Source organism: Poecilia mexicana, unplaced genomic scaffold, assembly GCF_051168715.1.
Source record: "Poecilia mexicana isolate PSO_F unplaced genomic scaffold, ASM5116871v1 scaffold_8, whole genome shotgun sequence".
NCBI lineage: Eukaryota > Metazoa > Chordata > Actinopteri > Cyprinodontiformes > Poeciliidae > Poecilia > Poecilia mexicana.
This window is the reverse complement of record NW_028263377.1, coordinates 5,336,249-5,602,614: the sequence shown is the minus strand read 5'-3', so window position 1 is coordinate 5,602,614 and position 266,366 is coordinate 5,336,249. Positions and strand designations below refer to the sequence as shown.

Below are 266,366 nucleotides of genomic sequence, written 5' to 3'. Positions count from 1 at the left end.
GGTAAAGCATAGAATCGAACTTGTTTACAGAACCTGAAGCTCAGTGCTGCCATCTGCTGTTAGTTCCGCTGCAGTGTTGCATCATGTTGTGTGCTCTGAATAAAACACAACGCCCCTCGTGGACAGCTTAGGAACTGCAGATTTTCAATTAAACGAAGTGTATGTTTTTTCATGAATAATGATAATGCATTTAGACCCCGGGCCGGACTAAATCGTTCGGCGGGCCAGTTCCGGCCCGCGGGCCGTACGTTTGACACCCCTGGGTAGAGGCTGGGATTAACGTGTTTAATGTGATTCTGCTCTAATAATGCCAAGAACTTTTAAAATCCACTGGATATCAACAAATATCTCAATATAGAAGTCTTGGACATCAACATGTTAACAACAGATCTTTTTGAACAAAGTAGCTTTTTGTTTTTTTACATTTTGACTACACTGAGATGTTGTTCACACATGAGACACGGTGGTCTTTAACTTTTAGGACACTTTAATGTGATGCTTTTGGGCTCAGCTCATTGTCTGCTGTAACAGATGAGAGCAGAATCCGAGTTTCTTCAGACGCCATAACCCACCTAGCGCTGCTAGCTTGTTCTGGCCTTTATAGGAAACCAACCAGGCCCAGAACATCAGTCCAATCACCTGTTTTAAAACGGGACTGATAGCCATGACCTTTAGGTTAGCTGGTTTCTCTGAAATCATTCTAAGGTTTCAGAGTACGTCTGCATGACTGCCTGTCATTTGCATTTGGCGATCTGTCCGGAGTGTACTCCACCTCTCACCCAATCACTGCCAGCTCTCCTGCCACCCTGAACGGACAATTTGTGGATGAATGTTTTAATTATGGACACAAAATAAACACTACAGATGCCAATTCCCTGCTTGTGTTATCCCCATGCGGCCTAATTTAAAGTTTTCTCCTCTATTTAGAAGTCAACACAACAAAATAATAATTACTACAGTTGTCAGTACTGACCGTTTCAGAGCATCCAATGTCCCGGTTTGTCAAAGAATCAAAGCATTTCTACAAGGGCAGTTGTCATTATTAATTATTATTATTATTATTATTATTATTTACATGGCTGCACATGCACACAGTCCGGCAGAGGCAAGGTTTGTTCGCGCTCTTTCATTAAAAGTGAATTTGCCAGTTCAGCGTTACTATGCATTGAAACTAAGAACCCATAATGGTTCCCTAACTGGGCTTAATGAGCCTGTCTTTATTGGCCCTGAACAACAGCAGAGGATTTTGCCCAGAATTGGGATCAGTAAGCATTTCTCCACAACAACAGATTAGGATCCAGATCCGTAGAAAAGTCAGCGGTGCCTTGAAGTAACGTCTCGGTTTCCTGTTGCGTCAGCACATGGAAGAGGTTGGGTCGGCCTCGCTGGTGGGACAAGTCCCCACAGTGCTGGTGATGAATTACAGCGATCTGCCGGAACGTCACACTGAAATTAATAATCTAAAGGTAACTACTGTTGTCCTTGGCAGCTGGGGTATTAATTGCCAAAAGACGGCTTGATCTTTGGACTTAAACATTTTTTTAAATCCCCATATTGCTGGTTTTTCCATTTGCAATCATAATGCTCTAAGAAGAATAGTTCATAGATTTTTTTTCTCTCTCTTCTTCATGCCTGTGATCAGCTTTGCTGATTTTGTTTCTTTGGATTCTTCCCAACTGTATATCGGCAGAGTAAGCAGTTTTACAGCAGTCTGGGGTGGAGGAGTTTCTGGATTTTTGGGGAGGTGTGGAGACATATCTGCTCTCTAAAAGGATATTTATGATTTTTTTAAACAAGTTTTTCTGATTTAATAAAGACCAAACTGGACTTCTACAATCCTAAAACAACTCTGGTGTCAACATTTCAGAGGGATTTCTGTAAACTGTTTCATGGATCTTTAAAGTTGCATTAATTAACCGTTTTTTTTTTGTTTTGTTTTGTTTTGTTTTCTTGTATATTTGTTGAAACTGTCACTATGTTGTAACAGTATGATATGAGACAGATAATCTGTGAAAAATTCCAACATCCTTTGCCTTCCCCTGCTGCCAACTAAGAAACAACCAATCAGAGCCAGGAGGCAGGTCTTAGTTCTGTCAATCACCCCTCCCTGTGCTGTGCACCGTGTCATGAATGCTAAAGCTAGTTAGCATGGCTACCAAAGGCGAATGTGAATAAACATTTTTTCTGTACAGTAATTTGTTTCTCCCCGACTAGCACATTTAGCAGCAAGTACATGAGGTTGATTGACATCGCGAACACCCTCCTCCTGGTCCTGATTGGTTGTTTTTAATCAGACATAGAATAGCTGCAGGAGGAGGTCGATTTTTTTCTAAGATTATCTGTGTCCTTCCTGTGACGGAGGTTTGGGGTAGATAGAAAAAAAGGAGGAATAAATTCTTGCCAAAAAAAAGTTTGAAAAGTTGAAAATTCAGAAAATTCCCAGAAATTTCTGAGTTACAAAGTTTCTTGTTTTTCAAGAAAATTTTTGGCAGAAATGTACTCCTCCTTTTTTGTCTACACATGGCCCTATAGGCCGTCCTACTGTCACGACACGATGCAAGTTTTAGCAAGTAATGTAAAAAACATTTGTCACAGTTACACGCTGCGGCTTTCACTGCCCTGTAAGGAGAGCAGAGCGCAGAGTAAGAAGGAGATATTTCAGTTTGATGTCCCAAGCTGCTTTCTTTCTTAAGAGCTGGCTTTCCAGGAGATTTATGAACCCGGCCGCAGAGGTTAGCGCGGGATGACGGCAGCGGGCCGCTGGAGAGCTTTAATTTCTGCTCCCTTTGCGGCAGAGTGTCATGATTCGTGGTTGTGAGTGGTGAGGGAGACGCCGGGGAACCCAGGTAGTCATGATGAAAAGTAATAATTTAATGAAAAAACCAGGAGGAACAACTGAAAATCTCTGGCAGCACAGGAACAGACACAGACGTGAGACACGACGAGGATCCGACAAGGAACACTGACAACAGGAGGGACTAAATACACAGGGAGGGTAATCACAGGAACGACACACAGCTGGGATCAATCAAGACAGAGACTCAGGGGAAAACAGGACTAGACAGACAGAAACTACACAGAAAACACAGATCCTAACAGTACCCCCCCCTCAAGGGGCGGCTACCAGACGCCCTAACAGAAAAGTCCAAAAACCAAAACAACCCAGCAGGGTGGGCGGAGGGGCGACGGCAGGAGGGCCAGAGTCCAGAAAACAGTCCAAAACAGGAACAGAAAACAGTCCGGGGGCCGCCCACGGCACAGGGGGCGAAGCTTGGGCCGCGGTGGGCGGCCTCTTCGACGCAGGAAGCGAGGAGGCGGGTCCGGCGGTCTCCTCCGCCGGCGCAGGAAGCGAGGAGGCGGGTCCGGCGGTCTCCTCCGCCGGCGCAGGAAGCGAGGAGGCGGGTCCGGCGGTCTCCTCCGCCGGCGCAGGAAGCGAGGAGGCGGGTCCGGCGGTCTCCTCCGCCGGCGCAGGAAGCGAGGAGGCGGGTCCGGCGGTCTCCTCCGCCGGCGCAGGAAGCGAGGAGGCGGGTCCGGCGGTCTCCTCCGCCGGCGCAGGAAGCGAGGAGGCGGGTCCGGCGGTCTCCTCCGCCGGCGCAGGAAGCGAGGAGGCGGGTCCGGCGGTCTCCTCCGCCGGCGCAGGAAGCGGAGTCCCGGAGGCGGGTCCGGCGGGCGTCGCCGGCGCAGGAACCAGAGACGTGGAGCCGGGTCCGGCGGTCTCTTCCGCCGGCGCAGGAACCAGAGACGTGGAGCCGGGTCCGGCGGTCTCTTCCGCCCACGCATGACGAGGACCCTCTGAGGCTCAGGTGGGCCGGCTGGAAGGCCGGCTGGAGGGCCGGCTGCAGGCTCCGGAGACTCGGGAGAAGGGACCAAGTCAGCAAACTCGGGAGGAGGGGGCACTAGAAACTCTGCCGGCTCAAGGGGCGGAGTCTCGGGAGGAGGGGGCACTAGAAACTCTGCCGGCTCAAGGGGCGGAGTCTCGGGAGGAGGGGGCACTAGAAACTCTGCCGGCTCAAGGGGCGGAGTCTCGGGGGGAGCAGACTCTGGAAACTCGGGGGGAGCAGACTCTGGAAACTCGGGGGGAGCAGACTCTGGAAACTCGGGGGGAGCAGACTCTGGAAACTCGGGGGGAGCAGACTCTGGAAACTCGGGGGGAGCAGACTCTGGAAACTCGGGGGGAGCAGACTCTGGAAACTCGGGGGGAGCAGACTCTGGAAACTCGGGGGGCTGAAGCAAACGCCGCCTCGGCGCAGGAACCGGAGGCAGCGGGGACAGACGATGCCTCGGTGCGGGAACCGGAGGCAGCGGGGACAGACGCTGCCTGGGTGCGGGGACCGGAGGCAGCGGGGACAGACGCTGCCTCGGTGCGGGGACCGGAGGCAGCTGCAGGCGGGGCCCAGGGGCCGGGACCTCCGGCGGCTCAGGGCTGCGGTGATGGCTTTGCCCAGGGGCCGGGACCTCCGGCGGCTCAGGACGGCGTCGACGGCGTGACCGCGGGACCGGGATCTTCGGCGGCTCAGGGCGGCGGAAACGGCGTGACCCAGGGGCCGGGATCTCCGGCGGCTCAGGGCAGCAGTAACGGCGGGGTCCGACTCCCGGCGGACAGAACGCCAGCCGAGTTCCCACCCAGGGATTCTGGCTGGCTGGAGCTCCGCCACAGAACTCCTCCGCTCTAGGTCCCCGCCGCCGCCTCCGTCGCGGCCCGCGTTGCCTGGGTGCGTCGAGGTCCGAGGCGAGACCAAGTTCCTCCAGCAGCAGCGGAGAAGGCAAGATCTCTACGTCTTTGTAGAGATCCCGTTGAGCCAACTCCAACTGCTGCTGGAACCAAGCCTCGCTCCCCCACACGCTGGCGTCCTCACCTCTTTTCTGGTCGGATCCTACTGTCATGATTCGTGGTTGTGAGTGGTGAGGGAGACGCCGGGGAACCCAGGTAGTCATGATGAAAAGTAATAATTTAATGAAAAAACCAGGAGGAACAACTGAAAATCTCTGGCAGCACAGGAACACACACAGACGTGAGACACGACGAGGATCCGACAAGGAACACTGACAACAGGAGGGACTAAATACACAGGGAGGGTAATCACAGGAACGACACACAGCTGGGATCAATCAAGACAGAGACTCAGGGGAAAACAGGACTAGACAGACAGAAACTACACAGAAAACACAGATCCTAACACAGAGAGCGCAGCGCAAGCGGCAAGCTTGGACTCCCTCCGCTGTTGTTGCATTCCCTGGGACAGTTTTTTTTTTTTTCTTTTTTGCATCACAAATCTTTACAGCTGAGCAGAAAAACATCATTATATATACATATACACACACACAAACACACGCCAGGTTCGCAGAAGGATTTTTGGCATTTGTTCCCAGTCTGTAATGGCGCACGGGATTCCCCTGATGCTAAACCACTGTCCTTGAGGTATTTCTGTTGTTTTTCTTTCTTTCATTATTTTGTTTTTCTTTGTTAGCCAGTGATAAAATAGCTGTGGGGAGTGAACAGATTGCAGCTCGTGACAAATGTGCACGTGTCCAATTTGAAAACATTTGTCATCAGCAGCGATCAAACATCCTTCCCTCCACCCCAAAGTGTTGAGCTGTAAAAAAAAAAAAAAGAAAAAAAAAAAGAAAAAAAAAGTGGTTTTCTTCCCGCTCTCTGTGAGTCCAAGGGCTTTTTTTTTTTTACTGCCCGGCCCAGGATCCTAATGAGATGATGAATGGGAGCAAAATACGGACTGATGGAGGCTCTCTATCCGCTGGTGACTGCTCATTTAAGGGGGGAGATCCATCAAACGTGGGGCCGGCACGCGGATGCGGCCCTCGTAAAGCGGAGCCGGGGTCCGGCGAAGATGAATGGCGGTAATTATCGACTCTACCTGTCCACGTCCCGGAGCTGCAGGACTTGTAACGCGTTTGTTTGCATCGACTTCTCTCTCTCTCTCTCTCTCTCTCACTCTCACTTTCTGCTGCTTGATCTCAGCCTGAGTCTGAAGGGTGATTATCTCGCATTATACTAATGCAGCCGTATTGTGGCAATCATGTGACACAAAAGTGCCCCGATGAATGCCTCTTTTCGGCACACTGGCACCGAGTGAAGTAATCACCAAGCCTTGATATAGTCGCACTGTAAGCACTAGTGCTATTAACAAGGCTATTACTGTTTGCACATCCAGTTGGCAGTGCTGTAAATGTCTGCGATTTCCATGAAATCTCTTCCCAGAGGCGCCGAGTGTGCTGCCAAATTAGCAGAGTACTGAGCCCTGGTAGAGCAGTTAGAGATAGTGTGACAGTTTTATTTCTTTTTCAGAACCACCTTTAGAGCCCTCTCCACTTCTGGGGCCAAGCAGAGCTGCTTCAGGAGAGAGAGGCCCCGAAGAACTAGACCCTTCAGACAGACAGAAAGCAGCTCAGAATGTATCATTTTCTCCTCCGTTAAGAGTAAAACGAGTGCAAATGTTTTTGTTTTTTTTCTGAGTTGTAAGCACGCACACATCATCAGGCGCATCTCCACGAAGCCTGTGTGTAGGAGGGAGGGAAAGAACTTGAGGGAAAGAACCTCCCTCCCCCCCCAAAAAAAAAAAAAAAATTCTCCACCACACATGTGGCGCCCCCTCGAGAGCGGCGCCCTCACACTGAAACAAGAAAACAGGTGATCCAACTTATTTAAAAAAAATTGTTTATCTAAGTAATATTAAGTTTAAGTCGTCGTGATGAACAAACATAAATAAATCCAATTTGACAAACTTAATTTAATTACATGCAACAAATTCACTACATTTTTTTTTTAAGTTGGAGCTCCATTCTATTTCTTTTAGTGTATAAGTCGCATAGAGCATAGCCACTTTTTGCTCCACTGCACAGTATTAAAAGTTTAACTTTCGGTTTTACCTGGAACACAACATGTTGGGGTGAAATATGGTGGTGGTGTCATCATGCTGTGCGGATGCGTTTCAGTCATGCTTAAAATGGAAAATTTGACTAAAAACATTCACTTAAACTTGTCCCTTTATTTTTTATTTCTAAGATAAAACTGACAGAAAATAATCAGCGATTATTTTCTACGGCTTCAGAGAACATTTATTTTCCACCAAGACAATGATCAAAGCATCCAGTTTGGTCCGAAGACAACAAGGCGGATGTTCTGGAGCGGCCCAGTCAAAGCCCGGACCTCAAAACACACACACACACACACACACACACACACACACACACACACACACACACACACACACACACACACATACACAAAAGGAAACGTTTTCTAAATGACTGTCGTGAGTCAGTTTGAGTCAAACGTTCACGAAGGCTTTCTTGAAATCTCAGTCAACACCAAAGCATCAGGAGCGAGTACTCGCCACACTTTTAGGATCTTAATTAGCGAGAAAAAAAACCCGATATGACCACACTGCTTCAAATAAAACTTTACGACGGGACAGAATTTGAAAAAAAAAAGTTTGAGGTGTGTGAATACTTTTGAGAGGAAGCGTTTTTGTCCCTTCCGAGCAAATAAGTTTTATTCATCCAACTTTGCGGTGAGTTTTTATTGTCAAATGAGAGATTCAGATAAACTGGTGCCGCATGACTCCGTGAGCGTATGAGAAGCACCAGAAATATTCAAATAACAGAACAAAAAGAGCAACGGTGTACTTACTGTCGTGTGTTGGATGGATGTAATCAAATGTACTGGTTATGAAACGACCCAGCTAGTCTTTAGCGTAGCGTTGTTTCTTCCATCTCTGACACATCCCGAACGATTTGGGTCATCGTTCCCCACGATAAATCATCTCGCTGAAATATTTTTCGGCTCTCCTGGATCAGTTTTGATTAAAAAAAAAGAAAAAAAAAAAAAAACTTTTCTGTTGTTCCGACAGCTCAATTCATCATCCTGACGCGGGAAAACGATTCGTCATTTCTTCAGTTAACTTATCCGTCTCATTTTTCAGCCATCAAAGGAACACCACATTTGTGTCACTGGAGAGTTTTCCAGACCGAAAAGGTTTTCATTGTTTTACTTGCTATTTGTCACTGAAAGGATATACAGTTGTGGCCAAAGCTGCTGGTAGAGAGAAAAATGTGATTTGTGTATCAGTTTTCTGAACAATGGCTGACCCGGTTTTATAGAAATTAATGTGTTAGTTGGATTCATTCAGTGATTTCAACTGGATTCTTTCCTTTACTCAATACGGAAATGAGTTAGCATTCTTGTGTGAGTGAAATTAAATATGTGTTTTAAAAAATTAGTGTCAGTCCCATAACTAAAACTGGGTTGATATTAATAACCAATATTAATGTGCGTTCTGTTGGAGAACTGTAATCCCTTCCAGGGAGAACATGAGAGGAACATGAGGTAAATTATCAGAGTTCTCATTAGCACAACGATGGTTGACCCCCAGGCTGTACAGGCGCGTTGTTGACCTTTTGAACATGACGTCACAATCGGCAGAAATTACCAGATTCATTTCAGAGAAATAAGTTTAAGAATCTTAGTAATATGTAAATGAAAAGGACATTTATAATTGATTGCAGAAAGATTCAGGAAGCTGAGGATATCAGGCTATATTTCTTTTTTTTTATTGTAAGTTGTATAATAGGGTCTAAATTATTTATTTACTTATTTTTATTTTTTATTTATTTAAATTTTTCGTTTTATTCGCTTTTGTCGTGTGATTCACACACCTTACCAATTGGTGGCGCTAATGCTTACAGGTACGTTTTTTGCCAACCGCCAGTAAAAATCAAGAATAAGAAGAAGACGTCACGCTCCTTACGGACGTCAAAACAACCACTTCGCGGGTTAACTCCTGTAAAGCATGTCAAAAACAGACAGTTGGTAGCATAATATCGCATTTATTTAGTTAATTTCAATGTAAAAATGGTCATAGAGTGCTGCGGGGTCGCCTGGACAAACAGACAAAGACGAAAAGTATTACAAACCTTCATGAGGACCATGGAGAAGATGGAGATGGATAGCAGCTGTCAGTCAAAAGGAATGGCGGCCATCGGTGTATTCGCGGATTTCCAGTGAACACTTTTAACAAGGTCAGAAGATTAATGTTCATATGCTTAATAAGTAAGTCAAATTACTAAGATGCAATCAAATATTGCATTGTGGAGAAGGTACACTTCTATTTATTAGTAACCACGTAGAAAGTAACCCACCTTCATGTAGTCTACCATGTACAAAATAAGCAACAAAAAAAAAAAATCTGATTAGCATCTATTCTTTTGTACACCTTTACATCTGCTCCGGTGTTTATGGTAGTGGTATAAGTCATGAGGCATGAATTCAGGCAAAGTCTGGGATTTGATCAGGAGGGAGAAGGTATGGATCGGTTTCTTAGCCAGCTATTTAAAACTTTTGTAAATACCCTTCTCTATGAGCTCTAACTGGGTGTGCCACTTCACACCCAGTGGATAAATATCAGTTTGCTCACACGATAACTAGCTAAAAAAACAACAACTTGTTTTTTCAAAACTTGTCGTGTTCCCATTAAGCAAATTTATTTTTGTAATTCCTGTTTGCGTCATCTTAAGGTCAATGGGAAACCCAGCTGTTAAGACCAATCTAGCTCTGGGGTTGTTGGTAACTTTTTGTCCGTTCAACAAAAAGTTGTCATTTGATTATGTTGCCACTTTCCAAATGTTCCTTTAGTCAACAGAAAATCAGAAACAGAACCAATTCTGAGCATTTTTTAATCCCGACCTCGGTGCTGACTCACTGCGGGCTCAGATGCTCACCTGCAGGTCCACAGCCAGTCATTCACCGGTCCTCTCATTTAGATTTTATCAAGCGAGGCTTGGTACGGAGAGGAAATTTAAAATCGGGGGGACGAGGGAGGGGTTTGTTTGTGGCACCAGCCTGGCGCAGACATCGTTCCCGTTGCTCCCTTCGCTGCGCCGGCACCATCTGTCATCTGGGCGAACATCTGCAAACCCAAGGTGCCCTTGTCGCCCAGTGTTAGAGCAGGATGTTTGGCTTTTCCATTAAGGAAACCTGGAGTGATTCACCAGAACAAAACCTATTAGACTGGATGGTGGAGTGGTGAATCAGCTGGGTCGCCGAGGATTCCTCCTCAGGCTACGCCGCCTGCCTGTCTAGCATGTTTTGGCTAGCATGACATCTCATCTACTAACTGCCTGATGATTTGGCCCCCGAATCTACCGCTTCTTTATGAGCTTTGGCTCTTACATGCTTCTTCTTGTTCTTCATCTATTTCCTCTTCTTCTTTTTCCTCTTCTTCTATCTGTCTGATCCTACCACAAAACAGATGGCTCGCTTGTTTTTAATCTCTACCGTCTCTCCCTGCTCCTTGGTGTTATGACCAGAAAAAAAAAAAAAAAAAAAAAAACGAGATCAGATTTGTTTCAGACTGCAGGAGATTTTGGACGGTCTGGTCTAATTAGTGGCTTGCGCTGAATGAAAAATGAACAAATACAGATTGGGGAATATTTGCATTTTGTTTTTTGTTGTTGGGGGCGGGGGGTTGTGTGGCTGTTGCACATTGGGATGTTTTCACACGCAGAAAAACCCGCTAACAGACAAGCTGGACGGGCTTTTTTCTTTTTCTTTTTTTTTTTCGTTTGCAGCAGAAAGCGTTGCTATCTGCTTGCATATGGCGCTGAGCTGGATTACAACAACAAGATAACAACAATATGCTCATTGTCCAGTGCGCAGGGACGTAATCTCAAGGATTACCCTTTGGAGGAAACCGGCTGCAAGCCTCTCTGGATGATGCAGGAGATTTTCCGCAAGCTTTAACAGGAAGCGTCCCTTTTTTCACTCCATCCCCTCTCTCTCCGTCCACCCCCCCCCTCTCTCACTCTCTTTCTCTCCAGAGTTCGCATTGCTTGTCGTTTCCCATCTTTGTTTCTGGACAGAGCTCTGCCTCCCCTGCAGCTGCCTCGCCGAAAGAAAGCGGGCAAACACAGGCGAGCTCGCCGCCATCTGCCGCGTAGAAGAGAGCGAGGATGCTGCTGTTAAAAGTTAGCCGCGGATCCCAAAACAGCAGCTGAGAGGACACAGTGTGCCCTGAGCACACAGAGGGCCACCGCTGCTGCCTGGCTGCCTGGCACCACGGGCCCCATCTGACACACTAATGAATTCTCTCACACACACACAGAGGCGATGGACGCTAGTGGGCCCAAAAAACAAATATCACGGAACATGTTTCAACATGGCGGAAAACTTCTGTTCAGATGCAGAGGAGGTTGTGTTGATGTTGGGTGACTCCAGATTTGAAATGCTTCTCATCGTTTGAATTTATGAATATATTTTTCACATTTTAAAGGGGAGGTATTCATTTTTTTTTTGAGCTGTACATCATGATTCATTATTCCTTCATCACAAACATACTTTGAGTGTTGCCTCAATTCTTTCATGAATGTTTGAGAAATCCTTGAATCTCCAGTGGCAACCATTCAGCTGAACAAAACACCTGGGTGGACCTTTTCCTGCCTTTAAGATGCAGATCCTCCTCAGAGATGCCGTTTCCAAGCTTCCGAACTTCCACTTCACGGAGCATATTATTTTTAAGCAGAAACAAAAAAAAACTTGTTCAGATTTTGAGAATGGATGTGGCTACACACAGGGAAAACCAGGAAGAAGATTTTTTTCAATGAATGGGTCTTGAAGTTGGGGTGGAGGTCCTTCTGGCAGGACACACCTGAAGACACATTGTTTAGATCAAAGCATGCAAATGTGTTGGAGTGGTCCAGTCAATGTCCAACCAAACCTGATTCAGGATCTTAAAAACCAATTTAAACACTCTCTCTCCATCCAGTCTGACTGAACCCGAGTTATTTTACGAAGGCAAATGTGAAGAAACTGTCGACGCTACAAATGAGTGACTAAAGCAAAACGTCAAGCTGAATGCAGTGAACGCTGAAGTTGAGATTTTTTTATTATTATTATTATTAAAATCTTGAAAAACATTTATTATTTGCTGTCACTTCACAATTAGGCACTATTTTTATTTATTTTTTTACATTAAAATCTAATTTAAACACATGTAGTTGTATGGGAGGCTCAAAACAGGAGCATGAATACTTTCTCTCTGAACTGTATTCAGTTCAGAGAGACAGGGGCTAAAACCGAAACAAATGCAACAACCAGCCAAGTGGATGCCACTTGCTGGAGAGGCCTGGCTTCTGAAAGGAACACCTGCACACAACGAGACTCCCGCCAAACAAAAAGACGCCCTCCACCCGTTTTATTCTGACTTTGTATTTATCCCCGGGATTTCCAACTCAACCGCTTTGCAGTTCGTCACCTGGCTTGTTTACTTTCCTCTCCTCTCCTCTAGAAGTCACCTTTGTCCTAATGGGCTCATTAGCAAACAGCCACATTCCAGGGAAACAAAAAACAAAGAAACTAAATCAGCAGGTTAGATCCACACATTTCTGAACGGAGCCACGCGGATCCGGCTCCGGCTCCGGCCTTTAAATGAGACTTGGCTAGAGAGGAGTCAGTCACTTAGTTGGACTTTATAAAAGATTACTTTTTTTTTTTAAGAAAATGTCTTTTTCAAAAAGCCAGTGGATAGGCTTCGTCTCTATTCTTCCCCTCTCCCCCCCTTTTGAGGGTTTCGGATCACTTTCAATGTAAGCTTAACGATCATCCAGCAGCAGGATTGGATGGTAGAATATCATTTTAAAAGATCCAGATGCTTCCACATCTGGCACGTTGGGTCAAGAGAGAGAAAGTCTTAGAACGAAATGAAAGAAAACACAGCAGCAGCTCCAACTTCATGCGATACAAAAGTGACGTGTCCAAAGACTTTAGCGTCCAAAACAAAGTTTTGGTTTTGCCTTTGTTTAGTTACTGCACTCTGAACAAACGCATCTATATTAAAACGTATATTAATTTCAAAAAGTCGATTAAAATTTGCTTTATTACTCATTTCTATAAAGACTTTTCCTTGAAACACTTGAAGTCAGCACTTGTAATCTAAAAAATAAATCAAGGGAGAGAAAAAGAAATGGAAGACAAAATGTGTTAATCTATAAATGAGAAAATTGTCCTGGAGTCTTTTGCAGCAAAGAGATCGGCCTTAGGCCTGATTGGACCCAGTGGTTTTAGTGGAACTATGTCATGGAGGTTCATTTTGCAACACAAAAACTACAAAAAATATTAATATCGTTACCAAGTCGATACTAGCATGGTATGATCCATACTTTATCTTCAGATTCCAGCTTGACGTTTTATTTTTCTATTTTTATGTTGCAGTTTATCAACTCTACCTAAAAAAATTTAAATTACTGATTTGCTCTCAATTTTTTTTTTTTGGGCACCTGGTGTATTTAGAAAAATTTGAACTGGTGCACCAATTGCACTTTTCTGGCCGGTCAGTGATTACTGATCTTTAACAAGCCTGACCTACCGATTCTGATTTTGGCTGATATATAAAAAAAAAAAAATATATATATATATATATATATATATATATATATATATATATATATATATATATATATATATATATATATTTTTTTTTTTTTTTGTCTGAAATGTTGCTAGATTTAATAAAATCATTGCATTGGTAAGAGTGGGGTCACTATTGTTACTGCAAATGCCCAGACATGACCCAGTGGGCCGGTTTATAAGTCAGACCTCTCACTGAAGAGCAAAAGAAGGACAGCAGCTAATTTTTAAACTTCCAAAAAAATCGGCTTCGCATGTAAGTATCGGCCGATCAATGAAGAAATGAAGAAAATCGACACAGATAAATCGGTGCAACCGTAGAAATTCTAGTTTCTTTATTGTTTCTGTTCATCACATTAATATGTTGTTTAAGTATTAATTTTGTCCAAATTCTGCCCTATGTTTTAACAAAAATAATTCAATGGGAAAGTCAGAAGTTTGACGATTTATTTCTTTTTGTACAGAATGATGTAGCTCTTAGTTGCTTGACTCTTAGCACATCTGAACAACTTTGTGACTTTTTGGCAGTTGGAAATCAGAAGAAACATGCAGAATTTTGCAGGTTCTCTCACTACGCTGATGATAAACAACTTTACATTTTACTTTGACCACAACAACACACTCCCTCACTGTGACTGAGCAGCCATTCCCACCACATCGATCAGCGGACGGAGCCGGAGTTTCCGTCAACAATCGAGTCACAAGTTAGTTTTGTTTGGTTGTAAAATCACTGTGAAAATTAACGATTGAAAAAAACAACTATTGAGTGTGCCAGAAACCTGGGTGTTGGTACTTTTAAGTAAAAACAGGATTTGAAAAAAGGAGAAAAGAGAAAATATGTAAATCATTTATAGTTTTAAAGTATCTGAGATTGTACAGAAGATTAAAGCTTCACCTGAACCTTGTTGACATTATTTTATGTTAAGGATACTTAACTTTTCTTTTAAAAGATTCCTTCCTTCAAGAACCAATAAATAATTCATATTTATTATTTTATTTGCTTGTTTGTTTCTGCTCAATCTTTCTGTCTTTCTTATGTTCTTTTGCTTCTTTGTGTTATTTCTCTTTTTTTCTTCCCTTCATTCTTTGCTTCTTTTTTTCTTTCTATCTTTTTCTGTTTCTTTCTCTCTCTTTCCTTCTTTCTACCGCTGTCATTTTACAAAATTAATTGGCTTAATTGTGTGACAGAGTGGAAGCAAAACCTTAAATGAAATCAGAAATGCGCCACTACTTTCTTCCGAGTCCCGTTGAACGTGTGAGCTACTTTTAGGTTTGAGCGTCACGGCGTGGCCTCTGGAGCTGATCCACTCTGACCCGTTTTCTACCCGTTTCTGTGAGATTTAGCGTCGCAGCCTAATAAATATCAGTTTGATTTGACATCTCCTCACTTTCAAATCCTTCCAGGTACACTAAACGGTGCCAGACCGCGACGGGGAGGGCGTCGAGCCGATCCGATCGGCGGAAAGAGAAAAGATAGATGGATGAATTGCGGCAAGTGGGGGAGTGAGGAGGGGAGCAGAAAGATGAGAGCAGACAGTAGTGAGGGAGGTAAAACTGAAAGCAGATGGCGGAGCTGGCACCTGTCTTCCTCTGAAATCTGTTTGGAGCTGTTTTCCACATGTCTTAAAAGGAGAGAGAGAGAGGGACAAAAAAAAGAGCCAATTCTGCATGGCATGCCAGAAAAAGACACTCTCTGGTTTTAACCCTTTGTGACTCTGCCCTCCCTTTTAGCTTGTCGGCCATAATGGGACGCCCCCCTGTGAACGGGAGGAGCCGCTCTCAGATCCTTCCACGCCGCCTCACCCGGGTCTTGTAAGCAAACAGAGGGTGCATTCAGAACAGGAGAGAGTCTCATTTAAAGCCTTAATCTGCAGGCCACATGCTCGACGACGGCAGAGGCCCGAGCTCGCGCGCACTCACACACACGCACACACACACACACATTCTCTCTGTCTCTGAGCTGCCAGGCCGACCCGGGTCTAAACATGGCATGTGTTTGGCAAGAGACGAACTCGGTTCCAGGTGGCTGCATACAGAAGTTGCAATCAGTTTGAACCCTCTTAGGTCACTCTCATCCACCAGGACCCTTCTGGTGTTTTTACATGTCTCAGGCTGTTTGCAGCCAATCACAGGCACTTCCCATTACAGACAGAGCAGTTACTGTAGATCCAGTAACAGGGGGGTGGCGAGGAGGAGGGGAGAGTCAGCAGATTTGCCGTGAGACAGAAGGTGGTTTCCGTTAATGTATGTGTGTAAAAAAAAATGAGTAGTGACTTAGAGGCCTTTAATCAGGTTGTCTGACAGACTACAGCATAAAACGGGCTTTATTCAAAGCTTTAACTAGGCTGTTTTAATCTCAGTTCATCTCAATGCGGTTTGTTCACACAGAGGCAATTCACAACAAATGTCTCAAGGCACTTTAACAAAAAACACACGCAGTCAGCTCAGTCCACTCACACTGACAGATTCAGGTGTTTTCACACATTTATGGAACGATACAGTTTCAGTTTGTCATCCAACTGAGGTTTTTCTAAAGAAACCCAAACGATTCCTGGAACTTTTTTTTTTTCTTAATCATATTCAGGAATTATTTTCACAAAACAAGCTCCTACATCTTGAAGAAAATTTCTTTGTAAGCTATTTTGCCTTATGTCAAATGTACTAAGACACAACTCTGTGTCTTAGTACATTTGAAACCAAACAAAAAATACTTGGTAATATTTTGTGTTCTTGCAGTGTACCTTTCAGCAGGGTTGGGATTTTTTTTTTTCTCTCAGAGCTGCTCAAAACATACCGATTGATAAAATGAGCTCCATTTTGCAAAAATAAATTAAAATTTTGCCAATTAGACTTTGTCTTAAATTTGAGAGGAAAAAATGCATATGGAGTTCCCCAAGGCTCCGTTCTCGGGTCTCCTAATCTCAGCCTGTAAAACATTTGAGCACTTCTTTCTACTTCCTATGTTGACGAAAAACAACTTGGTATTTCTGAACCACAAAACATTCACAGTCTACATGTGTCAGATTTTCCTCTGGCCTAAACCAGACAACACAAAACTTCCCAAAGATGCAAGGTTAGAAATTAGCTTAAAAAATGACAGAGTGTTCCATGATCAGGTGGCTTTATGGACAAAAATTGTGTTATTCGCATAAAGTCCATTACTTGATCTGTTTTCTTTTATTTATTTAATTATTGATAAGTTTGATTATCGTGAGTGTTTTCATACGTTTCTATGAAAATCAATGAGTTTACTATATCAACTGCTTTTTTGTTTTAAATCTACATTTTATTGCTTCTTTCTTTGTGTATGTTGACAAAAAGTTACTTTAATTTTTTCCAGATAGTTCTCGTTTTTCAGTTAGTTTTTTCTTTTTTTTACATTCTGTGTGTGTGTGTGTGTGTGTGTAGGTGTGCGTGCGCGTGTGTGTGTGTGTGTGTGTGTGTGTGTGTGTGTGTGCGCGCGTGTGTGTGTGTGTGTGTGTGTGTGTGTGTGCGTGAACTGCAGCCGATTAATAAACTCACCTTGCTTTATGACTCCTATGTTAAATCAAGTTAAGAAATGTTTTATTATTTTTGACAAACAAAAGCAAGTGAAAACCTAATTATTTATTGATTGATGCCAATTATGCAGAATATATTTCTAAAAGACAGGCACATATTCAAATGTAATCAAAATTTTTGTGCACCATTTTATCAAGAATTATCCTTTTTTTTATGTTTTGCTCTGAAACGGCAGATTTTAATTTTTGCCCATTCAACTTTTTCTTTTTTCTTTTTATTTCTGTGATTTGTCCATAAAAGTAATTTGCACTGAAAAATGTTTCACTTTTAAAACATTTCTCCCAATTAAGAAGTGATGGCGTCTTTGTGACATATTTAGAAGATGGCACAAATGAGTCTCTGAAGCACAGTCACAGTAACGCGAAGCTTTCACTCCTCGTCCAAATGGACGCCGAGCTGTTTTGCCGCCTGGCTCCAGAGCTTTTGTTTGTGGCACGTTGGCCACAGGCGCAGCTGTAGAGGAGAAACGGGGCGGACCGCAGGAAAGGCCGCTCTGAAACCAAAACGTGTCCCACAGCCGAAACGCCACGGTCAGAAAGGCACTGTTCGTTCTCAAAACGACAAATGTAACCACAGAAGAAGAATTTGGCCAAGTCTCTGTTAATGGCTGTGCTGGCTGGCTATTTTTATTAGTCATGTTTGCGTGTTCATTTTAGCCACATCTGGCACAAATCTAAAATTTCTCTTTTCTAGTTGTGAGTTAAAATAGGTGTGGCTAACAGCTTCAGATACATTTTTATAAAAAAATTTAAAGTAGATCATGTTTGAATCAAGTAATGCATTTTTTAACAGTTTGTACTTTTTGAAACATCTGTTTCAGGAAGTACAAACTGTTAAAACCTTGCGCCCTACAGCAAGGCATTTAACGTTTTTTTCATTTGGTTTTTCATATTTTATGATGAGTGTAATTTATTTCTGAAAAAGAAATCAACCATTTGCTTCTGCATATTTTTTTTCGATGTAATTCACAATCACGTCAGTAGAGGGTGCCAGAGGACACGCATATGCCACGTCACCCTTTCAAGTCTTTATAGAGCTCCTCGCTCACTGACTGAAACTTCAGTGCAAAGGATTTAAAGGAAACACGTGCATTAAAGGTGCATTCCCCCTATCATGCTGATCCCTCATTAAAACTGTTGTGAAAATTAATTTTTTATAAATGTTGAACCAGGATTTATATTTTTATATTTAGATTTTACCTCCTTCTTCTAAGTGAAACACTTAGTATATAACTCATCATGTTCTAATCTAGTCAGATAATGGATCTGAAAGGATATTCTTGATTTCCTTCAGGTTTATTTCTCTTCCTTCTTCATCATCTCCTTGCTGTAATAAGCATACACTCCCATCCTTACATTAAGAGGGGAAGCCCCCCCACCCAAAAAAAGCACATGATTTCTGATTTGCAGCCCAATGCCAGTCTTGTATCCTTTGTGCTTTGTGATCGGACCTCCGGTTGTAAGTTTCGGTGCCTACAGACTTTTTACTGTCTTTGGAAAAAATCCGTTCTAGCGCTCATCCAAAGGAAACGGCGGACCGATAAAGACAAAAGGTGCCAAGGGGACATAAAACAAATAAAGGAAGAAGGAAAGTTGGCGTTTACGTGTCGCTGCAGGATGGCACTGCCCCATGAAGACTTCAGCGTCTCGCTCGTGTTGGTGGCGCCCAGAGGTTGTTGCCATGCAACTCAATGTGGCTCACACACGCACACACACACACACATACACACACAGGCTGCAACAATGGTCTGCTTTATGAGGTGCCCACTGATGCCATGGTAACCCCCTTCGTTCTGGGCAAGGCGGGCAGAGCAGCGTGCCAAAAAAATGCCAGTTCTTTTGCCCCCACCTCAACCCCCACCCTCTCCTCAAACCACGTTGCCCAGAAACCTTTTGAAACCTAATAAGTGAAACCAGTGGGCAGACAAATTACGACGGGAGAGTGTGTGTGTGTGTGCGTGTGAGAGAGAGAAAGGAGAGAGCCTGGGGGAGAAAGTAAACATTTTAGTGTATCCTGTCTCGGTTTGGAGTTGGGGAAAAAAAGTCACGATGGAATATCAGAATTTCTCTACTGCCACCCTGGTTTTTACGCACTTCGAAAAATGTCTCGGATATGAAGAGTTGGAGTTCTTACAGTCGACTTTATTGCAACAAGACTGATGGAATAGGAACTTTTCTGAGTTATGAGCGATGGTCAGCGGCTAACAATACCTGTTCTGCTAAAGTAGAGGTGGTTTTTAAAGGGACAGTATTATGTACAATCAACTTTTATGAGTTTCACGTCATGTTATAATGTTTCCTCATCAGAAACATACCTGGAGTGTTCCTTTGTTTCTGTTATGAATGTTTGAGAAATCCTGTAATCTACCTTGACACATGGTAGATTACAGATCAGCCCTCCCAGATAGCCCCTTCAGACTAGCCAGCAGCAGTTAGCAAACAGCAGGTGGAACTGAGCATCAGCTGACCTCAATGCAGGAGCTACTTCTCAGTCCGACGCTGTTCAAAATGTTCTTAAAGGGTTAATAGAGGAGCCATGTTGCGAAGACTTCCTGAAGGCGGAGCTTCAGAAGCAGGAGTTTTTAAAGAGACAGAGGCCCGATTTCAAAGAGTTAAATTAGGAAGTCAAAGTTCTTTTAAGCTATGTTTGATATATACATAATTTTGTATAACAACTGAAGGTAACATAGTTACTTGATGGTGCTATGAAATGATTCTATGTGCCTGGAAAATACAAATTAGTGCTGCCCCTTTAACAGGGTGTCACAGTGTTGGCAGAAAGATTTTAGATGAAGAGCTCCTCCACAAAAATCAAAAGTTTTGTTGTGTGTGCGTGTGCATGTGTGTGTAATAGTGTGGTTTGCTATGTCCACGCCAATATCCCTGCAGTTTGTCCAGGCAGGGTGCCTGGTACCTGTGCCTATAGGCCTCGCTGATATTAAAAGCAGGAGTGACTCATGACTGGAAGCTGCTGCTGATGATGATGATGATGGGGAGAGGAAGAGGAGGAGGTATAGAGCTGGGGTCGCTCTATGGAGTCTCCCATCCAGTGCTTTTAAATTCCAGGAATTCTTGTCAATCTTGCCTGGATCTCACACTATTAGCCATATTACAGCCAGTTACAAAATGTTTCTGCTTTCTTTTATATATATATATATATATATATATATATATATATATATATATATATATATATATATATATTCTGGAAATGATAATCTACTTTATTGATATCTGATGTGATGGAGCAACATAAAGAACAAATACATCTGTATTACTATAATAACCCTAAAGAAAATGATCAGAGGACATCCAGTTCAAGTTTAGAGTCCCACTTATGGAGTCAAAGAAACAATAAATGAAAGAGCGAGAGAAGGCAGAAAAGAGAAAAAGAACAGTCAGAAGAAAAGAGCAAGTGAAAAAATAACTAATGATAGAGCAAAAGAAGGAAAAGCTGCAAAAGACTTTCACAGAGGCTCACCTCACAAAATGGCAACCCTAAACATACAGCCAGAGCTGTAATTAGTTTACATTACTGAATCTTCATGTGTTGGAATGGCCCAGTCAAAGTCTAAACAAACTTAATATTTGAAGCAAGACTTGGAAAAACAATCTTTTAATCCAATCTGACTGATATTGGTTTATTTTTGCAAAGTGGGAAAAAGCAAAAAGCAGAAGCTCTCAGTCTGGAGATGTGCAAAGCTACTCGTAATGAAGACAAATGCACGCCACACTTTTCAGATTTTCCACTTACATTGCCTTATATTGATCTAAAACCTAAAACGGCAATAAGAAACACGAAAGTTTGCCTTTGCGATGTAACAGAATTGAAAATCTTCCACTTTAAACCTGATTTTCAAGGCACAAGCAGAACCTTCTCCAGCGACATCACGGTGAAAGGCGGCATTAATGGTTCCCGCCTGGACGAGCTATCAGCGGCTCTCAGTGAAGCTGCAGACAAACAGGACGGCAGAGACTAAACACACACAGACGGCAAAGACGGCGAGCTCAGATTCACAGAGACAGACAGAGAACGACAGCATCACATGTCGGCTGTAAACAGACAGACAGATAAAATCTGCCGTCCCGTTGGACCGAGTCCAGAGCTCAAACAAAGGGGGCAGACCCAATTTTCCTCTCAGACGTTCCTTTTTATTTTCTATAACAGGCAGAACTAAATAAAAATCCACAATAATGCAATAATGCTGTCCTCATGTGAGACGGCTAAGTGTTTATACCGCAGGAGAAAACGACTTCGGTTTGTTTTTCCTCCGTTCATCAGCAACAGATTTCCCTCTGGTCTGCGCGCGCAGCGCGACGAGAAGAGAGGCGATGTTGGCCACGTTGAGAAGAGCTTGGGGGAAGTTATTCCTCTTATTTTTATTATTATTATTAAACCTGGGTATGAACAGATACATTTTGACCACGTGGGACTATAGTAGCAGATGATTATTCTGTTGGCCGGAGGGAAACGTTTTGGCTAGCTCACTAGCAAGCACAAAGAAACACCGTCGCGTTTTACAATCACACGGTGCTGCGAAATTATCTATATTTTCTGAATTTCAGAGGAACATTTTGTGTATTGCTTGTGAACATTTACATGACGAATGAATGTTAAGATTTAAATTCTAATGCCAGCTTGAAATACATTACCACTGTGTATGGTTTAAAGCTTAAAGACACGGGGAAGTAATTCTAATAAACAAATTCATCAGCTGTCAAAATAAAAAAAATAATTCATACATTCAATAACTTAGAATGTTATCAAGAAGTTTATTCATTTCAGATTAAGTACACACAGATTAATGTTTGAAAGATTTTAATTATGTTAATTATGACTTCATTTTTCAGTTCATGCAAACATGACATTAAAAAAAGAATATTACACCAGACCAATAAAAACAACAATTTTTAATACAGAAATGTAGCTTAAGAATAATTTATTCAATATGACTGCAAATAATCACCTGGTCTTATGATATTAAAATATAGAAAATTCATCAGTTACACAAAAGAAACCATCCTGGAAAGTGTTATTATTATTATTCAGTAAAGTCTGGGGGAAACTCACTTTTCTGCCTTAATTGTAATCTAATACAACAAGTAGAAAGTTTGCTGATCTGGAGATTAGAGATTTTTATTTTTTTTATTTTTTTTGTTGTTGTTTCATTTTTATTATACAGGTAAATGTCACTGAGTCCCAATCTCATTTTCAAAACCAACCTGCTTAAAGTAAAATGACCCATGCAGGGTCATTTTAACTAAAACAAAAATAAAATGCACTTTTCTTTTTTTTTCTGATGTGGAAGAAGGTGGCCAGTCCTCCCATAGGTGACAGTGTCAAGGTGGAAAGAGATCAGCAATCACTTCAAAGGATCAATTATTGCTCCCCATCAATCTGCAAAGGCTCATAAGGACAAGTCAGTCAAAGAATGAAATGCAAATGCATTAACAAAAATTATACAAAAGTGGAAGACATTATCCAGTTCTTCCAAAATTGACAACGTCGCAACAGAAAGACATCAGCAATGATCTTGGAGAAGTTGCCCATCGGTACAGGAAGGATTTCTAAGGCCATTCATCAAAAAAACTGAGTAAAAGTAAGATACTCAGTTCTTATTTGGCAAAGAAGACCTGAAAAAAAAATAATTGGGAAGTGGAGACTAGTCTTCACAGAAGTGACAACATCCTTCCAACAAATGAGACTGAAGTAGTTTTGAATCACCAGTTAATAACCTGACATGCATCTTCACAAACTGTGGGATGAGAACGAAAGAGTGGGGAGGAAACCCAACGAAAAGTGGGGACAAAACGAGCCATGTGACATTTATCATCCCATGTTTCTCACAAACTTCGAGACAAACTAAGGGTCACATCTTTTTCTTTACTGCAGTCACAGGACAATAAAAGCAGCCCCTTGTGGATTTTATTGTTTTCTACTCTGGAGCATGGACTAATTTTCTGTCAGCTCATCACAAGATGAAAACCGCCAAGCAGCCTTTTCTAAATTGAGTTCAAATGACCAATTAAACTCACACGCATGTTTTCCGATTGTGGAATGAAAACCCTGACAGCCCACTTAGGCAAGAAGAGAAACCAGGCTCTTGTTGAGCTAACCACATCTATTTTGTCTTAGGTTTCTTACACCGCAGTGTGTCGTGTTATTATCTGTGGTTGTTTCCACCTAATTACAAAAAGATATCTAATAATACTGGCTAATTTAAGGTATATGGTATAGCTGAAGGAATGCTTGTGATTTACCTTGTGTTGTAGATGGAGTGGTTGTGTAAAGCTATGCCAATTTTCTACCACAATTCAGTTTCCTCATAGGGACAAAGTATTTATTTATCTAACTATGCCTCTGTACAGCATCAATACTCTCCTAACAGACCACACAGGTACAAGATAATGAGGTACAAGTCAACATATGAGCATGGCACAGATGGGAATTTGCTGTGACCTTGAGGTCTGAAAACCACATTATCATAAATTGAGCTCCCCTCAGTCACCTCCTTTACACAAAGGTTATCAAGTTATAAGACAAGAATGCGAAAGGTATCGATTTCACTGTTCCATCAAACCAGGAAGTACCATAAGGACACCGTGTTGTCATTTGGGTTGGCCAAACCGTATTCAAGAGAGGAAAAGAACAACTCAATGGCACAATCAGTGAATGTGTGTGTGAATGGGTGAATCTGATTGAAAGTAGTGTGATGTACAAAGCACCAAAGAACATTGATAAATGCCAAGGGATTTAAAGAGGAACAGGACAGTCAGTTTCATTGGAGCTGTGATCCAAAACTAGAATAGAGGGGGCAGCTGATACAGGAAGAACCTCTCAGATTTATTTCAAAATAGGAAATAAATTGACATATAAGGAACAGAACAAGAGTGGATTTGGAAAATGAGGATCCCTTTTACAAATGATGTTATCTAAATATGGTTCTAGCAGTGCTGTACCAGATCAGGTAACTGATTGCGTGGACAACACCTGAAAGAGCCAGCCACCATAGTAAAGGTATATAAAATACGTATATATGTGCATTTTTGTTTGTTTTTTGTGCGGCCCCAGACTTTCTGCTGGCCTGATTGGGCTGCAGCACAGAAAAGAAAATTAGGTAAACCACAAATCATTTTCAACATCAACATTAGTGAATTTGACACCACATAGACTATTCTACTACAGTTCAGACTTTTTTATCTTTATTTTATTATGGTGGTTGACAGATCCAACTCCCACAACAAGATCCCCATAAAACAGAGTAAGCTACTCGTATCAAGCATGTATTTAGCTTTGACCTGCCATGTTGGCCGTCCACTGAAGCCCCCTTCAGTAACCTGGCACAAACATCTGAGCTTGGCTCAGGTCTGCCCCTCTGCACCCCCCTCTGGAACACGTATATCGGGGCCACGGCAGATAGATATCACAGACTGGCAGTGTTTGGGAACATACGTGCTGCTCGGATGAGAAATGTGCGCCGTGCTACGTGTTTGTGCTAACCGCGTTCGGCAGTCTGCAGTGCGGGAGTTGGTGGCTCGCACATGGCAGCGGGAGCGTTTGGACCGGTGGAAGGAGAGGCACAGCTGCTTGGAGAGGGCCTCCGTGGCATTTCTGAGCCCCTTCTCCATCCAACACACACACACACACAAAAACACACACACACACACGTTCAGAGCAGATCACTGTACTGTATGCACCCATAAATACACACCCTCTTTATCGCGCACACGGCAGCAGCAGCAGCATCCCGGTTGCTCGTACCTCCTGATTGGTGACTCTAGCCATGTTTCTCCCCTCTTTATATTTACTTATCTAATTATCAGCACTCCTGGGAAGAGGATTCTGGCTTGAGAGAGGCGGCGTGGCAAGAGTGTGGAATGGCGTGGGAGAGGCAGAGTGACCCCGGGCTCAGGTGGCAGCTGTGCTGCGACTTCTCTGCCAGGTCCTGGTGGATGGTAGGATGGACGCTTCCCGTCTCTTTCGCTCACTGTCTGCCTTCTGTTTCTGTTGTTGTTGCGTTTATCTGCAGGTTTTTACACTCACTTACAGGCCATTCTTCTTATCTAATCAGAACCCAGCGCACTGGAAAAACACAAACGTATTTCTTGTCTAGTTTCTAGCGGAAATCTCTTCGTACACTTGAAATAAGATGAAACTAACTTTCAAGAAACTTCTCTGCGAGATTTAGGAGCTTGTTTTAAATCAATAATACTGATTTTAAAAAAGGCTCTAGTTCCTCTGGCAGATTTTTCCATTTATGACTTAGGAAAAATGTCTTGTTAGAGGCAGTGGAACTTGTAAATTGTATCAATATTCAAGAATTGTTTACTTAAAATAAGTCCCTTTATCTTGCAGAGAAGTTCCTCGTTAGCTAGTTTCATCTTATTTTAAGTGTGCTAAAATATTTTCACTAGAAACTGGACAAACTACTTGGTAATAGAGGTGGGCAGATTGATCTGAAATATCGACAATATCGATACTAGTATCGGATCAATACCAGCGTGATCAGTTCGATACTTTAGCTTCAGTTTTATATTATTTTGTTATTTTAGATTCTCAACTATACTGCATAAAATATTTTTTGCTTTGATTTGCTCTCAAGTAATATTTTGCATTTTATTTAGAGAACAATTCACACTACATTGTTTTCTTTTTCTATTGTTTCTATTTATCATGTTAAAGTGCTGTTAAAGTATTTTGTAGACACCTGTAAACTGTACCTAAATTACATCCCAGGATTTAAGAAAATAACTTGAAGAAAAAACAATAAAAACCTGTAAAGGTCAGAAGTTTAAATAATAAGTATTGGTATCAGTATTGGTATCAGTATTGGTATCAGTATTGGCGATACTGGCGCTGTGTTTGTTTGGTGTCAGATCGATACCAAAATAAGCGGTGTTGCACACCACTACTTGTTGAGACTTTGTGTTTTTGCAGTGCGCTCGTCATTAGGCCTCGGCACTCAGAACAGAGTCTGAAGTTTGCTGTGAAGTCAACAGCTGGGTGAGGAAGCGAACGACTGAGATGAATCGATTTTCCTCCCTGCTGAGATGATCGCGTCGTAACCTGGAGGTGTTGGTTTGCGCTAACCTGAACGAAACGGCGCTGCTTCGCCGCTTCTTCACCTAAACACTTGTAGTTTTCTACTTGAATTTGACAACAAGTTCATTTGGTTGATTGACTCGTACGGAGATATCTGGGGCTCATCCCAGCGGATGACAGTTTTAATTAAAACCTGTTTTTCCACCAGAGGAAATGCCTCTGAATCTTATTAAGGCCACAACAGACTTTGAGGCAGTTATTTTTCCTCACGATTAGCCCTACTTTCTCCTAATCACTTTTACCTGTAGTGTTTTTGTCTTGAGTTATCATTTCGAATGAGTTCAGCTGTGAAAAGAAGTTGCTGCAGCTGCAGTCTTCTGAGCTTTTGACCTCCAGGTATATTTATATATTTTTCCCTTTAACTCAAGCATCCAACAGTTTGGCTCATATCAGAGAGCTAATTTATTCCACATTCTACATATTGACAGCATCAATCAAGCGGATCTCTGGGTAGTGGCTATGTTATTGCTTTCTCTCAGGCGGCGGCGGCCGGCGTCGATCACAGAAATCGTCTCGAGGCCTGACACAGTTTGTAAACCCGAGGGTTCCTCTCAGCGCCAGCCTGCTGCGCTCGCCGCTATGTAGGGCAGAGCTGGGCCCTCTGCCTGGGTGGGTGGGGTGGAGGGTAGGGTGGGTGGTTCTGGGAGGTATGGCAGCCAGAACTGGGGCCCCATGCAGGGATGCAAGAGAAAGCATGGAGGAGGGGGCTGTATGTGGGGGTTATGGGGTGCTACAGGGGGCAGAGACGGGGGCGCGGGCCGGGCACGGCTGGCAAAGGAGCATTCCCTCCGTCTGTGGGGCTTACTGGGAGATGCACAGTGCTGCTGCTCAGATGAAATCAGCTTAAGTTAGAAACCACGGTTTTTCTTCTGATAAGTGACTGTCCACAAAAACAATGAAAATAGTAAAAGGTGAAAATTGTGTAATGTTGATCATTTTCAATCAGTTAATTTCATAGATTTTAAGGTGTTGCAAAATGCTTGAAGCAATGTTAATTTTTATTTATTTATTTTTCACCTGCAAAAGTTCCGGCAGGAATCATTGTGTTTATGCGTTTCAGGTACGTCCGTAAATCTGACGCACGTTGGTAAAAACAGCAGCGATGGATGACTAACTCGCTTCTCTTGGCCCAAATGGGGCTCAGGTTTTGCTTCAAAAAAATACTGATTTTAAAAAAGGTTCTAGTTCCACTGGCAGACTTTCTGATTGGACACTAGAAAAAAAGTATTGTTGTGTTCAAGTTGTGCTAAAAGGAGTTAGCCTGTTAGCAAAGCTATTCAAGCCTAAAATAGTATCTCAATGCTAACATGTGGCTAATGCTAACATTAGCATCCTCTGTCCACATTTCTAAAGAAATTTGTTGAATGATCAGGAGTTCCTGAAACATTTTAAAACTGATGGGCACAACAGCACCTAGCATCAATCTAGTGGTGGAATAACGTACATAACAGATTAAAAACAAAAAATATCTTTGTTGTTGACCTCATATGTCTATTTCTTCAATAATTTTAGCATTGAAAATGTTGCTTATTTTGTCTGTGTATGGTTTTTGATTAAAATGCAATTAATTAATTGGACGCTCTGCAATTAACTCGATTCAAAAGTAAAGAGTCCCACTGCTAAAAAAAAAAGTATCTGTGGACATAAAAACAATGTCTCAGTCTTGGGGGGGGGGAAACATACAATGTTAACTTTTGGTTGAATTTTCCAAATACAACGGTTCTTGCAAAAATTGCAAAGAAAAGGAAACTGCAGCCCTTCTGAGTCAGTACGTTGTAGAAACCTCCTCCAGTCATTATAGCTACAGGTTCAAGTCTTTGTACATCTGTAAACTGAAACAGAGACACTGGAGTTGAACTTGTAACTCTTTCAAAACGTCTTGATGACCCAAAATGTTTGCCAAACAATTTATAAGTTTATAAGTTATTGTGGACTAAAGAGACAAGAAAAATATAGAATTTTTTTGAAGCTGTGTGTCCTGTTAGATTCACAAAAGGAACAGCAAACCAACAGTCAAACACGGTAGTGGTGGAATGATGATCTGGGGTTGCTTTGCTTTTCTAGAACCTGAACCACTTGTTATAATTCAGGGAACCATGAATTCTGCTCTAATTTTAATCACCTCAAACTCAAGAACTCTGGTGTGAAACAGCAGAATTATGATCCAAATCCTGCCAGCAAGATATTTGAAAAACAGAGTGGTCTAGTCAAAGTGTTGACTTAAATCCAGTTGAAACATTGTAACGGGTTGGTATGGACTTGCTCTTTGTATTTACCCTCATTACTTAGTCTGATATTAAGATTTGATGATCTGAAACATTTTCTAAGGGCATAGTTACATTTCCTCTCTGCTCTAACCGGCTCTGTCCTGAAACGAGCCAATACGGAGCCAAAACTGATTCCATCTCCTTTTTCTTTCCCTGAATAATTCATTAGCAAGCATTTTATTATCTGATAGTAACGATACTGTTTTATCGACCTGCTTTTGCGATCGACTTTGATGAGGAAACGCACGTCATTAAAACCTTTTCAAGATCTGAAATCTGCGAGGAACACTGCAGATTGTAGAAACATGGACTGTGGCGTTCAGCGACGCGGACGCTGCTGTCGGCGCCGTCTCTGCCTCTGGTACCAGTCAGAAGTCTTGCAGCTGCAGATGACACACAGCAGGGACTGGAAGGCGCCCAAGTACGGTTCATTTCAATAATCCAACCTTGGAGTGATTAATGCTGTAGTACTGGGTTCATGTCACAAGAAGAGCGGATAGAACCTGTAAGCACCAGGGGAATAAACCTTCTTGATCTACTAATACGCGGATTTACCGAGTTTTAGCTTAGAAAAAGTTGCACGGTGTGACTTTCTGAAACTAAAAAGAAAAAGGTGAACGACTGCCATGAAGCTGCTTTAGATTTTAATTTCCTTCTACATCCGTTCAGATTTATCTATCGTATCTCTGCGAGGCCCAGATTCCAGGCTGATTGCCAACACAACCGGCACTATAGAGCCGAACAAATTTATATGCACCCCTGGTGAAGATAGCTTTTATATAAATTCATCTTTTATTGCAGATTCATGATGATAAAATGTCACAAAAACTCCAACCTTTATTGTGAATCGCCAAAATTCACAATTAAAATGCCAGTTGGTTTATTTTTACCGCTGCAAGATCCCAAAAACTGCTCACTGACGATGACTATGGTTGGTTTTAGCTCTAAAGTTGACAATAAAACATGCAGAATCTTAAATGTACATGTGATGTGTAAAAGAAAAAGGTACCTGGTGCTTTGCTACTAATTGACAGGAAAAAATTTTAGTGAAGAAAAAAGCGATGAGGAGGGAAGTAGGTCAGCTATGCTAGCTTGACTTTGACAACCGTAACATGTAGATGTGCTGCAGAATTTGGTGTGTTTCAGTTCAGACAAAAAAAAAGAAAGCGTCCCTCAAACCAACTCTGACAGATGTTTAAATGAGTTAATCAATCACAGCTGCATTCAAGTATTAATAATCGTAAAATAAACAACAAGCCTGAAAACATATTTCTGTAGTGGACTGAATGTTCTGTTCTCTGTGTGGGAAATGTTTGCACGTTTTTGCTAGTGCAGCTGTTGTCAGTCAGTTGCTATGGTTTGTGTGTAGCGTAGCCGACACAGAAAGCAAGAAAAAAAATAATTTACAAGTAGTATTGTAAAAATAATGCAGAAAAATAATGGTTTTTCTGCATTATTTTTCCTTTGTTGTAGTGCACTGCAGTAAATTAATATTATCTACATGTCCAGGTTTCATTTCGTTAACGGCAGCACTGCTACAGACGGCATGTAAAAGGCTGAATTTTTTCCTCCATCGTTTTGAGTATTTTACTGCATCTGCAGTTTTTCTTGTTTCTGCTCTAGGGTAGAAGTGTGCAGTACTGCATATTTGGGTATAGATCTGATACCAAGTAGATATAGGGCCTGTATCGCCCAATCCGATAATCCTTTTCCCTAACTTGTTCAAACCTAGAATTATTATTATTATTATTATTAGAAAATCAGTAATACCGAAAGTATTGATTTTACCTCGCTATTGATCCAATACTGACTTGGTTTGGATATCAACAATATTTTTGGATCGATCCACCCAACAGAACTTTTGAAGGTGCAGCCAATCAGCACCAAGGAAAATAAACGCAGCTCCTGGATTGGCCATCAAGTAGCATTTTGGCCAATTATCCAAACTACCCCAGCTGTCTTTTCCTTGGAGTCATGTTCCACAGAAATATCTGCGAATACTGAACTTTGAATAGGCCGGAGTCCGTTACATTTCAGCAAAAGATAACATAATGTACTGCAACTGGTAAAGCAGGAGGGAAGATGGCTGCCGATGGCTTATTTAATAGAAAAATAACAACCTTGTGTTCAGAAATGAAAATAAAAAAACACAATCTATTTGTGAGAAAGATGTATTTGGATTTGATTCCAAAGTTGCAGCTGGAAAATCTCACAACTAATTAGGCTAACTGGCAACAGGTCAGTGTCATGAAACGGGTTTGTTGGTGGTGAGGTGGAGAGAACGCAGAGACCCAGGTATGAAGATGATGATTTTTAATGAAGATGACGCTTGGAGTAGTCCATACAGGCAGCACGGCAGAGACTAGCACACAGCTAAGTACCGGTAGCAACTGATTAACGGAACTAACATGCAAGCAAACACAATCCGGGACTTAGCAGTTCGACCGGAGAGCGATACAAGTACGACGAACAAAGACAAGGACCCGACGAAGAACACAGACACAGGTGAGTTTAAATACACATGGAGGGTAATCAGGTAAGTAGACACACCTGGGGGACAATCAACGGGGAGGACAGGACAGAGACTCACAGGAAACAGGGCTGAACACAGAAAACTCAAAAATAAACACACAAAAACACGGATCCTGACAGTACCCCTCCCTCAAGGGCGGATACCAGACGCCCAACAAAAAACAGAAAAGTCCAAAAAACACAATAACCCAACAGGGTGGGCGGAGGGGCGACGGAAGGAGGGCAAGAGTCCATAGGAAAACAGTCCAACAAAAAACTACCCAACAGGGTGGGCGGAGAAGGCAACGACGGCAGGAGGGCTAGAGTCCAGAAAAACAACAAAAAAAAAACAACCCGACAGGTGGGCGGAGGGGCGGATCCGGCGGGCGTCGCCGGCGCAGGAAGCGGAGTCCCGGAGGCGGGTCCGGCGGGCGTCGCCGGCGCAGGAAGCGGAGTCCCGGAGGCGGGTCCGGCGGGAGGCTTCTCCGGCGCAGAAAGCCGAGTCCCGGAGGCGGATCCGGCGGGCGGCGTCTCCGGCGCAGAAAGCCGAGACCCGGAGGCGGATCCGGCGGGCGGCGTCTCCGGCGCAGAAAGCCGAGACGTGGAGGCGGATCCGGCGGGCGGCGTCTCCGGCGCAGAAAGCCGAGACGTGGAGGCGGATCCGGCGGGCGGCGTCTCCGGCGCAGAAAGCCGAGACGTGGAGGCGGATCCGGCGGGCGGCGTCTCCGGCGCAGAAAGCCGAGACTTGGAGGCGGATCCGGCGGGCGGCGTCTCCGGCGCAGAAAGCCGAGACGTGGAGGCGGATCCGGCGGGCGGCGTCTCCGGCGCAGAAAGCCGAGACGTGGAGGCGGGCCGGCAGGAAGGCCGGCTGGGGTCTCGGGGGGAGCAGACTCCGGAAACTCGGGGGGAGCAGACTCCGGAAACTCGGGGGGAGCAGACTCCGGAAACTCGGGGGGAGCAGACTCCGGAAACTCGGGGGGAGCAGACTCCGGAAACTCGGGGGGAGCAGACTCCGGAAACTCGGGGGGAGCAGACTCCGGAAACTCGGGGGGAGCAGACTCCGGAAACTCGGGGGGAGCAGACTCCGGAAACTCGGGGGGAGCAGACTCCGGAAACTCGGGCGGAGCAGACTCCGGAAACTCGGGCGGAGCAGACTCCGGAAACTCGGGCGGAGCAGACTCCGGAAACTCGGGCGGAGCAGACTCTGGAAACTCGGGGGGCTGCGCTCCGGCAGCAGACTCGGGGAGCCACAGAGCAGGCCACGCCACTAGCCGCGCCGCTTGCCGCCCAGGCGAAAGCCTGGCTGCCTGAAACCCCAGCACCACGGGGACGGTGGCGACTGGAGACGGGCGGACGGCGGTGGCTGGTGAGGAGGCAGGAACTGGTGGAGGTGTCGGGCAGAATGCGGCAGCTGGAGTGGATGCTGGGACTGGCGGAGGAAACGAGTTAACGGTGGCGGCTGGAGGTTTGGCTGGTGCAAGAGACAACGGAGAGGCTGGAGAGATCGGAGCTGGAACAGGTGAGGTGAACCTTTGTTTATGCTGGAATTCTTCGTAGAGTTCTTCCACTATTTCTAACATAAACGGGTCTCCTTGAAACATCTTGAAAAAAATTTGAAAATCCTCCTCAAACTCAATATTGTAGATGTCCTTGGATTTAAGGAAAGGGTATTGAGCTGTTGGGGTTGTTACTGGGTCCATGTTGTTCCTCACCTCGGTCTGGTCGGGTCCTTCTGTCATGAAACGGGTTTGTTGGTGGTGAGGTGGAGAGAACGCAGAGACCCAGGTATGAAGATGATGATTTTTAATGAAGATGACGCTTGGAGTAGTCCATACAGGCAGCACGGCAGAGACTAGCACACAGCTAAGTACCGGTAGCAACTGAATAAACCGGACTTCGTGCGAGCGAACACAACCCAGGACTTAGCAGTACGACTGGAGAGTGTAGACGGCAAACACTAGACAGACATAGATACTGACAACGACAAACGACAATAGACAAGGACCCGACGAAGAACACAGACACAGGTGAGTTTAAATACACATGGAGGGTAATCAGGTAAGTAGACACACCTGGGGGACAATCAACGGGGAGGACAGGACAGAGACTCACAGGAAACAGGGCTGAACACAGAAAACTCAAAAATAAACACACAAAAACACGGATCCTGACAGTCAGTAAAATAATTGGGTATCAAAAGAGCGTCACAGATGGACTCAGATTTTATGAAGGAAATTACACACATTGTCCTTCCTTAATAATCTATAGTAGCAAATATCACTGAGACATAAATATCTGTAGTGCTGGAAAATTCCATTGTCAGAAATGAGAGACTCAGGATCATCCATAAAAGCAGTTTATTTAGGTATGAACACATCTGCTATTTGAAATAAAAAGAATGAAAAAGTTAAAGCAGCTTGTTTTAGACCAGTGTTTCTTAACCCTGGTCCTCACCCCCCCTGCTCTGCATGTTTTAGATGTGCCTCTATTCCAGAACAGCTGATTCAAATGATTGCATGACCATCAAGTACTGCAAGAAGCCTGTCAATCACCCAGAGATACAATTCAGGTGTGGCAGAAGGGAAATACCTAAAACATGCAGGACAGGGGGGCTGTGAGGACCAGGGTTGAGAAACACTGTTTTAGATGAAGGACTGATCCGTCTTCTGAGATCCAAACTACTGCATCCTGTGAGCTAAAGAGAAGTTCAGTCAAGACAATTATGACAATTACATCACAAGCAAACGGCTTATATCAATACGTGCACATTCACACACAGGTGATCCACATTTACGAGTTAAGAGATCAGACATGATGTTTCACAAAATCTCTTTAAAAGTTTTAAACCGAGGTAATGGCACTTTTTCAATCCAGAGGCATAAATAAGATAGGAAATAGTGTACCGGCAGCTTCAACCTTTTTCTTTTACCCCCAAATCTCATCTAAATACCTCTAAGCTCAAACTCTGAGCCTCCACTAAAAGTTGTACCGCATCTAGAGAGTCCTGCGGTCCGTCTAATGCCAACGTGCCCCGCTGGCATTAGACAGGTACGTTGGACGTTGCACATCTTCTGGATTCATTATTACAGCAAAGTTAAGGTTTTCAATTAGACATATATTTTGGGGTGAAAAAGGGAAAACATGTTGCCCCCAAATTAACTCTGTAAGACTTTCCCTCTCCCTCGTCAGACATAATTTACCATCAGATCCAGTTTCCTCCATTTGACTTCACCCCAATAACTCCAACCACTGTCCTTTCTTTAACACACTCACTGGGAAAAAGGGGGGGAAAAGGAGCACATTTCCATCAAAAAACAGAAATGCCAATTTCAATTCTTTTCTAGAAACGCTTTGGAAATATCTGAGGTTGAAAAGTCAAAAATCTTCAACTTTTGGAAACATAGAAAATTTCCAAAAGTTGAATATCCTTTAACTTTTGAAACTCATGAATTTTCCATTTTTTTCCTGAAATTTTCTGAGATTTATCTCAACATTTCTGAGTGCTTTTTTTCCTAGCTAATTTTTGACTTTTCAAACTCAGAAATGTCCTTGTTTGTTCTTGAAAATTAATAAGACTAATCTCAAAATTTCTGAGGTTTGTTTGGCAGAAATTTACTCTTCCTTTTTTTCTATCTATAATGGCCCCAACAAGCCGTCGTACACCTTTGTGCGTCTACCCCGTCAATAACTCTTCATATTTGTCCTCTTTATCTGCTTCTGTCGTGTGTCTTTTGCTCGTTTGCTCCATCGGTCCGTCCTCTCCTCGTACTCTCCCTCTGCACAGATGCCTGGCTTGCTTTGCAACAGCTGTCTCGCCATGTGTCACCACCAAGTGTTGCCTCCACCACAGGGCCGAGCGGAGGGGGGAGGGAGGGGAAGTGAGAGTGGATTAGTCATAAATATTCATGTTCTCTTGGATCCACAACCAAACAGAAAATGGCAACCCAGAAGAGGCTCCACCCATTTAACAAAGACCGGTGGGGGATGGATGAAGGGGGAGAACAGGAAGGATGGATCTGTAGATAGGAGAAGCAAAGAAAACGTACAGGAAATGAAAGCAGATGGAGAGAGAGGAGAAGCCATCCAACTGGCTGGTAGGGATTTATAAAACCGTACCAACACAGAGGTGTGAAAGAGGGTGAACAGGAAAAGTGGTGCATGAGAGATGGTACACAATGGGAGTTTAGGCAATGACATTAGAACATTTTTGTATTTTGAGAGCTTTCAAAAGCGTCTTAGCGCAATATCAAAGTAAGACATGTTGGAGCTAAAGGCCGAAACAGGCTTGAGGAGGCTGAAGTGAGAGCTAAAATTAGCGCTAACATTAGCATTTATAAAGGTTAAAGACTCGCAACAACTGAGGCGATTCTGTACCACTCAGGTGAGAGCCAATCAGACTCCAGCATGGCTCAAACACACGCTGTGATTTCACTACAACTGTCAGCCAAACTTTATTCATATTCTGTTAATGTCGGAAAAACACAATTTCGCAATTACAATGTTTCTGCTAACTAAGAAACTCTTACTTGAATAAGTTTGTTTGCACAATAAGTGAATAAAAAAGAAATGCCGCGCCATCGTCCTCCTACTACTTCCTGTTGTCTTAACATCAGCAGTAACTTTCGGCTGTTGATCATGTGACTGGCGGGATTTGAAAAAGTGTCTGTTGCAGTTTTGGGGAAGACGCTAATTTTGATATGGCCGAAAAACCACCATCATACCAGCACAAAAACGTTCACCAGGAAAAATACATGTTTTTCCATTAAGCCGATTTATTTTTGGCATTCCAACTTTCGCAGTTTTATGGGCAGCAGAGTAGAAACAGAACTTATTAAATGCGTGTCAGACGTCTCCTTTTCTAGGACGGTTTGAACAGCTTGTGATGTTACAAAACGTTTTCCTTTATTTACTCCTAACTATAGCAGGCCACACCAGGCATGTCTGGCCACCAACCACACCACAACCCAACAAAGTCCAGTGATGAATCAAACTCTCTGCTCTGCATGTGGACCAAATACGTCTGACTGTGACTTTTCCTTCTCGGGGCTCAAATGCTTTTATCAAAGAGTGCATTTTGTAAGATGATAAGAAAGACAAGTAGAGTTTCTGGTGGTCTTGTGTCTGAAATACAACAGATGAAGGATTTCAGTTCAACACTCATGTTTTCTAACAGCAAGTTAAACACACTGGAGAAATAAGCAGGTGTTGTTCTATAGAAATAAGCTCAGACTACTTCTCTACAAATTATAAGTTTATTAGCGATTCAAATTATTCAAACACTTTAACATCATTTAGTCAATAAAGTCACTAATTTAATAATCAGCTACTGCGAAAAAGCAAAACAGTAACATGAACAAATAAGAATAAAGGCAACAAACAATAATGATGTTGCAGGTCAGTATGATCAGTATTCCTTTAATGTTAGGGTTATTGTAAATAAGGGGAAAAAAGGAGTAAATTTTTGCCAAGGCATTTCAGAAATTTTCTAGTAAAAAAACTTCTGAGTTTCAAAAGTCCAGGGTTTGCTAGAAAAAAAACCTCAATTTTGAGATTAATTTCAGTTATTTTCTAGAAAAAAGCCCAGAAATTTCTATGTGTTAAGTGAAATAACTGATTGACTTATAAAAGCTCAAGAATTTCTAGGAGTCTTTCAGATTTACCTCAAAATGTTAGTTTTTTTCTAGCACGTTTTCCAGTCTTCAAACTCAGACATTTTCTACAAAAACAACAAGGAAATTTCTGAGACTAGTCTCAAAATTTCATTTTTTTTGGCAGAAATTTACTCCACACACAAAGGGACTTTTAAAGCGCCACCGATTTGATGCATTTTTGAGAAATTTAACAAACAAAACGTAAAATCTCTGGGACAGGAGGAGCTAGATGAGAATCGCTTGACAAATCAGGAGCTTTTCAGGTGAAACGCATGAGGATGACGAGGCAGCGCAGGTGAAGAAAACGAAGATTTACTGGTGACCATGGTTACAATAGAAAACGGAGGCAGACAAATAACATGAGGGGAACTAAAGAGGACATAGCAGGAAAAAAAGCCGAAGGAAACCAACAGAAATGCATGAAGAACAAAACAAGAATAAACCAAGAAAGGAAATACAAAGAGGAAACTTGATCCTAGAAAAGTGCTAAAAGAGACTTTTTTTTTTTTTTTTTAATTCTTTGTTTGCCATCACATTCCTTTCTGGAGAGTTGTCCAGTGCTGCCATCTCAGCTCACATGGCTGTCTGGGAGCAGACTGTTTCAATTTGTGGTTCTACGATGGTGAAATGAACCATCAGATGCTATCAGAACAGGGCCTTCCCTCTCTGACTTTAATTATGCCTTCAACAAAACCCCAGCTATCATCCAAACACACCTAACCGTACACTTGATTTTGCACTTTAATACTGATAATTACACAGATTAAAGCAAACTTGATATAAATTGGAGCAGGCTTTCTTTACCGTTTAAGAGTAAATACAGGATCTCGCTTGTAACTCAGTAGAACGCCATTTAATTTAGACGTAATCAGATCTTAAAAAAAAAAAAACACCAAAGAGGTGCTAAAGCTAGCACTGGGCATCATCAACCATATGATACTCGTTTGCAGCATTTGTGTTTGACAATTCAGAAAGTATCAGGATTTATGAGGTTAGAATTACTGCCTTGTCCTGTTATTAGCACCATATCGTTCAAGTTTTTAACTCGAGATATTTACGGAAAATTAATAATATGAGAAAAGGGGGTAAAATAGGTAGTTTCTTTATTGGTGTGGTAAAATTAGAAGCTTGGTTACTGTAAAAGAGCAACGCATGTGGTTGAGACGATTTTCTTGTGTTAGCGATGGCTACCTCCAAAGACAAACAAGCCGATGTTATTGTTTTTAGCACCAACATGTGTTTTTACAGGCATAGAGTACCATTTTATATCACAACCAAGAGACAATGTTACCTTCAGTTGTTACAAAATGCTGAATGTATCAAAGATGACTTAAAGGAAATTTAAATCAACGCCTTGAAATTGGTCCTCAGTCTCTTTAAGAAACTCGCTTTTTCTGAAATTCCACCTTCAGGAAGTCATCACAACATGGCTCCTCTGTTAACCCTTTAACACTGACAAGTAGCTCCTATAATGTGCAGTTCCATCAGGTGTGTTTGCTAATTGCTGCTGGCTAGTCTGAAGGAGCTGAGTCTGGGAGTCACGTAGCAGGGCTGCTCTGTGAGGTGGAAGCTTAGAAACATGCAGCACAGAGGAGGAGCTTCGTCCTCGAAGGCGGAGCTAGGTTCACCCAGGCGTTTTGCACAGCTGAATGGTTGCCACCGGAGATTTGAGGATTTCTTAAACATGCATAAAAGAATCAAGGTAACACCCCAGGAATGCTTTTGATGAGGGAATAACATTATAACGTGATGTAAAGCTCAAATAAGTCAACTTCAAGAGGTTTTTGTGTCGTTTCCTTCAGAGGTTTTTGATGCAGCAGGCGAGGGACGGGAGGAACAGCTCTTGGTTCGTTTGACGCCGGTGTCTATACTGAAAGTGTAGATACTGAAAGTGTAGACACTTTCAGTATCTACACTGAAAGTGTGTGTGGCTGCAAAGTGACAAAACGTGACAAAGCGTCATCCAGCGGTTGAGGACCAAGGGAGACAACAACAACTGCTTGTAGCCCTTCTGCGTCTGCGTGGCGAAAAAAAAACAAAAAGGTTAAAGTCAAAAACACAAAAAGACAAGTACAGTCACACTCTGCAGATCTGACAAGAGACAGCTGAATGTGTGAGAAACGATCAGAACAAGCAGAACAAAGTGGATGAGCAACCGAGTGTGACAACAGGCGACTTCTGAGTGAGAGAGGAAAAGCGACGGATGGAGATGAGGACCTAGAGGCGGACAGATAGCTCAGCAGCCTGGGGGGAAGCTGGGTTTGGGGGGGACAGACAGACAGAAAGAGAAAAGGGGGGAACAAGGAGATAGCAGATAGCGAGCCGGGGTGAGGGGCAGCAGATCTAAACAGACTGAGGCTCTAGTGGCTCTTCCTCTCGCTTTCATGGAGAGCCAGGAAAAGAGATTATAGCAGCCGTGCTTTTCTCCTTATGTAGGGGGGATGAAAAGGGAGGCCCACTCTTCACTTTCCCACCTTCCTCCCCTCCTCCCCCGAATGCAGGCGACACTCTCTGGTGGTACCGGCTGGACCCAAACCAGAGCGAATCATATCGCCCCGGCTGCACTCTGCCGGCGGAAGGGCGTTTGCTCCAATCAAATGCTGCCATTTCATATAGATTTGATAAAAGAGAGTGTGTTTTTTTTCTTTAAGTTTGGAGCTTTGTCATTTATCACCATGAGAGGGTGTTTGAAGGGTGGCCGCTCTCCACAGCACTCTGCTGGGACGCTTCCGGGAAGCCTCTGGAGGGCTGCGACTCACTGACGGAACAAGAGCTTTGGATGCGAGTCCCACCACCAAGTGCTAAACGCCTTTATTTTCCTCTCTTTCTCACACACACACACACACACACAAAGCACCCATTAGTCTATACAATAGACAGCTCTACAGCCTCGCTCTCACTCCATTTCTCACACGCATGACACATAGAAGCGGTGTGAGTTAATCAGACCTATAAACCCTCCTTGGCAGCGGGGAGATAAGCGCCGCGCTGCCAGGCCTGGCCCTCCAGAGAGCCGCGCTCCTCCAGCACTGCCGTGGAGCGGCCCTGATAAGGCCGGGGAGTGCGGGATAACACTCCACAACCCTCCCTCCCTCCCTACCCCGGAGAGGGGTGCGCGCCCCGCTCCGCTCAGCATCAGTTAGCCCAAATTCCCAGGAAAAGCCAATAAGCGCCAATCGTCCGTCGCCATCAGGTGTTATTAACGTCACCTCCGAGCCTGCAGGTGCGTGAACTGTGTGTGTGTGTGTGTGGGTGTGTGTGTGTGTGTGTGTGTGCGTGTGTGTGTGTGTGTGTGTGCAACGTTGTGAAAACACATGGTTAATTGCTAATGTAGTGGATAGCGTGATAAAAAGCGATCAGTCAGGTTTTAACAGCATCTGGGAATCATAACGTACCACGCATAAATGAGATCTCCCTTTAAGGTGCACGTGGAAGCTAATTAGCAACTGTTTTATCAGTTTTTCTCCCCCCCCATCCTATCAGTGAACACTTCTTAAGAGACTTCAGCATAATCCTACAAAACTGAACTTTCTTACCTTAAAGTACCAAGAGTCGACACACTTCCTCCCTGTCTGTTTGGTGATTTAAAAAAAGACCTGCCATGTTGGTTTTTACAGATGCTGGTGCGCTGGTGGAGGGTTATTTCAGATCAAAAGACATAATTGGGGCAGTGATAGAATGTTTGGAAGGAATAGCAGCCGTACAACATCTCCTCCAGTACTTTCAGAAAGCACTAAAACACTGAGATCACGTTCTAGCCAAGCAGCTTTGATGGTCATTGTGCGTAGAGATCCTGTTCCTCAATCAAACACACATCACTCAAAAAACGAGCAGGGGCAAATTCAGTCTAATGCCTTAAAGAATGAAATGTTAACAAAATCACCAGTGGCACAATTATAAATGGCTTACAGGTGCACCAGTATGACAATTTCGGCTAATATCAATATCTGATATTTATATTTTAACTGATATTTGCCAGTGTTATACATGCATTTCTCTACCGTTTTGACCTGTGGAAATGTTTTTTTACCACATCGCTGTGCTTCATCACATTCACAAATGTAGTGGTGGGCACGTTTCTGCTAATGTGGTATAAGTGGAGCTAATTTTTTGTCAAGCACTTTTGCTAACATTGAAAGAGTTTAGTGTATTTAGAGTCCAGTAGACAAATTTTTCTAGCTAAATTTTAAAGCGTCATTCACTTGGCTGCTTTGTAAAATTTCAAAGTATTACTGGTGTAATACTTTAGTTTTACCAGAACTCACGTTAGCAGAGATAAAGTTCCAGTTAGCAGTGCCCACTGTACAAATGAAAGTGACGGGGGGTGTCCCGTCAGGCTGTCAGTTTCCGAAACTACGCAAAAAACAAAAAAACTTCATAAAAGCGCACACAGGGTCAGTGTGACTGCCAGGACTGTGTAGAGGGTAAAAAGCTTGCGGGGTCCAATGAACCCCATCTGATAGGACTGCGGGAAGTTTAACTGAGTTATACCGATTATGGTTACTAACATCAGCTGGTAATGATACCATCTTTTGTTAACAGGCATGCAACCAGTATCTCCTTATACCAGTTTAAGAGCTCTGATCTTCTTATTTAGCTAGCCCAACAGGTTTTCTAGAGGATTTAGGTCTGAGGACTGAAAGCATAGAAGAACCTTCTCCATCGTACCCAATAGTGTCAAGAGGGTCCTTTCCACACAATCATGTGGAAACCACTTGGAGTGTTTACAGCTGAAGAAGCTCAGTCTTAGTCTTATCTGACCAAAGGATTCCAGTTTAGACTTTGTAACATTTAAACTCCACATGTTCACATTTGTGGGCTGGCATTTAGATGATGGTTGTTATGGAGACCTGGTGAGGTCAAGATGTCACACTTTGCAGCAGGCATCCAAACACTGAACTTTGGAGGATTATTCCACTCCCTTACAATCCTGCTCACTTGTGGCGTACATGAATAATCATCCCAATTAGTGGCCAGCGTCTTAAAGAAACAGGCCTCGGAGTCGCATCATATTTAAACCCCACAAACACAGAACATTGTTAATTTCTAATAAGAAGAAAAACTCTCATCCAGTTCAAAAAGTCAAGTAAAGCTACACAAATTGCCTCAGCTACTACATAAAAATTATTACTCAAAATGGCAAAAAAATAACTAAGAAATAAGACAAATATATATATATATATATATATATATATATATATATATATATATATATATATATATATATATATATATATATATATATATATATATATATATATATATATATATGTGTGTGTGTATTTATTTCTTTATTAGGTTTTACATTTATACCATTGTTGAAAAACATGCATATGTGTGGCTGTGTGACATTAACATGACTATCTAGGGTGCCCAACATTTTCCAGGAGTGGCCGAGGGCCCCTCTGGCCCCCCTTATTCAGACACCACTGTAGGAAGAAGACTTTTTTTTTTCTCCCAGACTTTGACGCAGGCGTCACTTGGGGTGCCAACAGATTTGTCCAAGCCAGTATCTACATGTGAGTTGAAGCTGAATAGAGGTGAAATTGACAATAAATGCAGCAGCCATTAAATAAATTGACAGAATAAAAAATTCTAAAGAAAAAAAGCAGTTAGAGTAAATTATGATATATATTTATATATAAAATTGACTTTAGCCTATTCTGGACTGTTTCAGGAGCTAACTACTCTTCATTATTATTATGAGCCCCATTAGAGATGTTTTTCTTGGTTCTTAATCTTAATTTTAGCCTCTTAAATATAACCATGATTACCTCAGACCACAGTGGCACCATCCAGACATTGGTTGCAGGTTCAAATGTGTCTGGATTCAAACCCAAAGAGAGAGAGAAAAAAAGGTTGTGGCGCAGGAGCCGGGTTCCAGTGGCCCTGCCAAGGTCAGCATTCCTCTCTGAGCTGTTGCCGGGCGGAACTTTTGTTTCTCTGTTTAGTGTAAACCTCCGAGGCCAAGACAGCAGCTACATATTTACCCCGGAGTAAAGACACGAAGGACGCTTAGATGTTTAAACACAAGAATTTCCTGCACCACCTTTTGCTTTTTGTTGTTTTTTAAATTCATGCTTCTCTTGTTTCAACATAGAATGGTGCACTATAAGTTAAAAAAAAAAAAAAGGATTTTGGAGGATATGAAATATCAGCCATGAAAAGTTCTTAAAAATTTAAATCGAGCACATTAGAGTTTTTTTTAATGTAATGTTCATTAATCTCTAAACACTACCAATATTAGCTACTTTATTTAGGTAGCATGTCCAACCTAAACATTTTGGTTGGATTAATGTGGTGTTCAGGCAATAACTCTGAGGCTGATATGTTTATGTGGGTTGTGTTATGAATTAATATGTCAACTTAGAACTAAAAGACTGTGTTTGAGAAAGTTTCTGGGTTGGGACAAGGATCCAAGTTTTAACGATGGCTTTTGAGTCGAACTTGCCAGCAAGTTGAAAAGAAACAAAAACTAACAATTGCTTCATAATTAATCCATTAAATAGTTCTAAACTTTTTTTTTAATTTTTAGAAATTGTATAACTTTTTAGAAAGACACTCTTTTCTGTGACAACCACAGCCGAGTTGGAGTTTCACAACATTTCAGGGACATTTCCTGACGTCACAAATCGTAGAAACTTTTCAAGAATTTAACTAAGTTAGTTCAGTAAGTACTTTTTTTGTTTTTTTGTTTTTACACAGAAATATTCATTCGAATCTACACCAATAAAATGTATGTATTCTTTTAAAATCAGTTTCAATGAATCTGTTCTAAAAATTAGTCTGATCCAATTTGTTCCTGGCCAAAGAGTTACTTGTCCTGTCAGTTACAAAAAAAAAGACAAAAAGTGGCGCAGTTAGCAAACAGAAGATCAACACAAACACGCAGGCATGATTAGATAAACAAGACTAACAGAAAAATATAATAATAATAATAATAATAATGGCAGTAAAAAAAATGACGCAGAAAGTCTGCGATCAGTACGTAAACCAGAGTTACAGAATGGGGTCAGACATGTGCCACGTCTCTCCAGCTTTTTATCGTTGTGCTTTTGGAATAACAATAAGACGAAATGCTAGATCGACTCGTTTAAAAAAGAGGAAATGCGGCTCGTGGCGGGCAGCAACATGGCGGCCGCACACGGAGCTCATTAGGAGCGGAAAGGCGCGAGCCAGCTTGTTTTCTCCCACAGAGGCCCCGCAGCTGCAGGCCGCACACTGAAACGGAAAGGAAAGGCCCCACGCCCTCACACACATTAATATTGACTAACCTAAATTATTCATTGCGTCTAATAAAAATAGCTGCAAATCAGAGTAGCCGAGAGCAACGAAATACCTGGACGGCAGCAAACGCATTCAGATAAACAGATGTGGAAATGACTGAAAGTCTGAGTCCTAAAAAAATAAAGTGAATATTTCGTGTTAGAAAATAAAAAAATGTTTCCCACAGGATCGAGCTGTGTAATTTTTCTTTTATTTCATTTTTATTATTTTTATTTATGTGGTGTTTTATGTGTTGTATGTGTATATATATATATATATATATATATATATATATATATATATATATATATATATATATATATATATATATACATACATATACATATATATATATATATATATATATATATATATATATATATATATATATATATATATATATATATATATACTTCTAGCCTAAACTGTTAGGGTAGCTTTGTGATTTTGGAAGCATCAATAATATAGTCATAAAAATGTGTTTCTAAATACGTTTACTGACATTTGTTAGGCTCATTTGTTGTTAAAATTATATTGGAAACAAAAAACAACAAAAACAACAACAACAAAAAAACCCAGTTTGGAATCAGCTTCAAACATTTAAGTTTGCCATGGCAACATGAATAAAACAAGAAAAAACGTCATTAAATAATTTATTTGTTATTTGTTGACATTAATAATACAAAATCTGTTTTATGTTTCATGTTCATGCAGCTATGCTGTTTGGTACAAATAACTTATATGATTCTACTTAATATTTATTTATTTACTTAACGTTTGCAAAGAAAAATATTTTTAAATGTTTTTTCAGTTTTCTTTTGCTGTTTCAGTAAACCTGGCAGCAGCATCATTGTCGCTATATGACGTCGGCGGTTGCGCACGTGCGTAAAAATTGCTGTATTTCCCATAAAAGGTAAAGGGAGAAAAAAATCCAGCGCTTCGATTTGGTGATTTATTCATGAATACAGCATTGGACGGTAGCTTTGTCTCTGCGTAAATTCTTCCTAATTTCCCCAGCTACTTTTTTTTTTTTTCTTTCTTGGGCTATTTGTGATGAATTAATATCGTGTTTTACCAGAGGCGATGTTCTCCTGCCAGGAGTTGCGCACCTGCGCATACACTAGCATACTTGCGCCTCTAACTTCTTGCCCAGACTGCTCGCTGTATTCGTGACCAAATAAAACACATGGTTGGAACGAGGCGGGGCTGTTTTGTTCGGATTTGGTTCAGATGGACTCCTGGTCCCCGCAGTATGACTTTGCAGGGTTGGCTGTGTGTAAAAATGCTGCAAAAAAAAAAAAAAAAAAAAGAAAACCTAAATTAATCAGAAAAATATTTTAAATAAACACTCAAATTTAAAAAAAATGCTATATAATCAAGTCAACGGATTGTGCATTTTTTTCTTGCTAAAGTTAAGCAAATTACTCCACCTGTAAAACGTTCAATTAACGATGAAAATACCTGTTATCTGCACTGAAAAATACATTTTGGAAGGTGCTAATGTTTCCCAATAAAATAAAAATGATTCAGGCACATCAGTACACGTAGTGTGGTGTGGTTCATTTCAATCAACAATGACTTAATTTTGCTAACAAATCCAGCCAAAATGTATGTTGGTTCAGCCCACCTTAGCTACATGGTATCCGCTAGGGCTAAAGTCAAACTTGCTAGCAAAATGTTTCATCCTTTCATATTAAAAGAAGCAAAAATAAAGAATTGGTTAGTAATTTAGTAACAAACATTTTAACCACATTCTACAAAAGGAGGTATGTTGGTCGTAACCCTGACAACCACCACTAAGATATGCTGTTTATTAGCAGTTAGCGAAAGCCTAGCTTGTTAGCAGGTCAGAGTTTATCATTTGGGGAAAATGATTACCAACAGTCACATGGCTCTTCTTAGGGACACTATTTTGATGTATTAATTCATAATATAAGCCACATATCAGCCTTGCCTTCTGCTGTTCAATCTCAATCATCATGTACTATGATTGAGAATAGCTGCTAATTGGCTAATGAAAAATTTCAGGTGAGTTTTGTTCCAAAAACAAACTAATGTGGGTCTTGAATAATTCAAGTGAATATTTAATATTCTCAAAATTTCATTTTTATAGTGTAAGCATCTCAACCCTGCAGGGACAATGTTGAATGAAGAATATATTTTAAAAAATAAACATTTCATCAAGGTTTGATTAAAAAAACTGTTCCATTTTAAAAATCCGTAAAATTTTACTGATTCAGTTGAAGGAGTAGAAAAAATGCATATACTTGGAATTTCGCGTGTTTTAGCTGTGAACTTGAAATTTCCACCCAAATTTATTGAACAAAACCCACAAAATGAAGTAAATGCCTTTTTTTCCCCATGCATTATTGGTTAAATTCTAACAGCTTGTTTTATCAGCGTGTTTCAGCTCAGAGGGTTGATCCGCTCAGCTCAGTTCAGTGGCTCTTTATGTTACAAGTTAGTTTGCTCAGGTTTGCAAAAGAAAACCATTTCTCCCACAACCTGCGTCTCCCCTCCTCCGCGCGGCTCCCTCCCTCCCTCCCCCCTGCCGTCGGCCCCGAGCTGCCCCTACACTGTAGCCGGTGAGAGCCTCTAATCCCCTGCGTCCACGGTTTACTCTGAGCCCGTATTTAATTCCTCTAAACCCCCAGCTGCCGCCCTGCTTACTCACTGAACGCGACAGACTGCGGACCGCTGCGGTTATTAATAATTCACCAGCCTCCTCTCCTCTGCTCTGCTCTCCTCCACGCGCGCAGCGCCGCTCCGCTTCTCCGGCCGCGGCCGCGGGACATACCGCAACGCTCCCTCTTTCCTTCCCCCTGGTTGGCTGCCTGCGTGCGTGCGTGCAGCCGCGCCGTGTTTTTTCCCCCCTTACTTTCCTGCACTTTGTTTACTCGATTTCAGCTGCTCGGTGTCACTCACACGCCGCGGTCACGTCTCCGTCGACTAGAAACAGGCTGCGAGCCCGCTCCGATGTCTATGATTTCGGGACGGAGAGGTCGGTCTGCCCGCGGACTCTGAGGGAACAGGTGGAGGAAGAACTGCACGCTTTCAGATCAGCACACACACACACAAAAAAAGAAAGGAAAGAAAGGAAAATGCCGAGGGATTGAGTGCATGCATGAAGGGAGAGAAAAGCCTCCGAATCTGCAGGAGCAACAGCTGATCGAGTGAGCGCGGAGAGAGAGAGAGGGAGAGAAGGCTACTTACTGTCCGCCTCCACCGCCTCGGGGCTCGTGACGGCGGCCGGGTCGGCGGTCGCTGCGTTCCGCTGCCGGGGGACCGACGGAGGTTCGATCATCGCGCTCAGCTGGGAGTTGGAATGTGATAGGAAAACAGAGGAGCTGAAAGCGAACAGAAAGAAACTCTCCGGACGAAGAAAGCCGGTTCGGATAAGTAACGAGAGTGGGGGAAGTTGACCCGCAGACCCGTAGAATGTTTGCCGGGCAGCAGGCCGAGCATTAGGCCCAGCAGAACAAGAACCAGGCACTTTTCTATCTTCCACCTTTTTTTTTCTCTCTTTTTTTTTCTGGAAGCTGAACTTTGGAAAGTGGAAAATGGCTCTTTGAGAGAGTTGGCACATTTCCTCACACCACAATGGTACGTGCTGTGTAAACTAATAATTAGCTCATTTTTCTGCACTTTATTGTACTTTTACAATTTTGAAATATAAAAATCCAGATCATTCTTGTGTGCCAAGCCGCCCCTTCCCTCCCCCTGGCCCTCCACCCCCAGCAGCCTCATCATCATGCAAAACTGAATTAAAAAAAAAAGATTTCCACACTTTTTCCCAAATCAGTGTCCAAGCAGCCCACCCAGAGCTGTTTCATCCACACTGAGAACCTGACTCCTCTCATAGAGGAGTCCTAGAAGCGAGACAGTTTGCGCTATTTATAGCCATACATATATATGAAGCGCACGATTGCGTGTCATGCAGAGTGAGGAAAGATGGGCTTAGGTTACAGTGTGCTACGTGAGGGGGCCCCTAGTTTGGAAAACTTAGATAAAAGATGGGCTATTCTGCCCTGCGCCAGTTTGACTTGCACGTAATTACGCACAGCGCTTGGGACTTTTTTTTTTTTTTTTACCTGTCAGAGACCGGCACCTGGCATGATGATTTTTATTTTGAATTTTTTTGTCATACATTTCTAAAACTTACTTAAGATTCGTGCACAATAAAGTTCACACAGCCTGAACTTCTATTTTAATCAGCTCATTAAAATGAGTTTTATGAATCCTGTCATAGACTGGCGCAAAGTAGTGGATAATTGTGAAATGTAAGGAAAATAAATGCTTTGCTAATTTTTTTATTTCGCCAATAAAAATCATAAGCAGTCACAGCTGCAGGTCTAAAAATCATTTAAGTTCAGTCAGTTTGGATAGAAAGCACCTACAAACATCAACTTCCCAGTCTTGCAAACAGATTCTTATTCAAATTTAGGTCTGGACTTTGACTGGGACACTCTAAGTCATGAATATACTTTGTTCTAAGTCATGGCTGTATGCTTTAGGTTGGTTGCCTTCCAGGAAATTGAGCTTCCTGGTCTTGGGTGATGATTTTATCAAACAGGTTTTCAACCAAAACTTCCCATCAACTCTGACCGGCTCTCCTGTCCATGCTGCAGAAAATCTTTGTTTCTGCCATTACCGTGTTCCACTATGGGGATTGTGTGTCCAGTTGTTAGTTCTCTTCCACAGCGTTTTGCATGAAGGTCAGAAAGTTCTGTTGGCCATCTTATTATTATTTCTCTTCCATAAGGGTTTAAGCAATTGTCCTGTGGTTTAGGAAGGCCATAAGACATCATGCTACCTGTCTGGTGTTTCTTGGTCTTCATATTGTTGTTTGTTCACTCATTTTCTCTAACACACGTTGATTTAAGGAACACACATTTACACTAGGCTAGTTTGTTCACTGGGTTCCATTCATATTTTAAAAGGGTGATATTATTTGAAATTTTTTTAAAGGTTTACGTCATGTTATAATGTTATTCCCTCTTCAAGAACGTGTGTTTCTTTGATTCTACCAGGCATGTTTGAGAAATCCTGTAATCTCCCATGGCAACCATTCAGCTGTGCAAAATGCCTTGTTGAAGCTAGCTACGCCGTAAAGGCGAAGCTCCTCCTTGGAGCTGCAGCTTCCAAGCCGCTCGCCAACAACTCCCCCTCTCAGCTCCTTCAGACTAGCCAGCAGCAATTAGCAGACACCTGGTGGAACTGTGCACCTGCTGAGCTCGTTATGCTAGCTACTTCTCAGTGCAACGCTGGTAAAAACATTACTAAAGGGTTAACACAGGTGCGATGCTTTGATGACTTCCTGAAGGCGGAGTTTCAGAAAGACCAGGAATTTTTAAAGAGACAGAGGCCCAATTTCATGATGTTAAATTACAAGGTAAAATTTATTTTATGTCTTATTTGATATATTGAGAATATTATATCAACTGAAGGTAACATAATTACTTGATTGTGGTATGTGCCTGTTCTGCCCCTTTAAAATAATGCGTCCTTTGTAATGTCTGAAAAAAGACAAATAACACCACATTGTGTGGTTTATCACATATAATACATTAAAGTTTATAGTTGGAATGTGACAAAATATAAACTATTTAAAGGGTGTTTTATAAAATAGTTTTTGTCTTAATATTCTGTTTTATAGGATACATTGTGAGCAGATATTCAAATATTCAGAGAACATCCTTTTTGCTTTTCCATTTATTAGTAAAAAAAAAAAAAAAAACTCTGCTCAGGCAAAACTCTCATATCTGGCTAGAACATATCCTTGACCCTCAGACGGACTCGTTCCTGGCATGAAATGAGTCGAGTCAGGCAGTAGTTAGAGGAACCTCCCACATACAACCTTGAAGCCGCTGCGATACCAGGGAGGGATCTTATTTGCACATGAATATGGAAGATTATTAGGATGAATAATTATTTGTTTATGAGCATCCTCGCTTGGCGTGGCAGTCGCCCAAGAAAGCTCATCAGTTAAAAATGATACAGAATTCAGGACAGGCCTCACATGGGATTATCTCCACTTGTTATTCTCCTACTTCCAGCTCCTCTTTATTTAGTTATTTAATTATTATTATTATTTTTATAGACATGCTGGGTGGTAAAGTTGTGCCAAAACATTCCAGCTGTACGTCGGTGTAGTCAGAGATGCACTGGAGGCAGCCTGTCAATCAGTGTCGAGATGAATCCGTTTTGCCCGTGATGACAAAGGTCCGACCTGCGTTTGCATACAGGATCATTATCTGAGACATTAGCAAGTTCTAGATGTTATCTTTGTAATTGCCGCAAGGTAAACAGAAAGTGGTTTCTGTAAACCATCAGAGGTAATTATGATCTTTTAAGTCGCAAATGTACATAAATTAGACCTTGGATTTGGTTTATTCTCTTTTAAACATCGAGGTAAATGACGCTCTGATGTTGAGTTTGCCTTTAATGCAAGATAAAAGGGAAAAATACATAACTAATCCTGCAGTTTTCTTTAAAAGTGATATTCAGTGTGTGTGTGTGTGTGTGTGTGTGTGTGTGTGTGTGTGTGTGTGTGTGTGTGTGTGTGTGCGCGCATGTGTGTGTGTGTGTGTAGTGGTCCATATGATGCTCAGGCTGGAGGTTCTTTCAGTCGTGTGTATCTCGGTTTTGGCCGTTTTGCTGCCTGTGATGTCATCCCTCACTGTATATACAGAATATGATGCCGTTCTGTTTGTTCTGGCCCCGACGTCTCCTTGGAAAAATAAATAAGGCCCAAAGCCGGCTGGAATAGCTTATGTGGCGTGTAGCTTAAAGATGGAAAGTCTGATATAAGCTCAAACGGCACAAATCTCAGGATGGTGAGATCAGACCGCCTTGTAAGGTTGATTGGTTTTGAGATAATCAACTGGGTATTTTTTTTGGATTTCACTTGGAAGTCACATAAGGAATCACCCTTGATGAAGTTTATAGGTTGATACGGTGACAAAATCCCTATGAAGTTTGCAAAGTATTCTCCAGTTGTTGGATTGGACAGGATTCAGAGGGTTTTTCTTTTAAAGAGCCACAATTTGTCTGTCTCGTTTGTGACTTGGTCTGAAAGAACTCAGTGAAGTTTTGTTCACTTGAATTTAATTTTTTGAAGAAATCAAGCCCAGACATTTTACTGATCAATTCAGTTCCATTCAGAAATACTTTTTTGATCCCAAAGGAAAAATGACATATGTTGTTGTTACAAAGAGTTGTTGAAGTCGCTGATAGCTGTGGGTAAGAAGGTTCTGCTGTAGCAGGTCATGAAGAAGATGCTCAGGATTGTCCATAATTGTCTTGATTTCACATAAAATTCTCCAGAGGTTCCACAGTCATCCCCAGAACAGAACCAGCCTTCTTTATCGGGTTGTTGAACCTTTTTATGTCCCTGGTTCTGATGCTGCTGCCCCAACAGATGAAGGAAGAAGAGGTGATTCTCTCAGCAGCAGACTTATAGAGGATCTGCAGCATCTTGCTGCAAACCTTGAAGGATCTTAGCTTCTTCAGGAAGTCCAGTCTGCTCTGTCCCTTCTTATAAACGGCTTCCCTGTTGCGTTTCCAGTCCAGTCTGTTGTCCAGATGAACACTGAGGTATTTATATTCCTCAACCAACTCCACTTCTCCTCTCATGATGGAAGTAGGCTTTGATTTAACCCTTCTTTGTTTTGCTTACATTCAAAATGACATGATTGTTCCCACACCGTGACACAAAGCACTCCGCCAGATCTCTCTACTCAGCCTCTAGTCCATCTCTGATTCACCTGACAACTGCAGTCATCTGAGTATTTCTGTAAACGACAGGAGTCTGTTTTGTCCTAGAAGTCTGAAGTGTACGAAATGACGAGTCATGGTGAGAGTACAGTCCCCTGTGGTGCTCCTGTGTTACTGACCACCTGATTAGATCCACAGTCCTTCAGCCTCACAAACTGTGGTCTGCTTGTGAGGCTGTCGTAGATCCAGGTGATGGTGGAGGCGTCCACCTGTGTCTTCTGGGGTTTCTGACAAAGCAAATCAGGGTGAATTGTATTAAATGCACTGATGAAATCAAAGGACATGATCCTCACAGTGCTGCCCTCTTAGTCCAGATGACAGTGGGTTTGTTGAAGGAACTCCACATAAGCAAACTGCAGGGCGTCCTGAGATGTGCCCATTTCTTACCTGGCGATCTCTCCAGGACCTGCTGCAGCGTTTTAAGGTTACAGACAGGAGATCTTGTTAAAGCTTTGTACGAAACAGAAAGACTGGCAGAATGATTTTGGTTTGAATACAGGTGCTGTAGCAGTGCTACACTTTAGTAAATTAAACATTTAGTCTTATTTTATATGGCTCAAACTCAGTCCAATATTACTTTTGATTATGCTTCATTTTTGTTATTAATTTCTCAAATGAATTGGTTAAGGCGCATTTGACTGCATTCCACTGTGTGTTAACGTTGTCAACTTAATTTGTGAAGGTGTTGGTGTCTTCTTACTTAAAACCGAGTTGAAAAATCACAACAATACGTGCATGTCCTCCGTTTGCTCTCCTCTTTTTAGGCTTTAATTAGGAAGGAGAGCCGACAGCATTATTCATTAAACAGAGCTTGCCAGCTATTTATCGCTGGGAAAAAAACCCCAAAAATCATTAGCATATTTGTTCCATTTTCAGCTGTTTTCCGAGTGTTCGGAACCAGGTTTAACATTCTTGATAACACAGCAACGAATGGATCATACCAACCCAAATGCTGGAAAAAGAAACAACCAGTGGCAAGCCCCGAAAACCCACAAACAGATTCTTGCGAAGCACACACACGTACACACACACACACACGCACACTCTTCTAATTACTGCACCCGCAGCCCCACCCCTCCCACCATGTCTCCTCATATTCTGCACCTCCTGAGATGCAGGTGTAAAATATCACATTTTTCCAGCATTTCTCCCTGAGGTGACGCTGGCTTGGACTCACACAACGTAAATTTCCCCTTTCATATTCTCCAGCACATTTTTTTTCTACAAACAAGTTCCCCCCCTTTCCCTCTCCCTCTCCCCAGCCCTCCTACTCTTTGATGTGCCTGCCACATCTGCACAGGTCTGTTAGCTCGTTACCAGGTGAAAAACGAGGATACAATTAAGGGCTGAATGTAACGGGACTTGGGTCGGTTATCGTCCTCGGCGGAGGAAAGCATCTGATGCTCCAGAAACCGTTGGTCGTGTCGATGCTGCTAATGGTTAGGATGGTACGGCGGAGTGATGAGAATGCTATTAATCAGCGACTGTGAAGATACCCGCCTCTCCTGCACGGATCAGAAATGTGGAGACCCAGGTGGTTTCTGTCCTTGTGTTTCGGTGCGGAGAAGACAATAAGCGAGACAGGGAAAGGCGGGAATTATGTATATGTGTTCCAATTAATCCATTTGAAAGCGAGCCAACCCTCGGCACCGAGCCCTCCTCTCCAGATCTGACTTATTGTGTTTCTGGTTGTTGGAGGAAAACCGAACAGGCACTGTTGAGAAAAGGTGCTGCGCAGGTCAGTTTCTTATTCACAAAACCACTACTGAGGTCGCCTCAAGCTATTGAGAAGTAGCTCGTTTTAACTTGATTTGATTCCTCAACCTGCAGAATCCCAACAAATTCCGTGTCAGTGTCCTAAAATGCAGCTCCTTTCTAAAGCTTTCACAGCCCTTGAACACTTCCAGTTCTTCTGTGAAGACTTCAGAGGTTTCTTAGGGTGTGTTTACATGAGACCGCTGCCTGGAAACTGCTGGTATTTTCGGATGTTGTTTGGGAAAACGTTCCACGTTCAGACGGCACCACCAAGACACCTTGAGTCAGCGCTGTTATTTTAGCATGTCATTGAATGCTAATGCACTTTTGACCCTTAGCTTCTACCTCATTGTAAATAGTAACCCAATGCTCCAATTAGCTTTAGAATGCTAATGTCGTTCATTGGACATTAGCACTCCAATGAGCAAAGTGCTAATGTGACACATGTATTCCTTATCAGAAGTTATTTTAAACTGAACAGGCTAAGTAGCACAACGTAGCACAATGCTATCCACCATTGTTTTATAACTATCTGCAGACGTAGAATAAACCCAACAGTCATGTGTCCTGCGCATGTGCACCTTTGCTCCTGTCAAGTACTTCACACTCTGAGACCTGATTTCAAAAAGTACTGGTGTGAGAGACTCCGGTCACTTCTGTCGTGTGGATTGCAACAAGTCGTGGAGTCTAGACTCCAAAATAACAACCCACGATTTCAGCATATTACAAGAAGTGGTTATTCCGTGATCCGGAAATGGAAACGCTACGGAAAAACACAAGCTACCTCAGGAGGTCCTGCAGAGATCAGCAGATTCTGGACAGATTCTTGAACCTGTCCAGTTGACAGGCTCGAGAATCTGTCATCTGGACAACTAGTGGTTGTCTACTCAACAAATCTGGTCACTATTCAAGAATGATGATGTGTTGAAGAAAAGCTATGCTACATATCATTCTGAACACACCATCTGTGGCTGTGGCATCATGACTCTCTTTGGATACTTTTCTTCCACAGGGATGAGGAAGCTGATCAGAGTTGATCAGAAGATTGATGCAGCTAAATACAGGGCAATCCTATAAGAAAACATGTCTGCAAAAGACTTAAGACTGGAGAAGATTGTCACCTTCTATCAGGACATTGACCCTGCACCCACAGCCAGAGCTACAATTGCATAGTTTAGGTCAGCGGTCTCAAACTGCATTGTTCATAGACTAGCGTCCTTAAACTTTATGTGTCACTTATCCTACAAACTTGAATTAAATGGCATCACATATTCAAGTGTTGGAACTGCCAGGTGAAAGTCCGCACATAAATCTAATTGAGAATCCATTGCATGACCGGAAAATTGGTGTTTGCAAAATGCTCACTGTCCATTTTGACTGTGTTTGGGCTACTTTGGAAGGAAGAACCGGCAAAAATTTCAGCATGTAAATCCCCATAAAATAAATTAAACTTTTGTGGTTGGAATGTGACAGAATGGGGAAAATGTTTATGAATAGTTTTGTGAAGCATCAAGGCTCTTGCCAATAGCTACATGTTTCAACGTGTGTTGAAAGTAAGGTGTACCTCTCCTGTTTTCTGAGGTTAGCGTTTATCTTTTGCAAAGTCTGTATTAAGTCCTGATTTATCTTTGGATCAAGTTTTAAAATGTGGAGTTACATTAGATTTAGTTACATTAGAAGTCATGCAATGTGATTTGTTTTGGAGATATTTTTTATGGATCCTTCTGGTGCTTATTCTTCTCTTCTCCGACATACTGAATGAAAGGTCAGAGCCAGTCAAGCTGAAAAATCAACCGATTGTGTTCATCATGAAACTTCTTGGTGCACCTTCGTCATTTTGCATTGTCCTCTGCCTTTTTCGTGAATAAGGAAGTGACTATATTTTGACAATGGAAGGAATGCCAACTGATAGTACAGCTTCCTTGATTAGAAAGATAAATCTGCTAATGGAAATGTAATTATAGAAGTTAATTTTCTTATTTTGCTCAAAGCGACAAATGAAAGTTAAGTAAGTCAGGCAGAAAATTGGTAGACTGAAGCCTCAAAGTTTTAAATCCTGACCAGTGTCTATTATTGAGTCAGTCACCTCCTTTTAATTAGAAATACTATTGGATGACCCCTTGAGGTATCATTATCATTTTTATCCAAATCCAAATGATCTTGTTAGCAAAAAACTTATTTTTGTGTGCACAGATAAAACAACTGGGAGTCCTGAAGGAGCAATAATAATCTGATTTCTCACAGTGAATAGACAACTAGGGCTACATTTGTTCTGTCAATTTCAAATTTTGCTGAAATAATTTTTTTTAATACCTACAAGAAGACTGACGTGACGTCACACTTCAGCACTCTGTTTACGGAAATAACAGGATCAACTTTAAAAGTTATTCAGCAACTGTAGCCGATCTTGAGACAAGATGAAGGAGGCTAATAAAAAGACAGCAGAACTAATAGTGACAGCCCTTACAGCATTGATGACAATTTCTATAGAGCAATCTGTTTGGTTGTGTAGTCAGAGCCAAGTGATGGTGGAAAAAAATATCTGGATTGGCCCGTCCCGTCAATACTGCCATGGAAAAGTCAAATATGGGTCGCGCAAGGGCATAAAAATCCGACTTGGGTCACATTTACCTGCTATGTGAACATAGATTAAGTCTCAAAGTACCAAAGAAAGAATAACTGCAAAAGATGTATTTTTTGCTGAAGTCTCTGCAAAGTTCGTCTTATTAATCAAATCATGGAGGGCTCCACATGTTGAATTTCTCATCTGTTCATATACCTTAGTAGCTTGGAGGAACAGGTAGAGATCTTTTTGTCTACTTAATTATGTTGACAGGTTCTAGTGAGGTGATTTCTTTATTCTATGGGTCAGGCAGTAATCAGGCCTCTGTGTATGGATGAGAAAATTCAGCCAAACGTTATGTAGTCCAGCAAAGCTAATTGATAATTTAATAAGGGCAGATATTTTTCTCCTACTAAATCCAATCCACGTCTAAAAAAACAATACAATTAGTTTGGTAGTTTAAACATTTACCTGTGTCAAAAAATAGGAGAAATCTGTAAATGGACTAATACTGTTTTGAGGGCTCAGTTTGTGAATTGTAAATTGTAAAATGACAGAGAGGGGAAATAAAGTATTTTGAAATATTCAACCTCCAACAACACTGCGGTGTTGCGGTCTGCTAGTTATCCGTGTTTTATCCTGTCATTTTCCCGGAGTGTTTTAGCCACACCGATCCGGCGCAGGTCATTTTTCATCTCCAAATGACTGAAACGTGCCAGAAAACATGAGGCGGCGAGGACTACCGTTGTGCCACATTTTGTGCTGCTCTGTTATTATCAGCAGAGTAAAATATATCCCTCAGCTGGACTGGGTAGTTTTAAGAGCTTAACAGAAAGCCCCGAAGAGCTTGACATGGGCACCATTTAGTGGGACAAATGGTTTTCCTCCGGTGTTTCCTTGCGTATTAGCCGTGACATCGCCGGAAAGTTTGGGCGCTGAGGCCGAATGCGACGCCGGGGGTGTTTTCCCAGATTATCGGACGGCTCCACTTCTAACTTTCTCCGACCGTGTGTGCGCGTGCTAAACTCTGGGCTACGTGAAATCTGTGTTATTCTTATGCTAATCAGCCTGCCTGAAACCTTTGGCCACAAACTCAGAGTGAAATCACACGCGCACATGTCCTTCCTTTTGCTACAGTAAAAGGGAAAGGGCTCGAGCTGTAACCTCTCATTCTGAAGGATATGAATAGCCTGTGTCTCCAGCCGCAGCTCGGTTAGCCTAAGTCTGGGACTTATTATAGTGCTGTGTTTATGCATGTGTCTCTGCATGTATTTGTTCAAGGGCAATCCCGTGTCACACCCGCGCGCGAGCGTATTTGTGTGCATATGTTAATGCTTAAGCAAGCTAATGTCTGTTTGAGTTCCCTCCGAATTGTTTATCGCACATGCCAGTTTCAATAAGTTTACATTTTTTCTTGCCGGCTACGAGCAAAGTTTGTTCCCGTTTTTTATTTCTTTTTTTTTTTTTTTTTGGAGGGGGGTGATGGGAGGGTGCACGTTCGCTCCAGCTCAAGGTAACGCTAGGAAAGTTCTGGAAAACAGGATTACTTCCCCCTGTGTTCCTCTTTCCGGTAAGTTGCAGAGTAAAACTTAGCGAATGAAGTTTCTCACCTCCAGCGGATTGAGTTATTTTCATTTCCCTGCAGATTTTTAGCCTCAGCCTAACAGGTTTTTTCTTTTTTTTTTAACTCGATTCCAAGGATTTAAATTTTCTCACTTTGTACCAGTTTAGATGCAAAGCTAATACCTGGTGGTGTGTGAGCCAGGCAGAACTCCCACCCTGACCCAGATTTCCCTGCTTTCAGGTTCCCTCCCTTCCATGTTGTCTGGCCTGCCTGCTTCAAATGACTCCAGAACTGCCCTGGTTGCTCATTCAGAGCCTCCGCCGGTGCATCCCGTAGCATACAAATGAACTGCGCTGAATAGGAACAAACTGGATATAAACACTTTAGCTATGCAACACAGAGGCCTTAGTGTGGCCAGGGTGCGTCTGGATGATGGCAGATGCGTGGTCTGACTTCTGTCCTGCTGCACACCAAGTTGTGAATATTTGTAAAGTTGATCATCTGTCATTTTATTTCTCACAGCATGCCTGTTGGTTTATGACAATGTATTAATAACTTGCACTTTGTAAATTAGCTCAGGTTTAGTCAGATTGGGTGGAGAGTGCCTGTATTTAGTTTTCAAGTCTTGCCACAGGTTCTCAGTTTGGATTTGGGTCTGGACTTTGGGCCATTTTTCATCACTGTTTGCTGTGTTCCTCAAGTCTTCATGATGCTCTTTGTTCACAAATATTCTCTAACAATTCCCATAGAATAATTTTATTTATACTTATATACAGTCCACACGTAGCTGGATATCTGGGAAAGTAAATACGTTTTTATGCGTTTTGGCCTTTCCTCCACATGAAAACTCTTGTTTTATACTAAAGACGATTATTTATGAACTCTCAAACCAAAGTGGAGATTTGAGAAAACTCGTGTTTCTTGTCTTGTGTTTAATTCACTTTATATTCCAATAAACTGTTTAAAAGTAGTTCAACCTATATATCTGTCCACAAAATGAACCTCTTAAAGACGTGTAATTCCTAACAGGAAGTTATGGGTTCTTTGAAACAACTCATAGGCTATCATAGGTTTTAGCTTTGTGCTCCGCTGCCCCCTACAGGTTTGGCATGTTTAAAACAATTCTCAGTGGCGTGTTTGTGTAGGTTCATGTGGATGAAAACTTTTCTGAAACCGATTGCATGTGTACAATATTATTTTTCAAATCGGTGTGGCGGAGATGTTTGTTTTTATAAGAACCTGGCTACGATTATTTACTCACAGGCGGGCTCTTTTTACCCACTTCCATTTGTAAGCAATTGGTTGAAACAATTTTTTTAAGAGTCCCAATGAATGCCACACTTCTCAGATTTAGAAATTCAGCAAATAATGTGTCTTTTTGTTTCCACTTCACTGTGATGTGCTGCTTTGTGTTGACCAGTCCAGGGCCGGATATACAAGCATGTGGGCCCCTGGGCTTCACTAAAGAATGTGTTTTTTCTAGTGCAAATTACAGTACAATAATAGGTAGTTCTATACATAATTCATTATGAATCGATTGGTAGGCTTAATACGTCCCTTCGCCAGTAGCTCCAAAAATGACTGTAACTTTATAATTTTCAAATATGGCTGTTTTTTTTGTTTATTTTCATAAAAATCCCGAAATAGTATTACATATCACTTGATAATGGGCTTATTAAGTGAATCTGAAAACCATTCATTCATGAAGATTTTTTTTCTAAAAATCTGTGGGGTGCCCCCACAAAAATTGGAGCCATGGGCCAGTGGGCTTGTAAACCCTATCCGAAGTGGGTGGCACATAGAATTCAAATAAGTTTATATTCATTCTTGTACTGTAAAAAATAAGCATAAAACTGGTTAAAAGGGTGTGAATAATTTAGCAAAGAATTGTATAGGTGGCTTCCTACTGAGTTTGTGCATTATCAGACTGTGTGTGTGAATGCTTTCTGCTGAATCAGTGCACAGCAACAGAAAAGTGACGAGGCAGGTGAAATGGCATGGCGACAGGAAATGCTGTTGTGTCTGAGCATTATGCGAGTTGTGCCAAAGCGAAACACTTTTCTCCTCATTATACAGTAAGAGTTGACGGCTGGCGGGGCGAGGCCTCGGAACGGCACCGCTCTGCACCCCGGCACGGCCGGACAGGGCGCTCTATCTGCGCAACACGTCTGGACTGCAAAGATGAAAAGATTGTCTGCTGATGGGACTTGGAGGAACTGCGGTGGAGGGGCCGGGGGGGTTGGGGTGGGTTATATAGGTCAAGAGGGATGAGGAGGATTTTTACAAAATCTGTTTCTGCAGCATTGCAAGCAGGTTTCCTGTGTCTTTTTAAGTTGCGTGATTGTAAATGCCTTGTCACTGTGAGTGAGTGAATGACCGCTGTGTTATGTTTCAGGCAACGGAGTCCTTTCTGTTGAACGAAGAACCCTCCAGAGCTCCTGGGATGCCTGAGTGCTATGTAGTGTCAGATTCATACAGGGTATGCATCTATTATTATTATTATTATTATTATTATTATTATTATTATTATTATTATTAACATTATTTATGGAATTATTACCATTATCACCTTTGCATTTGTGTGTGGATGTTTGTTTTGGTATTAATTAGGGGTGTAACGAGATTTCATAGCACGAGATCCTATATTAAAATCTTAGGATATTTCTTATCAAGATGAGGTCTTTCTCGCAAAATGCTATGTAATTGCTATTGCAATTCAAGCTAGTAGCTAGTAGCTAACTGTTAGGTGCTAACAATGCTTAAGTTGACATCTGTTTTTTAGCTTCTTATTAGGACAAAATTAAGAACTCCTTCACTTGGGGTGCATTCACACCAGCCTTGTTTAGATTGCTTTTATCAAACTCTAGTTTGTTGCTTACAAAGTCTGGTTCATTTGGGAACGTGTGAATGCGAATTCTGATACGGACCAAAAAAGTGAACTATGGTCCGTCTGCAAACCGCGCTCTCAGTTCGATTGAAGTGAACTCTGGAGTGGTTCAAATGCGTATACGAATGTCAATCAGACCGGAGACTGCTCCAAAAGCTGGAAGTAGACCATAGAGCAGGGCATTCTGGGTAAATACAACTAAAACAGACGTGTGTTTCTAGGCCTAGTGGGGAAAAATGGGTCGTGGTCTTAAGCCAAAAACAAAAGAGAAATTCTACAACTGCTAAAATCTGAGGCCACTCCACTTTTGTTTACATTTCGTGAAGAAGGAATCTGTGCTCATTGTCTCCTTCAGAGGCTTTGCTCTTGTTTTTTTTGCTGGTTCTTGGTGCAGCGCCACCACAGACGAGGGAGGTAAACTGTTTTTTCACAGTATTCCTTTAACACAGCAGCTGAAAATGTAATAAATGTTGCAATTTTGGTCCCCAGTCAAGCCAAATCTACCAAACTATCAGGTGTGAAAACAACGTTAGTCGTTTACTTCATCAACACAGGTGTTTTTGAACATTTCTCTTCTCTGTTTTGTTGCAGTTTTCATGAAAATGTGGAAAATCTAATATAAAAAAAAAAAAAAACTTAATGCAGCCATCTATGTTTTCATTTATTTATTTTTTGGTAATCAGTCTTACTTTACCATGACAAATGTGGGCTGGAAAGTTTTACTAACACCATCAGAAAACATAAACTAGTCTGGATCTATTTGATTTGCATTTGCAAATTTTTCTTTTCAATGTGACTCAAAGTTATTCACATAAATTCTGCCTATTTGCATTTTTTTCTTGGAGTATATCTGAGTTATTTGGAAGAAATGTTTGAATTCCAGCTTGTGAGGCTGCTACTTGACCTGCTGTTAGCTGTGGTGTTTGAAACAGCCAATCCAGGAGCTGCTTTTACTTTCCTTGGTGCTGACTGACTGAACATCCCAGAGCGGAAATAAGGAAGATAGCATCTGTGCTAGAAGCTTAAACAGTTTCCACTGTGTTTATTAATGCATGTTACACTATATTTGGTGTTTGTTGTCAAAATATGTAGAACTGCTTATTTTTATAGTTCAGAGCCTGAGGTTCAAGTTTTATTTTAAAACCACAATATATGGGAGAGTTAATCTTGGACCAAAATATTCTACACTAAATACCGAAGTGGTTTGACAAACCTTTCCACATTTTGAAAGGCAAAAAAAAAAACAGTGAATCTTAATTTCCCCCTACAGTTTTACTAAAAATCCCTGTTACTCCGTGAGCCTGTAGTATCACATATCGTTTCATCTCGTGAACTGAATGTTTCGTTACACCTCTAGTATTAAATGTGTTCAAGTCATTACTCTGAGCTCTGTCCGTCTGTTTTCGAGCTCTTCGTAATTACACTACAATCATAATGTCATTCACAGCTCCCTCCACTCATCTGCAAACCATTACCATTATTATTTCCACACACACGCACACACACACACACACACGCACACACACACACACACACACACACACGCACACACACACACACACACACACACACGTGCGCACGTGTGTAAGAGAAAGAGGAAAAAAAGAGGAGCCTTTGCAATTTTGCCCAGGGTTCTTTGCCCCTATGGGTTAAAAATCTAGAATGTTAATGTGCAGCTTGCCATGTTATGTGAAAGGAATTAAAAAGTTTAAGACAGCAAGTGGTTTCTATAAAAAAAAAAAAAGAAGTACAGAATTTCTCTGGCGGAATCGTGATCTGAGTCACATTTTCTACGGCTGAGCTCGCTTTGTTTCCCTGAGTTAAACACCAACGGCGAGTGCTGCGCCACGTTGTGTGTTTCAGCGTACAGAATAGCACCTTTTTAGCTGCAGAAGAGTGTTTCAAGAAGTTTAGGATTCAAGGTGATCAGAAACATCAAGATCGTCCCGCAGGACAGATCCCACCAAGAGACGCCTGTCCAGTCACGGTGTGGTTTCTGTGTTAAACGAATCCCTCCACTGGCTTGTCACATGCCAGGCTTTAACAATTTAGTTTTGTTTTTGTTTTTTATTTAAGGTGCAGCTGAGTAGAAATGTGAAGACATACTGGTAAAATTATCTTCATAAAGTGATAGTTTAGTATTTCTAAAATGAGGTTCTAATAAAAAAAAAAAGTAAAAGCATTTAATTTTTTCTTAACTCTATTCTTCGTTTTACATAGATCCAGATCAGTTGGTTAGTTTTAAAAATAATTCCCAGCCACGGAAACATCAGAGTGATTTGTATAAGCTCTACTTCTGTAATCTTTAAACAGTCGTCACGTTTTCATTGGATGGATATTTACAGTGAAGTTGATGATTGATCACACGATGAAAGTTGGAAGCCGTGTGACACTATTAATTTTCCTGTGTGAAATTCGTACCGAGACTGGAAGACGTAAAACGTTTATATTTTTTTAGGTAACAGACTGATTTAAAAAAAAAAAAAAACATGTAAAAACTATAAAATGCTGTGCTCCTGAACTGCTTTATCCTCTTTGCTTTTTACAGTGCTGTCTGTTAGCTGCTTCGTAGCTAACGGTTAGCCAACATTTTCAGCGCCGTTACACAAAAGAGCCATTTTAGTTTTCTTTTAAATTTTGATTGCATTTAATCACCTCCAGTTCTAAATATACTTCCTTACATGTCCCTTCTTTTTATTTTTTTTGTTGTTAAAACGGGACTTTAAAGGCTCCGGCTGCACTGGTAACTAAATTTAAAAGTTCTTAGCCGGGGATTCCCCTTCGGTTGAGAGCCACCACTTTAAGCAAAAGCCCTGCATGTGCGAGGTATGTAAACAATGGGCTGGCGGAGCTCACATCTGCTCAGCCAAACAAGCCAACCGCACTTTTTCTTATCTGCACTTTCTGCTGTTATCCCATCTCCTTCTACACCCCAACACACAGGTGTGGCGTCGGCAGCGCGATACTGTTTGTGGATGAGCAGTTTATGCAAATGTTAGGTCGGCTACCTTGAATAACCTGTTTCACGCACCAAAACTGCTTCTTTATTACACAGTATCACAAAATGTGCTCACACCTATTGAACTCATTCCCATTTTGTCACCAAAACTCCACAACATCAGAGGACTTTATGTCATAAACCATGAAAAAGGATGTAGGATTTCATTTTTTCTTTCTTTTTTTTTAGCAATTAAAAATCTAAAAAGTACACCATGGATTTGTATTGGGTCCCCTTTATTTTGATCCCTTGCAACCAGCTGACTTCTGAATCTTTCATCTTCCAATAAACTCAGACTGGCTCTCTTAGCTCTGTTGAGGAAAAACAAACGTACAGCATCTTACTCTCCCTGCTGTGCTTCATCATGAGGATTAGTCTGTGCAGAGTTAGCTGTATTTATACTGAGGTAGCGTAAGATGTTATGGGCAGAATTTTCTTTAGCAGCTGGGCCAGACTTTAGAAATGGTTTTACACTAGCACAGGGCTCCAATTTTTTTGTGGGTGCCACCAATTTTTTATTTATTCTTTATTTTTTTAATACATGTTTTTTCAGCAATTATACTTTAGAAACGTTAGAAAGGGTTTACAGGGGCTCTAGCCCAGGGCTCCAGCTTTTTGGGGGTGCGCTCACAGATTTTTTTTCCTTTTAAATAAATTCATGTTTTGCAGACATTGTACTTTTTTTATTAGTCATAAATCCATATCAGGTGAGTTGTAATAATTTTTGGGGAATTTTATAAAAATAAACAATTCTCAAGTATTTGTAATTTACTTCAAGAACAACATGGAGCTATTGGCCAAGGGGTATATTAATCCTACTACCATCAGTTCATACCAAATTATGTATAAAACCACCTATAAATGCACTGTAATCTGCATTAGCAAAATCATTTTTCATGGTGTTCAGGGCCCCAAAACAGTTTCCAGCTCAGGCCACATCCTTGTAAATCCGACCCTGGATATAACATTAAACAAAATGTCACATATTTTTGCAAATCCTTTACATTTCAGTTAATAGTGCTGTGTGTTCAAGAGGTCCGAACGCTTTCAGATGGCACTGTACGAAGAGGACGGCTCTCTGAAATGTTTTTTTGTTTTTCTTAAATAAAAAGCTTCAGATGTGACTTTCCCATACAGCAGCACCAAGCTGGTGGGTGAAGCTGTTACTGGGCTGGCTGCTCTGGAGCAGTGGTAAATATGTATATTCGAAGCGTGTGAAAAAGCAGAGCCACAGCAGACCCACCAACCGAAGCATATGGCTCTACCATGTGTTACTTAATGAGAGATTTACTCACACAGACCACTAAATGTGTGGCTCATTTAAGGAGCCGCGGCAGAGGAGTGTTATTGCGTGTGTTGCATGCGTAAAGCCAAGCGGAGGGCTGCGAGGACGCGCTCTAACCTTTTGCACTCTTACGTTTCAGATGACAGCTGCGAAAGTTAGCCGAGAAACAAAAGAAAAAACCCCTGAAAAGTTACAGGGAGTTCTTAGGAAGTCAGTGCACCTGCATGAAAAGACACCAAAAAAAAAGTATCTGCATGTGTGTGTGTGTGTGTGTGTGTGTGTGTGTGTGTGTGTGTGTGTGTGTTATTGGGTGTGTCTGTGCATGTGCTTTTCATATTAGTAACTTATCGTATTCGCAGAGGAATGCCAGCGTTCTAACCTCACCGGTGTGAGGACATGAGGTTGGGGTCCTTGCGGCGGTCGTATTGGTTGCTCCTGCCCCCCCCCACCCCACCCCTCGAACTGCCTCCTCCACCCGTTTCTGGCTCGCGTCTCTGGCCTCATGCGGTAATTGGCCACACAGAACCCAGATCTCTTTGTTTCGCCGGCAGAGGCTTGTGGTGGAAAATGCACAAGCGGCAGGCCCCTCGTAAATCTGCGGGACTCCGATTGTCAGACCCAAAAAATTTCAGCTCCGTGTTATTTTTATTTATTTTTTTAATACATATAATTTTAATTTTCAGGTCCTACCTGCATTCACAGTGGAAACAGATTCAGAAAATGTTTTACTTCACAAACCCCACACGCCCCAGCATATGGTGCTCCACTGCAGCTCAGAGACTGTGATTATACGTCCATCCTCGCCGTGTGCTACTTTTCTTCTCCAGTGAATGCTGCAGTCGCTGTTTGGCTTGGACTTGCCCTGCTGGTTTCTGAGCTTCCAGACTGGGTCAACCAGGGTTCAGCAAACAAACAGACTTAACCCTGCATGCCGCGATGAGGAGACGCATTGATTCAGATGCCTGCGAATGAATTCAAGTGCCTAATCCAATGTAAACCGGGGGCTGGAGGGAGCGTCCTCACAATCTGAAACGGAATATTGCAGAGGCTGAGCGCTCTAACCTGGCCGTGACCACAACAAGCGTTAACAAAGTCATTTTGTCTAATTAGAAGCCTCAGCACGTTCAGAGGTTTGCACCAGTCCTCATAATGCAAGCCTTAAACTTTTTTCCACCCCCCCAGAGCCAGCCCAAGTCATAAGCAGTATATGGCCAGGGCTTCCCCCAGAAAACGTGCTAAGCCCGGTGGTTTTGGCCCCAGAGCAGTCGTCCAGTGGATTGCTGAGTTTTTGAGTTGAAAAATGGTCAACGTTGTCAGGAAATTTGAAAATATCATTAGGTATTGTTGGAAGACATTATTAATAATATCTAAACAACAACTAAAGTTTTAAAAAAGATAAACTAAAAAAATAACAAAAGAAAAAACAATGCTTAGCCTGAGGGGGAGGGGGCAAGTAAAGCCTGGTGGCCCGCCAGGCTGATAATACACAAAGGGAAACCCTGATGGAGCAGCGCACAGCCCATAAGGACACTTTAAATTTCACAGGAGATGTTGAAAAATGTGCTAACTGTAAGTAGAGATGCACCGATCAAACTCTTTATCGGACAGATACCAATTTCTAATTTACACTTTTGACCATCCGATTTAGATTCCATTTCCTTTTTTTTTTTTTTCCAAGAACTGTAACACAGAAAGTCTACTAAAGGCTCTTAGAATGAAGTGGTGTTATTGAATACAACAGAAAATGAAGAAATTACATTATTCCTTATATATGTATCTACACATTTATCCTTAAGTGTTATCTTTATGCAATACTTAAAGTGCATCAAAGTACATTGAAAATAGTTTTAATGCAACTTTTCTGATCAACAGTCAGAATAGATCAGGGAAAAATCGACCTATTCCAATTTTGGTCTTAGTAGATCAGTGCATACCTCATTTGTGGATTTTCTTTCTTTTTTTCTTTTACGATCAGCAAACCATCTGACATCTTTTAGACATTCTGGACTCTTAAACTATTAAGTTTGCTTGCGAGTCCAAACAAACTGCTCCTATTTCAGTGCCAACCTGGGCTGGAGTTAAAAGGAGAGAGGCTTAAGTATTTATTAAGTGTTTAAGTGTTGTTCTCAAGGATTAAAGTTTGAATCGACTTTATCACGCTTCCTTTACAGTTAAATACAAAGTCTTCCACAATCTTCATTTTGAGAATTATTTTTGTAAACCGCCCTCCCCCAAACAAATAAGTTGGTTATTTTGATTTTTTGCTGCTTTGTATGTTTTTTTTTTATTTTAAATCTTCTATATTTTGTACTCTACTGCAAAGAAGTGTAGTTAATTGCTCAAAATAAATTAAAAAAAAACCTACCAGCAGAAAGTTTGAGTCATTTTGATTTGATCAGAGGTTATAGTCAGGAGGTTTGATAACCGAAATAAATTATAACCTAGTGTAAGATTATGTTGCATAGGAACACAAAGTCTGAGTGAGATTTTAGCATTTTCCACACAATTTATTTTCATAATTCATGACAATATTACCCTAAAACTAAAGATAAACTTAAAATGGAATGGTTAAAGTTAATGGGGATGAAATTGCTTGTGTTCAAGTGGAAATGGATAAAATGGCAAAGTGTACGAACAAAATAGGGGTACAAATTTGTGAGCTGACCTGCATATTTTTAGATAGTTTTAAATAGTTCATTAGCTGTTAGCTTGTCTTTAATTTTCTACAAACTCAGTGGGATGTCACAACTTTCTAATGCAAGTGAGGAAACTGTTGGTAATAACTTCACGAAAACCTCATTTTCAAAAAAATCTGAGGTATCCCTTTAACTGCATGTGGTATTGGGGGTTTGGAGGGTCCCTCAAATCTAATTCTGCCAAGGGCTCTGTACAACCTCGGGTCGGCTCTGTTCCCACCTCAAACAGTAACTAAAGACGAACAGAGCGACTCGTTTACCCCGTGATCACATGAAGGCAACACCGAATGCACGGGTCAGTAAACGCAACTTTAAGAGACGTAGGAGGGAAGCGCGTGCGCTGCTGAGAAGGGCGACGCGCGCCGACCACGAATTAATAACAAAAATTATATTTTTAAAAATAAATAAATAAAGCTTGGATTTACACTCTGTCTTATATATTGCCGCGAAATCTGCGAGCGCGCGATTGGTAAAACCGAATCGTCTTTCCGGAGAATTCAAAGGAAAGCGGTTAAAAGTCCTGCTGAAAGGAAAGAGGAGAGGAGAGCAGAGGGGAGGGAGGCAAAGTTTTTTCCCTGAAAAGTTTGTGCAAGCTTTCACTTTCTAGGCGGGGTTACTGTAAGCTGCAGCAGCAGCAGCAGCATGGAGTGAGAGAAACAGGACGGCGAGCGACTGCCATGCAGCACTATATACCGAGCTTCCATCCAACTTAAATAAGCTCTCCAATCCTTCCCGCTAAAAATAACCATGTACTCTCCGTACTGCTTAACACAGGTAAACTCGCTTCTCTTATTTCATTGTTTGGGGACCTACTCTACTCTCTCTCAGTGTGTGTGTGTGTGTGCGTGTATGCGTGTGTGTGTATGCGTTTTAAAAGCGCTGCCTCTGTCTATTATTTTCCACACGTCTGTTAGTTTTGTCAGAGCTTGTTTCTGTTGTCTGACTCACTCCGAAACTTCGCCGCGGCTCTCCGTCCCGGCTCGTCGCGCTTCCATGCCGCAGGAAACTTTCCTGAGCACCGCAGGGCTTTTTCTTTTTCTTTAAAGAAGAAAATGGCGCTTCTTCTTCTTATGTGTGCTTCATATTTTAAAAACAGTATTAATGATTGAAGAAGATAAGTCCGAATAAGGAAGGAAAGGCAGGAGAGAACGTAGAGAAAAAAATTGCAGTCGAGTTATTTATTTTTTTCCCCAGGCGTCGAGGCGGGTCTAGATTTTGACCGGTGAGAGGAGCGTGAGCGCGGGGTAGCGGGACGCACAACGCCCGGCCCGACCCGGCCCACCGTGCTCCGTGCGTGGGGCACTTTCTTCTGAGACTGGGATGTTGACCGTGAGACTGAGGAACTTGTGTGTGCATGTGTGTGTGCGCGTGTAATAATAAACGGTCCCTTGCGATTGTGTTTTTTTCCCTTATCTGCTGCAGTGCTCAGTTTTCCAAGTGCTTACACTTGAATGCAACACGTGCACACTTGCAGTTACACGTTAACTACAAGAAGGCACCTTGACGTCAGATTACTATTCAGTGACTGTGGGATTCTTTTTTTTATAAAAAACATTTTCATACACATTTTTTTAAGTTAAACATCTAATATTACCTGCTTTTCATATTTTTGCCTAAGCTTAAGATATGGCCCTCATGCTCCACGCCTTTCATTTTTAATCCCCATGTTGCCTTATTTAGAAATAAAACAGTCAAATGTAAGATATGTAGTCGATTTTTTGTGACTGTTGTCGGTTGTTGCTTTTCCCCCCCCCCCAGTTATTTTTAATACTAAGATCCATCTGAGTTGCAGCAAATGCCAGATTAACATTTTTGCCTTCTTACTGTCTTTTGTATCTCGTCTCATTTTCAGGAATAATAGTTCTTTGTTTTGAACCAGTGTCTGATTTATCCGTAAAAGTTTTTTTTTAAATATCAGGAATTTTCAGGGTGAGACAAAGTGACCGTAGAGCTATTTTAGTCAAGCTTCCACTTTAAATCTTGTTAAATTATTTGTGCTTTCTTCTGTTTTTCTTTAGAACACTGCACAAAAAATGAACATTGGAGGATATTAAATATTAGCCAAAAAATAATTAGTTTTAAATCAAATATATAAAAATATTTTAAAGGTAAGGTTAAATGCTGGTTTAGCATTTAAATTCAAATTTAACTGAAGATGTCAGTTTAGCTATTCCCTTTTGGAGCAAAGAACTTCAATTCTTATCTTTTATATTTGGGTTGTGTCATGAATAAATAGATGAACTGAAAAAAAGTAATGTAATATAACTATGGTTGACAATGTTTCTGTGTTCCTTTGAGCATTTAACTAGTTTACCAGCAGCATTAATGCTACAGTTAAACCTGCTAACAACCTTTTTAACCTTGAGGCATTCACCCCAATGATCTTACCTGCGGTTGTCAGGGAAGCTGTTCACCTGCCACTTTGTAAGTTTATTACAAGTTCAACACTGTTTTATACCCTAATTACAAACTTATTTTTAGTTTCTTTTTAGCTAATAAGCTTAATGCTCTTAGTAGCTAATTTTATTCAGGCAGTTAGTTGGTCATGATTACCTCTTTAACCTTGGTAAAAACAACCAACCAAACGAAGCGCATGGAAATCATTATAGAGATTATTTGAGCAAAATCTCTTACAGTTTGCTTTGTCAGTGTAAATTCCAGGCCCCTAAACTTTACCCTCCTCAAGATTTTAAAGATCTCGCTGCTTTTACTGTGGCCTTCTCGTGTTCTGCAGCTGCTGCAGGTCTTCTTCCAATAAAGCCGACTTGTTTATCCCCAGTTGGCTTCTCCTGACAGCGAACCGCCAGGGCCCTCCGTTTGACGCCGTAATTCATCCCTAGCCTTTTACGGTGGCTTTATTAAAAAAAAAAAAAAAAAAAGGAGCTTTTCCTCCCCGTCTCCGCGACAACTCGACTCAGGCGAGGGGATCCCCGCCGCCGCCGCCGCTGTTCCTCAACTCCTCGGCTCCTCTCGTGCGGGTGCGAGTCGCCGTCTGGTTTTCATTTGAGAACACTCGCGGCGCTGCAATCATAATGTTCGTCCTCTTTCTGATTGTTTCCACTTTAATTCTACCCTTTATTGAAGAAGCTGTTAAAAGGCCGCGTAATGTGCTGACTTTAAGAGTCCAAAAGGGGTGAAGCGTCGATGGCAGTGGAAAGAAAATAGGAGCTTCCACGGAGCCTTCGTGTTGTCTTTTATTATGGCTTATGATTTGCTCTGAGGTTGTTTACTTTTAAAATATGGCTTTTGGAGTGTCTGTCTGTTCTAAATAGGCCTTTTAAACAAGACTTTATCTGATTTAAAACTTGCCACGGCCAAACAAAAGCTCTTTTCAGCAACATAAATTCCCCTTAATTAAAATTAATTGGCAGCAGATTCACATAAGGACTAATCTTGCACACATGTTGCACAGAACCTTCAGAAATGTCACTGACTGGGCATGGAAGGGGTTTCATATTTTGTCTTTAAAAAAAAAAGAAAGTTGAAGGGCTTTCTTTTTTATGTCCAGATCTAAATCAGAAAAAGAACAGCCATATAGAAATTCTTCGCAGCTCTGCAGAGAATACCCAAATTGTGATAGATCAAAGTTTGGCTTTTAAAAACTACATAGACAAATTGAAGTTTCATTGATCTGTTGTTGGCAACATGTTATGAAGATATGAGAGGTGTGTGTGTTATCTTGTTTACAGTAATGCTACATGGTATGACATTGAAGTGCTCATAAATTGATGATTCACTTGGAAACTGTATAGGAGTTTCAAACTCGTTTTCTTTTCACAGTAATGTAATTTGGCACTATACAAATAAAAATTGGCTTCATTTGATTGAATAAAAACACAACTGGTTCTGTGGTCTTGAGGGCCACAGAAATAGCTATGGCCGGCCGAATTTGGCCCGCAGGCCTCAAGTTTGACACCTGCTGTATAGTAGCAAATGTATTAAGTATTCACTGTGGAATAACACAATTTAAACCAACAATTTCTACATTAGATGTTGCTCAACACTGCATCCAGGACTGCTGCTTAAATGGTATCACACAATTCTAATGTATTGTTACTATACCTACCATAATTAATATATTACTTACACAGACGCGCATAGTCATAGTGAGAAAATATTCACAGTCTCTGTTTAAAGAATCGGCCATTTCACGGTGCTATGAAATGGTATCATGGGATTTTAAGTCAGTCTCAATCATAAATATAAATTTAAGGTCAACATCAGCTAAATTCCAAGAGCTAGCAGTGTGTTTGCTGGTTGGACCGCACGGTGACGGAAGACCTGAGATAAAACTGAAATAAAAACCCAGCTAATAATCTTCTAAAGTAAACATGCTTATTAAACTGAGATTTTAATGAGCAGTAATTAACTGGCTTGGTTACCTGCTTCCAGAACAACGCTGCTGTAGGCTGTTTATTTTACCGACACTATAGCTCTTGTAAATTGTTGCTAATTTTAGTTTTAAAACCGTTACCTAAAAAAAAGGAATGAGCTCAACACTCCTTTTAGCGTCTGAGTCATGGCTGTCCGTGTATTTTCCTGACTGAAATTATTTCCAAACAGCTTTTTTTTTTTTTTTAGCTAAGCCAAAATGAGAAAAAAAAGTTATTTTCTTCAGCTAGCTAGCTGGCTGACAGCAACAGAATTGATTTTCTAAGCGAAAGAAAGAAATGATCTATAAATCAGTACAGGCGTTTTGTAGAGAAGCTAAGTTGTATTCGTTAATATGTGTTATCCTTTGCAAATGTACTGGGTTCATTATCTATGCATAATTACAGCAGAGCAGTTTGAACTTTCACCTGTTTGAGGTTTTGTGTTCCTAACCCATCTCCGTCTAAAAGTCATTGTTACACTTTTGCATTAATAATCCATATTTTTTATTTTTTTGTAACGCACTAACCTTATGCCCACCGCTCTGTGTGTCATTCTTTCATGTATGTCAACGCTAATGTTGTCATCTGAGTCTGTTTTCACTGCTGCGACATTTTAACTTATTCCTTCCCTCTACCCCCCCCACCCCTGACCCCCGACCCCTCCTTGCCGCATCTCTCTGCCTGCCTGGACGCTGACCCCTGCTCTCCTCGCCTCTTAACACCCTCTCAACTCTAAAGTATTACCCCACTCACCTTCTAAACAATGCCTTAGTGGTAAGTCCCGTTGAGTCACTTATTTTATTCAACGTCAGGTGTTTGTGTCTTTATTTAAATTTTTTTTTTTTTTGCTTTATTTATCCATATTTTTGCACCTATATTCCATACTGAGATTTTGTTGTATTTTTTTCTTACTCCACACATAAATCAATATGTTTCAGCTTAAGCAGAGAACACGGCGCAAAGCGGCAGAGAGAAACAAAAGCAAGAAAATTGAAAGCGTTAAAATGTCACAAATATTGCTGCTAAATCTTCATGCCTTATAAAAAAAATTTTCAGCCGTATTAAACTCACTTTTTCTCTCTCTCTTTTACTGGTTAGGACTTGTTCTTGGGCTGATCGTTTTAGTCGGAAAAATTTTGAGAGCCCCCGTTTTCTTAAATGTTCCCCTTCGTGACTTTTTGGTTTCTGCGCTCAGCTGGACCCTTTGCTGTTTTTCCTGCTTGCTTCTCGTGGCTTTACGTTTCTGTGAGGGAATGTTTTAGATTTAGACGCCGTAGCTCACCGCTTGCCGTTATGTGGCGCTATTAGTGTGCAGTGCTCTGAATAAAAACATAAAAAAAAAAAAATACTTTGTGTGGAGCGGGAAAGCACAGCTTAGTTTCTTTTCTGTTAAGATCTTATTCAGTTTATGTGATTATTATCTGGACTTACTGCACTGCATTAAATGTACATTTCTGCAGTTCCTCCACTGTCATTACGTCTTCATCTCTCTCTTCCCATGGCTTGAGTTGGAACAGCTGTTGAGAGGATTAAACAAAATCTGGTGGAAATATTTTTATATGTGTATGTGTATGTGTGTGCTCGTGTGTAACTATTCCATAATTTTATTTATTTTACAACCACAAAATTCTATGCATTTGATTGGAATTTTCTGAAGTCGTACGCTGTGGGAATGCTTTTTTTCCCAGCTGGGACAGGAAGGACGTAAAATCTGAAAAGTGTGATATGCATTTGTACCACACTTCACTCCAATCCTACTAAGTAGAATCTAATGATGCCTCAAAAGGTCACCTATTTAGTTTATAAAGGCCACTTGTTTGCAATTAAGGGTGCATTCACACCAGCCCTGTTTAGTACGCTTCAATTGAAATGTAGTTTGTTTGCGAACTCTGGTCCACCTAAAAACCCAGGTCTCGGTTCGGTTGAAGTGAACTCTGGTGCAGTTTGAATGAGTATGTGAACGCCAAGCGGACTGGAGACCGCTCCAAAAGCAGGCCGTGTGCAGAGAGGATTCTGGATAAAAATGTGTAGCGCTAGCAAGCCTCGTGGTTTCTATTGAAGACGAAAGAGAAATTTTAGAACCACTAAAATTTCAGTGTATATTTAGTGAAGAAGGAAGTTGCACTCATGTCTTTTTCTGACATGAGTGTATTTCTTCCTTCAGTTGTTCTTAATGCGGTGCCACTACAGGTGGTTTGTCCGCAGTCAAACCAAGTTCATTATCTATGCTTAATTACAGCGAAACATTTTGAACCTAATAGTCCAAGTCTACTGGACTATCAGGTGTGTAAATACTCTACAAAGATAAATACATCAAGTTAAACACAATCACATCCACCTTTGAGGAGCCACCCTAAACATGAAACAGTCATGTGTTTTCTGTAGCCTAAATGTAGAGCCTGGCCTGTTAGGGATCTGAACAATTCGTCTTTAGGAGTTTTTGAGTCGAAAGCTCTGAACATCTTATAGGCCAGTTAGATATACTAAACAATCAAATCCCTTCAAGTTCTGGTTTAACTGGGTTGCCTTTCATGACTTGACATATGCGGTCACAGTTTTAAGTAGCCAAACAGCTAAACCACATCAGCTCTTGTGAATATTTTGAGAGAGAGAAACTGATTCAGCAGCCAGTAAAGCTTTTTGCTTCTGGACTTTCCCAAGACATTCAGTTTTATCGGACATTCTGTCAACATGCGGGTCTAATCTATTGCATGTGAATACAGTTTTTACCTCCATCTGAGGCCACCAAGAGGTCAGGATACATAAAATAAAGCATATGGATTAGAATAAACCACTAAGCTGTTAAGTTTCCCAATTTTCTGACACCATAAGGAGGCACTCCTCTGCTTCCAATATGAGCGTTTTCCTTTGTTTTTGCTGCTTCTAAATTGGTAGCATGTTGTGACTTCTCTGCATTAAGCATGCGACTGAAAGGCTTATGAAGGTTTTTGTAATTAGCGTCTTTGTCAGTCATAAATTCTCTATGTTTATTGTCAGCTGGTGACTGCAGGCCACCATGTGTCAGCAGTAGGAAATTTACTGCCGTTTTTCAGTTTTTTTTTTTTTTTTTTACTTTGCAAAGACATCGGGAGCTCTCCACGGCGGCAGAGACAAAGATGGGATGAGCCGGGCGCACGTTGGCAGCCGGCAATATAGATTTGAATTAAGTAGCATGTAGTTTTTTGTTGTTGTTTTTTTTATCTGGAGCCGCATGCGGAGAGATAGAGAGGCAGAGCCCACTGTGTCCCATTCAGTATCAGCACAGCTGTCCCAGCATCCGTGGAGAATGGATTCCTGCTGCCACTGCCACGGGAGGCTCCAGCCAAGAAGAATGGGAGGATATCCACTGTGTGCGCTTGTGTGGTTTAAAGGAAGGCGAGGAGCGAGAGGAGAGAAGGGGAGACGGATATGTTTTTTTTTTTCCTCCTTCTCTTTTTTTCTCTCCTTTACGTGTGTGCGTCTCCGTGTCGTCTCCGCCTGCTTCGGTCTTCCATCGCTCATGTCACCTCTGGCTCGGATTAGTTTTTGGCACGACTGCGGCTACACCCGCGGCCTTGCTGCGGCTCTGCGGTTTCCCGATATGTTGTGCCGTTGCCATGGTTGCTTGAAACACACGCACATGGGTGCTAAATTACATAATTGAGCTAGAATATTCAGGGTAGCAAAAATATAAATAAATACTGTGCCTCACTGAAATATTCACTCTGAACTTTTCCTACATTCATCGTATCGTTTTATCATTTATCGCGATAAATTACTAATGATAAGAATTTTGATATAGCATTTTCACAATAAATTCCAGTTAACAATGTTTAAACTCTCCCAAAAGTGTCCGTGTCCACAGTTTGTTCAATGAGAGCATCAATAAATATCAGTACATTTGAAAATGTCATTAAATACATTTACTGTGTGCAACTTAGGGATACAAATCACTCTTTTGTATGTTTTTTGGGGCTATGATTGCTGTGCCAATCAGTCATAGCCATACAATTACCTAATAAAGACCTAATTTTATTATTATTGCCACTTTTGTCATTATCATGACTTAAAGTTCATATTGCTCACCACTATCTACCAAGTTCAGTGTATATTGGGGGATTTGGTGTTTGACACAAATGAACCTATTTGTTTTTAACCCCATCAAATGAATACTTTATCGATCCACTGTTTGAATCTGAAAGTCTTGTGTGGAATTTCCTAGCAAAATTTCAAGTCATGCATATTTACAAGTAGTTTTCAGGCCTCTGTGTTGACTGGGCCTTTCTAACACATACATGTGCTAGGGCTGCACTGACTGCAGTTTTCTGGGCAATTACTGATCTTTAAAAAGACTGAAATGCCGATACTGATTTATTTGTTCTGAAAAGTCACTAAATATAGCCACAGAGTTGCTAGTATGGCAACATTGAAGTGACTGTTGTTAACTGCCAATGTGCAGATGTGACATGGTGGTTATACGATTCATCCCCATTCATTGTCTCACCAGTAATGTATGCTTTGGTCTAAACTGCTAGCTTTGGTTGAATCAAAGGATGCTACAGAAATATTTATATAAGTTAGGTGTGTCACAATGTTTTAATATAGTTAATGCTAAAGATAATATTTTTTCCGATGCTCATTTATATCAAAACCAAAACTTTGGTAAACAGTTTTGCAAAGCATCACTGTAGACATAAATGAGTGTTAAGCAAAAAGACAAAAGTAAACCAACAGGAAAAATCAAAGGCTGTTGATGAAGCCTGAATATGAGTCTGCCTGCAGAGCGGCGCCTACAAAGGCAATCAACTACAATCTACTGATGGGGTATTTAGGGAATTTTCAGGCAAAAAACATAAGTGTCGGCCAAAATCAAAATGGGCATGTCAGAACTTTTTAAAAAATGGTGAATCGGCCAGAAAACGACAATTGATGCATACGTGACATTAGCATAAGTCACCTTTGTTCATTTAAGTTTTAGCAACTTGCCAATAGCAGTAAAGCAGTAAAACATCTGATTGTTCATTTTAAGCTTAGCCTTTGTTTATATGTGGTGCACATTCAATGCTAATAAACAGCCTTAAGTTAGCGATTCAAGGATTTTCTTTTTTAAACCAAGCCCAAAGTTACAAATGTCAAGTAGAAACAAGTCAGAAACCATGGCAACATAACCCACTGACTGTTTGATCATCCAACAAAATGTGATATAAAAATGTTAATGATCATGAATACATTTTCCTGGATCAGTTAAGAAACTTTGCAAAATTATTTAGTAACCTACGGTTTTCTTACATACCTTAAACTTAACTTTTTTTCTCCTATCAACAACGCTGCTGAGTTACCCACTACTTCAGGGTGCCTGATTAGGTCCTAAAATTTGGGAGCCGATTTATAAAAGTAGCAAACGCAGCTCCATCACCACCATGTCATTTACCCACCAGCACCATCGAGAAAAAGTCCCATCAAATAAAATGAGTAAGATTCTCTGTTTGATGGATGTGATTCCCCCACCCGGACATTAACCAAAAATCTAACAGCTAATAAATCAACATTTGTTGAGTCAACAGTTAACATGACCCTGGGTTATAACGTTACACGTGGCGGCATCGAGGTTTAGACCGCTGCCTCCAAGGCTCCATGGGTCCGAACTTCAAAGTTTGTTTAGTTTTCTTTTTTTTCCTTTTTTTTGTCTGCTGTGTTGGTAATACGTTGGTTACATTGGAAGATTTTACATATCGTTTAGTTAAATAAATAAATAAATACATTTTAAACCCAGCCTGTTGTCAAAAGTAGACCAGAAACTTGTCAGAAACCACGGCAACGAAACCCACCGACTCTGTTTGACCATAAAGCAAAACGAGATACAAAAATTACATGGATGTGGAATGAATTTGGACTGACCAGGTAAATGTTTACAGTGTTACAGAGCTTTGTTTACAATTAGGCGGTCAGTAATCGAATCTGATGTACTTCGTCACGAATATTAACACCTTTGCTGCTACCGAAGCATTTTTTTCTTTTTTTGTTTTTATCAAGATTGGTGCTGATTTAGAGACAGCCCCTGAACGCCACAGTATGTTATAAAATTGGGGAGCAGTTTTAGAAAACTATCAAACCATCAACATCATGTTATTTCCCCCTAAAAAATGTCCCATCAGATAAAATTAATATGATTTTCTGTTTGATAAATTTGTGATTCCTCCACCCGGATATTAACCAGAAATGTAACCGCCGATAAATCAACATTTGTGGACTCGACTGTTAACATCTTAAGGTTTCTTAACTCTGTTTTTCTTTCTTTTACTCCGCTGTGCTGATTATACGCTGGATAAGTTCATTAGTAAACTTTGCATATAGTTTATTACAAAAACTAATAGGATGCTGTTTCTATGGACACCTTTCTACTTCATTTTACCAGATTTATAATGTGTGATGCAATTAAAAATGGATGATCAGAAACATGTTTGTTTCTTCCCTTTTAAAATGGGGGGAGGTTTTTGTTCACTGGCTTCATCATTTAGTTTCCTGCTCTTTGCTTTACTGGGCAGAAGTCCAGGGCAACAATTTTTTGGGGGCACCCAAAATTTTTCATTTTTGTGACTCCACTTTTTTTTTTTTTTTTTTTTTTTTTTTTTTTTAAATGAATGTGTGTTCTGCAATTGCTGTATCAGATGAGTTAAAGCAGTATACTGGAATTAATAGGAAAATGAAAAATAGTCAAGTATTTGAAAATTACATCGTTGTAGCTAGGTTTATCGTAATAAGCAATAAATCCATTAATTCCATTGCAAATTAAAACAAGATAGATTTTTCTTGTGCCTCTATCTCTTTCTGTCAAGGACTGGATGACAAAAGTCTGCATTGGTCTCAATTAGTCCCGTTTGAAGAGCAATTTTGTCTAGAGACATTTCAGGAGCCATTTTATTTGTTGTTTTGGCTGCTTTGTCTATTTATCTTGTGCATTTAAAATGTCTACCACTGCCAATGTTAAACTTTTGTTAGGAATTAAAGTTTCTTAATCTCTTAGAGGGTGTGCTGGCATTATTATGCCAATGCCATTAAATTACATGAAAATGGTCTGAAAACCACCGTGTATCACAAGAATTTGTGGCACAATTTATCATCCAGCAGAACTTGTTATTGTGACAGGCCTAGTTGTAGAAAATTTTATTGGGGAACAATAAAATGCATGTATAGGATTACCTATGGATTGGTGCCCAATCCATATTTACGAATCCGGTAAATATCAGCTACAATAGCAATATTGATATCGGATGTGAATATCGGCCCAAATTTTCAAATCAGTGCATTTTTAGTTTTAACTTGACAAACTGGGAAAAGGTTCAGGCGGTAGGAATACTTTTGCAAGGCCCTCTGTGCAATCAACCACGAGAACAAGACGCAGAGGAGGAAGAAGGTAATGCGTGTGTGTGCCTGTGTGAGTGCGTGTGTGTGAACGGAAGAAAGGAGAAACCACCATAACAAAGTTTGATTTCACCAGAATGAACCACAAGCAGATCAACTCGTGAATATTTAAGAGCTCTGTCATTTTTGGGTTTCGAGCACAGCATGTTCTGTCCCCAGATTTTGGGCCATAAAAGCGAATAAGATCATGTGGTTACTCCTAATTTTGCAAAGCAAGAATTCGAGAGGTTAGTTGTGGAAAAGGAAAAGGTTACTGGAGCGCACACAAAGTACATGCGTAGAAGGGTGTATAGGCAAAGGGTGCGGCTCCCGGGGTTTTTATACAGATACAGTGCGAGACAATCGGCAGTTTATAGTTCCGTCTCCGAGTTCGCTCTCAGAGTCGCTCTCGGTTTCACATCATCAAACCTCTCGAAGCCGGGGTATAGTTTCCGATTGATGAACTGTTAGCAGTAACGTAAACCTCCGTTGGGATTATGCGAGGACATAAAAATTCCTAAAAACTGCAATTACCGCCCCTCCCCTGACATCACACCTGAAGCTCAGAGGTTAGCTGTAATGTCACATAATCAGACCTTTATGTTATAAACGCTGATTTTTATTGGGTAAACAGAAACAGATGAGCCGTAAACCTCGTCAGGTTTTTTCGGCATGGTGTTTTTTTTTAATAATTGAAAAAGAGAACTGGCAGAACCTTTGTAGTCTCAGCCTGACATTATCTGTAACTATGCGGTGCCTTGAAAATGTTTTCATATCCTAAAGTTCAGAAGAATTTCATATGATAGATCGACACAGAGGAGCACATAGTTGTGAAGTAAAAGGAGAACGGTGAAAGGTGCGGCCATCTTTGCTCTGCTAGCCTTTAATTAAATTAACAAACAGCATCTTGAAACCCAAGGAACAGATTGTACAAGTCTGTGATAAAGTTGTGGAGAAGTTTAACAGCGGGGTTCGGTTGTAAAAAAAAAACAAAAAAAAAACACAATAGCCATAAAACATGGTAGTGGCCAAATTATGCTGTGGGGAGGCTTTTCTTCTGTTTTTCACCACATTCAGTGAAATCTGTTGGGCTATTGTGTAAAAGAAAATGTTAAAAGTTGACAAGAAATTTCACTAAGTAATGATGTGTTATTGGAAGACATTATTGGAAATACTTAAACACCAACTACTGAGTTTTTTAAAAGGTTACGCAGACAAAATGCAGCTAAAATATAGACATTTTGCATTATAGTTAAATTCTAGTTAATCATCCAGTGGATCTTAAAAAAAGCTATAAAATGCTAATCACCTTTAAAAGTTAAATTAAAAGAAGTGTAACCTAGAATGGACAATGATCAGTAAGCATATTCATATGTTTTACTAAACATTTTTGTAAGTTTTCTTGCGTTTTCCTAAACCCACCCATTTCGCTTTCTAATATTTTGCTTTGGTGGTTGTGATTGGCTGTTTATCCAAGCCAATGCAGTATTTGCAGGGAAGACTCTGGATGAAAAAGACCTGTATGTGATTGGCTGGTAGTGTGGCTCATTTATATTAACTTTAAGTGCAATCACAGACCAAGAGTCAAACACGTGCCAGAACATGTATTGCGCCAGCGTGTGTGAGGTGTAAACACAGACGCCAAGTAATTTTTTGTTCACCAAGATGCATGAGCTCACATCAGTCTTCCGGCACGGTCAACACAAACTTCTTAATAGTGCGATTACAGTTCCTTTAAAGGTTAGCGTTGAACGCACTCTAGATATTGGTTTATGTAGAGAAACATTAGATAAATATTTAGAATTATACTTTTATTATCGGAGCGAGACCCAGAGAAATTGGTTTACAAATCTAGGATAAACTTAGAAAGTACCATCTGCTTTCTAGAATCAAACATGGAGAACCAACATCTAATTTTATCAGAATAAGAATCCAGAGAAACCCCTACTCGTTTATAAATTGCGGGATACTTATTCTAAATACTGCATTCAACCAAAAGAGTGCGCAACCCGAAGTCCAGCGAACTTTGGAGATGATATGTGGAAACAACATTAATGTTTATTTAATATTTCGTGCAAAGAATATAGAAATGACAGAGAGGAGTTGAAGCCAAATTGCTACCGCAGTTGATAAACCCGCTAACTTTTCAGCTGATCTTCATTAACGTGACATAAATAGGTTATAATGATTTTCATTCAGTCGGGACTCTACGTTGACTCTAGCCCAATGCATCACAGGTAGATTCTAATAAAGCATTGATTAATGCCTGATATTAAAATTAGTTAACTGGACTTGTAGCCATTATTTTGGGCTACAAGTCTAAAATAATGGCTGTGTGGCTGGACACCACAGCACGATCGAACCAATTGAACCGTTATACCTAGGATTTCTGTCGGCTAATGTGTCTCTCAGGTTTTGAAAATGGGCCGACAACTCGTGTAGTGTAAGCTGGACATTACACTAAGGAAATAGGAAGGGAGGGTCAGTGGAGAGCACCGGAGCAGAGCCTTTTTTCATTCAGTGTCATCAAGAGAAAGAAAAAAAGGCAGGAAGAGACGATAAAGCCAGTAATTAAAGTGAGGTCGATAGGTTTAATTTATCATGTGATTAATTGATTAATTGATTTATCGTTTATCGCGACAGGCCTAGTCAAGACTTCATTGATGCTCACAGAAGAAACTATGTCACACTTCCTTCCTCTTGATGAATTTAAACTACCGTTTGAAGACACTGTATGGAGTATACCAAGTTGCTGCATCTTCTTAAGACTAGTTTACGTGATTTTAGTCACCTAAAATGTCAGTGTTGCAGCAGATCTGTGGAAACAAAGTCATGCTGCACCTTGTAAAGTAATGAAAAAAAAAATTACATTTCCTCATGTTTGCTTAGTCTTATTTCATGTCTAGACCCACAGAGGACCGGGCAAGAAATGTTTCTGAGCTCGCTTTGTTCCTGTAACGGAGTACATTTGAACGATCGCCAGCGTCAACAGTCGTGGCGATCGTTGACAGCAATTCATTCTCCGCGCTCTCATTTTAACTAAACAACCGTCGATGCCACAGTGGACACACGGCGACGATGTTGAACTTTCATTGCGAAATCCACAGTTTATGATTATGTCCCACACTAAGCCACCGAATCCATCTGCCAGAGAGCCACAGAAAACAGATAGAGAGTTGTTGTGGATCATCGGCGGCCCACTCAAGGTCACTTTAGTGTGGGCAATCTGGCCGTGCCGTTTGGCCTGCTCTGCCTTGTTGTGTGTCTGACCCACATCTCACTGCGCTTGCTAAATATATACAGTAGACCTCTCATTACAAAGCATCCGGATTAATCTAGATGAAATCTGAGCTTACCTCAGCCTGCAGCTTGCCTTCATATATGTCCACACACGCCCAGTCACTCATGAAAATAAAAGCAGAGAATTGCAAATACAGATTTATACATAAATTGCAGTGAAACCTCCCAAAGTGAGCTATATTGGCGGGGGTTTTTTTGTTTTTGTTTTTTTGTTGTTTTTTGTTTTTCCCTGAAACAATCTGTCTCCACACTTGCAGGAAAGGTGTGCATGGTCTCAGTTTTAGCTACGGTTTGTGTCCCTTCATGCATAACGCACCTGCACATGTTTAATCGCATGAGGCACAGGTGTGCATTCTTTCAGGAAAACAAATCATACTCATTATGACTGCCTTAGAGCAGAAAACAGTGTGTGTTCTGAATGCGATGTGTTCTGACAACTCTGTCAGATGAACGCGCTCACGAAACGCAAGAATGTTACTTTCCAGTGTTGCTGAAAAGAGGTCGGAAATTCTGATACTATCTCTTGTAAAGTATAGCACAACTAGCCTTTGTTGTATAACTCTGATTATTTCAGCGCCGTTTCTTTTCTAATGAGATCTTATACCATGATGTCTTCTGATACTGAAAATAATTGATATTTCTTTTATTTTGTAGTAGAAAATTTAGTAGTTTTTGAGTAGCCTTTTTTTGTTGTAAATGTTGTGTAAGACAACGCAAAAGTGACCCAAATCAGATTTTTTTTTCTCTGTATGTGATTTTTCATGACAAGTCTGATTTTACAAATCAGACAAAATTCTTTCATATGTGGTTCTAAAGTTTATATGCGTCTTATGTTTTTCAAAACGTCTTTACGACAACTGTAACTCATGAGATCATGTGATATTAAAGCCTCTTTTGCGCATGCACTACTTTCCGCACTGTAGAACGTTCATACGGCATTCTGATGGATGTTATGTTTAAATTATAATGTGAGAAACTTGTTAAAAAAGTTTTTCACCTTTCCTTCAATATTCTACATCTTGAACCAGCCGAACTTTGGCATCAACTTAAAACTTTTTGGCTAACTGTTTAGCTGAAACAGTTAGCTAAACAGTTAGGGGGTTGTAAGTGAAAAATTCAAGCGCAAATGGTGTATGAAACAAGCTGGGCAGACCCTGTTGATGAAGCCAGTTTTTAAGTTTGTTGTACAAGAATTTCGTTAAAACCTGAGGCCACCATGACGCTAAGGCTTCTTTTGTGCATGCTGTACCTTCCGGAGCGCAGGCTGCTCATACGGCAATCTGTTGGATGTTATCAATATCTTTGACTAGCCAATCTTTAGCATCAGCTTTCACCTTTCTAGCTAACTGTTTAGCTAAATAAATTAGCTAAACTCTATAGCTAACTGTTTTCGCTGACTGTTTTAGCTAAACAGTTAGCTAAACTTTGACTTTGTGAACTTAAAATAATTAAAATACGGTTTATTTGCCTAGATATATCACCACAATACACTCTGCTGTACCTACTAGAGGTTACATCAAATTGATGTCCTTAGACATCTGTCTTTGTTAGTTGCTATAGCTACGAGGGAAAACATTTAGATTTCAGCCACCAAGCCTCTGAGCTGGGACACATCTGGAATTGCACCACCAAATGCGGTTTGATTTTCAAATATTGGATTTCTAGTTGAAGTTCTCCATGCAGACCTTGTCAAATCCACCTGGATCCATTCTGGAAATGTCAAAAAAAAACAAAAAAAAAAAGAATTTGGCTGAAGCTCTTAACAAGGTCTTAGTATTCAGGTGTTACTGCGGACTCAATACGCCGATTTTATTCAAATGTCTATTTTCTCAAATTAGTACAGCTACTCTGCATTCTTTCCATGTGCCTCTTGGCAACGGCAAACGTACCCCCAGGCATAAGTACCCCTGGATGATAATCACTATTATAGGAAGCCAGCAACACAAACACTCAGCTGGTAATCTATGGTTTTTCACGTGTTCTATCCATCCGTACTTTTCAGCCACAAAAAAGAAAAAAAGATGCAACTCCATTTACCTCGCGAAGGCCAGGGAGGAAATTACCATCATTTGTTCTCAAGGGACAAAGATCACCGTTTACGTGGAAGTGCTTATGGCGGACGGGGAATGACATCTCGCCGTGATGTCATATCAATCTGCCGTTTTAAGCCATTTCTTTTGGCTTCGGTGGGATAAAGAGGCATTGTTTGGCTCGTTGATTGAACCTCAAATAACCCGGGGCTTTCTTTCATCATCTCGTCCGCATTATCTCATACTGTAGAAGCGACCAAATAATCAAGCCCTGTGTATGTCAATTCAGTGACCATGCAGGAGTGTAATTTAGCTTCAGCTATTTAGCAACTGCAGTTCTATGCCCAGCGTTGATTGGGACCTTGATTGAGCGTCAACATTTGAGCTAGACTTTTCTTCTCTCTCTCTCTCTCCTTCAGCAGACAGGGCCTGAAGGTTGCGATGGGGCTTTAGTAGGCAGTTATTGGGTTAATGTTGGAGGGAAAATCTTTTCCTGTCTTGGGGGTGGGTGGAGGAACGTTGACACTTGGAGCCTCATGAACCCGCAAGCCAAACAGGAATGAAAACAGTTGTGACCTGATTTCACGAAGTGGGAGAAAACACAGTGAAGGGTTTGAAGATACAGACAATAAACTGAAGATAACTTTAGTGTCAATTGATAAAGCTCTTTTGTTTTCAGACCCAAACATGCCTTCTCTTTTTGTCTCTTGACTTTCTGCTGGAGTAATTTTCACTTTTTTTTAGTCATTTCTGTGTTTCTCCTTCAGCCACCGTGTCCTGTAAAGTATAGCTGTCACCCAGGGGAACAAAGTGCTGGGGCCTTTTTTTTTCTCTCTTCTCCTTCAGAGCAGGAAGTTGGCATGGGACCAAGGGTGGAAAATCCATACTCGGTTGCATAATATAGCATATCTTTACCTCGCATGAACTCTGAGGAGGCTTGGCAGCTGTGAGCGAGCGGCGCTGGAGGGCGGGAGTTTGGGTTGTTATTAACCGACTGTGTTTGCGTGGACGTGTCTGTGTTTGGTGTGAGAGCGGGGCCTGTGCATCTCGTAGCCTGCACTTGCCGGACCCTGGGGCGGTTTGAGACGACCCTCGGTAGCGGGGCTACAGTACAGTAGAGTCACACAGACCCCTGACAACAAGAAAGGGGGAAAAAAAAAAAAGAACAAGGATCAGAGCAGAGTTGAGGAGCAGAGGTCAAGGCCCAGCGGGGGTTAGAGGTTAGACGACTGTGTGGGCTTTCTTCTTGGCTTCGTCAACTACAGAGTCAGGATTACAGGGTTCCTACGCAGTCGGGACTCGTGTGGAATTTGATTTTAGTATTATGATGTAATATATATTTCCAGTAGTGCTCTCAGTCAAATAAAACAAATGTAATCAGATTAAATTGATTAGTAGTGATTATTAATCATTTATTTATTAATTGTGATTAATCACAATTAATAAAGCCAAGGGTTAATCGTGATTAATTGACATGTTAAAATGCTCGTTTTCAAAAATGATTAATGAAATGTTTTATTTTCTCGAACCAAACATCATTTGTTACTTAATGTGAAATTTGCCACTGAACTCACCAGTCTGACTCTCCTCTGCATTGTTGACCGCAGTACAAGACCATATAACGCTCTGCTTTGAAATAAGTAACACTCCTTGGGAGAGAGGCTTTTAGGTCAAAGTAGGTAATGTGATCAATCTGCACTATTTAATATTAATAAACTTTATTCCCTGTCAGAATTAGTCGGATCTATTTGTGGTCTTCGGTCCTCTCTTTCTTATTACTCTCCTTTGTGTCCTTTCTTGCATACCTCCTCTCTTTCTTCTATTCCTTCCACATAACACAATTAGCATCACAATATGAGTTTTCACAATATTTCAGGCGCCAGTCATTTTGCTTTCATGGTCCTTGATGCTTCCACTTGATGTATATTTGTTGTGACTGTGATGCTAAAGCTCAAAAAATGGTTGGATGAGAAAGAGAGTCAGGAAAATGTGACTCAGTCTTTCTGCCTTGAGTCCTACCTGCCTTTCATTCTGCTCTTCATTTTAGTCTTTGCTTCCCCGTGTCCTCCCTTTCTTTCCTTCTTGTGTCTGTCCGTACGGTCAGGAAGCGGGGAAGAGAGGCGTTGGAATCCATTATTATTGATGGAGGAGAACGCTTGAACTTCCTCCTTCTTTCTCTGCTCTGATTCCATGAAGCCTCCTCCTCAACTCCTCCTGGATTTGGGGTGGTAGCCGGTGTACTATTGAAGAATTTGAGATGCTAGTCAGCTTCTCCAATATGTCACCACATTGAGTGGTGTAATTTTTTTCCTTTCTTCTGTCCCACTTCAATCCCCTCTTTGTTTCCTTATTTCCTTCCTTCCCTTGCTTGTGTACTTTCTTTCTTCCTTTCTTTCCTTTCTCATGCCCTCATGTTCTTCCTTGTGTCCTCTGTCCTTTTCTTTGTTTTTGCCATTCCTTCTTCGTGTCCTCCCTCAACTTTCCTTCTTTCATGATTGTTTGTGTTACAGCTTCGTTAATCAGAGGCCACACACTACTGAACGATCAACCATAAATTAATAGTGAACTTTAGCTTTATTGTGTTTCAAAATGGACGTAAAATGGCTGAGATCAATGGAAAGCTGAGCGGTTTGGAAAAATTAGGAATATTTGCTTGGAAAATGTGTAGAAACCCCTGGATTAATGTGTGACACTGTAAAGTTGTAATAAGCTGAAAAATTCAGAACAGGATGAGGGTTTTGTGTCACTGCTTCAGTTTAAAACACAGACTAGCCGGAGTTAACGACACTATCGTATCAAGAGTTACGATTCCCACCGTACTGGAGTTAAAGTTTTCTACTTTACCAAACTTAATGTGCTTTTAATGAGATGCCAGGAAAATTACAAAACTTCTTGTGATATAACATTTCCCGCTGATGTTCCAGACACAAACGTTTATTGACAAAGATGATGCCTAAAGCTCTGATTCGTCAGACACCGTTTTGTTTTAGTGTCACAGCATGCGCTACGTCTTAAAAGTCTTTAGTTCCACATATAAATGTTTAATATTTAAAATCAGTTTAAAACAACCCCTAATTTATTCAAGACTAACCTTGTTACATTAGTCAGGGCCAGAGGGAAATATTTTGCGAGATCACTGTTACATTAACTGTCAGCATTTCTTGGCGTCAGTGAAACGACGCTACAGTGCGCTCATTTTTAAATTCCTTAAACGGTTTTATTGTTCTTTGACTATATAAAAAAGTCATTACTTTAAAAATTCTTTTTTACAGTTTTTGTAGTGACTTCTCAGTAAAAAATGGAACAATAATGAAAACCTTGTAAAACGTACAAAGCATATTATTTCCTACGTAAAAGAAGAAATTCTCTAGGTTGGTAAAGCTTCGTAAAATGGTGTTACATTCAGAGTTGTAATTGACTGTCCTCCTTTTTTTCCAAACCACAACTATCCTTGTTATGTGAGTCTGTAACTATGTTGAATTAAAATGATCTTTCTTGCATAAGGGAAACTATAATGGTACTAGTAGAGAAAGTATGCAGCCAGAGAAAATGGCGGTCACTTCAACTCTTTTTGTGGCATCTCATTAAATTTAGCGGTTTCTAATCATAACATTATATCAGTACAGTGAATCTCAGCTTATTCATGGTTCAGTATTTGTGATTTGACAAACTTCACAAATTTGTGGATTTTCCTGTGAAACGAAGCTCCGAATTATTTGCGGACAATTTGACTATTCACTGTTTGTTTTGTAGAGAATATCTAAAACACTTGGAAGACTGAAATACCTTGATGTATTAACGCACATTAAGATATATTTGGTGTTTCAACTATCAAAATAAGCAGTATTTGGGATTTTAGTTGTGTCGTGTCACTGTTTTTACGTGACAACTGTCACGTAAAAACAGTGACAGTTGTTTCCTATTTTACTTAGGAAATAAAATTTTATATATATATATATATATATATATATATATATATATATATATATATATATATATATATATATATATATATGTGTGTGTGTGTGTATGTATATAAAAAGGAAGAGAACAGAGAGGATCAAAGTGTGGAAACTGGGAGGGAAATTAAACTGTATTCTCCTCATTGTACATATGGTACACTTGGAATCATTCTGTCCTGTGATTTTCTGTCGCAGCCTGCTGGTTTGTTTGATAAAGTCCGTATCAATCAGCAGTGTGTGCATTTAAACCAACTTGAAACATATTTAAGAAAGCCTTCTTTATAGCCTTGGCTGTTTGCATTCCCATTTTCTTTCCTTGGAAGCAGACCGTGATTAAAACGGATGATATAGGCATATTGTATTTCCTAGGGGACTGGAAGGAATGCAAATGCATCATAACTATATTATACTAGTTAGAAACAGCGTGCGTTGCCAAGCCAGTGGATACAGGAGAGGGTATACACACGTTGTCTGAGGAGATCTTAGTCTCTAAAAAGAGTCAGAATCCCACAACTGCAACAACAGGAGAGGATATTTGACACCACTGGACTGGATTTGACATTTCATTGGATATACAGCACTAAGAGCTCCGCATTAAAATACAGATTTTTCTCTCTGCGAGAAAAAAAAAAAAACCAACAGAGGAGGCCCCCCCAAAAAATCTGTCTACATGTGCATGGAGCGTCTCAGAGAGTCCGTTTGGCATTTTTGTTGTGAGAGGAAGCATGTTGCTGGTGGGACTTTGGCCCGCACAATCCCTTCTCTGTTAAAACAATGCGCCAGTTGTCCTCCCTAACCTAATTACTCCCTCCAGGGGGAGAAAGGCAACAGCACCAAATCCCATAGTTAGGAGCTCTGATCTGGGCCCTGCTGTAAGAAAAGGCCTCATTCATTTCTTTCCCTCCGTCCACGCCACATGCACAGACACACATGTACAAGTCCTCACTCTTGTTTTTCAGTTTGGGCTCGGCCTGATAGAAGCTAATTGCTAGCTTATGGATGACATTTCTCTTGAAGTGTGTTTTTCTTGGCATTGAAACATTATGCAGTTCGGCATGGCTCAGTTTCCAGAATTAAGATATGCTCACGTTTTTAAAAAATGACACATGATCATTGTGTTTTTATGTGTTAAAGTAATTTTAATGGGATTCCAGAGAAAGTGACTGGAAGTTTCTCTAGCTACACGGCGCATAGAGTAAAAGGCTTCTCCATACGTCATCCGAAGCAACGAAATTGGTGACCACTGGTGTAGTCAGGTGAGAAAAACTGTCGTCTTTTCTGTTGACTGTTTTCCTCTGTGCAAACTGTTGTGTGATTGGTCAGAAGATTGTGGGCGTGTCTTATGAAGAAATGCACTCAGACAGCAATGTTAACATTCCGTTTCAACTAGTCCACTTCCAGTATCCGGTTTTTGTATCTGTAGGTAACATGAATACTTTTGAGGAATTATGGTATATACATTTGAATGATTCTTTTCAAAAATTCACTACAAATGGCTGAAACTCCTGAATTGAAATGGCAAAGTCCTTGTCCCAGGAGGAGACGGTGTGCAGAAGGGCGTGGTGCTCTCTGTGACCGTTTCATGAAAGCAAAATGGGAGCGGGTCTCTGCCGTGTGTGCCAACATGAACATCCCGCAACTACGTGACCGCACGCCAACTGTCGAATGAAGTATGGGAGAGTCTTTAATAAAACACCAGACTGCCCTCATTTAGTCCATCTCGCTAATGGTTAAGTGTCTGAAAGTATGAAAATGCACCTTTTCTGTTTTTGAGATCGTCTTATTAAAAACCTTGTACAATTGGGGGAGGGGAAAACCCAAAATGTTGTTGTGCCTTTTGTCACTGGCACTGCTAGGTGATTATAATGTCTAGTTTGGTCTGTCACAGAACCTTCGAACGGGAAATTCACTCAGAACTGGTGGGTAGCAGTGTGTATGTGTGTTGGTGTGGTGTTGTTTATCAAGTAGACTAACAGCTTTTGTAAAATCATAATTTCCCCACAACCAACCTGTTTGGCTTCGTTCATTTGCCCATGCTTTCTTAGGAAGGTTAGAGACGCCGTTATGTGGCAGATTGAGAAATAAAGCTTTGAAGTCTGATGTATTTGGAGACGGTGGTGGCGATGCGTGCTGTTGGTTCAGACTGCTTTGGGTTTGGATGACTCTGTTCATGTGGTTGGAATTTCATTTGACACTTCTAAATGAAGGATTCTTACTGCAGACACATGTTGAACCAAGTAAAGCACCAAAAATTTTTTGTTTATTTAGCTTCTTGTAGTTTTTTTTTTTTTTAAGTGAGATATTTCCAAAGTTACAGTGTGGTAGATATTTTCAGATGTTAATATTCTTCATAGAGGCACAGATAACTCCAGTCACTTTGTTCTTTGAAGAAGTATCTTACTCTTTTCATTTCATTTTATTAAACTGCTTTTTGAATAAATAGTGGAAAACGAACCAGCAAAGTGACAGACGAGATACAGTTTGATTTGAAGGCGGCTGGCTAACTGCTAGCTGCTAAACAGCTAATGGTTAGCTTTGTAACTCCATATCTGTGTTAATATTAAGTTCTATGACCATTTTTTGACTAATTGGGATCACTCTTCATCATCTTTATATCAAGAGTAAAAATCATCAGACCTAAACTGGATGGTTCTACGCTAAATCAGAAAGTCTAGTTCATTGTGGGAGATGTAAATGCCTAATCGAACTCTAATGTGGACTAAGAAAGTGGACTCTGGACCTCCTAAATACCTACACTGAAGTGAACTCTGGTACAATTTGAATGCACATTTGATTGGAGATTGGCCCAAAGGCAGGAACTGGAATAAAGTGGGGCCAGTCTACGTAAAAAAACCAAACCAAACTAACACACATCTAGTGGGAGAAATGGCTTGTGGCCATTTGCCAAAGACAAAAGTGAAATTCTACACCCGCTAAAGTAGGACTCCATTCCATTTTTTGTTTATATTTTGTGAAGAAAGAAGTTGTGCTCAGTGTCTTCTTCAGAGGTTTTCATGTTGTTTTCTTCAGTGGTTCTTGGTGCAGTGCCACCACAGGTGGGGAGGGAGAGGGGGGACAGGTTTTCAAAGGGTTTAGTTTGTTTCACTAAGTGCAGTGTAGAAGCGAACCGCAACATCTGAAAATAGAACAAATGTAACAATTTTGTTCCCCTGTCAAACCGAGTCTACCGGACTATGAGGTGTGAAAACATCCTTAAAGACACAGATTGATAATTGTGGAAACGGTACACTACTTTTTTTAAATATTAAAGTGAGCACGTTCCATTTGTTTGTTTGTTATTTTTGGCAAACTTAGTGGGAAGTCTTCTAAACTTTTGTAACTATAGATTGTTTAAAACAAAGTTTATCATTTTTAAATCCTTCACTGTTATTAGAAAAAATAAGAGAATTGTTTTTGTAGAAATGCTGCTAGAATCTGGATCTGTTCTTCTAAACCAAATATTATCTTGTCTCGGAGCAAGATGATTAATAGATATGATGACGTAGACATTTTAATAAAAGTGAAAAACAGACATATAATTTGGGAACCTATTGTTCAGTCCATGGCTCTTGTACAATTTCCCCACCCACCCCCTCTTGTGTTTTGTCTTTATTCTGCTGTTTTGCCAGGAAATATTCTCTGTCCAACCTGAACCTAACTCACCATCAACAATCTACCTATGGCTCAAGCTTTTATCTCTGGTTTAGGCGACAGTCCTCCTAATGACGAGGGTCAAAGCTCACTTTTTACATAGTAGTTGGAAGAATACATAGGCAGCAACAAGGGATGTGTGCGCAGACCTGCAGGCTGAGACAGTGGGGGTTGTGAGCTAGGAATGGTGGCAAAGCATTTGCATAAAGGGCAGGGCAGCATGCCCAGTGGTGGAAAAGGTTGGCATCACGCCTTTCAGACTGGCAGATAGGGAGGACTGGAGAGAGAGGGAGACACAGAGAAAGAGGGGGTGTAGTCAATAGTGCATCCCTTGTTCAGAAAGAGGAGGTCCCTAGTTGTTGGCAGGAGAGCAGGCCAAATCTCCAGTTTGATTGTGTGCTAGATTGGCCCTTTATTTGTCTGATTGCAAAGCATTCAACACTGCTTTAGAAGTGGGCTTTACTTCTCTGTAGAATTTATTCAGGCGAGAGTTTTTTTGTTTTTTTTGTCCCGTCTTGGCCCGTTTTGTGATTGTCTCTGCACATATGTCCCAGAGTTGGGATTGAATGTAATCATGGCATCAGGCACTTTGGGAAAGTTGTCTGACCTGTCTGATTTTTTTCTTTTTTTTTTTTTTTTTTTTTTTTTTTGTCAAGCACGTAGCTTGTGGCCCCACAGCCACAACGTGTCATTTCGGGGATAAACACAGGTCCCGGGAGGCGGCCGGCCGCTGTCCCACTTATACTCGCCGTCTAACTCCATGTGTCTCAGAGTCACCGCGCCGCTGTTGTCCTCACCGCCTCCTGAGGTTCCTGCAGTGTGATGGCAAGCTGGGAGTGAAAGAGACAATTATTCATGTGGACATGTTGTTTCTGTGCTTCAGTCCATAAGTAATGTGAATAGAGACTTGCTGTCCACATCACTTGCTGCCGGCTGTCATTATGACCACTGGGATGGTGAAGCTTCCTAACTCGCAGTGCCCGAAAACATCAGTAACTTTTTTTTGTTTTAGTCACGGCTGCGAGGAAACTGACTGAGTAGACAAACTGTGACACTATGATTTGATCTTGCAAAGTTGTTTTTCTTCAACTCTTTAATCAAAGACATCTTTCCTTCCTGAACAGATCAGCAGATAGTGAACAAAATTGTTGAAAAAAAAAAATCCATGTTTCTGATAAGACCTTGAGTGGAAAATGGTTTTAGATGGTATGCAGACATCTTAATCATAGATTAAGGCCAAAAGCTGTTCAAACAAAGCACAGAGTCTGGGACATTCTCCAAAGGCAAAATTTGAAGCATTAACTAAATACTGAACGGGACGTTATATTTTTTGTAGGCTTGTTGTTGGGCATATTTTAGCTAGCTGACTAGCATTGTTTAGCACACATGGAGAAGTGGTGGGGCTCTGTCGGTTTGTTCTCCATATGGATAAATCCAGGATCTATGTTTCCGTCCAGGTGTCGTGTGAATGCAAAAAAGAAGGAAAAAAATGGAAAATTTTAATTAGCTGTGTTTCCTTCTGCTGGTTTGGAGCGAATCAAAACGGCTACGCAAAACGCCATTTTGTCAGATGTTAATGTTGCGTATGGCTGTAATAAACAGGAACTGAAGGTTGCAGGCTAGCATAGACAGTACGTCTCAGAAAAATGGAGAGATGTTTTCAGGAACGTGCTGCTATAAAGAAAGATGTAATTGTTCTGGTTTTGTCATGTCAAGTATTGGGGATCCTACATGCCTTCCAAAGACGTAGCGAAAGAAACGCAATTCTATCCGAGGTAAATGTTCACTACATCAAAATTTATTCAGCAAATGTGTTTCCATCTCCCCTTTAGTGCATTAGCTCTTTTTTTTTTTTTTTTTTTTTTTTGGAAAAGCCTAAAAACACATCAAGCGACCAAATAAATACTATTGCAAAATTTAGGAAGTTATTTCAAATTTAGCAATGTCCATCAGCAATACTTCAAAATGCGCATGTTGATGGAAACACGGTGAGTCAGTCCAGCACTATAGTTGATATTGCATCAAAAGGACTTCAAACTATGAATTATGTCAAATTTTGTCGTTTTGAATCCACAGCTTTAAAAATGTTGACTAGCATTGATACTGTAGCCATTTCATGTCTCCCATCAGACATTCCCAGTTCAGAAGCTTTCCAGTACCAATATTAGTTCATTGTTTCTCAAATACTATAATTAATAGCATTCAAAATATTCCATCCTACCCTAGGGCTGTCATTAATTATGTAACAGCATTATGAGCCGTGGCAGCGCTACACCATATGTGTGAGAGAGCAGTCCCAGATTTAACATAAAGAAAAAATGACTCCAGAGTTTATAGTAGTGGTTAGCATAATTAGTATTACTGGTGGTTAGCAGCAGTCTACGTGTTTATTCCTTAGAAAATGTAGACTCTTACCTTAACTGTGAGATGTCCGAAAGGCTGCCAACATTTCCAAATCCAGCATGTTCTATGACACACCACGCTTCTGAAAGTTTAAAGATCTGGTTTCTGATGGTACCTACTTCAGGTACCCAGAAAAGTTGGCTACGAAACCACCGAAATCTGAAAAAGTGTGAAATGGCAAAGAAACGAAACGACCTGCTCCCACAGATGTTCAGCTGTCTTCCTCATCCTTCATCTTATGGTCTTGTGGTCGGTGTGGCGTGAGAACGCTTACATGTTGTGTTCTTTTCCAAATAGCTCCTGAAAACATTCCCAACTTGTGTAAATGTACAAATTTTTTCCCCGTCTTTGATCTTCTCTCAGTTGTTCAGCCCTTTAAGTTGTTCTGAGAATCAGTTGTACAAACACCATCAAACAAAATATTTTCTGTGCCACTCAAATCGAGAAGTCAAAATACCTTCTAGAACTTTCCTCACCTCCTGAAAACTAACTACATGTGTATATTTGGACCTGTATGCTTAATGTTGACCCTGTGGAGAGGAATACTTTTCTTCTTGTGCACCCAGTTTTTCATCTGTTAATCGTTGAAGTTGTATAGTCAGTTCAATCATTTATCAGATTTACAAAAGCTCTTCTTGGGGTTCAGCTAAATTTAGCGAAATTATTTCCACGGTTTTAGTGTAAAAATTTCAGGTTTTTACTCCCACACAAGTATGTGAACCTAACTTAAAAAATTCATTCCAGATTAAAATAATTATCTCTTTTAACGCAGAGTTTAGAAATAGGAACTCATTCTGTGAACATGTTCAAAGTAAAACAAGGTAAAAAAAAAAAGTGGATTTTTCCTCTGGAGATGTAAACAATAGATTTTTTTTTGCAGTAATTAAAAATTAAAAGGAACCACATTTAGGTTGGAAAGCTGTTTTTCTTTAGGATCAAGTAGATTAGAATATAATCTGACTCCAGCCAGAGGCTTTGAGGTGCTTATGCGCTCGGTCGTAAATCTCTGTGAACCTAAACGATGTTCAACGTAGAGAATCGAGGGTTGGAGGCGCACAAACCAAACTTACTGTGCAGCAGCGCTTCTAGTGTCACCGAGCTGTTATCTGCAGTCGGGTTTTAGCCTTCAAACGGGCGACAGACGCCGCCGTCTCAGGCTCGAAAACACACCCGTGTTGTTCCAGCTCTCGTCTTTCTGCCCGGCAGTGTGTGAAGTAGCTGACTCGGGCATTTTGCTCTCATCTCTTTGAAAAGAGGAGTAAAGCCCTACAGCTCTGCTGAGCAGCAAGTTAACACATGAACCTGAAGATCCTTTTTCAATCTGGGTCATGTCGAAATTCTGATTTCAAATGCAAAAAAAAAAAAAAGAGGATTTTTTTTTTCCACGAGAAAGCTTGTGGAGTAACATCCGTCTGCTGTGAGCGTGCTGATAAATCAGGGAATCTCTGTGATGTACGTTGAAGGGGACGCTGTTCACCGGATGAGATGCTCCACCTGATAAAACACATCCGACAGGTTTATTAAAAAAAAAAAAAAAACAGTTGGCTGGGTTTTTTTTTCTTTCCTTATTTTGTGAGATAAAAATATGAATGCTTTATGGAAGAGAATGGACTTTCTTTGTTGTGGGCCACGAGTGTTTACTGATTACAGGGTGGCTTTTTAAGGCAGACGAGAAAACGACCGTCCACCAGCAGCCAAGCGCTCCTCTCTGACAGATGTTTGATGAAGTTGTTGAAAGAGAGCTGATTTCTTTTCTGTGGTCATGAACTGCTTTGTTGTTTAGATAGAAGCTGCCCTAAGTCTGTCAGTGCTTCCCTAAAAAAGTGTTACAAAATTTCTTGAAGTGGAAAGACGATGGTACACAGTTCTCAAATAAAAAAGAAATCTGGTTTCATTGAAATCCAGTGAAACTAAATTGCCTTCAGAAGTCACCATGTAAGCAAATATTTGAGGTGCAATGATTGCAGTTTCTGGCCGATTGCAGATCTTTAAAAAGAACAATATGAATTGTTTCTTTGGTTTAATACAGAACAAAGGAACAACTGCACAGCACTTAACAAAATAAAAATAATAATAATAATTTCACCTTCCAAAACATACCTAACCATACAGCCAAAGCTGCATTGGTTTGGTTCAAATTATAGTCATGTGGCTTAGTCAAAGTTTATATTTGAATCCAACTTGGGAATCTGTGGAAAAAGCTCAACTTTCATTCACAGAAAGAATTTCCATTGATTTCTATATGACAAATAACAATAGGGTAAAGATAGTAAAACTTTTTAGACAGAGTATCAGGTGTGTGAACAACAGACACGAGAAAACACCATCAGTCCTGTCGAGGTGCTGAGTGGAACTGTGTATTCAAAGGTCTTTGTTTCTCAGGACACAGTGACATCACCAGCGTCCCCGTAGACACTCATTGTCATCACAGCCCAATGATACAGCAGCAGGTTCCCGGCGGTATGATCATCAATACGGTTGTCATCCAGCTGCATCTGCAAGCCTCTGCATGTGGCATTCCACCTCAAGCACAAGCAAATATTGTCCTATAAAACCGCTAAAACAAAATAGCTTGGAGCCAAACACTTCGGTCTGACATCTTCGTTGGTTCCCAACCTTCCTGGATGGGATAATTCAGAGTGATCAAACAGAAGGCCGGCGGACTATTCTTACTTCTTGAACGTGTTTTTACGTCGTACACAAAAGGCCTTTTCAGGTCTGACTATAGACTAGGAGTTTGAGGCCCCGAGTCCTGCCTGGTCCGTTTTCACCGGGCTGATCCAAGAACGTCTTCATCCTCTTTGTTTAAATGATCCATACAGAACATTTTGGGGAGTGTTTGGAATCCTTCCTGACAGTGGCATAGCTTTAAAACGGTCTTAAAAAGTCTGAAATTTCACTTTCTGAAAGTTGTAGATACTCTGATATCATTAGTGCTGACATATAATGTTTTTTAAAGGTATTTAAGTTATTTTATATCTTAAATTTCATTCAGGATGGCATTAAAAAGGTCTTAAATTTGACTGCAGGCAACCTGGTATCAGTAGGACTGAGATTGAATGTTTTTTAAAGCTGTTTTGTGTTGGTTTGAATATCCTGCACTTATTTTATTTGCTTATGCCTTGAGCTAACTGTGTAGAGAATAAAGAGGGCTTTCGGGTGGGAAACGGCCTGATGAAGGCGATATCCCATCTCTTCACCCCCTTAGATCTTGTTCCTTTTAATTGTTCCCACAGATGATCTGCTTTTTCTTAGATTTCTCCATACGCTGCTGTTTTTAAAAGGGAGATGTGCTCGATTTTTGCCCCTTCTGCAAATTTGATCGTTTTAAGTCGAGATGAGAGCCACAGCGGTCGGGGAAGGCCCCCCTCAGCTCCGCTAACCCCCACCGGACTGGATCGGAATGCACGGTGCGTGCCTCTTCCTCGGCCCACCCCGCACAGCCACCCACCCTGGGCACTTTAGCACGCAGTCGCCACAAATTGCTTGCAGACTTTTCACACATAGTAACGTGCCGCTTTATAAACTGGGATAAGTGCAACCAGTGCAGGACGCCGAGCTCCGTGGATATTTGCAAGGTAGAGCAACGGAGAGGGTGGGTCAGTGGGGTGAAGGGGGGGATTCTTAGTCACTGTCTCCCTTCCTTTATTATTTAAGTCATAGTGCCTGTTTCTGATTATGGACAGGAGCAGTAACAGGGGGACGATCCAACAGCAGAGACAAAAATCACGTCAGGAACCAGTTTTCTTTTGATCCAGCGAAGAAAGATGAGCGTGTTTCTGTGAGGTTCAACTCTGTTTCTCAAAGTCCAAGCGAGTAAAAAAAAAAAGGAAATCAATAAGAATCCAGATGTAGCCTGTTAAAGCTGCCCCCCCTCCCCCCTCATCTGATGACGTCCCGATCCGTGGGCCTGGCTGGGTGTCAGCAGCCTGCGCCGGGGTGACGGGCGGGTCGGGGGAGCCGGTGTCAGGGACACTCAGCTGGGGAAGGAGAGGACAACAGGGGCTGCGCTAATGAAGGGCCCGGCAGCTGGGAGGCCCCCGGGTTATGCGGACCACCACTCTAATTGGCCTGATGAGATGCGGCGCATTTGCTGTGAGGTCAGGCGCCGCAGGACGGAAGATTGGCTGCCGCCGGGTCAGAGGGAGTCACAAAGTTTGGAATTTCTCTGAGTTTTGATTGGCTGTTCTGAACAAATGGAGGTGATTTTTAGGTCCACTTAGAGGGATTAAAATGATTTATTTCAAACAATATTGTGTTTTTCGGAACAAAGTAGAATACATGTGAGATTTGTTTTGGAAAACAAATGCGATCAGGGCCAGATTCACAAAGATGTGGGCCCCTGGTGCCCTATCAACTAAAGAAAAATAATTATGTCAATACTTTCTACAGCACATTAATAGGTAGTTCGATACATAATTAGGTATGAAATGATGATACCAACAGATAATGGGAGGTTTCACCTCTTGGCCAGTAGCTCCACGCTGTTCCCCAAAATAATTACAACTTCAGAATTTTAAAATACTTATATTAATTTTAATACCTAAATATTATTACAACTCACCTGACATGGGCTTATAACTCTTATAAAAAATAACATTTGCAAAACATACATACATTAAAAAAAAATAAATAAAAAATTGTCATCCCCAATACATTGGAGCCCTGGGCTAGTGCCCCTGTAAGCACTTTGTAAAGTCTGGCCCAGAATGCATTTCTTTTTCCCTGTTCGGTTTGAAGATTTGGACTTTAAATCTCACTTCATCTCAGTAACTTCTTAGAACTTTCCAACTATAAAGAGGTTATTTGTGATTGATCTGGTATTAAATATCAATCACATGCCTCACTTTTCAATAAAAATCTGAAAAGTGACGCATGCTTTTGTAGCATCCCTACTTTACTGATGCCCCTAAATACAACATAGTGCAATCAGCTGGATTCATGACAATAAGAACATCAACTGAAATATATTGCAATATTTAAATCATACATTTGTGTTTAAAATAATTTTTTTTGAATGATTAACAAAGAGGTAGAATTGTCAGCTACATGTTACTATATGCTGTCAGCCTGCAGTCCATTTCCAGTCAGCATGTGGAAATTAAAGGAGTTGCCAGATATGAGTCAAATTAAGGTAACATTGCGTTCAAACTACATTTCCAGAGTCCAGATTTACAAGGACATGGGCCCCTGGCCTGGAGACAGTTTTGGTCCCCTACTCGCTAAAGAAAAAGTCCTTTGCTCATGCAAATTACAGTAATAGGTAGTGCTGTACATCAGCAGGTATTAATTGATGTGTGGTGTGTTTAATACGACCTCCAGCCAATAACTCCATGTTGTTCCCAAAGAAATCGACCATAACGTAATAACTTTCAAATACTTGAAAATTATTAAACAATTGCTTATGTTGGGAAAATTTTGACATTTGGGCCTATGAGTTTTATATAAAGTAAAACTAAAAAAAAAAAAAAAAAAATAATAATAATAAAATCTTTGCACCTCCCCCCCTCCAAATACATAAATAAATAAAAATTGTAGCCCAGGGCTGCTGCCCCTCAAAGTCTGGCCCTGGCTATAAGTCAACACGTGTCAAAAATAAGAACAGACGCATTTATTTGACTCTAAAAATATAGAATACATTCTAAAAACCATGATAAAAAATTAAAACTGTAATAATAATGTGTTTGTGTTTTTAAAATTGAAATAAAAACCTGTATAAAGAAAGTGCATTTTCCATGGATTACTGAGGTAATAATTGTCCAAATGTAATATATTCTTCATTCATCATCCAAATTAATAGAAATGCTGATAGAAATTAATTAGCTGGGGAAAAACACGATTCCTTTTGATCGTTTATAAATTGAGCTGGAAATGATGGAGTTATGTTTTTTTTCTGTTTTTTTGCTTGTTTTGTTTCCACAGTAAAGAGCCTTTCCTCTCCTCTTTTCTCTGAAAGAGTTAATCTGAAGTTGGCAGCCAACTCCTGCAGTCTCGGTCGGACGTGCGGAGAATCGCAAAATAAACGCCTTTTTAAAAAAAAATCACGTCTTTTGTCCTTTAATGGTCGGATCAATTTAGGAAATTTAAGTTGGGAGAGAAAGAAGGGCGGGTCGGTGGGGTGGCATGTTTCTTCTTATGTGATCTCTGATGCATCCATAACACAAGATAATGACATTGGGCATATTAAAATGTATTTCCCCCCCTTTGTTAGAATAAATCGGGAGAATTTAGGAGGAGGAGAAAATGCGCAGGGATTTCCAGATGTGGCGCTGGAATGATCCCCGGTCATTCGGGGCCTTGTTCTCGTTTCAGTCCCAACATTTTAACCGTCTGCTCGCTGCCTGTCCCCTCCTGATGTCAACTTTTAGTCTCATTTTAGAAGGAATTCCCGATTCTTGGCAGAGTTAATCTTTTTTTCTTTTTTTTCCGCCTCTTTCTTCCCGACCATCCATATTTAAAGCGCCCTCAAAGAAGAAGAAAAAGAAGGCGCATTTTTAATTGCTTTGGCTGTGATTTTTATTTTATTTTATTTTATTTAGTTATTACCGGCGATCTGGGTGATCTAATTTTTTTTTTTTTATGTTTGGAAAATAATCAATGGCTTTAATTGGGAGCATATCGGTCTGCTAGTAAAAGCCGCTTCGGGACTGTTTGTCTCTTTCTGGTGACCCCTTAACGCATCACAGGGCCCAGAGAGAGAGAGAGAGAGAGAGAGAGAGAGAGAGAGAAACAGAGAGAGAGAGAGACAGAGAGAGAGAGAGAGAGAGAGAGAGAGACGTGTAGACGGAGACTATCGCGCCACAGATCTGGTTCCTAATAAATAACAAGCTCGTGTTATTGAGCGCGAGGCCACCCGCGTTTTGAAAAAAATTAATTCGAGTTGAGGAGGAATGAATGAGCGGCAGAGTGTTTATGGCGCAGCTCCGCTGGCCTGTTTGCGCCACGTGGCAGAGAGCGCAAAGGGCAGCAACCTGCACCAGAAATCACCTGCGGGTTTTATCACAATGAACTGTTAGAATTGAATAACAATAAATTTGGTTGCATTTTATTTGGGTAGATTTGAGCCTATATAGGTTACAGGAATACATTTAGTTTCTGTCATTTAAAAATAAAATTCTAACTCAGGAAATGATTCAACTCTGATTATTATTTTTAATAATAAACTGATTTGATTCTATAAAAATGAACAAAAATAAGAATTAGTTTGTGATTAAGGTGTAATAGAGATTATTGAAACAATAAGTAAAAAAGCTTTTCTCACAAGGTAGCTTATAAGTAAAGCATTTCCATGGCAACCACTGAATCAGTGCAGCTTTCTAAGAAACTGACTTGGTTGAATAGTTAAAGCTTAAACTTTTGCCCAAACGCAGAGATATTCTCATCCACAAGTGTTAAAATGTAACTTTTAAGTGTTTGGTGTTTATGCACTATAAAAAGGAATTTTAGATAGAGCTAAACTGGAAATTATTTATTTCAGTTATTGTAACCTGCGCTTGACAAAAAGCTTCTTTAACCAGTTCAATGATAGCGCTAATGCTAAATGAAACTTGTCAGCTAGCTGAGCTACCTCTGTAGTCGTCACTACCGATGAACCAAAGGCCTTAGGCAGAATACATTTTACTAGTTTTGTTTGTTTTTACATTCTTGCCTACATTTTATGCCCTGATCGCAGTTTTTCTTAACATAAAAATGAGCGGCGTGATCTTAGTATTTACTTTGATTTTGCTGAGTAAAGACGTCATAAAATCTGAAACTTTAGCTGCTGCCGTCCCAAAACGGTGCGATGCTTTCACCCTGCATTTAAATCACACTTTAAAAAGAAGTAACTTTTACTCTAGCCTTCACACCAGACCAATAAATGGTGTTGTACTATTTTTTGTTTTCTTTTTATAATTCACGTTTATTTATTTCTCTCTTTTCAACTTTTGCAGCTCTTTTCTGTATTTCTGTATTTTATGCTTTCTAAGCAGTGCTGTTTATGTTCAGCTTTGTTTTTCAGCACTTTGGTCAACATTGACGTGTTTTAAGTCCTTTGAAATAAGTCAAACGTCACACCACGCTAATTTATTTACAAGTACTTGTTAGCTGTTTAACTTGTATAATTTCTTTTCCAAAAACTTCCAATTCTACCCATATAAAATATTTGTTGGTTTACACTAAAACTGGCTGATAACTGGAGTTAAAAGGAAATGCTTAGGATGGATTTGTCATCAAAAGAAAACATTAACTGTTGTTGAAATCCAACTATTATTGAAGCTAATATTCACAAGCAGATATTTTTTTAAACTTATCATCTAACACTCTCTGAAATTCTTTTTTTTACAGTGCATGTTCCTCCAGATTTGTCATCTTTAAAGACTCCAGTTATTTATAGGAAACAAACATGACTGTCTCTGTTTGTGGGAGGCTTAGAGAAATGACTCCAACCTCCTTGCAGTCGAATTCTGCTGACATCTGAATGGCGGCGTATTTGCATTTTGGCAGCAGAGAGGTGAACCCGGCGAGCTCTAATTCATCGTGAAAAGCAGAGACACGGCAAATCACATTCAAGTGCCAGTTATCTTCTCCCGCTGCGGCGCGAGCCATAAGCTCCTGCAGGTGCAGCCGAGCCAGATACGTCGGACTCGGACGCACGCTCTTATCTGACCCCGGATCGGACTCTGGCTGCAGTCAGACAGGCTGGAGGCGTGCGGACCCGGGCCGCAGCATGTTCACGGATCTTTAATGAAGGCTGTGTTGGTGTGTGTCAGAGAGACTTTTTGATTTTCGGTGTTTTTTGCAGTTGAAGGAGGAGGGAGGGGAATGGAAGGATCCTCAATTTAGGATGCAAACTCGTCGAAACAAAAACAACAAAATTTGTCTCTCATTGTACGCTTTTTATTTTTGTGCTGCAGCAACAGCCGACATTATTCCCAAGTAACCAACAAAAAAACACGCTCGGATTTGACTTTTGCCTCAGTTAAAGATTGTTCCGTGTTTTCTTTAGTCCACAAATTATAATAAAAATAAAATGAGTCCCTAAAATATAGATGAGTTTAAATAAGGAAAAGTGTGTTACAAATATTTTTATTGTGCTCATTTTTATTGCATTGTGAGTTGGATGTCAAAAACACTCATAGCCTCCCTCACCCCTGCCTGTGCGGAGTGTGTGAGTTTATTTATTTATTTTTCTTCAGCATCTATTAAAAAAAAAACATTGTTTTTGTTTTTGAACTCAAATTTTCCAAATTATTGTGAAATCTGTGAAGATGTCTCCTTGTTCCACTTTCAACCAGCTGGAAAATATTTGTTTTATATGGCTAATTAAAGAAATGTTGGGGGGGGGAAACACATCCAACAGCCGAACTGTTAACCCATGAATCATCTTCCAATTGGCCTCCAGGCACAACATGTCACATTCAAGACTTTTTAATTGAAATAAGTCAACATACAGATAAAGTTACATTTTTGTCTTTGCAGCTTATTTCCTAGCTAACACAATAGCCATTTTTATGCTAACCTGAGCTAGCTAAGATATTATAGTACCCAGGTGTGGAATCTGTATTGAACTTAAAGAACATGATCTACTTTAGCCTCAAAGATGGCAGATTACAAGACCTTTGAAGTTTCTTGTATGACACATAATTTAAAATGAAACCAAATGTTACAAAACCCTGAAGAAATTACCGCCTGAAGATTTAGCTGATAGCCTTAGAGTAAATTCCACTTAAACTGAAAACAGAAAACCAAGATGGACACTGGCCCATTTTTTTCTCTCATGATTAAATTTTACTGTAAATTAAATCAGTGAGAGATTAGAATTTTCCCAGATCACATTTGCAAATCTACATTAATGTGCCGCAAACAGATCAGGTGGTAACGTGGTAACCTGCTGGGGATATAGTAGTTCTACTGTGGGAAACAGTTATTAGTATACTGTTATGAAGAACTGTTGTGAATGAAATTGTTTCACTGATAAAAAAATATATAGTGTAACTTTTAAATGTGAAATTTGTTGCTGATAAATAACACTACCATTTACTTTTGCATTTGTTGGTAACGCCTAGACTGGATTGGATCAATTGAGACTGAAAAAAAGTGTGTGTGTGCGTGTGTGTGTGTGTGTGTGTGTGTGTGTGTGTGTGTGTGTGTGTGTGTAAAGGGGGTTGTAAGTTGAACTTTTTATTAATTTCATAATAGCATTTTCTCTGTTGGAGGCTTGACAATCATTTCTAAATATCTCCGGTTTTTGTGACGGTTTGTTCACAGGTAAAGTTACATTTTGGTCTTTGTCTCCTCATGTTCTCTTTGTTTCTTCAAAATGGATGAAAAGATGATCAAATACAATCCAGATTTCTTTTTAAACAATTGCCCTCAAATTTTGCACTCAAAATGAATCCCATGAATGTACCAATGTATCAGTCATTCCCTAACAGAATGGCACCCTGGGTGGTGAGCCACATGTAAAAAAAAAAAAAAAATCAACTGCTGCACATGTTGAATATCACATATAATAATATGCTTGGTCCTTTTCTTTAGATTTCCATGACATTTTAATATTTTTCAATGAAATATCCAGTCATTAATAAATAATGAGTTGAGATTAAGTTTATTGGAGTTTTTATAATTTGATCAGGGGTCATAATATGTAATACTTCAGAATCAGCTGGCCTATTTGAGGAGCAGCTCCAAGGTAAAGATTTGAAAAAAAAAAAGACATGACAATTTATAACTCAATTTCTTATAATTCAAGAAAATGCTAAGCTACAAAGCAAACCAAACCCATATTCTGTTCACCCTCAGCTTTCATTGATTATACATAAACAAACCCTTTCACATCCATGTACTGAGATCATTGTCAGTTTTGCATGTAATTTAGCATTTCCATGGAATATCCAGATAAACTGTCATAAAATGCTTATCAAAATGTTTTCCAGTATTTGTTGAGTTGTGGTGTTTGAGGGTAGTTGAAACCAACACACATCAAGTATTGCCCCTCCACCCTCCATCCATATGCAGCCTTGGCCCATCCCTGGCTGCCATGCTCATGTGCCGGAACAGGTGCAGCCTTCGAAGTGGCCTCATCGATCCTTCCTTCCTTCCTTCCTTCCTTCCTTCCTTCCTTCCTTCCTTCCTTCCTTCCTTCCTTCCTTCCTTCCTTCCTTCCTTCCTTCCTTCCTTCCTTCCTTCCTTCCTTCTCCTTCCTTCCTTCCTTCCTTCCTTCCTTCCTCGAGGAAGCAATATTTTGTACGGGTCCTAGAGTTGATTGCTTTGCTGTCTTTAAGCAGCCCACCTCTCACTCTTGTAAACATTAGCGTGTTCTCCTCTCCATCCTTCACTCTTGTTTGCACAGACAGAGGAGAGTGTGGCTCGTTCCCTCTCCCCCCCTTCGTCTTTTGTTTGTTGCGCTGAACCCCGGAGCAGCTGCCGGCTGTGGCGGCGGCGGTGGTGGTGGGGTCTGGAGGGACTCTGGAGCTGCGTGTCCTCTCTTTGCCATCCTCTGCCAAGGTGGCATTATGCAAGCAGAGAGAGAGGCAGAGAGAGGGAGCGAGAGAGGGGATAGCAGCGGCCATAGTAAAGATGGAGGAGGGTGCGCGCGAGGACTTTTAGGCTTCTTCTCCTGAACTTTCCCGCCGTGACAGGGTTGGAAGTTGTCGTTTTGGCTCGCGCACACCCCCACCTGCTCCCCTCTACCAAACTAACCTAACATGCCCCCCCCCCCTCCCTCTCGCTACCATTTCTCTCTCTCTCTCTCTCTGCCCCCTCTCTCTCTTTCTCTCTCCTTCCTCTCTCTCTCCTACCCTCCCTCTCGGCTCTGGAAGCGAACGCATTGGCTGGGCTGCGGGCATCTCGTTGCCAAATAGGTGGGCCTTCTCATCGCGCTGGCAGAGGCTCAAGCGATGGTTAGGGAGAGAACGCGGAGAGGACGAGAGACGGCCAGCGAGACCCAGAAAGAGAGAAAGAGGGAGAGGGAGAGAAAAGGAGAAAAAAGGAGAGGCAGCACTCGGCTTTGCCAGCGGTCCTGTGCGCTCGTCCAACATTGATTCGGCTCTCGGTTTTTTTTTTCCTCTTCGATTCTGCGCGCGTGTGTAGGAGAGAGAGAGAGAGAGAGAGAGAGTTTTTTGTGAGTGTGTGTGCGTGCGTGTCTGCGTGTGTGTGTGTGAGGCGGGCCAAGGGATCAGAACAGACACCGCTACCAATTAGGGTGCACTTTGCCAAGGATTTTTTTCCCCTCAAGGTTTTTATTTTTTGTGCTTTTTTTAAAATGATTTTTCTAACAGTTCAAAACTGTTATTTTTATTAAATATTCTCTTTATATTTCTGAATATTTCTTCGAATGTGCTGCTGATTATTTAATTTTCCCCATTTTTTATTATTATTCTCAACTTTTTAAAGCAGCTAATTATTTTTTTTTCAGTTGACAATCCGCTTCCAAGTGTTTTTTTTCCCTCCATCTCCTAATTCTCCTCTCCTTGCCAAACCAGCTCTGGCTTTACATTGGGGAGCGCAAAAGAAAAAAATAGCTGGTGCAGGAAGGTTTTTTCTTTCTTTCTTTTTTTCACTTTAAACGCCGTGCCAAATTTATGATGAGAGTGCAAAATGGTAACTACCAGGCCGTCTGTCTTCCTCTTGCAGTGTGGTTATCTGTGGTGATTTGTGTCTGCTTTCAGTTTGTTGTGGAAATGTGACTCTGGTTGGATCTCCCCTTGGTTTGTTTTTTTTTTTTTTTTTAGTTTTTTTATTCCTCCCCTGCATGGTGTGTGTATAGTGCTGATAGGAAATGCTATGGCTGAGCTTTTAGCGGCGCATTTCAGCGGCGGGCTTGTGGCGGCAAAGCTTGGCGGCGGTGAGCGGCCGGTGTGTGGCAACCCTGGCACGGGAGCGCTGTGGCGAGATCTGGGCTTTGTTGCCCAGAGATATGTAGTGAAGGTATTAGAATACCTTGTGCCACCTTTTTTTCTTTCCTCCCCTTTCCCCTGTCCAAACAGCAGAGAACCGGGAGTGTATGTTGGCTCAGCTTTTCTTCTGCTTTTGGATTTATGCGTTTTGATTTTTCTTTTATTTTCTTTTTTTCTTGTTGAATGTTTATTGTTTTTGCTGAAACGAGCAGGATGATTTGTTGCGTTATTGTATCTTATTAAGATTCATATATCTCTGTGTTTGCATGTGTGCGTGATTTTATATGACGGGAAAATTAAAAACAAACGTTTTAACGTTTCAGATGTAATACTTTGCTGGTTATTTAAATTTCGAGAACGTACATAGACAGTCATAATAAAAACGTGAAGCAATTTAATATATTTTATTTTGGATAGATTCTAATTAATTTTCAACTAACTAAATGTGTTAAATTGTAACCAAAATCTAAAATGACTAAATTACTTAAATTGTACCTATGGTGTTTCTTCTCATGTTTAGAAGAAACAAAAAAATAAATATTTTTTTGCGAGTAAAGCATGAAATTATTACTGAAACAGTAAAAAGTAATTTTTCATTCATTCTAACAAGGATGCATCTTTTCTTTGACAGGCAAAGCCATCATGTGCTGTTTTTTTGGCAGCAACTGCCTAAAGATTAGGAAGCTTGTATTAAACTAAAAGGAATTTAGCAGAGTATTCAATATTAGCCAATAAAATTGTTTTCATTTTAATCAAGCACGTTGGTTTGCTAATAGTGAATTTTTGAGATCATTCGCTGCTTCATTTTGGTAACAAATTTTGCCTGAACCATTTATTGGGAATTTAACCGATGATGTTTTCAGTCATCTTTTAGCTATCGTCGTTCTCGTATTGTGGTGCCAACTGGTTGAACACGAGGAGAAAAGCTGATATGTTTGTAGCCTGTGGGATGCACTGTGAGCTACATCAGCTCAGTAAAAGATAAGGACTGTGGTTGAAAAGGTTTCTGATTTATAGAGAGAATTTAAGTTTTAGCTCGTTTAGCTGGAGCGCTGAACAACTTGCTAGCAAACTGATTGTCCCCTCAGCTTTAAAAAATTAAAAAGAGAAGAATTGAACTGTGGAAAGGTACAAATACTCGTATAGAAACAAACAGGGAAAGTTTTCTCTCATGACCATGGCTAATGTGTTATTCGTTAGCTACTTCTCTGCCAAAGTGTTAGCTAGCAAGCTTGACTTTAGCATTAGTGCTGTTGCTACAGCAGTTAAATTTGGATATGATATTGCTTCAACAATAGAAGCTTTCCTCAACAAAGTATTGTAACAAACAAGGAGACTTTTCTCTTGGAATCATGGCTAATGTGTCTTTTGCTAGCTACCTCTGTCTTAGTGTTAGCTACCAAGCTTGACTTTGTAACTAGTGTTGTTGCTAAACTGGTTAAATCTGGATTCAAATTTTACTTATTGCTCCAACAATAGAAAGATTCAGCCCAAAAAAGCTTTGTAACAAACAATGAGGCCTTACTCTCATAACCATCATTAACATGTCGTTTGTTAACTATTTCTACCTTAGTGTTAGCTAGCAAGCTTGACTTCAGCGCTATTGCTAAAGTTGGGTACCAGTTTTGATTATTGCTACAAACTATAGAAACTTTCCCAAAGAAAGATCTTGTAGTTATTAAATCTTACTGAGTGTTTACACTTTATTAGCCTAAATATTCTCACACAGGGAACGACAAAAATCTAATGCTTGAATTAGCAAACGTTTCCAGTTAAATTCAATGGGTTTTGTTACCAAAACTGAATAGAAATGAACAGTTACTGAAAATTGGAATGATGTCAATGTGTAAAATGTATTAGGCTGCGATCGGAAATATATTTTCTGTGAATAATTTCAGACTAAAAAATGTTTAGTTCCACTTTTTAAATCAAATCTCCGTTCTATAGCCCCTTAACATTTTTCCCCTTCTGTCCTCAGGATGAATTTCACCCCTTCATCGAGGCCCTCCTCCCCCATGTCCGTGCCTTCTCCTACACCTGGTTCAACCTGCAGGCCCGCAAGCGCAAGTACTTCAAGAAGCACGAGAAGAGGATGAGCAAGGACGAGGAGCGCGCCGTGAAGGACGAGCTGCTGGGCGAGAAGCCGGAGATCAAGCAGAAGTGGGCCTCGCGCCTGCTGGCCAAGCTCCGCAAGGACATCCGGCCGGAGTTCCGCGAGGACTTCGTGCTCACCATCACGGGCAAGAAGCCCCCCTGCTGTGTGCTGTCCAACCCTGACCAGAAGGGGAAGATCCGCCGCATCGACTGCCTCCGCCAGGCCGACAAGGTGTGGCGGCTGGACCTGGTGATGGTCATCCTGTTCAAGGGCAGCCCCCTGGAGAGCACGGACGGAGAGCGGCTGGTCAAGTCGCCCCAGTGCTCCAACCACGGCCTGTGCGTCCAGCCGCACCACATCGGGGTGACGGTAAAGGAGCTGGATCTCTACCTGGCCTACTTCGTCCACACACCAGGTATGTGTTACCGATATGTTACCGGGGCCGGGGTTTTTTATTTTTGTCGAGAGCACCCTTACCAGACACAGAGGTCAGGTTCGGATTTAGCCTCCCACTCTGGAATCTGTGCCAAATGGCCTCGATGCCAAGACAAATGCCACATTTAAATATTTAAAGGGACAGTATGCGGAATACAGTTCCCCACACCGAAAGAGCAAAAAAAAAACAAACGTCTTCTTTGCTGATAGTTGTTTCTTTTTGCTTTAAAGCGTTTCCCACAGTTTTGAAAGTCCGGGCTTAGAATCTGTGTTTGCTAAGAGATATGTTTGCGTTGGTACATTTGTAGAAGCATTTGTGTGCAAATTTAACTAAATCCAAACGTGCATGTTTTGCGGCGCCGTCGGTAAACAAAAGCATCTGCAAGCGGGTTTATCTCCGGCGAGCGCGCACACGGTTCCGCGTGCGTGCACGTGAGAGGCAGTTTGTCATGTGTCTGTAATCCCTTCGAATGGGAGAATGGTGTTTGGTTGTGCACGCATTTGTGTGTGTGTGTGTGTGCGTGCGTGCGTGTGTGTGTGTGTGGTGGTCTGGAGAGTGCAGTGACAGCTGGCCCAGTCCCAGGTAGTTTAGGAGGCAGCCAGTCTGCAGCGCCCCGACCCCATCCCCGATCGTCTCAGCCTATCGGCACTCTCCGCATAAACACACACATTTGCACACCCTTGCACTTCATACGCAAACACCCGGATGCTCCGCTCGCTACTCTCCGGATCGTACAGATCAAAAACTTCTCATTGTTTACACATTTTATTTTTCCAGATTCATTCAGGAATATACAAACCAACATGAAATAATTTAAATGAAAACTGCATCACAGTTCATATTTTTCATCTTAATGTCTATTTATTTGTTTAGATTTTTTTTTACACACTTCAAAACTAAACTAAAATTGTAAAGCCAAACCATAAAGACATGAAATAATATAAGAAACAATTGAATTGGCAACTGTAAAAAAAATAATAATAAAATGCAGGAGGTAACAGGATTAATTAATTATTCAAATAATTATTGTATCTCCACTGAGCTGCTTTGTTTTTGCAAATAAAGCCAGTCTGCACCAGGGGTGGGAATTTATTGTAACGTTTAACATTTATCAGGACAAATTTCTTACTGTGATAGGAATTTTGATTCTCTGTTGTTTCGATAAATTTCAACTGATGTAAAAAAAAACAAACTGACAGTGTTATCGGAAATATTTTTTTTTCTCAACTGTTCCACGAGAGCATCAATACATATCAGTAAATTTGAAAATATGATTAAGTGCAGTCACAGTGTGCAGATTAGTGATATAAATCAATGAAGAAACCTGAAAAGAAATGTGAATATTTTTCAAGAGCAGAGTCTGTGTTTGTGGACCCACAGACAGCCATACAGTTGCCTTAAACAACATTAAAAAGTCATCTTTTTATTTATCTTATTGTTATCACAAAATGTTGTGATAAAATTCTAAGTCCATATCGCCCACCACTAGTCTGAACCGGCTTTCTCTGAATTTAGAAGAAAACGTATCCAGTTGTCAGTATGTTGGCTGCCATATATACAGGAGCAGCTCCTCTGCTGTAGTCATCGCTCCACTCTAGCGTCGCTCCAGCTGTCGAGCAGAAGGTCAGGTGTGAATCCTCAACGTCGCGGCGCTGCTTTTATAGACGCCGGGAGGTATTCATTACTTTCTCCCCGTTGGCGGGGAGGTGGGGAGCTCCCCCCGAGCCCCACGGCCTCCCTCCAACCCCAGGCTCCTTTCAGGCCAGCGTGTAACTCCGTTTGAGTTTGCGCTGCCTCTCTAAAGCGTCTCTTCCTGTTCTCCACAATGCACCGTGGCGAAGCAGTGCTCAGATCAGTACCGAGCACAGCCTGGTGCCTCCTTCGAGGAAAGCCTTTTTTTTTTTTTAATTCCCACCCCCCTCCTCTCTGTCTGCTCTGTGCCAGTATCCACTGACTCCCAACATCACGCCAGCTCTCTTTACATTGTTACTTCTGTGGCTCATAAATAAAGCATCTCGCAAATGTCTTGTTCGGGTTTGAAACTTCGATTGCGAAGCGTATTTGCGCGTATGACCGGACCTGAACACAGTACCAGAGAGGAGGGTGTAAGTCGGGACTTAGCAAGCCGCAGAGTCTCAGAGACTCGGCGGGGTTAAACAGAGTTTAAAGAGGATGGGCAGACAGTGGCTCCACTCTGACCTTTCGGGTGGCAGTGTTACAGTTTTATTCTTAGCTCTCCATTCCAGGGTGTCTGACTGTGTTTGGCGGAAGCTGTCAGTTACCATGGGCCCAACGATTGGACCGCAGCCGCTTCACCTGCTGCTCTGCTCCTGTCCTCTGGTGTTTTTTTCTTTTTTTTTTTTTCCACCCGCTGAAGTCACTGTTGCCACCGATCAGAGGTCAGGATTTGACTTACAGATCAAGAGATACACTCCCTCTCCTGCCCATACGATGTGTCTCTGCTTTGTGCAGTTATAGATTTCAGCGCCTTCTAGAAGGCTCAAGCTTGTATGAGATTTATGCGGTGTGAGAGCCTTCACTAGAAACACCACGATATTGCGATACTCTATAAAGATTTAGAACGAAAACGTACGCCGTGATCTAAATGAGTTAAAACAGAAAATAAGTACTGGGGATGCACCGATTGCAGGTTTTGAAACACCAATATTTAAAAACCATGACCTGCCGATTCTTTTTTTGACTGAAAAGTTACTAAGCATAGTGACAAAGTTGATAAATTGGCAACAATGGGTCAGCACTCTACTACGGCAGAGCAAAAGGGAACTGTGGATGATTTTCAGACATTTGTGGATCTAGATCAAATTGGTGGATAATGTTGGTTTCTCATATATCAATCATTCGATCACACAAAGCGAAGATAATTTCCTCCAATTTATTGATGCAGTCCTTATAAACACTTTCACTCTGGCTATAGTGTATCTTTACCGTTCTAATTTCCATAACATAAACATCGTTCAAGTTACACTAAAGGGCAGAATATTATTCCTTTTTTGTTTTACTCTCTATAAAGTAATCTGTCTACTGTGGTAACTCAGTAGCTTTTAAACAGCGTTACTTGAATTAAAACATGTTTTTCCACACAATTATGGAGGTTTCTTCCTGTTACAGGTTTATTTTTCCTCTTCACTGTCGCTACATGCATTCTCAGTCAACGATACAATGCCAGACTGTCTGCTGTTGCTAAATTCTCACTTCCATGGCAAAACGCTAATGTCAGACAAACTGAATTTTACAATTGCAGCGTTTCCATTAAATAAAAACACAAAGTTGCATGTGAATAAGGTGAAAATTGGCATGTTTCCACTGAGCAAATTTATTTTGTCAAACTGTCCAATTATATAGTAAATGGAAACACAGCTACAGACTCAATGCAGTCTGCTGGGTTTCCTTAAAAACTTTTTAACCTGCTTTGAATAATTAGCTGAACTTATTGCACTGTTTGATAACTAGTATTAATTGGAATGTATCTGTGATTGAATTGAAATTTGTTATTTTTTTTGTAAAGTACCTCAAGACGACATTTGTTGTAAATCATTGCCATAGAAATAAACTGAACTGATTTGACTGTTTTATTTTTTGGCAAGCCATTTTCAATTCGCCAAACTTCTGTGTTTTGGAGGGAAAACCGTGGAAGTCTCCTATCCAGCAGTGTGCAGCTTCGGGGTTTAGGGAGACAGACCTGCTTTACTCTGTGTTTTCTCAAAGACATGATGTGAAATGTTAGCGGGTTTTGAAGCCAAACTTCCTCTTAAACCTCTGTAGAACTCGTTGCAAATAAGCATCAGGTCTGTTTTATTTCATTGAATCTCCTAATAGTTCAGGTTTGTGGAGACGTACAGGGGATCAAGCCTGACATCATGTTGCCTTGGGTCCCCCCGCCCCCTCTGCTCCGTATTTGTCTGTACTGATAAAGCCGCACGGTTCCAGCATTAGTCATGTTTGGAGCGCGGTCCGCCTCATGCGGCTTTCATTACTTGGGGGAGGGGGGGCTGCGAGGATGAAAAGTTGTTTCTGAGAGCCTCCGTGTTTGCTCTCGGCGCTGGAGACAGACGGGCTGCGTAGGTTGCCCGGGCCAGGTCCGAAAGCCAACCGTGCGCGCTGTCTCTCCACACGCTCATTTACCCGTCGGGGTGTCTTTGTGCGCGGTGCCGACATTACAAATGACCAAGAGAATCTCTTTTTAAAAGAGACAAACAAAGGGAGGGGACTTGGAAGCGGACAGCGAGACCGATAGACTTAGCGCCTTCTCGCGTCACGCTAATCCATCAAACATGTCTTATCGCCGTTGCCCAATATCCTGAGCTTCAAATGGAGATACCATTATCAGGTCTGTGGTTACATAATGAAAAGAAGATTTGAAGCTTTTTTTTTCCCCACACGAAGTGCCTCGTATTCCCTGGTTAAAACTAGAGAAGAAAACAGAAATCAGCTCTGCGGAAGGTGCTTTGTTTGTTTTTTGTCTCCCATGATAGTACTGTGAAGAGCAGTGCTCCACATGTCCTCTACGTAGCTCTACATAGAGACACGTGGAGGCCTCGGTCAGCCTCTGTTGGCTCTTTCTCAGAGTCCTCAGTTTCTTTCAGTTACATGTGTGTGAGTGTGTAAAAAAAAGACATGTATGGAGCTGAGATTCCATGTGAATCGGTAAAAGGACTGGATCGCTCCTCAGTCGGTTCCACTGACCGTTCGTCCAGAACTTTCCATCGCTCTCTGGATCCATGGGCTGATCTCGGGCTTGGGACCCGGCCAGCCTGCTTCTTATTCACTGTAATTATCCAGTTTAGTGAATAACGTTGAGGGAGAAAAAAACTACCCCACAAGACTAAAGCGAATGATTGAATTAGGTTAAATTTTCAAACAAAAGTCTTGGTTTCGGAAATTGAAAAATTCTTTGTAGCAGAAAGTGTTTGACGGAGGCAGATTTATTTCCTAATTTCACTGTACACTGATTTCTAATTATTTCTGCAATTAAGAGTAATAATTAATTTTTAGTCTCTGTAGCAGCTCAACTAATTTAGCTTTTTCAACTAATCTGAAAGTATGAAAAAATGTATTTATTTAAGACGATTGCAGCTTAAAACAGCAAATAAATCTGAATCAAAAATTTTCCTTCCCTCTTAAATTAGCAAACTTGTCATTTTCCTCTATATATTCTCCTGTCCGTATTATTATTTTATTTTTTTTACTGTCTTAACACTGTTAAATCTCTGCAACCGCTCCTCTCCTCCCTCTGTACAGGCGCCAGGCCTGAAATCAGTCAGTCCGCTAAAAACATACGTATTCCCCCGCGCACAGGAGGGGCGGCTTGGCTCTCCGAGCCGCCTGAGCCGAGGGGCAGAGAGCAGCAGCAGGAGCGAAGAGGTGAGGTGAGCCGACGAGCCGAAAAGAAGTGGAAGGAAAAGGAGGGAAGAGGAACGGATTTAAAGAAAAAAAAATGTATTTATTAATTTTTTTTCTGGGCGGTTTCCAGCGAGATCCCGACCGGCTTCGTTCCCGCGGTCTGGCGAAGTGAACCCACATAGCTGGCACACCGAAACGAGCCGGAGCCTTTCCGTAGACTTAAAAAAAACCCAACATCTGCATTTAAAACAGATAATTAGACACAAATAAAAATCCTCTTTGATAAATGAACCAAAGTGAAACCCTCTAGTAAATTAATCTGTCGCTTTCGTTTTTGCATTCGCTTTATTTCGGTTCTCACTCGGCCGTCTTAAATGCCGCTCATTTCTGTTGGGACGATGCTGAGCGCTGATATAAAGTAAAAAGAAAAGCGTAGAATAAAGATAATGCAAAATGCCATGCAGGAAACAAAGACGGAGGGAGGGCACACATTCAGGCTAGCGGGGCTGCTTGGCAGCGCTTGGCACCCGGAGCTGCAGCTCTGTTTAGAAGGTGCCAGCTTTTCAAACCGACACACAGACCCTGCCAACTTCTCCTCTTCTCCTCCTTCTCTCCCTCACTCATTTTTACATTTTCTTCCCCCCAACATCCTTGTTTTTCCTTAACGCTGTACGCATCCCTTCGCGTCCCTACGGGTGCCGCAGACCCCCTTCGGCGTCTCTTATATCCAGAATATACACTGTGACAAAGTGGTTCAGTTTATGTTCACCACTTGTCCCTTATATTTTATCATTCACTTATTTTATAGTTGGTTATAATAATTAATGTAAACATTGCAATTTTGCTTTACTTACTATCCCGGGTTTGTTTGTGTTAGCATTATGTTGCAGGATCTATCTATGTTTAGGTTGGTTATTATTTCTGGATTGTGGGTTGAATTTGTTTCAAGGTGTATTTATTTTTTCTTTGTATTCACCATCATTTGCCCTTGTAGATCTGCAGGAGTGTGGGAGGGGCCGACCCAGTACTTCCTGATTGAGTGGCTGGATGATGTCATTGATTACCTTATTGGGTTCTACCAATTAGAGGGTTTTTCTTTTGTGTATTGCTTTGTTTGTTTTTCTTTAAAAATAATCTTTTGGAGTTATTTTGGATCATGTGACTTATTTTGCAGATAATTTCATTAGGTAGGAGTTTGTAAATTGATTTGTAGTTTTGGTGTTTCTTTGTTTAGAATTTGTTTGTTTGACCTGTTCCTTGGTGGCTGTGTCCAATTAAGCACAGGTGTGGTGCCAAATGTGTATAAAACCAGTGAGTTTTTGAATGCTGAGAGAGAAGTCTGAGAAATGACTGAATAAAAAATATAACTGGAAGAAACTGAAGCAGTGGCTGGTCCTGATTTTCTGCTCACTTCTGACCCTTGAGCCTAACCTACTTTACAAATGGTGGCAGCGGTGGTTCCAGGCCGATAGGTGTCAGAAATGCAGAGATCAGCCAAATCTAAAAGACATCAGGGGCCAATAGAGGGTGCCACAGAGGAGGCTCAAGACGATGAAAGCCTACCAGAAGCTTCCGGTGAGCAGCGACCTGAGGCACAAAGTCTTTCTGAACTTTCAATTTTATTGAAAAGCCTGATGCAGCAGCATGCTGACCAGGAAGCCAAATGGGAGCACGACAGACAAATACAAGACGGTCGGTGGAGGAAAATGCAACACCAGTTCAGTCAACTTCAGCAGGAGGTCCAAATGGAACGTCAAGAGCAGCAGATGCAGCTGGAGGGTGCTGTAGCTGATCCTGGGACACTTCCCGGTCCTGCGGTGCGACCAAAGGTGCCACAATCGGTGCAACAGAGACGAAGCCCTCCCAGCACATCTGAGGAACCACAAGCATCCAGTCTGAGAACAATCAGTTGGAAAGGTCCAAAGATGCAGCCCTATGGTGAGGATGAAGATATTGAACATTATTTGACAACATTTGAAAGAATTGCAACCGGATGTCAGTGGCCAAGGACAGAATGGGCCCTGCATCTGGCACCTCTTCTCAGCGGTAAAGCAAGAGCTGCTTATGTAGCTATGGACACTGATGACACAATGGACTATGATAAAGTAAAAACTGCTGTACTGGAGAAGTTTGAAATAAGTGCTGAGACTTACAGATCCAGGTTCCGGTCCACATCGTTGAGGGATGACGAGACACCCAAGGAACTGCGAACACGCCTGAAAGATCTGTATGAAAAGTGGATGGTTCCAAAGAAGAGGACAAGAGAACAAATCGGAGATGTCGTGGTGCTGGAGCAGTTCCTGAGAGTTCTCAGCCCGGATCTTCGAACCTGGGTGAAGGAGCGCAACCCCTCCACTTCAAAAGAAGCTGCAGAGATGGCGGAGGCTTTCCTTGCAGCTCGCCGCCCACACAAAGGGTTCATGACTTTGAAACAGAGTTCAGGCCCCTTAATGGTGGGTAAGTCGGGGGCTGGGAATGGACATAGACATAAATATCCCAAAGACAGTTCCCCAATCAGCGGCAATAATCGTGTCAGGGAATTTAAACAAAGAGGTCCTTTGGTTTGTCACTCTTGTGGCCAAACTGGTCATTTTAAGGCTGATTGCCCGGGTCCACAAGTCAGTAAAACTTGCATGTGTTTTTCACCAGAGTGTTTTGATGTACTGGGGGAAAAACCTGAGTCTGCTGTACCCTCTAGGGGTCAGGAGCACACGATTTGTGTTTTCATTGAGGGAAAGCCATGTGTTGCCTTATTAGATTCAGGCAGTAGCCGCACCCTCGTTAGACAAGATTGTCTTCCCAGAGACACCACATTTTCTGGTAAAGTTAAAGTCTGGTGTGTTCATGGGGATGATGTTGATTACCCCATGGCCAATGTTGTCCTTCAAGTTCATGACCAGGAACATTTACTTACTGTAGGAGTGATGGATAAACTTCCCTACCAGGTTGTATTGGGTCGGGATATGCCTCTCCTCAGGGACATGTTGGCAAAGACAGAGAAAGATCTAGATACTTCAAGTGAGGGTCTGCTAGCCGTCACTAGGGCTAGCTCTAGGAAGTCTCAGTCAGTGCCTGGTTTGAGTGAGTTACCTTTTGCTAACACTGAAATTCCTGGTGAGGAAGGTCTAACACGTCAATGTCCAAGAAAAAGCAGAATGCAGAGGAGACATGAGAGGGTAAAGGGGACAGAAGTTGCTGAGTTACTTTCTGAACCTGACATTGATGAGCTACTGGTGATCCCGAGCAATATTGTCCAACTACAAAGGCAGGACCCCTCTTTATCGTCTCTTTTTGCTAAGTGTGTAACAGAATCAACACAAATTACAGAGGGAGTTCGGGAAGTTTTCATTATAAAGAATGAACGCCTGTATCGTCGTAGCAAAGTGGGTGACCAGTTAGTAGTTCCCATAAGTTTAAGGCCAATAGTTTTACAGTTGGCACATTCAGCTCCTTGGGCGGGTCATTTGGGATATGTGAAAACTTTCTCCAGAATGTCAAGCCGGTTTTTTTGGCCGCAACAGTTTTCAGATACTGTACAATACTGCAAATCATGTCCGCAGTGTCAGTTAACAGCTCCGAGTAAGAAAGGTGACAGAGCCCCACTTATTCCTATGCCAGTAATAGACACCCCCTTCTCTCGTATTGCTATGGACATTGTTGGTCCGCTGGAGAGGAGTAGCTCAGGACATAGATACATTCTAGTGGTGTGCGACTATGCAACTAGGTACCCTGAAGCTTTCCCATTAAGACGAGTTAAAGCTCGCCAAATAGCCAATTGTCTGGTTCAGCTGTTTTCAAGGGTGGGAATTCCCAGAGAAATACTTACAGATCAAGGGTCGAACTTCACTTCAAACTTATTGAAAGAGGTTTATAAACTTCTGGGAATTACCGGGGTCAAAACTAGTCCCTACCATCCTCAAACTGATGGACTTGTTGAAAGGTTTAATAAAACCCTGAAGTCAATGTTGAAAAAGTTTGTAAAAGACTCGGGGAAAGACTGGGATCAGTGGTTACCATTTCTGCTTTTTGCTTATAGAGAAGTACCTCAAGCATCTACTGGGTTTTCTCCATTTCAACTTTTGTATGGTCATACTGTCAGGGGTCCACTAGATGTCCTCAAAGAGGCCTGGGAGGGGACCAGACCTGAAAAACAGTGTACATCACTCTCGTATGTGTTGAAAATGAGGGATAAACTTGGACAGTTTCAGGAACTGGCTCATAGTAACCTGGTAGAAGCCCAACAGCGTCAAAAGAAGAACTATGATAAAACAGCTCGTAGGAGAACCTTTACAGAAGGACAGAAAGTGTTGTTACTTTTACCAACTACTGAGAGCAGCCTCTTAGCCAAGTGGCAGGGGCCTTTTGTCATTAACAAGAAAGTAGGTCCTGTCACTTACGAACTCAACATGCCAGATCGGCGGAAAAAACAACAAGTTTTTCATGTCAACATGTTAAAGGAATGGACTGAACGGCCAGTTCCATCAATGCAGTTGTGGGCTCGAGCTGTAATCGATGAAGAAGAGCTTCAAGAGCAATTCCTTCCATCTAAAGCGGGCGAACAGCTTCTGCCAGATGTAAGCCATCTGTCGGCAGAACAGCAAGGAGAACTGCTGACTATTCTGCCAAAAGAACTTTTCAGCACAAAGCCAGGTTTCACCCATCTCATTCAGCATGACATACGACTGCGCAATCCAGATCAACCACCCATCAGAGATACAACCTCCAGAGTTCCAGCAAAGCTGATACCAGCTCTGAAACAGGAGGTGGAAGAAATGCTGTCTATGGGGATCATAGAACCTTCCAGAGGTGAGTGGTGCAGCCCTGTGGTGCTTGTTCCCAAGAAAAATGACTCAAGACAAAGATTTTGTATTGATTTTTCAAAACTTAATGCTGTCTCTGTCTTTGATGCATATCCAATGCCGAGAGTTGATGAACTTATTGAGCGCTTGGGAAATGCTAACTACCTGACAACACTTGACCTCTGTAAAGGTTATTGGCAAGTTCCACTAACAGAATCCTCAAGGGATTTAACCACTTTCAGGGTTCCTAGTGGACTTTATCGTTTCAGAACTATGCCTTTTGGACTTCACGGAGCTCCAGCTACATTCCAGAGGATGATGGACTTGGTTTTAAAAGGAGCTGATGGCTATGCAGCAGCATACATCGATGACATTGTGGTGTTCAGTGAGACATGGAAAGACCATGTGAAGCATCTGACAGATGTCCTGCAAAGAATCAAAGCAGCTGGATTAGTCATCAACCCTGGAAAGTGTCACATTGCTAAGACTGAAGTTGAATACTTGGGGTATGTTATCGGGGGTGGGGTTATCCGGCCTCAGGTGAGTAAGGTTGATAGCCTTGCTGCTTGTTTTCCTCCTACAACTAAGAAAAAGCTGAGATCTTTTCTAGGTTTAGCTGGCTGGTACCGTCGGTTCATCCCCAATTTCTCTACCAGATCAGCCATTCTTAGTGACTTGACACGTAAATCTTGTCCTAACAAGATTAAATGGACTTCAGAGAGTGAGGCTGCCTTTGTGGATCTGAAAAACTGTTTGTGTAATGAACCTGTGTTGCAGTGTCCAGACTTTACACGCCCATTTACAGTGCAGACTGATGCTTCAGGGGTGGGGCTAGGAGCAGTGTTGCTGCAAGGTGATGGAGGTGACAAAAGACCAGTGCAGTACATAAGTCGAAAGCTTTTTCCCAGAGAAATTAGATACTCAACAATAGAAAAAGAAGCTTTGGCGATAAAATGGGCTCTTGACACTTTAAAATATTATCTACTGGGTGGTGAATTTGTGCTTGAGACTGACCATCGAGCTTTACAATGGATGAACAAAATGAGAGAGACCAATGCAAGAATCACCAGATGGTACCTGTCGTTGCAACCTTATCGTTTTAAGATTCAGTATAAAGCTGGAAAGAAGAATGTTGTGGCAGATTACCTTTCCCGTTCCTATGAAGATTAAATGACTTAAAGGGGGGGGGAATGTGACAAAGTGGTTCAGTTTATGTTCACCACTTGTCCCTTATATTTTATCATTCACTTATTTTATAGTTGGTTATAATAATTAATGTAAACATTGCAATTTTGCTTTACTTACTATCCCGGGTTTGTTTGTGTTAGCATTATGTTGCAGGATCTATCTATGTTTAGGTTGGTTATTATTTCTGGATTGTGGGTTGAATTTGTTTCAAGGTGTATTTATTTTTTCTTTGTATTCACCATCATTTGCCCTTGTAGATCTGCAGGAGTGTGGGAGGGGCCGACCCAGTACTTCCTGATTGAGTGGCTGGATGATGTCATTGATTACCTTATTGGGTTCTACCAATTAGAGGGTTTTTCTTTTGTGTATTGCTTTGTTTGTTTTTCTTTAAAAATAATCTTTTGGAGTTATTTTGGATCATGTGACTTATTTTGCAGATAATTTCATTAGGTAGGAGTTTGTAAATTGATTTGTAGTTTTGGTGTTTCTTTGTTTAGAATTTGTTTGTTTGACCTGTTCCTTGGTGGCTGTGTCCAATTAAGCACAGGTGTGGTGCCAAATGTGTATAAAACCAGTGAGTTTTTGAATGCTGAGAGAGAAGTCTGAGAAATGACTGAATAAAAAATATAACTGGAAGAAACTGAAGCAGTGGCTGGTCCTGATTTTCTGCTCACTTCTGACCCTTGAGCCTAACCTACTTTACATACACAGATATTTTCTTTCATATAAATTCACCAAGATTGAATAAAACGGCTATCACGTTACCGTGATCCCTTTTCTTTCTTTCCAAAGTCTTTTTCCAGCGAATTTTTAGCGGAGCGAATATTGTTACTCGCTGTGATGGTGGATTCAGGTCCAAAAAAACAAAATGGAGGATAAAGCACGGCTCCTCTCCAATCAGAGCAAAGAACGCTTCCACATGTGGAGAAGAAACGTTAAACACAGCTAAGCGGGGTTCGGATTCGTTTCTCCTTGTTTTTTTTGTTTTTTTTATACCTCTTTTTGACTTCGGCCAAACAGTTTCAGGAAACACTCGGTTTAATTCCGGGGGAATGCGAAGTGGACAAGGCGAGGACGCACGGCTCTGTGAGTGACGGGAGAAAGCGTTAAACGCTGGGTGTGGGGGTGGATGGAATTACCCAATAATGATCAGAAAATTAGAGCCATTATTAAGGGAGAGTAAACAGGCCTCTCTAAGTGTGAAAGGCCTCTATTCAGCCAGGACCTGGAGCAGGGCTCCTTTCTTCCTTTCATGGATCCACCCACGGCCTCGAGAGCCCCTCCTTTTGTTCCCTGGAATAACAGCGTGAATATATGGGGTCTGCCGAAGTGAGGGTCCCGCTTGCTCCCCCGTGTCACGAGCGCAGTATGGAATATGGCTCCTGACTGTACTTCACAAGCATGACTCCCTACTTATTTCACCTACAAAACAAGCTGGCTTTTTTCCTCCTCACTTTCATTCACTCTAACTCGCCTAATTAGCTGTTTGATGTGCTTACATGAGATGCCGTCGCTCAGTTCAGAATCGCTGGCAGCGAGTTTTAAAGTGTTTCTGCGAGAACACCTGGGCGTCCGTCTTTTTTTTTTCTTTTTTTTTTTACTTCTTCTTCCATTATCGGCACTTAAAGCGCTCCTTTTCTTCTCCGCATCCGGAGAGTCGGCAGTCGGGGTGTTAGTGGGGGGACGGGGTGCAAACTAGGTGCTAATGCGGTGGCGCCGGCTTCCGTGCTCGTCGGCGCAAACGTCCTAATTAGCAGCAAACGAAAAAACAAATAAAGTTGTCTCTGAGCAACTGAAACGACAAAGAAACGAAGAGGGATTTACACTTCACAAGCCAGTCGAGGGAATAAAGAGGCTGTGTTCCTCTTTTTCCTCCTTTCTTTTTTCCTCCCCCGTCACATCCAATCCAAGCACTGACCTCCTTTTGGATTAATACCGTGACACAGCAGCAATCTTTGCCGTTTTTGTTTGTGGTTTGGTTTGTTTTCATGACTGGTTTGACATTCTTTCCTAACATGTCATCACTAACTAGGTTTAGCAGGTGTCCCATCCTCTTTCTGGGTTGAACAGCAGCCCGGGATTATTTTGTAGCCTAACTCCACTCTAAACTTCTCTACAGGTTCTTCCCTAACCTGTAAAACATGCATTCATTATAGAAACACTCCAAATCTTTGGACGCCCCAACCCTCCCCCCCCAAAAAAAAAACTCGGTACCCTGGGCTACTGCCCCTGTTGGTGGCCCTCAAAGCTGAAGGAGACAGACAACGTATAGGTCTAACTGAAAAACTACAAAAACACAAAATCTTACCAAGTATTTTAATCTGGTTTTTTATCTGAAATAAGAAACTAGCTTACAAGGAACTTTTCTGAAAGATAATGCAGCTCGTTTTGAGTCAACAACTGCTAAAAAATTCCTGTTCCACTGACAGATCATAGGAAACATCTGCAAGTGGACATAGTCATTTTAATCTGTATTCAAGAATTATTGACTTAAAACAAGCTTCTAAATCTTGCAGAAAAGTTCCTTTTAAGTTAGTCTTATCTTACTTCACATGTACAAAGAGATTTTCACTAGAAACTATGCAAAACACTTTAAGATTTAGTGTTTTTCCAGAGCAGTTTTGACCTCTCCTTGTGTCCCTTAAGGACATTCACCAGGACAGGTTAGTGTCCGCCTGAGAAAAACAACCTCTCACAAAATCCCCTCTTTTTTTCCACCCTGCCTGATTTTTTTCCTCCATCCCCATTTCACTTGGACGGTTCTCATTCTCGCCGGCTGTCTGTTTTTTAATTCTTCTGCCAGTTTCACTTGTATTCTCTTTCGCAGCTTCAGGGCATGAATTTCGTAAGAAGGTGGGAAAAATTCCCGCTCTTTCTTCACCCTTTTTCCTGATGAGTAAGAAACAAGGAGGAGGTTAGACAAAAAAAATTATTATTTTGAAATTACATGGTTGGGATATTTCCTCACTTATCAGAATAAACCAAGGTTGAGGATGAAATTTTAATACTTTAATGAAGTTATTTATATACGCTCAGAAGGTACAAGTGAATGGCGTTTCCATGGCCACACTGCCTCCCCTCCTTGGTGCACCTTTCCTGGGTTCCGTCCAAGGAGTGTCAGCGACTGGCCTGCTTGGCACAGGCAGTGGCCTTGCAGTGCTGGGCTGTTTCCGTGGCCACCGTGCGGCTCTGCCAGAGGAATCCACTCAGATCATTTTCACTCTATAGAGGGCATCCCCCACATGCGAATGGATAACACGATGCCTATACTGTCGAGTTAGACGGAGGCTGTAAAAACAACAGTCATCACACACGATAAAGACGCTTTTCTTTATCCTTCGAGAAAAAAGGACGGATACGATGATACTCTGATGGTATGCTATTTCTGAGCAACTTAAGCACTTGTCGTTGGACGTGGACAAAGTGAGACGCGTAAAAATGTCACGGTAATTTTAGAACCAAAATGTTATTCACACATTCTAGTGTGCTCGGCGTGGCCCAGCAGGTTTTTTTATTCCTCTAAGACGCTAGAAGTGGCTTCTGACATGGCAGCTCGGATAGAGTTTCCCTTCAGCAAGTAGAAAATACAGAGCTGCTTTAACCTTACATTGGCTTAACCCCCTCCCACCTCCCCGTTGGGATGTCCAGCTGGTGTATGTCGAAATAATATCTGCGAATTTAACCCTTTTCTTTGTTTAGGTTCGTAAAAACGTTACTATGCCGTAAACTGCCGAAGTCGTATCGTTTCCCTTTCCTACTGTCAGTTTCGCTTCAATGTCGCACTTCGTTACTCGTAAACCTAAAGTGGTTTGCATGTAGCGGGAGGATTTGGACGCTCTCAAAATGCATAAATCAGGATTTTACACCAATTTGGGAAATATTTCTTGCTTACTGTGTGGTGATAAATTTTTACAGGAAAACATGCATGCCTTTCCTCTGCCAGAGGGTCAATTACAGACAAATAAAAATGCTGTCTTATGAAGACAGATCTTTGTGGTCAGTTACTCTGTCCAGCTTTTACGTATATATACATGTATAAATATATATTTACACATATATATAAACTCTGTATGAAAATACTCTCCATTTCACCACATTTCATGCAGTTCAGCATAGCTGCAAAAATATTTATACTTCTTTTACTTTTAAGTATTTTATCAAATTTAAAAGTGCAAATCTCAATGTATTTGGGGGATTGTTTGCGTTACACCAACTCAAAGCAAAACATTATCATGAAATGGGAGGAAAATGATACATGATTTTCAACATTTTTGCAAATAAAAAAATAAAAACCAGTGTAGCTCAGTTATACATGGTGAATTGGCTTAAAATAATCTATAGCTCATAATTTCTGCCAATTTTGAAGGTCAATGCGCATTGCGGGATATATTTTAATCCCTTGAGCCCACATTGATGGCCTCAAAACACATTTGTAGATTTTCGCTTACTGCAGTTATCCAGTTATGCCATTAGGTGGCAAAGCCCACAAGAGACAAGCAAAGCCATAAGAAGTTCATTATAAAAATTGTTTGGACAACTTCAAGATGTTAGCTTAGGATTTCTTCATTGTGTCTCCATTAAACAAGATTTCTCACCAAAACTGGCAGCAGCAGAAAAACCATGAGACATTATCTTTTTGCCATTTATTATGGGTCATATTTAGATATATTTTGAAGTCAAAATTAAATTTTTCCTCATTCATTTTGAAAGTTTTATCCGACCAGAAACAAAAGAAAAACTACCAAAGCCTTTGTGTTTCACTCAGTCGCGTTGACGCCACAATCCTGAATAGTGTCGGTTTGAAAAGGATTGCTTGGATTGTTGGCCAGCAACTAAACGTTAAATGTATTGTATTGTAGAAATAATAATTAAGGTTTCTTTTTTGATGCGTTGATGTGTTAACTAAAACATAACCTTTTATTGGCAGTTACAGTGACTGCATAGATTTTAAGTGTAAAATAATTGTTTTCTGACAGAGAAAACTCCATCTTTTTCCATCTTGGTTGACATCGCTATAGTGGGAGGAGCTACGACTCAGGCTCTGGCCTTATGTGTGACACCACAGCGGAAGTGCTCCAAAAACAAAAGTTCCTGGAAATAAGTTTCTGAGTTTCAACATCAGAACATGCCTTTGAGCAGAGGTTCGTGTTCCAACAAGATAACAACGTTATCCCAAGCTACAACTGAATGATTTAGATTACAATATTAGAATGTCCCAGTCAAAGTCAAGAGCAAAATCCCATTAAATCTGGCTGAATGGGATTCAATGATGAATGAGCAAACTATTTAAGAAAAGCTCAATATTGTCATAGTCTTAACGCCATTGGTGGAAAGCACATTTTTGTGTAGCCTGATTTTCACGTTTAAAAGATTAAGCTCAGATCCCCGGCGGCTTCATAGCTCACAGAGGTGAAGTGTGTGAGGAACCCTTTCAAGTGTTTGCATATGCTCTCAAACGGAGTGCATGCGGATCCTCATTTGTGCAAGTAAAAACCGAGATGAGTGACAACAAACAGGAACGTTAGAGAGCCCTCACTGGACGGGCCGAGCACCTGAGGCCCCCCTTCGCACCTGATGCCAAACACATGAAAAGGGGAAAGGATCCGCGGAATCACATACACAACGACGTGACCCAGCTGGAGACTGGGCTTGAGATGGACTGGGAGGGATTGGAAACAAACCAGACCCAACTGGGTCTGCGCTCGCTGGTCTTCGACTGGGTGCAATCTGTCACCGCAGCGCTGGAAAGTCTTAAAGCCGCACAATCTCCTGAAAAATTCACCCAGAGGGAAGCAATCTGCAAATGACTCCAAGGTGCAGAGTATTAAAAATTCTGCTTATTATTCAGGATTTGAACGTCTCTTATATCACGGGGGCTGATCCGCTCTGTTATTGTCCCCTTTGTGCGGTTACGTTTGATTGGTGTATTATTAGGCTGAGACCACCCGGTTTCTGAGCCCCCACTTGAGTTTCCATTCGTCTGCTGCTTGGCTAAAATGTCGGGCGCTCCTCCAGAAAGCCAAACATACAGGAGAGGTTGCATTAAGGGTGAACGTAAAGAGACTAAAGGCGCTGTTGCTGCCATCATTGTTGGGTATTCAGCAGAATGGCGATTCGGTTTATTTTCAAGAGCTGATGATCTGGAGATGACTTTTAAAGCAGAGGGCAAACAATTTAAGGGCAGTAAATCTGGAAAGAGCAGTGGGTGGATGCAGAGGGATCTTGCTTCTCAGTCTATGCAGAGGGATCTTGCTTCTCAGTCTTCAGACAACAGTGAATAAGAGCAATCTGGCCTTGATTCTGCGGTTAGATTTCTATCTGCGGTTTTGGCCCTGGGAGCATCTCTGCTCCATTTTTTTCCCTCCCTGTCTGCTCTTTTATTGTTGTTTCTGCTCTTTTCATTTGGGTTTACATTCCCCTCAGACCGGGCCGTAAAACAGACCTTAACAAGATACGGCTCACACCAAATGGCAACGCAAGGAGTTCTGTTCACACCACTGAGACAAACACGAACACAAGTGCGATCACTGTAAGGTCTGTACAAGCTTTGCTCTGTCACATGAACTAAAGGGATTGGAGTTTGTTTGTTTTTTGGCATAGACACAAATGACACATCCTCACAAGCTTTTCCACTTTGAAGATGAGATTATGTTTTAAATATTAAGCTAAACACTTTCTTGCCTGTAGGCTTGGGACATAATTGTCTTTGCTGCCATACACCTTGAACTTTTCCATATTTAACTCTAAAGGTCAGAAGCTTTGAATGTAGATTGTAATGACACAATAACTATTAGTCATGCACTCTAAAAGTGTCTTGAAGAGGCTGTGAGGAAAAGAAAGAGAGGAAGAAAGAAAGGAAGATTACACCAAAATGAAACTTTTTGAATAGTAAGCTAACAATGCACATCAGTTGGAATACACCGTCCCTACAGTGAAACATGGTGGTGGATCTTCACAAATTGGAAAAAAGACCAAAATAAAGTTACAATTAGCATTAACCTAGCCACGACCTTCACTCTTGAGATTTCCAAAAGGCTGCCAACATTTCCAAATGTAGCATGATGCATAAGAGAGAGAAGTTATAAGTTCAAATGCCCCTTTTACCACTTTCATGAAACATTCTCAAGGTATAGATGGCACAAACTGACTTCTAATGGCAGACAAACTCAAAAATGTCATGCAGGAAATGATGCAAACTTTCAAAAATAGAAACCGCATCTCTGTTGTATTATCCAGAAAGTGGATGTAATTCCATAGAAACACATTTTCCATTTAAATAACTTGCTACAACTTTTTCTTCTTTTTCTTAATTTGTAAAAACATCACTGACAGTGAAAATAGCGAAGTAAGCGCAAACGGTGAGCATTGTCCTTTCACTTGTCAATTGGATCTGATTTCTGAGTCACTCAAGACTTTTGTCATCTATAAGTAAACCCATTCTGGTCACCAGACAGTTTTTCTGTGCATCTTTCCCTTGCATACTGGGAAGTTGTATAATACAACCATCCTCTTTCATATAAACAAAGATTTAGACCCTTTCAAGATCGTTAAGTGCAAGTAAAGCCAAGTAATCTGCCTACGCAGATTACTTGGCTTGTGGTAGTGCTTTTTGACTGACTCTTGCTTGACCAACTGCTTGATTATTAATTCACTTGTAGTGAAAATACTTATTGGTGTCCATCATAGGGGGGGAATGCAGCCTTCCGTCTCTACAGCGATACTCTGGAAGTTATTTTGGGGGGCTCTTCAGGCTTTCCCAGACCACAAGAGAATGCAAGTTCTTAGTCCTGCCTGAACCACCTTAACTTGCTCCTCTCGATGCCAAGCGCAGTTGAGCTCCTCAACTATGTCTTTGAGTCCACCCCGCAATGGATGAAGCTCAGCCACTTGAATCTGAGATTTCACTTATCCTTTCAGTCTCCTTACCCAGTAAATCAAGAGCTTCTTTTTGACTCAACTCTTTCGTCACATGGTCCCAATCAGTCTATTTGTTTTCTGCTGTAGCTTTCCATCAATTCTGAACTGGATACTTGGATACAAGATACTTGAACTCCTTCACTTTAGGTAGAGACTGACCTGATGAGTCTACCTTTTTATGGTTGATGGTGACCTCAGATTTATGGGAAGTGACGGCCACTCATTGAAGCCACTTCACATTCAGTTGTGAAACACAACAGAACCACATCGTCTGCATAAAACAAAGATGCAACCTTGGAGTTCCAAAGGCAGACGATTCCCTCTTCACGACTATGCCTTGGAGATGCAATCCATGATCTTTACAAAAGCAGTACTGGTGACAAGAGGCAGAAGAATAATCCTGGTTTTGTGGCAAGATTGTGGACACGGCTCTTGCTTCAGGGATTCAAGGCCGAATCAACTCTTAAAAGTCTCTCCTCCAACAGTCACAAGGCACATGAAACATATGGGATTGGGCAACTCCGTCATCAATTCTAAGAGAGAAAATATCTAATCCGCTGCTTAACAACCTTTACTAAAGCCACACTGCTCTTCCTGAATCTGTGGCCTGACAATCGTTCAAAGTTTCCTTTCCAACACGTAGAGCAACCGCTTGAACTGTGGTTTGTCAATACTTTTATTACCCGATCCACTTTCCTAACAATTTGGACCATTGCTGCAATCTTACAAATAATTTTGGATAACGGACTCTTTGTAGACTTTTATGAATAAGAACTAGTGTTCCACATTGTATTGTCTAACCCTACAGTGAAAATAAATGGTGGTGTTGATTGAGATGTATTTGAGTTTGTGCTTAAAAATGCTAAATTACAACTACTGTACACCATTATCTGCCTGTCAAGTAGTTTACCGTCACTGTTAACTGATGATGATTTTTGGGGCTGCAACAAAATGCTGACGTATTTATTTTCGTTGTACCATGCCGACATCATCATCCCTCTCTAAAGATGGATTTGAAACGTTACCCAAAACAGAACTGCGGTTCCCCTTAGCTTCTAGCCTCCATCCCATCTCTGTTTCATCGCTCCTTAGATGTGTGATGAGGAAATTCCAACATATTCTGTATCCTAATGAAAAACAAACAGAGCCAAATTACACACATTCTTCCCCATTAGTGATTCGGCTCAGTTTCTCTCTCTCTTTCCATCTACATGTGCTCTCAGCGGACTTCCCTGGGTAGAGCTCCGAAATAAAATAGCTCCAAGCACAGAACTCATTTTGTGGTCAGCCCCCCCTTTTTTTTCCTAAAGTGTGTGTGAAAAAGAACCAAGCTTTCTCTCCCAGGCTCCGGACGTAACATGGTTCCACTCTCTTGGTCCAGGTTTGGCTTGGTTAACACTCCTTACATTGTACAACACATAGAGGGGAAATTTGCAGTGGATATAAAAAGTCTCCACACTCATCTTAAAAATATCAGGCTCGACAATGTCAAGATAAATATGTTTTTTAAAATGACAAACATTCAAATCTGTCATAGGTAAAATTATGAGAAATTACAAAGAATAAAAATTATCTTTTGTTCAAAGGTATCTGTCAGAGGAAGGCTTTTAAAATCCCATTTGAGGTAATAGCAGTCCTTAATTGGATAAAATCAGTGGTAGGCAGTGCTATCTAAAAAAGTTATTTGTGCTAATCCTAAACCACTAATCATAAACATTAGGTTCACAAACTCTAAAGTGCAACATCAACACTGTATTTAGCAGAAGCTAAAGCGCTAACAAGTTTTATCTGCCTTTGAAAGACTACAACTCTCAAGCAACATTTTAATTTAGACAATGTACATGTTATATAATGCCCTTGTATATTGTCTTTATGTCTGTATCTTGTTCTCAATTGTCTGTGTTTGATTTTGTTACTGTATGTTTCTTCTTTTAAATCAAGTTTAAAAGTTTGAAATTGCTGAGATGGGATGCACATAATTTTCCCCATGATTCTATTTGGAAAGTGTTATTTTAGAACACTTTTTTTTAGTTCGTAATTAAAAAAAATCTCCTAACTCAGTACCAAAGCCCACTATCTCAGTAGTTAACAGAATACAGAAGTAATAGCGTCACTAAAAAGTCTTCGCTAAAAAAGAGAAAATTAGAGAATTGCACTTGAGATAACATTAAAGCTCACAGGTGCTCCTAGCTAAGCACTCATCGAGTGTGGGGTTATTAGGAAGTGATTCTTGGACACTGCTCATGCATTTCACTCATGAGTCAAGTGGAATTCCACAGCAATGAAAACCATTTCTAAAGAGGCCTTTTACTGCATCCCATTGGTTTCATTTAGCCTGCTTTTTATTTAGAAGATTAACCCATTACTAACTTTAAGAGGAAAGCATTACAGCGTAAATAGGGTCAGTGCCTTTGCTGAAACCAGCTGTTAAAAATGGCTAAAATTAGAGTGAAGTTAGTAACAGCTTTTAAATGCATTATTTTGATTAAGCTAAATGACTCGTCAGCTAGCTAACTCACTAATCTGTAAATGTCTAAGTAGATATTGTGTATTAAATATTAATCACATTTTTTTATTTGTTACATAATTCAGAAACTGTATCACATGTGTTCACACAGTAAAGTAAATACTTGACATGCTTGTTTCTTTTGGACTTGCCTCATCCATGATAATTTTAAAACAATGGCAGACAAAGCGCCGTTCTGTATGTAGAGCACAGTTTAAAATATAAAAATTTTATGTATAAAAATCTGGTGGTCAGATCTGCTTTTTAATATAATTTTGTAAAAAAAATGTTTTATTTAATTAACTCATTAATTTAACTAATTAAAACAATTAAATGACTTAAAGTCTGCAAAATTTCAAGCTTGCTAGCTTGTACTTGGCGTATTGTTTTTCTTCTTTTTTGTGAGCTGACTCTGCTTCATCCTCTTCATTAGCGCCACTCTTTGAGAGGAAGTGTTATTGCTGCTATTAGCATAAAGTCACAAAAATGAAGGCTGTAGTGTGTCCTATCAGGTTCAAATGGGTGGGAACTTAACAACTTCCAGCTTCTAACAGGCTATCCTAGCATTTATCTTTTCTAACCGTTTATTTAACTTTCAGTAATTTTTTTGTCATCGCTCAAGAAAAGCATCTATATAACGTGATGCTATATAGATGGAACAGACAATATTTTTCAAATTACAAAAAGACTATTTGTCAAGTTGTCTTGTAAATAAAATAAATATCAAAAATACTAGCCTATGTAATCTAGCTAGCTAGCCCAAATGCTAGCTTACATCGTTAGACCAAAGATATAGATGTAGCTCGGATTTAGGAAACAAAATGGAGAATTTGGCAAAAATGAAACCTATTTAAATGTATATTTAGATATACATATGTTTATACAAAGACTACTAGCAGTGAATATATCCTTTTCTAAGTGACCTGTGTCAAAAGCCCATCACTTAATGGTCAACTGCTAATAGCTCTTCCTAGTAATTTATGCCGTATTTATACAAATGCTTTGTGGGATATATGATGTACCAAGCAAGTGTTCATGCTGTGATAGCTATTACTCGGTTAACCAAGAAAAGGGCACACACACTCGCACACACACGCATGCATTCCCGCAGGGACACATGCACAGTGCACAGCCTGTCATCACAGACGCCTTGATGTGGTCACTGGGTGGCACTGAGGCCTCCTATTATTGTTGTTTTATGACAACTTTCACTCTCTCCCCCTTTGGTTTTCCCTCCCTCCGCTGGTCTTGTTTAGCCCGCCTTCCTGCCTCTATCCCTCCGTTTTCCATCTCCAAAACCCACATGTACTCCTCTGGCTGTTGCAACGGGATGCCTGTTTGTTTTAAGAGTGTAAACCGTTCTGGCACACGTCCACCGGGGCCAAAGGGCGGCGATGGGAATATTTGCCGTCAAGGCGGCGGGGACGGTGGACACTTCAGCCCCCTAACTGCGAACTTTTGAATTTCACTGTTTCAAAACTTTGTAGTTTGTAGTCAGTTTTCCGCAACATTATTTATTCATTTCTTTGAAATGAAGGTTCTGGTTTTACCTGTCGCATAGTCTTTGCATACCCATTTCTAAAAGCCTATCTCTGGGTTAATTTGACATTTACTAACATGTCTTCATTTTTACCTCTGCAACCCCCTTCCCTCCTTCTGCCACTTTCCTGTTTTACTTTCATAATTGACGATCTCCTGATTTGTTTAACCGTCGGTTGTACCATAATTTATTATTCTGCTGACTCAGGTTGAATAAGTTAAGGTGATTAAACATCCAGCATGTCTTGTCAGGCAGGAGGCTGCTTTATGGGGTCCGCTCCTGTCACAGAGACATCTCTGTTGGAGTGAAATCGAAACATTTGCGTTTGCGAATGTTTAGGAAATCAACGCTGTGTTTACATGAGAAACTGATTCGAGGTGACAGAGTCCCATAATTCCGCAGAAAAAAATTGAAATACTTTCCACACTGACTGAATCAAGATTGTGTGTGTGTGTGTGTATCCACTCTGCCACATTTGTAGTCGAAGCAAACACACATATACACACTCAGAGCGTCTTGTCTGTCTGCACCTTAATTAACGAGGTCTTTAGGGGTTTAGAGCCTGCAGCAGTGTTGGGTAAATGAGTGAAGCGAGTCACCTCGGGACAGCTACAAGTAAATCCTGTTTAGATCAGCCCCAAGGTGCCACTTGTTCCCTAATTTGGCTCTGAAAACACTCTTTCCTCTTGCTCTCACCTTAATCACCCCGGCACCTCGCTGTAATCTGAGTGTGCACCCGCTCCCCGTTTTTGGACCGGCTGCATCCCGCCTTTATCTCAGAATGCTGCTTATCGCACATGTGGCTCCGTAGGAAATACATTTTTCTCAAACTGCCACAAATTCCCCAACTGGATTTAGATCTGGGCTTGGACTGGACCGTTCTACGGACCCATTCATTAAATTGAATATTATTGAAAACTCTGTTTATTTTAGTAACTTTATCACTAAGTGGAGCTCATTGTATAGATAACGGCACACAGATGGATGTTTGAAAGTGTTCGTTTCTGTTATATGTAATGATTTTCCACTTACAATTAATGAAAACATTTAAAATTAGAATATTACACCAGGCTACTATAAAAAACTATTTTTTAAAACATAAATGTGGGCCTAATGAAAAACATGTTTATGTTCTCATGATGAGAAATGTTGCTGGATGACAAATTGTCCCAGAAGTTAAGATAAATGATAATATATTGTCGCCTTCCTAAAATAACACCCTTAGTCTTTGTTGCCAAAAGTGATTTAAGAAAACATCACCTTTTTATTTTTTTATTTTTTTTTGGCAAAAGATAGTTTTGATATTTAAAAAAAAATCACTTTTGTTGACCTTTTATTTTAGGAAGGTGACGATATGTGAGCCATTCATTCACTTTCTTAAACTTTGTTAGCATTTAATATAAAATTCATAATATTTTTCACATTACATAACAAAATGGGAAAACACTGAAGGGGAAATGAATATGTTCAAGCTGTATCTGTACAAATGTGGGTTAAATGAAAAAATCTTTCTTTTTCTGTATCAATCAGCACAGGTCTGTAATTAGCACCTCTAATCTTGTTAGCGCTGCTAATTTCATTTGCAGTGCTAAACCCATGACTAGCCTAGCTAACGCTACGTTGTAGTGAAAGATACTGCTAACCAGAACCCTGCTGCCTTCGACCTGTTCCTCCTTTCAGATCCCGGATGAAGAATTTGTGGACTAAAAATCTGCCTTAATATCAGCTGGATTCAGTCTGATTTCTGAAACTGCATTTCTAAGAAACATGGCAACTACCAAGAAAAGCTGGTTAAAATGTCTTCCACTACAGACTACAGCAGACTTTTTTTTCCCTTTTTCCCAAAGAGGCAGATGTCAGTGATCAGAACATTTACAGGAATATTTGCCGCATATGTCTGTGCGGCTGTGGGAGCTGGTGTTTTTCCCAGTATTTCTCATTACAAGCGTATTTATAACGCCGCTCCGAACCAATAGGACTCCGGCATTCCTTGCTGATCCATCTGTGCTCCTGGTGTGCGGATAACTTACAGTAGCATGGAGGGTCTCCTGAGGTCAGGAAGCTGAAAATCACAAAGACATGTGGAATGCTGAAAGTTGGCCAATGCAAACAGGCAGGCCTGGCTTTCCATCCATGCAGAGCTCAATAACCGTCAAACTGGCCTACTACTGTCTTTTTACAAGGCCAGAAAGCAACAAAAAAAGCTGCATAGCTAAATATTTGGCCATAAAATAAAAATATCAATGTATATCTTTGTTTGTTTGCCTTCACCTCTTGACTAATGGAATAGCAGAAAAGCGAAGTTAGCATGTAGGTCAGAGATTCCAGTTAGATAATTCAAATGATCTGGTTGAGAAATAACAAAAATAAGTAGCACCTTACCTTGATGAAAAGGTTGGAAAAGTTTCACAACACCAAAAGCGGCAATTGTCCATTTAATCAGAAGTTATTATAAGGCAGTTGTTGTAGGTAAGAGTAAGGACACCCCAGCTGATAAATACCACTTAGACTAACCCCTGGTACCAATTTAAACAGCCAGAAGTAATCATCTTATTTGGGCATAATTCGGTGCACATGTAGACCAGTCATCGGTATGCAAATGACTGGATTTGTTCCATCCAGCACAGTGGTGAAAGGAGAATGACCGGCATGCTGGCTAGTTACCTAGCCTAGCCTCCTACAAACAAATTACCTGAATCTGCAAGGTTTCTTCTATGGCTGATAATGTTCACTGCTACTCTCGTGGACCCAGTTGTCAATATTGGCGCCGATAAGTCACGTTCATGCTGAGGATATTTGTCTAAAAGGCTTACCCTTGTCTAAAGGTGCTGCCACATTAGCCTCTGATTATATGGATATTTGTGGGCTGGCTGCTAAACTCATCTAAGCTATCGACAAACCTAAAACAACAGATGAAATTATGAAATGTAGGGAATGTTACCATCAAGAACTCCTATTGATGGCAAGTACCTTGATTCCTGGGTTTTATCTCCCTTGTTTTTGTGAGTGGGTGTGTTTCTAAGACATGATTTTTGCTCTTTTCTTCCTTATTTTCCTTCTACCTGTTCACTTTGCTGATGTACTGCAGATGGAAAGTTAGCCTTATCTATAAACAGTAAGGCTAACTGTGGGCACCGCCAACTAAAAGGTTAGTTGCGCTAACCGTGAAGTGCCAATCTTAAACTTTAGTTCAACTTAATTACATTAAGTTAGTTAAAACATTAAATGAAAAAATTAGTGCCTCTGTTGGCACATTAGTGGATTAGCAGAAGTGTGCCCTCCGCTGCCTATAGCCAGTTTTTTGATCACATCCTTGAAGGTTCAGTGTTATTTTCTAGTAAACCCAAATGGATGTTACAGTCCTAATTCTAGTTAATTTGCCCTTTCGCTTTCGTGTGGCTTTCTGGTTTTGGTTGTTTTATATTCGACTTTTTAGAGTTTAAAACGCTGCCTTGTGCCACTGTTCCTTACTTACTGTGTTTATACTCTCCGGGAGAACGGTTTGTACCCAATGGCATTTCTATAGTCTAGTCATGGTCTACTTTAAGCAAATGAGAATCTATGACTTCAGTAAAAATAAAAATAAAATAAACATTCTGAATGTCAACCTCAGGGATCATAACCAGAACAAACGGAAATAGAGTTAAGATACGTTTTTGGATAATAATTCAGAACTGAATTCAATTGCACACAATATTTTGACTTCTTTAAGACCATTTATCTCTATAATTGGACATTGTCTGCAAAATGGGTTCTTTATAAGGTCTTGTGGTACATCTTACAGAATTAAAAGGCTGCACAATTTCTTGCTAAACTGGAAAGCTAGCCAGTTGCTCTCTGCCTGTGACTTAGTCCTGTGAAGCTTTTTTGTTATGAGCTAAAGATATGATGATGCAGCCTAAGAGTTTGAAACCTTGAGATTTCTGTTTTCAAGTAAAACAGGAAGTAGTTCTTGAGTTGACCTCCTTTGCCAAAATATTTTGAACCCACTGCAACTGGCAAAACTGTTGGCTGCTAATTATGCTAAAATTAGCGTACAGTCAAAAGTATCATTTTAGATTTTATCAGATTAAGTTTAAAATCAAAGACATTTTGGCTGATGAATCCTGAACAATTCTGCGCCTCAAATAAAGGCCATTGTTAGAAGGAGCGGGTTAGCATCGAGTTTGTTTTTTTGTTTTTTGTTGTTTTTTTTTACAAAGGTCCCATTGTTATTTTGGGGAGTTTAGGTTTCAGACTGCTACATTTCCCCTTTTTTTATATAAAAGACAACAGAATTTAGCAACAAAATCTGTCTTAAAGAGGAGCTGCCTTCGTTTTCTTTTCCCCTTAAGAACTTCACCTTCAGTGCAGTCTCTCTTGGAGGCTCAGTTTCTCTCTGGGCGCACATTCATAACAATAGAGGGCATTTTGGTCCAACTGAGCTCGAAATAAAGGGAGCAGTTAGAGTTTCACTTCCAGAGTCAGAGAAAGTGAGCAAAGGAGGGAGAGACAGTCGCAGGGAGAAAACAAACTCGCAGGGCTCGTTGAATTATGGGTAAAGACAGCTGAGGCTAACCAGGTTTGGTTTCCACGGTGCAGTGGGGGGCTTATTGGAAAACAGAAAGTCTATGACTCAGCCCCGCTTTCAAGGAGACTCTCAGCCAGTCGACTCTTGCTCTCTTTTTCTCTCCCTCACCTCAGAAATTCAACAAAAACACATGCCATTGAATATGAAGGAGAACACCTTCAAAAACATAAAACCCAAGGGTTCAATATGGTCGTGAAAATGTTCCACGTATTCTTCGCTTTTAAAGCCAAAAGGGGAGGCGGCTGGGGCGTAGAGGAGCGAGAGGAGGGATCTGTCCTCACATTTGCTATCAATTTAGGGCACTGAAAATAAGCACCAGGTTTCACTGGAGCTGAGCAGAACACCAGGAATGTTTTTCTATATAAAACCGAGGGGAGGGGTAGGAAGAGAGAGAGAGAGAGAAAGAGAGAGAGAGAAAATCTCAATATGTTTAATAAGTTGGGTTCAGATAGTTTGACAAATCGGAAAAACAAAAATATCCAGAGAGGAGCTCTGTGGCTGGTTTACAACAACACCTTGGCACCAGATGTAAAGCGGCTGTAGTTTGACAGCTCATGGGCCAAAAGCGAAGCAGATTGTGAGTCACGATGACCGCATGACCCTTTTTCAAAGGGACAGACAGTTTGACAACCGGGTTCCTGAGCTGGAAGTGGGTTTGGAGTGTAATCAGGGTAGTTCAGGGTCACACATATGTACAGCGGAGGAAAAAAAACACTTGACACGTGCATTTGCACACATCTGCGGAGGAACAGCAATCACCTGCATGTAGTTGTCAGGGGTTTTCATAACATGCTCTGCATACTTGACGCTCCACTTGGGTGTGTGTAATGGTGTAAGTGGGCTTGGTGGAGAACCGAGACTCCCTAAGCGGGCTGACTAGGCACAACGGATGAGAAAGGGCGGGGTTATCTTTTGGGAAAATAATCAATAGCTCTAAATTTGAGCAGCAACTCGGCTCTTTCACTGTCTGGGACATGGATTTAACAGCACTAGTTAAATCTGTGCTACTTTAAACTTAAAATTTGAGAAATTGTGGAACTTCAAAAAAAAAAAAAAGCCATGTTCACTTTGCTTTGTTTTTCCTTTTATTACGGGTTGTTTTATTTTATGACATTACAAGTTACAGTAGTGACTTGTTACAGTAGTGCTTAACAGTGGAGTTTAAGGAAAATTTAATGTTGGTGAACAAACAACATCATGAAGATCAAGGAACAAGGAGAAACGTATGGAGATGTTCAAACCAGATTTAGGTCACAAAACAGTATCCCAAACGTTGACTATTTCCTTCAGTACTGTCAATCAGTCATTTGAAAATGGAAACAGTATGACCCAACTGCAAATCTATCAATATATGGTCATTCATCTATTGACCCTTCACAACTACGTCAATCGTGTTGAGGTGCCAGGCCAGACGAGAGGCATGGCAGTATTAAACATAGCAGCTGCCAGTGTTCAAGTTCAGCTAAGTTGTCTGTGGAAGTAGCACACCTAGTTGCAGCTCAGAGACAATGCTATTTACAAAAGTTTGAAATAGCTAGCTTAGAAACCGAGCCATACCTTTCCCTCCTGATGTTTCTTGATCTGATAAAATCTTAGACTTTGCCTGAATTCATGCCACATGATTTATCCCACTACGTCATAAACAACGTTTCCTCTTACACCAGACATAAAAGTTACAAAAAATCTGGATACTAGGCGATATTTTTTGCATATGGTGAGACTATGGGACCTTTTCTCCATGGTGACCAATAATTAGATGTGTACCTTCTCCATAATGCGATATCTGATTGCATCTTACTAATCTTACTTGCTGTTGAAGCATATGTAGTTAATATTCATATCTTGTAAAAGGGTTCACTGCAAATTTGTGAATGCATGGGGAGCTACCAGTCTTTATGATTGACAGCTGTTATCCATCGCCGTCTTCTTTTCTCAACAAAAAGTTTACGATAAAATCACAAGTTTGGTTTGATTGTGAAATCAACTGAATAAAAGTGATATCAGGCTACCAAGTGTCTGTTTTACAGAAGTTAGCGTGCGCACAGGTTGTTTTGACGTTTGTCATGGCAAAGTGGAACGCTCTCTGAAGACTGTGGTGTCACGTGTAAAGGGCCAATACTGACAGGTCAAGCAAGGAGAGAATTACTCAGAGAAGCAGCCAAAAGGGCTGTGGTAACTCTGGAGGCACGACAGGACAACATTGAGAAACCTGCCCTGAAGAAGAAAGGAGACGACCCATTTGTAGGATCCCACAAGTCATGAAAAATTCACATATTGATCTGTCACATCAAATCCCAATGAATACCATTGAAGTTTGTTGTTGTACCGAGACAAAATGTTCAAAGTTCTAACAGAGTTGAAAGTTCCTGAAACACCAAAGATGTCACTGCGGTCCTTCATGGAAGACTGAATTAACTTGTTGAGTCAAGTGGCTAACAAAACTCCTCTACGCTGGTCTTTTCATTCACAATGTAACGTTCCTTTGTCGATAGAAAGTTGGGGTTGAAACAAGTTGGGAGTTGAGGAGAAAGAAAACCAGAGAGCAGGAAAGGGGGGAGTTGAGAGACAGACCAGATGTGTCTTTTGTTTAGATTTGAACTAAGCGGAAAGGAAGGGTGTAGGAGTCAGGAGGCGAGCTTTGCAGGGAGGAGAAGGAGTGGGAGTGAGGGAGCTTCTCTTCTTTTTTTTTTATTTGGGTAGGACAGTGCTGAAACCAAAGCTTTCAAAGCAGAGCGCCTGTAGGCTGGGGCGAGAGGGGGCTGCCCCATACAGTATGTGATTACCTACCAGCAAAACCACATTCATTATACTAATTGCTACAATGGTCCCAGTGGTTGGGGGGCTGAAAAAGGGGGATGACGACGAGAGGGGGCTGCATTGTTAACATTTGTTAGGCTCATTGACTCCAGAATTCATGGTGTCTGTCATTATAGGTTGTTGGGATATTCTCCAGGGCCTGCACTTACCGAGAAACTGATAATCTGGAGGTCGAGCTGAAGCCCCGCTTCCTCTAAATCTCATGCAGCCTACAACGCCCCCCCCCCACCCACCCACATACCCAGCAGACCAAGCAAATGGGATGCAAGTGCACATGTTTAGCATGTGGTATGCATTTAGCTCCCGCCGCCCTCCTTCCCAGAGACTCATATTAACCATAACATAACCATAGCGGAAAAGATTGAAAAGATTGAAATGATTGAAAGACGAGGCCTTTCTGGCATCTTGCTGCACAAAACAGGTCTGTTTCCAGCAGCTTGTGTCAATATTTCACTCGGTGGATGTGCGTGCCCAGTGTACGGTAGAGAGCTCTGAGCAGATGACTGATATGACAGTTAGAACATGTGTGATGATGAGCACACAGAGATTCACACAGCTCAGTCTGCTAAGTGTCGAGAGCCCACATCAACCCAGCTGGAGCAAGGGGAGGGAAATGGCACTTACCAGTTGTGATTACCAATATGGCCGACAGTTGTTTGTGAAGCATTTGCATCACATCACTGAATTCTTAAGTACACCGTCGCAATAAATGAAGGACCGAGTGATGAAACCTCCTTTCTTCTTGGAGTGTGTTTGCCTCTGTTGGACAGGTCTCAACTTTATCATCCTAAAGAAGCAGAGATATGCTTCTTTGGTTGTGGATGTATTTTTACCCTTTGTCTGAACAAGCAGACTTCAGTCTCAGTCTCACAGCCAAAGAAAGTCACAGATTTCAGTTCCACAAAATCAAGGGAAAGAAATGGTCCCAAACAGTTTAGTTTGCGGTTTGAAATCCTTGTCACAATGTGGCAAGAAGAATCTCATTGTCCGCCAAAACCTTGACCACGTTGTAACCGTTATTTTAACATCTGAGGATTGAGATCCTGAGGTCCAGATGTCCTGTTGAAGTCAGGCGTAAAATCCCTTCAGGGTCAGTCTGGACTTAAAGTATTCAAACCCCTTTAACTTGATCACACTTTCTCACGTTAACAACTCGTCAAGTAAAAATCAGTCCCTTGTTCTAGGCTTTGCTTTGTACAGATGGTCTCGACCCCTTTTGAGAAATTATTGCTTGGTAGAGTCGTGGACTCTATTGAAGTTTTAAACATTTGGATCTGATTTTACCCAATCGCTAACGTTTGGCTGTTACGTAGATAATGCTTGAGCTCTATGAAGCTTAACGGAAGTTGGGTGCACCGTAAAAAACCCTATAAGGACTAGGGCCCTGACATCTTTGCCATCAATAAAATGTCTTGGAGCATTCCTCTTTCTCTGACTTTGATTGCTGAATATTTGGAAGCGTGGCCAACACAGACTGAATGGCTTTGTTCACTTCCGCCCCTACTATTGCCAAACTACAAGCCTACATAGGCAGAAAACAGCATAGAAAATTGACATCATCGTTCACAACTCCTTATGTTCACTGATTGTCCCGGTTTAAATTGAACCCGAGAAATCAAACTCGATGGGAGAAAATCTCATTGAGGCACTGACTGGAGATGAGAATCAAGTGAAATTGTATAGAAAGGAAATGCCCAGGCTAGGTCCCAACTGTAAACTTCAAGGTTTTACATTTAGATTGATGTGGTAGACCAGGGGTCCCCAAACTATGGCCCGTGGGCCGGATCCGGCCCGCCTCCACATTTGGTCCGGCCCCCTGAACAATACCAGAGAGCATTCAGATTTATTTTTCATTTATTGTATTTTCCGGTTTATATGTGGATTTTTCTTCAACCACCAGGGGGCTCTTTAGCAGGAAGTGTGTCCTGTAAACTGTGGGTGTTTTGTTTTGCATGGCGCATTGCTGCCATCTGTTGGACTTTTAGGGAACTGCTTGACTTTTATGTTATTTAATCAGTATGGTTGTTTGCTAGCGGTAGAGCAGATGAACACACGTGTCTGTTATGAACGCCGCATTCCAGGTTGAATTCTTCGAAGCAATGCCTGTAAGTAGCAGCTTATACTTCAAAATGAGCCTTTATGTTAACATATGAGAAATTAATATGTTTTAGTTACATTCCCTCAGTGGAATATACTAGTTAGTCCCAGTGACCGTTTCACTCATGGTTTTTGCCCATGTGCTTTCTGGGTAAAAATCAATCGAGAAACGCATCCCCCCCAGCCCTCCGTCAAAAATTTCCGGCCCCCCAACAGAGAAGGGAAAAGTTATGTGGCCCACACAGGAAAAAGTTTGGGGACCACTGTGGTAGACCAATACACGGTGGCTCATAATTATAGTGGAAGTGGAAATATACTTTTTCACTTCCACTATAATTTTTCACAGCGTTTTTCTGAGTCACCATTTTGTAGAACCACTATTCGGTTTCATTAAAACTGCTACTTTTTGCTCGTCCATGTTTGTTAAAGACTCAACTGCAGCCAGGTTGGATGGAGAGCATGTTTTAAAGCTTGCAACATATTTTTAATTGGATTCAGTCTTTTGGACTTTGACTGGACCATTCTTATTCATAAGTATTCAGAGCGAAACTGGGTGCTAGTTTTCCGACAAGTACACAAGTTGGTAGAATTTTATAACTCTGCTGTTGTGTCAAACAAGAATTCTCAGTCTTTGGTGAGAAAGGTCTGATAGTTCTTCCAGACCTTAAGTCCTAAGGGTCAATACAGAACCTTTTAAACTTTGGTGGACAAGCTTAATCAGAAAGGGCTTCAGCTATGTTTTTATCCATGACATTTCTTGTTGTGGGTCAAGACTGACATTCACTGCTGTACACTTTGACACTGTAAAACACACTGTCATGTACTCAGTTGTTGGAAATATGTAGAAAAAATTTTCGTTTTTGCAGCCTAATCCTCATTGTCTGGTTTGTAAGACATCAATTCATCCATCCGGATACTTACTGGTTTCTCCAGAGATTAGGTAACAGACAACAGCACAGATGATTCAATAAAAAGTTATTTCTAGTGTCATTCTCCATAGGCTACATTATTTATGACACATTCTCAAGTTGAAATGCAATACAGGAGCAATAGTGAAGGATTCTGGTAGGTTGTTCTTCCCCTTGTCTTCACCTCCCTGCCTTTGTTGAAGTTACAACTCTTGGGACGAGCAGAGACCCAGGAAGAGTGAGTCGGGCCAAGATGGCTGCTCCCTGCTCTCCTTGCCAAAGTAAACGAGTAACTCCAACCCACTCTCTTGGAATGGTTATCTGATGCAGTCGCAGGCCAAAGTTGGAAGGGAATTCCTTCGATTTTTTGCTAGGTTAAGGTCATGCTCGCTGCTCTTGATTTACCTGCGGTTATTCTTTTGCACAAGTTTTGGGCATGCATGCGCGACCCGTCAACATGGCCGATGACAGATTCTTGTCAACTGTGTCGGCGGGGTCAGAAATAGACACCGGGTTATGGGAAGAACTGAGGGATCAAGTGTGGTAGAATAAGGCTGGTATAATAAAAGTGCCATGGGCCGGCTGGCTGACTGGAGGCTGACAACCTCCAGATGATATTACATTTCCTTATCCAGGCACATCATTCTCATCAAACTGCAGCAACCCCCTCACCCCCCACCTCAAACTTCCATCCACCCATGCAGGCCTGCCTGGATGAATACTCCCAGGGTCAAAACTAAACCGCAGGAGCCTGAGTAATCGGACCACACGCATATGGAGAGGAGGAAAGCAGTTAATACAGCAGTGTAACACTGTAGGGCAGCAAGGAGGACAGGAGAGCTGAGCCGAGGTCCCGGGTGAGAGTGCTTGGCGCATGGACGGAAATCTTTGAGATCCGGGAGGAGAAATAAAAATAGAGCTGGAGGAAGAGAGCGACATAACAAGACCAATGGGGCTAATTAGGACGATGAATTCTAGGAAAAAGCTCAGCAGGAGATGCTCAATGGAAAATATCCTGTAAAACCCCTTTGACCAGCAGAATGCGATCAAAAATGGTGGAAAACCAAACGTTCCTCCGAAAACAGACCCCGAGGCTGGAGAAACTTTACATAACCAAAGAAAAATCTATAACATACTGTACACTGGATTTGTTTACTCTTTCCGGCTCCAATGTCTGACTTCCTAACCAGACGGCCAGGCAGAGATTTAAAGAGGAGCGTCAAAAGCAAATGAGGTGGATTAGGAGAGCTGCCAACAACAGATGGAATATCATCTCTCCTGCCCCAACACTGACCTGTTAGCATGACTTGACACAAGGAGTGCACAGATAAATCAGCTTGCTGATAAATCGTACACAATTTTCTTAATTTTGAGAGATCGGCGATTTACTGATACTTATATAAGAAACAGATTTCATCTACAAATGTGTGAAAAAAGCCAGAAGGGTAGGGTGACGTTGTCAATATCAGCTAGAATTAGTAGGTCACACTTTTTAAAGATCGGTGATCAGTCAGAAAACTGCAATCAGTGCACCGCTACATAAAACCCATGTTTGGAGACTGTCATACAACAATAATCTTCAGTCAGAGGCTTTTTCAGTTTGCAAGACTGACTGCTAATGGAGATCCTTCCTGCACATGGCCGTTCAGAATGATTCGAACACTTGGAGGACATTGCAGTTTTGCGAAATACACCTCATGGTGGCGCAAAAACTTTTTAGCAAAAAACATGAGCTTTTTCTTTTTTTCAAAATTGCCATACTTTCATAGCAGTTTCAGATTTTCAATTTGCGCGATTATATGATCAATGGAAACAGTTTATGATATAAATTATTAAAGTTCATAAAAGTTTGTTGTTGGTGTGAATAAACATGAGAAGTTTGAACAAACTGTACAACAATTGGAAAGTTTAAAAAATACAAATTAATTTCCCGTATTTTTTTTCTTAACTGTGTATTTATAGTCACACTTATCGTTTTCTGGTAGCCACGCAACAACGACAGTAAAGTAAGTCTGAGAATGTTGTCCTCTAAGCTACACATGTAGCTCCTGTATTCATGGTGATCATGAGCCCAGAAACAGATGCAGAGTTCTCCTGCAGTGTTTGTAGGTTTTAGTGTACATGCCGCTTTGTGTCAGTGATGACGGCGGTGACTTGTCCCCCTCTTCCCAACCAGCCCTCCCGTTCCACGCTCCTCAGATCCTTTTATATTTTTGTGTGGCACGAGGGGCTTCCATGCAGGGTGCATTTGAAGTGGCTTCTGGGAGGCCCCGGAGCGTGCTGCGGGGGTCAGGGGTTACAACAACTGGGCCTCCCAGGAACACCTCCCCAACCCCCTTAAATCCTGTTAACCCACACGCTCACTTCTGTTTTCATACGCGGCTACAGATCACTTCCAGACACCCCCTCCAAACCCCCCCCAACCCCAAACAGACATCTTCACTTTTAAACTCTAAACCATCATCATCATCATCCTCATCCTCATCGCTGTGTCATTGCACACCCATGGTCCTTGAATGGGCCTTTGTGTTTCCTGTCGCATTGTGTTTTGTTTTTTGTTCTCCTCCCCTCTAACACACGCGGATCTGTCATTCGCTCAGCGAGGTGTGAAATTACACCGCCATCCACTTCACCTAGCAGAGGCCAGCCGAGTGACTCAGATCCTCGGAAACGCTCACTGAATGCGATTATCCGCGACACACTGTGCACCCGTTTCGTCGCCACTCGGCAGATCCCTATCTGGGTTTGCAGCGTCGCCCCTCCAGCCCTTCCCACTCCGAGTTCAACATCTGTTTCCAGTGAGGGCCAAAAAGAAAAAGGGAAAGTTGAACTCTTAAAATTAATTAGCGCATTACCAAATGCTTGAGTTAGAGTCCCCCCACCACACACACTAGCCCGGTTAGCCTGCCTCACTGAGCCCCTCCTTCACTCCCCTCGTTGCGTCTTGCAGGCCCACAGCTCTCCACCTCCTTGGGGACCTGTTTATCACCCAGGACCAATTAGAGCAGGAAGTGAGGTCGCTGACCCACCGTCAGGCCTCATGAGCTCCCTGTAACCTGACAGGGGCCATGCCACCACCACAGAGAATGTACAGGGGCCGGGGCAAGAAGCAGTAAGGTGGGGCCCTGAGATTCAATGCTCTGTTGCTGTTTGAGAACAGATTATACTTATTTCCTCAAGTCTTCATCAGTCCGTTCATTAGTCCATCCTTCCATCAATCAATCCCTCAATAAGTCCAATCACCTGTCCATGGACCCTGTTTCTGTCCAAACATCTATTCATCCAGACAGATGATAAAACTATCATCTATCCAATGCTCTGTAAGCTGCTGATAAACCACCATACAAGTACAAATCATTTACCATTTAACATCCATTTAATCACCCATATAGGTTCCAAATTTGAAACCCTCGCCACTGTAGAAATATCTAAAATAAAATTTGCAATCTTCACTTTAAAATACCCTAAAAAGAACAACAATCTCTGGAAATATGACTGTGGAAAGAGAATTTAAATTCTTGCATGCAAAATGTGGAGGAACCCTACCGTTATTATTTTGTCTTTGTTCTGGTGGTGTTCCTCTTGGAACTTTTCTCGGACAAACATATTCAGGGAAGTCGAATTTTTGGTTTCTCTTATCAAAATTAATTATGGCATCTCTTTGACTGCAATCCAATACCTGCCTACTTTTTCCTTCAGTTTTAATAAGTCAATGAAGCAATATGCAGAATCACAATACGAACATATGGCTATGATTATCACAAATTGTTTTTTTTTAACCTTGCTACTTTTCTTTCAGTTTATACAGAGTATTGAACACAGTGTAAAGAAAAGGAACCAGAGACCAGCCAGAGCAAAGACTAACAGGGAAGCCAAAGACTGTAAACCTATGATGAGAATAGGGACTGTGAACCAAACCCCAGCTGACTCACATACCTACAGGGCTAAAGTCAACACAGTCAGACTGTCAAGATCTAATTTAGCAGGAAGGTTAACACTTGACTTCCTGGTGGTTCTCTATAGAATCCATCCTGTGCTTACTAAGCCCTGTTAGTTCTACAAGCAACGGCCTGGACCGAAAGTGAAACCGGGGCTGGGAGCACTTTGTGGTGTGGCCTCTGTGGTCTTACACTAACACACAGCCTCTTGTAAACTTAGTCACATTTCTATTTATCATTCAGCCATTGTCAACCATTTCCATGATCTCTATGGTAATCTCAGAGGAGTTACTGTCACCTGACAGATCTCACTTTGGCTGGGACTTCATTAAATTATTTTCTACGTATTTTTACCTGGAGGTAGAAATTTCTGCGGACTTTTAATGACAGTGTGAATACAACCTTGTCATTGATTATGTAACTCGTGATGTAAAAAACAACAACAAAAAAAAAACTTTCTGTTGCTGTTTTGTGAAATAAACTAATTTTTATATGGCTAAACAAACCAACCTCATCTAGAGCCAAAACTTTTTATTAAAAAAAATTGTCATGTTTCTATTAAGTGAATAGAGTTTCAAAATGTCAAAGCAATATTAAAATCCACAATACGGTTTATCGGTAACGTTTGGTCTCGTTAAGGTCTATCTTGTTTCTGTCAGTGTGTGCGAACTGTTAGTTGCTAACATTTAGTCTGCTTTGTAGCTTCCTCTGGTGGCTAAACTAAAGGGCTATTTCAACTTTTTTTTTTAACTTGTGCAGATTAAGCCTGAAATGTTGAAAACAGTTTTCAAAAGTATTTCCAAAGCTTCTACTTAGCATTGTGTGATGTTTTTGTCAGTTTTGTTTGGGTAAAATGTCTATGATAGTCATGTGACACTTCCTAATTTTACAGTTTAGCCCAGCAGGAACAAACTGCAGTGTATGCCCCATGATTTTAATGGTTTTCCTTTTTCTTTTCTTTCATGCCTACTTCTGCTGACCCAACGTTGTCTCAACAATAGGTAAGATTTTTCTGTTCAAATGAATCTACTTGTTTTTTGTTTTGTTTTTAAAAACATTTCATGTTTCTCCTAAGTAAATTAGCTAGTCACTCAAATTTATGTCGTTGTAAAACAAATTGTGTGTTTTTGTGGCGAGTGCTTGCTTTAAAAGAAATTACATTTACTATTTTTATTGTTGTCTGGACATAATTCTCATGTTGATATAGTTGGGAACTTTAAATATTTAATTTTATGGCTAACTTTTTAAAATTAGATTGTATAACTAAGTTGTGGTAACGCAATAAAGTAGCTTAACTGCTACAAAGGTTGTGGCCATGTTGGTTTGTGATTGGGAGGATTCTGTTTCTGACTTTTCCTGTGGATCATAGTCTAAATAAATAACAATGTCCATAAGGAGGAGAATCTCTGATGTTCATTAAGTCATGGTTGTTGGTACCAAACCGTCCTCAGCGTGTGACAGAGGATACATTTCTTTCCAGCCTATTTCCCTTGATTGGTCAGAGGATTTTTTTATTTCATACAAAGATTAGACATTTACCATAGACTATGGTGTAGTCTAGGTTTATCCCTAATGAGAAGTGGGAAACAAGCCGAATACTTGTTGGCCTCTGAGGTCCATTTATTATCTCTCTCATGGCTGAAGACTCAATTCTCAGTCCCACCCACAAGGAGTACTTGCCTGGTAGAATCTTACTCTACAAACGTTGTCGGAGGTTCCTATTGGGTTTCCATCCAGTCAGCTTCTCTCCATTGTTCTTATTTGGGTCAAGACACTAGAGCTTTCTTCCTGACCGCTAGGGAAATTTAATGTTTTGTCTTCGAGAGCGGTGCAAATCGATGTTCTGTGGAAGACTTGGATAAAGTCGGGACCTAAACTACGCAATATTAAAAATAATATTAAAAAAAGGGCTGGCCCAGAAAATTTGTTGACTGCCTGATGACGTCTGTTCCCAAAACCAGATTTCTCATTTCAAATCAGCTGCCTTACAGTCCTTGACTGTTTTATAAAACATATCAGTGGAGGGAGAAACTATACATCAGAGTGTGTGTAAAGTGCAAATTTTCTGTTATTCACAGGAATTAGATCATTTATTGAGGCACAAACATTTGTCCCTCCCGTTCTCAAATGGGGGCTCGAATTACGATCTAGCAGGCAATCACAAACAGTTGCGTCTCAGAAAATTCGACACAGCGTCACACAGGAGATTCACATTCTGTTGACTTTCTTTGTCCACATCTGGAATCGAAAACAATGACTGAAAACTTTGAGTCTTCCTCCCTCAGTAGCAACTTGCACTCTGAAGAGGATCTAAATGTCTTGATTGGCTTGTAGCACTTCGACATGATGAGTTCACTGATTGGAAAAAAATAAATCACTTTCTTTTTGTCATCTAAAGAGTTTCGTAACTTTTAGCAGGCAGATCTTCATAGCTTAGAAATGCACTTTGGATGAAACTCTTTCATTGTCCTGTACTCTGTGGTCCAAACTCACTCCTCCTCTCCTTCTGTTAAGTCTTGACAACGGCCCCTTAATTTACTATCACTTCATATTTTTATCACCTCTCTCTCTCTCTCTCTCTCTCTCTGTCTCTCTCTCCACCTCCTCTTCGTACCTTTTCTGCATCCACGTTTTCTGCCCTTTCCCCCCCCTTCTCTTTAGCTCTCATGACTCCTCCTCTGTACCATTTGCTTAATCTCTCCTCTCAAGATCTCTGCTTCTCTTCTCCTCCCTCTACACCCCCTCACCTCCTCCACCCCGCTCTTCCTCCCAGCCCAGTTCTGTTTGGGCCTGTTTACCTCGATCGTTCCACCAGATGGTTTGTGTTAAAACTCAACGTTTGACAGCTTGGCTTTTTTTTTTTTTTTTTCCCTGATATTATTTTAATGTCGGGGAATTGCTCAGACCTGGGAGAACACAGATGAAGGACAAGCAGGGGGTATAAAGGAAATTAAAATATGAAAAACCCTGATGTATTGAAAGCAATTATTCTGTCAAGCGAGGGGCAGCAGTCGTCATTGGGCTCGTTCTGGTTTGGTTCCCTGTGTTTTTTTTCTTTTCCTTTAATATAGGCACATATAATGTAATATTGATTTGAATCACATCTGTTTGGGTGATTTCATCCCCCCCTCCGCTCCCTCTGCTCCATGTCTTTTGGAAGGGAGTACGGCCCCTGCCTGCCAGAAATAATTGCTTGTTTTGCTGGTATTTACTAAAATCTGTCAAAGATGGAGACAGAAAACGAATAAGATCTTGAAAAGAAAAAAGTGAGGAGAAAGAAAGATGAGAGCATGTGACTCCGTCTGGCGGGTGGAATTCATCATGAGCTCTGGAAGTGACGGTGCCATCCTGTTGTCTCTGGGTTTCAGGCTCTTGTCCTGAAGTAAAGAGAGGAAGTAGTTTCTCAGTTTAACAAAAATGCAATATGTATTGTTTTTTTGTTTTTTTTTTGTTTTTTTTTTAATATTTAAATTCTTACTTTGAAAATACTGGTGGACATCCACTCTAAGATATGTTATTGCGATACAAACATTTCAAACTTGACGCCGATACTAGGAAAAATACTTTTTAAGTCCGCGACATAAATACTCTGCTAGGCCTGGGAAAATCCCCGACATCACATTCGCTATGATAAAACTTTTTGAAATTAGATTTTATTTTTATATTTTTATGATTGGGAATCAAAACAAAATGTCATAAAATTAGCATTATTGGGGAGAAAAGGAAAAGAAACAAAGTTTAATGATACTTTTGTGAGAGCTTCTTTTACGAGCTGCTCTGTTGACAAGACGGCTGACCAACAAAATTCAGTTACGAAAGTATTGAGGTACTTGGTAGAAAAAGGAAACGGTGACCTCTGAGGCGTCACACAGCAGCTGTATTTGAGCTGAGATTGAATTGCACACAGGTGGACTCTGTTTGGTCATTGGCAACCGTCAGGCAACTTCTGAGGGCAACTGGTTGCACTCAGAGGAAGCAGGTTGAATACTTTTGCACAACTCATTTTTCAGTTTTTTGTTCGTAAAGACGTTTTGAATCAAGTATCATTTTCTTTCTACTTCACAATTGCATACTGCTTTGTGTTTCACATAAAACACAATGAAAATTCACATACAATTCCAATGAAATATATTTTTGTTTGTGGTTGCAATGGGACAAAATATGGGAAAATTCAAGTGGTATGAATACTTTTGCAAGGCACTGTCGATATATGTTGTTTATTCTATCCAGATTTCCTTACAGTTAATTAAAGTAGAGTTTGCAATATTATTACTAAGTATAATATATATATATTATAGTAGATATAATATATATATTATAATATATATTAAGTGATTGTTAAAGCCTGTACAAAATGTCCTGCTGGTGGCTTCATATTGAAGTTTGGTTCTATGAAACAGATGTTCCACATGCCGGGTTCCTGAATCCAAAAATTTTGACTACTAAATGTCCAAAACTGCCAAGGGAGGAAATGACCAGCACCCAAAACACGCATCTTTAGCTTAAGCTGTTGGTGTGTTTCCATCAATGCCAGATGAGTTCTCTTGGGATTGTGTGCTTCACTTGTTGATTTGTACTTTCACTGTATTTGAATTGGCTTCCACTTCATTGATCTGTCAGAGACAGTTCTTCTGAGAGATGAAACTGCTTAGCGACGTGGAGTTTAGTCTGTAAAAGACCGGAGCTTGCAGATTTGACCTCCTTCTCCCTGAGTATTTAATCATGCACCGTCGCCATTTGATTCGCAGTGTGTTGACTGTCTCCTGAGCAGCATTAGCCTGATTATCTCGCCGCTTGTTTGTCAGGGAGGTTCCGTTCTGCGGGCCGGCGCTCTGGCCTCTGCCTGTGCACATTTCCCACCGTCTGCCTCCTCCTCCTCCTCCTCCTCCTCTTTTTCTCCTCCACTCGTCCTGTTTCCTTTCCCTCCTTCGCTCGGTTAGTTCCCTCCCTGAAGAACCGCAAACAATAAACCCTCTGTTACGCCGAACCTCCTCACGTGTTCCCCCCCTCCCCCCTCCTCTCAGCTTCTCTTCCCACCCCTCCCGGGTTCTGTCTCTTACTCACTTGTTGCTCGCTCTATCTCCCTCCTAGCTGTTAGGGTTCTGTCTTCGGTCTGTTGCTCATGTCCCTTGGGTGATTTGGGACTTGTTTGTGGGCTTGGACGGTGCACTAGCACGACGATGACACACACACACACACACACACACACACACACACACACACACACACACACACACACACACACACACACACACACACACACACACAAACTTGGTCAGGCTGCTTCCTCTCCAAGCCAATGACAGCGGTGCTTAGTATCTTGAAACACTTGTCAGACTTTGTGGACGGAGGGTGTGTTTGCCTGCGTGTTTAACTGGTACAGTTCGACGCTCGTCACAGCGCCACAAGCAGCGGCGGCAACAGCAGCGTCGGGACAGAAAACAGATGTTGGCCTAATCTTCCCCCTAATGAGATTGGTCCCTCATTCCTACCATTTTATGGAAGCTGCAAGCTGGCAGCTCTTTATGAGAGAACAACCAGTAAGACAGAGTGCAGCCTGAGACAAGTGTAGCGGCGTAGAGGAAGGGTTTTATTTGCAGATAGTTCGTCAGACAGTTAAACGAGCCGGTAGACCAAGCATTAAGTGGGCACTAGATGGTAACGAGGAGGTAGGGTCACGAAAGATATGCGGGATGAAGAAGGCGAAGAGTCCATGGCCGGTCAATTAGATTTGTGCACCGTCCAGTGAAGTTGGCTCAATTCTCCAGATTAAAGTCATTGCTGGTTTCTCGGACCACTAAACCGCTTCACTTTTCCAATCTGGTGAAATTCATTACACGCTGTCCAGGCTTCGCCACGGCCGATTGTCTTCCGTGGCAACAAATTAAACGTTGGTGAAAGCATCCACGACAGTAACATTGTTTTGTTGATTGTCTAGATTATCTTGCCGCTCGTAGATTTCACACTGTGATCTCTGTGCAGGCAAAACTTAGAGATCACAGTGTGATAAGACATGCTAAATGTTTGACCTGGTGATATTGATTTTAGTTGAATTTATTCAAATTTCTCTATAATAATAAAAGCTGACAGTGTTAAAAAAAATCCTGCTGTCATTTGTTATATATATCTGAGGAGCAGAGGTGTCGTCACACTGTGTGTTCAAGAGCAGTCGCTATAAAAAAAACAAGAAACAAAAAGCAAACTGATTGCTAGTTGATTTTTTTTAAGTGATTAGCATAATTTGCCGGGTTAGCATTGTATCTCTACACACAAGTCTCTGAGTTTAAACACTCGAAAAAGCAGAACCCTATCTTAAAATGGATAAGTCCAAAAGGCGGTCAGCATTTCCAAATGACTGAGTTTTGAATTGTAAAAGAATAAGATGTTGCAACCTTTCTGTAGCCTTCTTGCTATTCACTGACGTAAGCTTGTGGTCAATTTAATGCTTTGCTAGCTCAATAAAGTGTTCCCAGGGCAGATACAACTTGACAGCATCTCGTTGATAGGTATGAAATGACCAAAACCACAAAAGTACAACTTGAACCCACTAAAATCTCTTTCTGTTGTAACAACCTGAATGAACACCCGTCATACGTCCCCTGAAAATACCGATATGTTTTCAGATCGATTGCTAAAGATTTGTTCTCTCTTGACGTTCTTTTTAAACACCTCGCTGATGATAAAGATGGTCACTGAGACTTCTTCCCACAATAACAACATCCACACTGAAGAGTATTACATTGTGTGTGCGTGTGCTTTTGTGTGTGTGTGTGTTCGCTGATTGAAAAAGATAATAGAATTGTTGGGTTTCTGACAAGACATGCTTAAAATTAGATATCTACAGTCACCAGTTGATTTCTCGGTGCATCTCAAAGCCATTAGTTACGTTTCCAGTCAATTGCCATGCAGATTTTGAGCAAACGTTTAAAATTTTGGGGAAAAAAGAAGAAAATGGGAATTGGGCGTGCTTGGTTGGTTTGGAGTGAATCAACCTGGCTAGATAAAGTGTAATTACGTCAGACGTTAATGTTACTTATGACTGTAATAAAGAAACGTTCACTACGTCAGAACTTATTCAGGAAATGTTTTTCCTTCTCCACTTTTGCGCGTTAGTGAGCGTAAACGCTTTTTTGAGAAATCGAGGATTGTATTTTAATTTTTGCCGTTACCATTAACCTTTTTTCTAATGCAATACTTAAAAAAAAAAAAAAACATTGATGGAAACACGACCACTGCTGTTCTCTGAAGACACTGTCGTCTTCACTTTAAGGTGCTGCATTTCAGCCTCGCAGCTCCAGAAACTTAATTTGGTCTAGGCGGCACATTGTCCGTCCCGTATTTTTGTTTTGCCCTTCTTTCTGTTACTCTTCATCTTTCTCCAGCAGGAACACACACATGCAGTAATAATAGACGGGTTAGAGTGCAGGGCCAACCACTGGACAGTTTGTACAGAACGCTAGCATATGTCAAAGCTGGCTTATTGAACTTAGACCGCAGCTTGAAACAGCCCACTGCTAAGCACAGAGCAGCACAGAACTTGCTCTGGGGTTTGAGCTAGAAAAACAGACATATTTATACACTGCCATGCAGACTCAGGCACATACCATATATCAAGATATATACGCTCAGATACATATGCAAAAGCATACACGCCGGGAAGGGTTACTCGGTGCGTTCTGCGAAAAGAATGACCTCATTTGAGCCATTTGGAGGCTGCAGGCTGAATGAAAAGCAGACAGGCAGAGAGAGGGATGATGGGAGGAGAAAGGCAAAATGTCACATGAGAGTTTGTCACGCATATTAATTTCCGTGTAAGCTGATAGGATCGCTGATGATCAGCTTTCATCTTGTGTACAATAATGACCTTAGTAAACGTACTTACCACATGGCGTTACACATGATTGCACAGGCCAGGGGACTCTGTCTTTTCCCCCCTTTTTTTTTTTTTTTTTTTGCATTTGTGTTTACCAAAGGCTAAAAGTCTGATCAGGTTGTTTTTTTTTTCCAGTCAATGTCTCATCAAGTTACAACAAAACACTTTTTTTCCCCCCTAAATAACATTTGGGTAAAAGATTAGTTTTAAGTAAGAGGGGGGAATGTGTAGCACTGGTTTAAATCTGCCACATGTAACTATGCATATGTACGCGTTTTCATTTTGCATCTGCACATAGACTAAAATATGGTCAGTTTCACATTCACATTCACTTTTTGAAAATATTGAGTGGCTCATTTCAGTAATTCAACTTTTGGGAAATAAAACTAAATTCAAGACCTCGAGTTCGATCTGCCAGGTCAGTAAGACCTGGAGTTTGTGCTGCCAGACGTCCACTGAGGATACATGCCTCAAAAACAGGGGGAAAAAATATGATCAATTGTTTAATTCTGAGCTGAATGAGACAGCTGCGTATTTCATAGCAACTCCAAGTTCACAGTCTTGTGTTCATTATCCTTGGAGAACGCTGCCGTTTGGACATTTTCTTGTTATTTTACTTTCTTTTAAGCGTTCAGTCTTTGCTACTAACTTGTCATCCTCTAAAATCAGAGAACAATCAGATGGAAAGTGTATTCAAGCATAGCTGTTGAGAAGAATATTTATTTTACAGTTCACTCAGGGCATGTCTCTTTTCTTTAGCTATTCAGGTAAAGAGAAAAAGCAATCCTGGCGACCCCAAGTTAACTCCTGGTTGAGTTTTTTTTGTGTTGTAGAGGGGTATATTAGATATTTTACTCTAAATTAGATAAATTTAGATGGTTCAATAACAGTATTGAGTCCTCTTTGGTTGCGTTCACACAGCTTAGTCTGTTTTATTCAAACTATAGTTCAATTGTCTAGAAAGTCTGGTTTGTTTGGGGAGGTTTGAACGTGCAGTTAAACTGATAAGGACTAAAAAAGCTAACTCTGGTCCACCTAACACCTACGTCTTGGTTCGGCTAAAGTGAACTTTGCTGTGGTTCGAATATATATGTGAATACCAAGCAGACCAGAGACTGCGCCAAAAGCAGGAAGCAAACTGTAGCACAGGAGATTCTGGGTAAATACAACCAAAACAAACCAGTTAGCCTAGCACTAGCCGAAGAAATGATTCATGTTTTTTTTTTTTTTTTTTGCCAAAGACAAAAGAGAAATCCAATAACCACTAAAATTTCAATCTACTCCATTTTTGTTTGGATTTCATGAAGAAGAAAGTTGTGCACAGTGTCTTCTTCAGAGGTCTTCATGTCATGTTCTTGGTGTAGCGCCTCCACAGGTAAGAGGAGGGAACAGGCTTTGCAAAGGGTTTGGTCTGCTTGACACAGTGCAGTCTAGAAGATAAATCACACCAGCTGAAAATGTAGCCTATGTTGCAATTATGTTTCCCCATCGAATCAGATGTGAAAATAGCCAATGAACATAGAATATGAACTATTTTGCACAACTTGTGCAGTATGTAAAACTGCACAAGTTTTCAGTAACAATGAGTTCAGCAAATGGAACGTCGCAGATTTAGCTACCTGTTTGACCTGACTCTTAAGACATAGGGTCGAGTAAGCAAATATCACAAGGAACATATACTCAAATACTGATTTTAGCTCTTTGTTATTCAACAAAGTGTTTTTTGTGGTTGGGTCGTGACTTGGAGGATGAAGGATGCAACAAGCTTTGTAAGTGTTTACTGTTGTTGTAAAGATCACACCATCATCTGGTGGCCACATGGCCTGAGGACCAAACCTTCAGGGACTCCAGTTGAGAACATGTTGAAATCAGGTAGCTTAGAAAGAAACGTAATGATTTACAGTGCAGCTCCACCAGAGCTTGGAAAATCATCCCAAAAATGATTTTCCATAATGCTTTAAATGGACGCGTTCGGCACGTCCTCCTTGTTCTCCCCTGGTGTGATTTATAAACGATGAGATCCATTATTCATTCAGAATGGATGACGAACAGACCGAGGCCTGTTACCGTAACAACCGTTGTTCAGTTTTATGTTGTTTTTAGAGTCCGAAATGATCCTTAGTCCCCCACAATCTGTGAACTAGCTTCAGATGATTTTCAGCTGCCTTTTTCCCCCTTTTTTTATGTCACATATATCAGGACGAGAGGGGAAATGTTTCCTTGGAAACGGATGGAACATCACTCATATAAAACCCTGAAGTCAGTCATGTACCATTCAAGTCTAGACAGTCCAGCTGGCATTAACACGTTCAAGACAAAACCGACTTTAAAAAAAACCTCTTCTTGGAAAGCGTCTTTCTAGGATGATACATCACCACCTCCATCCTTTTCCCTTTTTCCGCTTAATTTATCTCCTTCTTTTCCGTCGTCACTCAGTCTCTAACATTCCCCTGGTTCCTGTCTACCCGTCACATTGTGTCTTAAATCTCTTTTCTTGTGAGATTTGTCTTATGGATGAAAACAGACTTTCTATAGACCAAAGAGGCTGTGTAGAATCAACACATCAGACAATCTTGCTGCTTCGCTCCACAAATTCTCTCTGATGCACACATGTGACTAAAACTGAAAGACAAATCCGTTGCATTAGGAGATGTTGGCCGTAGGAGGGAAGTGAATAGCACTGAGGCTTCAAACCACAACTAGATGAGAACATAGATGATGATTTCTATCCTCTATGGCCTAAATAAATCTTTCGGGCATTAATTTTTTCTTATGTTTGTTCATGTGTTACTAACGTCGAGTATCTGTTCGATTCCAGTGTGTGTACTGGTATTCATAAATGTGCTCAGATTCTACTGGACCCAATACCAGCGAGGTGGGAGCCTGCTTCGTTTCCTCCTTTGGTTTGTGTATAAATGCTCCAACTAAGATGCTTAAACCCTTTGAAGCTATTATTCTACAATACATACTGTAAGTTTAAAACCAAATGTGTTCTTTGTGTTTGTGTGAAATCTTTACTAAAAGTAGGTAAGTAGTTTGTAAATGAATAATAAGACAAATCAGTTTAAAAGTTAATTCTGAGGAGTGAATTGACATTTATTAGTACTATTATCAGTAAGTACTTAAAAGTCTTTAAAGTCTGGTGTCATCGCCTCTGTACAATAAACAGAAAGCTCCTCAAGTTCACCACAGAGTCAGCGAACATGTATGCAGCTAGCTAGCTAGCACACATACCCGGACACACATGCGCAGCTCGCTGTGGTGTCCTGAGCCTGTGTGGCCCAGTGCTGGGATGCAGAGTGAAGCAGGAAATGTGTGAGCCATGAAGGCATGTGTTTATGCTGGCTGCAGCCGCCCATCGCCAGCCAGAGGGAAAACAGACACCAGCATCGCTCCGTTTGCTCTCCAGCTCGCCGCGTCTCCTCCAAAAACCTTCGGCCTCGACGCGATCTCTTCTCACCTCGGCCTCCGCGGGATTTGTTTCCCTCCCGCACATGTTTCCCCTTTAATTTATGACGTTTCTGAATATTTATTAATAACTGGCTGGAAGCTGCAAACACGAGACAAAGAAAGTCACCAAAAATCCTTTATTTTTAACTCCCCACAGCTGCAGCAGTTGCCCCCTGGTTGACACTTTTTATGGACTAATAGAGGTAGAAAGTTTTGGTGATCACACATAAAATTGCATACCTATTGAGGCATCGTTGACAAAAAAAAAAAAAAAAACCTTTGGTCCTAACAGAAAAATAAATTTAGACAGGTTTGTCTAACTTGGCTGGGTTTCCCTGCATGGCTGGCTTCAGCTCTGAATCAACAGTTTGCTCACATCAGGACAAACTTTCCTCGTGCTTTGGACAGTTAAAACTCCCGTCATTCTGCTGAAATGCTGTCAGTATTTCACAGCTTGTAAGACATTAGCTTAATCATTGCCGTATGGTTCCTGTATATGTGTGTGTGTGTGTGTGTGTGTGAGTGCGCGCCCGTGTGTGTGCGTGTGTGTGTGTGTGTGTGTGGTGACCCACAGCAGCAATGTTTGATTGGGGTCTGCCCTCCGTTCACAGTTGGGGCTGGTGTATAGTGTTGAGGGATAGTGAATAATTTTATGAATAATTTCAGGAAATTCATTAGACCCGGAACACATCACCCTCACCGGGAAGGGAAGGGTGGTGGTGGCAGCATCATGACAGAATCGTATTCATGTTTATGTACAAACTAATCTCATTATGTTCAAGACTTTATGAAAAAGAGAAAAGTGTTTTCTATATAATCCTGTCGCAACAAACAACCAATCAACTAATTGCATTATAAATGAAATTTATCATTTTCATTCTGTTTAATATTTTTTGAAGAGTAATCTTGTTTACAGAGACATAATCCATTTCATTTATGGTTTTGGTTGTATGTGTTTTATTTCGGATACTCAAAATATCTTCCACTTCCAGTGTCAAAACGTTTGCTGAAGTTTGTTCACCTTCAGGTGAACTTTGATTATTTTCCCAATATCAATACTGCTTCCAAATGGTCTCAAAACAACAATATTATTGTTTATTTCTGGGACAATTTATCTTCCAGTATATTGTGACAGGCATCTTTCCAAAATGTTGCTCTATGTCTCTATTCAGCCAGTTGAGTATTATTTTGAATATTTCTATTAGGTGTGTGACCAACTGATAAATCAGCCCTCAGTACCATAATTTTGGGTTATCTTTGACTGGCTGATATCCAGAACAATAGTCACCCCAACTGCTGCTAATTTAGCAGTGTTGTCACTACATTCTTTGAGTTTTCAGACACAAAACTCACAAAACTATACCTGGGAAACTAGACAGCCAAAATCTAGTTTCCAAAATCAGAAACTAGATTTTCTGCCAAAATCAGCCAAAATCAGAATCGGCAAGTCAGGTTTTTTTAATGATCAACAATCGGCCAGAAAACCGCAATCGGTGCAGCCTTAATTTCTATCTCATATGCAGGAAATCGAGAAGATGGAGGGGAAAAAACTGAGGAGGAGAAATTCAACAAACATCTGAAATCAAACTTAAACCAGGGATGTCAAGGTTTAGTCATTTCCTTTTGAAATTGCCATAAAGTAATAGAAACTTTACTTTCCAGGATGAAACCTTCCATCTGGACAAAGTTTAAGCGTATTTTACGTGCCCAATCATAAAACTATAAGGGCTCGTGAAAGCTGACCTGCTCACAGGCCACTCTTTCAACTTCCTCCATCTTCAAGCCTCTTGCTGTACCAACTGGGCTTTTCAGACATCTCGTTTTTTGTTCATTTGTTCACTTAAATTTGGATTTTACCAGAGGGGCCAAAGGTGTTGAGTTAAAAGTACCTACATTTTCAACAATTACAACATAAAATCAATTAAAAAAAATTTTTTTTTGCTTGTTTTTCCTGCTCAAATACACAAATAAAATACAGAATATTTGAATATTTTCTCTAGAATAATTATCTGTAACTCATTGGAGAACTGAAACATAAACGTGGTCTTGCATAGTCGCCCTGTTTTTTCTTTTTTCAGTAACAAGAACAGGAAATGGGCCACTCTTTCTTCAGAAGTTTGTGCTTTATTTAACCCAGATACTAGCGGCAGAAATGGTCTTTTACCAACGACAAAAGACAAATCTTAAAACTGCTAAAATGTGACATCTCTCCATTTCGGTTAAGATTCCGTGAAGAAAGAAGTTGCACTCAGTGTCTTCTTCAGAGGTTTTAGTGTCGTTTCCTTCAGTGAGATAGTGCCCCCACAGACGGGGAAGAGAACAGCTTTTTGAAAGGGTTTGTTTGGTTTGACACTGAGAAAGTGAAATGCAGCAGCTAAAAATGGACAAATGTTGCAAACTTTGGTTCCCACTTGAACTGAATCTACTGGACTATGAGGAGGGATAACATCCTAAAAGTCACTGGCAGTTTGGTGTCTTATCTACTATCAAATTAAATTGAAAGCAAGACCTGTGGTAAATGAAAGAATAGTTTGAGTTTTCCTTTTCAGGAAAAGTTTGTGTATTTTTACATGGTAGGAATGTGCTTTGAAGAGTCAGTAGTTTATAAAATGGACTTTTGTGAGCTTTACGTCATGTTATAATGTCGTTCTCTCATCAAAACAAACCTTGAGAGTTGCCTTGATTCTTTAACACATGTATGAGAAATCCTTTAATCTCCATGACAACCGTTCAGCTGGGCAAAACGTTGGTTGGAACTGAAAACGTTGTTAAAGGATTAATAAAGCCATGTTGTGATGACTTCCTGAAGGCGAAGTTTCAGAAAGAACAGGAGCTTCTTAAAGAGACAGAGGCCCAGTTTCAAGACGTTAAACTTACAAAGTCAAATTTCTTTTAAGCCATATTTGATAGAGCATTTTTCTAACAACTGAAGGCAACTTGATGGTGCTATAAAACGACTCCATATGGCTGGAAGACATGCGTTTGATATCGTGGTCCACCTCAAGTTGCTTTTGGTGCAGAAATCGTGGCTCATCGTAGTCGTACAGAGAAACAGGATCATCAGCAGCAGCTGCGCGGGTCAGCTTGAGAGCAGATAGATTTATCGGCCCAGCCCCGGTCAATGTCAGGGGGATCTGGGAGGCTAAGTCCCAGAGAGCGTGTGGATCTCGGTGATTGACTGATTGAGCGCTTAGTGTTTGAGCCTGTGGACAGCCCAAACAAGTTAATCCCCGCCCCCACCACCACGAACCTCCCCGCCACATCCTTTCTGCTAATTCCAGAGTAAGAGGAAATGTGGCAAATTTAGTGGAGAGGGTTTTATTTGGGCTTGTCAATAAAAGCTTCTTAATGATTTAATCAGCAGAGATATTTATTTGCAGTAATGCTCTTTCTCTCGAGATGCTTGGCGGGGCCCTGAGGGCCGGCGAGGGCGGGGCCGATGCAGAGTAGTGATTATGGGGCTGGATTAAAAAAGACGAGGTTGTGCTTTTTTTGATTGGGCACAGAATGGGAGCCAGGGGTTAGGCAGGCCTGTTGGCATCAGATGATCCTTCATGGAATCGACTTGCAGACGTGCAGCTGCTTGTTCATAGCGGAGGCCTGGATACGAAACCCGACATCTAATTCACATCTTTGGATTATTTACTTATGGGTTGTAATGTTTTAGCAGCCATATCACCATTCACACATTCTTCATTTTGTCCATCCTTATCCCCCTTCTTCCCTGACCTCTTTTCTTCCTTCTTTCTCTTATCTTCTGTTCCCTTCTTCCTTTCCTTCAATTTCCCTCCCTTTCCTCCTTCCTTCCATCCTTTGTATCTTTCCTTTTTTCTATCCTTCCTTCCCTTCTTTCCTTCTTTCTCTCTGTTCTTCCATGTTTCTTTCCTTTCTTCCCTCTATTTTCCTGTTCTTCTTTCCTCCCTTCATTTCTTTCCTTCCTTTTCCTTTCGTTGTCTTTTTCTTTTTTCTTTTGTTTGTTCTCTCTTTCTTTCATTCCCTCTGTTCCTCCCTTCATCTGTTGTTCCTTCCTTCTACTTTTCTTCCTGTCCTTTCCTCCCTCCCCTCCTTCCTCTCTTTCTATCTCCCTCACTCCCTTCCTTCCTTGCTTCCTTCATTCTTTCTATCCTTCCTTTCTGTCCTTTTTTCCTCCCTTCCTTCCATTCTTCCTTCTTTATTCCCTCTCGTTCATTTCCTTCCTCCCTTTCTTCCTTTCAGTTTGTGGGTTCTTACATATTTTTTAAAAGCTTAGTAGTAAAAAACTTTTATTACTCTGGAATTCTGACTGTGGAAAAATCTGCAATTTTTACATGGTAAATATGTTGCATCTCTGTTCATTTGTTTTATTATTTCATGTCATTTTCCTACCTTAAAAACAAAGCGCTTGGATCATATTGTACATATTAGTCTGAAACGTTGGTTGCAAACATCGTATCTACTCCGTACCTCACAACGGCGCCTTCCTATATGTTCCCTTACTCAGACTCATGCCATAAATCAGCCCTCGTGTTCACAGACCTCCAAGAACAAAAGCCCACCCTCACACACACACACACACACACACATACACATCTTTGTGTTGCTATCTTTGTGGGGACTTTCCATTGACTTCCATTCATTTCTACAGCCTAAACCTTACCTTTACCCTTTTCCTAACCCTAACCATCACATACCTAACCCTAACCAAAACTCAATTCATACCTTAGCCCTAACTCTGACCCCTGACCCATAAACAGGGTTTCCCCACTTGGGGACCAGGCTCCAGTCCCCACAAGGAGCAATTGGTCCCCACAACGTAGTATATGTCAGGAAAATCGTCCCCACAAGGTATTACAAACAAACGCACACACACACACACACACACACACACACACACACCCACAGTGTAGGAAGGTGAGCGGGCCTCGCTGCTGCACAGGCGGCCGTGAATGGATCGTATAGCTGGCGAATAATCCGTCTAAGTCGCTGCGTCCTCTCCTCCTGTAGCCAGTCTTTATGTGCTGCTAAGCGAGCTTATCTCGTCTCTTTCAGCTGTAAATCCATAGGTCTTAAAGGTGCTCATGCCTCAGAGGCCCTCAGAGGCCCTCAGAACCTGCTGCTGCAGCACAGCCTCTGTAGGGTGTTAAACCGGACTGGATGTGTGTAAAAATATACTCATGCATGTGAACTTTCAGCAGGTGAGGCACTGCACCTTGAACGATAATCTAGTTGGATGCACAAGAAGATGACAACGACTACTGCAGCAGGCTCGCCCCATTGGCTTTTGGCTAAGTAAGCAGCACATTAAGTACAAAGGAGGATCTGATGTGGAAAGTCTGGCAGGCAGTGGTCATGAAATTACCACCTGCATTTCTTCACTGACATTGATCTTGGCTCGGCTGCGTTCATTTAGAAACTCTGCTGACTTAACGTTTTGACTGGAACGACCAGAGGCCTTCCCTCAACGCTAACGTTGTTTTCAGTTCTCAACTCACTGCTGCGATTGCCACGGTCTGTCGAATGAAGGAGATAGAAGCGTTTAAAGACAGACAAACAGGCTGTGGGCTCCCTGTAGGTTGAAGGATGAAAAGGAGTAGAAGGGAAAAGAAACACCGGGGTGAAGCGGGAAAGATCCAGCTTCTAAGTTCGCACCAATTACAGCAACGTTCGGGGGCCAGGTTCTGCTGAAGACATTAGCAATCATTCCACAGTCATCTTCCATTTTTCTTTTTGGCTAGCTTTATACTTTTCTTTCTGTCCTCTTTTTTTCCCATTTTGTGTTATGATACCAGAGGGGTTACTCTTGGTGAGGTACTTCCTGCAGTAAGTTTTCCTCTCACACAAAACTGTGATGGAGAACTGAAACATTCAGACTTCAGCTTTTAAAAATAATTCAGATTTTATCAGCAACGCAGCGTTATTTTTGTGGCAAACATTTTTACGCTCCTCACGGTATCGGCCATTTGTCTTGTGAGATAATATACTATGATGACTTAGGTAAATACCTATGTATTAGCTTGTACTTCTATATTACTTTATCAAGTCCATAGAACCCCAAAGCACTTTACACTACATTCAGTCATTTACCCATTCACACACATTCACATGCTGACGGTGGCAAGCTACTGGATAGCAGCCACAGCTGCCCTGGGGCAGTCTGACCTTGGCGAGGCTGCCATGCATCAGCACCACCAGGCCTTCAGGCCATCAGCAGCAGGTGAGGTGGGTGAAGTGTCTTGCCCAAGAACACAATGACAGAGGTGGCCGGAGTGGGCCTACAACCAGCAACCCACCGATTCAGTGACAAACTCCTATCGTCCTTTGCCACCATCGTTCTGGATTATTTAGAAAAAGCATCGTAGTCTACTAAGACATGTACACATCACTGTTCACGCAAGTACTACTCAGATGTTGCTGGGTTGACTAAATGACATTACACTTTATGCTCTGATAAAGTTTCACTCACATCAGCATGCTAAATGCTCAAAGTGGCGCCGAGTGACGACAGTCTGACCTATTTTCTGATGTACATGGCTGATAATTGTTTGGAACATTTTGACATTTCAAGGAAACATTTTATTCTCTTCATATTCAGACCCACATAAAAATCATTTGTATATATGCCAACAGATGTGGCAAGATAAACAGTGTGACATCAAATTTATTGTACTGAGATTCTTTTTGTTTGTTCAGTACATTAAGTCCATGTTTAAATCTATTTCCATCTGCAATATATTTCTCATCCATTTTCATAGTGTCAGAGTGATGGCAGCGAATCCAACTGAGAGGTTTTGGGTTCTGAAACTTGTCACCTCTGGCAGAAATGTAATGGATTTACATTGTTGGGATTATCCCTAATGAGAAGACAGGTTGCAGGTATTAAAACTTGATTGTTATTTTTTTAATTAAATCAAAATGATCCTCTCAATAGCCCACTTAAAAGACTTGGAAGAATAGGATTGAACAAGCTGTGGAGTATTTAAAAATGAGCAACAACCAACCCTTGGTGGAATTCTGTTTTTAGCCTGGAGTCAAGTTAAAGTTATGGTTGCTTGTGCTAACTCAATGATCTAAGGATCTTTTTCTTGTGTTTAAAAATATCATATGGGTATAAGAACCGTTATTTGAGGGCACTCTGCTGTGTCCAAGTAAGCAAAACTTCTTAAACACTCAAAGAAAAGTTGATGTTCCGTTCCATCAAAAAAAAAGTTAAGAAATTGGGGTTGAATTATGAAAGGGGAAATTATGTCTAAAGTAGTAAGGGTTGATCAAACAGGCTAAATAAGTCTCACTTTCAACATTTTTGTGGAGGTTATTTTTGGACAGGATCTATTTACTAACCAGGTCAAAGTGCTTAAACCAATTTTCTAAGTTAAATAAAGACAAGGACTTTCCCAACCTTACATAACCATATAATTGATATCAGTAGCTATAGTTTTGCAATTTGACATTTCGAAAATAAATTTACTTGAACAAAAAACAGCAATTTAAAAAAAAAAAGAAAAAATTGAATAAAAAAAGTTTTGGTGCAAGGATGCAGTAGTTTTTCGGCTGTATCAAAATTGGTTTATTTTGCTAAACTGCAATGGAAACACTTTTCACATCACATGAGTCACATGATCAACAATTGGATGATGCTACTGGCGCAAACCACGAAGAAGAATGCAACAGAAAGTAGTTGTATGGTCATTTGTCTCAAACTTATACACTTGTGATTTTAACTGCATTTCTTATTTATCAAAATTGTGATTTTTTTTTCCAACGTATGTATAATATTGACAGTTTTAAGCATGTTTGTAATGGAAACACAGCTAGTGGTAACCTGGTGTTTGGAGGGTGGGCCCTTGGATCTCTAGAAGGCCTGTCTGGATAGTTATTCAACATTTCCTTCAAAGATCCAAGTCCTTAAAGGTCCAAAGTATCAGTTGAAAAGACTGGAGAGAGAGCGAGGATTTTCCAGTGACGATGACCACGACCACCGACCCACTCGGTGGGTGCTGAGAAAACGGCAGTTATTGGGACCAAGATGACAGACATGTTAGTGTTAGCTCTCAAGTGCCAAACTGACTGTGCTGGCTCAGCATGTTTGCATGCACATCTGGGAGTACTACATCTGCAGTGGCCATAGAGGTGCTGATTAACTCTGATGACTTAATTTGTGACTTGGGGGGTGTGTAGTAACATAAGACAAGTTTTACTGCAGCCAGTCGGGCTTAAAAGGTTTATACGAGCAAACCTTGGAGTTAGTGGGATGAGGGGGAAAGCCCGTCTCCTGCTGCTTGTGATCTGCTCAGTACCAGTCCAGTTGATGACTCCAGCAGACACAGTCCTTGTCTTAAAGAGACATTAGAAAAATAACACCATGAAATAGGCAAAAGCTTCTCTTCATTTTACAGGAAAATTAGAGAAGAGTTTCTTTTTTTTTTCTTCTGTGCTGCCAAGTTACCGCTTTTTCTTTGTCGGGCCCAAACGTTTTTATGTAGGTGTGGTTAGCAGCCCACATCTGGGTTTTTTTTCCTCTCGTCTTTTTGGGTAGCGGAATTTGAAACTAAAGAAAAATGTACAGGTTCTTTCATCAAGCCCTGTCAGAGCGACGAAGGAGAGGTAGAGACAGGGAGATGACCATTAGTCTGTTCCTCTCTGCTCTAATTTCTCTCCGAGATAAGTGAAATCACATGTTGGCAGCCATTCCAGGAGAAAATATACAGCAGAAGAGGAGCAATAAGAGAGTAAAGGAAGTTCCAGGCAGAACAAAACAGGGCAGAGAACAGTTATACAAAATAAAAGCTGGCATTTAAATTTAGGAAGTAAATGAGACAGTAATTTAAGAGCGTCTTTATTAAGTTTGTGGGCTTTGGTAGTTTAGTCATACTGTATATCTTAGTTTGTTTCTTCAGCGGCCAAAACTTTGGTTATCCAGTTTTTTTTGTTTGTTTGTTTGTTTTTGCTCATATGCAGCAATTATTTTTGTCAACAGATAATTTTAAGCAGCATGGCTATCTTTTTTTGTGCTCAGGCTTCAGTGTCAAGCTCCAGTAAATTTAAACAGTCTTTTGTCAATTTTTAACAAAAGTGCTCGCCCAACATTTCCATGACAAGTTTCAGTTAAACCTAGAGAGTCATTCATCACTCTTAATGTGTATGACAGGACAACGCTTTCATGGCTAGGTTTAGTTAAACTTATGGAGTTATCGCTTTTTAATGTGCGCTGGCACAATGGTTTCATGGCTAGCTGCAGGTGAACTTACACTGTGCTGTGTCACTTTTTAACATAAGTGCTAGCACGACGTTTCCATGGCTAGCTTCAGTTAAACTTAGAAAGCCTTTCATCACTTTATAACTTGTATTCTAGCATAACTCCTCCATGGCTAGCTTAAGGTTCACATTTTCTTCACGATTGATTTGTAAAAAGCAATAGAGGGTGAATGTTTATCTGCAATGCATCTGTCCAACTGTCGTAAAACACAATTTTGGTGCTAGAAATAATTCACTTCTTAAGTTTTCACTCCATCATTGACCAGAATTTTTCTTTCTCCTTGTAATGTAATAGATTTTTTCATCCAGTTGGTAGGCAGTGCAAAGTGACAATTGGGAAATCTAGAAGAAAGTCTGCCCATCTCTATATAGACATGTTAAACTATAGCAACAAGATGTAAAATGTTTTGGAGCTGTAATTTTTTCCCATTTCTTCTGCGTAGAAAAAAAAGGAAAATTTATCACTTTCTCTGCTGCTTTATTTTGAAGCTCAAAGTTTCTGCTGAACTAGGTTCCTCCAGCCGTCACACAGTAAAGGATGTATTCACGCCACATCCTGAGCCGATGTTTGCCTCCACATATTGCATGTACGTTCAACGTTTATGGGGAAATTTTGCGTTCGCTTGTCATTTTCTCAGCTAACTGAGGGAATTCAGCATAGTAATCAGCCTGCCATTACTCATCCCTTAGACATTTTACAGCAGCCTGTCTGTTGTCAGCTTGTCCTCAGCTGTAACTGCGGCATCTAACAGAAACCTCCATTGATCTTCCAACTTCTGCGCTGCTGAAACACAACCCTGCAGCTCATTCTACCTGACAGACCCAGCCAGCAATCTCCCCTCTTTTCAGAGCGCCTTTGTTGCTCTCCTCTTGGACGGCAGCCAAACGACACACAGTGCAAGTGATCTACGTGAGCGGCATTTTGTTTCCCCTCCTTTAACCTTATTCCTCACTCACTCACTTTTACCCTTCCTTGAGTTAGCACCCCCAACGGGACTCTAATCCACAGCGAGGTATAATCCAGTCCCTGGTGCCGGTGATAATGCGGGCTTAATTTCATTATGGTGTTTAATGGGCATAGCAGCAGACTGGGTTACATGGCGGTGATGGTGTGTGGGTCCCGCTTTCAGGCAGGTTCCCAGTGGGTTTCTCTCAGCCTTCAACCAATATTTACCCCTTCCTTTTAAGATGTGTTGTTCCAGCTGTGGCCTTCGTTTTTGCACCGGGTGCCCAGTTTATTGGTCTCCCCCTACTTTGAATGACATCAACGAAAAATGTCTTTTCAGGAGCTTGAGCTCTTTTGTTGTTTTAGTGCTAAAGGAACAAGATGCAGAGAAAGTACCATTCCACTGAAATCAGATCAACTTTTCAGCAAAAAATGGACAATATGTGCTATTAGGAGAACTTAAAAACAACGCTCTTTAGGGTGGGTGCTGGTACTAAGTGAAGAAACCTCACTTAGTACCAGTGAGGCTTCACTGGTACTAAGTGAAGAAACCTCACTTAGTACCAGTGAGGCTTCACTGGTACTAAGTGAAGAAACCTCACTTAGTACCAGTGAGGCTTCACTGGTACTAAGTGAAGAAACCTCACTTAGTACCAGTGAGGCTTCACTGGTACATTTTACAGTAAGCACTGGTTTATGCTTACTGTAAAATGCAGTGTTAGTATCGACTTCCAGACATTTTTAATGTTCCTCTTGTTGGTTGTTCAGTCAAACAGAATCACTTTCTAACTCATAACATTAAATGACCTCTTTGGTCAATTGATGTGTTTAAGAGTTTAAATTAAAAGTCTAGTACTTTAACTTGACTCAACATTACCTCTCGACTTGATTTGAGACTTGCTTATCTTTACTTGGGGCTTGTATCAAGACTTGGGTAGAAAGACTTCACATTTACCTGACTTGCAACAAAATGACAACATCCAGAAAGATTATTTGACTTGATTTTACCCTGTAATGCGTCATTGTATTGTATTGTATTACTCTCAACCTATAGAACGAAACTTGCTTCAACCTTGGCTCAGTCTTACAAGCAACATTGTCAGCATGTTTTTCACATATTCTAACACCACAGTTTTTCATGTTGTTATTAGATGTAACACTCAAAGCTAATTTTGCAGAGTTAAATGTTGGCGCATTCAACCCAGAACATCTCCAGATGTTGGAACCCAAACCATTTTTTTTAATTTTGCTTTACAGCAACTCCTCAGAGGGTCTCTAAACCCTGCTTACATCTTCAGACGAAAGATTGCATCATGGAGGATCATCATGATGCTAACTGTCCTAGCCTCCTCCAGTACTCTGTACTTAAAAATGCATGTATTCAGTGACAATCTCTCACAAAGCACACCGGAACACGTAGTGTTTTTGGCTCTTTTCATTCTTGAGCTGACATATGTGTTTCTGTTTTTATCAGCCCCTCAGATCAATGCTATAAGATTGAAGAATGGTTTATGCAGACTGTCTTTTATTGGGTCAGAAATTTGGACACTGCTCGTTATTTTTCTTTCCAGCTGTCTCCTGCAAGGGACAAATGTCAGAGAAAAAGGAGATTGAAGGCACCTGGTGTATCAAAGCAGAACTCATCAGATCAGAACCCGATTCCGTTCCCCTCCCCCCTTCAATAACTTCATCCATCCTATCACACCTCCCTCATTTCCTTTCTTTCCATTTTTCCAACCCTCCACAAACCCCCAAAGTCCCCTTTTTCTCCACATTTCTTCACCCCACCCTACCCTGTGTTTTCTCTCTCTCTCTCTCTTTCTCTCCCTTTCCTCTTTTCATTTGCAATTACAGTAATATGTAACATCAGGCGTGGTGAGCTTTAGGGCTTTACCTTACATAACCCTAGGATTTAGCTGCAGGGTTTTAAGGCTTCTCTGAGCCGCTGAGCTGGGGGCAATCGGGCCTCTTTAAAATATTTTCAAATAGCTGAAATCCCCAAAGGGCCAATGAGCATGTAGGGATAGGAAGGCTTTGAGGGCCTTGATAAAGCACAAGCGTCATTATTTTTGTATTAACGTGGAGCCTGATCCATTTAAAAACACCAGCATCGTCTTTTTTCTGTTGGGTAGAGATGTGTAAATAGAAGTAGGTCAAAATGCACTTATATATACACACGCATGCATGCGCACACACACACACACACACACACACACACACACACACACACACACACACACACACACACACACACAATCAATCAACTTCCTCTAGACGTTTTAGCTGTGCCTTTCAAAAAATAAAAAATAAAATAAAAATCTCATTAGTTATAACCACAAACTTCAAGATTTTATGTAAATAACATAAAGTAGGCAGTAGATGTGAAGTGGAAAACTAATGCTTTAGTTTTAAACTTTGTTTTTTAACAAATGAAAATCTGAAAAGTGTGGCTTGCTTCTGTTGTATGCAGCTCTCTTGAGTCAGTAGCTGCGTTTCCATTACAAATGTGCGCAAAACCTTTTCGATATTATGTGCATTTTTGCAGCTGTTGCATCTTTATTTAAAAAAAATTGCAATTAAAAGCACACATGAATAAGCTTGTTCAGGTGAGGCCAGTGCTGACAGTTAACTGTTTTCTGCTGTAGACAAAATGGTGTAATGCGGAAAAAAGTGTTTCCATTGCATTTATGTGAAATACTAGCTTGACAATTAACTTTCTGTACAATTACACTTGACTCTCATCTGTCTTAATGCTCTGTCTGGGCTTTCTCCCACTGACGAGGATTTCTCTGACAGAATTTCAACTGGGCCAATCAGTGAAGAGAAGCAGAAGTTGTGAACGATGACATCAGTTGTCTATGCTTTTTGAATTTCAGCCTGTCTGTAGTTTTAACAACGGCAGCAGAGGAAGTGAAAGAAGCGTTTTGGCCACACTTCCAAATATTGAATCGCCTTGTTCTGCCTGGCACTTTTCTCTTCGTAGTGGAGGATGGTTATTAACACACAGGAAATTCTCAGTAAGCTTCACCGCGTCAAACTGGCGCATGACATGCATCATGGACAAACGCTTGCAATTGGATTAAATTTAAAACTTCGGGAAGGAATCATTTCTCAACAACCAAGAGTTTTTCTATGAAACAAAACACCGGTTCTTACCAGACTTGCGAAACACACAAATTTTGATGTCACTGAAAAATCTTCTCATCCTCATATCTCAAAAACTTTTTAGCGAAAAACTTTCATTTTTCTTGTCGACATTGCGGTGTTTCCATTACTCAAATTTATTTTCGGATTTCCAATTTGCAGTCGACAATCTTAGCTATTGTAACATGCTACTTTCTGAAATGTTTGCCAGTAGCTTCTTGAACAATCGCTCCAACTGGTTCAGACTGGATAGTGAACGTTGGCATACATCAATTTTCAAGTCTTGCCACAGATTCGGAACATATTTCCTGCTGTCCTGCCACCCACACACAGCACTTTACGCTGTAAAAAATGTTTTTGGTTGGTTTTGTAAGACGCTGCGTAAATGTTTGTGCTTATTATTTTTCCACTGTATCCTTCAAACCCAGGACTCTTGCCAAATTCAGTTATTTCCTCCAAAGAGGACAAAGGGCCGTTAATTGTTGCAGGTCTTTCGATGTTTGTGCACCAACTTGAGCTGTGTGTATTTAATTTTTTTTATTTTATTATTATTTTTCGTGTATTTTTTCTTTTGGCACTAGGGGTACATTTTAAAAATGGAGTGTAATTATGATACGACTTTATATTAAACTGTAAAAACGGTAAAAGGAGAAGTTTGGATTCGTTCCATGCCGACCGAAGCCTGATTTTTTATTTTTTTTAATCCTTTTTTTACTCCTCCTCAAGCCAGGCCAAGCGGACAGGCCGTAAATTTAAAATAATGAAGTGCTTTAGCTGGACTTGGCGGGTCGAGCGGAGAGGGAGGTGAGTTGTGGGGACGGGCCGGGTACGGCCTGATGTCGCAAGAGAGAACAGCCTTGACGGATAACCGGAGCGAACGAAGAGCGGCGGAGGGTGTCATCCCAGGACAGCGGAGGAGCAGAAAGTCCTCCGTCTTTTTTACGATGTGTACATTCGGAGACCGGCTTCTTGAACTTCTCGAGGCAGGGTTTTTAATTTGTCCCCAGTGCAGATGCTTAGCAGCAGTTACACGGAAGAGGGGGAGAGTTTTAAAATGTAAAGCTGCTGGGATTAGGGCCCGAATGAAGGGATGAGGCTTGGACAGCCTACGACTGACCGGGTAGCCTGTCGCTATCCCCCCCCCCTTTCTTTACTTCCTTTTTTTTTTTTTTTAGGCAGTCCAGAAGAGACTTTGCGGGATGAAGCAAAGATAAGTTGGAGATTAAAGTGTAGGACGGACGCGAAGGCTGATGAAATTTGGGTTAAACGTTCTTGAGTCAGAGCGAACTCGTAAAGTTCCGATTGAATCCATGAGCTTTTTCAGTATCTCACTTTTGTAACTGCTGCTATATTTTTTTTCTACTTTTTTTCAATCCTTTTATTATTGCTCTCCCTGTGCTTTAACAGGCTTTTATAAACCGGCCACAGCTGCATAAAAGAGTAACGTTGGGAAAGGGGTATTTAGAGAGGGCGGGAAAAAAGGAAGGAGTGGGAACTGAATCATGAAATGAGGACCATATTTCCATATTGCGCTGAAACGTGGTCCTTCCATTTTTGGGTTCCTCTCTCTCTCCTCCTCTCCTCCTTTGTGTCGCTGAAGTGCACTTTGCAGCTGTTCATCAGTAGTTGTCTGTTTGTTTATCTCTGCCCACCCTCATCATCCCACCCCCCCTCCCGCTCTCTAAGCTTTTAGTTCATGTAAACGTTGTTTTTTTTCATCACGCTCTTTCCACCGCGGGGCGCCTCTGCTTTTGATTAAAGTTCGAAAAAGCAGCAGACCTGGCTCTCACCCGCTCTCCACTGTAACTAACTGAGACGCCATTTCATTTTTCTCTCCCAACTCCCTTCTCCTCCCTTTTTTTTCATCCTGCTTTCTGCAGCCGTTTGTTTAGGCCACGCGGCTCTGGAAAAACTCCCCTTCAACTGTTTGTTGAGCTTTCCGGCAGGAGCATCTTGAACTCATGCTGCTCTCCTCCTGGTCTCTGACCGCTACAAAGGGAATCTTTCTCTTCGGCGTGAAAGCCGGCTGCAGGGTAAACCCCAGCCTGAATCCCACAGTGCCATGCGCCACGGCTCAGGCAGGAATGCACTGACAAAACAAACTGTTAGAATTTGACCAATAAACGGGGTCTTGTTTTGGGTTGATTTTATTCAGTGATTCTAAGTTGAATTTATCCAAGTTTAACACATAAATACATTTTTAATTGTTTTTACTGGAGGTGAACCGATTGCGGTATTATGGCTGATCTTTAAAATCCTGACTTGCCAATTTCAATTTTGTCCAGTACTGATTTTTTTTTTTCGATCTGAAAAGTTGCCAAGTTGGCAACAATGTAGTGAGTGTTGCCAGTCACAATCCGGCAGAGCAAAAGGGGACAGTGGCTGATATATAGACTTTGTGTTGTGTTGGTAAAGAAGATCGACCGATGTCCCAAAATGAAGGAAATCATGTCCAATTTATCAGTATCACTCTGGATTTTATAAATACAAATTCTCATGACATTTAAATTAATTTGATTGCCTGGTTTGTCCTACTAAAGAAAGTGAGACTGTTAGTGATTACGGCATAAAATGCCACTGTAATCAAAATAAACATTTTAAATCATTAGATGTTAAATGTGTTTAGAAAAGCATTCAGCTTCTATGCAACACAAATCTGGTACAAACATCCAGAAAACTGCAAAACAGCTGAAATCCTGAATTCCTTTAAATCAAGGCTAAAATCCCACCTGTTAGCTTCCTTTAATTCATAATAACTGGAACATTGATCAGTATATTTGATGATTATTCCTGATGATTCTGATGATAGCAAGCTAAAGCGTAGCAAGCTAAGACTTAAATTCAGTTCAAGGACAGCTCAGTAAACAACTGTACTGGATAAAAATAGGCAACAACTGTTTTGTATGAAGATTTTCTAGCCACAGGCTAATTTGCAAATCCAACTTTAGCGTTAGCTTTGTCGCTGATGTAGTTGATGCTAACTGCAAATTGAATTTTGGCTGCGTTTGTTACCAAAATAAAGTAACGGTTCCCTGTTACATGATATGAACAGACCACTGCTGTTTTGTACAAAGGTTTTCTAGCCACAGGTAAATTTGCAAACCTAAGTTTAGCGTTAGCTTTGTGCCTAATGTAGTTGAAGGAGAATACAACCTTAAATTCCAGCTCAATTTGTTAGCAAAGTAAAGTAACAGTTTCCTGTTGCATGGTAAAAACAGACATCTTCTGTTTTGTATGAAGTTTTTCTAGCCACAGGCTGCTTTTCAAACCCATTTTCAACATTAGCTTTGCCACTGAAGTAGCTGAAGGTGGCTACAAATCTAATTTTAGCTCCATTTGTTACCAAAATAAAGTGGAGTTTGACTTGAAGCACTGTTGAACATTACATTTGCATTTACAGATATTCTTGACACAGATTAGTTATTTGAACGTCTAAAATTTACCGCTCTCCCAAATTGCTTTTTATAGTGTAAGTAAACAACTCCGACTCGTGTTCTTGCAGATTTCTGCCACAGTCTGTTCCCACTCTTCTGCCTCTGACCTCAGCATCACTTCAGATTTCTCCCTCTCGTCCTCGCTGCCGCCGCCACCTCAGCCAGACACGCTGCAGCTGAGTGGGCCGCAAGCATCTGTTTACAGTGCTCCTTCTGCAGTGTGAGATAATGATGGCCAGATACAGCCCACAGTTAAATAAACACTTTGCCACCTCCCTCCTGCAGGCCCAAATTCGCACACAGCCTCGCTGCGGAGGGTCTAGCAGCCGCTCCAAACCTTAGAGGCTCCAGCAGCCTTCCCAAATATGTTCCCTCCGCTGTTGTTTTTGGATGAGCGTGGGTCGGCGGGCTCACGTGATGCAAGTCCGAGCCATATTACGTGGATGTAAAGCAACTGGAGCGAGGTCGTACGCAGACATAAAGATGCTCTGACCTGCTTCAGATACCAGATGGATGGGGGATTACTGCATCCGCTTTGGGTCAAGAAGGTTCACAGGAAACCAAAACAAATTGCATGTGAGATTCTTTCCAGTGGTTGTCTAATCGTTTTGGTATTGCAGTTTATGCTCCAAAGGTTCTAAAAGTCATTTATCTTCAGAACCCAACGGTTTTGTCTGTTTTTTTTGGGGGGCGGGGGGTGGAGGAGGGATAGTGGAGAGGAAGAGTGCAAGTCAGAGGAAGAACACCATTTAAAGTCATTTTTCTAACCTTCTCGTTGTAGAGTTCACTAATCAATATGTTAGTGTCGTCAGAGAAGTCATACCACATGTGAAAGAATGTTTTGATAAGTAATAATATGTTAAAATTATTTTCTTGGTTTGCAAAACATTATTTGTATACATTCCTGAGAAAATATGGATTTTTTTCTTCACTCAGATTTTACAAGCTTCATGACGGCTTAAAAAGTTGAACCATAGCAACTTTGCTACAGTCTGTATCCTTTTTGTTATCTGTTGAAAATTTAACTCTTTTTCACTTTGACTGAAAGAGACGCAGTCATAGCTCACTGTATTGCAAAAAATAATTTCCTTTTAAATAGCTTTTGCCGCATTTGCTTATTAGAAAAAGATCCTATTGTTTGGTTTCTGAGCGGCCAGCAATCGCCAAGCGCCATTCAAGCTGAAAATCAGCAGACACCAGCTGATTTCACTGTCTTCGGACAGTAATAGTTGGTGAATTTGCTCATAAACTTAATTAACCAACATTTTTAATAGGGTTGAAATAAGATTTTCATCAACATGGTTGTTCATGTTTGCTTTATAGATGCTTCTCATGTTTAAATGAATGTGAATCACTGAAGTGCCTTAACAATGAAACAAATGTTCCTTAAATAGCTGGAAATATGTAAAGAACAATTTCTAAAGACCTCAGTAACCTCTATAACATTTTTGAGAGTGCAGTTGTTTAGAGATGATAGAAACAGTCCAGGTTGGATTAGCTTTTAGCTTTAGTTTCCAGAAAAACAACATAAAACATTTTTTATTGCTATTTATACAAAAACATGAACGTAAGCTAACTATGGTACATCAGCTATAAACCGCCTTTACCTCCTCAATAAAAAATGTTTTCATTAAATTTAAAAATTAGGCCAAACATTGCATGCTAACTAGTTAGCTAATAGCTCAACTAAGTATCAGAGCTGAAATAAATCCCTGTCAAAGTTGCTTTATTTTAATAGATTAAATTAGATAAATGTAAACAAAAAGTTTGACAGTGGCAAGCTGTTATATATTTGGTTTGATATTGGTTCTCTACATAATTGTCCATAATTTGTTCTCACATCAATAATTTATCCTTTAATTTAGGTGTTTTTTCTAATGCTAATGATTCACTTATCAAGTTTAGCCCACCTAGGGACTGCTAATAGCCGTCCATTAGCAGTAGCATCCAGGAAAAACTAACTGAACAAAACAGGAACGCTAACAAGGCTAACTAATGTTATTAGGTTAACTAATGTAATCATCATCTCAACTAATGTAATTAGTTAACCAACTTTATCTCTGAACTATCCATTTAGGTAAAAATAAATAAATAAATCTTACAGTCTTTGGCTAGCAGCTAACTGGGCTCACCTTGTTGAAGCTAAAGTTACATTTTATTTTATTTTATTTCAAAGTTTTTCACCTTTTTTTTAATAGATAAAATGTACCGAAAAACTAAACATTTCTAAATATTTAGCAAAGTAGCCTGACAAACTAAGCAAACATTGTTGCAAGGACGGGATTAAAAGTGAGGAAGAAAGCTACAAAAAACAACTTCAAAAAACATCAAGAAAACCTTGGAATCTTTTGAACTCAGCTTCTTTTAAATATCTTATCTTAAGGTAGGTTAATTTAACTCCAGACCTAATTACTTTTGCAAAATAAAACCTTTTAAATCACCTTTTATGTCCTGTTTCTGCTCCCAAAGAAACATCCTTCTGAATGTACAATAAACTCCCAGAAGCCATGTTTCTGGTCAACCTGCTGGACAAAGATAAAATTGCTCAAGTCGGTGTGAATGTGGTTGTGTTTTAAAACCTTATGTTCTGGGTGTAGTTTGCAGTATTTTCTCTCAGTGAAGCAGAGATGGAGGCCAAACGTCAGTGGAAGACCAGACACAGTGAAGGCAGAAACGACTGTCGCATCTTAATCCGACCACTTCGCTCTAAAACCTGCATGCAGAGTCACGCCGCGTCACTGTTAGAGCTTCTTCAAACTCATTTATAAACAGGTTTGCCCCTTGGCCAGAGGGTGCCGCTTAAATGCGCTGAAACTTGTTCTTGCACCTGTTCTTCACCTGAATCCGCTCGCAGATCCAAGCGGGGGCCCCGAGGCTCCTCGGGGGCGTCAGGAGAACCCTCGCTCGGCAGTCGCACACACAGGCGCTGCCGTCGGAGTGGAAAACATCACATCATCATCTCAAACGGCTCCCTTTTTTCATTTCAGCTGTCCAAACTCCCCCTCTGTGCTATATCTCTCTCTGTCTTCTCATGTCATCCACCTCATCTTTCTTTCCCCCCGAAGCCCGCCCCCAGTTTTTTGAGCTTTTCTTTTTCTTTTTTTTTCTCTCCTCTGTCCTCCTTTCCCCTCGTTCTCTCTGTTTTTCATAAACCCCTAGCTGGGCCGGAGCCAGCGATCCCACAGGCGTGTGGGTGAAACGCTAGACATTTCTGAGCACCGGCCAGACAGATGCAGGCTCATCTGGCCTTCCCGCTTAACGCGAAACATCTTCTCTGCTTTGTGCCACGGAGCCGTGCGCAGCGGGGCAGCCACCCATGTTTCATGACTTTGGCAGAGACCTTTGACAGGAGCTCTCGTTTAGCCAAACATCGTCACTACCTTATTTAAAATAGCACTTCTGATATAATTAAATTTATGTTCCGAGGACTTGTCAAAGAAGAATTCCATTTAGTGGTTCAAGTTGACATGAACTGTATTAACAGCAAAAGAAAATCCCACAGAACATCAAAATAGTATGAAGAACTTTGAATTATTGATGGTTATTGATTCCCTTTGGAATAAAACCACAAGTCTGTGCAAAATTTGCAATCAATGAGGGAATCTGTGTCGATGCTTGCAATCGCACCTTCCTGGTGGAACGGTGTCTTTCAGCTTCCTGTATTTACTCCATCCACTTCTGAACTGCTACGTCACATCTGTCCGATGAAAAGCATTGGAGTTGGTCGGCTGTAATGTGATTAAAATGTGGAAAAACTCTAAAAGCGCTTCACTTTTAAATAACGAAGCTGAAGTCAGCGGTCCTTATCGATGAGGATGCTTTTGGCTTAAGTGGATTTTTGCTGAGTTTAATCTCACTTAATCATGTCGATTCTATTTGGAGGACGGAAGGAGGGTTTTATAGCCGTTATCTGGGTTAATAAGTTAATAGATGGATTGATAGATGTTACAAATAAATCTCCAATTATCAGCTTTGCCGAAGTAGGGCCTGAGTGGAGCCGTAAGCTGTCTGAATTGGGGCTAATCCTCTGTGTCTGAAATGTATGGGCATGCCTTTAATGCTGATCTGAGCGGGGTAACGCATACACAGTCCATTCATGTTATACACAAGGCTTTTCCTTCTTCTGACGGTTGGACGGTTACCATCTCCACCATATTTGTGGAGCCTGTGCGGTGAGTCGCCCATGATGCCGGTGAAGGCAGGAGGCTGGTGTGTTTATCAGCCGGCATGTCAAAGACAGGAAGACCAGGGCCACTGTTTACCCACCTTATCAGCCCGACAGATAAAGCCAGCTTTGACACAGACGGCAGCCCGAACGCTCGGTCAAGCGCACTAACACTGTAAAACTCATTAGTTAAACTGTGTGCAAGACAGCAGTCGACCGGCCGTGCGCGCGCAGGAACAGGGGCCGCCTGCGCACGTTCCCACTTGAAGCCGCTGACCCCTGGGTCGGTTCATGCGGGGACACAGACTGACAAATGCGGCTGGCCAGTGACTTCCAGACAGCTGGTGGTCAAAGGTTCCCTTGCTATCTTTGCCCTCATTGAGCTGATTGTTTTTTCTCAGGCATCATCTGCTTCTTTCCGTCTGCCCATCTCATCTTCCTCTCTCTCTCTCTCTCTCTCTCTCTCTCTCTCTCTCTCTCTCTCTCTCTGGCGGCTGAGAAAATAAATCTTCATTTCATTCCGTAGGTATGCAAAATCTTGCTGTTCATTCTCAAGAAACACACAAATTTGTATTTTTTTGTGCACTTGACAAAAGCCAAAGCAACCTTTGGAGGATGTGTCCAAACAACTGTTCCAGTCTGTTCAAGAGCTTGTTCACATACAAACCTTTTCCAACACGCACAGATATTTAAAAGGGATAGTTCAGGTTTCCTACAATGTCAGTGTCATGCATTAGACAGCTGTCAGCAGTTTCACGTAGGACAATCAGGAAGAAGCTTTCATGGTGGAGTCAAGCTAACTGCAGATAAATGTTTTAGAGGCAGCTGTTTTCACAGTGTTTTCATTTGTTCATTCATTGCCAACTGTATGCTCTGTACACAGGGCAGATTCAGCAGCCTCTATGAGTTCAACTATGCTAAAATAATTTTGATTTGTTGACAATATAAACTAGAGATGAACCCATCAGACTTTGGTAGCTGATGTCCGATCACTTTTTGGAAAGACTTGATCTGCTAATATACAAACGTCGACTGATTCTAATTTGTTTTTAAGAATTATAAACTAAAATGTGGCGTACAAGGCTCACTGTTGTCGGTGCCATAATTAGTAATATTAGAAGAATAGACCATGTTTAACCACCTGTGAGAGAGCAGCTGCTGTAAAGAAGGGTTTCTAAAACTTGAAGTCAAAGACAACATGTCTGCTGAAATTAGATATGAAGATCAGCCACAATATCACTACAGTTAAAAACTCAAAACAATGAAATACGTCAGCCTGCTTGGTAACTACTTAAGTTCTTACTGTCTCGTGTTTTCTTACTAGTTAGTGCCAACACATCTCGACACAAAAATTTAGAGAAAACGCAACAATGAAGTTTATCAACTTTTATTGATGACTAGCAAGATTAGCCCAACTAGCATTACAAAATAAAATATGACAGTCAAGCTGAAAATTTACAAAAAATCTCAGAGAAAAGATAACTACAAAATTTAGCATTTTTTATTTGTGACTAGCAAGTTTAGCCAAATAGCAACACAAGATGCACAGTGAAAGCTGCTAAAATGTGCTGACTAAGCTGAAAATACACAAAAACAGAACTGAGAAGTATAGCATATTTTATTAGTTGCTAGCAAGATTAGCCCAAATATCATTACAAGATAGAGGTTAAGGGCTGGTAACATTTTTAGCATCTTCTATAAGTTATATTTGCACAGTGAACTTAAACAGGAGCCTATGTGCACTGCTGGGCAAGTTCAGCACAAAATAAAGCAGTTTTGTTTTACGTTGGCATTCTTTGACTTGACTTCTTTTGTGACAGCTTTATTCCTTTACTTTTTTTTTATTTGTCAGCCACAATCATAGTGAAGAGTGTTGCTCAGTTTGCTATCAGCTGCTCACCAGGCGAACTGAAAATCATCCGGCTCCATTCCCCATCTGATGTGCATTTGATATAAAAACGGTTTCTGCAAGTTAGTAGTTTATTTGAGAGCCGTATGTATGCAGAGCTTTGTAAAGCTTGAGAAAAGAACACAAATGCACATTTTGATCTTTATATGTATATAAAAGTTTAAGCATAAAACTCTGGTTTTATTCCCTGGCGCTTCTGTGTGTGTGCATCCGTGTGTGTGCGTGCGTGTGCGTGTGTGTGTGTACATGGGAGTGTAAAGGGTAAAGATAAGCACCCTCATGTGGTGCTACTGAAATGACCACAGACATAAGCAGAATATGCTGCAATACACCACAGTGCAAAAAAGAAAAGAAAAAAAAATAAACACACATATTCAGCCAATTCACAAATCATCCACAGCATACAGTAAGCCGGCTCTGGCCTCATCCAGGGAGGATGTGGAGTTTTACGCAGCCATTCATCGCTTGCCCCTAATTCATTAGCCCAAATGAGCAGTTTTGCAGAGCACACATTATTTTTACAGGCACGCTTTTATGTGTTTGTGTGGAGTTTTACTGCCCTCATAAAACACGTTCTCCAAGCCCCGGATAGTTTTGGGAGCATTTATTTGCATAGTTCACAAACCCAAAAAAAGCTTCAATGTTTTCTGGCCTGCGCTACATCAGACTGAGGGCCTGTTTGTGTAAATCATCTGGTCATTTTCGATCCTATTCTATTCTTCTCGTATTAGAGTGTTACCAGAATGTCCTTTATGTGAGGTTTAAAAGACTGAAGACTGGCCTCGGGGCAAGATTGTGATGTTCCACAGCTCAGACGTCGCAGTTAGGTTGGTTAAATGTCAATAAATTATCATTGGCGTGGCATTTTGGGGATGGAACTTGGTTTATGACTTTTGAAATTGGTTTTGGTTAGTTCTGAAACAAATCTGTTTCATCAGAGATGGGACAATAAGAGAGTTGTCTTGCTCTGGGCAAATATATCAACCGGTCCTAAAGTCTTAACAGAGTCTATCTGTGTCAACAAATCAGTGAAGTGGTAAACTACATTACCATGGAAAATACTGATGTAATTTTTCCCATTTTGTCATTTTACAACCAAACGTTTCAATGAGTTTACTAAAACTAATACATGCAATGTATTTCACTCCACTTTACGCTGATAAGCCGTAATAAAATGTAGCACATCCAGGTGGCTTTAGAAGGCACCCAATTAGTAAATAAAGTCCACCTGTGAAGGATTTGATCCCTCTATAAATCCAGCTGTTCTTGTTAGAGAACATTAGTGAATAAATAGCATCATGAAAACCCAGGAACAACAGCAGACAGAAATTTAACGCAGCAACCCGAGCTTTAAGCTCACAGAACTCTCTGCTCAGGCCGTCATCTGATTATGGTAAAAGTAACATCTGAGCAGTAGAGGAGTTATAAGAGAAGCAGCCGGGAGCCACAAGGTTACTCTGGAGGAGCTGCAGAACTCCACAGCTCAGGTGGAAGGATCTATCTATAGGAAAATGATTAGACTTAATGCATTATTTAGATTTTTTTTCTGGGGTCGTTGTGGCATGGTGCGCTTTATTTATAAAGTCATAATTTCCAGTGATTGTTTTTGTCCACTCTGGCTTCTTCTGGTGCGTTGACGCATGTCTCACGTCAGTGACTGAACATCGGATAAAATGAGACGTGATCGGTCAGACTGCAGTCGCTTCACACATCCAATTAAGTACTGCATATGGAAGCTGCAAAGATCCGTTTTTGTTGTTGAAAATATTTGAATTGTTCCGTTCAGACTGCCATGAAAAAGCCGGATTTGGGTCACAAGGCCTGAACTCACCAGTCTAATGGTGAGACGTGATAGTGGCACCAGTGAAATGTGAAATCTTACCAAGTATTTTTGTCTAGTTTCTGGTGCAAACCTCTTTGTACATTTGAAATAAGACAAGAATAATTTACTATAAACTTATCGCCAAGGCATAGGAGCTTGTTGTAAGTCAATAATTCATGAATATTAATTAAAAAAATATATAGTTTTACTGGCAGATTATTTGAAATGTCTTGTTATATGTGAAAAATCTGCCAGTGGAAAGAGTCATTTTTATCATTATTCTAGTATTTTTGTCTTAAAACAAGCATCTATATTTCATAGAGAAGTTCCTTGCAGGCTAGTTTTGTCTTATTTCAAGTGTACAAAGAGATTTTCACTAAAAACTAGCCAAACACACTTGCTGTGGGGAGGCTTTTCCACAGCTGGGTCAGGGATGCTGGTCAAGGTGGATGTGACCACAGGGAAATCCTGGGAGAAGAAACGTCATTTTACTTTGCTTCATGCATTAAAGTTGTGGATTTAACATACGAAAGTGAAAAGTTCACGTTTTTACAGCAATGATATCTATCTTACAACCCTAGCCTAGGTGCAACACTTCAGACAGGTCATTGATAATGTTCACATCTTTCAGTCAGTTTGCAGTAAGTCATGCCGGTCTCTTTGTGGACATCCAGTTCATCTGGCTTGTCTGGCACAGCTTCTTTCTTAAGCTGTTTGAACTGTTTCCAGTGTGGCTTCACTGACTTCATCCTCAGGGATTCTGGCACAATGGGGGATGAGCACAAAGTGCCAAGTCAGCAGTTCATAAGGTCACGCTTTCTCCTCCCAGTACACCTGCTGCCTCTCACACATCCAGGACCTGAGGTAAGAGAGGCAGGTATGAAGGAGGTCTCGGCCAAGTGAAGGCGTGTTCAGAGACAAGTGACAAATCATTGTGGTTTTACAGGGAGGCTAGTTTTGCACTATTGACCTTTTGGCGGAGAGATGGCACTGCCTGGCGGTGGCCATGGCCATGGCGTGTGTTTGCTTCTTCCAGCACTTCCCCTCCCCGGCAGGGTGGGGGGTTTTGATCATGTCCGCTCCCTGCCTGGTGCCCCCTTTTGTGCCCTCTTCTGCTCTGCCAACAACTCCCTCTCTTTCTCTCTGTCTGTCGTTCCTCCTTTTATTATCTCCGCTCACGTCTTTCTCGGCGAGGCAAAACGTTCCCACAGCTCTCACAAACGCCCCCGCACAGTCATCTCCACTTTATTTGCCCTCCCTTCTTCCTCTCTTTCATTCAGGTCTTTTTTTTTGTCTTGTCTTAACTTCTCTCCTCCCTTCCTTTTATTTTGGCCTGTGCATCCATCTCCCCACCTCCTCCTCGCACTTGTGTGTCCCACACTCCCCCCGCCCCCCTAGATTCCCTGGCAGAGAGTGGCATCACATGATCCACTAAATTCCCACTTGTGCCCAGACCCTGCTGCTCAGACACACACACAGACACAAACACATTCATGTACGTATACAACAACACAGGAGTGCAGCTGGGTGGCTGTTCCATTCACAGCTCTATATGTTAGCATGGAACTCAATAGAAAGCATCAACAGTGAAGGTTTTCTGCTGGAATTTGAAGATCTTCAGATTTTCCACTCTCCGTCTCTTCTGGTTGAAACCTCTTGCTGAAATCTTTTTCCCCCCAATGAGAGGCAGATTTCTTTAGCATGTGTTGCCGCTGTGATAGTCTCCAGTACCTCCCCATGTTCCGGCTGCCAAAAAGTGACACCTGCAGGCCGAACAGAGGAACAGCACCTCCCCATGAGCATTCGTTTTAGATCAAACATGCAAAGAGGGAATTTCAAATCCAAGTAATATTTTCTAATAAATAAGCAGTCGAAGCTTTGAAAGTTTTCTCTCGGTTGTACCCCGAGAACCCCTCCTACCCTTCCCCCCCAAACCTCCTGAACATCACAGCTCATCAGCATAGCGAAAGATAAAAGAAAGAGGGCAGAGGGAGAGAGGAGGGGTTGCTGGGTACGCATGGGCAGCCAGCCAGCTCCTCCATCCTTCTACCCCCTGCCCTCCAGTCTCTCCCATGGTTTATTCCCTTTAGCCGCCCCCCTCCCCCCATCCCCTCACCCCTTCTCACCCCCTGGCTCCCCGGCTCTGTGCAGCGTTGGCACGGATAGGGCGCAGGCGGCACACAGACGGCCACGCAGATGGGCAACGGGCAATGCAGGGCTGGCTCCCCACACCTGCTCCTTGCTGGCACAGGGCTCGGGCCAGTCTGCCACGCAGCACACACACACACAAACACACAAACACAGATGTGGATCCGACGCAGATTTATCTCTCTCAATTTACTGAGCTTTCCCACATATAGACCGAATTTAGGAGAATTGGTGGGGGGTGGAGGGAGATGTGGGTGGGACTACACATGCAAATACTCCCACAGACCACTATAGATGCTGCACATGCTTATGTGTTTTAATAAAACACCGTACTCCCTCCCACACTGCGCTGCTCAGCCTGTCAGTCACAGATGTTTACACGCTTATCTCCAACTGGGGCTCAACATGTGCTCTCCAGAAACATTTTTTCACACAGACGATCAGAAACATATACATATATATATAATACACAATCACACATCCACGGCCGACCGAGTTATGTATTTATAGACAGGCACCCACACGTTCACACTTCAGGACTACTAGCACAGAAACACATTTCACAATTAATCACGTCGCCCCGTGCTGGGCTGTCATATGGAGTTACATGCCAGACATTCGCGGAGCGACGACGAGATGCGCCATTGTCGCGTTTTTACCGCCGAATGTGGGCACAAGGATTGGTTCATGGGTACGCGGAAAGGCGTTCAAGCGCATCCAAGGGGGAAAAACAAAAAGAGGGAGGGGAGGAAAAGAAGAGAAACCACGAGGGTCCGCTCGCCCGTAACTGCCTCGTTGTTGAGAGCAGCCGCCGCCACCGTGTCGGAGAAAGTGCCAGGTTTTTCTGGAGCTGCCGGTTTTAATAGGTAGGGTGTGGAGAGGGAAGCCAAATAAACTTCCCAGGAAGGCGCCAAAAATAGCTGAAAGGAAAATCCATTTTAAAAAAGAAAAGCCTTGGTGTTATTCCTTCCATTTCTGAGAGCTTGGCGTCCATTTGGGAGGAAAAATGAGGCGCTTTGCAGTCAGGGGAAATGGACCACCACTCCAGTCATCAACAATTGAATTCTGGGAGTCTTTTGTTAGAAACATAACCGTTATAAACGATCAAACATGTTCTCCATCTTTCTTTCTTTTATTTTTCATCAGATGTCAATTTTGTAATTTGTGCCTTTTAAGGGCCTTCTCAATTTGTCTTTAAGTACTTTTGTGAAAAGTTTGATTAAACAGTACTTCTCCTTGTACTAACCTGTTATGCCAAATTATCTGTGTAAGGAGATATCTGCCTCACAATCACTGGACTTTTGGTGAATCAAGAGTATACTGTTGCAATATTTTGGGTCCTGGATAAGCAGGTCATAGGCTATAAAGCAAAAGTTTGAATCTTTTGACATAATGTCCTATGACATTATTACCAGTGATAAGTAGGAGTGCACCAATCAGTTTTCTTGCCAGTCACCATTCTTTAAAAAGCCTGACCTGCCAATTCCAATTTTCCAAGATGAGGTTGCTAAATTGACATTGGTGGGCTGGCTAGAGTTAACTGCACAGGTAGACAAGATCGGTTACTCATGTGAGTGTCGGCTGATCTCCTATCTCCCAAACTGAAGGACATCGAGGCCAATTTATCTGTGCATCTCTATTATCCCTTGCATGTCGAAATGGGGTTCAACCGACCCCACACACGTAAAACTTGTATCATTTGCCATAGGCCTCTACGTTTGCCTCAGTCCTCGCACGCACAAGGGTTAATACCCCTAATGAAAACAGTTGTTGGTGCCTCTTTGCAGAGATCTGTAGTCAAGAAACTGGGGTAGATGCTGGATAGGTCTCTAGTCCACCACAGAGTCGACACAGAACATAACAGCCACTGACATGATTACTCATGGGGGTATTCGATGAATACCAAAACATCCATGTATTTGACTGTGAGGGGAAAACGGAGTACAAGCCAGGCATGCACAGCGAAAACAAGCAGAGATTGTACAGAAAGATCCGAGCCTGTGTGGAAAATTATTCAAAAATAGAGGGTTGAATCATCTTAATGAAAGTTCCAAAACACAGTCTCTCAAGCACAGTTATACAGCACCATATGACTCAGTGTGTTGAGTCTTAAGTGGCTGTTCCAGATGTCCAACTAGCTCAGCAGGAATAACCACAATGGTCTCCCCGTCCCTGTTATTATCTTGTTACACTTAACTGGGCATTATCTAATGACACAAATTCCCATGAAACATCCAGGGCCACTGGAACAGAAGTTATCACACACCATCACCACACACACTCTTGTATTTATTACATTGTAAGGACAATGTTTCTAACACATATGTTGTGGGGACACAGTGTTCCTGTGGGGACCAAAGGAGAAATTCTGTTTTTGGGTTAGGTGTAGGACTAAGGTATGAATTGAGCTTAGCTTGGTTGTAGGGTAAGACTCTGAATTGGGCATACATGAAGTCCTCGAACTTAGATCATAGAATTACAAGGATGTTTGTGTGTTTGTGCGAGCACTTTGCACTGACTTCCTTTCTGTTTTTTATAGCCCAGCCCAATTAATCAGTCAAGTTTATTTGTCTACCACATTTCAGCAGCTAGGCAGTTCAAAGTGCTTTACATTATGAAACACCAATACACATCAAATATGCTGGTCAATGTTTCAGACATTTTCCCCAACTATTACCAAAAACATTCACATCATACCTTTACACCTCGCTAGTAGAGCGCAGTAGAACTCAGGAAAAAAATTAAGGAAAATGTCCTCGCTTTCCATAAATGACCTCCTTTTGTTGGTTAATATGGTCCTCTATATGTAATGTATAAGTACACACAATGGCATGCAGACACACCAGAGTTTCAGAGCTACAGCATTCAATAAGGACCCCCTGTGACTTAAAGACCAGGCCTCTCATCAAGATTTACTAGTAGAAGATTGAAAGGGGAGGAGCTTAATGGCAGAGTAATCAGATGTAGTTTTCTGAAAAAGAATTGCTAAACTCAGGGGGGCGGGGAGGAAGAGCTTGAAATGAAGTCCAATAAAAGAGCCGGGTGAACATCTGTGTGGGATAGCCGTGGGGATTAGGAGGGTTAGGAACATTTTAAGCGCATTAAAGATGAAAAAAAAGGTCAGAATGTTTAGCAACATACCGATAAACCTCTTAAGCGAAACCCAATTGGGGAGGCTGTTTGGTTTCTTTATCCAGAGGCTGCTGGATGGGTGGAAGTGCGGGTGGAAGGAAGAGATCCTTATGTACACTTAAACTCACACACACACTTATCAGAAAGTGCTGGCTCTTTTCTGCTAAACACCTGTCTGAGATCAAAAGACGGAGTGTGATTTTACTCATAATCTGCAGTATTTCAAGGCATGAGATTTAGAGAGGTTAGAATTTTGCACGTTACAGTTTTCATTTTCATTGTTTCTATGGTGTGAAGTTTTTTCAGTGCAAGAGAAAGTGATCGTAGTTTTTACCAGTTGAAAGGAGAACAGAATAAGGTAGTGAATGTCAAGTGGACAGGACAGCTCTCCAAAAGCAGGAAGCAGACTATAGGGCAAGGCATTCTGGGTAAAGAAAACCAAAACAATTACGTGTGTCTTGCGCTAGCAGCAGAAATGGACCATGCCCTTTTGCCAAAGACAAAGTAGAAATCTTACAACCTCTAAAATCTGATGCCAGAGTTTTGGTTTACATTTCATGAAGAAGGAAGTTGTGCTCTGTTTTTTTCACAGGCATTTGTGTTGTTTCTTTCAGTGGCTCTTGGTACAGCACCAACACAGGGGAGGGGGGGGGGGAACAGAATTTTCCAGGGGTTTTGTTTTGTTTGACAAAATGAAAGCGAATCACACCAGTTGAAAATGTTACAAATGTTGCATTTTGAAACATTTTGTATTTTTTAACAACACCAAATATTTGTTTACTGGAGTTCATACCGGACTATCAGGTGGGAAAACAGCCCTTACCCCAAAGATATATTTGGATATATGAAAATATTTCTGTTAAATTTGGTCATTCTTTATTTAAAATCAAAAATAATAATTCACGTTATAACTTAAAAAATCAGATTTTTTTTTTTTGTTTCTTGTATGTTTCATTATTTTAGCTATTGTAGCAATATTTGTCTCTTTTCTGATTTAAATAGAAGCAATAAGTTCTTGTTACATATCTTTGATTTAAATCTTTGTATCAGTGCTATGAAACATCTGGTATCTTTTTGAAGGCTAAGATACCGTGAGAATCTCATATCGGCTCATGCCTATTTTTATGCCTCTCCGATGATGACTGGGTGGAGATGAATGTAACACCTCAGCCGCATTCCCACTTTAACCCCAAGCCTGAGGTCATCGATTCCCACATACGGCAGGGTTGGACCATAATGCCGCTTTTCATACAAGAAACAGAAGAGATGGAGGAGGAGGAGAAGGCAAAAGCAGGCGACAAAGCTGAAGGTTACAGCTCTCGAGTCAGAAGCGAGGTGGAGATGAAGGAGAGAGAGAACAGTGGTAGATCTGTATGCCGACCTCTAGAGCAGTCACTGGAAGAGGCCCCCTATCATTTGACTGTGAACTGAACCGTGTCTGGAGGAGCTATCCTTAAATGACACCACAGACGGAGGGTGGAGACATAGCGCGAGTCCAAAGGGTCACCAGCTGGAGGCTGCAAGTATATTACCCATCAAATCTGTGCAAGATGTACGCATTCTTTTTCTTTTTTTTTTTTTCTTTTTTTTTACTAAACTTCTGGGTTGTTGGCATCCTACATAAAATAGAAACATGAAAGACTTTTGAAGCCCTAAAACTCTAATTTTGAAAAGCCATTCACATGTGTTCGTCCTGTTTCGATTGAAGTTGGTTTCTATTTCAAAAGGCCTGCCCCCCCAGGAGACTTATGCCAAGCCAGGAAGCTGTAATAAATCACCAACCTCTCATATTCCAACTAGAAAGTGGTGAGAAATGCAGGGAGAATATTGAGTGCATTTGTAATTTTGTTCCTCATTAAGCTTATCAACAAATGAGCTAGTAGTTCAGAAAAAGCACATATTGCTACAGTGTTTAAACATCAAAAACACTGCATTAATATTGACCAGACAGTGGCTTTTGTAGGTTTTATTTACCTCAGAGGTCATGTTCGTGTCATATTCAGAAGCAATAGTGAGGCCAAATTTACGGCCATCTTGCATGGATTTCTTTAACAACTACGTCGTAAAACTTCAGGTCACTGTTGGATGAGTTATTTCTGTCGTATAAAACCCAATTCATACCTCAACAGATGTGATGTAAAATTTTTTCTGTTCCTGCTCACTAGAGCCCAGATGTTTGTGACTGCTCAGATGATGAATGAAGACAGGAATGTTACTACTCCCATCCAAAGGGTGGCGCCAAACAAACAGCAGGCAATGAAAAACAATAGGTTAGATAGATCACGAACAGAAGACAGACACTGGTATTGTTTTTAAGAAATGCGGAGCACAAATAGTCTAAAATTCCCTTTTTTGCTGTTATTCAGTCTCCTTCCTTATCAGACTTTTCTGAAAAGATCGATGTACGACCGTTTTCAACAATGAACTTATACTAAATGCTGGCAGATCGAGTTCACTACAACAAATCTTCATTGTGAAAGTTGTTCCTCAGTGAAGAACAATCAAGACCAACTATTTCCATGCTCAGTAATGTGCTTAAAAAAATGAAGACTCAGGATGCAAGAAGCTATTTGAATTTCTGTTCCATTTTGTCTCTAAGAACTGTAATTATAAAAATTAAGAAGCTGCTTCTCTCTATTCTTCCTGTAAAATAATCAAAACTGTAAACATGGAAAATGACCTGCTGACATACCATGGGGGAAAATGAGTTTTCTTTACACAGTAACAACTACCACACTGAAGAGTGCTGTTTACTTTTACAGTGGATTTTGGCAGTTCAGAATCACTTATCCACAGATTTATTTGCTGAACTTAACTCCAAATTATTTGTGGAAAATTCACCAATTTCTACCAGCATATTTTGCACAAGGTATAGTTGGTTTTGGACTATTAAAATAGTTGAAACAGTTATAACGCCCATGAATATCTCAACATCATCTTTATTTATTCATGCAACTTTCACAAAGTTGTGTGCAAGCAGTAGCCATATTTGATTTTGTGCTTGATGTTGGTGACAAACATTAGATCTTCCAAATTGAGAGAGCGTTACATTTCTTTATTCTCTTTGCTTCAGACTGTTTTCAGCATTGAGAAAACCATTGAAACTCATTGTAGTTTCCAATCTAATTACTGTTTGTTGATCTCTGCGTACTTAGCTCCTCTCAATTTATTACTGCCTAAACAACATTTAAATCCATAAGTCATCTACTTTATTAAACCGAAGCAATCTATTAAACAGACCAATCCCCCTCTGTCGTTCATCTGCCATCACACACCAACACGCACACACTGTTAGAAACGCACACATGACTCATAGATGTTTTTGCTACATCTGGACAGCTGCTCCATGTATTTTATGCACCTTCTGTCCTTGCTAAAAATACCGTCTCTCAGATTTTTTGTTGTTGTTGTTGTTGCATTAATCTGAGAAGGGGAAGGGGGAGTCGTGGTATTTTACCACAGGTCCCAAGTGAATTACAGAAAAATAAAGTAGATTCTGACTGAACGGAATGATTGTGATAGATGCTAGCGTTAGCCAATTGTGAAAAATACCGCTTTGGTCATTTCTGCTGTCAATTCCACATCAAAAGCTGCCATGATTAAATCTTCCGTCCTACAACGGGGGAAAGGGGATTTTTATAGGCTGTCAACAGTCTGCAGAAGCCCCTCTCTCTTTGTTCACATTAAATTACACGCTGTCTGTTTGCTCGCCTTGCGATGCCCAAACAAACACTCCAGACTGCTCGGTAAATTAGCAAAACTTGTACTTTGCTCTCTCGTACGTGAGCGTGAGCGCACACACAGGCGGCAAACAGTTCCATTAGCTCAGCGGTGGCGCTCGGAGTGTGTGTGTGATTTTTACGTTGAAGTGTCTCATAATGATTGACGCCAGTGTAAACGCGGATTCGTTTGAGCGTCCTCTCGCTCACGTGCGTTAGCTGAGAGCAGAGCAATTGCGTAACTTTTGACTTTCAAGTGTGTGTACATTAGCCCTGGGTGTGAGTTATTAGCCTCTGTCTGCATCCTCAGTGTGATAAATGTGTGCGCAGTCCTGGAGTATATCAGTAGTTACTGTATAGTATGTTGACCAGGCACTGAAATGAACTCACATTGTGTATGTGTGTGTGATTAGAGAGACTGGATAGTGTATTTGATTGTGTGTGTGGTGCATTATCTCTGGTGGGGCATGTGCAGAGGGCCTTGGGGCGACTGTGTGCAGGAGATAAGGGTGATTCATCTGTATTTGAACATTTCGTGTGTGAGTGTGCATGTGTATGTGTGCGTGCGTGTGTGTGTGTGCTCAGCGCGAGCACTTGAACGTTAAATAAACGTGGTTACACACGCCTTAGCCGGTGTCAGGCGTGCGCTGTCGGTGTGGGCGCGCACAAAGGGGCTTGTGGGGATTGAGGCCTGCTGGCAGTGATTTCTTCCAGCAGGTGGTCTATAGAGCATATATAATAATATAATAATACACAGCTTCTCTATTGTTTGCCCTGAGAGTGAAGCATCTCCGTTTATTGGAACCGTCATGCTCCGTGCTCACAATTACTGCCGTACAGGCACCTTTTGAGCTCAGCCACAATATATATTTATTTATTTGTAACTGTGCCAAGGACTAACACAGAAAATATTTCATACGCATATGGAAGTAGGGAGGAGTATCGTTAGGAAGAAGAAAAAAGGAGTAAACTTAAACAGCCAGAAGTTTAAATACATTTAGATCATTAAATAATTTGAAAAAAGGAGCACAGATGATGAGGTCCTGTCTTTTTAAGCTTTTGACAGGTTAAATCTTAAAATCTTGATTAAGTGGAGGCAGAGCTCTGGATGTAGTTTAGGACAATACCACAAAGGAACATCCTTCCTTATGTGGCATTGTGGGAAAACCTCTAGAAATCAGTCGAGAGAATTGTGAACATCCGTAAGTGGTCCATCCTTGGTTATGATTTGCAGATGTCTGAAGGAGCCACATTCATCTGTGGGATATCATGTTGTGGGGGAGATTGGCTAACATTTATGCCATCAAAAAATATATATATTATTGCTGAAATGTTGAAGCAACATCTCCATACATCAGCCATGACTTTGAAGGTTGAGGAAAATGGACTTCCAAATGAATAATGACCCTCAGTATACCAATTAGTTAGGTATGAAGTAAGCTAAGGACAACAGCTTCCCAAGATGCATTTTGTTTTGAATTTTTCTGTTATGCTCTACAATAAAATTCTTAAAAAATGCAAACATTTTAAAAAGACTTAAATAAATAAGCAATGCTTAACCTGGTGGGGGCACAAATACAGCCTGGTAGCCCACCAGGCTTATAAAAAGTTAAAGAAAATGACTTTAGTAGGTTCATGACTGCAGGAATTTAGTTGTATTTTTTATGGAAAACTAAAAATATACTTTTTTATACATAAAGAAAAGTTCCACAAAAACAATCACAAGGTGTCAAGCTCATGTCTCTCACTTTTGTATTTGAGCCCGGTAACAGTAGCTTACACTCTCCTGATAAAGTCACATATTACCACTTGTGATTTGGGAGACGGCCTTTAAGAAATATCAGGTTTTTTTGTGAGATCTCATGGCAAGAGAAAATCAGCTTTGTGCATATTAAATTTATAAATATCAACAAAGACAAAACCAATTCTACAACAACACACTCCTGAGCTTCAACACAGCTGCCTACATCATATCCTATCCTTAACTTCCCACTCTGTCAAACCAACCCTGTCCTTATCCACACAGTCTCTGAACCTCTTCTGTGATCTTTTTGGATATGACTGCTCAAGAGTTTGCACAGAGAAAATTTTGATTTTGTGTCTGACCATGTAAGATGTAAGGAGGATTAACCCATCTGTCCATCCAGTCATCCAATTGTCCATTTTCCCACTTTACCCAGCAGTCAATGAGTTAGAGGCAGGGAACAGCCAGAATAGGGTGATCAGAACATACTTCTGTGGAAATCCTCCAACCAGTCTGGGTCCAGATAAACCCTTTATTCAGGTAGGATCATGTTCAAGGTCCAACTAAAAGAACAGAAAAGTACTTTTGGAAGGCATGTTGTAGCAATGTCACTACTAACTTGGATATAATACAACTCGGGTACGGTGTGTTGCTCCCCTCAGGTTTATAGCTGTCTTGAACAGTGCATCATTCCTACATCCCAACAGTACTTCCCCTCCCATTTTTATCTTCAAAACTCTTAGAAACCTTTAGAAATGTACATATACTCAGCTTGAAGACTTGTGGTGTTGACTTGCTCATTATGTCCAATAAAAATCAATATAGCTCTAAAGATAGGTTGGACAATAGGTGCTGTAATCCTGTAATATTTTGATTGAAGTGTCACAGATATATTTTCTCTTATAAAGAAAACACATTTCCTAAAATTTTCTCCCTTACATTTCTTTTGAATACATTCAGTACAAGGTCCCAAATCAGGTACCACTCTTCTATAGTATTGAAGAGAACTAGGACTCATATTTTATCCTGCAACATAACAGTTTAAGTTACATATCTGGATCTCATTACTGTTGTAAAACCCTCCAGGTGATTTAATTACCATATGACTCATTTCCATTGAACGGTACAGCATGGGTCAGAGCGGTTCAGTACACTATTTTATGGTTTAGTGTATGCAGGACAGTGTTTCCAGCGCCAGTTGGACTTTCTCTTGAGTACAGCGACATAAGTGACACGCTAGTATTTCTCGTACTTGTCCTAAGCGGTGATGTTTTTCTGTCCCTCAGTCAATGGACTGTGTTGTGTGACACTAGTAGTTCTATTGCTGTACCGTACCACAGTCCTATACGCTTAAAATTGAACGGTTGGGTAACAAACCGCAATTACCCGTGCCGTACCTCTCAGCGGAAACGAGGCAGTAGTCAACTGAGACTGAGTCAAGCAATTCTGTTATTCTAAGATCCAGGAAGCTCTAAAGCCCATTGACTAAATTCAAGTTTTGAATATTCAAACGGTAAATGATTTGCATCGTTGGACGAACCAAGAGAAAGACTCAAACTGTGATACAACATTTCTCAAACATCAGCTAATATATACATTTGTCTTACAATCCCCCACTTAAGCACATGTACCTTATAGTCTTCAAGTTGCCAAGGGAGGCAGAAAAGTTCATAGAGCCATGTTAGGATCTTTGATTTACACCACGAGCAGTTTTAAGACCCTCAAATGGAAAACAACTCATATAGTAATAAAATCAGCCTTGTGATAGTGTAGCACACTGAGCTCCCGGTCTGCTTGCTGCCAAGAGATCTTAAACAAAACAACACGTTGAGCTCGTGCCAGTAAGCTATATTATTATCTCCATTTCGACTAAATGCGAGGCCAAACACTGACACATATGCACACACAGGCTTCAACAACCACTCATCATTAGGGACTTTAAGTGTACAGTGCCATCTGAGTTGTCATGACAACTGGGCACTGAATTTTGGCTTGGGAGCTGTCACAAAGTGTACGGACGATAGCTTGGGAGCCTTGGGGTTTCAAAGGTTTTAACAGATTCCGTTGCAGAGAGAAGCATCATCTTTCTCTTGTTCAAGTAGGTCCGGTTGCTCTGCTCAACTTGACTGCCATCTATGACAGACTGTAAGTGCATAGGACACTCACAGGACTGCAGAGAAACATCCCAGCGGTTCATATCCTTACTCCATTAGCATTGCATATCCTCTGTAGGTCTTTTTATCTTTAAGACCATTGGGGCTGTGTGCAAGAGAGAGCGAGCTAAGCGTCTGAGTGTGTTTTTGTGTGTATGTGTGGGTGTGCCGTCAGCTAGCAGGAATGCACGGGTACCGCCAAACCTAAAATGGCTGCCAAGCCCTAAGATGGCTGCCAGGATTCCACGGAGCGACAGCACGGGAAAGACACAGGATCAGAGACACAACGACTATGAGAGACGTTGTGGGAGAAAGACGTGAAGTTGGACTCTTACTACCGTAGAATGAAACAGGAGTGTTTTGTGTTAGAATAAAAGAAAGAAGAAACCCCATCCTCAAGCCATTCTCCTTTTTTTTTTGTTTGGCCAACGGACGATGCAGTGATTTTGTGTCTCCTTTTGTTTTCTTAATTTTGGCAACGGGCAGATGGCCTGAATGGGGCAGCAGTTTGCTGGCATGTGCTGCTGCCACCCAAGATCAGGGCTCCGATTTAGGCTTAGGAGATGTTGAGATTGAGGGGCCTGACGCTGGCTGGAAGGGAGGTCACGCTCTGCCTAAGAAGTGTTGGCTCAAGGCACTCTTAAAAGCTAAGCGCTGTGGGATAATTGGCCTAAATAGCATATATGATATGACCATAAAACTCAACAAGGCTGCATTACACATCTGAGGAAGAATGGCAACCCTCGGGGGGCCAAGGAAAACTTGCTGAAGTAGGCAGTTCATGCACTCCTGCATGCCTCGATGGACGCTGAGGTCGACTTAAACACAAGACTCAATCCAAGTTAGACACAAAATTTAAAAATGCATGCTTCACAAGTCGACAACGGAACTATGTTTTCCCATTTGTCAGAGCCACAGAATGTAACAATGTCCAATCTTATTTACATTATAAAGGTAAAGTGAGGGAAAAAAATTATCTTTGTCTAATCACAAACAGAAAACACAGGGGGTCGTCATAACTTAGACTCAAAATTATCTTCTCCCAAGCAAATTTTCAATGAACGGAGAAAGAAAAAACAAGATTATTGCTGTCTAAACATCCATAGAACAATGTCTGATGCCTGGATGTGAGTGGAACTGATCCAGTATCCTAACCAGGCCTGGTGTTTAACATCTTTGTTTTAGTTTAATTTGCTCAGGTCTAAAAAGGGAAATTCTCAAAACATTTTTGTCAACTCAAATAGCAATAAAGAAGATTAGCACAAACATAAGCATGTAAGTATATAAGTAATAACAACAGGTAATTTTAGCTGATTTTTTATGTACAACAAAATGGCCGATGGTAAAAAGGTCATTAGGCATCAAAGTATATCTTCTCTTTGTTTTCTACAAATAGTAAATGTTCAAAAAACACTATCATTTAAGGTTCCTAATAACTTGACATTACGGTAAAGGTATTTCCTTACTGTAAAACAGAACATCTTGCTTCTGCAACCATGGAATAAACAAACTTTCTTTAGCAGGTGTCTATAAAGCACAACAAGCTTTGACCTTAATAGGTCAAAGCTTGTTGTGGAGAATTTACGACTCTAGACAAATTTACTGCGTCCAAGTGAAAAAAATGGATGTAAGGATTGTAAAGGTTGCTGACCCCTGCTCTAAGCAAGACCCAGAATGTGTGCAGCATTTCTTGGAAGAGGCCGATGCTGAGAGCGTAGGTCAAAACCTCCCTCAACCCCCCCACAGATCCATCAACTTCCATGTAAAAACTAAACACTGTCTCACATTTTTTAAGCATTTCGTCCCTCCTACACAGGACCGAAACTGAGATGGTGTGTGTCTATATTTTCGTAGGTGTTTTTTCTCCCCTACAACGTGAGAAAAGTGCGCTAAAACACTTCTATAAAAACTCAAAGTTCTGTTCCGCTTAGACGGAGTCCAGAAGGAGAGACTGACATTGTTTTGGCATCTATTGGTTTCGAGCTGAAATTCAGCTCAGGTGGAGATCTGCTTCTTGCTTTAAGCTATTTCTTATCAAAGTCTTTAAAGAGAACCTTTAACTGTGGTAGCAATCGACGAAGTAACCCATTTTCTCTCTCTTTCTTTGTCTTTTTCAGAACAATCAGGACAATCGGACAGTTCAAACCAGCAAGGAGACACAGACGTCAAACCCCCAGCAAACGGTAAGCATACTGTGCTTTAATCGCACGCAAGCAATCTTGGAAAAAACTATTCTGATGCTGAAAAGAGGCGAGCACATGTTCACACACCTCCCCACCACCACCACCACGCAATCCTCTCCGTGTGTTAGTGTGTTTGGGCAGATTTGGGGCTACGTTTATTATGGCAAGGAAAGTTGACGGTACTGTACCGTGGAGGGGGCCGGGCTCGGCTTGCGGTGGGCCGCTCATAAATCACACTGACGTTATTGGAAGATGGGAACCACATGGTCGACGCTGAGCCGAGCGCTGACCTCATGCGCTGCCCCTGCTGCGGTTAACCTGCGGACGAGGTAGCGAGAGAGGGAGAGCGAGGAGAGGAAAACAGAGGAAGTGTATAGAAAATGAAAGGAGGGGAGGGAGCGCTTGATGGACAGAAGAACCGATGGATGAAATGTAGAAGAAGAGAATTAGTCACTGAATTAGTCCTGTGGTTTAATCTAGTTTGTGAGGACCATTGCTAGAGAATTTTAGTGAACAAACAAAATCATAAAGACCAATGAGGGTTAGCGTTTGGAACAACTTTAGACTTACCAAGTAGAGCGTTAAACAGTCGAGGCGCCTCTGGAAGCTCTGCAGAGATCCACACCTCAGGCGAAAAGAGTTTTTTTGTTTGTTTTTTTTTTGGAAGAGAGGGCCGAAGAAAGCACTTGTTGAAGGAAGGCATGAAGGCAATGGAGCAAGCATGTGGAACAAGGTGTTCTAGTCCAAGTACAACCCGGGGACAAATCTGACAAGAAAAGTTGTTGATCCATTTGTAACTTTTTTCATCTTTTACATCTTCTTGAAAAAATTAGGACCAAAAACTAGAGTACCAGTCCTAAAGTTTTTTGCATTCATCTTGATTTTGGAGCAACTAAAGCTACAAATATTGACCTGCTTTGACTCGAAAGCAAATCTTGCAACACGAATAAAGAATCAACCCAAAAAATATAGAATTTCTGGGCTTGTCTTGTACTTTTGTATGTTTTGTATTTACAATGACTTACTGCTCCGCTTTCTATAATTTGTGACACCACTGCTCCGGGCAGATGAGTCCAAAGTAGAACTGTTTGGCCTGGACACAATGTCAATAAAAACTAACTTCACTCTGAATACAAAACCCCAATGTGAAACATGGTGGTGGCAGTATCATGTGGTGGGAATGCTCTCTTGAGTGGGAAATGGGTAAAATAGGAAACTTATCATGCAGGAGGGGGGCCCAGAAAGGTATGAATACTTTTTTAAGTGTGAGGAAAATCAGCTGAGACTCTGTGGTTTAGATCAAAATGACCAGTTGGGTCAGACCGGACAGAACTTCAGCAGGAAACTAAACGACTTACCTCAGACACCAAAAGGATCAGAGAGAAGATGGCTCCCTCAGTGCCTATGGTTCCCAGTCTATGTATATTGATAATGACATGTATTAATGGAGTATCAACCAACTATGTCACACTATGGATTATGCTATATATCAGAAATGAATGTATTTTGGACAGGAAGTAACTTTTTATCTGGCTTGACGTCATTCTAAGGTATCAGGGCCTTTTCCAGCTGGGAGTCGGTCATCGTTTAGAGATGGACCACCCTCCTTGATGTTCCTAGTAAAAGTGCCGAGAGGAATCAGCCAACTCGTGTCTCGTTCAGCAAAACAAACGTATAAAAGTTTTTGAAACTTTGACAGAGGGAAGGAGGACAGAACTGACTATTAACTGTTAAAGTTTTAAAGAGCCACCATTTTGTGTCTATTTTTAGGTTTAAAATAAATAAAAAAAATTGAAAACTTTAAGAAAAAAGAAGATGGATACATTTTCGTCAATTGGGTGAAACATTTTTGACAAGAAATTTAGAACTAAAAAAATATTGGTACTTTATTGTAATTTTGTTGTGAAATTTCGACAAGATTATTGAATGAAAATTCTGGAAAAAAGTGCTAAATCTAGGAATGTGCAACTTCTGAAAATTCTAGGTATTTCAATTACATTTTTTTATTATCAGAATTGAGTGTTCTACTTAAAAATTTCAGTTTGCAACAATCATATCTTATCTCAATGTGCTATATTATGTTCACATTTATTATTATATGTACAATTAAAGGCATTAGTTGCTTCTTTATCACTTTCAGTCAAAGTTCTCTAGTATGAAACTGGTTTGTGGTTGAAGGGCTCTGGAGGGCATTGTACATGAAGAAGTCATTACACAATGTGTCACGCAGCATATAGATGTATGTTTGGAGATTATACCCACCTATTGGACCTGATTAGAAGTGCATGTTAGAATGTCAACATTCAGGAACGTTGGAACCTCTAACTTTATAGAAAACACATTTTACCAAATTGGGTTACAGCAAAAAAAAAAAAAAAAAAAAAAAAAGCAGCCTGTCCGCCGTTTCCTCTTCTACCGCCGTCGTCTCGAATGTCCCTGAAACTTCATCCATGTTTGGTGTTTTTGCATCCAGCAGACGAGCCGCACTGACGATGCACACGTGTTTCTCCCGTCTTTCACGCAGGCCACTTGAGTTTCCAGGACTGCTTCGTGACTTCAGGGGTGTGGAACGTGGCCGAGCTGGTCCGCGTGTCGCAGAGTGAGTCATCGCTGTGATTTCTAATATCAGCCGCCGTCTCTGTTTCTGATCAGAACCTGCTCCGAAACGTCCAGGGTCTTAATGTAAAACCTGTGTATGGGAACTGGGTGCAGTTGAGGAATAGCAGGTTTCAAAATAAAGCAGCTCCAGAAATGATCATGCACTGTTAGAGAATTGACAGAGTAAGAAAAATATTTGCAACAATCGGTCTTTGTTATTCAGAGAATACATGTGTTTCCCCTGTGACATCTTTAAAGGAATAATTCAAACCTTTTCAAGATGGAGTTCTGCAGAGAGGTTACAAGCTGTTAATATCTTTCCTGCACTAGGTATCTCTTAGTATGCTTTTATTTTGGAAAGAAAATGCTATTTAGCTGTTCCAAAGAACTAAAAGTGACAGAGAAGATGCAAAACCATAACAATCCTAAACATGCACCCAGAGCTACCATGGAATAGTTTGGACCAAAGCTTATTCATGTGTCAAAATGTCAAAGTCCAGAAGACTTGAAAATATTTTTTGCAACATTTCAAAAGGAGGGAAAAAAACAAACTGAGGGAAGAGAAATATGTGTTTATCTAAAATCAATCATCTCAGATTGTTAAGAGCAGGGAAGTTATTGACTACACATAACCTCCTCACAGAACCATAAGCTCAGGCTTCCTTAGAGGCAGGTTTCCAAAGTTACAGAAGAAGTTTTTTCTGTCTGAACTGCAGTCAGGCTGAAGCAATTAATCAGATTGATGTAAGTAATCATCATCAATCAATTATTGAAGTCATCGTCAACTAGAGTATACAGACTCTAGAAGAAGTCATTTTACTGATAGAACGACACAGTCAGAGCAGTAAATAACCCAAAACTGTAGAAAAATACATAGAATTTCCATTGAAGATAAAAAAATAACTGTAAATATTTTCTACAAAGAATTCCTCAAGTGGGAGTTTTAGCTTCACTTGGTTAAAAAAAAGAAGAAAAAAGTCTACTATTAAATACCGTTTGATATCCACATTTGATCAAAAATATCACGCCTACACTGCACTGATGTTGAGCAAAAGTATGTTTTAGCTGGAGATATTTCCTTTGCTGTATATAATCAAGTGTTCACTAAAGGAATGCTGCTGTTGCATTTTATTCAATAAAATGTTTTCTTTAAATTACAAAAGGAATTAAATTATATGTTTATTTGCATTTTTTGTATCTTTAATATTAAGTCAGGAAAGCATAAGTGGTTAAATGAAAAATCTGCAGAAAATGGCAGTTTTTAAACCCGATTAATCGATTAATCGTCAGAATGCTCGACTGATAAAATAATAATTAGCCACAGCCCTAAGCTGTAGAGAAGGTCATCTACTTGCTTGTACATGTAAAGCCCTACCTAAATATAGCTTTTTTCGAATAAAGTTTAGAATGTGTGTGATGGACTCCTGTGTTTGCATGTCTCAGCTCCAGTTGCCACGGCGACAGGCCCCAACTTCTCTCTGGCAGACCTGGACAGCCCAGGTTACTACAACATCAACCAGGTCACCCTGGGACGCCGTTCCATCACCTCCACCCCCTCCACCAGGTACGGCCACCTGCAAAACACTCCTGCTCACTAAGAGCAGCTCTCAAAATGTTTTTCTTTTTTTTTTTTTATCTAGATTTTCTGGTGAAGACAAAATGAACACAAAGGCCACATTTTCTTTAGCTAGTGCGGCTAATATGGTTGTAGATCCTTAGCTTAAAGGGGCAGTATTATTTATTTTCCAGGCACATACAGCCATTTTTATAGCACAGACAAGCAACTGTTACCGTCAGTTGTTATAAAAATGGTGTATATAAAAATATAGCTTAAAAGAAAATTGACTTTGTAATTTAACGCCTTGAAATCAGGCCTCTGTCTCTTTAAAAACTCCTGCTCTTTCTGAAACTCCGCCTTCAGAAAGTCATCACAACATGGCTCCTCTATTAACTATTTAACAAAATTTTTTACCAGCATTGCTCTGAGAAGTAGCTTCTATAATGAGTTCAACAGATGCGCAGTTCCAACAAATGTTTGCTAATTGCTGCTGGCTAGTCTGAAGGAGCTGAGTGAGGGAGGGCTGCTCTGTGAGGCGGAGGCTCTCAGGAGGAGCTTTGTCCTTGAAGGCGAGCTAGGTCCGCCCGGGAGGTTTTGCACAGCTAAATGGTTGCCATGGGAGATTAAAGGATTTCTCTAACATTCATGAAAGAATTAAATCAACACTCCAGTTATGTAACATGACATAAGATTCAAAAAAGGTAATTATACATAGTACTGCCCCTTTAAGTCAGAGATTTTACAAAAAGGTACCAGGACTTTTAAAATCCAAAAAATTGGTATCTGCAGATCAGACTTTTTAAAGATTGATCGGCCAGAAAATTGCAATCGGTCGATTCCGTAATGCAACGAATCACAATATGAATGTGTGCAGATTGTAGAAAGGAATCCTTGGAAAGAGAACATACAGGATTCTTGAGTTTCCAATCAGCCTGTCGGATGCCTTTAGCTGATGTCTTGGTGTGTCTCTAGCACTAACATCATCAGGTTCTTTAGTAGTTTCTCAGTACTTTTCCTGCTCTGCTTCTGATTGTGGTCTTTCTTTCCCCTTCTCCTTCCTTCCTTCCTTACTAATTTCGACTCATTGCCTCTCCTTTTCCCCCGCCAACCTGTCTGCTGGCCCGTCTGTGTTTGTGTCTGTTTTTACTTCTCGCTCTCTTCTACTTTCTCCTCCCGTTCGTCTTACGCTGCAGGACTGAAATGGAGCTTTATGCAAGTCTCCCACGGAGGTAGTTACACTCTCTGCAGAGAACTCTTCCCCCGATACTAATGTAACACAGATCCCTCCATCGCACTCGAGCAAAACGCAACAACACGCACGCCGTCACTCATACATCTGCATGCTGTACATTTGCAGTCCCCTCTTCCACTCCCACTCCCCTACTCCCCGTTATTTTATTGGTCACAGATGTATAAGAAGCCGCCAACTCGCACAACAATGCATTTCAGGCTCAACCACTTGTGTGTTTTCTAATGGGAGGCCACTTTGGGCCAACATATTATTAATATTCTAGCCCTGTTCTTGTCACACTGTCTCCAGCTGGCTTTCTCTGACCCCCCAAGTCCCCCCGGCTGCAACATAATATTAAAACAACACACTAAACACAAATCTTGACACAAGGACTTTTTATTGTTCTTGATTTTTATGTAGACCCCCGTTCTAACTCCAAGGGAATTACGCAGCCACGTCAGCCCTCCACGGTCCCGGGAATAATGCATGAACATTTATTAGAACCTCAAACACGATGCCTCGCAGAAAGCATTCGCCTGCCTATTATGGCAGTACAGTCACCAACTGGATGTTTTTATCGGGATTTTATTAAATGGACCAGCTTATAGGAGTGAATGATGTTGAAGTGAAGAGAAAAAAACTACCTCAGAGTTTCGAAACAACTGGAGACGCACCGATCCGATATTAATATCTGTATTGGTCCCGTTATTGAAAAAAAATCTAAATGTGACAATGTGCCTGATCCATAAGGGCATATCTATTCAGTTTAGTTCTGTGCTTTGTGCTCTGAATGACGTCATGCTTTATTATTTTACATTACATTTAGAATTCCTAATTCCACTTTCTGAACCATTTCAAAGAAGAAGAAAAGTTTGTTGTAGTTTATTACATGTCCTAGGAAGTCAACCTTTTGTTTTTTTTTTCAGTTTCAGTTTGTTATTTATTTAACTTTGACTCCTAATACTCCTAATTGTACCGACTGAACAAATTAAAATAGTTTTTGCATGTTTAACTAAGTTTGTGAAACTGTCGGTATATTAAAGTGCTCTGTACTGGTGCAGAGTTACAAAATAAATTTGTAATTCAGTAAATTTATGTTTTTAGTTGATTTCATTTTTCTGCAACGGATTGGTAGATACTGAACCTCAGATATAGATATCGGTATCAGTTTCAGAAATTTAAAAAGTGGATCGGTGCGTCCCTAAAAGTTGGGTGTGGATTACTCTGGGACTCCTAGATAGAAATGGAAAAAGTCAACAAGTTGCCTTTAGAGGATTGTTTTAAAATAGCAGGGCTATGCTATAAAACAATACCCCATGCTTTGAGCATCTGTAAGTTAAGCTTGGATGATATATTGACTTTATCGAACAATCCATGAAGATTAAATTTTTTAGAAAAGCTGGATTTTTTTTCCGCCATTGCACTGCTGGACTAGGGCCTCTGGGAAAGAAAATCTGACTTTAATCTTGGAATTCTAACTTTTTTTCTCGAAATTCTCACTTTTTCTCAGAGTTCCTTTTTCTTTCACAATTCTTACTTTTTTCCTCAGAAAATGAATTAGTTTTACTTTTGTGTAACCAGGTTGTTGCAGATTTCTGCCCAGGTCCCTGTTTAAAAATGAGATTTGAATCTCATTTTTTACCAGGTTAAATAAATGAAATTAAAAAAAAAAACGGAATTCTGACTTTAATCTTCTGAGAAAGAAGTCAGAATTCTTTTTTATTTTTCCAGTGGTCCTAATCCTCTTCTCTAGGTTCCAGCATCATGATTTGGTGTTGCATGCCACACATTTCAGATTGTAATGACCAAAAAGAAAAGACATTTCTCCTTACATTTCACACATGCTGTGTTGGCCTATCATATCTAAACCCGATTGTGGGTTTGAGTGTGACAATGGTGTGTGAATACTTCTGCGAGGCATCCTGGGCAGCAATGCGCAGTGACATCACAGATATAGCACCTTCACCTGGTTCCCTCTTGAACACTTTGAAAGCAGTGTGTAGTCATGTTCGTCTCCGTCTCTTTCAGCTCCAACAAGCGTAAGTCCATCGACGACAGTGAGATGGAGAGCCCTGTGGACGATGTGTTTTACTCGGGCCGCTCCCCGGCCGCCGGCAGCAGCTCCCAGTCTAGCGGCTGGCCCAATGACGTGGATGCAGGTATTGGTTCTGGAAGTTTGCTATGCCGAGCGCCTCCGGAGGCCTCGACAAGACACTTAGCTCCCCTCGTCATTTTTATTTATTTTTATTTTTCAAGCTCAGAGGGGGTTTTCTTTTGGACTGAAAGGAATAGTTTGACATTTTTGGAGATTTGCTTTTTCACGTTTGTGATTTCCATGTTCTGTAAATTCTCTAAAAAATATATTTTAGAAACGGAAACAGCGATTCTCGGTGAACCACTGATCCGAAAATGACAAATTTTAGAGTAAAAATCAAACTTACAAGCAGTTATCGAAGAGAGCACACAACTGAAATCATTTTTAATACGTAGACTTCATTGAGAATTGTCTTCAATCCACATAAAAGGACAGTTTTAGTATGTAGAGTGTCCTTTTATATACACTCTGTTTAATATTTGTTACATTTACTTTAACCACATTCTTCTTGCCACTTCTTGCCCCTGACAAACTTCCAGGATTATTCTGACTGGATATTTAACTTCTTGTCTTGACAGAGTTTATCTTAGCAAATCAAACTTTTAAGTGTATTCAAAAAAGTTTAGTAAGTACTGTCCGATTAAAAAACGATAAATATCTTTGTTGTTGAGCTCAGATCTATATTTACAATTAGTAGCAAAAAGGGTTTTTGAATTGAAGGTGTTACTTATTTTGTCAATATGTACTTTCTTATTAAAATGCAATTAATTACAATTAACTCTATTAAACATTTTAATCTGGTCCCACTATTAATGATAATAAGTTTGAGTCAGGATGTGGGATTTTGATGCTGTGTGTTGTGTAATTATTCCATCCTTTAGAAAGTGTAGCTCTGATAAATGATCATAATAAAAACGACATTAACATCCTTAACGAGTGTATGTATACTTTTGGCCACGTCTGGTTCGTTTTTACGTCTTATAGTAACTTGTGATCCTCTTTTATGGGAGGGAGAATCTTCCAGAAATGTCAAATGTTTCCTTAAATCTCAGTAGAAAGATTTTCTTTATATGTTTCAATCCTAAAGCAGAAACCACATTTCACCTTCTGCCAGAGAAAAAAGAAATTGTTTTGTTGTGTTTGTGTTGCATTGCCCCCCGCTCTTTCTACCTTTACTTCCCCATCATTCCCATTCTCTACCTCCAAACCACTAAACTTCTATCAAAGAGCCTCCAGAGCCAGAGGATCAGTCTGTTTGCCACAGTTTCCCCCACTGGCATACCTATTTGCAGACGCTTAGCCTTCATAGTGCGAATATTTTGGGAAATGTTTTGAACAAATTGATTTTGTCAGCTGAGAGGTATGTCACAATTCTAATGAAGCAAAAGTTAGATATTCAAAAGTCACTGCGATATCTGGAAATGTGTCCAGTGTGACACTTTATATAATCACACGGTTTGTTATGCAAGATCTCCATAAACTAAAAGTGATTTTTATCTTGCAACAGTACAGCAGAGTGGGTTTGACTTCTAATTGTCTTCTGTATATTCTTCATGAGTAAGAAATATACAGTTTACTTCAGTTATTGCTCTTAGATTCGCCAAAAAAGAACTTAAAGATCCCTGAGACCTTTCAGAAAAACAACAAAGTGAAAGTTTTGTAATGGCCTAGTAAAAGCTACGACTTCAATCTGATATTGACTATGTGGAATGACCTTAAAGAGCTGGAGAAATTATCCAGCGTGGCTAAATCAGAACTATTCTGCTATTGGGGTTTCCCAAAATGTCTCCACAGTAATGTAAAATACAATGTAAAATATATTGCCAGTTGCCAATGCTAGCGTAGAAAAACCAGTTATTAGGTTTGGTGGGAAGTTACTTCTTCACATTGGGCTGGGTTGATTTGATTAGGTTTTTTTTTCACCTTAATAAATTATTTAAATGTTTAACATCTATTTCTGAAACACAGTAAATCAAAACCAGTAGAAACCCGTCAGGGGGAAAATAGTTTTATACTGTGTAGTAAACTGCAGAACTAACACTAGGTCTCATTGTGTTTTATGCTTTTTCCTAAGTTTTTCCATGTAATAAAACAACTCTGAAGTCCGTAGCTTACATCCAAAACTAATATAGTTACCCAAGTTAGTTAACTTTTAAGTACAGGAAGTGACGTTAAATGCTGGGTTGAAGTGAATGTTTTCCCTCGGTGGAACTTCACTTTACCTTAAAATTTCAGGCGAGTAATAAATTTTAGTAAGCTTTTTCTTTTCAAAACAAATATGTGGTTTTAATTTCTTGTTTCCAGTAATGCTAAGCTAGCAAAACTTTCTTGGCGGTATACGCTAATGAGTAATAAATAGGCCTGCTGTCTTTAGCTTTAAATCTTTAGCAGCAAACTCCAAAGTCTTCCCCATCAATTAAATGCTCTAAAATGTGGAAAGCAAATCTTTATAAGTGTATAGGGCAGTATTTAAAGAATATTTTTAATCTTAAATTAGCAGCTAGCATAGGTAAGTTAGCATATTTAGTTTAAACACTGAAAGTGATGTGTAAAAGCTAGGTTGATGAGAAAGTAACACTTTTTCTGCTCAACATATATGAGATGCAACATAATTGTTACATTCTGTAATTCCAGTAGCAAAAAATTTAACCATTTGATTGTCTACACAGTAAACAAACTGTATTTTGTTGTCCACCATTCACCATTAATTGTGTCATGCTAAGCTAGCAAGGGGTAAAAAGAGCTAACTCGACAATAAGCAAGGCTGTTCATATCTGGGTTTCCTTAACTTAATACCCTTTAAATCTCTCTAAGATGTTTATTCCACAGTATTAGCAAGGATTGCTAATATCCTTGCTAATGTCAGCAAGGATATTAGGAAGGATTGTCTGATATTTTATATTTAAATAACCTTGAGGGGAAAATAGAATAGTTTCATAAAAATATTTAAAATTAAAAAATATTTTTTTCATTAATGTAACATACCACATGTATTTTCTATTTTGATGTTAAATACATTTCTATTAAAAAACGTAAAAAAAAAAAAAAAAGAAAGAAAGAGAAACGCACAACATGATTAAATTGCACTGGTTTATTTATGAAGTTTAAATATATAAAAAGCAACAATTGTTGCACTGCTAATTCATCTGCTATATGAATTATTTAAACTTTCTTAGCAACATGTATCCATTTCCTCTGCAGAGGTACACCAGGAATAGCAGGATGCTCTGTATCATATAAAAACATAAATCAGCTATTCATTTAAATTTGGGTTATTCTTCATTATTAGTCATAATTTCCACATCATCTCTATCATAACTTCCTCTTGTTGCTCTAGACGCCCTCTGAGTCTCACCATTCATGTCCGTCTCCTTTGTCCAGCCTCCCACCGAAGCAACACCAGTTTAACTCTCCTTTTTCGTGCGAAGCTCTAACCTTTCGCTCTGTTTGCTCACAGCACTGTCAACCATCACGATGGCTATCTCATCAAATGTATTTACAATGTGACTTCACTGGTGTAGCATTTGACTGAAGGGATTCACTTCAGGAAACTCCCTCTGCTGCGCTTCCTTTGTGATACTGCCAGCAGTCGTGATGTAACTGTTTTACAGACGTTTGCTGCGCTCTATAGCATTAAAATCCCATATTGCTCATTATTTAACCAGCCCTGTTTCTCTCTCCCTCTCTCTCTCTTTTTTTTCCACCTGTCTCTCTCTCTGTGTGTCTGTCATTATCTCTCCTCCCCTCTTCCATTGTTAACTCTTCCCTTTCTCCCCTGTTTGGCCTTTCAGTGCAGCACCATTTGGCCAGTGTGCAGGAGAGGAAGATTAAGCATGAGAGCGATGGAGTGCAGTTTCCTTACCATGGTTAGAACATTAAACATTCTACTGTGTACATGTATACATTGCTCTCCTTCCGCTCACAACACCCTCAGCCTGTGTATGCACCTCTGTCTGTCTGCCTTTATCTGCGAGCTCTCTGAGCTCTTCCATCCCGTCTTTCCTCTTCTATTTTCCGCTCCTCTTCCTCTCCCTGTTTTTATGTGTCCTGTTCTCTGGCTCTGCTGCTGCTGGGTGGGGTTGTGTTTCTACCAGATGTCTGCTGCTGTCCATTGTGGGTTCACCAAACGTCTTCTTGGTAGCCCAGTAGCTCCATAACGTCCACCACCTGTCCGCCTCAGAGATGTCGCTGTGATTGTGTGTGGGAAAGAACGCAAATGTGCGCTGGATGCACATGTATCTCCAGCACATTTCTAACATATGTGAATGCTCTGGTGTTTCTGCAAGTGTGATTTTTATTGGTATTTGTTTCACTGTGTCCAAACAGCACATTGTTATCACACCACATGCTTCTGAAGTAAAGTTTCCACAAACATTTGCCTCAGTGGTTTAGTATTTTTATTATCATTTTATAAAATTAGATAACAGTCTCCACGTTTTGTTTCGTTACAACCACAACTTCAACGTGTTTGATTTGGATTTTCCATGACAAACCAACACAAACCAGTGAAATGTTTTTGAGAAATGGAGAAAAAATAATACATGTCCTTCTATGTCTATGTCCTTACTTTGAAAAACAAAAGCCTTTGGTGTAATTACAGCTCCAAGTTATTAGGCGTTTGTGTTTACCAGCTTGACACTTTTACAGACTAAGATTTTTGCCCGTTCATCTCAACAAAATAACTCAAGTTGAGTCGGATGGCATGGAGAGTATCTCTCAATTGCCACAGATTCTGAATTTGGATTATAGCCCAAGCTTTGATATTGATCATCATATAGTTGTCACTGGGTCATTGTCCAGCTGGAAGGTGAGCCTTCGTCCCAGTCTCTTGTCTTCTGCAGCCTCTAACTTGTTTGCTTCCAGTGCTGCTCTGTTTAGCTTCATCCATCTTCTCGTTACTTCTGACTGGCTCTGTTGTTGCTGCGTCATGCAGCCGTCTCAGTGTTTCACCTTGATGATGGTTTATTTAGATTAATGTGCAGTATTAGTTTTCTATTGTGTTTTGTATGTAAAACGTCTCAGTTGACCAGGATATCTTCTTCCACATGCTGTGTACACTACACAGTGTTGGACTTTCATAAAGCCCAGATTTGTGGAGTTTGTGGCTAATTGTCATCCCGTCAACAGATTCACCCACCTAAGGTGTTGATCTCTGCAGCTCCTCCAGAGTGATCACAGGCCTCTTGGCTACTTCTTTGGTTAACTTCTTCTCCCTGACCTGTCTGTTGTGTTCTTTGACCTCTGATGTTTGTTCACTCTTGTTCTCTGAAGCCCTTTCTCCTCTGTTGTCAAGTCTCACTCTAGCCGGTTAATGTTTGATTCGGTTTTAGCCAAATTGGCCGTGTCTCCATTGGTAGTGAGTTCCTCTCAGTGGGTGTGAATGTGGGCAGGAGCATTGGGGGGATGTGGGAAACTTGGAGGAACTGTGGTCAAAACTCCACACCTATCACTGTGGAGTTTTAAGCGTTCACCCCTAGGTAGATGCTCAAAATGTCTACCAAGAGATTTCTCTGAAATTTCTTTGAAATCTCTTAGTATATTTGTTCTTTGTCCTGTCCACTTGACTCTGGATGTGCTCTTCTGCCACAATTGATAGAAAGATTTAGACCACAAGGTTTCACCATGGAATTATCAATTTACACCTCGCCATCCTGCCCAACTGCTACAGTCTTGATGTAGATTGACAATGGTGGTTGAGATGTTGACGTAAATCCACGGACCAAATCATCGATTGCAGTCTGCCACCAATCAATATACCCTTGGGTGGCCAGTTTCTCTTCAAACTCTCTTTATACTTGCTCGTTGCTGATCGCCCCGTCCAGTCGTTTAATCCACAGGCCATTAAACAAAAGTAGTCTGCCGCCAATCAAACCGCTTGCATACAATACTCAGCTAGATCCTGCATGGATGAACTGCTCAGGATATGGAAATGGAGACGAGTCTGGCCGTCACTGAGTGGGGGAAGAACTGGTTAAAAGAACATTAGAGAAGAAGCTAAACAAACCTCTGCGGCCTTCAGAGAACTAATAGATTACTACTCAGGCAGACTCTACTTACTAAGATTTCTGAAGGCGATTCAGCGACCTGGGTTTCAGTTAGGGTTGTCAGAATAAAGGGAAAACAAAAATGCACAGAAAATAAAACAGAAAACTACACTGAAGTTTGTGGTTGTAACACGAGGAGACGTGAGAAAACCCAAGCCTCCTGCAAGAGACATCGGCAAGGTAGAGAGGATGTGAGTGAAGCTTCTTCGGCACCTCATCCAGCTGGTTGTTTAGACAGAGCTGTTTGGGGGCTGCGGCCACCTGCCCCAGGCCTGCCTCATCTGTCTGAGAGAGGCAGCACAGAACAAAACAACACAAGATCCAAACAAACCAAAACCAAAGGTACTCAGGTGTGTCATCAGTGCACAAGGCACCTTCTGTCTCCGAGCCACGCTTACTCACCGACGCACGCAGACACACACATGCTCACACAGAAAAGAACTACATTAGAGCTCTTTAACTGATTTACATTCTCACACACATACAAACACACACCCCACACCAGTCTGGAGAGGAACAGCGTTCCGGTCCAGATGGCAACTCCATGTGTCTACAGCAAAGGGAGCTACTGGGTTACAGCAGACATCTGTTCTGGAGATGGTGGTGGTGGTGGTGGTGTTGGGAGTGAGAGATGTGGAAAAAGGAGAAGAAGGGAGGAGGGCAGGAGAAGGAGGGAAGAGGAGGGCCTCTGCCTCTGCCTGCTCTGGAGGTGAATCTCTACCTGAATGAAAGGCTCTGAGGCATAGCAGGTGATCATGTAATCCATCATGAAGTCTGTTGTGTCCCACTCAGCTCTGCTCTGCTTCTCCTTCTGCCTCGCTCGCTCTTGCTGCTCTGTGATGGGGAAAGTCAGAGTGTTTGGGTGAAGAGGGAGTGGCTCAGGTTCCCCCGTGCATTTGTGATATTGACAGAGTTGGAGCAAATATGTCTTTTGCAGAAAACGTGATGTTTCAATGACTGTACTGCTGTCCTGATCTTCTCGCCTGCTAACAAAAGCCACGAGGGAACGGCAGCTGTCCAACATACACTGTTGCTTTTATTCACCTGAAGCTTATTTGTTTCGCTGTTTCTCTCCGAGCGCGTGCACGCTCGCTAGCCGACCGGTTCAGCAGCGGTTTGTGTGGTCGCTAGCTTGTTAGCGTGGCAAGACTGCAGGGTCATGGGAGCAATTGGCTGCCAGGCTGCCTGTGCAGTGTGCCAGGAGCAGGACACAGAAATAATGAAGAACAAACAACTGTTTTGTATGTGTGTACATACACACTGTAAGAGAGAGAGAGAGAGAGATCAGAGTAACTTCTGTTAGCTCTATTAGACAAAGCTTTCACTGGGCATCTGGGCCTCATTTGCTGTTCCTCGCTGATATACCACCAGATATTTCATCAACATAGTGACTAATTAGGAATCATCACAGGGTCTAAAAACAGTATGTATAATTTAAAGTTATTTATGAATAATAGGCTGCTTATAATTGGCGCTGGCACGCGGAAACCTGCAGTCGCAGAGGAACTGAAAGCTAGCGGGTAATTCTTTTGGGTGCGTGGGATTTAGTTTTCCCTCTTTGTTTGATCAAAGTTCTACATGCGAGTGGAAACTTTTTTTTTATTATTCTTGCATGATTCTGTGTGATGTTGGTTGTTTGAAAGAAAGTTGAAATTATAGCATATTTAGTATTTAGAATGTCTAGTTTGGTATGAGCTGCATAAACACTGTATCTTACATTTCCCATGATGCAACGGTATAATCCTCACTCCTCCAGTTGGTGAAGATTGTTTTGTTTTTTCCCCCTCTCAAATCCAAGCTCAGCCAACCATGATGGCATCACTTTTACATCATCAGAGTTTACGTACTTTTGCAAATGTCTCCCTTGGGGCACTGAACGCATCACACAGCAGACGAGGGTTTTCACAACGAACCGGAATGCAGATATCCGTGGCATTTAAAATAAATAAATAAATAAATACTGATTTCTGATAAAGGTATGCAAAAAGTAAAATCAAATGTGTTTGTTGTGTTTTTCTTTTTTTTTATCTCAGATGTCTAGGATTTGATCTGCCCATGCCAGCAGATTCAAAATTCGTTTTAAGCATCATAACATGAGCTGAAATAAGAACAGGATTGAGAATTTTTGACCCGTCGTCCCAGGATGTGACGTCAGAGAGTAAATGAGTAAATACTGACTAAAAGAAAGACTAAATGATGATGAAGTTGACATTTTATACTGTTTAGCATCTTATATCTGCGCTTAACATAATTAGCATAGCTAGCGTTACTACTGCAAATGATGCTTTTTTATAATCTTTTAGGACCACATTGTAATTATGAATGTTTCCTTTTAAATAGAAAATTTGCAGTAAAACACAAGCCATGTTTTTTTTGTTTTTTTTTTGTTTTTTTTGTCATTTAAACATCATAGTAAGTAGGGTCCCAAACTTACAGCATCATTTTACTGTCAAACAGACACTAAACCAGCGTGTTAAACCTGCACAGGTCTTCAGGGATTCCCCTTTCTGTTGTTGGGAACAGATTAAAACATTTTGCAGACCAACAAACAGAAAACATTCAACCTAAAAAGTTAGGAAACTTTTATTACAGTGAGTGTTAAACACAATAACACTTTACAATAAATTATTCCTTCCTGCTTTGTTTCAGTCAAATATTGCACTTTATTTTACTCCTCGATATGCAAAAGGAAAATAGTTTTCTTTAAAATAATTTTTTAAATGGCGAAAAAATAATAATAATTTTCAATTTGCCGATTTTTGCCTGGGTCACAAAAGGTTTGGACACCTGTGGCGTAGACTGACTGAGGGGCAACAAGACAATGTTTCCCAGTCATGTGGCGTCTCATCATAAAAATATTCCAAATATGCAGCGCTATGTTATACAGCACACAATTCATTGACTTAATTCAACAGTCGTTTGCAAGTAAAGTACGTTTTGCTTTTTACCTGTTTCATCGTCTTCATCTGACGTTCCTCGTTTTAATTCCAACTTCCTTCCAACACTCTTTTTACTTTGCCGGTGTCCCAGTGAGCTGACCTGCTACGTTGGTGCGTCAGGAGTTTGTCTCGGTCCAAACTCAGCCTGTTTCCATCTGAGCCTGAAAACTGTTCAGGTTTTCTGCTCATGCATGTGGGCGTCTGGTGGTCAAAAAGTCACTTAAAGTCCTGAAGTGATTGACACCCGATGCACAAATGTAAACCTTTGACCAGAGCTCTCGTCTTGATCGGCGTCTTTAACAGTATAATAAACTTGTTTTTCCTACTCATGCAAACTTCCCACATTTCCCTTCACACGTTGCTTTTTTAAAAAGTTATTCTCACGCTATCATCACACTATTCGTTACATAACGTGCTAATATGACACAGACTAAAATAAAATATTCCAACCAGATGGATGTCACCTTATTATTTTTTTGTGTGTGTTTAAGGCTGATCACACCTTCTTTCTTTTTCTGTTGTTGTTTTATCATGTTACCAGTGAACAAGATGTATAATCTGCGCCTCACCTCCCCTCCTACATGTGGCGATAACCGCGTGGCCGAGCATAAGTGTCGGCTCCCACCTTTTTTTTTTCCCTCTCCTTGATCCTCGGTGCCCACACAGGAACAGCTGCACCCGCGCCGCCAAACGCTCTGGGTAAACGGCGACCGATGATTCCCAGCGCAGCATTTAAAAAAAGCTCCAGCTTCACAGAAATCTGCTGTTAGACTTTATACGCTCTGCTCGTAAAGTCTATTTCCACATCTCTTCGGGCTGTGTTGCAGTTGCCCGCCGTCTTTATTTGACTCTGTTTGTTTTATATGTGTGAATATTGGGCCATTTAGTAGTTTACGGGCCTCTCGCTTCTCTGTTTATCACTGTATTCTTTCGGGTGAATTCAAAGCAACATGAGCTCAGCATGTTTCAGGGAGAAAGTTGATTTTCTTTTTTTCTTTCGTTGTTGCTGATGGATTTTTATTTATTTATTTTTTGTATTTTCCTAAATATTCCCAGTGTAAGGGATCGCTCTTGTTTTGGGGCTTTTATGACAGCGTATATTAAACATTGTGGTTCCAAATACACCATTTGGAGCTCCTTCTTAAACCCAGGAAGTCTAAATTGTGCCCTTGGTTTGCCATACATCAAAATAAATTCCCTCAGCATGGACCACACCAGCCCTTCATCACAGAAGAGAACCTCTTTTATCTGCGGCGCTCACACTTATGGCCATGTTTCTGGTCCGCCGATGAGCCAAGCCTGTACTTTAGTGTGCCCGTTTTTTTATATATATAATTTTTTTTTTTTTACACAGCCTTTTAGCCACTCTGACATTTATAGACGCCCGGGGACGCTTTATTGTGTTCATCAATGTGTGCCGTCACTCCTCTTCTCCCGCTTAACTTCTTCCATTTTTCTCTGGCTCCCCCACGAAGCGTTTGCTGGCAGCGTGCCCAGCGCTCGCCACTCCGCCTGAGCGACATGTGTGTGTGTGTAGGTGTGTGTGTGTGTGTAGGTGTGCAGTAGAGGGAGAAAAAAAAATAGCTGGAGCACTTTTAATGAAATACAACATGTCTCGAGGCGGCTGCGTACAATGCCTGACAGTCAGAGCTGCATCAGAGGATCAGTTGGTGTTTGTTTTGGCAGGCTCCTCTGCAGCTATATGTAGCTGCACAGGTTGTGCTGGCATCAGACGGAAAACGCAGCCTGCCCCAGATATGAGGCCGTTCAGGATCCCATTCATTTCTAAAGCGTTGTAGTGAGCTGGCTGGTCGGGCATGTTTGTTTTGACTCGAGTTCCTGAGGCTCTCTGTAGCAACGCTGCGGTTTGCTGTGCCTTGCAAAAAGAGATTCACATCCCTTTAACTTCCCCCCCATTTTTTTCATCTTATGACCAGAAACTTTAAAGTGTGTTATTAGCAATTTTTTTATGGCATATAAACACAAAGTAGGGGATAATTTTGAGGTGACGATTATTCATGGTTCTCACTGCTTCTGACTGTTAAAACTCAGAAAAGTGTTTTGTATATTTATGTTCAACACACCTAAAACTCTTATGCCCCAAAATCAAACCGCTGTCAAAAAGGCATCTATCTGTGATTTTAATCTCACTAAAAACACCGTCCACATTGTAAAATATGGCGGTGGCTGCGTCATACTGTGGGGATGAGTGTTTTCAGCACAAACAGAAGATGGTTCTTTGTTTGTAGCCTTAAGTAGAATTGAGACCATAACCATGGAAAGATGTGCTAGGATGGGCTAGTTAAAGTACAGACAACAGTCATGTTGCAAATTTGTGTCAACACTTAAAAACTGATGTTCATGGGGGTGCTGTGGTGGGCAATCCATGTGTTGAGGCCTTAGTCCTCGTGGCGGTGGTCGCAGGTTCGATTCCCGACCTGGCAACATTTACCACTTGTCCTCCACTTCTCTCATTCCCCTCTTTCCTGTTGGACTACTTTCAAATAAAGGCCACTAGAGCCAACAAAACCTTCTAAAAAAATCTGATGTTTACAGATGATCTTCATCCAATCTGATTGAACTTGAACTATTTTGCTCAAGAGAAAGGGAAAAACTTCAGTTTCCAACCGTTTAAAGCTGGTAGCCATCTATCCTAAAAGACCTGCAGTAGAACTGGGCGATATGGACTTAAAGTTTTATCACCATATTTTCAGGTACTATTGTGATAATGATAAAAGTGGCACTAAAAACCATTTATTACTAATTTTTAAAGTAATTTTATGGCTGCGTCAGCATGACACAGCAATCATAGCCCCACAAAACATACAAAAGTGTGATTTGTATCACTAAGCTGCACACAGTAACTGTATTTGATTATATTTATAAACGTATTGATATTTATTGACACGCCATTGAACAAAAAGTGGCTAAAAAAAAAACAAACAGACCCGACAATAAGAACACTTCTGGGGGGTTTCAAACATCACTGATTGGAATTTATCGTGGGAACGATAAATCAAAATTCTTTTTTTCTTTTAAAGATTTTTTTTACTTTACTGACCTTTATTTGATAGTTAATTGACAGGAAAGTGCGTAATGAGAGAAGGGGGAAGACATGCAGCAAAGGTCGCCAAGGCTGGGAATCAAACCTGCGACAGCTGCGTCGAGGACTATGGCCTCCATATGTGGGTTGTGCTTAACCCCTGCACCACCACAGCACACCCCCGATAAATCAAAATTCTTATGAGAAATGGATCACACTAAACAATAAATGATACGATACATCCTGGGTGATGCAGCTTAAAAATTAAAAACTTGTTAATTTGTCAAACCTTCCTTCTGCAGGTTGGCTTGAATTTAGAGTCAAAATAAATACAGGCGGTAAAACACTCTTGTTGAATAAGACAAGAGGGCTGACATCAGTTTAAACTGTGGAAGCCTAAGAAGTGCATTGGTGTGAAAAAAAAATCCCATTTTCCACAAACTGAAATCTTCAAAAACAGAAAAGTGGATAAATTGCGATAAAATCGATGCATCGCCCAGCCCCAAACCGTAGCTGTTAGTTCAACCAAAGCTGCTCTCTCAATGTATTACAGGTGGTCTGAATGCCAACATTCTCTGAAAAGCAGTCATGATTTTTTATTTCATTTTACAACTATTCACTACTTTGCATTGATCTCTCATTTGATAGCATTGATATTTGTAGCTGTAACATGAAGAATGAGTGTGATAAAGTTCTAGGTGGTGTGAAAACCTTTGCAAGGCTCTCTATCTCTGAGCTAGTTTGATTTGTTTTAAAAAAGTTACCAATGTGAGGATAGAAACACGATAGTTAGATGTTGTGTTATTGAGTCCCGTATCGGTGGGCATCTTCCAGCTCTCCTCTGTCCTGAAGCTAAGCCCCTGGCCTCTTGACCTCCACCCCCCCCCCCAACCCAAACCTTCCTCCCCTTCTCTCCCGTCACCTTTTTTCACGCTGCTGCTTTAAAACATGCCCTCTCACCGGACCCTCACCCCACTCCCCCTCCTCCGTCTGGTACGGTCCACTGACTGAACACCAACGTATGGAGAACCAACCCAAAGGAAGCCCTATGTATGTCAAGATGGACATCGGAATCAATGAGCAAACCAATCAGTCAGTCAATCAATCAGTCCATTGATTACAATCGTAATTATTTGCTTCTTTTCATCAAATTGAGGGAATCTGATCCAGTAGTTGATTTTTTTTCTATCTTTGACTTGATCTGATTTTTCTTGAGTAGAGTCGAAGTAAGCAAAAAGCAGCCATGTTTGATTAAAACCTCGTCTCTGTTCTGCCATTCTGTTGATCCCCTTTTCGCCAGGACTCTCGTCGCCTGGTTCTCATAAGAAGCTGGGGAAATTCGATTTCAGCGCCCTGTCCTCCCAGACGAGGTCCCCCCGCATGGCGTTCACCCACCACCCACTGCCAATGCTGGCGGGAGTGAGACCAGGTGAGACCAACCCAACCAAACCAACAAACCCCCCCAGCTCCCTGATCGCCCACACCCTCCAACCCCTTCCTCTTCACCATCTCCTCCTCCCTTTTTCCAGGCCCTCCCCACCCCCCTACCCTCTCACACCCACCCCTCCCCCCTCTTACTGCGGTTTAGAGGTGGGGGGCATGAGTGCGGTTGGGAATCTGAAGCCGGCACGTTGCTCTGTCGTGTGCAGGTGGTGGTGTTGGTGGCGGAGCTTCTGGGGTCTCTGGGTGTGGTTTTGTTTGGACCTTTTCTGGGCCTGGCTATTGGTGGACAGTTGTTGGTGGAATATCTGTGCTGCTCGGTGTATTTCTTAGAGCATTGAAGTGGTTCTGGATGTCTTTTTTTTTTTTTTTTCATCTGTCTACTCTTCTTTTGAAACTTGAACTTTACATCTGTTTCAGATTCGATTGCAGTGCCACGCAGAAGTTTTCACGCTTCAGCTTTTGTGAATTCTTTGCAACCACAAACCTCTGTGTGTTCTGTTAGGATTTTAAAGGGGGCAGTATTATGTGCTTTCCAGGCACATTGTGTCATTTTATTGCACAATCACATAACTGTTAACTCCAGTTGTTATGAAAATGTTATATCAAATATGACTTAAGAGAAATTTGACTCCTGGTCTTTCTGAAAGTCCACCTTCAGGAAGTCATCATAACATGGCTCCTCTATTAACCCTTTAGCAACATTTTTACCAGTGTTTCACTGAGAAGTAGCTCCTGTAATGAACTCAGCAGGTTTGCAGATCCACCAGGTGTTTGCTAATCACTGCTGACTAGTCTGAAGGAGCTGAGTGGAGGTACTATGGGGGAAAGCTGCTCTGTGAGGCGGAAGCCTATAAACTCCACCTCCAAGGAGGAGCTTCACCTCAAAGGTGGAACTAGATCTACCCAGCTCAATCTTTGCCATGGAGATTAAATTATTTCTCAAACGTGCAAGAGAAAATATGTTATTCTTGGTGAGGGAATAACGTTGTATAACATTATATAAAGTTCAAAAAAGTCAATATTACATAATTTTGCCCCTTTAAGCGCTGAACCAGTACAATGTCGTATGTAATTGTGAAGTAAACGGAAAATCCAGCATTTTTAACATCTTCACTGTGAAATATGGTGGTGGCAGCATCTTGCTGTGGGGAGGATTTTCTGCAGCACAGACAGAGGAAAAACTTTCACTCCCAAATTGTTGTTGCTTTAAGAAGGAAAAATAAACAGTTTTCAACACTTCTTACAGTTACATCTCTAAAAATGTAACAGCGTGAGTTGATTAAGCCTGCTCAGTCCATCCTTTGTTGAAGCACCAGCAAAATTCAAGTCCTGCTCCTGATTCTCTACCAGATTTCAGTTTTCTAGACTTTGACTAGGCCATTCTAGCGCACGCTTCTATAGGCTTGTTTTCACAATTGCCCCATTTTTAGCTCTGTCCGTCTTCCAATCGACTCTACCCAATCCCCTTGGGCAAGAATCATCTCATCATGATGCTGCCACCACTGTGCTTCAGTGTGAAGATGCTGCGTCAGGGCAGAATTAGAGCAGAATTTATCACCAGTTTAACAGACTCATTATAATGTCACCACATTGGAATTCTTCTGCGTTTCTTTGGAAATTAAAGCTAAAAATGAGAAAGAAATAGATTTTTTTTTAAATATAGATGTTATAATAAATGCAGGTGTTTAATATTTTTTCAGACTTTTTATGGAATAATTGCACCGAATTTGAAAAATAGAAATATTTTTATCAATTTTTCTAGCCATTAGACTGGAACTACATTGTTTTATTTATTTATTTTTTTTACATAATTTTCCACAAACATCAAGATCCCATAGAAGAAAATCCATCCCATTTTTGCTAAAGTTTTTACTCATAAAACCTAGAAGAAGAAATAAAATGGTGGTTCTATTAAAATATCACCACATTTCTTGTGGTAAACGCTTATCAAATGCTCTAAGTTGACTTGTTTTTGTTTTAAAGTAACATTTGCAGCTATAAAAGAGTTTTAATGACCTGGACTGAAAATAAAAATAGCTCTTCGGATTGCAACGCTTGCAGAATTCCTTCCTTCTTTTCCTAAAAAAAAAGAAGGAAAAAAAAAAACTGGACAAGTTTGAGAGGTTTCCATGGCGCTGTCTTTGATTGGTTGAGCAGATTTTTGCAGTTTGATAGAATTAGTGTTTGAACATTTTATTCTAATACTTTACTTGAGTCGGAAAAAAATTCTGTAAATTCTCCACTTATTTTACTACAGCAGAGTTTCAAACTATGGACACTTTTTTTCTTCCGTAGAACAGATGTGTACTACATGTCAGGCTGTTTTGACAAGCGCTTCCCAAAATTGAAACAAAATAGCCCAGATGATGTCATAATTATTCCGTCATCCCGTCAGCCGGAGCTTGACATCTTAAATTGTTAGCAGAAAGTTCGCATGAACGGGGATTTTAAAGAGAGAAACATTTGGATTAAACCGAAATCGAAGACATCCCGGCCTTTGGAGAGAGCCTTGCTTACAATACGAAACAAAAAGTCAGAACACTTCATCTTCTGCTGCTGCTATTTACTCTGTTCACTTTTAATTAGTCCTCTGTGAATCCTGCATATTTATTTTCACATAATCTCTGAGGCTCCCCCCTCCACTGGTGCCAATATTCTGGCAAAAAAAAACAAAACAAAAAAACATCCAAAGTGATTGTTTGCCAAAGACCACAATTCTCCAAATTCATTATCAGCAGTGCGACTGCTAGCGTGTTAATACGACTTAATGTAGTTTTTTTTTGTCTCATTCCTCCGATTCCGACCCGGCTCTATCACAGCAAAGAAGTTATAGGCATAAATCATCTCTCCCCTGTTTTTATTAATTTATTCAAACCGCAGCGCAGACCAACTGAGACTTTCTCTGCTTTTCTTTTGTAAACTCACCCAATGAAGGAGCTCATTGTAGATAATTACACATGTGCTTTAGTTCTACAGCGAAGCTTCAAAGCATTTTTAAGCCATGGAGCAGATGTGAGGCGATGAGGTTGACCACCGTGTCATTATTCCCTCCCCTGCGGTTGTTGACGTTCCCCCGCGTCTCTCCAGACGTGAGTACGGCGAATCTGATCTCGGCGCTTTGCGTGCGGACGGATGCCCGTTCACACCATCGCAGGACAACCCCCTACCCCGACCCTCCCACCACGACGCTGTAGTGGTGAGCTGTAGTGTGTTTTTTTTTGTTTTTTTGCTTCTTTATTTTTTTTTTTTTTATATACAGTTATGATTTCTTTCCAGTCAAACTTCAACATTGCATTTGGTGCCTCGCTTAGTGTGAAAGTGCTTACCACATCATAAGCGCTGTTGTTGTTCTGCATGTCAGACGGGGTCCGCAGGAATTCGGTGGCAGGCGGATTGGGGTTGTGCAAAAAATGCTGCAGCGAAAGAACGTGTTGCTGTCATGGTGCTGCAATCAGTCACATCAGTTAAGGGAACAGCTCTTCACCTTTCTGGGACGTTAACTTTTTTTTTTTTTTTTTTACCACTAATACTTCGACACACCCCTGAATCTTCTTGCACAGAATGAACCTCTCTGAAATGCTTGTTTTCAATAAGTCATTGAATAATAACTGTATTTATTCACCAAATTATTAAAGACCATGGATAGCAGAGTTTTACAACTGTATGGTCTAATCCCATTAGCAAGGCCACAATGACTATAAATACTGGTAAGGAGCGCTCGCTTTTTGTGTGTATATAAGTACGTGTGTGTGTGTGTGTGTGTGTGTGCGTGCGTGTGCGTGTGTAATTTCTTATAGCCTGTTCCTGCGTGATACATTTGTGGAATGAGATCCATTTGATCCTGAAGCTCTGCATTGTTACGGCTTTCCTTTTTGTTGTCGTTTTTAAATAAATACATTTCCTTGAATAATACAGCATAAATGTCACATCATAGCATTTCCTCCAGTGTATTGTAAACCTGACGGGCCACCAGACTGTACTTACTCCCGTACCGCCAGGCTAAGCTTTGTTAGTTTATTTTAAACTGGGTTTTTGTACACCAGTAACATTGAAAGTAAAGACAGATTAAGTTTGGTTTGCCGGTTGATCTCAATATTTTTAACTTTTAACATTTTTTAACACAAAAACACAATGGGCTGGTGGACTGCCTTAGCACCCCCTACCACCAGGCTTAGTAGGTTTTCGTTGGGAAAGTCTGCATTATATGGGGAAAAAAATGGTTTGGAATGATTTATGAAACATTTCATTTGTTTCACATCACAAGAACCTGGCATTTTAACAGGGTTATGAACACTTTTGAGAGCCATGGTGAAAAGTGATGGGTAAGTACAGATAAATTGGTTATCGGTACCCAAGGTGGCACGAACATGAACAAAGTTGCTAGCAAGGACATTTTATAGTTTACAAGAACTAAAGTACAGAAGCTAGAAGAACTTCTCAAAGCAGAGCTGTAAGAACAAAATGATGTCATTATGTAAAGTATGTATCGACATTTAGATGTTGATGAGAAAGAAGTAGAGAAGAAGTGTGATGTTGGTGGAAATATTTAGCATAAACTTCAAGTAGTTAGCTTCTATTACACCTGGTATAAATGCACAGGCATCTCCAAATTCTGGACAACCAGAATATTGTAATATTTGTCTTTTCTCTTCTGTATTTAGTCCAGAAAAAATGCATCAACCTTGATTAACTCTGACCATCTTTCAATCACATTCAGTGAACATATGTGTTCTTTGTAGATGTCTTGTCATCTTTTACTTTTAAGTCCTATTTTTATTTTGTTTCGACAGAAGGCAGAGCTATCTTTTACACGTTCGTGTCACTAAATTGTTCTTGAGGGGGAAAAAATAGTGTTGAATAGCTACAAGAACTTCTGGTGAGTTGTTCTTAAATATAACTGTTTTAACCAAATGTTAACATTTGATTAAAATGTTTGTGTAGTACAAAACATTGCACCTGAGCTACAAAGCGCCAAGTTCAGGATACATGGCTAAAACTTCTAACTTTCACCTAAAGACATATTTAATGCTATTATTTAGCCAATATTAGATATTACACATTGATTATAAATGTTACAATAGCTACATAATCGAAAACAAACAAAAAACTCTTCCTCTATACTTATTTTAAGGACATATTTGAGCTTTCTGTGATAACAAGGATGTAAGAGCTAACTGTAATTAGCCACAATGTGAAATAGCACTAATGGCCAAATAATTTAACTGGTCAAAGTAGTCAAAAATAAAGCCAAAGTGTACAAAAAAATTATAATTTATAAATGTTATTGTCACTCAATAACATTTCAGGTGAATAGTGAACTAGTCACTAGTAGTTAGCTAAAGCTACAGCAGAAAATACATACACTGCTGGTTCTTCTTCTTTTATTTTTACTGGCAGTTGGCAAACAGCTTTCAGTGTGCTTTATCGCCACCTACTGAACTGGAGTGTGAGCCCGAATTGAAACCCTAAGTTCTGATTTTACAAGAAACTGAAAAAACGCCTCACTTCAAATGTGGCTTCAATTTAAGCAAAGTAACTCGACTAAATTAAATTGTACTCTTTACTCGTGAAGTCGATTTTGAAGAACACCTCTCTCTCTATGATATTGTATCCAATCCATCAGTACATGTTCACCTGTCTACTGTGATTGGCCACAGTCACAAACTACTGTACAATGCTTTACGATGCTTTCCTTTTCTTTTTCGATTAGAATTTAAATACATATGGCCAAATCAAAGTCTTGATAAAATATTCTCTCCTCCTCCTTGATGTTTCCCCTCATCTTACCCACATTTTTTAGAAGGGAATAAAAATGTCTTCCTTTCTGCTACTTATTCTATTCCTCCTGCCATTTCTTTAATTTCATCTTTCACTCTAGATTTTAGTTCTGATTTGCTGTATGAGACTGAAAAAGTCATTTCTGTCTTTTTATCGCTGCTGGTTTAAATGTACAAGAACTCATAAATAAAGCATTCCCATTTTGTGATAGTTGGGGGGATTTTGGGGAAAAGGGGAGATTAGGAGGAAAGTCATAGAGGGAGATAAGAGCTGTATCCTTTCTGTCCCAACCATTCCTCTCCTCCTGTTTTGAACCCACCCACATACCCCCTGCACTTGGCCCTCTCCCAGTTTGTAAAGGGATTAGTATGGTAGACTATAGGAGCAGGAAGATGACTTCACTTTGGAGCAGGCAGCCCGGAGCAAGGTGCTGGTGGGCTCGAACGGGGTAGAGGGGGGTTTAATACAAATCAGGTTTACTGATAGATATAGGCCTTATGTTGAGGAGTCAGGAATCAACCAACTCTTGGCACATTGTAGATCGCAGACACATTCAAAGTACAGTGTTTTGTTGCAAAAAACATATTTTTAAGATGCCAAAAAAAAAACGGTTTTCATTTAAATATATTTAGCAACTATGGTACTTTTATCAACGTACTTTTCCAACAGTGAATTGCATTTAGATATTCTAACAGATAGCAAACAGATTAATTGGCCCCCATTATTGTGTGTTTTTTTATACACACACAGAGACAGTAAAGACGGATTAAGCTCATAGTTGAACTGAGTGGTACACACCAACTGCGTGGTCCCTGAACCTACCTGTTGGCGTCACACGCTGTCATCACCAAATCATGATGCCTGATCTTGCGTTTCTGAATTTTTATGACTTTTAAAAATCTTTTTTTAACAAAAAAGTTATCCAGATGTTCTATAGTTGATTTTAATGAAGTGTGTGTGCTGAAGTTGCTCTTGGATCAAGTGGAATGTGAAATGTGTGGCTTTAAGCGCACCATAATCTAAATGTTGCCTTGTTTATATTCAGGAGTATTGATATACTTTCATATATCTCACTGGAAAAAAACACATCTGTAACAGTTTGTGTCATTCTTGCTGTCACTCATTCATCACCTGATCTCTGTGTTTCATTTTAACGGGTGCATCTGTCTCTCGCATCTTTATTTTATCCTTCCCGGCCTCTGTCCGACTAATGCCGATATCTGTGTTCGCAGGGAGTCCCCGTGCGTCAGCCTCGGCCCTGCACTTCCCGTCCCCCTCCATCATCCAGCAGTCTAGCCCCTACTTCACCCACCCCACCATACGATACCACCACCACCCCGGACAGGACCCCCTGAAGGAATTTGTGCAGTTCGTCTGTGCCGATGGCTCAGGGCAGGCCGCCGGACAGGTAAGGCAGGAGGGACGCTGCTACCTGCAGCAGCTGCCTGAAACACAGAAAAGCACGCAGGCAGGTTGATGGAAAAACAAAGATACCACCAATTACCTCTCACATCACGAGGACTCACACCACCAGAGACACAAACACAACACACCAGACACTGGTTCAGTCAGCTGGTCTAGAAATCTTCGTATTGTCTTGTCGGTGTCTTTTTTGCCGTTTCCTGTTCCGGACCCCAACGTCTTCCCCACTCTTCCTCTTGTCCATTTCTTTCTTTTGCTCCACCCAACCCCTCCCCTCAGAAGCTTACAACCATCAGCACGAGAGGGACTCAGTCACGGCACGCTTCAAGTCGAGCACACCAGTCCTGTGTTGTGTCATCGTGTTACTGTCTTCATCTCTAGCTGTTCTGATTTCAGTTGCCGTTTGGTTGCTTGGGATTTGGTACCGTTGGTTGGTGGTGTTGTGATTGTGTAGACGAGTGTTCTCCCATGCTTTTGATTTCTTGCCATCTGATGGATGAGCCCAGTCAAAGAGTTCTCTCACTGCCTCCACAACCTCCTTCACCCAACACGGACCGCCTCAGCGGAACCTGGTCCCACACCAAATCACTTCTTGTGGTGGCTATTATTTTTCACACCCTCATTAAAGATGGCGTCCGCATACCTCATTCCCTTAGTTTTTTTTTTTCCCCATCTCTTCCTCCTTCCGTCATGAATTTGTTTATATTTTGGGCCCGGCCTTCTTGAGCCGCTCCCCTTTTCCATTCCGTGTCTGCGGGTTGTCGCATGCCGCCCTCTTGACCCTATTTGTGTTGTCCGCAGCCGAACGGGAGCGGCCAGAGCAAAATGCCAGGCTCCTTCTTGCTGCCTCCACCTCCCCCAGTGGCCCGCCCAGTGCCCCTCCCCATGCCCGACTCTAAACCCAACAGCACGCCCCCTGACGGCGGACTCTCCTCGCCCGCATCTCCGTGTAAGTGACCCTGCAGAGACCGTTTGCAAAGTAACACAGGAAAAAAGAAAAGAAAAGAGAGAAACCTCCCTCTAGTGACAAAAGACCAGTGTCGTGTTGTTCCTCCTCCGACCTCGTGCCGTAATTGTGTTTCCAGCATCTCACTTTCCCTTCCTTGCAGAAGAATTTGGAAACCAGCAGAGAAAATAAGGTGCAGTCCCAGGCCCTCAGAGGTTTTGACTATGTGTCATTACAGACATGTGTGGCACTCCACATGGCTTTTTATTAGGCCCCTTGAGTTGTGGTGGCACCACAAGTTGAAGGCACTCCACATGTCATGCTACGAAAGCGTCATTGCTGCTCTGTTTCCTCTTTTCCTCCCTAAAAGGACTCATCGGCAAACTGTCTGATTTTGAGTGCTGACTTGCTGTCTCCAGAGGGGCACAAATTTAGGGCAGTTATGTTATATGGACTCCAAAGCAGAAACTGGGACGTTAGTGGAATTTTTGTGGATCCCTTTGCTTGGTGAGTGTGAAACAGGAAGAATAAGTCAAGCTTTTAAGGTAAGGGAGTGATGACAGAAATATGTCTGCCAGTCTTACGGTAGAGGGGCACTGGATGGAGCACCTTTTCTTTTATTTTCTAACTTTTAGCTCTTCTTCAAAGCTAGTGTTTTCCTCCCCTTCCTCACCCCCAGTCAGCGTCTGCAAGTCTTTAATGTCTTTTGTATGTTATTTCAATTCTTAGAAACACATGGATGTATACTGTACCTTCCTTCCTGTGTCTCTCATTGCTGTCCTTTCTCCCTTTCCTGCACACAAACAGACCACACAAAGTCTGCACACAGCTTCCCTGAGTCCTTCAGTAAGTTTAGGTCTCTGGAGTCCGTGGGGGAACCTCAAACTGCCCTAAATTTGTCAGAGACGTTGATGCCAGTTGGTTTTAAATATCCCCGACTGATCCTCAGCGTCAGGATTCAGCTGTGTTCCGTCTCTCAGCGCAGAGTTTGTCACCCAGGGAGATCTGAGTTTGCATATCAGATTATGACAAACATTTCCACTGGGTTTCACTGACCTCAATGATATGCGTAGCAGTACTTGATTAAAACCAAGTTCACTGATGTTATTGGTCTCATTTAATTTTCATTTTTAGCTTATTTATTAACTAGTTAAATACCCTAAGTAGTCAATAAATAGTAGTTACGGTATTTAACAGATGTTGTTTTCTACATGTGTTATTGCTTTATTTTTAAAGTCATATTTGTGAAATATGTGAAGCTGCAATCTGTAACTCTTATAAAAGTCTGATCTACATAGATCAGAGTTTTATAACTCTGATCCTTAGACTCCAGAGATTAACTCTTTGTCAATCATCTGCAAGTGCGTTTGTATCTGTTGGATATTTGAAAGGCTTCTCTCAGGACGGTACGGAATGTTGACAGAAATGTGTAAAATGAGATGCTAAAATTAGAAATGGGTTGGTTACTGTCAAGGTGTTTCAAGGTTTCAAAAAGTTGTGTTTTGAAAATTACTCAATTTTTCCATCATAACAACCCAACAGTTCAGAGTGGTTTTAATCAGATGGAGATTAAAACACTGGAGTGACCTGGGTTGTCTCAGGTTGTGTGTAACATTGAGAATTATGTGGTGCTCCTCTCCGATTTGTTGCTGTACAGTAATACTCAGCTGGCTGAAACTGCCACTAGACATTGCCCTTGTTTACCAAAAAAGACAAATTTGTAGGTTTGGAAATATTTCTGGGCAAGAAAAACACAGACAGTCATGGTGAGGATGCCAAAGACTTTTTAAAAACAAAACTATGAGAAGTACCGTAAGTCTGCCCATCAACCGGCTGCAGACCTGAGCAGATAGCCTGACTAGCTAACTAACCCCTTCCAGACTAGCCCTACAAATTCACCTCAAGCCATTTCCTGTTTTAATGCCACTGAGGTAACAGCAAAGTTCAAGTTTTGCGTTTTCTGTGCATGGATGCACTTAGATTTATTGGTTGGAGTTATGCTCACTTATGCCTAAATATGCTTATTTGCATACTCAATGCAACATTTATGGTGTGTTATATTTTTGTCTCCATCTTTCTACCAAAATCCAAATTATATATAACAATTTTATAAGTCAATTAACTATCTTGGAAAGAGAGTTTATGAGTGATTTGTCCACCTTAAAAACAGAGGCTAGAAATATAATAGTTTTAAAGAGAGCAGGAAAAGTTTGTCTCCATATGTGGGTTCTTTTTTTTTTTTGCTACAGCGATCTAAAAGGTAAAATGCAGGAGCGCACAGAAGACCGCAGCTTTAGAGTTATTCTAAGAAGTGTCAGAGAGAAAGAAGGGGCCAAGAATTCAGAGAAATAGTGTCCGTCAGAGTGAAATAAATTTGTGGTGTATGGAGAATAAATGGAGAACTGTGCAATTTGCTGATGACTTCCAGATGTTAGCTAATGACTGCTAACGCTGCGTTCGCGGTGCTGTAAAGTTTGCCACGGTGTATCTGAGTATAAAGAAACAAAAGCAGAGATGACATTTTATGACTGGAGTACTAAATGGACACCAGATTTCTCAGCAAAAGGATCAGCTGGTGGGCTGTTAGTTGTATCGCACACTGTATAATAAGGCAATTCTGGGTTTTATGGTGCCAGAGTCATCAGAGAACGAGAGAGGGTAAATAAAAAAGTTAAATAAAAATTACCATTTGAATTCATTAAAAAGAAAGACTGTATCGCTCAGGTTTCTTCTCTGGCAGGCTAATGCAGATGTCCTGACAACCCGAATGCTAATAGAGACACACTGTAGGTATTCACATAAAACCATCTGCTATGAATTTTGACTGGCTGCAACATATATCTTGAATACTGTTAATTCTCAGAACACTTAATGCTCGAGAAAAACGAACAATATAAACAGTCAGGTTTGTTATTTTGTGTACTAAGATCTCAGTGGCCCTATGATAAACGCTAAAGGCAGGAAAGCTAGCAAGTAGCTTAGGTTATCAAAGATGACAGCAATTGCAGAAAGTAGGGAACATTTTTATTCCGAAATAAAATAAAAGTTCAAATTAAGGAATTGTACAGCTACTAGATGCCCTTTTTTTAATTAATTTTGTATTTTTTGCAATTCTTTTTCTAATTTTGTAGTCCTAGCATTAGCATTATAACATACAGACAAGAAAATAGTCTTTCTAAGACTTTTACCAAGGAAGCAGCATTCCTACAGACAGAAACAGACTGCATACCTTTACATAAAACTATTTTATTACACTACTACCAGTTTTATTCTGACTTCAACAGTCCATCTGTAACTATCAGTTCTGCTAAGGTATGGAAGCTAGCTGAGATGGTTCAGCTAGCAGCCTGGGTTCGGAAATTTCTTGGGTTGTGTGGAAAAACGGGCAAGACGGCAAGACAAGAGAAGCACATGTTGTGTACAACATTCAAAACCTGTCAAATAAAAATGCATTTACATTTATCCATAGGATTTTTCCTTTCTATAGAATCTTGTTGCATATTTTAAGCTTCTTATTAAGGATAAATATTTGGTTAGATAAATGTTTGAGATGAAACAAAATAGTATTAAATTAGTAAGTTTTCCTTCTGCTAATTGTGTTTTTCTGATGAACTTTAGATTTTTTTTTCTCTTGTCATTAAGCTAAATTAGTTTTACAAGCATTAGCATCAGCACTAGCATTAGCAGCACCACGAACAAACATCGCCCTCTCACACATTCATGAAACCGTGGTTCCTACACATTCTCAAATAGTCTGGAAAAATGCAAAATTTGTATTTAGTGTTCAGGTTTGGTTAGCTCTAGAAAAATATTAGAGTAATGAAACATGAAATGTATTTGCAGCTTTAAAAAATACCTTAAACATCCAGAACATTTTTGACACCTATTCTATATAAAGTTGGACAAAATCACTTTCATCTTTGAGTTTTTTGTTTGTGTCTTAAATCAATAGTGTTTTGACAATAAACTCATTAACATAAACCCCCTCAATGCTGGGTTTTTTTAAGCTGTTTTCATTTAGCACATTTAGTGCTATCTCCCTGTGCATGGGTGGGTTTTCTCCGGGTACTCCGGTTTCCTCCCACAGTCCAAAAACATGACTATCAGGTTAATTGGCCTCTCCAAATTGCCCCTAGGTGTGAGTGTGTGTGCATGGTTGTTTGTCTCTATGTTGCCCTGCGACAGACTGGTGACCTGTCCAGAGTGAACCTGCCTCTCGCCCGGAACGTTAGCTGGAGAGGCACCAGCACCTCCTGACCCCACTAAGGGACAAGGGTATAAAGAAGATGGATGGATGGATGGATGGATGGATGGATGGATGGATGGATGGATGGATGGATGGATGGATGGATGGATGGATGGATGGATGGATGGCTGGCTGGCTGGCTGGCTGGATGGATGGATGGATGGATGGATGGATGGATGGATGGATGGATGGATGGACATTTAGTGATAAATGATTTTAACTGCTTGCGATTCAAAATAATTTTTTGAAGTCATATGTTAAAATAGGAAGGAAAATTAGCTGTAAAAATGGTACATTTGAGTCGAATAAGTTTTGTAACCGTCTACTGATCTTATGTGTAACATTATTTATTTTGCCCCTACAAATGTAGTTGTTAAACTTATGTTACTCTCCAAATTTTCATCTCAATACATGATCAGTGTATCATTTTTGACTCTGTAAGTTAAAAAGTACAACTTGTTAAAGCTTGTCCTAATCTGATGCGTAAAGGATATTGTGGACATAAAACTGAGCAGGGTAGATAGCAGATTTACAAGGCTGCCCAGGAATCTTGGAGTGAAAAACGTTTAGTGAATCAGTTTAGATAGTAAAGTGTAAAGTGTTGGTTTAGTCAATCCGTTGGTATTTGGCATTACATGATGAACGGATGTTTATCATCCAGTCTTATAATTAAGGTCAAATTGTGCTGGATGTAGTTGGATCTGACTGTGGCTGTGATTGGACTGGTTTTTACGGTAACCTGTAGAACTACATACAGTGATTCCGGCCTGTTTTTGTGAAGTGCCTGGAGATAACATCTGTTGTAACTCGGCTCTATATAAATACACCAAATTGGACAGAATTGAACTTGACGTTGCAGGGCCAGTTACTCGAAAGGTCACTTATGTCCAGCATGGTGTGTGTTCTGTTTCCACAGCATACTCCACGCCAGGCGCCACAGCTCCCAACAGGTTTGTCGGCATCGGATCACGGGACAACAACTTTCTGAACATCCCGCAGCAGACACAGGTAAGACGTGAGGGACGTCCACTCCCAGAACTGCTCTCCGTGTTGAAACCGTAAGAGGAAGCTCATCTGCCTCGACTGTAATTACTGGTGAAACTCAGGAAACGTATTAAGTGAGTGGATGTGAGCCAGAACTCCTTACTCCCTCACTCTGTGAAACCTGCTGCAGGGTTTCCTCCACCTCTCCAGTTACACCAACCCACAGCGCACCATCAGAGTGTGCATTTGTACATCTGTATTTTACTGTACGTGTGTGGTTTACCATATGTGCTCAACTGTTTATTTGGCATGTACGCAGCCTGCCCTCAAGGCAGACGGCCCTTTTCCCCTCACTGCCTTTTTTTCTCTTTCTGTCTCTCTACCTTTTCCTTTCCCTGCTCCACCCAATCCCCTACTTTTCCACTTCACCTACTTCATTCCTCAAACTTTGCTCGCCTTCCCTTGCTCATATTTAATTCTCCTCTTTTTACTGTTCGCCTCTTTCACCTTCCGCGCTCTCTTCCCATCGCCGCTCCACACACCCCCTCTCCTTGTGCCTCCACCATTACCACCAGTACTTTTCTCATTAGTGTCTAACCACACCCGCCTGGAGCCAGCTCAGCCCCGCACCTCGACACATGGAAACCATCTCAGGATTCCCTCCCTTATTTCTCTGCCCTTCGTTCTCTCGCTTCGTCTTGCTTTTCATTTCTGCTCCTCTCAGTTTCTCTTCTTTGTCCCATTTTCACTCATTTGCCTGTCAGTATTTTTTTTTTTACCCTGAAATTCACTTGCACGTCCTGAACACTGCAGATATTCCACACGTCTTTAACACGGGAAGCTGGGATAATTTGGACTCTGGAATGTTTAAGCAGGATAAAAACTCAGGTCTCCACAAAACAGCAGAAAGGTTTGGGGCGAAAGTGTCTACGTGGAGACTAGAGGTCAGGCTGCACCGACAGCTTCAGCTACCAGCTGTGGCCTTCTTGTGCCCTCTAGTGGCAAATGTGCTGCTTTACAACCAGCAGAGAAAAGAAACAAGATCCCAAACAGTGCAGAAAAATGGTCGATGTACAGAGCAGGGTCCCAAACCTTTCCGAGCCACGGACCCCAAAGAGCATTAACCTCTGACGATGATACAAAATATGTAAAGAACCATAAATTTTTATAATGTTTTTTTTTTTATCATTGTTGAATAATTATTACATTCATTTAACATAAATGCTGCCTTGTATCATCTGATTTTAGATGACCATGGAAAATTTTATCAGATAATACAATTTTTCATCACAATTCTGTCTTTTTGATCATAAGAAAACATGTGATGTTTTATATTAATCACATAATTTTTTTTATTTTATTCCCACAGTTTTAGTGGTTTTTGCAGCAATGTCCTTATTGGAAACTTTTCCTTTTCTTGTGAGCTACGGTAGAAAATGAGTATCAGAAATAACATTTCTGAGTATTATTCTTACTCATATTTTAAATTAAAAAAAAGATTTAATAACCGAAAAAAATATATTCTAAAAAATGTAAGATTAAAAAATGTATTTATTTTTGCGTTTTATTTTTCTCATCTTCCCTCCGACCTTCAGAGGTCCCCACAGCGCTCCCGGGCGGGCCCCCACTTTTAAAGACCCCGATGTAGGGAACCCGAGTTTCAGCCCGCTTCAAAGTCACGTCTCGGCCGTCTTGTTACCCCGGGTGACCAGACATGATGTCATAGCTGGTTGATCTTGAATTTGAGACGGGCTTTGCTGGAGAGGGATTCGGGGAAAGAAAAGAGGGTGGTCACTGTCTGCTGCCAAGGATTTAGAGGCGATGCTTACAAGAGATAGATGGGTGGAAGGCAGAGTAACTAAGAAGGGAGAAGTTACAATGCCATGGGCCCGCTGGGACGGTGCCCCCACCGCCCCGGGGAGTGTGCTAGCTGAGAAGGGCAGAGGGGGAAGGGGTTGTATTCATGCATTGACTATTAGAGTCAAACAAAACAAAAGGGCCGCTTTCCCGGAGGAGCGGAGGAGTTTCCAAGGCTTGACTTTTAGAATGTTGGCACTTGAGCCGTCGGTGGCAGATCCCGCAGGCCAAGCAGGGCAGCCAACTTCAGCAGCAGTGACCCAGTTCTGCCCCCTGCTCACGCTGACTGGGAGACACCCGACATGAAAACAGTGTGAGTGACACAGAGGGTCAGGGTGCTGCAAACCTGCTGCTGCAGTAAGACAGAACAACACCAACTGGACTTCTATCCCCAAATCCAGCATAGTGTTAGTAAATGTGCAGCACCTGGAAACGAACTGGATTGAATTATAAATTGCTTGCAGCATTTTTTTAAAGATAAAATCTAAAAATATACGCACTCATTGGGATTTAGCTTTCTTGACTCTAAATAAAATCCATTGCAAGCACTTTGGTTAATGTAGCCCACTTTGCTGTACTCTGCTTAGCCTTCCTGTTATCTGCTTAAAGTCTTGTTCTCTATCACAGCTTGAATGAATAATAAACCCGTCTCAACGTGTCAGAGATAATTCAGTTCCCTTTTAAAAAATATTTTCACATCTCATTTCTATGATTTTGTTTTTTGATCCCTCACTAGCCACACTTGTATCCATCTTTTTATGTACATTTTGATGTGTCGCATTAATAAAGGTTGACTATTTCCTCAATTTTGCAAGAAAGTTTTTATACTCCCTTAAAGTGGTTTTCGGGTTTTGCAAAAAGGAGTTAATTCTGTGAAGGCCAAATAAGTTCACACTTAACTAAATTTTCCTGGTCCAAACCTCCAGCACAGAGAGAAGGACTCTCTCAATTTTCCTGAGATGTGTGGTCCATGATAGTTTACGACCTCTACTTCCTGTTTACTACAGCCATGTGTAACGTTAACATCTGACAAAATCCTGATTTGTGTAACCTGGTTGATTTGCCCCAAACCAGCAGACCAATCACGCCTAATTCGCCTTCTCTCTCTTTTTTTTGTGGCATTTTAAAAGTTTGCTCAAAACTTACGACAGTACAGCTACTGAAACAAAAAAAATTCTATCCTTCGAATTGTCTTTATTGTGTAACAACATCCACATTAAGTGTTGTTTTTACTGTGACGTTTAGTATGAGGTGTTTACTAATCCAGAAAATGATTGGACTTCTGAGTTTTTAATTGGCTGGAAAGTGCAAGAACCCCAGGATCTTGATCCTGATGCATCCCTGTCCACCCCTAGTATACTACTGTCACTTATTCACCTAATACCATCATCCAGCAGTAAGACGTATGTATACCACTACAGTCTGTTGATGCATATTCTACACATACCAAAGATCGTATTGGAAACACTTTGATGCCATCTAGCAGTCAGAGTTTTGCCCCTGAATTGATGCTTAATTTGTTGTATGTTCAAAGTACTTAATTTATAATCTGCTTGACAACAAAAAACATTGTTTTCACTATTAAATCAATTCATTCAGTAGTTAAGATGTTTTACCTTGTTTTTACTTGTTTTTATATTTTCAAATGCATTTGAGACAAAACTAACCACATCTCCTCTTTCCCCTTCCCTTTTGTTTCTCTTCCAGTCTTGGTTCCTCTGACAAGATCTGTGCACAAACCAGCAAATAGATATCTTTCTTTACAATTCAAAATGAGAAAAAAAAAGAACAGAGAAACAACTTGCAGGATGACAATAATTGTCTTACCAACCCGCCGACCAGCCCTGACAGTACGTCTCATCTGATATGAAATATAACCAAGCAACGCAGGAAATTACAGTCGCATGACACTTCTAGTGGAACCCTGGACACATTCACGCAGTCGGAGGGGGAGGACCTGAATTGGGTGAAGAGGGAAAGACAAACGGATGGACTGGAAGGAGGCTGGAAGGAAGATGGAGCGGAGGAGGACGCGGTACGCGGGCCTCCTCACACCCAGGAACCACAGCAGCGATGCGGCAGCAACAAGCGGACGTGGGGGGAGCGGTCAGCTTCTCCTGCTTTCCAAGGACGCATTGTGAAACAAATGGCTAAGGAAAAAAAACAATCAACAGTCCAGCAAGCTACAAAAAACTTTACCCACAACGAACCCAAAACACAAATGAGACGATGAGCGTCCAGTGAGAACAGCGGCCCAGGATCTCATCATCGCCCATAGTGAAACCCGATTGGCTCCTCTTGCCCAGCCACCAATAAGCAAGCGACCATGCCAAACCGTATCTTGATTTAAAGTTGCACTACAAGCTGAATCAGTCAACACTAACCCTTAACGATGTGCACTATTTATCTACGAGGCATGGGAGGTAAACCACACTCGCCAAGATGATTTTTACGTTCTACGAAAAGGAAGCTCACCACAAGGTACAAGAAGCCTTCAGGCGTCCTCTACCCGGCATGGTTCGATTCAGCCAATCACCGGTCTCCCCTTTGCTCACAACGTTGTCAGTCTGTGTGCCATGACTGCAGGATCTCTCACCTTTCAGCTCATGATATTTCTATATGTATATGTAAAAGCTTTCCTTTTTTTTTTTTTTTTTTTTTTTTTACCTGATGATCTCAGTAAATTCCCTCCACACACAAAGCAATCGGCGTCCTGGACGCTGAGAAATGTCACGGCTATTGGCAGCAGCTATGAGTTTCGCCCCCAATCGTCCCCTTTTTGTAACATAGACGAACGCTGACTAATTATTTTTCCCTCGCGTGTTTTTTTTTTTCTTATTTGAATTGACTCCTTTTTGGATTTGTACTATTTTCTAATTGTTTTGTATTTGAATGGCAGCACCTTAAAGCGAGAGAAGAAGTGATATGATGGGGGGCAAAGAGTGGCTGGCTAACCCGGAGAAAAATAGTGCTTGTAAAAACTTGGGGAATATGCCCACCTGCTGTTTTAGATGTGGAGCTGGTATCACACCCATGGGGAGCTACAGTGAGCAGCTGGTTAGACTGGAGTTAAATCAAAACAGTGTGAAGAGATGGATACGGCCATGTTAACTTTAAATTTCTGGGTATTTACTAAGAAGTGACTGTATTAGACATGATGGCGGAAACGGAGAACTGTTTTGGAGCTAGATTGAACAAAAATGTGAGGTTTTAGTTCAATTTTTTATTCTTAAAAATCCCTGGAAAATTATGACAATCACTTGCTTGAGAAGAAGAGAGTCAAACAGTAAATATGTTTGACCTACCATTTGTCAGTGCTTGACTGATTAAAGTCTGAGATTGTGAGGAAAAAGCACCTAGTGGCTGCAGGTGTTATTGCACTTTAATTCACTTAGCATTTACTTGACATTTTGACTGACTGTGTGGTCCATTTCCACTTGGAAGGCAGAATTTGAGACACAAGCAGGACAAATGAACTGGATCCTCACCCAGCCCAATCTCAGAATCCAAAATGGCTGATGTGTGTGTCACATGTAGTGATGGTTGGAGCGCTAAACTGTCTATCTGCACTTCTGATGGTATGTATCAGCTGTTAATGGACGTGTTGCTAGTGCTAATGATTAGTCTCACAGTGGATTGTGATAATTAACATTTAAAGAATAACTATGTTCAGAATTTGTCAGCAGGTAGTGACTTACCTGGAGTTGGTACAGATATGTTAGCCCCAGAGGCTGAAGCTAGCAGCTAATCCATGGTCAAACATCTTTTTAAATCCGAAAAGGGATTTTTGTTTTTATTCTATTTGATGTTTCCAAACAATGTTTCTAGATAGAAATAATTAAATATTTCTGACCAAATTAAAACTCTTAAAGACGGGAAAAAATACTTTTGCTGAATGAAACCAGTGGATATTTACAAAAGCGTTAAAACTACCGATGTTTATCAGGGTCTTCTTAGGCTTCATTCACACGAATGTAACCCAAATTTGATTTGGGGCTCGGATGCGACCATCCAGCTTTTTCACATCAGTCTGAACAGCCTGATTCCGATCTTTTCACCCCAAAAATTAAATCAGGCAGACATTTCCAAACAGGAAATGGAAGTAGGAGGTGGTGCGCCTTCGATAATCCTCCTGAATGAAACACTGAACACATGAAACACTTGAATGGCTTTTGGTCCAAATAACTTTCTGATACAAAACAGTAAAAAGTAAAAATATTGTTGTGGTTTCAGTAAACTGTGTTTTGCAGCTTATTGAACTGGTAGTTAAAATCACCAGTTCTCAGTACATATTGAATTTAAGATGATCACTGGTGGTGGACAGCCTCCTCTGCTTGAGAGCTTCACAAAATACAATTGGGAAGAACCACTAAAACATTTTTGAAATTGCTGTTGTTTTAAGTCTCCACCCAGCCAGCTATCTGGAGAATCTAATACATTTTTATACATTTTTTGGCCTTTTGTGTAAACAAAAACTCAATTTTATATCCCAAAAAAACCCGATCATTTCGGAAAACTCCGACCAAAGTACAGATTTCAGAAAACTGTATTTGTGTTTGAGTGAACACATGGAAGAACTGAGTTTCAGGATCCCGCGCATTACAGTCAACGACAAACAATGCGCCAGTATATCCATGTTATATCCCAATTGAGATGATCTTGTGTCTTATTAACTTTATACTCCAATACAATATTTAAAAGTAGTTCAACCTTTATATGAACCTTCTGGCGCCATGTTTAATTAATAACCAGAAGTCGTTTTTGTTTGGATGGATTCTGGTCGGCTGACATAGTTTTGAGCTTTGCGCTACGCTGCCCCCTGTGTGTTTGGCATGTTTAAAACAACGCTTCACTGTGGGATTTGGTGTGGATGAAAGGCTTTCTGAAAACGATCCAGTGTCTACGATATTTTTAAACCAATGTGGTGGAGATAATCATTTTTATAAAGATCTGATTATGACCCTAGCCCGTCCTAAACGTATTAGCTTCGGCCTCTGGAACAAACGAAGATGTCAACGCAGGATGTCACTTAAAAAAAATCAGTATCCTCTAATTTGGATTTGAATTAATTTTGTGGAAAGTAAAAGGGACACTCTTAATCTTTTGTGTGTGACTGAGGAAATCGGTTCACATGCAACTAGATTAGGTGTTTACTAATCTAACAGCTGCCAGCTGTAGCTTCCTATTAATGTTACCAGTTTTCTCATCCAGCAATCAAAGAAGCATATTATCCCCAATAATTGTTTTATTGACATGATTTAATTGTTCTTCTACCAGGAGGCCCTTTACTGTAGGAAAAAAAATGAGTGGGGTTTTGACAATCACAGGATTTTTTTATTTTTATTATTCCTGGAGACAGACGAGCTGAACCAGTTAGACAACAACAAAAACACTCTGAGATCTCAATCTAGTTGAGTATATAAAAAAAATTACAATTTGTAAGTTTATCCTGTTGTTTACACTCCCAGATAGGCTGCTGCTCCAAGAGCTGAGGGGGCCACACTGCGGAGAAAAATGATTATGTCACATTTCTGACTTTATTTTGTTGTTTTAAGGGAGGCCTACGAGGTCAAGAGTCAGACGTGTTGTGCCAGTTTGTCTGTCAACTGCCTGTGACAGTAAAATTTAATAGTTGTCACGGTTACACCCCACGCAAATGCATGCACTCACACACACACACCAGCACTCCCCCCTCCTCCCCGAAGCCATTTTAAATGGAAGAGCCCTTATAGATCAAATAACTGCACTGATACAATCATGCCAGCCAATCGTATAAGTCAAAAAATGTTTTTGTAAGCATGACGGTAGACGGATCACTACTTAGCGTGTCACATTTTAAATCCGACTCATGACAACCGTTCAGTATTAATCACATCGCCCCCCAATCCTCCCAACGACGCCACGCACGACAGATTTCAAAGGGAAGTCTTAAATCGAGACAATCTGTGGAGGCCTTTACGCTTTCAGTCACGTTGTTTTTTTTCTTTTTCTACATAAAACCCCCCGCGCAGCACGTTCTCCCACGTTGAGTCCGAACGCCCATTCAACCTCACAAAATAACTGGACTGCCTGGCCGTGTTCCTTCACCGCAGGGAAAGCAGTCGTAGTCGGCCGAGCTGACCGGCGACCTCTCACCCGCTTCGTAGAGAGGACTGGGTCGGCTGGACGAAGGCGGTAGGCTGATTTCTTTTCGAATCAAAGAAAGTGCCTCTGTATTCCCATTATGCAATTTGTCAAACATGAATTCAGGTTGTTTTTTCTCACATATAAGCTATAGTGAATGGTAATTAAAATAAAAAATAAAAAAAAAAATGTCAGGAGGGAATGGAGAAAAAAAAACAATGACAGCTCACTAGATAATCTCAAGCATCTTTATATATAATACACTTTTATATATATTTATAGATATATACTTTTTTCCTTTTAGTTTGCAAGATAAGCTCTGTGGCAGTCTAGTTATTTTTTGAAGCATGGCATACATCGCACAGTCATAGGATGCATCTGGAAATCGCTAATCGGAGCAGAGTCGAAGCCCACGACAGTCGGAAATCCATCGGTAGAAACGTAGAGTATCGGCTAACGTAGATAAGGATTAAAACTTAAACGAACAGATTTGTTTTTCTTTATTGTTTCGATGGGAAGTATTGTTCTTGAAACTAAATGATGTATGTTGATTGAGCCATGTGCAATGCCTTGGTAGAGGAATTGTGTTTGTTAGAGAATGTTTGAGGGTGTCATGCAAAAAAAAAAGAAAAATGGAGGGAAACCCTCTTAAGATTTTTTTTTTTTTCCTGTTTGTTCGTTTGTTTTTCAAGTCCACGTGCTCCGGGACTCTAAATACACGAGCGGTGAGATAAAAAAAAAAAAAAAAAATGAGAAAGAAAAAAAAAAAGGTTTGGGGGACATTGTTTTAATTTTCTTTTTTTTTTTTCGTTTCCTTTTATCACTTTTTCAAGAAAATAAATTCATTTTTATTGACGGGAGTTAAAGGAACAATTTCGCAGCTCGTAAAATATATATCATTATGAAAACTGGTGCTTTCGTAAAAGAATAAAGTACATTCAGTCTCTATTATACATAAATAATAATAAACAAAATTAAGTGTTATCATAAGAACTAATTTTTAGGAAATCATGCATTACTCTATTTCTTTGTATTTACCGGGGAGAGGGAAGGGGGGTGTTCATTGTACGAAAAGGTTGTTGTAACAAAAGGCATTTTTCCTCTCCCAAACCTTTACAGAGAGAAAACACACATCCTCTTGTAAAAAAAACAACAACAAAAAAAGCTTGTAAAAAATTGTCATTTGTTTCCTGCGGACTCTATCCTACCTACCAGTGATCCTAACGTGGAACAAAGACAAGATCTTCCCAATATTCCGGGAGATGCACGAGTCTGGATTCCTGTTCCTGAACGACAAGAGCGACAAAAACATAAACATGCTGTAAATGACGTCTTCGTTTGTGACTCACTTCCAGGGTTTCCTCCGTTTTCGGCCAGCGGGGTTGTAGTCATCCAAGTCAGCGGCAACTCGAACCCTGTTTACCCAAAAGCCCCCCCCGCCCCTCCACGTCCCCCTCCCCCGAACACCCACCAGCTGTAAATGATGATAAATATTTGTTTGGTGACGTAGTGTTATAGACTCAGAGCATCTTTAAAGGTTGTCCCTAAAAAGTGCCTTTTGTTCACAGATTCCATCTTGTATTCCTGAGTGCCCATCTCAAAAGAAAATAAGTCCCTCCCTCATATTTCTATATCTTTCTCTTCTTCTTCTTCTTGAAGCTTTTTCAAGCAGTATACATAGTACTAAAGGAAATTGGTGTGATTTAGTTGCTCTTTTTATTGTTCAATACTACAGAAAAGCTGAAAAAAAAGCCTAAAAAAAATCTCCGTCTTGCTTCTCTTCCTCTGTATCTTGTCGTCTGTTTATCTTGGACACTGGAGTAGTCTGTAGCTGCGTATCCTTCTCTCTCTCTCTCCCCTCAACTTTCTTTCCTCCCTATTCTCTCTACAGCGCAGTTTTAAAAAAAAGAAAAATGTAAAAAAAAAGAATACGCAAAGATTTTTTTTTGTTTTTGTCTGAGCAGAATGCAATTAGCTCACATGTTATCCTTGTCTGTACGCTTCACATTGTATTACCATACCCATCTTCTCCAGCTTCTCCATTCAACAGCTAATGTAAGTGAACAAGTTACACCACGAGGCTCTGGGCTGGGCCGAGGACATGGGGGGTTTGGGGCCGACGAGAGGGGGCCGTTTCAGTGTGGAGGGGTAAGAATACACAGCTGTGATAACCAGTGGGACTGCTAACATAGATGGCATACAGTTTGGGGGGGGGGTCTTTGTTTTTGTGTCTGCCTATCGTAGGGAAATGTTTAGAATAATGGGAGTGTGAGACCAAGAAATGATCAGGCTCTGCCCACATTAATGCAAATATTTTACTGGTATTTTTTGTCCCGCCTCCGTTCATGATTGGAAAATCATGATTTTTAGACACATTTTCAAGTGCAATACAGGCTTGGCCAACGAAAAGCTAAGAAATGAACAGCTTACTTTGCACGTATGAGAGACAATGGCAACAAACAGCCGTGATTACCAGTTTTCTACATTTATCTCACTATTAAAAAGAAAAAAAAAACTTAACTAAGGAGCTGGAATGGTAACACGCTCCAATAAAAACAATGTCTTACAATTATTAGGGAATCGTAGTGTCGCGATTTGGGTTTTTGGAAATTGTCTCTGTATTTTGAAGTCAGATTTTCTGACTCTAAAGTTCAAAATACAACATTAATGCCTCTAGAGGTAGAAAAATGTGAGATCTCCTGGAGTCCACAGCTGCACATAAGTTAAATGTATTTAAAGTTTGAGATTTGATCTATTCATCAGAGCATCTTAATGTCTGATTAAACCAGTAGAATGTCCCTTTGTGATCATGTTCATTCAGCTTTTCAAACACAATAATATAAAACGGTGTTTCTTACTGACTTTAGTATTACAACAATTAGGAAAAAGCACCAGCTTTGTAGAATTTTATCAACTTCGATTAGAGTCCAACTCTGGAAGAAAAGTGTTTATAATCGATGTTCCTGATACTTGTAGATATTTCAGCATTCCTTCAGAAGAGCGCTAAAAGTAGATGTTTAGCTGTAGCTAAACTGAAGAAGATTCTAGAAAAACATCACAACTGATGAAGTCAGAGCCTGAAAGGTTCACATTTAGCCCAATTAGCACAGTTGCTACAGGATTTATCAGCTTGGAGTTTTCTGGTTCCTAAACCTGGCACTTTGTGATTTTTTTTTTTTTTTTTTTTGCAATCAAGCTAATGAAACAATTAACCATGCTATCAACAAGAAGCCATTTCAGAGAGACTCGTATTGTAGAGAGCAGTGTATGTGTGTGTGTTTTTTTTTGTTTTTTTTTTAAGGAGTGTGTCTGGAGAATCTGCCTCTGCACCAGCACTAACCATCCACCGTTTTTGTTTTTATCGTTTTACACACCTCGTTTCCAACATGTTCTGTTGGGCTCAGATTAGCGGTTAGCGACTCCAACCCGCCTGGTTATCCTTTCACTTCTTACCCAGTTCCAGCACAGAGCGCCCCTCTCTTCTCCCCCATCCTTTCTACAGAGCAGCAGCCCATCCTCACAGGCCCCCTCCCAGAGCCCGTGGTGAAATGCATGTGTTAATTACAGTTTCTTTTCCATAATAATAATAAAAAGCAGTTTGAAAAGAGCAATGCCTTTACCTGATTGAATAAAAGGATGTTCTTGACTGTAACCCCTGGTCTACTGGCTCTTTACTCTGTCTGGAGCAGTGGTGGAAAGATTTCCAGATGATGGGCACCACAGTGTGGCTGAGGTTTTTTTTTTTAAAGCACCTCACACACAGTCGCATCAGTTCCTTCATTCTTGGAGCGCTTCAACAAATCACCCAACTAAATTGCCTTCTTTAAAGACAAGAGTGGTAGACAACTTTTATTCAGTTTAAAAAGTGAAATCACTTTTACCTAACATAGCATGTAACTTTTAACTAGCATAGCTTAACCCACGCTATTGCTGTAACTGGTGTATTAAATAAGCCTGTTAAATTAAATAGTGCTTAGCCTGGCGGCCCACCACGCTTGTATCTGTTTTTTCTTAATTCTTGGGGCTCTTCATCAATATGCTGTTTTTAGATCATGTGAGATGGGCCTTTGTCGTTTTGGGTCAGCAGTGGTTCTGGCCATTAAACTTTCTACTAGAGGTCTTTAACTGTCTCTTTACTACAGTTAAAATATATGACTAGATCTGCAGAGATTGAGATATTCTGGGTGGTTTGGTGACCTCCTGGTTGGAGGGTCGATGCACTCTTGGAATAACATCGGATCCCCGTCTTCATGGGAATGTTCACCAGGGCTGCATCCTTCCTCCAGATAGAGATGATGGCTCTCACCTTGGTTTGATAGCATCCCAAAACCTTAGAAATGCCTTCATAACCACCATCGTATCACGTCCACGTCACACCGCACTGATGCAGCAATCCACCCAAAAGGATCCCAGAGTGTTCACACCAGTGCTGTTCTGTTTGCCTTGAGGACCAAAATCATTGAGATGAAATCAGTTTGGACCAGAACAAAGTATTTTAAAAACTTCATGTGCCTTTTTTATTTGATCTGCTCAAAAACAAAGTAATCTTTTACATTGTTGTAGATACATATGTAAAGGTGTTAGAGATTTTTAACTTCTTGTGGTGGATAATTTCCTTATCTGGCCTGAAAGATTTCAGTTCGGGTAAAAGTAGGTCGCTGTTTGTGGTTCCAATTATTCCAAAGCTACAGAAGATATTTATCTGTAAAAAGTCTTGCTGTACTAAATGAAAAGGTCTGTGTCAAACCTACACAGTGCACCTTCTGGAGTCAAAACCTTTGAAGGTTTTATTAATTCTAATTTCCAGTGTTTGAATTTTGGGTTCTGAGTTGTGAAACAATCATCAGAATGTATGCAATTAAAATATTTTTATTGTGCTGCAAATTTAAATAGTTTTCCTTTCACAACTGAATTAGTGAAGTAAACCCAAGCTGGATGAAATCCTAATTGAGCTGCATCTGTTTAATCAGTGAGACGCGGATGACAATGATGTGAAGGCACAGAGTCAGGGAGCTGAAAGACTGCTGATATTTAATGTAGCACAGCATAGTCTAAGATCATGTTGATGCTGTAGGACAACAACAAGGCTGCCTTCACACACATGCGCACACGCACGCACGCACGCACACACACACAGAGAATGCACTTGTGTTACCGGTAACAGCATCTATTCATTAACCCCATAAAATAAACCAGGGCCTTGTCCTTCATGCTTAGATATCTACAATTAGCGTGAATATTTCATGTTCTGAAAAAAAAAAAAAAAAAAGAGGGTTCAAAGTCCCAAATCGCTCACTGATGGTCGGGTTGGGATCGGATCTTGATTGGAAATCCCATTGGTGAGAAAGTCTTCAAAAATAAAAGTAAAACTATAAAACGTTTCTTACAGACAGTCCTTATCGCTCAGTGGAAGAACAGAACCTAAAGGTTCTCCAAACCTTCATGATGGTACGACAGAGAGCGTTCCTGCACTTATCCCACTTTAAAAGCGACAACCAGTTCTTTCAGTGATCCGGGTCAAAAATAAAAACCATAGAATTTAAAGAGTACGGCTGAAACTGAGGGTTACACAATACCCTCAGTCCAAAGCCTGGAGCTGTCAGAGAGTCTAGATACTGAAGGAGGAAGTTTAGAGCAGGATCGTCCTACACTGGTTAACGGTTCTCTCAGGGAACACTTCATGTGGTCAAACTGGGCACAGGTTGTTAGAATCGAGGCTGAAAAAACAACAAAAAGGTTCATTTTGCTGTTCTATAATTTAAAGCTTACTACAAAATGCTAGTAAGGTAGCTGAAGAAATGCCTGGATGAAAACATGGACATGGCCTGGAATCAAAGGGTCATCCATCACTCCTGTTCAGGTAAAGCTTTTTGTATTACTAACAATAGTTGCAGAGTAAAATCAGCTGAATGAAGGCTAATTAACCAGAGACAGCCTAATTATCCAGCTAATCTTAGCATGTTTGTCGCTAAATCCTGAATAAAAAGATCTGAGGTGACGGTTTTCCTTTGATCGGCAGGTCAATGAAACCTGCCAGTTTTCTACACCGCTGATTAAATGCAATCTAGAAACAAGCAGCAAGTTCTTAAGATATAAAACTAACAGTTAGGTCAACATTAGAGGCATGAATATGAATATTTAAATTTTGCAATTCTTTCATTTGCTGATGCATTCAAATATCCTGGAGCACATCCTGATGGGTGTACTCCCAATAAGATCTGAATACAATGAGTGAATTTTCATTAAACAATTGCAATAAGTTAGATTTGACTAATCTTTTTTTTTTTTTAAATCACAAGCCGTTTCTATAACGGTGTTCTTGATGATCCATGGAGTTTTGCTCCACGTCGGCCCAGGCCCAGCTGAGACACGCAGGTTGTTCCGTTTCTGATCAAATGTCCGTTTTTGGATCAAGTTGCCGTCATTAATAATGTTTGATCATAATGTTGTGCTCAGAATGAAACCACAGCTGTCGGAGGAGAGTAGCGTGTGCAGTCAGTATTTAATAAGTAGTGTCATAAGGAACCAGGAACAGAAAGCAGAGATTTAGATGTGATGAAGAGTCAGACTCGTCTTCACATCCCGCTCAGACGCTCAGGAGTTCAACTGATTATTAAAGATCCTGTTCTGTGATGGTTTTGTTCCTATTTTGACTTCATGACCCCAGAAACATGTTGAGACAGAGAGATGTAGAAAAAAAAATGTTAAAAATTAAAAATAAAAAAATAAAAGGGCAGCACAGTCCAGTCCGTCACTTCTTCTAATTTCATTGTCGGACGTGAGGCTTACAGAGGTACACACAAAGCAGTTTGTTTTTTGTTGTTTTTTTTTTTTTTTGTTTTTTTTTTACACACGCTGATGATGTGGTCGCAGCACGTCCGTCCAACCGACCGACCGACCGACTGACCGCGCTACAGCATTAACGACCTTAGAGGATGCCAGATTGATTACGTTGTTGGGTTTTTTTCTTCTTCAGCCTAACTGTGTCGCATCCATCTTGCACAGGCATACACAGACACAGACACGTACTCACACACGCAGACATGAGCACGCAAACCCACACACACACACACACCCCACCACCTCTGCCCCCCTCCCCCCCCCTAATGTTCACAAAGCGCACCTAAAATCAAATTACAGATCTCCCCTAAGCTGACCCCACTCATTCCATTGGAATTCACGTGGATTTCATCATTCTTCCACACTTTTCTCCCCCCTCCCCCCCACTACTCCCATAATCTGACTTTCCTGCACTTAACCATCCACCCACCAACCAGCCCCCCCTCCCCCTCCTGTCTGCTTAAGCTGAGGTTGTACAGTAAGATCAGGGGGTGCAGTCTTTATGTTGAGCTGAGGAAGGGGGGAGCGGTGGGATGGGTGGGGCAGGAGGGGGGTGGTGGTGGTGGTGGTGTTGGGGGGTGGGAGGGGGCAGAGCTCTGCTCCCGTTCAGTCGTCTTCCAGTCCCTGGTTGAGGAGAAAGTTGGCTGCCAGGTTCTCGTTCTTCTCGCAGGCGAAGTAGGCCTGGATGACCAGAGCCTCGGGGAAACCCAGAGCTTTTAACTGGAGTGGAGAGGAGACAGAGGGGGAGGCGGGGTTAGCACCAGGAAGCAGCAGTGCAATATGGGATTTGGTGTTTTTAACAAGGAATCTGCCGATTTCCTTCATTTTGGAAAATTGGTCGACACAAGTTTGCGTGTGAAGCAGATTTTATCCACCTCTGTAAAGGTCTGTTACCGACTGACTTCTCAGACAGGAAAAAAAGAAAGAAAAAAAATTGGTATTAGCCAAAAGTGGAATTGATGGTGAGGCTTTTTTAAAGACTGGTTATTGGTAGGCCTGTTGCAATAAGAAATAAATCAATTAATGGTATAGATGATTTATTGTTTTTCTCTTTTCTCACTTTCGACTAAAATCTACATAACGAAAGTCTTTAGTCTGGTGCTTTGGCCTCAAATAGCACTTTATTTTGGAGGACAATTTGAACTTCATAATTCATTTCATTTGTTGTTTCTGTTGTTTTGTTTATTTCAGATATTTAAAATGTTTCCAGTTCCAGTACAAAATGTTCACCAGAATTTAAAGTTCATTGATGTTTGAGAATGTGTTCTTAGTCTCCAATAGGTCACTTTAAAATGGTTTCACAACAACAATATTATCGCTTATCGCAATAACTTCTGGCACAATTTATCATCCAGAAACATTTGTGACGTAGTGCTCGGCCAGTGGCCTGCAGTCGGTGCGTTCCTGGTTTCCCCATCAGACTCACCCTTTCGATGGCTTCCTTCTCCTGTGGTGTGACCTGGATGTAGTTGACGGGCGCGCCCTCTTCACCCGCCGCCCCCATCTCGCCGACCTCCGGGGCGTCGCCTCCTTCTCCCACCGGCTCGTTCAGCATCTGGATGAACAGCTCCTGATGTTGGCTGATTTGCTGCCGACAGAAAGAGGCGGAGTTACTTCCAATTTCATCTGAGTCCTTTTGTTAGTCGTTCTACTCGATTACTATGTGGATTTTGAAATTCTAAAATGTTGCCAAAAAGAAAAGGCACATCAAGCAAACTTTGACAAATGTAAGTTAATTTGTTTTTTTGGCTTTAGGAGATATTTAGACTGATTTTATTTTAGGGTATCAATACAAAACAGGATGCATCATTTTCCTTCCACTTCACACACAATAAAACACACTGCTGTGTGTATGTCCTTTAGACCCCAGCATGAGGGGGTTACCTGTAGAAGTTGTGGGTTCTCTCGGCCCAGTTGCTGCAGGAGTGCTGGGAGCAGAGCCGGGTTCTGCTGGATGGCCTGCCTCATGTGCAGGAACTGCGGCTGGGTTCTCAGGAATGCTAGTGGGTTCTCACCTGCTGGGCCACACACAACACACACACACAACACAACCAAGCAACCGCTGAGAAACGTCAAAACAGGAAAATATGAACGATCCAACAGCCCTGGACAACAAGGACAAGTAGATCACACACTGCCAGGGTTGCCATGCCAACATTCTTTGAAAAAACAACAACATTTTTCTGTATAGTATTGGTCAACACTCACAGCTGCAATATCTGTATCAGTAGTGAAAATAGACTGAACTCTTCTAGTCCTTAAAATGTAACAAATACAAGGCCACACACCTAATTTAGCTTTGCTACAGAGTTTAAAATAAAGAAATGTATCTTGTTAACAGTTGTTGCCATGGCCACTGGGCAAAACAAGTCAGAAATCTCCATGGAGTTGGAACGTTGCCAATTTATTTTTAATGTCATTCCCAGATCCGAGTTCTGACTTCAAATCAGCAAATGGAGCAGCACAAGCACAAGCAGAGTCCAAGACTTTATATGGTTCACTGTCGTACTGCATCACTTTTGTTATTATTTCTATTTTTTATTTCAGATTTTTTTAATATTTACATGTTCTCCTTTTTATGGTTTGGAGTTACTTGATTTCTCTAAATTGTCTGTTTAGAAAAGCATTATACAAATAAAATGCATTATTCTGATCAATCGGTATGCTTAACTAGAGGATAAACTGTCTCTTCTAGACCCAACAAAGTCAAAATTATTATTAGTGTGTTGAAATTTACAGGATTTAAAAACATCAGGACATGAACAGAAACACACGTTTTCTAACAGCGTTTCCTATAAACCCAAAGCTTTCCTCATCAGAACCATTTGGTTCTTCCTGTATTATAGATCCACAGCAGCATCATCCATCTGTTAAAGCAAACTGATGGGCTTCCTAAGGGTTTCCTGGAAAACCAACCAGAGCACTGAGCATTATAACCTCACACCTAAAGGCTGGCTCTCACATTTCAAGCAGAAATATGTTTTTTTTAAACCCACCATACAGATAAACCAACAGAAATGAGTTTTGTTTCTCAGTCTAAAGACAAAGCTGCATCGTACCTTCTGCTAGAGACGGAGGCTCCGTGGGGCCAGATGTGGGGGCCTGGGCCGGTGGGTTGCTCTCCTGAACCGGGCTGCTGGGGATACCCTGGGAACCAAACAATGCACATCTATCACACACACACAGCTGCACACTTCCTGGATTCTGGTTGGAAACACTCAAACACCCGACGTTAAATTAGAACAAAGAGGTCAGAATCCACAGTCCAGATCGATTCTGACCTCTGAACTGCTAACACGGTCAGGAAAAAAAAACTCACATTCTGACCAATCTGGAGTTCTTCCTAAAATGGTAAGAGTAGTTCAGTATGTATCTGTGTGTGTGTGTGTGTGTGTGTGTGTGTGTGTGTGTGTGAGGCGTACAGTGAGGAGGTACTCCACCGCTCTGTGAGGGTTGTTGAAGCTGGCCCGTAGTGCAGCGACCACTCGCTCCCTCTCGTAGCCCATAGACATGATCTCTGTCAGCATGGCCTCGTACTCGGCTCCAGTCACTGCAGACACAACGGCTGTTTTACTGGCATCAACCACAGCGGCAGGCATGCGTCAGCAAAAACTGTTGAAATACTTTCAAAAATGAACTGTTGACTGATATTAGAAATAAAACCGCCTTAAAATTATATGAACTCCAACTAAGCTTTGCTTTTTACGTCTTAGATTTCAGTCAAAGTTTAATGCTTTTTTTTGTTTTTGTTTTCTTTGATTTAAAAAAATTCACAAGTGGAAATTATTGATTTCATATTTCTAGATATGAAATGGATGATTTGTTCATCTATTCAACATTTGAATGAGCATAGAGACACCTGATGACACCAATATAGAGCTGTGTATCATCGGCGTAGCTATGGTAACTAATATTGCTTGTTATAATTTGAGCTAAATGGAGAGAATAGATATCAAATCGAAGGGGCCCAAGGTGGACCCCTGTGGTGCCCCGAATGTGACTTCTGTCAGCTCTGATGAAAAGTTGCCTACTGACACAAAGAGGTTTGTTTCATCACACAATTAATACTTAGCAAGAAATCACAGCTGCAGATAAAAGGATAACATATTTAAGAACTGGAAACTGACAACATTTTAACTCCAAGTTAGCTAAGGACTGAAATGCTCAACAATGACATAACCAAATTAAACCAAAAGCTTTTCTGAGAAATGAATACAGGAATACTTTTGACGTTTGATTTTTTTTTTTTAACAAACTACAGATCTGTTGTTGGCAGAAGTTGTTTCTAATCAGGCAGAAACGGAAAGTCAGATGCTTTGATTTTTACTCAGTTCTACAGCAAATAGATGTTTTCTAAAGGTCTATCTCAGCACTTTTCGAGACTCCTGTTTGAAAAGTGCTGCTTTTGTGCTGCTTTTGCAACACAAAAGCAAAAGCAGCAACACAATCAGGTGTGATGTCAATCTGAAGCTACAAATGTTGCACTTAGAAGCTGCATTCACAGCAAAGATTCTTGGAGAACAACTGTTTACCCGGGCTTTAAATAAACTGTTATACAAAAAAATATGCAATGCAAAGAAGAATTTTATTCACTTTACATATTTAAGGTTTATATCAGTCAATCTATGAGAACACCACTTCTAAAACATAACAGAAAACTCCATGTTAAGTCGTCCCCAGCATTAATGTGGGCCGGCAGCGTGACGGACCTGCTTCCCCTCTCGGTCTGAGGATGAAACAGGAATCCCCCTCATTACTCTCTGTGACGCCACAACAAGGAAGGACTCACTGTTGTCAGCCTCTAAACATAGAAGCGGCATGCAACGCAGCGCAGCCTGTAAAGTCCCCCGACTGACAGCAGCAGCAGCTGCTGGCCGACAATGTGGAAAGAAAAACGCAGCAGCGCGACAATACCTTCAATAACAAGGTCAGAAAGCTGTTGGACTGAATGAGCGGCAGCGGCTACTGTACGCAGCGTGGCGTTAAGCGGTGAGGTACCTACCGAGTGTTGAGGAGGCATCCAGGCCCTGACTGACACCACTGGAGCTGCAAGACACCAACACCCATTAGATTTTAGAGGGAGAGTTGAGCTTAATGGCAGAAAGAAGATTCTAACTTTGTCATTCCTTACAAGACAAAGTAGGATTTTCTTTTTAAAGAGCAATTAAAATGCTTGATTTCTTCTTTGTGTAACTTAAAGTTGATTTTTATTGCATAGTGCTCTGTGATTTTAGGTCTGAAAGCACTTCTGATACTTTATTAAACTAAATTTAGCAAGAGGAGAATTCAACATTTTAATTGAAATAATTCAGCAAATTCAAATGTTTTAAAAAGAAACAGATGCTTTTTTTGTATGAGCAAAAAACACATAAAACTGGCATTTTTAGTTATGGCTAAAACACAGATGATAAGCTTGTTAAAAAAATTTACAAGCTCCGTTTCAGTTCAGCAGATTTAAAAAAACAACAACTTTTGACTAGAGACAAAACGAGAATAAAGAAAACATTTAACTAAAGCAGGCTGCAGTTACCGTCTGAATGTGGATGGTAAAAATCAACTTTGATTTGCTTAAAATAAAACTGTTCCTGTAGATCCATTCCCTCTTAGATTCTTTACCTTCACATACACAACACTGGTTCACCTTTTTTTTAAACAGATGGAGAACAAATAAAAGTTTCTTCAGCAGAAAATTACTGATTTAAACCAGTTTGTTCCAGAGACTTTTCAGATCAATTTATCAGCTGAGCTGAAACTCCTGCAGCCTTTTAATATCAAACATGAGTGGAACGGTAATATGGCAGGAATCAATATCGTTGTCAGAACGTCATGGAAATTGAACTAGTTCTTTTAATAATGAAATGAAATGTGAAATGGTTCCCGTTTCTTCTCCACATCAGCTGTACCTGGCTGGCTGCTGCGGTTCTGTGGCTGCCGTGTTGGGCTCCGGTTTGACCTCCTCTGAAGAAATGGGGACAGCTGCAGGGGCCGGAGCTGGAGCCGGAGCCGGGGCGGGGGCCGGGGCCGGAGTGGGGTTTGTAGCCGGGGCGGGGGTGGAGCCAGAGTCTTGCACAGGCGGCTTGGGGGCTTCCGAGACTGGCGGTGAGGCTGGAGCTGCAGGTTTAGCCTTTCATGAATTCAAAAACAGTCAAAAGAGAAAAATATTAGAAAACTAAATTGAAACTAAAAGAAAACATACTAACTCACGAGAACGATCAGAGTTCTGGTAACAGGATTCTTACAGAATTTACAGCACAAAATCAAAACTTTTGCCACAATTTTCCATGTTTGTTTGCAGATTCTGCCTTTATGGTGTTTGAATTGTAGTTTTACCTCTAGGTTCCTTAAATAAACAAACAGATTTCTACAGCCTTTATACTGTGAACATAATTATCAACCAGGTGATGTTTTAACCATGTCATCATCTTAAGCAACATTTTCTAAGTCCAACAGGGAAAAACGTCATTGATTCAAAGTGACCTATTAAACTATTTTGCAAAATTCACATTTTGGCCTTTTTTTCTTTTTTTTTGCTTTCCATTTAATATACATGTTGATTCTAAAAACAGCCCAAGCTTTTAAAAACAAAGCTGTTTTTTGGAAACAAATTGGTGCCACATGGTGTCTGAAAATGAGCCATTTAAAATAAAAATAATAATTAAAAAAACCTCCTAATTGCCGAGTCACCTAGCAACCCAAGTGAAGCTGCTGTACAATGGCTGCTGGAAAAGACAAGTGTTTTTTTGTTGACTTGCCATCCACAAACCAATTGCTGCATCGTTGTTGGTTGTGCAGGAGGTTCCGCTTCTGCTTTTCAAAGATGTCCGGTTTTATAATGTGTTTGCATCCATTTTGACATGTGAGTGTAAATGCTGAGCTGTGGGCAGGGGGGCGTGGCCAGCAGCAACTTATTTGGATTTAAAGTGAAAAGATGCCCTAAAACAGCTCATTCTGAAAGGAGCTCAGAACAGGCAGAACAAAGACTAAATTATCATTATTTTTGTACAAAAAAATGTCATGAACTTGTTTTGCATAGCCAGTTAGTATATGCCTATACTAACTGATTAAAGGAAATATAATTGGTCAGCTTAAGCACAGAAGGTAATATGTATCTGTGTAATGAAGCAGGGTTTGGTCTAAATAGGTCAACATCATATATCAATGTGTGTATAATTATTAGAAAGGTTTTTTTTAGGCAAAATGGGCCAGAAAAATAGAGATAAAGCTGAGTCTAAAAAGTCAAAAGTTAAAAACAAAAAGTCTCTCAGAGGGATGCAGCAGTGGACGCTGAAGGTATTGGAGTGTGATCACAGAACCGTCAAATGTTTTGTTTCAAACAGACGCAGGAAAGAAAAAACACAAATTAATTGTCATGGATTTGAGAAGAATCAACGTGAAGCTACCAGGAAGTCATTATGTTTGAGTTCAGTCATATTCCATAAACTTCTACCTGGGAGAGGTACAGCATATTCAGAGACATGGGCACTGTGGGGAGGGCGGAAACCATTCTGCTGTCTGGTGACAACATTTTGAATCAAAAAAGAGCACTGGCATCTGATTAATAAAAATGTTAACAGAAATCTCATTGTGGAAAATCTACTGCATTACAAAAACAAATAAAAATCCACAAAATTTCCAAAAGCCATTTCTGATTTACCCATTATTATCAAAAACCGGAGAATAATTAGAGCTATATTTCATAATCTCAGATTATACAGGAACACTGTGCTAAAGCAGCCTTTTAGTCCAGAAAATCCATGTTCATTTCTAACTTTCGTAACAAGCATGAAATGAACCATCAGCCTTGAATTAATCCCTAATCTCACCTTGGACACCATCACTACAACAAAATTCTTCTCGTCGATCTTGTAGTCTTTAATAGGCGTGTCATCTTGCAAGATTTTCCCGGCATAAATCAGCTTCTGTCCAGAAACGGGGAAGTTGTCCTTTCCCCGTTCAGCCTCAATCTTCTCCTTCAAGGCCTTCACCTGATGGAAGAGAGCGGACGTGACACATGACCGCAGACACAGATCCAAACTCTTCTGTTGACTCTGAACATCTGACCTGCAGTTCATTCTGTCACATTTCAAACACTTTCATGGAGTTTTATTCTGGTTATGTGTGAGTAGAAGAAAACAGATACTGCAGGAAAAAAAAAATATTTTACGCATTTGTAAGATGCCTGTTCAATCAATACCTTCTCAATTGTAATTTAGGTCTGGACTTTGACTGGGCCGTTCCAACATAAATATGCTGTCGTGCTGGAAAGTCAACCTCCGCCCACATGTCAAATCCAGACTGTCATGTACCTGGCCCCATCACATGCGTCTTTGCTTCAGCACACAAGAGCCAAATAATTAGGACATTAGTTGTAAGTAATTCAGTAACTTATCTAAAAGTTGCAGAACAAAGGCTCATGAGGATTAGCACTAAAGTGGTAAAGTTGTTAGGTTTTGGAAAAATATTTTTCTGTGGCTCTAGTGGCATTTATTTTTCAGTATTCAGCCAGGACATAAGTGGCTGAGTCGACGCCTAGTAGCCAACATGTGGCGCTCGCACTACCTCTGCACTCCGTCCCAACCAGGCATTGTTAGTTTGAGCCACACAATGTTTTTCATGAAGTCCAAAGAGACTAGTAAGCTGGTCAATAAAACTGAGCTTTGGATCTCTGCTGCTCCTCCAGAGTTACCATGAGCCTCTTGGATAAACGTCTTCCTCAACTAGTGTGTTAGTTGAGGATTACAGATATAGTTTGGCAGATTTGCAGTTGTGTCATACCATTTCTATTTTTGGATGATGGATTGAACCGCAAATTATTAGTTGTTCAAAGCTTAACATATTGTTTTATGCTCTATCTGTGCTAATGTACTCCATGTTCTGCATGATGGCGTTTGTTCACCAACAAACTAGCAAGGCTTCACAGAACAGCTGGTTTTATGCTGAGATTAAAATAAATTATTCTGAACACAAAGTCTGACATAGATGTATCAGAATAAATACAAATATAAAAACCTTCCACTCATTTGCATCTGAAAAAATTAAAAACTATAAAAACAATAAATTTTCCTCCCACTTTACAGTTATGCACTAATTTACCTAATTTGCCTTAAAATTGAATAAAATTACACTCACTGTATTATAATGTGGAAAAAGTAGAAAAGCATTTGATTACAAGGCTTCTGCTTAGTGCCAAAATACTTCAAACAAGAGGGCAACTGAAAAGCTAGCTAAAGCCTCATTCAAAACAGCCCAACTACATTTCTGAAATGACTTAGCAGTGACTGACTTTTTTTCCTACCCCCCAATAAAAACTTTAGTTTTGAGTCCTAGCTTAGCATTTCTCTGCGTCCCATTCTATAAAGTTCGAATACAGGAATAACTCTCAGTAATATCACAGTAAAGAAGCCGACTGGTCGTTTAGCATTTGACTCACAAGATACACCCCACATTCGAGAGCATGTTAAACTGAGCCAGCTTCCCACTGTGCTAGCTGTACAGCTAATCATAATTGGCAGAGTCATAAGCATTAGCATTAGCGTCCCCCTAGTTCATGTTGTAAGTATTGGGTATTCAGGGTAAAAAACTACGTCAAGTCGTGGTACAAAATGAGCAACAACCACCTCATACCTAGGCGACAAACTTAAAATGTCAAATAACTTATTAATGGCTGCGTCGGAGGGACTTTGTTGGTATGCTGTCAAGCTAACGGTAGCAACATTAGCCTGCTAAAGTTAGCCCGTAATGCTTTTGAGGTGTCGCGTTGTTTCGGAATTTAAGGAGGGCTGCCAATGTGCGGTAAATACGCCCCACTTTTGCCGAAATTACGCGAATATACAAACCACTCAAAACTGCATGGTCCACCGCAAACTAAAACACAAGTAATACAGCTAGCAATGTTAGTTGCGCTAGTTAGCAAATAGCCTCTCACCGTTTGTTCGGGGTCTATCTCAATCTGAATAGTCTGCTGCTGCAGTGTTTTCAGCGTGATCTGCATGGTAGCGACGGCTGACGTCCTGTCAGATTTCCTTCCGATGGAGAAAAAGATGCTTCGCTAAGCAGTTAGTTTGTTTTAAAAGTTGGCGTTTCGGGTAAGATGGGAGCTAACCGACAAATGTGTGTATCCATGAGCACTCAGCAAATCGCCATCTTTGGTGACAAGTTGGTGGAGCAGTGAGAGAGGCAGAGCTGGTAGCCACGAGATCTCGTTGCAGAACGACGCGATTACGAATCGGGACTGTGAAGGAAGCGCTACAGTAATGAAACGATATGGAAAGTTGGAGAAGACACAACACGTGTAGAACAAAACTTTATTTATGTATTTATTGTCCTTTATGTCATTTTAATTTTAAGTTTTAATGTGGTTTGTCTTATCTGGCTGTTATTTTCAAAGCTTTTGTTGATAATATGTTTACATATATAATATAATTTGAATGTATTATTGCATTTAAATTTAGACAACTTTCTGTATCTTGATAAGAACATAGTGTATGAAAGCATAAATCTGGGGAGGGATACCAAAACGATTCACCCTAACCCTTCTGAATAGCTCTCTGGTCTCCATCATTTGGAAATGAAAGAAGTTGGAAACCACCGGAACCACTGAAGCTGATTAAAGAAGGTCTTTGGTCAGAGAGGTGACCAGGAGTCCAAACAGTCACTAAAACTGTTTCAGTCTTTCTTTGTGCACATAAAAACAAAAACATCCAAAAGGTCAGTCAATGCTAATGTTTTTCTCCAATCATAGCATAGTGACTGTCCAGATGGAAGCCACTTCTTCCTAATAGCCACCTTAGAGCATGTCAGTCCAGGAGAAACAAAATCAGCTGGCCTGATAAAACCACATTAGAAATGTGTGGCCTGATAAAACCACATTAGAAATGTGTGGCCTGAATTCCAAGCTTCAGTGCACAAACACTGATCTCGATCATGCAGTACTTATACATATACATATCAATATTCTGATTGGACAAACTTTTACTGCGAAAACTGTTTTCTTGGATGCATGTAAATACATAAGAAATAATGGCCCTTAAAGTTAATTCCTCTTCTGAGTATATCTCTTCCTGGTCCATTCAGTAGACTTTAAAGGAGGACAAACTGCTCCAGAAAGTAACATCCTCATCCAGAGAGCGATATCTACATGTTATGAAACTCTCTCTACAGATAAAAAGAAAAGCTTCTCCTAATAAGCAAAGTGCAGGCTGCATACAAAAGTGCAGAAATTGTGACTTGAAGGAAAAATGAGATGTGGAAATGTTTATGGACATATTTGCATCCCACATTCTGGACTGAAATGCATAATGAATGCACTGGGAAAAGCAGTTTCAGCTGAATATGAAAGTCTTGGTTTTCATCTTTGAGTATTATTCCTGTTCTTCTTAAGTTTCTTTTTCAGACGCTTTTTATACATGGTCAAAATAAATAAAGATTTATTTTTCATGTGCCCAATATCCACCCATTCCTCTGTTTGAACCCCTCTCATAAATTTCTCAAAGTTTTCTTAAAGAGATGACGCATATTTAGAAAATTCAAAAGCTCAAGAAACCTTAGTAACCTTTCAGACAGGAGGAGCTCTTGATAAAGTTGAATCTTTAATCAACTAAACATAATCAACTTCCCACAGAATTTCCATCTGAAGGAAATGTTTCTGCTCTTTGCAGGACAAATCTCACAATTTCTTGTAATAATAGCAGATTTCTCAGTAATCAAGCTGCTTTATTGAAGAAAGCCAATGAGACAGAGCAACAGGCAATTTTTCTGTTCTAAATCAAAGGAATTTAGAAGAAAACGGCTTCACTTGATGTTAGTTAATGTCAGATTAAAGAAGAAACACAAGCAGTTTGTGTTTCTTCATTCCAGGGACATCAAGATGAGGTTAAAGGTGATTCTTATAATAGAAAACCAGACAGACTAAACAGGACTTGATGGCTTTCAGTTTTCTCCCAGTGCAGAAATCACAGGTCACATCTTCAGGTCCAGCATAGCAGTGGTCAGCAGCAGCAGCTTGGAGTCCAGTCTTCTTCAGCTGCTCCACTAAAGCTGCTAGCATGGTGTTCTTCTTTAGCACAGGCCTCGGTGTGAACGTCTCCCTGCACTGAGGGCAACTGTGGATTTGTTCCTGATCACACCCTTTGAACTTTTCCATGATTTCTCACATTACACTCACAAACATAAATATATTTCATTGGAATTTTAATGTGAAAGATCAAAAAAGTGTTATAAAATACTTTTGATTCATCTGCAACAGTATTCAACCTTCTTGTCTCTGAGAGCAACCAGTTGCCCTGAGAAGTTGCCTGATGATTGCTATTGACTGAACAGAGTCCATCTGTGTGTCATCTAAGCTCAGAACAAATCCAGCTGCTCTGCGAAGCCTCAGAAGTTCAGAGATTATCAAGGAGCAAACAGCATCATGAAGTCCACGGAACACAGCAGACGGGTCAGAGCGAAAGACCTGGAGAACCTTAAAGCAGAGAAATATTAAAAATATAACATCCCACTTTTCAATCTATCATCTGGAAATGGAAAGAGTATGGAACAACATTAAGCCTATCAAGAAAAGGCCTAGTCAAACTTCAGCTAAACTTCCAGGCTGAACAAGGAGAACTCTGATCAGAGATGCAGCCAATAGGCTCATGGTGAATCTTTAGTGAGACAAAATATGGAAAAAGTTCAAGAGGTATGAATGTTTTTTAAGCCTCTGTAACAGGATGTCAGGGAGAGTGGAATATGACATTTAATTTTTTCTCAGTGATGAAAGCCAGCCTGTCTGCAGATGTTTGTCTGAGTCAGCAATTTATTTGTTTATTTGGAGCTTTGGAACATTGTGACTGAGCTGCCACCAGAGGGCGATAGAGGGCCTAAAAACACTGAAAGGAAGATTAGGGGGAGAAAAAAAACAATAATACTAACAACAATAATCTAATAGAAATTCATGGTAAATTTGGAATAATAATTTTCTTAATCAAAACATCTGACCATTTTTTTTAATCATTATTATAAAATATAAGTTAAAATAGCTCTTTGAAATCTTGTTTGCTGTGCTCATCTTGAATTCATCAAACTGCTTTGCTCCTCTAGTTAGTGTAGCGATCATGAACTGGACCAGTTTTAGTCCAGATAAAGACTGAAGGAACCGTCCAGCAGCTCTGACTTCTTTCTTGCTGCTCTTAAACCATTTCATTGGAGCTCTGGCTGGATGTTTGGATCTCTGTCCTGCTGGAAGCTGAAACTCCATCAAAGCATCAAGGCTTTTCAAGACTAAAAGAGTTTTAGATGATTATTGGTGAAGAAAAGCATCCCCACAGCATGCTGCTGCCACCACCATGTTTCACAGTGAGTAATGTGTGGAGGTGAATGTGTCTGTTTTCTGCTAACCTTACTATTTCCATGTGTGTGTGGGGGGGGGGAAACAACTTTGATTTGATATGTCGTTGTAAAAACAATTTTTTCCAAGTGTTTGTTGTCATGACATCTGATTCCGGTTCCTGGAGCAGATCCAGGACCAGAACCTGATCTTAAAGCTAAATGTAATCCACTTTAACTCCTCCTTCACCCCCTGACTGTTTTAGCTAATTACTGCACTCGCAGCTGCCGCCGGACCCCACCGACTCGTGAGTGGTCCAGAGACTAGAAACACCCTGGAACAGGAGGAGATTGTTGCTCCTGTAAACATCAGGTTGCATCTGATCTTCTGCAGCATCTGAAGGAAACGTTTCTACACTTTAGACCAAAAAACTTACAATATTATGTAATGATGAAGAGAAAATGTTCAAAATTTTTCAGCAATCAAGTTGTTTTATTAAAAAAATGTCAAACAGAACAATAGACATTTATTTCTCTGACCTAAATCTTAGGAATACAGAAGTAATCAGCATCAGTTTGAAGGTAAATTTAGTTTCAGTTTTTTCTTTGGAAAACAATAAAGAAAACAGAAGAAAGTTCCTTTCACATTAATATCAACTGATTTAAAGAACATTTGTTGATAGAAGAGAGGAAATCTAGTTGGGTTTCATGAACTCTGCAGAGGATCCACATTGCCATCCCCAAAGCCAAACTCCAGCCAGCAGCGGCTGAGTGAATGTGGTCTGGACTCTGTGGAGGAGAGTCATGGTTTCAGAGACGCTGTAGAAGGACAGAAGACCTGCTGTGTGATCCAGGTACACTCCTAGTCTGGAGGAAACTGGACCTGAAATGGAGGTCCAGATATTGTTGTGACCAAATCTGGAACCATTACAATCTAAAGCCCAAGATTTGTCATTACATCCAAATTTACATTCATTTCCATTTCCTGCTCTGCTCATATTCTTGTATGTGACTGATACATAAACATGTTCCCCGCTCCACTCCACCTCCCAGTAACAACGTCCAGTCAGACTCTCTCTACTCAGAACTTGACGCTGATCAGTGAATCTGTCTGGACGACTAGAATAATTCTGTGATCCACCCATCCATGTCATCTTCCTGTTCCCCTCTGATAGTCCCAGCATTCTGTGTACTGTGTTTGGATCCAGTGTGATTTCCTCAAGTATGCTAAAATTTAACATGCTTAGTATATTTATTTTTTACCAGTGGGAGCAGAGAGAAAAGCATCCACCTTCACCGAGACCTAGAGAAGTGAGTTGTATGTTCATTTTCATGACAAACCCACTCTGACTTAAGGTGTAGCTTGGTATATAATTGGGTTTGTTTTACTTTAAAAACAAAGGTGGGCAACTATCACTGCATTCTATATTTACTGTCAAAGACTGAGCAAAGAAACAAATAAAAAGCAAAAACTGACCAAAGTAGTTTCAAGCTAAACAAACTGTTACCTTTTAGGAATTACAACATACTAAGATGTACTAAGTTAACCTTAAGCTACACTCACTAAAATTGCAGAGCTTAAATGTTACTACATTTTTGAGTCAATGGTTTTTAAGTGAGGAGAACTACATAGGTTTTACAGTAGCTCTGTGGACTATTATGCCATTACAACTTACTTGAAATGATAAAGTTATTCAAGTTGGATAACCTTAAGACGTACAGCTTGAAAATATTAACATGCTTAAGTTTTAAAACCTTGATTTTTATGAGGTAACAAGTTTGCATGATTTAAACTCCACTTATTGCATTTTACAGTACAGAATCATGAACCCTTATCAAAAATCAAAGTGAACAGAGGAACTCTATTTGGGCTTAATGAACTCTGCAGAGGATCCAGCGTGCCAAAGCCAAACTCCAGCCAGCAGGGGCTGAGTGAATGTGGTCTGGACTCTGTGGAGGAGAGTCATGGTTTCAGAGACGCTGTAGAAGGACAGAAGACCTGCTGTGTGATCCAGGTACACTCCTAGTCTGGAGGAAACTGGACCTGAGATGGAGGTCCAGATGTTGTTGTGACCAAATCTAGAATCATTACAGTGTAAAGCCCAAGACTTGACATTGTGTCCCAATCCACATTCAATCCCATCTCCTACCCTGCTGATATTCTTATATGCAACTGCAACATAAACCCAAGGTCCGCTCCACTCCACCTCCCAGTAACAACGTCCAGTCAGACTCGTTCTACTCAGAACTTGAGGCCAAAAAGTGAATCTGTCTGGATGACTAGAATAACACTGATATTGACCCAATCTTGTTGCCTTCCTGTTCGCCACTGATAGTCCTAGCCATCCGCCTGTTGTGTTTGGATCCAGTGTGATTTCACATGAATATTTCAAGAACCCAGCTCTGGTCTTTGGTTCTGGTCCAGACAGTAGAACATCCACCTCAGTGACCATCAGTGAGATGTTTGTCCATGAGTCTCTCAGGACATCCTGTAGTTTGTCTCTGAGCTCTGACACAGCTGCTGTCACGTCCTCAAAGTGTCTCAGAGGACGGATGTTGATGCTGGATGAGTGTGTCGACTCACTGAGTGCTGGCAGTGAGGGGTAGTTGAGGAGAAACTGGTTGTGATCCTCGGTGTGTGAGAGCTGCTCCAGCTCAGCGTCTTTCCTCTTCAGCTCAGTGATCTCCTGCTCCAGCTTCTCCTGAACATCTTTGACTCGACTCACTTCAGTTTCCTGCTGGGATCTGATCTGCTGCTTCACCTCAGAGCTTCTCTTCTGGAGGAGACGGATCAGCTCAGTGAAGATCTCCTCACTGTCCTCCACTGTTTTATCAGCAGAGTGATTGATGGCCTCCACCTCCTGCTGAAGCAGCTTCACATCTTCCTCTCTGTCCTGGATTCCCTGCTGGATTTGTTGTCGCCTCACCTGGAGCTCTTTCTGCTTCTCAGTCCTTTCTTTTGCAGCTGTAACCGTTTCATGGCTGTTATGTTCATCCACAGAGCAGAGATAGCAAATACACTTCTGATCGGTGCGGCAGAACATCTTCATCACCTCATCATGATCAGAACAGATGTTCTCCTGTAGGTTCTTGGTCGGCTCCACCAGCTTGTGTTTCTTCATTCCAGGGACATCAAGATGAGGTTGAAGGTGATTCTTACAGTAGGAAACCATACAGACTAAACAGGACTTGATGGCTTTCAGTTTTCTTCCAGTGCAGAAATCACAGGCCACATCCTCAGGTCCAGCATAGCAGTGGTCAGCAGCAGCAGCTTGAAGTCCAGTCTTCTTCAGCTGCTCCACTAAAGCTGCTAGCATGGTGTTCTTCTTTAGCACAGGCCTCGGTGTGAACGTCTCCCTGCACTGAGGGCAGCTGTGGATTCCCTTCTGATCCTCTTCATCCCACTGGGTTTTAATACACTTCATACAGTAGCTGTGTCCACAGGGAATAGCCACCGGATCCTTCAGTAGATCCAGACAGATGGAACAGGAGAAAGTTTCTCTGTCCAGCTGATTCTGCTCCATTTCTGCTCTCAGTCACAGTGACTGTGAGAATCATTTCCTGAAAACAGAAAGTTGGTTGAGCTTTGACCTGTGAGTCACATGTCAGTGCAGGGAGGCTGCAGCCAATCAGCTTTCACCTTCAGCAGACGTTGGATCCACCCACATTCAAGGCGTGTTTGAGCAGAAAGAAGAGAGAGAAATATGAGACTTAGAGAGATGAAGATGATGAACTGAATGAATGGAGGAAGAAGAGAGTCTGGTTCTGTTTTAATTTGTAATGGAGCAACAGCAGTAAGTAATGAAGAAGCAACAATGTTAGTAGATACATTTTCCAAAATATATAAATAATATGATTGCACAATGGAGCCAACTTTTTATTTTATTTTTAATTTTTAGAAAATTAGTAAATAATACAAGATAGTGTCATTTTTCAGTAGTTGAGTTCAAACCTGCTTTGAGGAAAGTTAAAATGTCAACTAAAGGAAATTATTAAATCTATTACATAATGATAAGTGAACTAAGTGAATATCGAAAGTGAATCTTATTGGACTTGTTTAACAATGTATGGGAATGTGAAACATTACCTAAAATTGGTGAAGAGGTTACAGACCCCAAACCTTGAAAACTTATAAACATTCATATTTCAATCTGTTTTGCCATCAACGTGCAGGTGTTTGAACAATATTCACAAGACAGGGCAAATCAGACATAATATGCTGTCAGCATAACATATGACATCATACTGGTCTGTCATATAAACGGCCAATAAATTCTGCTGAAGTTGGTGGCTGTTGTCTTACAATAGATAAAATAGTTAAACATTTCAAAAATAGTATACTCTATATATTAGTAATTCCTTACAAAGGTAAATAAATAAAAAGAGCTAAAAACAAACATTAACTCAAAAGTTAAGGCTATTTATTTGAAAACCATTCTGAATATCTGGAAACTGTCCTAATCCTCATCGGTGCAGTTTTCTAAAGCTGTCAGCAGGGGGCAGAGTCACCCCACCACACAGAGAGTGCGACAGGGATCCAGGGACCGTGGAAAATGAAGATGTATTTTTCTCAGTGATGACAGCCAGCCTGTCTGTGGATGTGTTGGTCTCTGTCAGCGCTTTGCCCGTTTATTCAGAGCTTTGGAAGAGGATAGAACATTGTGTCTGCATCCATGGGGGTTATATTCTACCAGAGAGGGGCCGCATGGAGAGGCGAGTGGGTGGACTCAGTGAAACTTATGCAACAGAGAAATGGACAGGAAACAGATCTAGTTTCTCACACTATATATCCGTATATACACATTGTAGACAGACTTTTTAAAGCTTTCCACGATCGTTGCCACGCTAATCTGATTTAATCCAAGGAAACCTATTCCTGTTTGCATGATTTTGTTCGGCCTCTTTCTTGTTGAAAGCCATTTAGTAAATTACATATTCATGCACACACTCACACAATACCTAGCGCATACACTGTGCCTTCTGTTAGCACCAGTCAAACCTCCCAGCCATAAATTTTTCATGGAATCATCCTCTGATCCATCACACGTTGCCAGATTTGCAGCCTCCCTCAATGTTGATCCTTTTCTCCCAGCTACTAATTTCATTTCTGTTATTTTATCTCCAATCCAGGTTATTGTTTTGTTGTTACACCTCCAAGTTCAACTTGTCATATTGATACAGTTTCTCATGTTTCTGTGAAACATTTAAAAGTGTGAAAAGAAAATTAGGTGTTTAGATTCAAGTGTGTTCAGATACATTATATGTTGGATTGCTACTAAATACATCTTATATTAGCTTGTACCATGTACTTGTCAGTGATGTAGTCGTTATTATTACTATCTCCTCTGTTTCTTTCCTCTCTTTCTGCAGGTGTAGAAGGAGACTTCTAGGGCAATGTCTTGTATTATCTATCCTT

General features: G+C 41.0%; 3 protein-coding genes and 1 long non-coding RNA gene across 9 annotated transcripts; 1 reads left to right on the top strand and 3 right to left on the bottom strand.

The window, feature by feature from the left end:
• Positions 1 to 44,412: 44,412 nt before the first annotated feature.
• LOC148157917 (uncharacterized) lies at positions 44,413 to 47,076 on the bottom strand. Its single transcript, XR_015764071.1, has 2 exons — positions 46,989 to 47,076; positions 44,413 to 45,060 (listed from the first exon to the last, which is right to left on the bottom strand). It is a non-coding gene; the product is annotated as an uncharacterized LOC148157917 (long non-coding RNA).
• nfixb (nuclear factor I/Xb) lies at positions 46,406 to 244,460 on the top strand. 4 transcript variants are annotated; one of them, XM_015011850.2, is made up of 12 exons: positions 46,406 to 47,378; positions 59,829 to 59,912; positions 109,255 to 109,786; positions 198,436 to 198,501; positions 201,026 to 201,100; positions 202,543 to 202,663; positions 205,917 to 206,047; positions 209,775 to 209,849; positions 219,310 to 219,438; positions 226,463 to 226,638; positions 232,761 to 232,852; positions 236,393 to 244,460. In XM_015011850.2, the coding sequence occupies exons 1-11, from the start codon at positions 47,376 to 47,378 to the stop codon at positions 232,830 to 232,832; spliced, it is 1,464 nt and encodes a 487-aa protein (XP_014867336.1). In that variant the 5' UTR covers positions 46,406 to 47,375; the 3' UTR covers positions 232,833 to 232,852; positions 236,393 to 244,460. The 4 variants fall into 4 exon arrangements, with proteins under 4 accessions (XP_014867336.1, XP_087864222.1, XP_087864223.1 ...); XM_088008096.1 differs by lacking the exon at positions 219,310 to 219,438 and having other exon boundaries at positions 46,441 to 47,378; XM_088008095.1 differs by lacking the exons at positions 46,406 to 47,378; positions 59,829 to 59,912 and adding an exon at positions 67,890 to 68,073.
• Positions 244,461 to 245,813: 1,353 nt separating this feature from the next.
• rad23aa (RAD23 homolog A, nucleotide excision repair protein a) lies at positions 245,814 to 257,841 on the bottom strand. The gene is made up of 9 exons (XM_015011863.2): positions 257,574 to 257,841; positions 255,472 to 255,633; positions 253,552 to 253,772; positions 252,651 to 252,694; positions 251,071 to 251,198; positions 250,708 to 250,795; positions 249,533 to 249,663; positions 249,075 to 249,236; positions 245,814 to 248,368 (listed from the first exon to the last, which is right to left on the bottom strand). Exons 1-9 carry the CDS (start codon positions 257,637 to 257,639, stop codon positions 248,255 to 248,257), a joined length of 1,116 nt encoding a protein of 371 aa, XP_014867349.2. The 5' UTR covers positions 257,640 to 257,841; the 3' UTR covers positions 245,814 to 248,254.
• Positions 257,842 to 261,415: 3,574 nt separating this feature from the next.
• Positions 261,416 to 264,496, bottom strand: LOC106932937 (tripartite motif-containing protein 16-like). 3 transcript variants are annotated; one of them, XM_088008094.1, is made up of 2 exons: positions 263,278 to 264,496; positions 261,416 to 262,116 (listed from the first exon to the last, which is right to left on the bottom strand). In XM_088008094.1, the coding sequence occupies exons 1-2, from the start codon at positions 264,472 to 264,474 to the stop codon at positions 261,646 to 261,648; spliced, it is 1,668 nt and encodes a 555-aa protein (XP_087864220.1). In that variant the 5' UTR covers positions 264,475 to 264,496; the 3' UTR covers positions 261,416 to 261,645. The 3 variants fall into 3 exon arrangements, with proteins under 3 accessions (XP_087864220.1, XP_087864219.1, XP_087864218.1); XM_088008093.1 differs by having other exon boundaries at positions 261,416 to 262,142; positions 263,301 to 264,496; XM_088008092.1 differs by lacking the exon at positions 261,416 to 262,116 and having other exon boundaries at positions 262,218 to 264,496.
• Between the last annotated feature and the right edge of the window lie 1,870 nt (positions 264,497 to 266,366).

What these genes read in the sequence shown, in the direction of transcription:
- LOC106932937 (XM_088008093.1), bottom strand. Translation starts at nt 264,474, where the DNA reads ATGGAGCAGAATCAGCTGGACAGAGAAACTTTCTCCTGTTCCATCTGT. An exon ending in ACTGGATCCAAACACAACAG is followed by an intron (nt 262,143 to 263,300) that starts GCGGATGGCTAG and finishes ATCCAAACACAG; the next exon opens with TACACAGAATGCTGGGACTA.
- nfixb (XM_015011850.2), top strand. An exon ending in GCCCAATGACGTGGATGCAG is followed by an intron (nt 206,048 to 209,774) that starts GTATTGGTTCTG and finishes TTGGCCTTTCAG; the next exon opens with TGCAGCACCATTTGGCCAGT. An exon ending in AGTGCAGTTTCCTTACCATG is followed by an intron (nt 209,850 to 219,309) that starts GTTAGAACATTA and finishes CCTTTTCGCCAG; the next exon opens with GACTCTCGTCGCCTGGTTCT.
- rad23aa (XM_015011863.2), bottom strand. Translation starts at nt 257,639, where the DNA reads ATGCAGATCACGCTGAAAACACTGCAGCAGCAGACTATTCAGATTGAG. An exon ending in GGATGCCTCCTCAACACTCG is followed by an intron (nt 251,199 to 252,650) that starts GTAGGTACCTCA and finishes TTGTGTCTGCAG; the next exon opens with TGACTGGAGCCGAGTACGAG. An exon ending in CGGTGGAGTACCTCCTCACT is followed by an intron (nt 250,796 to 251,070) that starts GTACGCCTCACA and finishes TTTGGTTCCCAG; the next exon opens with GGTATCCCCAGCAGCCCGGT.